Source organism: Narcine bancroftii, chromosome 3 (assembly GCF_036971445.1).
Source record: "Narcine bancroftii isolate sNarBan1 chromosome 3, sNarBan1.hap1, whole genome shotgun sequence".
Lineage (NCBI taxonomy): Eukaryota > Metazoa > Chordata > Chondrichthyes > Torpediniformes > Narcinidae > Narcine > Narcine bancroftii.
The window spans coordinates 91,048,466-91,336,823 of NC_091471.1; the positions used below are offsets into that span (position 1 = coordinate 91,048,466).

A 288,358-nucleotide genomic window follows, 5' to 3' on the forward strand; every position below is an offset into this window, starting at 1 on the left:
GGTTTTGCTGGATGCAAAAAAGGCATTTGATAGAGCAGTGTGGGACTTTCTTTTTAAGGCACTTGTTAAATTTGTTTTAGGGCATATGTTTAAAAATTGGGTGAAAGCATTGTAGATTGATCCAAGACCAAGAGTAGTAACAATGGACTTATGTCTTAAATTAACAAAATCAACAAGACAGGGCTGTCCATTATCACCAGACCTCTTTGTATTAGTGATTGAACCACTAGCTGAACTTATTAGAACAGGTTTAGATATTAAGGGTATTAAAATAGGGACCAACAAACATAAAATTAGTTTATTTGCAGATGATGTGATTATTTATTTGACAGATCTGGTAAATTAATTAGATAAATTATATATGCAACCAGAACAATGTGGAGTAGTTACAGGATATAAAGTTAATTGGGACAAAAGTGAAAGTATGCCACTGATTTCAGGTGATTATACTCAGTGTAGACAAAATACAAAATTTAAATGGACGGACAGTGGGATAAAATATTTGGGAATTCAAATTGCTAATCACTTAGAGAATCCTTTGAAAATTAGTTATGAGCTATTGTTTATGAAAATTGAAGAGGGTTTTTAAAAAATGGGTGAGTTTACTAATTGCATTAATTGGTTGAGTAAATTGTATTAAAATGAATATTTTCCCATGAGCAAATTACATTAGAATCAATACCTATTGATAGTTCTTAAAAAAGTTTTAAAAGGATTTAAATAAAATTATAAAGATTTTTTTATGGCAAGGTAAAATGTAAAGAATTTCTATGGAAAAATTAACATGGAGAATTGAATTGGGAGGTTTACAACTTTCAAATTTTGAATTTTATTACAAAGCAGCTAATTTCTGGTTTCTTTAATCTTTTTTTGAGGAAGGAGAGTAAGTGGCTAGGATTACTATAGAAACAAATAAGATAGGTAAAAAAGAACCTGAGGAATTTTTGTATAAATGGAATGAGATATTATTAATGGGAGAAGCAGGTATACCAATATTAATACATTTGGTTAGAATGTGGGATAAGGTACATATGTTGATGGGATTTAAGGGGTATGGATTGAGGAGGATACAACTGGTGCAAAATAAATTAATCCCATTTACATTGAATAATATAAATTTTATTAACTGGTGTGACAGATTATGTTATATTTTATATTGTATTTAGATATATTTTAATGGAGATAAATTGTGGCAGATTTTTTTGGTTAGGTCACACACAGACACAAACATTTCAAAACAGATCTTATTTAAAATGCTAGAGCTCTGTTTAAGCTAGACAGTCCAGGCTCTGGGTGACTTTGCAAAAATTTTGAAGACTGCTTATAAGGACTTCATAAGTAGATGTTAATTGGGCATGCTGTGGAGTAATGGATTATTGTTTTGGAAAGCAAATATAAATGGTCTCGAAGATTGGGTCTGGTGCCGCAGTCTGTCTGAGTGCAGAGTTCTGTTCTAAGAGGGTCATGTGGTTTTCTCAGATATTGAGAGAGAGAGAGAGAGAGAGAGAGAGAGAGAATTCAGTTCAACATTTCAGCATTGGCAGCTGGGACTAGAATATGACAAGCTGGCAAGCTTGTGGAAAAACCACATTTTGAAGAAGGGTTGTGAGTTCTTAGTTCAGCCTGTTCAAAACACTTGTGGTCCATACAACAGGAAATGGCTGGCTGTGTGATGTTTCACTTGAGATAAAGGAAACAAAAAAGTAACTCTGTGATGACATGAAAGAAGGAGATTATAATCTGGAAAACCCTGATGGGGCAAGTTTCTTCGGTAAAACATTGGCTGATTGGAAGGAATCAGTTTGTGTCCAACGATTAACAAATCTCTCTCAAAAAACTGACAAGAACCTTCCTGAGTGGTAACCATTTACCTTTCAAGCAGCAAAGCCTGGTGAAAATTCATAAATGTTAAATTCTGTGCACAGTATAAGAATTGTCTGATACTGGTGAACTTGGAGGAGTGAGTTGGACTGTGAATCAAAGAACTTTCCTGAACATATACACACTACATATATGTGTGCTTAGAATTAGAAGGGAGTTAAGTTAGGTTGCGTTAATAATAATAAGTTAAAATTCGATCCTCTTTTCATGTTTAAAGTTAATTAAAAGCAACTTTTGTTTAAGTAGCCATTTGTCTTGGTGAATTTCTATTGCTGCTGGGTTTTGGGGTCCTACGGGCCCATAACACTGGTCAAAGAAAAGGAATAAAGTTTATTAACGATTGTTATCAAGATAGATATTTAATGACATTTGCCAATTAAAAATTAAATATGGAATGCAAAATAATACAATATTTGGATATTATCAAATGAGAAAGATTAACCACCTCTTATTTACTGTTAGAAGATGATGAAATAGAAACAATAATATCAAATCTAAATATAAAATAGTTTATATCTGTTATGACTTTATTACTTTTGAAGGGGTTATAGAAGAAAGATTTATATAAATCAAAACAAAGGTGTTAAAGGGATTTGGGTACAGATATAACTGATAGAAAAATGTGCAATATAACTGATAGAAAAATGTGCAATAAATGTGCACAAAAACTTAATAGATTGAGTCTAGATATTTTGGAAAAATGTTTTCAATGTAAACAGGATATAGGTACTTTCTTTTACATTCTACATGAATATGTGCCAAATTGAATTCTTTTTGGCCTAATTTTATAGGTTTTCTTCAACAGGTAATGGGTGTTAGTCTCCTGAGAATTCCTATGATATTTCTTTTAGGGGATAATCATGATTAATCCAGATTTAAAATTGGATTGGTTTCAAAAGGAATTTCTAAAAATTGCACTGGCACTTGAGAGGAAATATACAAGTTTTTCATGGAAATTAGATATGGATTCAGTAATAGATAGCTCGCATGGTGAAATGCAAAGTTGTATACCTTTGAAAAAGATAACATATAATTTAAAGAACAAATATTATAATTTTTTTGAGAATTTGGTTTCTATATATGCAAAAGATTGGTGTTATAACTTTAAGTAATTACATTATGTTAATTGGTAGAATATGGGGCAAACTTTGTCAGTCCCCAGCTTCACCCTGATTTTTCATTGCATTATTTGTGTTAGATGTTCTATATGGGGTTTATATACTTAGAATTGACCCAGTATTATATGTTATACAGTAGTGTTTTACTTTATTATATATTTTATGTTTAGTGGATATATTGATAGTTGTAAATGTTAACATAATTAGGTCATTTTTAAAAAAAATTAATCAATTTTTTCTTTCTTTTTTCCTTGATGCTTTCTTTGGGGGGTTTTCTGCGTAGGAGGGAGTGGGTGGGAGGGGCGAAATGATAAAATAGCACGTATTGATTTTGATATATAGTAATTTTGGCTCTGTATGCAATGTTTACATGTGCCAATAAAATAAAATTTGAAAAAAAAAGAAAGTATTTGAAAGTACTTCACTTCTTTGTCAAACTTTCTGCAATTTTGGAGTGTACAACAGCTTGACTGAAACGTGTTGATACCTGTTCGAATTATGCAACCTTGCCTACTTTGTACAATCTAGTTAATCTTATTGATAAAGGTGGGAAGATAATTTCAGAAACCAGCTGCATATGGAGCAATAATGCACAAGCTTCATCAGTTATCACCAGGACTAGAAACCAGATCTGCACTGAATAAGATTTAACTTTATAGATATTTAGTTTTGCTTATAAAATAATTCCATAAAATGTACCTACACGTTCACATATCACAAATTAATGCTTATTTTAACACTATCTTATTATAGCACTCATATCTTCCCCACTAGGGATTTGGTTTGGAAAGATATTAACTTCTATCTTCTTTAACAGTAGGAGTGTAATAACCTAAACCAAAAGTGATGTGCCCTTTTTCTACTGATAAATATAGTTACTACTCAGAGTGAATGCAGCACATTTTAGTTATCTATTATTTATCTTTAAATTAGAAATTTGGCCATAGAATTGATAGCCAGTGGCATAGATTTCCAATGCAGACAATTTTTTTCCTTTCAGCAAATGGAAATGCAAATCTCTGTTGTATTAGGATAAGAATTTAAATAATGACATTTCGCAGGCTTCAAAATATTTATCCATGTTGTCGCTCTGTTTCAGACCAGCTGGGAATTTAAAAAAATAATAATTAAGAGTAGACAAAAGGAATGAATGTGAATTCAGAGCTAGACTGATCCAATCTGGGAAAGCAGCATTATGGTTAAGAAAGCCAAATGAAACAAAACAGGATGTGCATTTCACCACAGAATTGGAGAGTCAGTATTAATAGGGGAGAGATTGGACTTAGTTTAGTTTCATGGTGGGAAATGGAAAGTGGTTTGTGTAATTTCACAGATCAACACCCTGAAAAATTAAGTTGAGCCATTTCTCAGCCTTCTCTGGTGTGGCAACAGTGAAAATTAACCCTAGTATCATTACATTTATGGCTTCACCTGCTGTACAAAGCATGGATTTCGTTTTAGGTTTCCCAAACCAATATTGTCTAATTTTTAGTGGAAACATAGGAATCAGGCAGAAAGACATTTTATCAGCTTTCTTCCTCACCTGCTTCATTCTCAGACTTGCTCGTCAAATTACACATAGACATAGGGAGTGTACAAGCTCCTTACAGACAGCGCTGGATTCGAACCCGGGTTGGATAGTGCAACAGTGTTGTGCTGATGGTTATCCTATGCCTCAAGGCAGTTCACATCAGTTGTGAAAAGCTTTCAATCCTGTATTTATGCAACAAACACCTCAGCATTTGGAATATTCTTTGGAAGCTTGTTTTGTGTTTGCTTTATCATGCATTGGCTCATATGGCTGGCAGAATGTATTTCCTGTCCTCATATATTGAATCTTCAATATCAAGCTGCAATCTTTGATAGAAACAAGAAACTTCATTGCTTAAAATCATCTGAATTATACAGGGACGCTCCAGTTGCTCTGCGTGTAATTGTCTGCAAGTCCCCACTTAAATTGGGATCTCTGCATGGTTTGTACAATGTTAACATAATTAGGTCATAAATTAATCTATTTCTTTTTCTGTTCTTTTCTTTTTTCATGCTTTCTTTGGGGGAGGAGGGGGAGATAAAGGATCAAGGTAAGTGTTAATATTGTTAGGTATTTTTAATTTGATAAGTTTCTTTTGCTGTTTTCAAATCTCTGCATTTATTTTTATTGCTGATGTTCAGTGGTGGCTGGTCATTTGTGGCCCAACCAGGAAGGAGAGGAAAGAAAAAACATGCATAAATATACAAAGAAAGGAACACTTAAAGGAAAATTGAAAATACATAATCAGTAACTCATAGTTTTTTGGTTGCAATGCTAAAATATGCTGTGGGTTGAGGTAAATAAACAATATTACGTGACACATGATCGAGTAGCTGAATGTATGAAACTTGTCCAGCCCCACGGAGTACATTTCCCAATTGAACAAATAGCTGTCGATGTGTGCATCAGATGCTTTTCTGGCAATCCAACGTAGTGATTTTTTTTTTTCCTTTTGCCTTACAGCATGACATGCATCGACCTTAATATTTCTTTAAATAAAAGTACATTATTTTACATTGTTAGATATACTTCAAGCATCTTTTTTTTTTGCTCTAACTGCACCTGTGTATATTTCTTCATCTATCATTTTATATTCATTATCTCTTTGTGTCTAGTCTGGTGCATTACGGTAATTTCATTTATACTTCTGTTCGTGTAACTTGCGTCTGTATGTGGCTGCAAAAATTAAGAATTTTGGTGCTCCTGTGCCTTTCACTTATGTATATGATAATAAACTTTCATACGACATATCTCATTGTTGCTTTTCAGTCATGGGTAGCAAATATCTTTTCAATAATAAAAGACAACGCTAAGTAGTACTGCAAGGTTCTTTTCAACATGTGTTGATAACTTGATTAATTAGTATTCAGTAGAATTGTTTCCCTGATATCTAAAAATAAACACTAAAGGCTTTTTTTGCCGGTGAGGAATTTCCATTCCTTGTCACTTCAGGAAAAGTTGGAAATTAAATGTTTGGGAATTCTCCTGTAATCCATTGATTACCCAAACAGTCTTTTAACACCATGACCAGAGAAAAGAATATAGCTTACAATCTTTTCTGAAATTAAGTCCCCTTATTGTCTTTAGTGTAGCAGATTCTATGAAAACAAAACCAGAATTAAAATTTCTCTGTGGGGGAAAAAAATGGAAAAAACATGGCAGTTCTGGAACATAGATAGAAAACATGAGCAAATTGTAATTATTGGGATCTGTTAACATTACCAGTAAAATTGAATGCGGGTAAAGACATTGAAGACAGCAGCAATGTGCTTTTGAAAAACAGATGTTATAGCAGCCCGCGGCTGTCACCACAGGCCAACACAGAAGACATCATTCGAACACAGCAATTGAGTGGGCTACATGAGGCATCAGTGACCTGATCCCATAGCGCACTGCAAAATGGGATCTGCCAGCCAATCGCCGGCAACGGATTACAAAAAGGCCAATCAGCGCCCAGTGCAGCACAAAACACGCGTGTCGATGGCACTGCAACAAAATGGGCAGATTCAGCCAATCACCAATGGTGGGTCATGAGGACACCAATCAGAGCCTGTAGGAATGCAGGTTATGCCTGTCAGTCACATGGGAGCCAATGTCTACCTGACTATATAAAAGAGAGCAGCCAGTTCATTAAATCAGTGTCATTGCATTTTTGCATATTTTTCTTAGTCATTGCAAGGCCATGAGCTCCGAAACCTCTCTGTGGAAAAGGAGACTTAGCCATTGTAGAAGCTGTGAGCCATAGGAAATTTACACTCCTCGCTGACCAGTGTTCTTTCACATTCATGTTTAATAATGTCAAGAAGAGAAAAATCAAAAATACCAAGATTGCTAGGTGGAGGATTGAACACTCCACCCACGATTATGAAATTGCCTATCGGCCAGGAGCCCTTAATGACCCTCCAGATGCCTAACCCTGAGGAAGCTGTGCCTCTTCACACACCGGCTAACTGCGATCTCTGCATAACAAGCTCTGTCATCCAGGGATTATCCGCATGGCTCAATTTGTCAAGGCATGCAATCTACCCTACTCCATGGAAGATGTCAGGGAAATGGTCAGGTATGTGTGGAGTACAAGCCACACTTCTACTGCCCCACAGTGGTGCATCTGATCAAGTCATCTAGACCCCTCAAATAGTGTCGATTTTAAGGGACCTCTCCCCTCCACGAATGGGAACACTTTCTTCCTCTCAATCATTGATGAGTACTCACGGTTCCCATTCACCATTCCATGTCCAGACATGTCCACTTTATCAGTCTTAAAGGCCCTAGACTCCATTTTCGCCCTGTTTGGGTATTTCAGCTATATTCATAGTGACCGGGGCTCATCCTTTGTGAGTGAAGAGCTAGGTCAGTACCTGCTAGTGAGTGCCATCACATCCAGCAGGACTACTAGCTACAACCCCTGGGGGAACAGGCAGGTTGAAAAGGAAACTGCCATGGTCTGGAAGGCTCTCAAACTGGTCCTCAAGTCAAGAGGTCTTCCAGACACACACTGGCAGAAAATTCTTCCTATGGTGCTCCATTCCATCCGGTCGGTAAATGTACAGCAACCAATGCTACTCCTCATGAGCTCCTATTCAATTTCGAGAGACGGTCAGCATCGGAAACTACCCTCCCAACCTGGTTCACCACTCCAGGTCCGGTCCTTCTCAGGAAGCACTTGAGGAGAAGCAAAAACAACCCCCAGTGGAAAGGGTGAAACTGCTCCACACCAATCCCACATACGCCTATGTGGAGTACCTGGATTGCAGGGAGGACACTGTCTCCATCAGGGACCTGGCACCTGCCAGAACAGAGGATCCATTGCCTCAAGTGCCCTAAGAGCTGCTGAGCTCATTCTTGTCACTCCCAGTCAGCGCCTCAGGGAATCCGGTTCAGACTGTGCGAACGCTTGGGAACACTTGCCCCAACACTTCCCAAAGCACATGGCCATCCCCGATCTAAAGTCCACAAAGATCTCAAAAACAGTAAATACGTTTTAGTGAGGTACAGCTCTCAGCAGCCACACTCCAAATAACATGCGAGGGGCCATATCACATCCTCTGACACAATGGGTCCACCTGCATTCTGGACATCAGCAGCAGGGAAGAGACTTTCACAATTGTCCGACACAAGCCAGCACATTTGGATAACAGTCAACACTCTGGATCCCTCGCCGCAGGGGCAGGCCTTCCAAAGGTACTAATACCTCTCTGATTGCCTGTTCTGTGATGGGGGGGAGTGGTGGTGGTGGTGAGTCGTGTAGCAGCCCACAGCCATCACTACAGGCCTACACAAAAGACACCGTTTGTACATGGCAATTGAGTAGGCTGAACTGGGTGTCAGTGGCCTGTTTCCATAGGCCACTGAAAAATGGGCTCTGCCAGCCAATCCCCGGCGATGGATCGCGAAAGTGCCAATTGGCGTCCAGGGTGGCGCAAACCACACACGTTAATGATACAGAAAAACGGGCAGATGCAGTCAATCGCCAACGGCGGGTCATGAGGACACCAATCAGAGCCTGAAAGAACACGAGTCACACCGGTTGGTTACATGCCTGACTATATAAAAAAGAGCACCCAGTTCATTAAATCAGTGTCAACTGCACTCTTTGTGTGTGTCTTATTTCTGAGCTAACACATCAAGACATGCCAAAATGTATCAAATTGTGGAAAATATGAGATCGCTTTGAGAGGCTGAGATGAAATTTCAAGTGTCCTTCAATCCTGGTGCTTTTTCAGTTACTTTTGAAACTATATGCAACATAAATAAGATTTCACATGAATATTAAATAGCTTTATAAAGGACTCCAAAACCATTCAGAACCAACTCCAAGTTTGCACAGTTCAAGTGTGCAAGAGGGAGGTGTGAAGGGGCTCCCTCAGATTTATTTCCCTTTGGGATATGAAGCAACAGTTAATTCCTACCAGCCTCAGTCATACTGGTGCCACCTAACAAATGGGTGAAGGAGACTTGAATAACTTATGGAATGATAAATACAGTCATCCCTCCAATAAGATAAAGCACATTCAAGAGCCACTAAAACTGCAAGGCTGGCTGATGCTGCAGTGATGAGTTAAAATATTTGCGGACTGCCAAACCTATAGAAATAAATCTAATCCTGCATATACTTCACTTACTGGCTGTTCTCACCCACTGAACTTGATACTGCAGCAGCTTAGTGCAATGAGGAAAAAGTATTGAGCAATTTTGCCACTTTATTTTTATATCCTCTGAAAGAACTTTCACTATTGCTAAAGTAACCAACAATAAAGTCGAAATAAAACCAGTACATTTGGTAGCTACTCAGCAGGTTGGGCAATTTCTGTTGAAAGAGAAACAAAGATAATGTTCAGGTTGAAGACTTCATCAAAACATGGAAAGAGAAAAATATTCATACCTAAGTTGCAGGGAAGATGAGAGAGAGATGAATAGGGCAAGGGAATTATCTCTGATATGGTGAAATCAGGGTGGCTCCAAGGAAACAAGGTTATGTGACCCATAGAGAGTGAGAAATTGGCCATTTGTTCTTTAAATAAATGAAACACTGCAAGTTATTGAATAAGAACATGGGGAAAGAAGTGTTAACTCTGTGGTTAAGCAAGCTCAGGAATGCATCTTCTTCTTCAGACGCCTAAGGAAATTCAACATGTCCTCGGTGTCCCTTATTAATTTTTATGAATGCACCATGGAAAGTATCCTGTCCAAATGGATCACAGCTTGGTACTGGAATTGTTCTGCCCAAGATCTCAATTACCTGCAGAGTTTGAAAGCAGTTCCAGCCATCTCTTCAACCAATCTCCTCCTCATCAACTCCATCCATAAATTCTGCTGCCTCAGGAAAACAGCCAACATATTAAAAGCCACATCTCACCCTGTCACACTCTTTCATGCCTCCTCCTGTTGACCAGAAGATCCATGAGTTTGAAAACATAAGATTCAAGGACACTTTCTTGCTGCTATCAGACCACTCATTATTAAAAGATGAAGCAGTGTTCTGTTTACCCGTTCTTTTCTCTTTAAAATCATACCCTTCCCTTTTTTTCTGAAGTTACACTAACCCCTGCACTTTTATTTTTTATTCTTGCACTACCTGTTCTACGATGCATTGGTTGAATTCCCTGGATAATATGTGGGCCTAGAGATGCCCATGTGCTTATGGAGAGAGCCATTCTGAGAAATTCCAAGACTTGGCTCATTCTGATACAGACTGGGGAAATTGCAGAATTCAATAATCAGTCCAGTAGATTTCAACCTACTCAGAAAGAAGATGAAGCATTGTTCTTCAAGCGTAAATTGGGCCTCATTATAATTATAAAAGCGATAGAGAGAAATACCAAAGTTGGAGGAGGATGGAGAATTAAAATGACATGCATCATGAAACACATAAAGGCAGGCATGGTAGAGGTCACCCAGTCTGCATTTGGTTTCTCCAACAAGGAGGAAACCACCTCGTGACCATCCAATGAAAAACATTAGACTGGACCAAGTATCACGAGTTGCTTCCTCAAATGGAAATTTGAGACCCTGGATGATGGGAAGAGAAACAATGAATGAACAGCATGGGAAAATGCCATAAAACAGAGTGGTTGATAGACATGGACTCTAAGGAGCCAGAAAAAGAATGGCCTCTTAGGAATGATGAAAGGGAAAAGAGCGAAATATGCATTTCATGGTAGAATCTTGTCAAAGGTAATGGAAATTGCAATAGATGATACATTGAATGTGGAGAATGGAGAGATTGAAAGTCTGGACTAGACAGTTCTATCCTTGTCCTGTTCAGCAGGTGAAGATGTGAGAGCAGAGGTAGAGAAAGGCATGAATGCCATCAAAAGCTCACCTTACAATGCTAAAGGGGAAGCAAATTTCTTTCTCTGTCTGCATTGAAAAGAATAGTTAATCACTCTGTTAAATTTGCTCATCTTTTATCTCTCTATTAGCCTCATTTGCTGGCCATTTCACTTTTATACTCCTTTATCTGTGCTCTTTCTCTCTCTCTCTGATTTTATGAATAAAATCCCTGTTCTCCCTGCTTACCATATTGATCCATCGACCAAACAACTTTATTTCTAATTTATCTCCAGATTAAGCATAATTTCACTCTATCTGAGATATTCCCTTTGTCTTATCCATCCTTCTCCCTCTCTTCTCTATAAATTAAAATGCTTATTTTATCTTCTTCCCAGTCTTGGACTTGAAACTGAGCCTATTTCTATTTCCACAGATGGTGAATGAACTGCTGAGTGTTTCCAGCATTTTTTTCCTTTTTATTTCAGATTAAAAGCTAACCATTACATTTTTAAAGGCATTGCTTGGGGTAATTTAGATGCTTCAGGAAACTGGAAAGCATTTGAAAAACTTGAGTTGGACAGTAATATGGTCTTTCAAACTAATTGCATGAGCCCAGAGTTAATGCATTGCTTGAAATTTGTTGCCACAACAATGCCTGATGTTGACATGTTTTATGGATACTGCAGAAGCAAGGCATTAGCACAGTTGGAGTGCATAATCTAACAAAATTGAGTGAGAATAAAGTTAGTGAATATATTGATCTCCGTGCAATTGTAAAGGAAATAACCATCTTCAAAATGAGGGCAAGTAGCACTGAGGCTTTCATGGAGAGCCTTGCAATATAACGACTGGACAGGCATCACAAGATGAGAGGCATCACTGCTCTTTTTGGAAATTGAAATATTCTTGGGACAGATGAGAAACATGTGAGAAACCCTGTGTAGGCCAGTGAAGCACATCTTTTGAAGTGCTGTGATACAATTATCTTTTTTCAGGGAAAATATTAATGAGTGGATTTGTTATTTTGTGTACCCATTTTCCAACAAGTTTTCAATAGAATAATTAAACTATGCCTTACCCCAATACCCCATGTTAAATGCACTGAAACTGAAAATGGAGATTTTAGTTCTGTATGATTACTCTGAGTGACAATCACCATTGAAACCATTCTGTGAAACTAAATCTGCATGAAACTGCCTAAAGTTACTTGACATCTCCCAGTTGTCAAAATTTCAATGATAACCTCCAAATCTGAGAACTCTTTTGACCCTGATGTTGCCAGTCGGACTGAACACTTTATTATCTCCATTATAAACAAGTTGGTACAGAAAATGGCCAACATTGATATGCAGAACAGTTGAAAAATTTCATCCCTGAAAACCTACCTTTAAATTTCCTACTGAAACAATAGGGCACATCAAAATAATTGGAAAGATGTTCATTGGAACTCTCCATTTTAAATAGGAATTTCTGAAAACTACTTCTGTGACAGCAGAGGAAGTGACAGGGACTCAATCCCAGCATTGTATTAGTAACAAAATATAGTGAGACCCTGCAGTAGGTGCATTTTCTATTCATGTTGATTGGGATAGTAAAGATTTTTAAAAATGTTTTTAGTTTTCACAGACTTACAAAATCCAATCAACAAAGTCAATAATGTACATATGCATACCCAAAGTTCGTATTGGTCTCAACCCATCACAGCAAATACATACCAAAAACTTATTTCGATTCCACTCATCATGGGGCACACAACCCCAGTGAAGACCTGCAATGAAAAGAAATCACAATTGTAATGCCTTTTAAAGAAAACACTCATAATAATTTGGATAGTTAAGTTGGACATAAAATATTCAATATATGAATAGACATAAATGTAGCCTTTAATATTAGCATCAATGTGCAATATTGAAGGAAGTAAATAATTTACACAGATGTGTGCATGGCCCAGAAAATTTTTCCACAAGTCCATGCACCAGAAATCATAAGTGCTGAATTCGGGCCATCGTTTCTGCTCTGCTATTTTAATCATGGGTGATGTATTTTTCCTCCCATTCCTTTTCTATTGCTTTCTCCCCATGACCTTTGACATCCTTACTATTCATGAACCTAACAACATCTATTTTAAATATACAATGATTTGGTCTCCAAAGCTGTCTGCCGCAACCAATTCCACAGCTTCACCATCCTGTGGCTGATGAAATTTTCCCTTGTTTCTGTTCTAAAGGAATGCCCTTTTATTCTAAGGCTGTGATGTTTGGGCTTAGATTCTCCCACAAATGGAAACATCTTTTCAACATCCATTCTGCCCAGCCATTTCAATATTAAGCAGGTTTTAATGAGGTCCCAACTCATCTCTCTAAACAGGCCCATAGCCATCAAATGTGCTTCATACATTAACCCTCTGATCCTCGGGATCTTTTTTATGAACCTCCTGGCCCTTCTCCAACATCAGCACATATATCTTCAGATATGGAGATCAAAACTGCTCACAATTGGAGGAACACCACCTAATATTCCATCTGGGCACTCTCCAACCAGATGGCATGAACATCAACTTATCCAGTTTCCATTAACTCTCTCTTTCCCTAACCCCCTATCTCCTTTCCTCTAGCTCTCCAAACTCTTCCTTCTCCATTCAGAGATCCACCCTTCCCATACCACCTCAGCCTTTTTCTCCTGCACTCCCATCCATATCCACTAATAACATCTTACCTATTGGCCTATGCTCCTCCCCCTTCCCCCTCTCACTCCACCATCAACTCTTTTATTCAGGCATCTGCCTTTTTTTTTGTATCTACTTTGACAAAGGGCTTAGGTCAGAAACATTAGTTACCCTTTGCCTCCTATAGCTGCTGCGTGATTAGATGAGTTTCTTCAGTAGTTTGGTGTATTGTGCTATAATCACAGTGTCTGCAGACATTCCTGTTTAACTCACAATAATGACTGATGTCCTGTGAAGCCTTAGCTTTTATATTCTACTTATCTCAAAATAAATGTCAACATTGCATTTGCCTTTCTTACTACTGAGTCAATCTGCAAGTTAACTTAGGGTTCCTTGCATTAGGACTCCCAAATGAATTTGGATCTTTTTCTGAATTCTCTCCCCATTTAGGTAATAGTCTACATCTTTATTCCTTCCACCCAAGTGCATGACCATGCACTTCTGGCACTGTATTCCATCTGCCACTTCTTTGTCCATTCTCCCAACCTGTCCAAGTCCCTCTGCAAACTCCCTACTTCCTCAACACCACCCGTCTCTCCACTTATCTTCATATCATCCACAAATATGGCCACAAAGCTATCAATTCCTTTTGTTGGGGTGATCAAAATAAAGTGCATTCTCATTTTGGGAAAAAAAATAAGGTGACAGTCAACTAAAATAACATTTGGTAAGATTTTCTTTGAACATACACCCTACATTCTGCATCCTATCTCCCGCTGGTAACTCCATGCTTTCCCTTGTATATGTGCACTCTGTGAAGTGATGAGTTGAAGCAGGAATCTATCACAGATATTTGGAAAGAAAACAAAAATAAAAATTGTTTTATTCTCTGCAGAAATGGGATCAATATTTCAATACTGGAAAAAAAAATTAACATGCATCACCTGCACCTTTAATGACTGACACTTTATTGGCAAATGTTGATCAGTTTGCAATAATTATTAAGTAAGATGCATTCACTTCAAATGTTCCATCGTTTGTTTGCTACTAGTGTGAAGCAGTGCATGTGTTTTACCTTCTTTCACTGGGAGATTGTCAAGCATATCATTGGTTAATGACAATAACTATAATAATGGCTCCCACCCCTTCGGTCCTATACCCTATCACTCTGCACCCCTCCTCCTTTATATGTGTAATTTTTTTCATATATCTTTCTCTTGATAAATGCTTCAGACCTGAAACTTTGATTGACAATTTCCACACATGGTGTTGTCTGACCTGTAGGATTCTCCAACAATTCTTTGCTCAAGATTCTCATATCTACAGCTTTTATAGTTTTCTATAATAATAATATTGTTGGTTTATGATCATGCCCATAAAAATATTTTACCTATTTTAAAATATTTGCAATAATGTGTTAACAGTTTAATTCAGTGGTTCTCAACCTTTTTATTTCCACTCACTGTGATTGTAAGGGATTGCTTAAGGTGGTATGTGGGTGGAAAGAAAAAGGTTGAAAACCACTATTTTAATCATACCTAATTGACTCATTATGTGCACGGTTTCATAACTCCAAAGGAAATGGGCCAATGACCATTTTTCTCTAGTAAAATATATCAGTAACAATTGGGTCTAGAGCAGTGATTCTCAACCTTCCCTTCCCACTCACATACCACCTTAAGCAATCCCTTACCAATCACAGAGCACCAATGGCATAGGGATTACTTAAGGTGGTACAACAGAGGAAAGGAAAAAGGTTGAGAACCATTGGTTTAATTGAATTTTTTTGGAATGGTTGTTGATAGATTTTAAATGTTTTTGAATCTATGACATAATTAAAGAAAGCATTGTAGCTGTCACAAATGTTGTTCAATTGGTTTGCTGGCAATGCATTCCTCCCCCTCTCAATTCCCGCAATGTAATGGATTTACTTCATGGAAGACGCTGACATTACACATGGCCTTGCTGATAAGGTTTTACCTTCTTTCAGCAAATTAACAAGTAAGATAAATGAGGACTTATTTCATTGATTAGCACAAGTATGGACAACCTGCTGCTGACTGCACAATGCCCTTTATTAAAAGAAAGAAGACATTAAAAATTAGAGTAAGCTATGCACATTGGGAAGGGTAAAATTTAATACTCACTGGTTTAATGATTGGGCTTCAAAACTGGCTTTGATTGTTATTAGATAAGATTCTTGGATCCTTCACAGGGAAAAAGTTATCCAGTATTGTATTTTGGAAGAACAAATCAAGGTAAGATATACCCATTAATGGTAGGTCACTGAGGAGCTCAGTAGAACAGAGAGATTTGGAAATACAGATACATGATACCCTGAAAATAGTGTCATATGTAGACAGGGTCGTAAAGAAAGCTTTTGGCACATTGGGCTTCATAAATCAAAGTATTGAGGATAGGTGTTGAGCTGCTATGGTGAAGTTGTATAAGACATTGGAGAGGGTGTAGCTGCACTATGGCAGCACTACAACTCCCAGAAGGCATTGAACTGGCCATGTGATGTCAGTGTGTGATGACATATGTGCGTGTCGAGTGCGTGATTTTGGCTTTTAAAAGGTTGAGCGGGTGTTGAAGAATAAATCTGTTTGATTCACTCTAAAAACGCCTTATGTGGTTACTTCATCGTGTCCATGTGATTCCAGTGGCCAAAATTGGTGACCCCGACAAATCCAAAAACATATTTTTGGACAAACATGGACTCTGAAGCCGTCTCTGTGAAGCTGTCGCCTTTCTGGAGAGCTGAGCGTGAACTGTGGCTCCATCACGCTGAAGCACAACTTCACCTTCACAAAGTCAAGTTGGGCACCACTCGTTATTACCATCTTGTCAGTGCCCTGGACCAGGCTGTTGTTAAGAGGGTCGGCAACTTCCTACAGTGTATGTGGTAGGTCCTGTAGGGAAAGGGCAGCCAAATTACTACATCTCGATGGGTTGGGAGACCGTGTCCCTTCGGAACTAATGGATGAAATGCTGTTCCTGGCAGTTGGGGATAGGCCCAATATTTTATTTGAGCAGCTCTTATTAGAGAGAATGCCAGATGATATGAGATTCTTGCCATCTAAGTGTTCACTTGAAGACCCAAGGGCTGTAGCAGCGGAGGCAGACATTCTATTGCTGGATAAAAAGCACAACAAGGAAAGACAAATCTGCACAATTAACCCCTCCGACATTGACCCTGTGTCACAATCTAGTGCTCTTAGCACATCACTCCCTACAAGCAGACAACATCCCAAGGCAAGGAAGCAGCCTGTGGACACCTTGTCTTGGTGTTATTACCACAATCATTGGGGAGTAAATGCCCGCAGGTGCCTTCCACCTTGCCTGTTTGTGGGAAACAACCAGGCCAACCACTAGTAAGGGCTGCGGTGGTTGGTGAGAAACCTGAAAGCCTATTGTATGTATGGGACCAGTTGTCTCAGTGAAAATTTCTGGTGGAAATGGGTTCAGAAGTTACTGTATTTCCACCCACTAGTTTTGACACACGCCATCCTACTGCAGACCTGCAGCTACAATCAGTTGACAGTTCCAATATTCCGACCTATGGCATCAGGAAGATGAATGTCAAGTTCAAGAATCATCTCTACACTTGGCCATTTATTACAACAGCAGCATCCCGACCTTTGCTTGGTGCAGATTTTCTTCAGGCTCATTCATTCCTCAGTGACCTAAAAGGGCTTCAGCTGATAGATGGAACTACTTTTCAGACTATTCCTCTGGCAGACGCCTATACCCCTGCTCTGCACCTTCAAACATTATGGAAACCAGTAGATGAATCTCCAAGCTGCTGGAAGAGATTACTACTCTATAATTTTCTGCCTCCACTGTAAAGCACGGAGTTACTCACCACATTTGTACTAAGGGCCCTCCTATTCATGCTAAAGTGAGTCACTTGCCTCCAGAGAAGCTGCACTTAGCTAAGGAAGAGTTTGCCAAGATGGAGGAACTAGGCATAATTCATAGGTCTGACAGCCCCTGGGCATCACCATTACATATAGTCCCTAAACTCAATGGAGGTTGGCGACCATGTGGAGATTACAGACAGCTTAATGATGCCACCATTCCGGATCATTATCCAATACCTCATATTCAAGATTTCTCAGCTAATTTGGATGAAGTGAAGATTTTCTCCAAAATAGACTTGGTACGTGGCTATCACCAAGTACCGGTGGAGCCAGAAGACATTCCAAAAACAACAATAATTACCCCGTTTGGGTTGTTCGAATTTTTACGAATGCCATTTGGATTAAAAAATGCCACTCAGTCATTTCAATGGGTGAAGGATGCTTTAGGACATGCTATGACTAATGTCTTCATTTACCTCAACAACATTTTAGTGGCCAGTGGGACTAAGAAAGAACATATGGAACATCTTCAAGAGTTTGAACTTACCATCAATCCAGATAAATGTATTTTTGAAAAAGAAATAATTGATTTCTTGGGGCATAGGATCACTCAGCAAGGCGTGACTCCAGCATCATGGAAACGTCGAGTATATGACTCTGTGCATGGTCTCTCACATCCATCGATGAGATTGATCATTCGTATGGTTTTGGACAGGTTCATGTGGCCCAGTCTTAAAAAAGATGTTATACAAATGGTGAGGTCAAAAGCAAAGGTTTAGCGGCACACTAAGGCAGCACTGCAGTCCTTCCCAGCAGTTACTCGGAGTTTTGGTCATGTCCACATGGACATCGTTGGTCTGCTTCCTGTTTCAAGAGAAAACCATTATTCTTTTACAGTAATAGACAGGTTTACGCGGTGGCCCAAGCCATGTCCATGGTAGATGCTACTACAGACATATGCTCAGGCATTACTTAGTTCTTGGGTGTCTCATTTTGGTTTAGTAGCACAGTTACTTTGGATAGAGGACCACACTTTACTTGCCTTTCCCCAGGCTAATGGAATGGTGGAAAGATTTCATCGACATTTCAAGTCAGCTTTGATGGCTCGGTTAGGGGGCCCAAACTGGGCTGATGATTGCTGGGCATTAGAACAACTCCAAAGGAGTACAGTGCACCATTGATATTTCCAAGGGAATTCATCCCCTACCATTCCAATGCTAATGATGATCTTAAGGAACTGTTGAGCAGGCTAAGGGAGACCCTAGGTAAATTGACCCCAATACCACCATCACACCATCATCACATGGATGACACTCTTCCTTTGTACCTTAAGATCTCAAAAACTGCAAATATGTCTTCCTCCGAAGGGGAATACTTAGTCAACCTTTACGGATGCCCTAAGAAGATCTTATAGGATACTCAGACAAACTAGGTTGTTCATCATCTTGGATATTGGAGGGAAGCCAGTCTTCCACTATTGACAAGTTTAAACCAGCTCACGTGGACAAGTCTTCCCCACTGTAGCAACTAACAGTCCGTCACAGAGGTCAACAACCTAAAAGACAGACAAACCTTCATGCCAGTTCCGGGGGGGGGGGGGGTGGGTGAGGATGGGGGAGGACCATGTTACGGTGCTCTGGTGGCACTACAATTCCCAGGAGGCATTGAACTGGCCATTTGATGTCAGTGCATGATGACGTCGGTGTATGTCGAGTGTGTGATTCAGGCTTTTAAAAGGTTGAGCGGGTGATGAAAAGTAAATCCATTAGATTTACTCCAGAAATGCCTTGTGTGGCTATTTTGTTGTGTCTACTGTGATTCCAGTGGCCACAAGGCCATATTTGGAATATTGTGTTCAGTTTTGGTCACCTAACTATAGGAAAGATATCAACAAATTTGAAAGAGTGCAGAGAAGATTTACTAGGATGTTGCTGGGACTTGAGGAACTGAGTTACAGAGAAAGGTTAAACACATTAGGACTTTATTCCCTAAAACAGAAGAATGACGGGAGATTTGAAAGAGATATACAAAATTAGGATGGGTATAGATAGAGTAAATGCAAGTAGGGTTTTTCCACTAAGGTTCGATGAGAAACAAAACAGAGGACAGGATTAAGAATGAAAGGAGAGAAGTTTAGGGGGAATATTAGGGGGAATTTCTTCACACAGATTGTGATGAGAGTATGGAACGAGTTGCCAGCTGAAGTGGTAGGGACAGTTTTAATATTTAAGAAAAAAAATGGGCAGATACATGGATGAGAGAGTTGTGGTGAGATATGGATTGTGTGCATGTCAGTGGGACTAGACTGAATAATAGTTCTGCACAGACTAGAAGGCATGTTTTCTGTGCTGTAATGTTTACTGGTTCAATGGTTCTACTCCCAATACTGGCAGCAGTTTACTGATACCTTCTGAAAAGTATAAGAATGTGAGAATAAAACACAATTAATTTCACTGTGGAACCTCTCAAGTTGCAATAGCCATGAGGCAATTTTAATCTTGCCTTTGGCAGTTCAGTATGAATTCCTGACAGCATTTTCCTGTCAGTCCATAGCACCTTTAACCTGCTCTTATGAAATAGGAAAACAAAAACCCTAAGGAAAACTGACAGAGTCTTTCTTTAAATATTTAGAACAGGATGATATGATTCTAAACGTGGAAGAAAATTATCAGATGAACTGTGTGGAATTATGTACTCCCATTATCATTTCCATTTTACTGGGACTGTCACTTTAAGAGCTAATAAATCAAACTGCAAGCCCTTCAAGCTTGGAGGGGACTTTTGCTGACAGCAGTCTGGGACAGCGGGCACTCATTTCACTACTTCTGAAGAGAGAGGAAGAGTTCCAGGGACACAGGTGCAAAATCATGTGACCAGCATAGTAAAGAAACAGCACATTGTTTGATAAGGGGCCATTTTAAGGAAGCAGCACTTTGGAGGAATACTGCGCTGAAGTGGTCTCATGTGGTAATGGGCAATTGGTTTGTTTTCTCTCTGTAAGGAAAATTAATGTACGACACAATGACCATTGAGAAAGTCATTTTGGCTGAACCACAAAAGGGTTCTGGAAGCTTTGTGAAAGCCACTCACTTTATTTCCCCTATGCAAAGAAAAGGGCAGTTTTGACTACCACTCATCTGAAAGGACATTTTCTCTGGAAGCATCTCGACAAGGATTTCCTGAGTTTACAACAGTCTGTCAACCGGTCTCTCCCACCTACTTCATAATCACCTCTTTGCCTCAATTTAAAGCCTATGTGTCAACACTGGTTTTCTGACATTCCAGAATTGTGCCAAAGCTGTGATGGCTTAGGTATTCCCCTCCCCTCCCCCCCCCCACACATACACACAAATATTTGCACATAGTTGAGGGTTAAGTTTAGATAAGTTAGATAAGGTGTTATATTATTGGTAATTAATAAATAAAACTATTATTTTTAAATGTAACACTGTCTTGGTGAATTTCTCTTGCTGCTGTCTGAGTACGTAATGGGTTAAAAAAGGAAACAGATTTATTTGAGCCAGGAACAGTCAGTATCTCAGTCTGGTAGGCATTTCAGAGAAGATCCCATGCAATTTAGAAGAATGAGAGGAAACCATTCAAACATGAAATCCTGAGCTAACTCAATAGTTTGTTGCATTATTGGAAGAGGTTGGATATGCTGGGTCTTTATTCCCTGGAGTGAAGCTAGCTGAGGAGTGATCTTTCAGAGGTTTATAAAGTTCACATCCTCCTGTTTGGAGGCCTGTATATAACTGCCAATAGGGTCCTTTTACCTTGATCATTCCTTAACTCAACCCATAAGGGTTCTACCTCTTCTGATCCTATGCCTCTTCTTTCCAATGACACATAGGCTTTAAATTGAGGCAAAGAAGTGATTATGAAGTAGGTGGGAGAGACCGGTTGACAGACTGTTGTAAACTCAGGAAATCCTTGTCGAGATGCTTCCAGAGAAAATGCCCTTTCAGATGAGTGGTAGTCAAAACTAACATAGGGGAAATAAAGTGAGTGCCTTTCACAAAGCTTCCAGAACCCCTTTGTGGTTCAGCCAAAATGACTTTCTCAAAGGTTGTTTCTTTGGCTTGGCTTCGTGGATGAAGATTTATGGAGGGGTAATGTCCACGTCAGCTGCAGGCTCGTTTGTGGCTGACAAGTCCGATGCGGGACAGGCAGACACTGTTGCAGCGGTTGCAAGGGAAAATTGGTTGGTTGGGGTTGGGTGTTGGGTTTTTCCTCCTTTGTCTTTTGTCAGTGAGGTGGGGTCTGTGGTCTTCTTCAAAGGAGATTGCTGCCCGCTGAAGTGTGAGGCGCCAAGAAGCACGGTTTGAGGTGATATCAGCCCACTGGCGGTGGTCAATGTGGCAGGCACCAAGAGATTTCTTTAGGCAGTCCTTGTACCTCTTCTTTGGTGCACCTCTGTCTCGGTGGCCAGTGGAGAGCTCGCCATATAACATGATCTTGGGAAGGCGATGGTCCTCCATTCTGGAGATGTGACCTGCCCAGCGCAGTTGGATCTTCAGCAGCGTGGATTCGATGCTGTCGGCCTCTGCCATCTCGAGTACTTCGATGTTGGAGATGAAGTCGCTCCCATGAATGTTGAGGATGGAGCGGAGGCAATGTTGGTGGAAGCGTTCTAGGAGCCGTAGTTGATGCCAGTAGAGGACCCATGATTCGGAGCTGAACAGGAGTGTGGGTATGACAATGGCTCTGTATACGCTAATCTTTGTGAGGTTTTTCAGTTGGTTGTTTTTCCGGACTCTTTTGTGTAGTCTTCCAAAGGCGCTATTTGCCTTGGCGAGTCTGTTGTCTATCTCGTTGTCGATTCTTGCATCCGATGAAATGGTGCAGCTGTGATAGGTAAACTGGTTGACCGTTTTGAGTTTTGTGTGCCCGATGGAAATGTGGGGGGGCTGGTAGTCATGGTGGGGAGCTGGCTGATGGAGGACCTTAGTTTTCTTCAGGCTGACTTCCAGGCCAAACATTTTTGCAGTTTCTGCAAAACAGGACGTCAAGTGTTGAAGAGCTGGCTCTGAATGGGCAACTAAAGCGCGATCATCTGCAAAGAGTAGTTCACGGACAAGTTTCTCTTATGTCTTGGTGTGAGCTTGCAGGCACCTCAGATTGAAGAGACTGGCATCCGTGCGGTACCGGATGTAAACAGCGTCTTCATTGTTGAGGTCTTTCATGGCTTGTTTCAGCATCATGCTGAAGGAGATTGAAAAGAGGGTTGGTGTGAGAACGCAGCCTTGCTTCACGCCATTGTTAATGGAGAAGGGTTCAGAGAGCTCATTGCTGTATCTGACCCGACCTTGTTGGTTTTCGTGCAGTTGGATAACCATGTTGAGGAACTTTGGGGGGCATCTGAGGCGCTCTAGTATTTGCCAAAGCCCTTTCCCACTTACGGTGTCGAAGGCTTTGGTGAGGTCAACAAAGGTGATGTAGAGTCCTTTGTTTTGTTCTCTGCACTTTTCTTGGAGCTGTCTGAGGACAAAGACCATGACAGTAGTTCTGCTGTTTGCGCGAAAGCCGCACTGTGATTCTGGGAGAACATTTTCGGCGACACTAGGTATTATTTTATTTAGGAGAATCCTAGCGAAGATTTTGCTTGCAATGGAGAGCAGCGTGATTCCCCTGTAGTTTGAGCAGTCTGATTTCTCGCCTTTGTTTTTGTACAGGGTGATGATGATGGCATCACGAAGGTCCTGAGGCAGCTTTCCTTGGTCCCAGCAGAGCTTGAAAAACTCATGCAGCTTGGCATGCAGAATTTTTCCGCCAGCCTTCCAGACCTCTGGGGGGATTCCATCCATACCTGCTGCTTCCCTCTGCCTACCTGCCTCTCCTTCCGATACAAGTACATAACAGCCACATTAATGTGATGATGACTAATGAAACCTTTTGAGACAAACTGTTTGAGGGATGAATAATGACCAGAACATCAGCAAGAATCCCCTCCTGTTTTCCAAAAGCTGTATGATGAGACTTTGTGCTCAAATACCCTTGTGAAACTGAAACCCACACCCTGCTGAGTGAGAATGCAATGTACAGCACTGCAGATGGTATTAAAATCAGATGTCATCTCTTTTGCTAAAAAGCAAGGATAACACTGGACAATTGAGATTTTGCTCCCCGAACACTTTTGCATGTATTTTATGGATTTTGGATTGCTAATTATGAAAATCACCTTAAAAATATCCTATCACATATTTTTTTTTAGATTTAATGTATTTTTGTTGTTTCCTCTCATTTTTAAAATGCTTCAAGCATACAAAACCATGAAGTGCAATATTCCATTGAAAATTCATTTATTGCATTTGCACTTGAATTTCTTCCCTGCTGATCTTGGTGTATTCAATGATAAACGTGGTGAAAGGTTTCACCAGGACATTGTGATAATGAAAAAGAATAATGGATCAGGGCAACTGTAATCCATCAATGCTGGCCAACTATTGTTGGAGACTGACAAGAGAGGCATCTGATGCTGAGTACAAATGAAAATCAGCAGCAAAACATTTGATCTAATGCAAGGTGTCAGCGTCATTATGCGATTAAATACGATAAATTCAATAATTTCATGTTTCATGTTTCTCCAACTTACTATGTGATACAACAATTCTGAAATGATCTTTGTGCTCAGCTTGAAGTTGTTTATCATAATCCCCAATTTTCTTTCAGAAAGCAAATCTCTTGAGAAAAATTGTCCAGTGTAATCATTTCTAAAAGACTAGAACAAGAAACATAAATCACAACTCATTTAAAGAGAGAAAAATAAAGAGGCTGGATGAAGTTGAAACCTGATTAAGGTCCGGTTCTGGAAAACAATACTATCCAGCTTTTTTAATAATCATGGGTGTTCCATTTGCTTGTGGACAATTGTCAGGTAGTTTCTGCTCAATTACATTTCTGAGAATGGAAAATAATTTAACGTCATTAAATATGACATTAAATATGGCTGCATATTGTTAGTGGCTTTCAAATCAAACAAATCTTTTTGCTGCCTCTTTTGTGTTCTTTTCTAGTGATGCATCCAGTTGTAAACACAGAGGCATAACTTAAGGACATAAGAAATAGAAGCAGGCATCAGTGATCTTAGCTGCTTTAGCTTTGGCATTCAATAGGACAATGAATCTTAGTTTCAAGTTCATTTACCATAACCCTTGCCTCCCATTACAGTCCTGAATCCCCTTGCAGGGGATTATCTTGGGCAATCTATTAGGATCAAGGATGGCATGGCTGGTTTGCACTCTGCATTGGAAAAGGGAGTGTCTGATCCTTTTGATTCTTCTATACGTTTTCCAGTGCAAGGCTTCAATATTCACTGCGACATCCTAATGTTTCTTCTTCACTTTGGGTGGTTATAGGACAGAAAATTCAAGCGAACAATGGGGCTGATGCATTTCTTCAATAAAGCTCTGTGCACAACTCTTTCTGCTTGGTAATCTCTTCACATTAAAAAGCATAAATTTGATAAAACAATGTGGCCTGCCCATCAGGGCTGACTGAGTCAGCTCAGGGTCATAGAGCAGCACAGTATAAACTCTTCAGCCCACAATGTTGTTTTGGGTCCAAATCCATAGATCTCTCAATATTATCACCCAGGTTGATTGGTTAGTTAAGAAAGCTTATGGTACACTGGCGTTCATTCATCAGGGGACTGAGTGCAAAAGATAAGAGGTACTGTTGAAGCTCTTTCCAACTCTGGTTGGACCACAGTTGGAATAGTGTGTTCACTTCTGGTCACCTCATTACAGAAAGATGTGAAAGCACTGGAGAAGCTGCAGAGGAGATTTACCAGTATGTTGACAAATAAATCTTATGAGGCAAGGTTAGCAGAGCTATGGCTTTTCTCTTTGGAGCAAAGAAGGATGAGAGGGACCTTGTCAAATTCCTTACTAAAATCCATATACATCACATCTTTCCTACTTTCATCAATTTCCTTTGTTACCTCCTCAAAATACTCAATTCGGCTCACGAGGCATGACCTATTTCCCACAACGCCATGCTGACTATTGCTGAGAAGAATGCACTTCTCTACATGCCTATAAATCCTGTTTCTAAGGTTTTCTCTCCAATATTTTGCTGACTACTGATGTTAACGTTTCTGGTCTATAATTCCCAGGATTCTTACTATTACCTATTTTAAACAAGGGGTCTACGTTTGCTATTCTCCAATCCTCCGACACCTCCCCTGTAGTCAAAGAGGATGCAAAAATCATCACTGATGCCCTAGCAATCTCTTTCCTCACTTCCTGTAGTATGACTGTTCCTGGGGACTTATCTTAATGTTTTTAAGAAAATTATGCACTTCCTCTTTCTTAACCTCAACATTCTCCAGCACATGCACTTATTTGATTCTGACCTCACCTTGACCAAGGTTTTTCTTTCTAGAGAACATTGAAGCAAAGTTTTTATTGAGGACCCCGCCCCCACCTCCTCCTACCTCCTACTTCAGCTTTTCTTCTGTTCTTCAAGTATGCACCTTCTGTTCTTCATCTATGCATAGAATGCCCTAATGTTTTTCTTAATCCTTCTTGCCAAGGCCTTTTGTGCCATCTTATAGCTCTCCTAAGTCTTTTCTTAAGTTCCTTTCTGGTTGCCATATAATTCTCAAGAGCCCTTCTTGTCTTAATACTTCTTAAATCTATGTCTGCTTCCTTCTTCCTTTTAACTAGCTGTCTCATCTGTTTTGTCAAACACTGTTCCCTTATCCTACCAAAGGGACAAACTTATCCAAAACCCCACACAAGTGGTCCCTAAATATCCTCCACATTACTTCTGTGCATTTCCCCAAGAACATCTGTTCTCAATTTACTCTCCCAAGTTCCTGCCTAATCCCATCATAGTTTGCACCTTCCCCAATTAAGCACTTTCCTATTTTATCTGCTTTGATCCTTCTCCAGAGCTCCGTGATCAGGTTCATTTCACAGTACTAAATCTAGCATTGCTTCTCTCTAGTCGGCTGGTCCACATAATATGTCAATAATCCTTCTTGGACACACCTAACCTTCTGCTCCATTTATTCTTCTTGCAGTAAAGAGTAGCCAGTTAATAAGGTGAAGCCTCCCATGACAACAACTTTGTTATATCTGTAACTTTCTAAAATTTGCCTATTTATCAGCTCATCAGTTTCCTGTTTCTGACTTCCACTCACACTGACTTAGTAGACAATCCCTCCACAACATTCTCCCTTTCTGGTGCTGAGATACAATTTCTGATTAGTAATGCTACTCCCCCTCTCCTTTACCTCCCATTCTATCCCTTTTAAAACATATAACTCTCTGTACCTACATCAGCCAATCCTGCCGTTGTGTCAGCCAACTCTCTGTAACAGCCACCAAATTGTAATTTCATGTACTGATCCATGCTCTTTTCCTAATATTTTGTGCATTGAATTTACCATAATATTTCAAACCCTCCAATTGACTACATTTATGCTTCCTTCACTGCCTGTTCTTCCACATAAACTCATATAATTCTTTCCACCTATTCTTTGCTGTTACATTCTGTTTTTCAATCTTCTGTCAAACTAGTTCAAGCCCTCTCCAACAGCTCTTGCAAAACTGCCTGCTATGATATCAGTTCCCTTCTTGTTCAGGTGCAGCCCATCTTTTTTGTGGAGGTCATACCTTTCCCAGAAGAGATCCCAATAATCCATGAATCTGAATCCCTGCCCCTTGCACCAGCTACACATTTATCTGCCATAACTTCTTAGTCCTGCCCTCACTGGTGTGTGGCACAGGCTGAAATCCAGAGATTACCAGCCTTGAGGCCCCTGCTTTTAGCTTCATTCCTAACTTCCTATATTCCCTCTCAGGTCCTCTTATCTATTTCCCTATCTATGTAATTGATACCAACGTTGAATGAACATTTACTCTCACATTTAGTTTCCTTGGCTGACAAAGGACTATGGAGACTTTTCAAAGGAAACATTGGTGGTACATTTATCTTATTTTGTGATGTCCACTGTTGGTGTTTCATGACTTGGAAGAAAATGGGAGGGCAGGAATTTCTGCAGGCAGTAGTCCATGAGTTTTTGTCAGGTCTGAGGTCTTGATCTTCAAATCTTCCTCTTCCAATTGCCAAAGGCTGTGCTGGAACATTGAAAGGGGTGATGAACTTGATCATTAATCTCAGTCTTCACTTGGCTCCTGAGAGATGGTTTACTTTTTCCAACATCTCACTGTGTGGTAGATTGGGCAAGTTTCAGACGATCCTTTATCTTGCCTACTTTGAGTGCAAACCTCATCCTCTGATAACGTTCCACTGAAAGCCTACACAATGTCTTGGAGCCTAGCTTCTATGCATGCCCAAATAAAAATATAATTCACATACTTAATGATTAAGGTTTGAGTAACCTTGCTTCTGGGGTGCAGGCAGCGTAAGCTGAACAGATTTCCATTACTTCTGCAGGTTAGCTGTGCTCCAGCAGGAGGCTTGCCAGAAATGAGGTGTAACAGTACAGCAAGAAAGATTGAGAAATGCTTTGGTGCAATGGCACACCTTTGTTTGTATTCACTGAGAATCTGCCATGGATCCTTTGGTTAATATCGTGGCTTGCAAGTTATCATGGAGTGAAATAAAATGAAGATGATATATTTGGTCATCTGTTCCATAGGAGGGTGCACCATAGTCCCTCCAGTGGTGAGGTCACCTAAAAGTCCTATGTAGCTGCTGGTGCAGCTGCCTGCATTTTCTTGGGAGACCTCTGTATGCAAACAATCTGCACTGCCTTAACTGGGTGTTTCATAGAGCCCTTTGGTGAATCCATCAAGAAGGTCAGGGCAGAAGAGCAGTGACATTTCCAGGCAATGGGGACACTCAGGTCAAAACTTCCCTGTATATAGATGACATTCAGGCACATAATCGGTCTGCAGCTAGTTTCATTCTGCATCGGCAACTTGGAAAAACCAGAAGAGCAAAGCAATGCTTCTCAGTAACTGATCCAACTGACCCACCATCTCCTTCACAATCAGATTTGACAACCTGAAAGTGTTGGGGAAGTGGTTTGGAGGGTCAGTATACAAAAATTAGTTGGAATTGATCACAGAAGCCCACCAGAAATTGGGTGAGTAGGCGCAGTGCTTGCTCTCAATAACAGAGAAGAACTTAGTCATCAGAAGCAAGGTGTTCTTGGCTTTTAGGGGGAACATGGGGGGAACTTCTTCAGAGAGTGGTGGGGTCTAGAACAAGCTTCCAGCTAAAATGATGAAAGTGGACTCAATTTTAACTTGTAAGAAGAATTTGGACAGGTACATGGATGGGAGGGGTATGTAGGGCTGTGGACTGGGTGCAGTGGGACTAAGTTAAAAAGAATGATTCAGCACAGATTAGAAGGCCACAGAAGCCTGTTTCAGTGCTGTAATATTGTATGGTTCTATGGTGGTGCAGGTGTGGGTCATCCCCTGCACTTGCATCCTGGCGATCACCAGAGAAATGCTCTGGTTCACCATGAACAAGTCTGCAGACAACAGAGGCAAGGACATTCTCAATATGGCCCTCTTCCTGATGACTACCTCTGCATGTGATTGTATTAGGTGTGGAGGGCACCAAATGCCACCAAGTGGCACTATGTGCTGAAGTTCTACCTGTCCCACGTGTTATGGAGTATGGGCCTGGCTCCATTCACATGCAGTGTCCCAGTCAGCTGAACTTTGCCACACTAGCTGTCCTTTGAGGAAATGTTTTTCAAGACAAACTCCTTTTAGTGGGTTATATAAAAAGGGGTGATGAGTCAAGATTGAATACTTAGCTGAATGGTGCAACAACAACTTCTCACTCAATGCTACTAAAATCAAGGAGCTGATAATTGACGTTAGGAAGGGAGAGCCAAAGATGTATGATCCAGTAATCATTGAGTGATCAAAGAAGGAGAGGATGAGCAAATTTGAATCCCTTGGAGTCACTATCTTGGGACCTTTCCTGGACCCAATGTACTAATGTCATCATGAAAAAAAGCACGTCAGCAACTCTACTTCCTCGGGTGTTTGCAGAGGTTCAGTCTGACATTGAGAACCTTGGCAAATTTCCACAGGAACATAGTGGAAAGTATACTGACCGGCTGCATCATGGCTTGGTATGGGGGCACCTATATATCTGCAAAGGTAGTGGATACAGCCTAGTACATCATAGGCAAAGCTCTCCTCACCATCAACAAAATCTATGTGGAACACTGCCATCAGAGAGCAAGAGCAATCATCAATGATCCACACCACTCAGGACATGTTACTACCAACACGAAAGAGGTGTAGGTGCCACAGGACTATCACCAGGTTAAGGAACAGTTGTTCTTCCTCAACCATCAAACTCCTAACTCAATCAGAGACATGTTTAAGGACTCTTTAAACGTTATTTTTTTTCTGTATTTGCAGTCAATTTGTTTACATTTCTATCTTTTGTATACATATCTTATTCTTGAGTATAGTTCATACTGTTGATAGTAGAAATTTTACTTGATCCACAGGAAAAAGAGTCTCAGAGTTGTATGTGATATCATGTATGTACTCTGACAATAAATTTGAACGAGATTTACCACATGTACACCAGGAAGTGGTCAGTATTGAACTTCCTGTAGATCCTGAGAGATGAGGACTCGAAAGATACTGTCAAGTGGTTCCCTGAGCAGACATTCTGGATCATCTGGCAGAATGCCTCATTGCCAATATTCAGAAGCAAGCACCAGTTCTTGGTGTGGCAGGTGGGAGAAGCCCTCCCATTCAGATCCATCCTGTACAATAGGAATATCACTCCCAATGACATTGTTCTCGAGGAGACATTCGCCCACCTGTTTGCAGAATGCAGATTTGCTCAGAGTGTGTGGAGAAGGATGCAATGGTCCTTAACATGAATCAACCCCAGCAGCATTGTGACAGAGGTCTCTCTGATTTACCGACACACACACACAGACTGACATCCAGAAATAAAGAAAGCACAGGATGGATGTATTCCACGAAAAAAGAAAATTATGATTGGTAAAATGGCACAAATGTGGCTAACAAGAGAGGTCAAGGCTAAAATAAAAGCAAAAGGGAGGTCATACAAAGAAGCAAAAATTAGTGGGAAAACAGAGGAGTGGAAAACTTATAAAACTTACAGAAAGACAAAGAAAGTCATTAGGAAAGAAAAGGTGAATTATGAAAGGAAGTTGGCAAATAACATATAAAAGTATACGAAGAGTTTTTAAAAAATATATAAAAAGTAAAAGAAAGACACGAGTAGATGTAGGACCAATTGAAAATGATGCTGGAGAAATTATAATGGGTAACAAAGAAATGGCAGAGAAATAATATAAATATTTTGCATCAGTTTTAACTGAGGAAGACATTAGCAATATATGTGATAATCAGAGGTCTCAGGGATTACAGTCAGGATTACTAGAGAGATAGTGCTTAATAAGCTGAATGGACTAAAGGTAGATAAGTCTCCTGGACCTGATGAGGTAAACCTATGGGATCTGAAGGAGGTGGCTTTGGAGATTTTGGAGGCATTGGAATTGATTTTGCCAGAGATAAATAGACTCTGATATGTTTCCAGAGGATTGGAAGGTCACAAATATAGTTCCGCAGTTTAAGAAAGGAGGGAGGCAGAGGAAAATAAATTATAGGCCTATTAGTCTGACTTCGGTAGTTTGGAAGCTTTTGGAGTCGATCCTCATGGATGAGGTCATGTAATACCTCACAGTGAATAGCATGATAGGACATGGTAGGACCATGGTTTCATGAAGGGAAGATCCTGCCTGACCAAACTAATGGAATCTTTTGAGGAAATCTCAAGTAGGATGGACAAGGGAGAGTCTGTGGATGTTGTTTATTTGGATTTTTAAAAACCCTTCAATAAGGTCCCACTTAAGAGGCTGTTGAATAAGATGATCAATAAGGTGCCACTTAAGAGGCTATTGAATAAGATGAGAGCCCATGGAATTACAGGAAAGATATTAGATAGGGTGGAGCATTGGCTGATAGGTAGAAAGCAAAGGGTGGGAATAAAGGAATTGTGTTCTGGTTGGTTGCCAGATACTAGTGGTGTTCCACAGGGGTTGGCATTGGGGCCACTTCTTTTTACAATGAATATCAATGGTTTAGATTATGGATTAAATGTTTTTATGGCAAAGTTTGCAGATGACACCAAGATAAGTAGTAGAGTAGGAAGTGTTGAAGAAACGAAAAGGTTATGGAGAGACGTGGACAGCTTAGGAGTGTGGGCAAAGAAATAGCAGATGAGATACAATGTTGAGAAATATACAGTTGTATACTTTGGAAGAGTAAATAAATAGGCAGATTATTATTTGGAGGAGAAAATTCAAAATTCAGAATTTCAAAGTCACTTGCAGGATAACCTAAAGGATAACCATCAGTTTGGATTGGCAGTAAAGAGAGGATGCTGGCATTCGTTTCTTGAGAAATAGTGTAAAAGAGTAAAGAGGTGCTGATGACGCTCTGTGGGACAGTGGTGAGACCTCATCTGGAGTACTGTATGCATTTTTGTGCCCCTTATCTGAGAAAGGATGTAATAATGTTGGAGAGAGTACAGAGAAGATTTACCAGGCTGATTAATGGAATGCAAGGGCTAACACATGAGGAATGCTTAGCAGCTCTTGGATTCTATTTATTGGAATTTAGAAGAATGAAAGGGGATCTCATAGAAACATTTTGAATGCTGAAAGGATTGGACAGATTAGATATGAATAAGATGCTTCCCTTGGTAGGAGAATCCAGGGACAAGAGGGCACAGTCTTAGAATTAGAAGGTATCTATTTAAAACAGAGATGAGGAAAAATTTCTTTAGCCAGAGGGTCGTAGATTTGTGAAATTCATTGCCACAGACAGCTGTGGAGGCCCAATCATTGGGGGAGATTGTTAGATATCTAATTAGTCAAGGTGTCAAGGGATATAGGGAAAAAGCCAGAACTTGGAACTAGATGTGAGAACAGTTTAGCTCAGGGTGGATTCGCAGAGCAGACTTGATGGGCTAATCTTGCGAAATGCTGGAGACTATCAACTCGGTGAAAGACCCGAAACTTGCCGGTCTTTCATCACATGGAGATGTCAGTGAGGGAATGGTGCTGACTGGCTGAAGGCTTGGTGCAGCTAACATAAGGGTGCTTGTATAGAAAGATGACAGTCTAGAGTCCTTCTGTTACAGGGCATTGAGGGGCAGGCCATCAACCAACATAGGGAGGTAACAACAGGATGCAACAGAGTTGGCAATTGTGTAATTAGAGAACATATGCAACATTGATTGGAATGTATGGACATGACACAAACAATGAGAAGAGACTGAATGGTTTTCTTTTTTGTAATTATTTATTGTGAATAAAGTTTATTTTGGAAAATAAATCTAAGATATATAACCTGATCTCTTGGGGAGCTGCAACTAGTTGCACTTTTCTCTGGCATGCCTTAAGTCCACATATGCCTCATAGATCAACATACAGTGATTCTGTATCTATTTAAATTTAGACATACAGCATGGTAAAAGGCCATTTCAGCTCACGAGTCTGTGCCACCTAATTGACCTACACCCCTGATATGTTTCAAATGGTGGGAGGAAACTGGAGCACCTGGGGAAAACCCCCAAAGACACAGGAAGAATGTACAGACAGCATGGGGTTCATACTCCAGTCCTGATCGCTGGCGCTGTAAAGGCATTGTGCTAACCACTTCACTAATTGTGCTGCCCCAAAAAGTACCCTGTATGCAGGGAAAGTGTCAGGATTTGAAATGGTGAATGTGAGTGACAGGTGAAATGACTGTGTAGTTGTTTCCCTTCTCCAACACATGTGGCCCTTGATTATCAGGCTTTTCTTATGCATCAAGATGGCAAATGTGTAAGAGGGTGATCCTGGTGAGGAGGGTCAGACAGAGAGAGACTATCTAGAAATATAAGGCAAAGTATTTATGAAGAGAGGGAGTTTGCATGGGAGAAGGAAATTTGGTTAGATCACCTTGAATGATGTCCTATGCATCTGCAGACACTGCTTCTGAGGCAGCTGAATCCATGATCACCAGCCTTCATTTCTCTGGTTGGCTATTCCTGTGGGCTCAGCAGCCATACCTCCCCTCTAGAGCTTTAATCATTAGCCAGATCCAGCCTGATCCTTCAAGCTGGAAAAGAAAACTATTAAGTATTAGTATCGTGTGTGCTTGATAGTGGGTGCCATAGGTGAATAGCTGTAACAAATAATAAAATGTGAGATGATCTTGTGACTGGATAGAGATAACTATTTAGTCCATGACTTGATGGAAAGGACTTTTTGGTAATTCCCTTGGCCTTGCCCAGATACATTTGCTGATTACATTTCTTGGAGCATTGGGACCAGCTCTTGGAGCATTACCTCCCTGGGCATTTATCTCTCTGTCTACTTTTCCTCACTGGTTCTTCAGATCTTTCTTCGCTAGCTGGGGCGCTCAGTGTTCAAAGCCAGATTTCCATCAATGCTTCCAGGACTGTGGCAGTAAAATAGATGCTGTGCTCCAAATACCATGCTGCCACAGGTGGCCTCAATGCTCTCCAAGCTTTGCTGACTTCCAGTGGTTTTCAGATTAGGATCTGCAGAAAGCACTGGTTACACCCAAAAATGAATTTACAATCCTCATGTGAAACATCATCACATGGGCAAAAATGATGTACTGTTGGCACTGGAATAATTTACTGAGGGTTCTCTATTGCAATGCTAGTATCCTACCATATAGTAACATGTTGTTGTGAGCTTACAAATCTTGAACTTGTGCATCTTTTCAGTAGTTATTACAACTAAAAACTATATGTATTGTTACAAGATCAAACCAGCAACCACAAAGAAGTCATATCACACAGGGTAAAGATGAACAATTACCTTATTAACAAAATTCACCTTCAAACTTTAATTCAAAATCCCCCCTTTTATAACAATGCCCACTGATTACTATGCAAATTTCTATAACAGTGTAAAACTAATACATTCCACAGCCTAAATATAACATATGTAATTAAAGTCTAAGTTATATTTCCAACTAGCCCACAGTAAAACTTAGACACAAAACAAACACAAAACACACAAGACTCGCAAAACTTCGATCTCAACTGAAGCAAAGATCATAAACAAAATTCAGTTTGTTTGGTAATTGAAGCCAAAAGATCTTTGAGAGAGAGAGAGAGAGAACACAAAATTCGAAGTTGTCTTGTGTTGCTTGCAGAGAGAGGATCAACTGGCTTCGACTGGATCCTTCTGGATACCTTCAGAATGTTCATCCTTTTTTAAATACCAACATTCTAAACTGTCCTTCAGACCATGACTCATGCTCTGGGCCTTCTTCCACTCCACAGCACCCCCAGTGGTGGTTTATCGTCCAAGTCCAGAAATCTTAAGATAATTTTCTGCACATGCTCAGTCCGTCTCTCACTCTCTTAGCAGTCCACCTTCATCTTGGTTCTCAAAGGCAAACTGTCACTTTTAACATAAAACCACACAACACATAGGCCAATACACAACACAAAACACTGTAACACCTCCCCTACTAAAAAAATCTGGTTCACAAGAACAAATTTTTAACAATTAATGAAAGTATTACATAAATAAAATAAAATAAACACTCCATTTTTTTTACAATAAGTATGTGATTAGATTCATATCTACTCAGATTAACATCTTGACAATCTGCTATTACATTATCTGTCCCCTTTATATATGTAATAATTAAATCATACTCTTGAAACATTAAGCTCCAGTTCAATAACCGTCTGTTCTTATTTTTGATTTTAGACGGAAAATCAAATGGTTATGATCAGTATATATTATTAATGGTTTTTGAGCAGTACAAATATACACATCAAAATGTTGCAATGCTAAAACAAGTGCTAATAACTCCTTCTCAATGGTTGAATAATTTCGTTGATGGTCATTAAACATTTTTGAGAAGTATGAAATAGGATGTTCTACTCCATCACCATCCTTCTTCTGTAACAGTACAGCACCAACCGCTTTGTCACTGGCATCCACAGCTAAAGAAAATGGCTTTTCAAAGTTAGGGGACACAAGTACAGGCTGATGGCATAAAATGGCCTTTAACTTCAGAAAGACTTCCTAGCATGCATCTGACCAGACAATTTTTTCTTTATTTCCAAGTAGTTTTGTTAATGGGAGTGCAATTTCTGCAAAGTTTTTAACAAAATCTACGATAGTAGCCAATCATACCTAGAAATCTCCGAAGAGTTTTCTTATTTCCGGGGATAGGGAATGCAGTGATAATCAATACTTTCACTCCAACTGGTGCCACCTGTCCCTGTCCTACCACATAACCCAAATAAATTACAGTGGCATGTCCAAACTCACTCTTGCGCAATTTCACTGTGAGGTGTGCTTCCACCAATTTCTGAAATAACTGCTCTAATTCAAGCATGTATTATTCCCATGTATCTGTACTAATCACTAACTCATTGATATAGGCACCAGTGTGCTCTAAACCCTGATTTAATGCATTCATCATTCTCTGAAATGTGCCAGGTGCATTTTTCATCCCAAAAGGCATAACATTATACTCATACAATCCCGAAGGTGTAATAAATGCAGAAATCTCCCTGACTTTCTCTGTCAAAGGAACACACCAGTATCCTTTTAAGAGATCAATCTTTGTAAGAAACGTAGCCTTTCCCACCTTATCCATACAATCATCTATTCTGGGAATAGGGAATGCATCAGTCTTTGTCATCATGTTTACCTTTCAATAATCTGTACAAAACCTAATTGAGGTATTTGGCTTAGGCACCAGAACACAGAATGAACTCCAATTTGAACTTGATTTTCAGATTATGTCTTTTTGAGCATATAATCCACCTCTTGATCCACCAATCTGCTCTTTTCATGATGAACTCGGTAAGTATACTGCTTAATAGGCTTAGCATCACTGACCTCCACATCATGACAAGCCATAGTAATTCTTCTTGGAACATCTGGAAATATATCCTTAAATTTCATAAGTAATGTCTTCATTTTTTCCCTTTCTGATTTAGTCAAATGCATTAACTTGGTGTCAAAGTTTTGCAAAACTATAGAATTTTCCAGCATGGGTTTTACCACTTTCTGTGCTCCATGACCTTCCATGAAACTTATCTCATCCTTATTTACCTCTATAACTATCACCTTGGTTGAAATCCTAGTCTCCTCCTCAGTCATTTTCTCAAAGTAAGGTTTAAGCATATTCACATGACAGGCCTGTGTCTCTCTTTGACGATCAGGCCTTTCAATGACATAGGACACCTGGTTAATTTTTGATTTCACCTTATATGGTCCTGAAAACTGAGCTCTCAAAGGGTTTGACTGCATTGGAAACAAGACTAATACTTTGTTGCCAGGTTAAATGTCCCTAATTTTTGTTTTTTGATCATACCAAATTTTCATGTATCCCTGAGCAGTTTTTAAATTTTCCTTGCCATCTCGCAAGCCTGATGTAATCTGTTTTTAAATTTGAAAACATAATCCAACAGATTTGATTGTATATCATTATGTATCCACTGTTCCTTCAACAATAGTAATGGACCCTTGACTTCATGACCAAACACCAACTCAAATGGACTAAAGCCAAGAGACTCCTCAGTTGCCTCTCTAACAGCAAACAATAACAAATGGATTCCTTCATCCCAATCCTTATTATTTTCCATGTAATATGCCCTCATCATATTTTTCACAGTTAAATGGAACCTTTCCAAGGCCCCTTGACTTTCAGGATGATAGGCAGACGCCACAATTTGATGGGCTACCAATTCATACACCACCTGTTGAAATATTCCAGACATAAAATTACTCCCTTGGTCCAATTGAATTTCCCTTGGTAGGCCAAACAGTGTGAAAAAATTTAGCATAGCTTTCACAATCATCTTTGCTTTAATGTTTCTCAGGGGAATAGCCTCTGGAAACCTTGAGGCTATGCACATGAGTGTTAATAAATATTGATTTCCTGCTTTGGTTTTTGGTGATCACTTTTGAGAAGGGCTCCCCAAAAGCAGGGATGGGTTGTAAAGGTGCCACTGGTGGTCCTTGATTAGGCTTGCCCACCAGTTGGCAAGTGTGACAGGTTCTACAAAGGTTCACAAAATCCTTTCTTAATTTCAGCCAATAAAACTGTTTCCTTATTTTTTCTACCATCTTCTTCACTCCAAGCTGACCTCCTAAAGGTGTACTATGAGCCAACATTAATATTTAATTCCTGTAAGTTTTGGGAATTACAACTTGCCTTACTACTGCCCAGTTTTCACTGGCAGGTATCACTTGTGGTCTTCACTTTCTCATCAATATTCCATCTTGAACAAAGTAACCTACTGGCACAGTTGCAATTTCCTGGTTAGACAGAATCTTATCTCTTATGCCAGTAAGATCAGGATCATGCTTTTGTCTAGCTATTAATTCTTCTCTTAACCATGTTGGATAATCATGTTGAGGAACTTGGAGGGAACTTGGAGGGGCATCCGAGGCATCTTGGTGCCTCACAGTTCGGTGGGCTGCAACTTCCTTTGAAGAAGACCGCAGAGCCCACCTCACTGACAAAAGACAAAGGAGGAAAACCCAACACCCAATCCCATTCAACCAATTTTCCCTTGCAACCACTGTGACCGTGCCTGCCTGTCCCGCATTGGACTTGTCAGTCACCAACGAGCCTGCAGCAGACGTGGACATACCCCTCCATAAATCTTCATCTGCGAAGCCAAGCCAAAGAAAAGAAAAAAAAGAATCCTTCTCTTGACAACAGCAAAACTGGATCCTTAGGTTTGTCCTTAATGCTTGCCTCCACTACAGAATCATCTTACTACCTTTTTTCTAGCCATGGCTCTAGTAATGGCACACGCAGGGTAGATTTCCAAATCCTTTTCAGACTCATAAACCAATGGCTTCCTTGTGAGTTTCACTGCGGGTATGACTTTACCCTCTGCTAAATCATTCCCTAACAAAAGAGAAACTCCGTCCACCAGCAGACTTGATCTTATCCATATCGTAAAAGGGCATTAACTAAGTGTGATTTCATGACTATTCTATGTAAAGGTATAGGCTCTGCTTCACCATCAATGCCTTTAATTAAATTCACATCTCCAGTATCAGTCTCCTCACCAAAATTCAAAATGTTGCTCAATACAAGCGATTGGGCTGCTCTAGTATCCTGCAGGATTTTAACTGGCACTTGATTGGATCCTCCTTTAACTTAAATGAAACCTTCAGTCATGAATGGTTTAAAAATATCCCTAACTTTCTCACTCTGAACAGAGGCAGTTGGTAACACCACTTTCTCTTTCTTCCTTTTCAGTACAGGACAATTTGCTATTATGTGCCCTGGCTTCTTGCAATTGTGGCAAATAACACTCAAAAAATTTCTTTCACCCATTTCTCTTCCTCTCTTCCTTTAACCTCACTTCTAGATTTTCTTTCTACTCTGCTTGGATTATCAGCAGTATTCCTTTGAAAGGTTTTCCCTGGTATCCACTTAGGCTTGTGGGTGAAAGCATATTCCTCTGCGAATTTAGTCAATTTTTGCCAAGTTATTATATTTTTCTCTGCCAAGTACACTTGAATATCGTCACCAACACAATTTTTATCTCCTCAATCAGAATGATTTCCCTCAATAAATCAAAGTTATTTTCTAGTTTCATTGCAGCAAACCACTGATCAAAACACACAACCTTCCTATAAGCAAAATCCAGGTAAGATTGGGTTCCTGCTTTTTTAAAACTCCTGAACTTTTGTCTATAACCCTCTGGGACTAGTTCATAAGATCGGAGTATAGCCTGTTTTACAAATTCATAATTAGCTGCTTGTTGTACAATGAGACACAAGAACGCCTGTTGGGCTTTCCCTTTAAGAACACTTTGTAGCAGGAGTGACCACTGGTCTAGTAGCCATTTTTAATTTACACCTACTTTCTCAAAATGCTGAAAATACTGGTCTATTTCAGCTTCCTCAAATGGAGGAACTAACCTCACCTCTACTGACCAGCACGTGAGTTTTGTGCTTCTCCTTCTTGTGTTAGGGTCAGCTTTAATTTAGCTAGTTCTAGCTCATGCTTCCACTCTTTCTCTCTCTCCTCCATTTCTGCCTGCCTACTGCTTCCTACTCGGCTTTCCTTTCTGTCTCTCTTTTTTCCTCTAACTCTAGTTTTCTCAAAGCCAACTTTACTTTGAAGTTTTCTCTTTTGGAAACTGTTCTAATGCAGGTTCTTCAAATACCCTCTTTCCTACATAGTGCTTAACAATCTTTTGGGCAATTTCCTTTTTTTTCATCCCAGTTCTTACATGAAGACATTTTTAACTTGCCAACTATAACCATCAGTTCTGACTTTTTAGCCATTTTTAAATTAACCACTGAAGGGTTCGCTATGAACTGTTCAATATTCATAGTTGCTGGTTTTTCTGCTGGTGATTTATACACTCACTTTTATTTTTATTTTCAAGCTGAAGGTTGAGTCAAACTCAGATGACTGATAACTAAGCACAAGCCCTAAAGCTTCCAAATTGGTTTGATCCTAGACGATTCCCCCAAATTATGTTACAAGATCAAACCAGCAACCACAAAGAAGGCATATCACACAGGGGTAAAGATGAACAATTACTTTATTAACAAAATTCACCTTCAAACTTTAATTCAAAATCCCCTCCTTTTATCACAATGCCCACTGGTTACTATGCAAATTTCTATAACAGTGTAAAACTAATAAATTCCCCAGCCTAAATATAACATATGTAATTAAAGTCTAAGTTATATTTCCAACTAGCCCACAGAAAAACTTAGACACAAAAGAAATACAAAACACACAAGACTCACAAAACTTTGATCTCAACTGAAGCAAAGATCATAAACAAAATTCAGTTTGTTTGATAAACTGAAGCCAAAAGATATTTGAGAGAGAGAGCACAAAATTCAAAGTTGTTTTGTGTTGCTTGTAGAGAGAGGAACAACTGGCTTCGACCGGATCCATCTGGCTGCCTTCGGAATGTTCATCCCTTTTTGAAATCCCAACATTCTAAACTGTCCCCCAGACAATGACTCATGTTTTGGGCCTTCTTCCACTGCACAGAACCACCCAGTGGTGGTTTATCATCCAAGTCCATAGGCTCAGTCTGTCTCCCACTCTCTCAGCAGTCCACCTTCACCTTGGCTCTCTAAGGCAAACTGTCACTTTTTAACATAAAACCACACAACACATAGGCCAATACACAACACAGAACTCTGTAACAGTATCTTGTTGATGAAATAATTGTATTTATTTATCTTTCTAATATGTTGATGTAGAACATTGCATTTAAAATAATTCTCATACCGGTGTCAGCAGCAGCAGCAGTACAGTAAATAAATAGCATTATGTGGTCAAAGAAATTCCAGCCTACACAAATTACTGCATTAGGAAATTCTTGTAAACAAATAAATTGCTCCGGTTGAAAGAGATGGAGCTATTACATACATGGTTTAATCTTTATTATCTGAAAGGTCAAATAAGGCGTTCTTAAGAATTTTATCACTCTGAAATAAACATCAGGTTTCTCTGTTAATTTCAGAATTCTGCCTTGCGTGTGATAATGCTGCAGCCAGGAAGTTTTTCACTTAGACAAAAAAGGGTTTTATTTGAGATGAGTCATTGCCATGTTGGCGCAAGGCACAGAGCTGCTGAGGGTGAACATTGGATTTTCTCAGTCACTGCTTTGTCATAGTGTGTTGAGTGCTTTAACAGTATACAGTTCTGTATCAAGAACTGTTTTCTGGGAATTGATTAATGTTTTTTGTTATGTTGGTGCTTCAGAAATGTAGTTTGGTGAAGCTGACAAAATAATAGAAAAGAAATCTTGTTCACCGATTCGAATGCAGTACAGATGACAGAGCTTGATTGTCTGAAATGTGATAATTTGGGTTCATTATTGGGATATCATTTATGTTGCACATATTCTTTGGTACTCCTAAATCAATGAATGCTTGTATTTTCTAAGTCATTTGAATCCTGATTATCCTTTCAGTCTGAGGTGTTGGCTTTAGTGATAATCACACTTACTCTCTTGTCAAAGAATTAATGCTAAAGGTCTGTCAATTTAATCTCTGTGATGGGAAAGCTTATGGATCCAGTTCAGGATCAATAGTCACAAGGAGGAAAATTGATTAATTAGTGGTCAGCATGGATTTATTTGGGGCAAAACAACTTTTAAGCAATTTGAGGGAACTTGTCCAGGAAGCAATGAACAGAGCAGGTGAGGGTAATGTAGTTGATGCAGTATGCATGGGCTTCAGAAGAGTCTTGATAAGGTGCTACATAACAGGCTTGTCAAGTTGAAGCACATAAGATGAAAAGGTGTTGATCTCTAGGATACATAATAGGCTCAGTAATAGGGTGCAGAGAGGTATGGTGAATGCTTGCTTCTTGGTCTGGAAGAAGATGAATAAAACTAAAGATATTAGTGTTAGGGCCATTGTTTTATTTCATCTAAATTATTGACTTAGTGCAAGCCACAATTCTTAAATTTGAAGATGATGCAACCTTCCCTGTATTGTGAACAATGAAGATGAGAGTGGTAGATTGCAGCAAGATATAATTGTGCATGGACATATAAAGTTCAAGTTAGAGCAGGGCTTCCCAAATTTGGGGAGGACTTGGTAATCATGGAACCCCAATTTCAATTACACTTAAAAAGACTTGGTATATACACAAGCATAGTAAGAAAGAAAATTAACTTACCATTCTCCCTATTGAAATAATTTGTTGCCTCTAATTTACATTTAATCAATGGGATGCCCTCTGACGTCACAATGTGTGGGAGTTAAATGCTCAGTAGTTCGTCCTGGCAGTGAATGACAACAAAAGACCAGTCCGCTGCTGACATCACCTCCTCTGCCACATCAGAATTGCTGGCCATTGATTGGAAGGCAAGGAGGGCAGGAGTTTGTCCTCCCACCGACATCACAATGGGAGGGGCATTCATTCGGTGATGATTGGCTGCATGCAAATGAGGATGGGCACAACCCCCACTGAGCATAACAATGGGGACTTCGCCCACTGATTGGCTGCATGGGCGGGCTGCAGTGAAGTCACAATCTCACCCCCCTCCAAATACCCTCTCACCTGGGTAATTGGCTCAGACAATGTTTGACAGGATGCTGGTGACATTACTGAAGTGCCATTTGAAGAAGTAGACAAGGACAATGCCGTCAGACAATATTCATGGTTTTTATTAGCAGAAACTTATGGTACAATAATGAAAGACTATGGGTGCATACACAGCTATACCCAAGGGGAGTGTCATTAATGGTAGAGATAATGCACAGCCAATGTTAGTACAGCAAGGCTTGCCCAGAGGGGAGACAGGCAGCTTAGCAGAGATTTACCAAAATTACCCACCACCACCAGTTGGTCTTTTGACAGGTGAGGTGAGTGGGCACATCCCCCCATCGAGCTCGTCCACCCGCTGACGTCACAATAGGGCTGACCTGGTGATTGAATGCGCAGGCGGAAAGAAGAGCTGTCACAATTCCCCCTCCCCCGTCATTCCACCTGCTAATTGGTCCAGAACCCTGCCGCCGGACCCTTTGACGGACAGGCTGAGCCTGTGTGCTGATTGGAGCGGAAGGTGGATACTATGCAAATGAGCACCTGAGGTGAGTGTCAGCGGAGGGTCACGCGTGTCTCCCTCTCCCCCTCCCCCACCACCCCCTCACCTCCCCGTGGCCATCATCTTGTCTTCCCCTGAAGCAAATTGAATTAAAGACAGAGGTAAAAAGTAATTTAAAGAAAAAAAAGTAGATTGTTATTACTCTGTCATTTCTTCCACAAAACCCCTACGCCTTTCCATGGAACTCTTGGGCTTTGTGGAACCTAGTTTCGGAAACGCTGAGTGAGAGAAATGTGAGGTGATGCATTTTAGATGGAAGAATTGGAAATAAAACAAAAGATTGGTGTTCTTAAAAGGACGCAGGGGCACAGCAATCTGGGAATATGTATGTATAAATCATTGAAATTTGTGGAAGGAATGTTAATATGACACAATATTCTGGATATTATCAATACAAGCCAAGGATAGAGAAAGAAGCAGGAAAATCGTATTAACACTGGTAACAATTCATATGGAGTAATATTTTCAATTCTGGTCACAATATTCTAGAAAAATTATGAAGTCATTATGCAGAATCCAGAAAATATTTCTGAATGGTTTTTGGGATGACATTAAAAAATGCATTAGAAACTAGAATTTTTTTTTTGAAGAGAAGGATTTGATAGAAGTATATAAATTAATGAAGGGTCTGAATAAAGTTTAAATTGGGAGGTTTTTCTACTAGAATTAATGGGTATACAATAAAGAGGGAAAGGATTAAGAGGGACATGAGTTAAAACCTTTTATTATGTAGCATTCGATGGAAACTGAAATTTGGAACCCACTGTCTGTAGATGTGATGTAGACAGATTCCATTCACCTTTCAAAAGTGAATTTGATCAAGAAATGTGCCAAATTGCTTCCTTTATTGTAGAGAACCATGTTCTCTACAATTCACTTTGCATGTTATCAGAAGAGATGAAATAAGGAATGTTCAGGCCTGTAAGAAATGCAGAAAACTGCAGAAACCTAGACAAGTCCATCATGGGCACCAACCTTCAATCCATTAGAAGGATCTGCATGAGACACTGCCTCAGAAAGAATCCACATAACCTGGTCACAATGTCTTCCTGCTGCTACCTTCAGGCAGAAGATACAGAAGTCTGAAGACCAGCACCTCTCTATTCAAAAACATTTTTTTCCCACAGCATTAGTCTCTTAAACCTCCCTGTATAACCCTCACCACAAAGTACTCCAAGACTACCAAAACATCTCTTTTTTCTTGTACTAACTGCTACTTTGAATATTTTATATTAGTTATCTCTTTTTCTACCTTGGCACATTGTGATGACGTGATTTATACGATTGGTCTATCTGGTGTACTTTGTACATAAGTATCTGACAATAAACTCTCATCTCATAAGAGTGAAAACTATAGACAGCAAGTCCAAGGGGCTTCAATGTCAAAGGATATCAAGAAATAGATAAATATAAAAAGGGAAGTATCTGGAAAAGACAAGGATGGGCCTTCAGGAGTACAGAGAGTGCCAAGGGGGTATTCTTAAAATAGAAATTTGGAGGGCAAAAAATGGAAATGAAATATCAATGGCAAGTAAGATTAAGGAAGCTATCTTGGTACACCACCAGCCTACTGCAGGGAGCAACCTCTGTACCTGCAGGAGTGTAAGGGGACAGGACAACACCTGGCCGGCTGCCAATCAGTCGGCCTGAATGGATCAAGCCCCACCCATTCAGGTGTCAATCACCCTCCGGGATATAAGCCTGCGCCAGCCTCCCAAGGCCTTCACACTGAGTTGCTGCAGCCACAGCCAGCCTGGCTCTGTGGAGGTTTTTGTGGATTAAAGCCTGTTGTTCAGTCTTTACCTTGCATGTGTCTGATTCTGTCTAAACAGCGCACCACAATTTAATCCACAAAAACACAGGCGATGACCAGGCTGCCCTACCGATGCTCCCCATGCCTCCAGAGGCCATCGGCTACCGCACGCTGCATCTCATGACCGATATCGATGTGGTCAACATGGGTGATAACCATGCCGCCCTATGAACACTATCCATCCCTCCAGATAGCAACGACTCCAACTCCGAGATGGTCCTGACCACCACCACGCTGACCAGGGACATTCCCCAGAATCTCGGGCACTCGATGATGGATGTACGAGTCAACGGGCAGATAACAAAGTGCCTGTTGTACAGTGGCAGCACCGAGAGCTTCATTCACTCAAGTGTGGCCCATTCCCTAAGGTTAAAGATCCACCCCACCATCTGCTTGATTGCCCTCGCCACCAATGATAAGACTGTTGGTACACTCAGGTGCTGCTCGGTCGATGTAACGGTGGGAGGGGAGACTTACACAGGATTCAGGCTCCTGGTCATGCCCAAACTCTGCACACCACTCCTCCTGGGCCTGGATTTCCAGTGCCACCTGCAGAGTGTCACCCTTGCCTTCAGGGGGCTCCAACCTCCACTCACATTGTACAGGACACCAAACTACCAGCCCCTGCCAACCTGCAGCCTCTCCACACTGCACATCACCCCACCAGTGCTCTTCCCACATCTTGTGCCTGGCTGCAAGCTGATCACTGCCAGAGTAGGCGCTATTGCGCTGCAGACAGGGACTTCATTAAGGCGGAGGTGTGGCAACTCCTGGCGGAAGGCATTATAGAATCTAGGAACAGCCCTTGGAGAGCCCAAGTTCTGCTGGTCAAAGGGGGAAGTAAGCCAAGGATGGTCGTGGATTATAGCCAGACCATCAAATGGTACATACAGCTGGATGCCTACCCCCTGCCTAGGATCGCCGACATGGTCAATGAGATTGTCCGCTACCGGGCTTTCTCCACAATTGACCTGAAGTCGGTGTATCACCAAATCCCTATCCACCCAAAGGACATGCCCTACACCGCCTTTGAGGAGGACGGGCGCCTGTACCAGTTCTGCCGGGTTCCTTTTGGGGTCACAAATGGGAGATGGATCACATGATAGATCAGCACAAGTTGAAGGCATCATTCCCATACCTGGATAACGTCACTACATGCAGCTGTGATCAGCAGGACCACGGTGCTAACCTGGAAAAATTCCTCCAGATGGCCGCGGAGCTGAACCTCACTTACAACAAGGAGAAGTGTGTGTTCAGCACACCCGCCTCACCATCCTGGGTTACATCGTGGCCCATGGAGTTGTCGGCCCAGATCCGAAAAGGATGCGCCCATTATTGGAGTTACCCCTCCTCCCCATGCTAAAGGCCCTCCACGGATGCCTGGGCCTGTTCTCTTATTACTCGCAGTGGGTCCCTCAGTTCTCGGACAAGCTCCACCCACTAGCCCAAGCCACAACTTTTCCCCTCCCACCTGAGGTGCAGGTAGCCTTCACCCACATCAGGCAAGACATCATGAACACCATGCTGTGGATGAGGACTCCCCCTTCCAGGTGGAGAGCGATGCCTCCGAGGTGGCCCTCACTGCTATCCTCAACCAAGGGGGGGGCACCCCGTCACCTTCTTTTCTAGGACCCTCCACGGCTCCGAACTCGAGTATATCGCCATTGAAAAGGAGGACCACTGGCGCCACTACCTGGCCGGCAGGAGATTCACGCTCCTCATGGACCAACGGGCCGTGGCATTCATGTTTAACACTACCCACAAGATCAAGAACGACAAGATCCTGCGCTGGAGAGTCGAGCTGGCCACCTACAGCTATGACATCCAGTGCTGCCCCAGAAAGTTTTACGACTCCCCTGATGCTCTCCCTCGCACTTGCGCATCTATGCATGATGACAGGTTGCAAGCATTGCATGAGTCCTCTTCTGCCATCCGGGTGTACCATTTCGTTAATCTGCCATACACCATCAGGGATGTCAGGGACATGACTGAGGCCTGTCGGGTCTGTGCAGAATGTAAACCCCACTTCTTAGGCCCCTCCCCCCCACAGGCCCACATTGTAAAGGCTACTCGGCCATTCGAATGTCTTGGCTTGGACTTCAAAGAGCCCCTGCCTTCCACGAACGAAAACGTCTACTTCCTCATGGTAGTGGACGAGTACTGACGCTTCCCTTTCGCCATCCCTTGTCTGGACACCTCTACAGCGACCGTCATCAGGGCCCTGGGGCAGATCTTCACCATGTTTGGCTACCCCGCCTTCATCCACAGCGATCGGGAGTCTAGTTTCATGAGTGATGAGCTGCGCCAGTACCTGATGGCGAGGGGTATTGCGACCAGTCGCATGACAAGCTATAACACAAGAGGCAACAGGCAAGTGGAACGCGAGAATGGGGTGTCTAGAAGACAGTCCTCCTGGCTCTCTGGTCAAAAGGGTTGGCCGTTGAATTGTGGCAGGACGCCCTGACCGAGGTGCTCCATGCCATTCGGTCACTGCTATGGATGGCTACAAACGAGACCCCTTATGAACGTCTGTTCTCATTCCCCAGGAGGTTTGCGACTGGAATGCCACTTCCAGCATGGCTCATGTCCCCAGGACCAATGCTTCTGCGTAAGCATGTAAGGACACACAAGGCCAAAGCCCTGGTGGAGCAGATTTCCCTCCTTCATGCAAACCATAACTACATTTACATTAGGTGCAGCAGTGGCAGGGAGGACATCATCTCAACCAGGGACCTGGCACCAGCAGGAGCACCCACCACACCATGCCACCTGCCAACTCAGGACGATGCTGACCGCGCATACACCCCCGTCCCCATGCAGCTATGGGGCACGCAGGGCCTCTTTGACCACCAGGGGCCTGCTTCAGCCTTAGGAGACGAACCCCCCCCACCCATCCAATACGACCCGCATACGTCGACCCCGGCCCCCCTGGTCACCCCTCCGTGCGGCACCACAGCAGCCACACACACCCCTGCCACCAGCCCCCCCACTTCCCTTCTGACCAGTGACCAGGAGCCAGTCCTACAACGGTCACAGAGACCCCGCCGGCCGCCGAATCGTCTCAACCTGTAAATATTGTACGTACATCGTGGATGCGATTCCTTGTTACTGCCCCCCGCCCCCCCACTCCGGGACAATTTTAAAGAAGGGGGTGAATGTGGTGGTTCACCACCGGCCTACTGCAGGGGGAAACCTCTGTACCTGCAGAGTGTAAGGAGGACAACACCTGGCTGGCTGTCAATCAGCTGGTATGAATTGATCAAGCCCCACCCGATCGGGTGCAAATCTCCCTCTGGGATATAACCCTGCGCCGGCCTCCCGAGGCCTCACACTGCATTACTGCAGCCTCAACCAGCCTGTGGAAGTTTTTGTGGATTAAAGCCTGTTGTTCAGTCTTTACCTTGTGTGTGTCTGATTCTGTCTAATACAGCACCACACTATCAAACCATTTAATGATTGTGTTATATGTTATATGGCGAGCTCTCCACTGGCCACTGAGACAGATGTGCACCAAAGAAGAGGTACAAGGACTGCCTAAAGAAATTTCTTGGTGCCTGAAACATTGACCACCACCAGTGGGCTGATATCGCCTTAAACTGTGCATCTTGGCGCCTCACAGTTCGGCGGGCAGCAACCTCCTTTGAAGAAGACCGCAGAGCCCACCTCGCTGACAAAAGACAAAGGAGGAAAAACCCAACACCCAACCCCAACCAACCAATTTTCCCTTGCAACCGCTGCCACCGTGTCTGCCTGTCCCGCATCGGACTTGTCAGCCACAAACGAGCCTACAGCTGACGTGGACATTACCCCTCCATAAATCTTCGTCCGTGAAGCCAAGAAAGGTTAAGAGGATAACCATATGGCCATTTAGATAGTTTGAAACAATAGTTGATATCCTGTTCCACTGGCACCCTGTCTCAGGAATTGACTGGGAATTTACTGGGACAGGATTCAGTGGAAAAAGAACACAGTCCAAATGCCAGGGTCAAATTACTTCATTTCACATCAGGGATTAACGAACTCTACCCTTCCTCATATTCCTGGCATTTGCTGGCGCCGACGTGCTGATAAAACCAGTGGAAAGGGGGACAGCAGAAAGTCACCCATTTCCAGTTGGATGTAGAACATTTTGATCCTCAGTGATAAGTTGTATTCAGTGGAAAAGCAATTAGTGTCCCAGTTAAGGGTGGCCCAGTGGACACAGCACAAAGGGCTTCCTATTCCAGACAATTAACTGGGATGCCAGTGGAAAAGGGGATTATGACTGCAGAGTACTTTTATCTATATCAAAAAAGGTCAATACAAACTTTCTCCCTGATTATCTTTGCTGAAATACTTAAGTAATGTCAATTACAAAGACAGAAATGAGCATTTTTACCAACTAAAACTTTAAGGAATAGAAAATCTTTAGAAACCAGCAGGGTGAAGCAAACTCAGAATAATGCAGATGATACTGCAGTTTATGTTTGAATTCAATGAATAGAATATGGCAATTATTAGGTAGAAAAGGAAGCTTGGCATTTGGAAGAATTTTCAGATTTTGTTTCACAATTTTATTCAAGTGTATGCTGTAGAAGCCGCTCAACCAACGTGATTCCCCCTTTGTCAAACCACGAAGATTAAACTCAGGAATCGGCCTTGCAGGTAATGTCATCTATTCATCCATATGGCAGATAAATCAAGAAGACAGACATTCAAATGCATTAAAATGTGTGTATTATCTAATCTGAAGATGATAATAATAATAATAATAATAATATACAGCTAAGAACCTGCAATATTTAGAGAGGTCAAAGAAATGCAATTGCATTTGTGTCTGGATCAAATTAGCTTTTAGTAGGTATCAATATTTGATAGAGGAACTAAACAAGAAAGTCAATAAAAATTACATAAATGTCCTGATGTTATTAAAATCTTCACGATACAATAATGTTCTTGAAGTTAATTTAATTCCCTCTCATTTTAATGACTCAGCTCTCCTTTATAGTAATTGGCCTATGGTGATAGAATCTGATTATTGTCAAAAGATGATTCTTTTCCATCCATTCAACTGTACCCCTGCCTCATCTTATCTGCTGTTGACATCATCTTCAGATAGACCCTTATTAACTCTTGATATTTCTTTCTAATGGCCTTTCACCTGACCTCCTTACTTCTTCTGTGTAGGTTTGAGGACATCCAGAATCTTTCTGCTCATCTTCTAGTCATCACCAAGCCTTACTCATTGATCAATCATGTGTGGCACCATTGTTACAGATTTCCTGCCTCTATTTTCTATCAAAAAAGTCAATTCAGAATTAAGGGAAATAGGGAGGTACTCTGACTAACACCTGATTTTTGCTATGTCCTCTACATCTGAAATCCTTTTCACAGCAGGGCTATTGGAGATGTGCAGTTATATGAAATGGGGTGCATAACATATTTTGGCATCACTTTCATCTGATTGGTCTACTCAGAGACCTCACATAGAATAAGCTCACTTTGATTAAAAACCAAAAATGTTTCTGCTGAGGCTTCTATCTTCCTCCAAGTATGTCCTTTTTTTTCCATAGTTATTGCTCCCACCTTAATTCTATTGTTGAAGTCCAAGAGGCCTCTAAATCCTACTCTTTGCTCTACATGCTTCCTCTTAACCTTGTTCCATCCTCTTCCCAACATCCTTGGGCCTGATCTGCTCCACGTCAATTGACCCCTAATTTCCTATTCTATGGCTACCTCCCAATTGACTGTCTTCAGCCTGTTTATCTTACTCCTTCTCAAATATCTCTTCCCCCCACTACTAAGTGGCTGCACCTGTATTACTCAGGTATCACCAATTCTGACATGCCACCACCCACCATTTCTCTGATCATCTGGCCCTGAACTAGTCCTGAAAAAGTGTAATTACCTGTCAGTAGTGCCTAATCTACTGTGTCTTGTTTGTTATCGAAAATTCTATTGGAAGGTCCACAATGAAGCTTGAGTAATCCTGTAGTGGGTGAATTGCCTACCCTTCCTGTAACCACTTATTGCATCTAATAAGATAGATTAGAATACCTGCTCATACAAAAGTTAAACAGTAATTGTTACACCAGGTGTCACTTAGGTGTTATTTTCTTTTAACAAAGTATAAAGAGTGAATTCTGATCTCATTTATTTTGCATATCTGACTCAAAGTGACATGTAACATACCATGGAATAGATTTTCTTCATATATCTTGGGTGTAGAATGGATGCCTTCTTCAAAAACAGAGGAATAAGCTCTTCATAAAATTATCACCTATTAAACTGAATGGATGGTAAGTCATGTTAATTGTGCCAACATCCAAAGTTTGTCCATTGCACCATGGCCTAGTCCTGAGGAGAATATTTTAATACTGCAGATCAGGTTTAATCCATGAATATCATGCTCTTCTCAGCTATCTTGATACTGTAGGCAATCCTTGTATACAACTAACATTTTGAACATTTGGGCTATAGTCACACATTATAGGTTCAATTCTTGTGAATTTTTAATAGAAAAGCAACCACTGAACAGCTGTGGACTGGTTAGAGATACTTCTCTCTGTTATTTTAATGAAGATATAATTCTATGGGCTAAGTTAGGGTGAGTGAATTTTCATAGCAGGTTAACCAAATACAACTAGTACATATCTATTGTATATTTCAGCATATAAGTCAACCGGCATATAAGTCAACTCCCATTTTTCAGCCTCATTTTAAGGACTTTATGGTATTTCCAGCGAATAAGCCAACCCTAATTTTCTGGCTGCTTGAGTTGGCCTGTTGATCGATGTACAAATTAACCCCCAAAGCTCATGATGCCTGAGATAGGCCATTGACCAGCATATAAATCAACTCCCAAACATCACACAGATTGATCTGCTGGGCATTGACTGGAAGTGATTGCTATAATGTAGGATTCATCAAAACAGTACAACTCGTGACAAAAGTATGAAGTGAGTTTTAAGTTGAAAGTGATAGAAATGGCCAAGAAAACCATCAACCGTGTTGCTGCAAGGAAATTTGATGTATATATTAGAAAATGGTAAGAGATTGGAGGAAGAAAGAACTGACTTTAAGAAAAATACCAAAAAAGCAATGTTCGTTGACAAAAGGAATCACTCGTTGGCCAATCATATTGCAGATTGGGTGCATGAACAGAGTCAAGATTGCTACATAGTCACCTGAAATAAAGTAAGAACATTTGCACTGCAGTGGGCAAAGTCACACTCAGACCTCATTGATGATTTTGAGGCTACAGTAGGCTGGTGCAACCATTTCATGAACAGGAAAAAATTGGTATTGCGACAAAAAAAAAAATTGCACAGAAACTACCAAAAGATCTTGATCATAAAGTTGTGAATTTTCACTAATTTATTATACGGAACCGGCAGAAACAACAGTTTGCTTTGGCAAATATCGGAAACATGGACAAAACCCCCATGAATTTTGACATGATAGGCAATGGAACAATTGAATGGAAAGGTATTAAAACTGTGCAAATCAGAAGAACAGGGCAGACAAAGACCAGGTTTACTGTGGATGGATGAGAATGGTATGAAACTATGCATAGACAACGTGTGGAATTGGCGGCCAGAGGTTTTATGTAAAGCATGGAGTTTGCTGGTCTGGAATATGTTTTGTAGTCACTTAACAGAGAAGACGAAAAGTAGATTAGCTCTACATAAAACTTATCTAGTGGTTATCCTGGATAGTTTGACATCTATATTGCAACCTCTTGATATTTGCTTGAACAAGCCATTCAAAAACCATGTGTGTGAGGAATGGTATACATGGATGTTGAGTGCAGAAAAGTCATTTACAAAAGACGGGGAATTGCATGCTGCATCGCTTGATATACTTGATATATTGTGTAACTTCGTGCTCAAGACAAGGGACAAAGTTAAAGTAGAGGCTGTGATAAAATTGTTTAAAAAGTGTGGTATCTCTTGTGCAATTGATAGCACGGAAGATGATTTATTGTGGGACACTGATGACAAAGCTGAAACCACCTCATCAGATACAGATTGGAACCCATATGATGACTGTTTAAACAGTGAGAGGATGAATGTGCTTGCCGCTTCAGATGATGATAGCGAGAATGATTTTGAAGGGTTCTAAATGTGCTGTTGTTTTCAGACATTGATAACGATTCTGAAGGGTGCTAATTGTGTTGTTGATTCCAATAAAAATCTCAACGAAAATCTGTTGTAGTCAATATTTTTTTCCTGGTTTTTCAAGAGTCGACTTATACGCCAAATTGTTTTTTTCATGGATCGACTTTTGCACTGGATCAGCTAGGATTGCATTTTGAGCTAAATTTAAGATCTTAAAAGTACATCCAGGATATAAGTCAACCCCCATATTTTGAGAGTTTTTTGGGTTTCATGAATCAACGTATATGCCAAAATATACAGTATATGCCGCCCAATGCCCATCATGCATAACAGGCTTTTTAACTGCATTTCCTGATATCATATTACAACAATGCACATTTTATTATCACGCTTTTAGAACAACATTGTGTGCAGAGAAAATCAGTGTCCAGTATTAGAATGTGACTGCTGGGAATCTATTTTAGAGAATCAGTTGAAACATATTGTGAAGTAAATTAACATAAATTCTTCAGAGGAAGCAAATAATTTGTTGAGGAACACATCTGGCACATTTGATAAGATCATGACCGATCCAACATTTGGACTCGGCTCCATTTTGCTGCTTAGTCCCCATAGCGATTCAGTCCCCAAGATCATTGAAATAAACCTGCAGGCCAATAAATAAAGTGAAAATAATACTTCATTAAATTGAGTTAGGTTTTCATATTAATCTTCACTTGTGGGATATTGTTTTGGATCCAACAAAGAATATTTCTTTGAAGGTTTTAGGCTGCTGTTAAAAATAAAATTGTATCTATTACAAAGGAATTCAAGTAGCTGTACGCAATGATTTAAAATTCTGCATTAATTAAGGAGGTCAATCTCATCCAAAAATACAAGCTGGATAAAGCAAAGATGTTCTGCTAAACAAATGCTCAGGTGAACAGTTGGTGACCTGCCATTGTTCTTCACAGTCATTAATTGGGTTGGGGTGCTTTTGCAACAACTTCAGTTTCATGTTTCTAAATTTTCCTGCTTTTTAAAAATTTATCTTACGGCACAGTTGATCAAGCTCAGATGATGGTGCATGAGGGTAGTGGTTGGGGGGGGGGAGTTGCTAATGGGATTTGGAGTGATATCCTCAGTTTTAAGGTCAAAATCTGGCTTGTCATGGACTTAATATTACAAAGGCTCTCTTCTGTGTCATGTGATCATGAACTCTATAGTTATACATAGGTATGTGGAGAAAAACTCTACTATACCCAGAATAATAAATGATATCACCAACACAAATACCATTGCATTTAGTGAACAAATGCTAAACCAATGGTTCTCATCCTTTTACTTTCCCCTCACGCACACACTTTAAGTATTCCCTATGCTACTGGTGCTCTGTAGCAGGTAAGGGATTGATTAACGTCGTATGTGGGTAGAAAGAAAAAGTCTGAAAACCACTGTTTTAATTGTATCTAATTGACTCGTTATGTGTATGGTTTCATAACTCCAAAGGAAATAGATCAATGACAATTTTTCTCAAGCAAAATATTTCAGTAACAATTGGGTCTAGAGCAGTGATTCTTAACCTTCCCTTCCCACTCACATACCACCTTAAGCAATCCCTTACTAATCACAGAGCACTGACGACATAGGGATTACTTACAGTGGTATGTGAGCGGAAAAATAAAAGGTTGAGAATCAGGGTGCTAAACGGTTATCTGCAGACTCTGTGATCATATGTGCAATCCTTAAAAGGGCAGGAGAAACTCTACAGGTCACGCGATGTCCAAAGGAAGCAATGATATATATCCTATGCGTCAGCCTGAGACTTTCACCTTCATATGGGCAGAAAGTAGGCAGGCACCTCCACCCATTACTTTTTTTTATTACTACATCAGAGAGAATGGTTGCAGTCTAGGAGATCATTTCATTGAGCACCATCACTCTATCCGTTGCAGGAATGGTGACCTCCCAGTGGCCAGCCATTTAGATTCCATGCCACATTTGCCCTTTAGCATGTCTGTCCATGGTCTCATGCACTCTCAAACTGAGGGCACCTGCAAAATGGAGGAACAACACCTAGTATTCCGTCTGGCCACGCTCCAACCAGATGGGATTCATGTGAACTTCCCCAGTTCCAGTTAGACCTCTCACCTGTCTCCCTCTTTTCCTTTCCCCCTGTCTCCTTCCTTCAACAGTCCACCTGTTTCCTCTCCATTCAGAAAGTGACCCCTTCCCCATCACTTTACAGCTTTTTGCTCTTCTGCCTTCCCACCCATATCCATCTATGTCATCGTGCCTTTTTGCCTGTGCTCCTCCTCCTGCCCCATCTTCCCTCCTTCAGATGCCTGTCTATTTTCTGCTCATTCCTTGACCAAGGGCTTAAGCTGGAAACATTGGATATAAACTTTTGCTTTCTATGGATGCTGTGTGACCTGCTTAGTTTCTCCAACATGTTTGGGCATTGTAAAAAAAATGATAGGTTTCTAATAGGATTGTAGTGCCAGTTGATGAAGTAGACAAAGATAATGCGGTCAAACAATATTCATGGCTTTTATTAGCAGAAACATATGGTACATTAATGAAAGACAATGAGTGCATACACAGTTATACCCAAGGCAAGTGTCTTTAACGGTAGAGATAATGCACAGCCAATTTTAGTACAGCAAGGCTCGCCAGAGGGGAGACAGTCAGCTTAGCAGAGATTCACCACAAGGATACAAGAGAAAAATTAGTGCCTTATATTCTCAAGAAATTGAGTGAGTTGAGCATCTGGTTAAATATTTAAATGTGGAACTATGCTTCAATAGTCACGGATGTCCAATAACTTAGAATGTTTGAGTACAATTAATTTTTAATATATTTATAATTAATGAACTGATCAGCATTATACAATTCAGATCAAACAAAACACAAGAATATAATGCTTTATAACCCATTTTCTTCACATGAAACTGCTGAAATATTCATAATAATCACTGATATTTACAGAGATTTTCTAATTCATTATCCATCATATGCTAATATAGGGAAAATGAAGGAATGGTGGGGGAATCAGAATCTTGCAGAGATTGCTGACAAATGTATTTTTGAAGCAGGGTATCATTTATTTACTTTTGACTAACATTTGTCTGTTGAACAATTTTAAAATTTAAGTAATGACTTTTCATAAACATTAGGTAAGATCAGGAATTTAATTAGCATTTAGTAAATAGAGAGAATTAGCAAATGGAGCATTGGGGGAGGGATTGTTGGATGATATGGGATGAATTGGGTGTGGGGTTTGAAGGCATTGGAACAAAAGGTAAAAGGAAATAACATGTTTTGAACCACAAGTGGGAGAGTTTTAATGGCTGGAAGGATCATGGTACCTGACAAAATGGTTTGTTAGAAGAACTGGTTAAGAGAAAGAACACTGGGGTAAAGGAGGTCTAGTTGGAATAACCAAATCATTGCATGAGCCCACTGACATCTGTGGTATATAGAAATTGGAACCAGGATGGGCCACTGAGCCCCTCTTGCCTGCTAGAAATAGATAAGATGAAGACAAAAAAAAAAAAGAATTAATCATCATGAAATTAGAAGTTATGTGTTAGGAGCAAAGGAACAAAAGAAAATAAAATGCACCTCTACATTGACCTTCATAAAATAGCATTTCAGAGCAGCTTTTCCAAGAGAGGCAGAAGATAGTGAAATGCCTGGTTGCATCGTTGAAGAGGGAGGTTCTGCTAAGCGTTTCATTAAGAAAAAGGGTTTTAAAAGGTTCAAGTTGCACAATCCCTCAGCAGTCATTTGTAGATCATTATAAGAAAATAGATGTGGCTGCTTTGGTTTGGCGGAGATAATTAAATCCAAATATTTTGAGTCATTACTGTGGAGAAAATACCATGATATTCCTTTTGGAGTTGATGATGTAAAATTTGGGAGACAGCATTGATTAAATCAAATCCAGAAATAATGAAGACATCATTCCCCAAGTTATTAGTGTTAAGTTGTGTATGAGATAGATAATGTTATGAAAGTGCAAGGCAATTTGTGTATTGGTATACTGAATGAGGCTTAATCAAGTTCAGTAAATCTTTGTCATTCATCCCACTTGTTCAGAAATCCTGATTTCTGGCTCCCTCATTGGCCTGGAGTGTGAGCTGAGGATCCAGAGAACAATCGGAGTTTGTGGCCAGAGTCAGGGGCCAGGGTTTAGTTCTGTCTAAGGCTTGGACTGTGGATTTGTTCTGAGGCTGGAGGCAGGGTTGGTATTCCAGGGTTCAGGAAATATAGGCTGGTGTGCAGCTGGAGACAGAATGCTTGTATATTTCTTGTTCTCTCTCAACTCTCTGGAAATATACTAGACAACTGTGTAGCATATGAAAAGAGGTGAAATAAAAGTGTGCCCAGCTGTCTTTGGGTAATAATAGGAATAACATCCAATAGTTGGAAAATCTGTTAGTCTGGCACCATCAAACCCTCAAGAGTACTGGATGATCAGAGTTTTACTGCCTGTGTCAACAAAAAAAAAACAGAAAAGGAATTTGTTTATTGGTTTACTGAATATGGCTTGATTAAATACAGTAAAGTACCTGGCAAATAACATAATTCACTTTAAGTCTGACATATCTTGCTCTGAGTGAAACACAAAAGACTGCAGATTCAGTATCATGCTCCGACCATATTAACGAATATCAAGGATAATTTCCATCTTACGACCATTTCATGATAAAAAAATACCTGGACTTTACAGTGGCTATTGCAGAATTTAACAGTATGGCAGCTGGTCCCATGATTGCACCTGTTAGATAACTAATAGTTTGACAGATTCTACATATGATCACCACAATATTACCGCTTTGTTTATTAATATATAAGGAACAACTTGGTTCAGGATAACTAGTATTGTTTTGGCTTTGAGTAAAACATGTCTCACCAATGATTTTGGACCTACAAATTATTGTTCCATTTTAAAGGATAATTCTGAGCATGTATTTTGCTAACTAAAAAACAGAATTTTTGGCATGTTTACTTTTTTTAATTTTTAAAAAATTTTTCACACTATGAAGCATACACAGAAACATTTCCCTCTTGAATATACACAGTGTCATTTTCTCCCCTTCCCCCCTCCCTTCCCTCCCTCCTTCACCCCCCCCTCCCCACCCACTCAAGGTTCAACATATATCATACATTAAACCCATTAAACAATGTCCTCACACAATGAAAATAAACAAGAAAATTGTGTCTTCTACTTTTACACACTGATAGGAAGGGTAAATTGCATTAAAATGAACATCTTCCCAAGGATACAATACCTATTCCAATCGTTGCCAATTCACCTAACAGAGAAATTCTTCAAGGAGTTAAAGAAATTAATCAGGAAATTCTTATGGAAAGGGGAGAAACTGAGGATAGCACTCGATAAATTAACAGAATGGTACAAGCAAGGGGGCTTACAGCTACCAAACTTTAAGAATTATTATAGAGCAGCACAATTAAGATACCTATCAGATTTTTATCAAACAAGGGAAAAACCAGATTGGACCAGATTAGAGCTAGATAAAATAGGGGAGAAGGTACCTGAACATATACTATATAAATGGGATGAAAAGCTGGTGCAACATGGGAATTCACCAGTACTCCACCATCTGCTCAACATTTGGAAGAAGATTCACGTCGAAAGAAAAAAAAACAAATGATCTACTACCAAAATTAATATTGACGCACAATCAACTAATCCCCTTCACAATAGATAACCTTTCCTTTAGAGAATGGGAGAGGAAAGGTTATTTCGGGAAATAAATTATTATCTTTTGAACAAATGAAATGCAAATATGGTATAACTCATGGTACAATGTTGGCATGTTTACTTTTGAGAGCAGAGAGAAAGTACAGATGTTGCTGTACCCATAAACAAGCCATACCACCAGAAGATCTGCTTGCACAATTGAGACATCATTTTTTTGCACTATGAATATTTATCTACCTATTCTTTTATATTTATTATCTTTTTTTTTTGTTTTGGCACATTGTGGCAATTTAACATATCTGTTTGGCTGCGTCTGTACATGGTATTTACGCATGTGACAATAAATTATCATTACTCTTGACTCTTTACTCTTGATTTTGACTTCATTATTGCCTTTGTGTAATCCATGTCCTGAATCTGTAAGTAAACTTCAATTACTGTTTTTAAAATTGCATTATAAAATGAATCTCAACCTCTCAGCACAGAGATGACCTGTTATAAACTGAAATTAAATATAGATGGGCAATTCCCCACAGCAGCAATTGAAATATTCAGTGAAAGTAAAGGAATCAATTAAAATTCCCAAATTAGCATTCATGTTGTGTAGACTAAGGTTTTTTACATTATGGTAAAAGCCAATTACTTTATCGATTGTGACGCTGCAAATTTCCCACACAGAATCTGTGTTACTGAAGCAAAGAATGCTGTTTGCTTGGACTTAAATTTGAGCTCAGGCAGGACTAATGTAGTAAAAAATTAAATGTCTAAAATTAAAAACCAATTGTCATTCTTTCTCACAGTGGAATTTAACACTAACACTATAATTGACAAGTAACTCTAGCTGGTGTTACACCTCTGAGATTGGACCTTTTTAATTGGATGCAGCAAGGTAGAGGATCTGGTCTGATGTTGGGAGCACTTGATTTTGACATCTGGGAGTCCAGTAAAATTAGAAATCAGTTCTTTACATCTTGACCACATTATCCATCCAATATAATTCATACAAGTGCAAAATATTTTCCCAAGTAGGAAAAGGAAATAAAAAATACACCAAATATAACAATGACTGAATTTGCATATTATATTTTTATAAAGTCAGAATTATATTTTCCCATATTTGCATCCCTTTCTTTCTTCTGAACCTTTTTTAAAAATCAGGATACAGGTTGCCAGGCAATCAGACATCGTAGTGTGCTGGTTTGCTTTGTTTAATGTATTAAGGATGCGAATGTCTCATTGCTCTCAGTTAGACTGATGCTCTATTTATATATCTATTAAAAATTCATTGTTGTTTAGTCACTGAAAAAAAGTGTATGGTGTCCAGAAATAGTGTTTAACAAAAGCAGAAGCCACACCACATGAAAGAAGCTCTTCAGATCAGGTTAATTATCTTCCTTCAAATATGTCCAGAAATGCCTTTACCTATAAGTCAGCTTACATATCTCATGTACAATTCACAAGTAACCAACTGTGTAAAGAAAATTGCACACATTATTAGTGGCATTTCAGAAGGAAAGAGTAAAAGGTGCTCGCAAGAAAAACCTTTCTGACCTCTGTACATTCCAAATAGCTTAAATGCCAAGAAACTATTTTTAAATTAATGGGACAAGTAAACAGGACTGGCCCAGGTTCTACATCCAATGGCAAATGATCAACATACCAGACCAAGTTCAAACTCACTTCACTTGCATGCCATAAGGGAACCATGTGGATGGCATCAGCCAAGTTTTTAACGCCAGTCATTTACACAATGACAAGTACTTCCCCATATCAATGATATGATGTCGGTAGGTGTGGGTGCTGGGGCGGTGAGGGGGTGGGGGTGTTGAGATCAGGGTGTAAGATTAGCCCTGTTCGAGACAGACAGAAGAAAGAAGATATAAGATCAGAAGAGACTACAGATACTGAAATAAGCAGCGCAAAACCAACTGCCCGGGAGATCAGTGGGTCAAGTAACATCTGTGGAGGCAAAGGCAGACTTAATGTTTCTAGGAGAGATCTTGTATAAGGAGTGAGAGAGGATCCCAACCTAAAACATCAACATACCTTTGCCTTGACAAGGGGAAATAAAAATTCTGAAAGCCATCAAGTCCTGCCCCAGGGAAAGGTACCCCAGACCTTGAATGTTTGTGAATGAATATGAATCAAACTGCTGAAAGATTCAGAAAAGAACTCACTCACTTCAAACAATTTAGAAATAAATAAACAATAATAAAATAACTCAATTTAAATAATCTAAAAGTACAAATCCCTTAATTCATCTCAGCAATTCATCATTAAAATGAATGAGGAGCAACAATCGAGGACATCTAGGAAGCTGGTCATGATCTACTTGTGTGTCATTGAATCAAGCAGCTAAGGAAACACGACCTGTGACTCACTGACTCGATACCAACACATCTGCACTAATCCTTTGTTAATCCCATTTAATTCTCTCCCACGTCCCACTCACACTTAAGCCGCTTTCAGGTGGAATCACCAGGAGAATGCGGCTCCAAAGATGGCTGCAGGTGTCTGCGAAGGGACGTTCAGGTGGCAGTGCTGAAGGCAGTGTTCTGCCACCTGAAAGGTCCGCAACGAGGAGAGGTGCTGCTGAGCAAATTCCGGCTCCTGAATCAGGACAAGGGCAGCCACCTGACAGCCCCCCTCCCCACTGCCAAAAGTCCCCCTCGATTCTTGAGTGGAATTTTTTGCATTACCCATATTAGAAATTCTGCCTGGCCTGCAGAAAAATATCTCAGAATTGTATGTAATGTCACGTATGTATTGCGACAAAAAATCTGAACTTTGGACATTCTCCTCAAATCCCACTCCCACTCTACTCCAAACATCAGGGGCAATTTGCAATGTCCAATTGACCTACTGTCATGCACATATTTAGAAGGTGGGAGGAAACTGAAGGACCTGGATGAAACCCATGTGGTCACAGGGAAACTGGCAACCTCCACACTGACAGCGCAAAAGTTTATGAGTGAACCTGGATTGCTGGAGGTGTGAGTCTGTGTCACTCTATGCATCTCTGCATGTAAACATGGAAAATCCAAAACTCTGAGCACTGAGGCAGGGCAATATCAGCAGATCTCTGTGGAAGGAACACCAATTCCCTTAAAATATGTTCCATTTTGATGAATAATCAGATAATTAGTGTATTTCATGAAAGTTTTCAATTTTTCAGGTTTTTTTTAATGAATCATCTGGAAAATTGATATTCTTCTGAAAGAAAAGCCAAAATTTCAGTTTGATATGACATCTAAAAATCAACATTTCTGAGAGTGCAACTGAAATTATAATATTGGATTGCGCTGCTTGTCCCAAATCAAACACCAGACAACAAAGCACATTGTAACAATAGCTCTTTTTTTTTCTGGGAAGGGTTATATATTGCAGCATTGCTGAATATTGTGTAGTGTCTTCTTTATTTAATGTGGAAGACAATGTACTATCAATATTTTATTGGACAGTAAGGGAAGGTTGAACCATTGAATCATAAGATTTGTGTGTGAATGCTACACAGCCAGAGTTGTTATAATGTTAAATGTCAAAAGTACTGGATTTAATCGGGCATAGCGAGTAAAGTTTCTGCTTCACAGAACCAGAGACTTAAATTGCATCTTCCCCTGTGACTGTGAGGCTTTCTTCTGGGTGCTGTGGTTACCTCCCCCATCCCAAAGACATAGGGGTTCATTGGACACCATAAGTTTCCCCCTGTATGTGATTGAATTGTAGAAGCTGGGGGCAGTCGATTTGAATATGGGGAAGACAAAAAATGGGATGAGTATTAGTGGGTGGATCGTGCCCGATACAGATTCAATGGGCTGAAGGGCCTGTTTCCATGTTGCTTCTCTTTGGCTTTTAATAGTGCTTTGAAAAAAAAAATAGGGATTACAAATTTAATTGAGAATGGAGCAATGAGGGTGGATAAAAGGGAGTCTGTTGATATGGTTCATTTAGATATCTAAAAAGCATTTTTTAAATGCTTTGTGCATGGTAGGTCACATTTGATGAATCTTATAGAGTTTTTTGAGATGGTTACCCAGAAATATGATGAAGGAAAGGCTGTGGATATTGTCTACAGGGACTTTAGTAAGAGCTTTACAAGCTTCTGCATGGAAGGTTAGTCAGGAACTCAGTGTTCATGGTAAGCTAGCAACTGGAATTTGGCATTGTCTATATGGGAGAACTGGGTGATTGCTTCTCAGATGAGGAGCCTGTGACTAGTGGTGTGCCTCAGAAATCAGTGCTGGGACCATTGTTGTTTGTCATCTATATCAATGATCTGGATGATCATGTGGAAAATTAGATCAGCAAGTTTGCAGATGACACAAAGATTGGAGGTGTTATGGATAACGAGGAAAAGTTTGCAGAGGGATCTGGACCAGCTGGAAACATGGGCTGCAATATGGTAAATGGAATTTAATGCAGTAAAGTGTGATGAATTTCATATTGGAAGGAAAGACCAAGGTAGGACACCTTCTTCTGGCTACCCATCTCGTAGAATGATGATGGTTCTTTTCAGTCAGTTTGTGGGGTTTGTCCTGGAATGGCTGAACAGACTGATTCTTGACAGGCATTGCATGCCACATACTTGGCAGGTGAAGCCTGGAGGGGCAGGAGCAGAAGAAAGCTCTGTTGTTGCCTCTTGGAACTTGTTCACACCTCTTCTGATGGCATCCCTCCACTCTGAGCGATCTTGAGCCAGATCTTCCTATGTTGATGGGGCAATGTTAGCTTTCTTGAAGCTCTTGGTTAGAACATCCTTGTACCGTATTCACTGGCTCTTTGTTTTTGGGTACCACTGGACAGTTGACCATGCAAAATGCCCATGGACAGACTTCCGTCAGGCATTCTGGCCACATGCCATGCCCAGTGCAGTTATGCTGACATCACCAAGGTTGAAACTGCTGGTATTCCGCTCAATAAAGGACCTCAATATTGGAGACCTTTTCTCGCCAGGACACACAAAGCTGGGTGTGGTAGATCAGAGAGATGTAGGAATAAAGATACATAATACCCTGAAAGTGAGGTTACAATTAGATAGGGTGTGAAAAGAGTGCTTTTGGCATATTGGCCTTCATAAATCAAAGCAATGAATTCAGGAGTTGGGATGTTATGTTGAAGTTGTTTAAAAATCCTCTGAAATGCTGGAGGAAATCAGCTGGTCTTTTCAGTGTTCAAAAAAAGCAAAGATATATTGTTAATGGTTCGGGCCTGAGCTGCTCTTCAAGGAATAAGCAGAATGAGCCAGAAGCAGGAAATCTCAAACACTGCTGACTGGGGGAGGAATCCAGACCAACAAAAGGTGTTAATTGGATTATGCTAAGGGACGAGGCAAGAATTTATCATTCTTGTGCGAAAGGAGTCAGGGAAGGGAGACAGAGCTGGGGATTGGTGACACGGGGGAAGAAGTGTGGGGGGCAGGAGATTTTAATAAAAGCCAGAGAAATCCATATTAAGGTAATCTGGTTGGAGGGTGTCCAGTCAGAAGATGAAATGTTGTTCCTCTAATTTTTGTGTAGTCTCTATATGTGCATGGACCATGGACAGACATGTCAGAAAGGGAATGGGATAAGGAATAGAAATGGGTGGCCATTGGGGAATCCATGCTATTGCAGTGGACCGAGTGAGGTGCTCAACGTAGCAATGCCCTGTCTGTATCCAGTCTCTCCAATGTTCAGGAGACTATAACAGGAGCACCAAATGCATTAGATAACCCATGCATATTCACAAGTGAAATGTGGCTTCACATGCAAGGACTGTTGGTGTCCGAATGGTGGTGATGGAGGAGGTGTGGGCACAAGTGGAGCATCACCTCGAGTCACAGGGGTAGGTCCCAAGGGGACAAATGGTAGGAATGGAGGAGTGGATGAGGGAGTCATGGAGGGAGTGGTCCTTGCAGAAGGCAGAGAGGGGAGGAGAGAGGAATATTGTGTCTAGTGGTGGGATCATGTAGTAAGTGGCATAAATGACAAAGGAAGATATGTTGGATGTGAAGGCTGGTGTGGTGGTAGGTGAGGACAAGAAATCCTGTCCTTGTTGCGCATGGGGGCAGAGGGAGCCATAGCAGATGTGTGAGTTATGGAGGATATGCAATTGAGTGCCGAGTTGATAAAGATAGAGACTTGTTTGAAGAAAGAAGACTTCTCTGATGATCTGGCATGGAAGCCTTCATCCTGGGTGGAGATGCAAGGAGATGAAGAATTGAGAGAATAAAATGGAATCCTTACATGGGACAAAGTGCGAAGATGTAGTCGAGGTAGTTATGGGAGTTGGTAGGTTTGTAGAAGATGTCTGCCAAGAGTTTACCTCCTGAAATGGTGACAGAGAGATTGAGGAGAGGGAGAGTGTTACTAGAGATGAACTAAATGAATCTGAGTTTGCATTGGAAGATGGCAGTAAAGTGAATAAAGCCAATGACCTCATTGTGGAGTTCACAACGAGCCTGAAACATCAAAATATATCTTAGCCTGTATCTTTGATTTTTATAGATACTGTAAAGATCTGCTGAGTTCTTTCACATTTCGATATGTTTTTAACTACAATCTCAGTGTCTGCAGAAGTTCATGTTTCACTCAAGATGTTGGCAATGACAAATTTGAAATATTGTGTGCAGTTTTGGTCAGCTAAAGACTGGAAAGTTATCAATAAGATTGAAAGAACCAAGAGAAGATTGATCAGGATGATGCCAGGACTTCAGGAATTGAGTTACAGCGAAAGATTAAACAGGTTACAATTTGTATGGGGACATCAATACTGCTGATCATAAAGCCCTGCAATAGGTAGTGGAGACAGTCCAGGACATCAGAGGAAAAACCCTTCTCCTGTTATGTCTCTGTGTTACTTGGGAGGCTTCATAAATAACTTAGAGATGCAAGATTCAAGTAACAGATTTTACTTACTGATGCCTTCCACAATCTCAGGAAACTGTTCACAAGCACATACACCCCACAATTTTGCACTATACTTACTAGAGTGAGAAGGGTATATCCTTATGTGGTTTCAAAATAGTTGACATTATCCGGACTATATAATATCCCTCCTTCTCTTTTTTTAAAAACATTATTTAATATTTTCAAAACAAAAACTATAACAAAATCCATAATATATAAATGCGAGCTACAACTATCCCACCCCTCCCCCCACCATCAACAGACCCCACAACAGAAGCATTAAAAAATAGAAAAAAAATATATACATCAGTTTAAGATATTACTAAATTCATACATTTCAAATAAAGTGACCACATCTTAACAAAAAAATCATAATTATCATGCAAATTATGTGTTATTTTCTCCATATAAATACAGGACCTCAACTCATTATGCCAACGATTAATATTTATCCCAATTTCGTCTTTCCAGGAAGTCGCAACACATTTACGCACTGTAAAAATGTAAAAATGCTGTCTGAAACCTATCTAACCCCAAGTCCATAAATGGAACAATGTAGCCCATCAACATTTTTTTAGGATCTGATAAAAATTGAATTTTAAACAAATTTTGGAGAAAATCCCTAATTTTATACCAAATGATTGAACTTTATCACAAAGCCAAATAGGATGTAAAAATGTTCCAACACATGATCCACATCTAAAACACAACACTGAATTACTAAATCCATATTTTCTCAATATCTCAGGGGTTAAATATGACTGATGCAAAAAATTATAATTAATCATACTATATCTTACATTAAATAATATATTCTCGCCATCAAAACACATAATCTCCCAGTTAGCCTGATTGATATCACAAATTAAATCATTTTCCCATTTAATCCTGGATTTATCTACATTTATTTTATCCATAGTATCTTGTAACAACACATACATCTCTGAAATAAAAGCTTTATCTGAAAAATGAGAAATTATAAACTCAAATTTCGTTAAATTAGGAATTTTAATTTCTCTTCCAAAATTATCTTTCACTAATCCTCTAATTTGATAATAAGCAAAAAAGAATTCACTGAAATCCAAAATTTCTCTCTAAGTTGATTAAATGATAAAAATATACCCTCTTCAAAACAATCCTGCAATAACTTTATTCCTTAAATGTGCCAATTTCCTAAAAATCTGTTATTCAATGAAAAAAAAATCAATATATTTTGATATGTTGGGGCCTGAACTGATATTTTACCTTTAATAAATTCCATTTTGCTCAAATCCCTAACAAATGTTTCAAAATCGGTACATTGTATCTCTGTAATAAAACAGAATTCCATTTAAATACAAATTGATGTGGACAAGGTTCCAATATACCAGCTAATTATTCCCTAGCCCAACTAGGGGAGCACAAAACATCTAACATATGATCAATAAATCTTAATTGAGCTGTTTCATAATAATTTTGAAAATGGGATAATTGCAAACCTCCCAAAGCATATTTCCAAGTCAATTTATGCATCACTACTTTAGCTAATTTTCCCTTCCATAGAAATTCTCGAAATACTTTATTTAAGTCTTGAAAAAAAGATTTCAAAAGAGAACAAGGAATCGATTGAAAAAGATACTGAATTTGTGGAAAGATATTCATCTTAATACAGTTTACTCGACCTATTAATGACAAAGGTAAATCGTTCCATTTAATCAAATCAGCTTTAATCTTTCTCATTAATAGTACATAATTAGGGGGGGTGTAATCTCGACCTCTCTGGCCGGACTTTTAAGTACCCGTTTTTTAACCCTTTGTTTTCAAGTTTAAACCTCTTAAATTTTAGTTTAAAGTATTAAGGAACTAGTATGGCCATTAATGGTAAAAAGATTAAACCTCAAGTGCAGAAGAAGTTACATTTTCGAAGTACTGAAGATTTGGGGCCTAAGCAATTTGGTACAGCCTCAGGTTTAATTTCTTCAGTGCCAAAACTACAAAGCCTGCCTGTGGGAGCTAAAAAAAAATGTCTACTACTCACCAAATGAAGGATAGCGCTGTAATTACCCATTCTCTGGAAGAAGGTGCATGTTCCCATGTAGTGGATCCCGATTCTGGAAGCCTGCTGATTTTAACGGAGGGAGCATGCAGGAAGACAACTCCATTGTCTGAAATGTTTTTGGCAATGCTCCAACCTGAAGATTTTGATCTCTTCCGCGATTTTTTGCACAAACAACGAGCTGCGGGGAGGGAAGCAAGCATCGATCCCCTGAGGAAGTCGAGGTGCCGTCGCTGGGAGTCCAGACCCACAGTAAGACTGTTAAAATGCCTTTTGTTGAGTTGCAGCAGGAGCTGCAGTTACCTGGTTCTGCCACTACGTTAGAGAAAGCAGGGCTGAGCTTTTCTGAATTACAATGTAACCATTTAAATGCTGTCATTCAGCCTGTAATGAATGAGTTGGCTCAAAGGATAAGTTCAGAAATGAATACAGTTAAAACACGTGTAGAAGCATCTTGTGAAAATTTTTTAAAAATTCAGTCTGCTTTTTTGGAAGGTCAACAACAAGTGGCTTCTAATACAGAAAAAATGTTGAAGGTTGAAAAATTTGTTATAGAATTGCGAGAATGTGAGAAGGAGTTAGAGAGGAAAATAGACTATTTGGAGAATCAAAGTAGAAGGAATAATGTGAAAATTGTCGGTTTGCCAGAAGATATGGAAGGACAAGATCCTCTTCATTTTTTTACAGATTGGATCCCACAAGTACTAGGGCAAGAATTTTTTTCTGAAGGCTTGATATTGGAAAAGCTCACAGAACTTTAAGGAGATGACTTTTACCTGGTCAGCCACCGAGACCTGTAATAATTCGATGTTTGAATTATTTGGATAGAGAACCAATACTTTGACTGGCAGTGCAAAATGCGAGAAAACGACAAACCTATCTTGATTTCTATCTTGATTTGAGTCAAGAGGTCATTCAACATTGATGTCGATTTAATCCAGTTAAAGAAGTTTTGTGGCGTAAAGGTTATAAGTCTACTTTTCGCTATCTGGCAGTGTTGAAGGTGTTTCATGGAGACTATCAATCTCGGTTTTTTGAGGATGATCATGAAGCAATGATTTTTGCTGATCCATTGCCTGATATAAGAGGATAAAGATGTAGTCCACCAATGTCTCCTAAAGAAAAATCTGGTTGTTCTGGAAATGGAATAAATGGTAGAAATGGGAAAAATAGGAATGGAAAGAGTCCAACTTCTTTTGAAATGGGATCTTCGAGTTTGGAACCTCTTGGATGAATAGCAGAAACTTTTTATTCTTATTTTACTTTTTATGTTATTATGATATTTTGAGATTTTTTTTGTTCAGCTGGGGAGGAAGAGATTTGTTCTAGGTTCTATTAGTCATCAGCCACTGGTGGGTGATCCACACCCAAATTTTGTTTAGGGATTACTACCTTTTGGTAGTTTTTTTTTGGGGGGGGGGGGGTTTGTTAATTTTTTTTCTTATTTTTTGTTAACTTTTCTTTTATCTAGCTTTTACTTTGTGAATTTTTTCTCCTATTGGAGGGCCTATATACGATGATTTGAGTTTTTATATAAAGATATTAATGGTATTTAGTAATATTAGTAGATATGTTAAAGTTGAGGTTTGCTACTTTTAATGTTTGAGGTTTAAACAGTTTGATTAAGCATAACGATGGGGGACAGTTATGGTATTGATAAGAATTCTTTGTTTCTTTATTTTTAAATTTGATCTTTGGTAAAATGTGTGTTTGGTAGCAATATGATTTTGTCTGAAATGATTAAATTTGAGACTTTTCTTATGGTTATATTTCATTCATGTTTTAAATATTATAGGGATGGTATGGATAAAAAGGATTGGGATAAATCCAAATCTGTATAAGATTAAAATGCCTTTAGATCTAATAGTATCTTTATTGGGCAGTTTGCAACCTCTGAAAGGTTTGGGATGAGATACATTTCAACTTGCTTTTTTATATTTAGCATTATTTGTAGTATGTGGAAAGATACAAATATGATTGATATTAATAGATGGCATAATGAGATAACATACTGTTTAATAATGGAAAAAATTACATATGTTTTGTGTGATAACTATAGCTTTTTTATTAGTAAGTGGTTGTTATATTCAGAATATTTACATTTTGATTTATGTTGATTAGATTTTAATATGTATGTTTAATTTTTCCTTAATTTTTTTTTTCTTTCTTTATGACTCTCCTTAGGAGAGCTGGCCGAAGGGGGGTGGGGGGGAAGGGTTCTTTTTTTTCCTTTCTTTTTTTGTTTTTTTTCTATAAAATATAACGTTTATGTTTTTGGTTTATTGTTGTATATATTATTTACTATTTGTATTTTGAATGAATAAATAAAATTTAAAAAAATTAATAGTACATAATTTAAATTATACAATGATTTAATATTTGCATCAATCATTATCCATAAATACTTAATTTTATCAGTCCAATGGAATTTAGTAATTTGTCTACACTGGTCATAATTTCCTTCAGAAATTGGTAATACTTTGCTTTTATCCCAGTTCATTTTATATCCTGATAATTTACCATATTGTTCTAAACATTCTTGCAAGTAAATTAAAGATCCTTCCGGATTAGTTAAATATATCAAAACATCATCAGCAATTAGATTAATCTTATATTCATCATCCTTATACCTCTAATATTCTTATTCTGCCCAATAGCTTGAGCTAATGGTTCGATGACCAATGCAAATAGAGCTGGCGACAGAGGACAACTTTGATGAGTTGAATGCGATAATTTAAAGAAAGAAGAAGTTTGACCATTTGTCGCCACCGTAGCTACAGGATTATTATATAATGCCTTCACCCAACCAATAAAAAAGGGTCCAAACTTATATTTCTCCAAGACTTTAAATAAAAAATTCCATTCAACCCTATCAAAAGCTTTTTCAGCATCTAATGCAACTACCATCGATAGGCTAGGTTGCTGACATGAAGCATTGATCAATGAAATCACTCTAAGAATATTATCAGAAGTATACCTATTTTTGATAAAACTAGCCTGATCAGCATGTACCAATTGTGGTAAATACTTAGCATGTCTATTTGCCAATAATTTTGCTATTATTTTATAATCCACATTTAATAAAGAAATTGGCTGATATGAAGCTACTTTCAAAGGGTCACTATCTTTTTTTGGTATATTGCACTTAAACACAAATCTGGTAAAACTTGTTCCTTGATTACCTGATGAAGAACGTCCATAAATAAAGAGGACAGATCATCATAAAAAAACTTTATAAAATTCAACAGTGAACCCATCATCACCTGCAGACTTCCCGTTAGGCATTTATTGAATAACATCTTTTATTTCTAAATCTGTAAAAGGAGAATCCAGTTTCCTCACATCATCTTCCCTTAATATTGGCAAGTTTAATTCTGACAAAAAAGATTCAATGGAACCAGCTTTTCGAACTCCCTCAGAAGCATATAATTTCTGATAAAATGATAAAAATTGGTTATTGATTTCCTGAGGTTTAAAAGTAACTGAGTTATCTTTCCTCACAGCGTTAATAGTTCTTGATGCTTGTTCTGTTTTCAATTGCCATACCAAAACTTTATGGGCTCTATCCCCTAACTCATAATAACATTGTTTAGATCTTTGAATCAAACATTCAAATTGATATGTTTGTAGTGCATTATGTTATAACTTCAATTTAGTCAAAACTGCCTTATTATCCTCTGTACAATTCCTCTGAATATTTTTTTCCAAATCAGCTATCTGTTTTTCCAATGACTGAGTCTCCACCAAAAATTTCTTCTTTTCCTTTGATACATAACTAATAATTTGACCACATAAAAATGCCTTCAAAGCATCACATAGAGTAAAATTACTCTGAACTGTATTCCTATTCAAATCTAAAAAGGAAACAATTTGATCCTTAATGAATTTTACAAATTCCGTTTTTTTCAATAACATTGCATTAAACCTCCACCGAAAGGATTATTGAATAATTTCTGGCTCAACACAATAAATGAATAACAATGAACGATCAGAAATTATTCTATTCTTATATTCAGCTTGAATAAAACATGATTGTAAATGTGCTGATACCAAAAAAAGTCAATCCTTGTTTGAATGAATCATGACACAAAGAATAAAATGAAAAATCTTTCTCAGTAGGGTTTAACCTTCTCCAAACCTCTTTCAATTGTAAGTCTTTCATCAAATAAACCAATTGGACCACTACACAATTTTTGGAGATTTATCCAATAGTGATCTAATACACAATTAAAATCTCCTCCAATCAAAATATTTTCTTTAGCTTGACTTAAAATTAAAAAAAAGCTTCAGACATAAATTGTTCATGATCGATGTTAGGTGCACATACATTCAACAAAGACCATGACACAGCAAAGAATTTACAATTAATCATTAAAATTCAGCCTGCTGATTCCACCGAGGATTCAAATTCAAATGGTATTTTCTTATGAATCAGGATCTCCATTCCTCTCGCTTTCAAATTAAAGGAAGATGAAAATACATGAGTGACCCACTCCCTCTTCAATTTCAAATGTTCTCTTTCAGTTAAATGAGTTTCCTGCAAAAAAGCAATATCAACTTTCATCTTTTTTAAATAGGCTAAAACATGTTTTCGCTTAATCGGATTATTTAAACCCTGCACATTAAATATTGCAAAATTCAAACTAGACATTGTTATCATGATAAAATAGAAACAAAATTAAAAACCCTCTTTCTATTCCTTCTATCCGCAAAAAAACCCCTCTCCAATAAAAAAATTGAAGTTCCTCTTGCTACGTATCCTTTAAATTATACAACCACTAGACCCCTCTCTAAACAAAGTAAAACTTACATAAATAAAAATGTTTTATTTTATAAAAGGAAACTACAAAAGTAGTAATTCCCCACTGAAATGGGTGTGAAAAGAAATAAAATCTCTCCCACAGGTGGCGGACAACTTTCGAAGCTTCAGCGACCTCCATTCCACCAACCGGACATAAAATTAAGTCTAAGTCAGCTCACAGACCGAATGAATTCAATCCCAAAGCTTGTTCCGGATCATCAATATCAATCAAACTCTTTGGCATGTTTGCCTTCCCGTTCCCATTTCCATTCTTCTTATCAGGTGTCTTCCTCTTAGGTGAAGAGTGCCTTTTAGTAGTCCTGTCTGGCAAAGAAGTGGAAAAAATTAAAGCATCATGATCCCTCTCAAAAAACTGTGATTGGAAATTACCATAAAAAATCTTCAAAACTGCAGGGTATCTGAAATAAAATTTATAAGCCTTCCTCCAAAGCACCTCTTTAGAGGAATTGAATTCTTTACACCTTTTAATAATTTCTTGACTTAAATCCAGAAAGAAAAATACCTTATTTCCCTGTGCCATCAACAGAGACTGATATCTACATGTAGTTTCGACTGCTACTCTCAAAATAGTTTCCCTATCTTGGTGCCATAAACAACGGATCAAAACAGCTCATGGAGTTTGACCCGGATATGGTTTACTTCTTAAGGTCTAATGTGCCTTATCTATTTCCAAACCTTCTGGAAAACATTCCAATCCCAGTGCTTTAGGGATCTACTTTTTAATTTTTTTTATTGGATCCGAACCCTCAATCCCTTTGGGAGTTCCCACTATTTTAACATTATTCCAGTGGTTTTGATTTTCCAAAGAATCTATCTTCTTCAATAAGTCCTTCCTTTGAATTTCCCATTCAAAAAAAGAATCTTCCACTTTTTCTATTTATTCTTTGTTATGATCCATTTGTTCTTTACAAACTTGAAAGGCACCTTCCGTTTTCTTAAAATTGTCTTGAACTGTATTCACCATATTCAAGCATCTCTCAACATTAACATCAACATATATCAACATCAGCTTTAACGACAGAGATATCTTTCTTAACAGAAGAAACTTCTTCACAAATATTCATTTTTTCAGTCATGTTCATAAATCCATAATCAATCTGAGTAGACATTTTACCCATTTAATGAGCTATAGATTCCAAAATTGTAAAAACAGCATCAAAAGTAGTATCACTAGTCTTGAGGCCTACCTTCTTTCACTTCAGTAACAGTCATGACTCTTCCATTTCTTCAGTTTGAAAATATGCTTTTCCTTGTTGTTCCTTTGATTCTGGCATCAATTTCATCACCTTACTTCTGGTCTGCATGCCTACAGATCCAGACCCGACATGTTCAGGCCACTGCCGGCCAACTTCGCTGACAGCCCAGACCCTGTACAAAAGATCGCAGACTGGAGAAGCACCATGCATGCGCGTCTTCTGACGCGCTGCCTCGGGCCTCCACACTGCCAGGACATGCAGCGGTGTCACACGTCAGGCCCGACACTATAGACTCCGGCGACTCTACAGCCCGCCCGTCATCGCGGGCCTGCTGATCAAGATAAGAGGAAAAAATTGGAAGCCCAGTGCCATCTTGCGAGGGCACCGGGGTAATACTTAAACGAGCTGGAGTGATTTGCTGCTTAGGTGGCTGTCCAATTGATTCCATGGATTCTACTTGGTAAGTAGGTCTCATTTCTTCAGTACTCTTAAAAAGAAGTTTCTTCTGAATCTGTGCTTTCATTTTTTTGTATTAGCAGCCATTGTAGTCTATTAACATTCAGACAACTTCAGAGCAAACTTTCCAGACTTTTTAAAATATTTTAATTCGAGTATTTATTAGACAACTGGGGGAAGATGGAATTATACTTCTTCTTCCTTTGCCATCAGGCCACACCCCCAATATCCCTCCTTCTCAAGATAAAGATCAATTTAGTGTGCTTTATCACTTTCTTTCCAGTGCAATTTAAGTAACTGAACATGTACACTAATTTATATACACAACTATTTTTAAATAGCTATTATCAATATCGCACTGGCGATATTTGATTTAAATTTAATAGAGGTTATTATTTGGATTTGGCTGTGACCGTTGGGCTCTGTGTTGCTGGTACAGGTGGAGGTGATGTAGCTTGTTGTGCTTCACCTGACAACTGCTGTGTTGATGTTTTTGTATTAGTAGTTGTGGTATCTTCACTTGATATCTCACTTCCCTTTTTCATCTCACCAGATATCTCGTGAAGGTGTAAGGATTCTATGTCCAGTATCTAGGTGTCAGAGACCTCATTGTTGTTTCCTTTTATGTCGTGGATCTTCTAGTCTTTTCTCTTCACTGGTATTACTAATTTCTTCATTCCAGATTTACACATCTTTACCCAGAAGTTTGTTTTACCACAGGCTCTATATTCAGAACAGTAAGCAGGGAATTTGTTTTAGTCATCAAAATGGTGTTGTCTACAGCATTTCCTGCAAGCCTTGGGGGGGGGGGGGGGGGGGTGGGGGAGGGTTGCACTTTTCTGATTGTTCTTTATAACATCAACCTTTCCTTCTCTTTACTGTGGATGGGTCTACATAGATAGGGATTTCATTTGCATCCTCATGGCTTTTAAGGCTCTGGCTGTGTCTATAGCTTTGGCTAGCTTCAAGCTACCCTTCGCTATAAGAGACTTTTGCATTTCGGGATGGGCACATCCCCATATTAGTTTATCAACTAATCTTTTCTCTATATCCTTAAATCTGCATTTTAAAGCAACAAATTTTAGTCTAGTGAGGAAGTCATCAACAGTTTCATCAGTCTCTTGCATTAAGCCTTGAAATTCATAGGATTTAATTCTATGATTAGAAACAAAGGTTAGAAGCAAACTTTGCAAATATCTGCTCTGTAAGCTTCCAGCTATTAAACAAGTCAAGGCCTCCCCTATCCAGAGAAGTATATAACTGCTTTTGCATTTTTAACATACCTTTTGATTGCTAAATTGCACTTCTGCTGAAACTTTTTAAGTGATTCATCAATGTCTTCAGCCATCCAGTCCATTACTGGTGAATTGCTGTTGCTCCAGCCACTTTTTTCAGTAATGTTTTTGCCTCTTCCTCCTTTCATATTTCAGTAACCTACAATCAATTGTATGGTTTTATTCCTTTTCTCTTATACCACTGCCACCATGTTATATCTCTGAGTTACTTGGGAGACATCTTAAATAACGTAGAGATGCAAGATCCAAATATTAGAAGAGACTTTATTAACTGATGCCCTCCACTATCTCAGAAAACTGTTCACACACACACACACACACACACACACACACACACACACACACACCCACACACCCACACACACACACACACACATGTCCCACAGTGCACTACAGTTACTACAGTGAGAGAGGTGTGTATTCTTACATGGTTACAAAATAGTTCACATTATCCTCACAGTCCCCCATCAGAACATCTACAGCAATTGAATTATTCTTGACCTTTTCTTTCCATTCACCTAGCAATCCCTATGCCATAGGTGCTCTGTGATTGGTAAGGGATTGCTTAAGGAGGTAGGTGAGTGGAAAGAGAAGGTTGAGAATCACTGCTCTAGACTGAATTGTTGCTGAAATATTTTGCTTCAGAAAAATTTTTATTGGCTCATTTCCTTTGGAGTTATGAAACCGGGCACATAACAAGTCAATTAGGGTCGAAAGTGGTTTTCAAACATTTTCTTTCCACCCACATACCAACTTAAGCAATGCCTTACTAATCACAGAGCACCTTTGGCATAGAGAATACTTAAAGTGATGTATGAGTGGAAAGAAAAAGGTTGAGAGCCACTGATCTACAGAGGAAACTGTGTGGAGCATAGCAGCAGTCATTAAGAATTCAAACCACCCTGCGCATACTCTGTTCTCGCTGCTACCATTTGGAAAGAGGTGCAGGTGCCACAAGACTTGTACCACCAGGTTCAGGAACAACTGCTACCCCTCCACCATTGGACTCCTCAACTATAAACTCGATCAGGGCCTCATTTAAGGACTTTTACTTTTGCACTTTATTGATTTTTTTTCTTTCTGTATTGCAGCCAGTTTGTTTACATTTCTTCATTTGTTTACTTGTGAATTTTGTCTACAGTTTTTATTTGCACTATCAATAAGTAGTAATTCTGCCTCACCTGCAGAGAAAGGAATCTTATGATGTCATTATATGTACTCTGACAATAAATCTGATATCTGAAAAAAAAATCTGAAATCTTTATTCCCTGGAGCGTAGAAGAATAAGAGGAGATTTAATAGAGGTATACAAAATTATGAAGAGTATAGATAGAGTAAATGTAGATTAGGCTTTTTCCAGTGAGGTTAGGGGAGATGAGTTCAGGGTGAAAAGTGAAATATTTAGGTGAAACATCCAGGGGAATTTCTTCACAAAGAGAGTACTGGGAGTGTGGAACCAGCTGCCAGCGGAAATGGTGAATGAGGGCTCATTTTTCACACTTAAGAAACATTTGGACAGGTAGATGGATGGGAGGAGTATGGAGGGCTATGGATTTGGTACGCATCAGTGGGATCTGGCAGAATAATAGTTTGGCACAGACTCGAAGGGCTGATGGGCCTGTTTCTGGTGCTAGTGTTCTAAGGTTCTCTTTGATTCTATTAGGTGCTACATTAAAGATTACAGTAAAAGATAAGTAAGTGTTGAATAATATGGGGCCTTAAAGGCATGCACACAGGAAAGGCTCTTCAGCCATCAACCACCCATTTATGTAAGTATGGACAGAAAATTAGCTGACTAACAATGATGGCGATTTGGAATAAATATGTTTTTTTGGGTTGTTAATGAGCAACTAGCGAGGTCAGTGCAAGAATCTCATCTATTTACATTCACATTAATAACTTTGAAGGCAACTTTCAGGGTGGACCAGCTGAAACTGTGGACCAGTTTCTGTGCAGTCGATTCTAAGAAGGGATAATGAAGATTGTAGGCAAATATGCTGACAATTAAAGGAAAGGCAACAAATAAATTTTTGAGAAGAACAGAACAGTTCCACAAAGGTATATGGATAAGTTAAGTGATTTGATGGTGCATAATTTTGTGGCTCAAATTTTGACAAAGTGAAAGGTCATGGGGAAGAGGCAAGAAAGAAGAGGTGACGATAAGATCAAAACAACCAACATTTTGTCCAATGACAGAGGGAACACAGTGAGTCTTGCTCCTATCTCCTATTGTTCTGAGATTTCAACTCAAAATAACGACTAGGATTTATTTTCATTGGATGAATTCCTTTGAAGTGATGATTGAATTAATGCCATTTAATGTGAAAGGAAAACTTAAATTATCTTCATTGAGGTGTGTTCTGTGTGTGTGGAGGGAGGTGAGTGCAAATGCAGCAACTGTGTGGAGATAATATAATTACGTCTAGCTAGCGCTCAGAAACTTCCATCTCTTTGATCTGAACTATTTCCTTTCCTTGCAAACACATCGTTGAAAATGATGTTCCTCATCATCTTTTAATAATCTATTTAGCACAGAACTGTGATGAATTACTCTGTCGGCCTCTGAATTCAACAAAATATTTCAAATGCAGGCATCAGGAAAAAAAATCTGCTGTCAGTGATTTCAGATGCTCACTCCTCTGTAAATAATAACATACTTAGTAAGTGATTTCACTATCTACACATGTGAAGAACGAGGAGTATTCTCTTCTAAATGACCTGCTTGGTTCAGCTTTGATCTATTAGTATTTGTTTCCTCAATAATGGGGTCAGACAAATAGTGCACGGTTTACCACTGGTTCCATTTCATTGGAAATTCGAAATTTAAATGGTCTAACATTATATTTAAAATTTAAATTTCATTTAAATTGATTGACTTTGGACATATTTTATATTTTTCTGTTGCAGTTGCTATAGAACAGCAGCTTAGAAATTACTCAACTGATAATAGTCAATAGACAATTGATATAATAGTGCAAAATCAATTCATGGAAGTCTTGCTCTATTGAAAATATTTTGGAAAGGTGGCTAATTGGATTCAAAACTTGCTTGATGGCAGCAACAGAGGGTGCCAGTGGAAGGTTGTTACATAGATTGGGGGCTGTAACCAGTGGTGTGCGGCAAGGATTGGTGCTGGGTCCACAATTGTTTGTTATCAATATAAACAATTAGATGGCAATGCAGTTAACATGATTAAATTGTGTTAACTATATTACCACTCAAATGTAGTTAACTCTACAAATCTGGATGGCACCAACATTGGTGGTTCAGAGGGCAGTGAGGAAGCATATCCAAGTTTACGACAGGATCTAGATAAGTTTGGAAAATGGCCAAAGGAGTGGTAAATGGAATTTACTTTGAGAAGTGAGAGATGCTGCACTTCAGTAAATCAAACCAGGGTAAATGGTAAATGGAAAAGTGTTGGAAAGTATTGCATGACAGAGAAACCTAGTGGTATGTGGGCATAGTTTCCTGAATGTTGTAATCCAAGTGAACAAGTTGGTGAAGAGGATGTATGGCACATGTTCATACATTGGGTAGGGTATCAATTGGCATAGATTGGACCTCATGATTGAGCCTTACAAGACGTTATTGCTCTTGGAATACTGTGTGCAGTTCTGGTCATCCACTTATTGGAAGGACATTAATCCTGTAGGATTCTCTTCCTTTCTCTCAATTCCTCTGTCTCCTCTCCATCTGCTCCCAGGATGTGACTTTCCATTCCAGGACATCTGAGATGTCCACCTTCTGCAGAAAATGTGTTCCCCCCCCCCTCCCTGACTGTCATTAATTCAACCCTCACCCACATATCCTCAGTTTCCTGCATATCTCCTCTAGCCTCTTTCTCACCTGACTATTAGACACAACCAGCACAGCATTCCATTTTTCCTTACCTACCACCCCACCAGCCTCCACATCCAACATTATCTGCAAATTCTGCCACTTGCAAAGTTATCCCAACACTAGATTACATCTTCTCTTTCCCTCTCTGTCAGGATGACTCCCTCGTCCATTCATTGCTCCTGATTAATCCCACACTTGCACTTGCACCTCCTCCTAACCACTCTACGGGACTCCAAATGATCCTTACTGTAAACCTGGAGGGTTCATTTACTACATCCAAACCTCATGATGTGGCTTCCCCCATGTCGGGGAGACTGTGCGCAGACTGGGGGCCATTTTGTTGAGGACTTTTGCTCTGTCCGCTGCAACAGCAAAGACCTCTCTGTGGCCAACCACTTAAATTTCTCACCTCTTGGCCCTGTTGGAGGAACATTATCTTGGCTGTCTCCAGCTAGATGGCATCAATATCCAATTTCCATCAAAGGTTTCTTTCTTTCCATCTTCTTTCTCTCTCTCCTTCCTCCAGCTTCCCACCCCTTCCCTTTCTTCTCCTCTCAGAATTATCTTTCTTAGCCCTCTACTCTCCTTTATCATCTCAGCTTCTTTCTCTTCAACCCACCCACCTGTATCGGCCTATTACTTGTCAGCCTGTGTTCCTCTCCCTTACCCCAAACTTTTCATTTTGGTGTCTGATTTGTCGGACTCCTGAAGATGGGCTCAGACCTAAAATATCAACGCCTTTCATTTGTAATAGATGTTTCCTGCTGAGTTTCTCCAACACTTTTGTGGAGTGAACTTGACCCCGGCATCTGCAGATTTGCTTGTTGACTCAGAGCCTCTGTGCTGTTTTTCCCCACCAAATGCATTTTATATTCAGTGAATTGGAACTCTGTTGATGTACTGAAAATTACAGCAAATCCTAGACTCTTTTCTGCAACTTCAGACTTCCAAGATTAATATTTTTCAAACTATCATTATCTGAGGATAAAAAATAAAATCTTTTAAAAGCTAAAATTTGAAAGGTTTCAAATGACAGAGAAAAATGTATATTAACCTCCCTTTCTCAGATGTAGACTATTCCACAGTATGTTTCCAGCACCTTAACATTCTTCCTCTTAGGAGTTATACCCAGCTCAAAAATGTTCAGATCAAACAGTGAAGTCAACATTTTTCACTGAATCAAGAATGTGAAATCAAGCTGATGTAACCATTTCAGGAGCAGGATGACGTGGAGAGGTTTGAAATATCACTGACCGAGATTACCAACCAGGACGAATGCCCAGAGATGTCATTAGATATCAACTGAGAACTTTCATTTCTGCTACACCATCAATAAAATAAATTGACTCTGAAGTTATCTAAAGTATGATAGACTAGAAACATAGCTGGAATTCTGGACTTCAAAGGAAATTTAGGATTTTTGTAGTTTTATTTGGTTTACATCAGCATTTAAAAATGGAAAATTGCTTCTGAGATCTGGACATGCCCTTCCAAAAGGTTGTGAACAGTGTGGTGTGTTTGAAAGAGTATGCATGCACAATGACTGAAGGTCAACTGGCATCTGAGCTAGGCCTCTTGTTTTCCATCTGTGCATTTGCACTCAATGTCTCACCACAACCACAGATATTACGAGTCTTTTTGTGTTAAAAATAAACTGTTTTTAAAACTCACCTGTACTTAGTCGTGAATTCCTTGAATGCATCAAAGAACCCACTTAGCCTCAGAGCTGCATTTTTTTATGGACAGTAGTCACTACATTTTGTCAACAGAAATTTATATTTGGAATATTTAGAGAGGAAACAGTCCGAAGAAATGTCTTTGGCTTGGAGTGATACTGAAAACATTATGGTGGCCATGCTGGAAATGCCAAGAACAGGCTGCTGACAGCAATCTGCCTCCATTGGTCTGAGGGTCCAGAGCTGCTAATCTTAGAGCAGAATGTCCTATAGACATGTTGGTAGAGCCATTTCCTGAGAAACAGCGGTGGAAACTTGCTTGTTTACAGCAGCATATTACAGTCATCAGAAGCAGTAAGATTACATTTGTGGACTCCTGTGTATCTATTTACTTTGAACACAGTTTGGAAGTTCTATGGCTTGTCCATTGGGGGGACTGTTGATTTTGTGCTCATGCTGTGAGAGTTTGGTGCTCAAGCTCGGATACAGACACTTAAAATGGCCACCGCTGCCGCCGCCGATGTCACCGCTGAGGCGTAATTAAAACAACTGTAGAAAGCCTTGACTGATCTTAAGGTCAGGAACTTGGAAATGGTTGAAGGTGTGTCACAAAATGGTAGTGAAAAAGATGAAGATGCAAAGGATGTATAATTCCAAATGGAGAAAGAGTCAAGTATTAAGGCAACATTTGACTTGCAGGATGAAATAAAACCAGGTGACAGTGTGTCAAATGTTGGAAGCAGGAGAAGCAAACAAAGTTCTTCTGGATCAAGCTCCAGAGTTCCCAGTCCAACATCTGCATGTTTAAAGGCTCAGGCTGTAGTGGCTGCCCTTGTTCCACCACAAAAATGACTTAGGAATAAACATGCCTTAGAAGAAGGAGAAGGAGGGAAAATAGAGCCAGCTGGAGCTGGATGCAAACATTGCTGCTAATATGGCTGAGGACAGGGTACTAGATGTCTCAAAAGGATCCAGCGTTCAAAGTAACTTATCTGAAGTGTCAATGGATTGGGATCATATCTGGAGAAAGAACAGCAGGAAAGGAAAACATTTAAAATGTTAAGGCAGATTCTTTTTTTTTTAACCACAGTTACAAGACATGAATACACATAGAAAAATTCTCCCAAGGCATGGTGTTACCAATCCACAAGCACCAATGGTAACAACAGCAGGCAGAGCTATGGCTCAAGTCCGGTCTATTGCCGCAGCTCCCTTGACACTTCAGTCAAGCATCAGAAATCCGGATGAAATTGCACACATGACATCTCCAGCTACATTACCTGCTACAAGCAATGGTGAACAGAGCAATTTATTCTCATTAATGGAAAAGCAAAATGAAATCATTACATCATTAATTCAGTTACAGTGTTTCTCTTCCATGCCCAAGAAGGAGGTTCAGGTTTTTGATGGTGATCCCACTTCAGTACCAAGTGTTCACAATATTGAAATCAAGAACAAAACCACAGTGATTAACTCTATTATCTGGAACAGTACACAAGTGGACAGCCAAGGGAACTTGTAAGGGGTTGCCTACATATGGCCTTGGACAGAGGATTTATGATGGCTATGAGGAGCATTTTGGCAATGAACATAAATTGTGACAGCTTATATGGAGAAAACTCTTTCATGGTCACCAATAAAACTGGAAGGCACAAAGGCTCTCCAAGCATATATCCTCTTTATGAGGATGTTGTAATGCCATGGAAGATATTGACTACATTCATGAGCTTAACATGGCTGCTAATATGCGAGTCGTCATAAGGAAGTTTCCATACCGACTGAGAGATATGTGCAGAACTGTGGGTCTATGAATAAAGGAAAAGCACAATCGAATTACCTTTAAGGATATGGTGGATTTCCTTGAAAGGCAAGTGAGGATTGCAACACAGCCAGTATTTGTAATTATCAAGGACTACTCTCCAACAGTGAGCAAAGACGTAATGTGGTGCATGTCACAACCTCATCCAAGATTAAAAGAAAGTATATTTGTTACCACAGTGTCAGTTGCACATAAGGAAAAAGATAATGGAACTGGGGAAAAAAGGAGCGTTTGCCCTATTTGTTTTGTGAGGGTAGACATCCTTTGGAGATGTTTCCGCCGCTGGAAAAGAGGGAACATAGTGAGAAATTGCTTTCCGAAAAGAAAAGAGAGTATGTTTTGGCTCTCTGTGAATAGGACACATAAGCAAAAACTTCAGGAAATGATTCACCTGCAACAGATGTAGTTTAAAGCATCCCAGAATGCTGCATATCCACCAAAGAAAGAAATGGAAAATGAGCAAGCAGAAACAAAAGAAGCAGCTGTAAACAGTGCTACAGCTCAATCCAAACAAGTGGTCTTTTTGCAGCCAGTGAAAATAACTGCAGATTTTCAATAGTGTCTAAACAAGTCAAGGCTAGGAAGGGGAATACAACAGTTCTTGGATTTAGTATCAATATCTACCAAGCTAGTCGATGGTCATTATTGCATTGTGTTACCTTTAAAGAAAGGAGAAATATGCATACTTGAAACAGAGAGAACAGAAGGAAATAAAAGGCAGTAAATAGATGTTCCTTCTGTTGATTGATTCAAATCCTTCTGGGGAGCCTCTGTTCAGAGTATGTGTTAAGGAAAAGTCAACACTGCAGCAAAAGACTGTAAATAAGAAAGCACTTATGAAGAAAAAAAAGATCAATGTGAAAATAATGAAAATCATACTGCAAATACAGCTGGTGATTATTCCTGTAAAACTGAATCTGAGGCAAGACGAAAACAAATGACTGAGAACAAATCTGAAGGTGGCTTCTGTATCCCAAAATATAGATGACACTTTCCTATTCTAATATATCCTCATTTCAAAATGTGATCTTCCAAGGCGTGAGCTATGATATTCTGAATTTTGATCTCTTTAATCCAACAAATCAAACGCTGTGGCTGTTATTTTATGTAGCTTTAATTTGTTGACAAAATGGATAATCATTTTGCATAGCTTCAGATTAAGGCTTTCATAATAAAGCATTTACTATAAAATGAAAATACACAAACTTTAAAGAGATACAAAAGATAGAGATAAACAAATTTAAAGAGACAAAATCTTCAAAGAAAAATTTCACGCTCACGCTTCCTTATCTGGTTGAATAAAGATCAAGTTGTTAGTCTTGGTGGATATTATGACATATGACATCATAGACACTATGGTAACACTACAAACAATAGTTCTCTTAAAGAGACAGGCACAAGATTAACTAAGTTAAAAACATAGTGTTACATAGTGACTATGATGTCATATGTCATAATATCCACCAAGACTAACAACTTGATCTTTATTCAACCAGATAAGAAGGAAGCGTGAGCGTGAAATTTTTCTTTGTAGTTCAATGAAAAAAAATCTCACAGCATGCAGAAAAACTGGTGAACACAGAAAATTGCACTGAAGGAATAAAGGAGCATTTGGCAGCAAAACTGGTGCAACTACCTTTAGAGAACAAAATGCTAAAAAGGACTTGGAAATATTGGATAATCACGAAAACAGCAACCAGAAAGATTTTAACTTTGTACTTGGAAACAAAACTGATTTTCAGAAAAATGGAAATGAAAGATTCTAATGAATCTTCAGTTTTGAAAGTGACCAAGAGAAAAGGCCAAGAGCAGTTGACAAGAATGGAGATTTATTTAGAGATAGAATTCACAAAGTCAGGGAGCAGAAGAAAAGAATAACAGCGGAAGAACTGAGGAAAGGGATTCAGCCATATCAAGATGCATACAGTTGGAGGAGATTTAACTTTTGAAAGAAAACAAGTCATTGGTTAATAACACAAGATAGTTGAGTACAGAAAACAATCAAGAATATACATTGAAGGCCCAGCTAATAACGATACAGAGATACAGTGTTGCATTTCAGCAATGTAAAAATCAAGATGAAGAAATTCAGACAGTCTGAGTTTACTACAGTAGGGCTGAAAACAGAAGTATCAATGCATCACATGACCCTTTCGCTCTGGGTCAAATTACTAACTTCTCAGAAGATAATGGAAGAATTGCTTTCCTATTGAAAGAATTCAATGCAGAAAGACAACTTAATAAAAGGCTTCAAAATAAACTGTCAGAAAATTAGACAGAATTGGAAGTTGCAAGATTGGATTTGGAATTGCAGGGAAAGTCTGCATTTCTAGTTGAAGGAGCCATAAGTGGAGTCAGCCTGCTTCTTTACAGAAGAATTCTACAAATGCCATGGCTGTTGATGAGTTTGAAGAACCAATATTGTTTGAATCTTCCCTTATCTATGACCAACTGTGAAAAAGATGAACAAATCTGTTGCTGGAAAGATTAAAGAGACTTGTTCATTAAAATCAAGAGGATCAAATAAACCTCCTTCAAATTCTGGTTCTAAGATTGTTTATCTTTTAAAGATGATGATGTTGTTATTTGAACAGTGCATTCGAGTTCTTCAAAATAATGTGGACTCTATTCACAAAGGTGCAGAAGTGCCTTTTGTAATCTTTGAACCTGTATTGGAGTGGTGTACCCCTGATCAGCTATGTCATATTAAGTACTACAAACTGGTGTTAGTTGAAGAAACCGATCATTTGTGGCTAAGACACTACCAGAAAGACTTTAAAAATCAGGACAGAAATGGTAACATCAGACACAGCAAGTTCTGCCTTCTAAGGGAGATGGAATAACTTTGACAAGCCCAAACTGACTTTATTTTCATTTTGGGACCTTGCCTCTTAACTTCCACACAGGCTACATATTTTACTTGACCAAGTGATGCTAAAGATCACTCTTTTCAAGGCTATATGCTGGTAACCTCTGGCCTTAGGAAGAATGAAGAAAGAAGATCTAAGTAATATTGGAATTTACTGTACAGTATTTGATTATTACTTATTATTACAGTGGTGCACCGTAGACGAGCTCTGCATATGAGATTGGAGGTCTTCCTTCGGAGCCGTTCGAATGCCAAGCAGGACCCACAGCAGCTCGTCTGCCCAGTTGGGTCCTCTCAGCCGTGCCATGAGAGCTGCCTTGAGGTATCAGTGGAAACATTCTACGAGTCAATTCGCTTGGGGATGATAGGTCATTGTTTAGTGGAGTTGAATCCCCAAGCAGGTCACTGGATGCGCCCAAAGGGCGGAGGTGAACTGGGCGCCTCTGTCACTAGTAATGTGGGCTGGGACGGCAAAACGTGTGACCCAGTTCACGAGCAGGGCTCTGGCGCAGGACTCAATTGAAGTGTCCCTGAGGGGGATGGCTTCTGTCCACCTCAGTTGTCCATCAGGAGGTAGCTGGCATCCCTGGATAGGGGGCCCACTATATTGACGTGGATACATGGATCTGAAATGGTGCTGAAATTTGGATGCTTGGCAATGCGTGCAGTTCCTCGCCATCTGCACCACCTGTTTACTCAACCCATGCCAGATGAAGCATTCTGCTACCATGTGCACCATTATCTTGAACGAGGGATGAGCCAGGTCATGGATCGCCTGGAAATCCTCCTGCCTTCAATGCGGGGCCACTACTGAGTGCGGCGAGCCTGTGGAGACGTCGCACAGGACCGTATCGTGGCTGCCTGGCAGATTCAGGTCCTCTAGGCTCATGCTGGTGATGGCGGTTCAGAAGGCCTGTGTCTCCTCATCATCCATCTGGGCATGAGTCAACTGGGTGTAGTTCAGGCTGGGGGACAAGTTGTGAATGGATGGTCTGGAAAGTGCGTCGGCAATGACATTGTCCTTACCACCCTGGTGTTGGATGTCAGTAGTGTACTCCGAGATATAGGAAAGGTGTTGTTGCTGCTATGCTTACGAGGTGTCTTTAGCCATGGTGAGGGCCTGAGCAAGTGATTTGTGGTCTGTGAATGCGGTGGACGGTCTGCCCTCCAGGTAGTAGCAGAAGTGCCAGATCGCGAGGTGCAAGGCCAGGAGTTCTTGATCAAATGCGTTGTACTTCAACTCGGGTGGTCGGAGGTGCCAGCTGAAGAATGCCAGGGGGCACCAATGCCAGTCAACTTCTTGCTCTAGGACGCCTCCGATGGCCATGGAGGATGCGTCCACAGAGAGTGCTGTATGGGCGTCAGGTTGGGGATGGGCCAACAAGGTGGCATTTGCGAGGGTGGCTTTGGTCTGGGTGAAAGCTGTCTTGGCCTCTTTCGACCACTCCAGTGTCTTTTGCTTAGAGGCGATCAGGGTGAACAGTGGGTGCATTAAATGTGCGGGGCCCCGGGATAAAGCAGTGGTGGAAGTTGACCATCCTGGTGAACTCCTGCAGGCCTTTGAGGGTGTCCGGCTTGGGGAACTGCTGTATGGCCCTGATCTTGTCCTGTGATGGTGCTGCTCCATCTGTGGTGATGGTATGGCCCAGAAACTGTAGTGACTCTTTCCCGAACTGGTATTTGGCCACGTTGACGGTGAGGCCAAATTCTGCCAGGCAGGCAAACAGTGCGTGAAGGTGGATCTTGTGCTCCTGGTGATCTCGACTGGCGATGAGGATGTCGTCAAGATAGATGAACACAAAGTCCAAGTCTCTGCCCACCATGTCCATGAGCAGCTGGAAGGTTTGGGCCATGTTCTTCAGGCCAAAAGAATTCAAACAGGCCAGACGGGATGATGATGGTGGTCTTGTCAATTTCATCGGGGTGTACGGGGATATGGTGGTAGCTCCTGACTAAGTCGACCGTGGAGAAAATCTTGGCGCCGTGCAAATTGGCCATGAAATCTTGGATGTGTCATTGAGCCAGCGTAGTCCCCACACGGGAGCCAACCCCCAGAGGTCTTGGGGACCATATGCAGGGGAGAAGCCCAGCGGCTCTCCAGCCTGCGGATGATGCCGAGCTCGGAGGCAGGAGAGCTTCTCTTTCGCCAACTGCAGCTTCTTGGGCAGCAATCATCTGGCCTGTGTGGCGATGTGGTGGTGGATGCCATGTTGCGGCATGGAGGTGGTGAACTGTGTTCGTGAGATGGCGGGGAACTTGTCAAGGATACGGGAGTACTTGTCCTTGCGCGTGCAGACGGTTGCTATCCCTGGCCTGTGCACATTGGACGGCTCAAGACAGAGGGTCTGGAAGTTACGGGCATGCACAAGCCTCTTGCCCTTCAAGTCGACCAACAGGCTGTGCGCCTGAAGGAAGTTGGCCCCTAACAATTGTTAGGTCTGCTTTGTTCGAGAATGAGTGAGTCAGACACCAGACTGAGTCGAAATCAAGGTTCTTTATTACTGGATTGTAACACTTGCAACTAACAGTGTTAGTTGGAGAAGGCGCATTCTCCTGATATCAGCAAGTGGTGTTTTTTTTATACCTCAAGACGCACACTTAGTAAATTATCATACCATTACACTGTCCAATGAATAAGCTGTTGCTACCCTTCACTGTTAGTCTGCTGCTCATCAGCTTGTTAGTGCCAAACTTATCTTGAGCGTACAAGGTCACACCTGCATCCTGTTACCCCTTAGTACTGGGTGACTCCTTCTCCGGTCCCATCTCATGATGTTTTTACCTTACAATCCCTCCTTTTTCCTCTTTAGAGGACAATCTTGCCCTGACTATGCTACCACCACGTTACATTAGTTCGCCTATTATTGCCAAGCTCTATACGGGTTCTGTTCACGGGGTTTTTTGGCTGGTGGGTGAGGACCCCCCCCAACCCTCTTTAGCGTATACCCCCCATCCGTTTCCCCGATCCCATTGCCCGTTTACAAGTTTTCTCCCCGTTTGCCCCCAAGCAAATAACTAGCTATCCCTTCTAAGCATTAGTAATTAGTTAAGATAAAAGTTAACATTTGTGCTACAATCTATTTTATAATATTTGTTCTACAATCTATTTTATAATCCCTCCTCCCCGTCACATTCTCCATCAGACTCCGGATCGATCTCAGCAATTTTTGACGCCTCCTGTGACGTGAGATAGTCCCGCTCCGTAGCTTGTAGAGCTTGATATTTTGGAGGTAGCTCATCGCGGTTGGCAAAGGCTCTCTCAATGGTCCTTGTGACCAACGTTCGAATGCATGGAATACAACAACAGCCACAAGTGATAAAAATGGATACAGAAATGAACAATCCTAGGAAAAGTTGTCCCAACATTGTGCCCCATTTCCCAAGCACTCCATGTAACCAGGACAAAACAGGGTTAGAGACTCCAGATTGGGCTTTTAATTCCTTCGCCAATGTCTTAAGTTTTGTCAGCCCCTTAGTGAGTGACCCATCTGGCCCTGCGTTATTAGAGATAGAAGTGCAGCATAGATCGAACTGGAAGATGCTATCCTTGTCTTTATCTATCTTCAGAATAACTTTGGCCTCGCATGGATCCGAACTACTCTGTTGGCTTGTTTGGCAACCCATCAGCAGGAATGCCCATACGGCCCTCGGCATTGTCCACATGAGTCTCATCATATTTTCCAATACTCGCTACTTGTTGTTTTGCCTTCGAGCAAAAGGCAAAATGATGCCAATTATTATCCCCTGGTTTGTCAATTCTTACCAACCAATCTGTCACGGCGGTAACAGTGTATGGTCCAGTGCATCTAATTTCAGTCCAATATACCTTCCCAGGTTTACAGATATACACCAGGTCTCCCTCCTTCGCTGGAACTTCTTAAGTGTCCGGGTTCTCCTTGTTTGCATTCGCCACCTGTTGTGAAACTAAAGCAACCATATTACCCAGCATCTGCATATAATGGTCCAGTTCCACTTCCCTTTCTTCCCAAATCTTTACCCAGCCTGGATCAGTCTTTGGACCGGGCATGGGTCGACCCGTTAGAATCTCGTGTGGTGACAGGAAGGTATCTTTGGCTTCTCTTGTCGCATAGACATCAGTACTAATGGCAATGCCTCGACCCAATTCAACCTGGTCCCACCCAAAACATTTCCTAATTTGGATTTTATCGTCCTGTTTGCCCTTTCTACTAGCCCCTGGCTCTCAGGCCTATAGACACTACCGAAACGGTGTTTGATCCCTAAGTATTCTTCAACCTGTCGGATCAGCTCATTCTTAAAGTGGGACCCATTATCAGAGCATATTCTGCTGGGGACCCCGTAGCGAGGTATCAACTCTCGCATCAGCCAGCCTATTACACTATCCGCATCCTCCCTCTTCGTTGGGACAGCCTCCACCCACCGTGAGAACCTATCTACCGCCACTAAGAGATATCGGTATCCTTCCTTTGTCCTAAGGTCAGTACCCATATCTGTATAGTCAATATAGATCTCTTTCCATGGGGCTGTCGGTACTGGAAATCATAAAAGCGGGTGGGGTAAGGTGATCCTTTGGTTATGCCCATTGCAGATAGTACATTCAGCTCTAAAATTGTCAATGTGCTCGCGTAAGTGGGGATTCCACCAATGTTGTTTAAGCGTATTATAAGTTTTGGTGGCGCTAATGTGAGTCGGCCCATGTGCTTCTTCAAATAATAACGGAAGTAATTGGCGGGGGGCAACTATCGTACCTATTGGGGAGCGCCAGACATGTACTGTCCGATTGTCATAGATGATCTCCTGTCGTGTAGCACCGCGTTTCATCCATTCCTCTTTCTCACTTGGGCTAGCTTTTTGCTGTATTTCTATCAGGTGTTCAATATTTGATGGGGGTCCCTCTCCCTCCTTCTCTTTTTGGTCACTCAACTTGCTACTATTTTCTCTTCTCTCTAATTCCTCTTTTTTTGCCATTGGACCTCAGAATCATCCCCTGTAGAGGTTCTTGATATCCAGTAACCTGTTTGGCTGCTCTGTCAGCCGCCGTGTTTCCTTTCCCTTCCTTTGTGTTTTGTAGGGAATGGCCTGCCACCTTAATTAGGCTTAGAGCCCGGGGAAGCATGACTGCCCTGACAAGTCTCCGTAAAACCAGATCATGTCGGAGAGATCAGAGTACATACATAACATCACATACATCCAGAGACTGTGAGCGAGAGAGAGAGAGAGAGAGAGAGAGAGAGAGAGAGAGAGAGAGAGAGAGAGAGAGAGCACAGCGAGAGAGAGAGCACAGCGAGAGAAAGAGATAGAGAGGCAGATACACAGAGCATGAGAGATAGCGAGAGAAAATGCCTTGCACTGGCCCCACTGGGAGAAAAGTCTTCAGATTAACACTTCCGTTTCATGTTTACACCTTTAAAAGGTTCTCATCCTGTGATCACTGGTCTGGATCAGATTGGGTTTCCCACCACTGGGAACCACCACTCCTTCCTTCCCTCCCACCTCGAGTGAGCTACGCGTCAGCCCACAATATCTGCCCTGATCCCACAATGGTGGGGGTGCGGGAAAGAGGGAGGGAAAGAGGATAAAACAGGATCCCATTTGACGTGGAGCTGGAATTGTGGGCACAAAATTAAAACCAAATTGTATTTCTCTGCCCTGCCCCACCTGGGGATTTCAGGGCAGCACTGCCACAGATTGGGATTGGGAGGGGGAGTGGGTGAGAGAGGAGGGGGGGGGGAGAAGAGAGAGAGGGGGAGAGAAAGGAGGGAGGGAGAGAGCAAACCCGGACACTTCGTGGCTGGAAACCGGAAACAGGCACTTTTCCTTTCCCTTCTGTGTTTTGTTTCTTCCAGCTTATCTAAGACCCTACACTTTAGAATTTTGTTTCCCTCACCTGTCAGGAACATCTCGGTGCTCCCGGGTAACCACCCCATCTTCCTCCAGCGATCTACACATATTCGGAGAATTCTTTGTTTCTCCAATGCCTCTTTACTGGTATTTCGCTTCTCTAATTCCTGCTTAATTTCCCTAATAACTTGGTCAAAGGTCTTAGCAGGCAACTGTGCAGCCATTGCTGCAGGGTCGCTTCCTAATGCCTCCCTTAATTTAGGTTCTTGTCCATTTAGAGGATCTATGTTAACAAAAATCGCCTTTAAAAATGTCTCCTTGCAGGCCGGATGACAAAAGTTTTTTAGTGAAACAGTCTCCAAGTCTGGTCCTCCGGTGGACCTCAGACTGTCCTGTATACTTTGATTGCTCGTCTTCCACTCTCTGTTTTCCCAAAGAGGTCTGAAAGTTAGGTTATAACTAGGAAACCAAGTTTTTGGGCTATATTTTTGTCCAGTTTCCCTGTACCAATCTATGAATTTACGTAACTTTATCCCCTTGGAGATGCTGGGAATACCTTCATTTAACTTGTCAAAAATATTTCGAATAAACCGTGTGTCTCTTAAGATTCTGTCAACTTTTTCATTGATATCTCCTACCTGATCCGGACACAGCTTTTGCAGTCTTTGGTCGTCGTCGTTGTTCACCAGGCAGGCATCTCTGAGTACTCTTTTTGTCGTCTCAAGGTCTCTAATGTCCGCTGTGGTATTCCACCATGGCGAATTTGGGAAATAAATTCTTAAGTTTTCAAGTGTACAGACATTATCATACCTACCGGACATTTATAAGCGAGTCTTATACAATTGAGACCAATAAGCCTGAACCTTCGTTTTCTTTCAAAGCCCAACCTTCACGTGGGAGATTTCTCCTCTTAATAACCAGTTTTGGGCAGAAAACTCAGGTCCCCAATTGTTCTTAGACCACCTTCTCACTCTATTTGACTTTGCAACGTCACAATAAAGACTTTTTAAACTCTAGTAGTTTGTCGGCGAAGCACTTATCAAATGTCACTAAAACACCTTAAGGACTTTTATAGTTTTGTCTGTAAACACTTACGTGTTACAATCCTGGCAGGTGACGACCTTCAATTATGATCGTCTAATTTGTCCGATCTCCAGTTCTTACTGACAATCATAAAGATTTTAAGAGAGAGAATTTTGTTAAAACAGGCTTCTCTGGACCTTTTTGTCAGCCGGCTGAGATGAAAAACAGAAACCGTCGTCTAGTGTCCACTCACCCATCACGTCGGGGTCACCAAATTGTTAGGTCTGCTTTGTTCGAGAATGAGTGAGTCAGACACCAGACTGAGTCGAAATCAAGGTTCTTTATTACTGGATTGTAACACTTGCAACTAACAGTGTTAGTTGGAGAAGGCACATTCTCCTGATATCAGCAAGTGGTGTTTTTTTTATACCTCAGGACACACACTTAGTAAATTATCATACCATTACACTGTCCAATGAATAAGCTGTTGCTACCCTTCACTGTTAGTCTGCTGCTCATCAGCTTGTTAGTGCCAAACTTATCTTGAGCGTACAAGGTCACACCTGCATCCTGTTACTCCTTAGTACTGGGTGACTCCTTCTCTGGTCCCATCTCATGATGTTTTTACCTTACACAATGCAGTTCTCACGGTGGCCAGTAGGAACTTCCATTCGTATTTCTCCTGCCCGAGGTGTATCTGAACAGTCCGTGTGCCGAAGGTCTTAATATTAGTGCTGTTTGCTGCCCGCAGGGTTGGGGTTCATGCTCTCGTGCGGGTCTCAAGGGTGTTTGTGGGCAGCACGCTTAACTCTGCTCTGGTGTCCACTAGGAAATGCCTACCATTTGTTTTGTCCACCACATGGAGGAGGCTGTTTGTGTAGCCAGCCGTCGCAGCCATCAGCGGTGGCTGGCCTGCTCATTTCCCTGGTACAACCAGGGTTGGCGGCATTTGCGAGCTTGTGCTCCCTAGCGCTTGTTATAGAAGCTCCAGGTCGACTGGTGCTCCTCAATCTTTTGTCTGGGGGCAGTTGTGGCTGCCGGGGTGCGGGGCGGGCAACCTGATTCAAAGTGGCCTCGTTCCCTCTCTTCATCCGCCACAGCACGTCGGTGCCATCTGCGACCTTCCAGAGTCTGAAAAATCCTTGTCCACTAGCAGGAGCTAGATGCCCCCCGGCATTTGTTTGAGGAAGGCTTGTTCAAATATCAGGCAGGCCTTGTGACCCTCTGCCAGTGTGAGCATCTCATCCATCAATGTGGACAGGGCTCTGTCCTCAGGCCATTGAGGTGCATCAGCCTGGCTGCGCTCTGCTGACGGGAGAGCCCAAATGTGCTGAGGAGGAGAGTTTTGAGGATGATGTTCTTTCCCTCCTTGGGAGGATCATGGATCAGGTCATCCACTCTGGGTGCTGTTTCTTCATCGAGGACACTCACCACATGGTAGAACATGGTGGAGTCTGAGGTAATCTACTGGAGTCAAAACTGAGCATCTGCCTGCCCGAACCATGTGAGGGGCCGGTGGGTCCAGAAGGGAGGGAGCTTCACTGAGGCGACGGTAATTGCTGAAAAGTCCATGTTTGGAGACCAGATATCATCTGGGCTCATCGGGGTAACCAATGTAGCAGCTGCTAATACACAGAAAACACCACTAGACTCAGTGGGGTTTCCAGTAGCACTGTTTATTTGAATTTCGCGCATGCCCCTTTAAGGCCAACGGGAGTTCCGCCCCTCCCTGCGGTGACATCATCACGTGGCCTGGGGCGTGAGCAGTGGCCTAAGCCACGAGGCACTGAGTAAGCCCTGACAGCGCCAGCTTCTGCAGCTGCCTCGCTAGTGCAGTGGTACAAATGGGGCCGGTTCGCTCACAGAGATGTGCACCGCCACAACTCTATACATCTAAATCACGTTGCTGTTTTACCTTAAAGTACTGAAAAATAACTAAGATGCAAAATAATTTCAACAGGAGCACTCATTTTAAGTTAGTCATCATTTGAGAAGAAAGTGAGGCATTTCCTGCCTGAGAGGGACATGGAAGGATTATCAAAATAGCCTCAATTTTAGGGGGAGAGGGTGGGAAGACCAGGGCATGGAAAACTCTGGCATTCATTGCACAAGCTTTGCTTTAAGACAATGTAATCCTATAGCACCTAAACAGTCAAGATAAATGCAGACATGGGTAACATTTTTTTTCACTAATAAAAGAATAATTAGCATTTCTTCCTGAGCATGTGATCTCAAATCTCACATTTGTTATCATGGTATATGCTTGTCATGGTCAACATTTTCAGTGCACGATAAGGCAAAGGTGGAGTCTCCATGCACTTTTGGATTATTGCTTGTGATTTATTTCTTCAGGCTTGTGTATAAGTTACTTGTTGGAAAGAGGAACTGTTTTCATAATCAGCTCAACCAAATGGAATAACTATGCCAGGATAGCAGAAATAAGCTTGCAAACCTTATAACGAGCAAGACAATTCCAGCTATCTGGATAAAAGGCAGAGACCAGTCTGTTGCACTGTCACAACCAACAATAATTACTTCATTTAATTAAGCAGAGAGATTCACAACTGCTGGGCAGAAAGCTAGTAGAAGGCCTTAAACATGGCATCAATAGCTGGCTTCCAATGTTTGGTGAGATAGAGCAGTTGCAAAATACTGCACTATTAAAACATTCTGTTTTCTAAAATGTGGTCTGACCAATATTTTCTGCTCAATTTTAGTTCTCCATCTTCTGTGTTGTCTAAGACTCTATGCTTGCCTTAGTGCATTTAGCTGAATCAGTGTTGTTGTTATCACACCAGGGGCTCTTCACTCAGCTTTTTTTTAAATTGAGCAACTCAAAAATAAGAATTTACTTCTTAATTGTTCAGGGTTTAAAATATTTATTTAATATATACAATTCGGCATAAACGATTGGCCCATTCAAGTTATAATTGTATGTTTTAACTGCCAAATCACAGCGGAACAAAAAGTCTTTCAGAACAATGATAATCGCTCAACCAAGACTCATATTTATGTAACAAGTGGAATCATGCCAGAATTTCAAACAAAGACACATTCAATGGAACAGGTGAATAATAACCTCAGTGTTATTTCAAAGAAAACTATTTAAATCTATGTCTGAAAAAAGCATTCATTAGACAAGATCAACTAAATACTTTAACTACTTCCCTTTGCCCTTGACAGTGGGTTACATTGCTTGGAACTCCAGCATTCTTTTAAATTCAGAACAAGATCTTTCATAATGGATTCCAATGGTACCTGGATGTCCCTTAACAAAAAAAAATTAGCATCCAGGATAAATTTCCAATTCCTTCGTATGTAATTTTTCTGTTGAAATGTGTAGTTAATCAATGTACATTTAAAAATAATGCTTAAATGTTTCAAACTAAGACTAAACATATAGAACTTTCTCATTGTGGATCTTCAGCGAGGAAAAATTCAGAATCAGGATTTATTGTTATGAACGTCATGAAATTTGTTTTATAGCAGCATCACACTGCAAACATTCATATAAACCACCTTACAAAAATAAATTTTAAAAAAGTCAGACTGATATAACTCCAGGGGTACAACGAATACAACTGGAATAACAGATACATGCCATTGATAAAGTGAACTCCATCAGAAGCTGAATGAAGGACCTCTGGCCTGGGATATGACTTGTATGCTTCCAATGTGACAAGCACCAAGCCTACTTCTTTGTCTATATCTAACAGCGTTGACTGCTGGAGCCTTGATCATGCAAGGTTGTCCTGTCCCCTCTTCATTACTATTTTGCCAAGTTTTCTCTCACTAATCCTTTGAGCAAAGAAAAAAAAAATAGACTGGGTACTCCAGCTACATCAGTTTGCTCTTAAAAAAAAATCAAATGTCATAGTTTTCATTCACATTTGTGAGTGAAGTTTGGGAACAACGTTCTCAGTATAGGAGACAGGAAGGGTAGTTTATTGGAGGTTTGTGCTGTGGAAAATGCATCTAACTTATTTGAGCAACCCTCTGGCAAAACTAATAAAGCAGATGAAGGAATTCTTCCAAAGATGTTAAAAGCGTCATTACAGATCATTAAAAAAAATATTTTATTTAGTATAAAACTTAACAAACATATCACGATATTTCAAACTTAATCCAAATACATGTGGTATTTTACATTTAAAAATGTAAAGAATACAAAAGAAAAAAAACTTCCTCTAAATCTCCCCCCCACCCCCTACAATCTAAAAAAAAGAAAAAGAAAAGGGTCAAGAAAACCACAACAGGAGAACTTCATTTTCCGAGACTTATATATTCATAGACCCAAAAGAGAAAGGGAATGTTTGAGATCCATTGTCATCACAGGTTTTAATACATTACCAAACTACAGCACTATGAGAAATGGAGATCAATTTCATGCACATCGGGGGGGAAAAAATAGTCAATATGATATAACAAAAACAGAACATAGTTTGGATAATTCAGGTTTTTAGATGTCAAACAGCTTGGCCGAAATTTTGTTTTTCTCGTTGCTCCAGCTCTGTTGCCCACATATTCACCGAAGTGGGTGAAAACTTTGCTCTTTGTACAATTACTCATTCGGTTATTTGACATATGTGTTACATGAATGCTTTCCTTTCAACTCCCATTTCTCTTTAAGTTTTGGTGATCATCCTATTACCTGTGGAACTTAGTAACTGAATCTCAGTTTAGTTAATAATTTTTTTCTTATTTGTCCCGCTCCTCTGCTGGAAAAAACAGAGGTGATTATTGGGACCAGTAAAGATGTTTGTTTTAAAAATTTCTCTGCTGTGATTCCTTGGCCATAGTATTAGCTCAAAGGTAAGTTCACCTTAAGGGATCAGAGAACATATGGAAAGCATTTTAGGAAGTTCAGCATGCTTGTATTCTTATGCAGCTGGCTCGTTCTACTTTTGTGGTTTGGCCTTGAGTAAGCATCGTAGTCATACCATAGGCTACAGTCTCATTTTACTTATTCAACAGTTACTCCGGTGATGGGATATGGAAGAGAAGAGAGATGTGGTGTTGACGGTTAACATTTACGGTGAATGTTCTTGGTCTTAATAGGCACTCAAAGAAGCGCTTCAGGATATAATAATTTTTCAGAAGGGTGTGGAAGAAGGGATGTGGCTTATTCAGCAGCTGAAACACGTGCAAGTTGTTGAATTCAGTGCACATGTTGCAATTCAGGAAATTACACATCCAATTACACATCCACACAGCACCTTCACCTGTTTGCACTCTCACTCTTCCACGTGTTGTTATCCCATTTTATTCTCCCCACTTTCTGAGAATCCTCCCATATTTAAAGAATGATCTAAACACGAACGCTCTTTACAATGGCCATTAGAACTCTCAACCCTCAAGTCATTGGAATGTGTAAAGAAACTGAAGCACTGTGGTAAATCTGTGTCGCACAATGGCATTTCCCTATTCCCATCACTGAGCATTGGTCGCAGAGGATATTAATCAAGGGCATTCCCCTTGATTATAACAGTGTACGCACCCATTATCATTCATTATTGTACTACTGAGTTTCTACTAATAAAAGCCATGATATGTGTTTAACTGCCCTGCATTTGATCTCTTCATTATCTGGCACATCAAGCACCCAGAGAAAAACCAGCACAGGGAGAATTTGGAAACTCCACACCAGCAGTACTTGAGGGCAGGATTGATTTTGGGTCACTGGAATTGTCCTTACTGTACTTAGTCTTCTTTTAAGATATACAGTAAACTCCCATCTTTCTCTCCATCCACAATGTGATTACTGTGTTCAAAATACTGTTTGAGGCCTCTCTTTTTTCCTTCACCAGATAATCTGGATTACACATGTGAATAAATTACATCTTGGCTGCTATTTCTCTATTGCCGAAGTGAGATCACTAAAGAGAAGTAAAGTTGAAGAGTTGGGCCGTGACTGATCACACAGTGAATGTGCAGAGGAAACAACATTGGAAATCAATGGGATTCTGGTGTCCGTGATAATTTGAGACAGGAAATAGGACAACCCCACCAAGTGTTCAGTAATACTGCCTTTCCAGCAGTGAAAGAAATATGGTAATCTTTGAATATGATACTTCCTTAGTTCCCAGTGCTGATTTATTTTCAACTCTGGACAATAGCAGTCAGTAAAGCTTCCACATATCGATTACACCAGTTATACAAATTTCTTTTAAGACTTCGACATCCCAGGACTCAAGCCAATCAGCCCCAGCACAGAACATTGTGCCAGTTTGCTCAGCTAGGTTGACACTGGGTTTTCCACAGATGGACCACAGCTCACAAATAGAACCAAGCATTGTGTGGAGGCCAGGCAAGCAGTATGAAGGTGGTCAGTTGTGGGGAGTTCCTATCGGTGAGCAGGTAGATTAATCTCAAATGGAAACAATTGATTTGCTGTTGGCATAGTTCCTTGTTCCTGCTGTAATTATTTTGCTGCTGTACAATGTTGTACAGAGCAGAGAACAGCCCAGTTATTCTGGAGATTCTGGATGAAGAGTACTAGAGTATGAATCTATTGAAGCTCTGGTATTGGAAGGGTACCCTGGGCCTATTCATTCCTCCATCATAGATCTATTTGTAACATGGATTTTTTTGGAGTGATGTTGGACACCATTAGTTGGGGTTCATACTAGTGTTATCAGGAATATTTGTCTCTGACTATCAATCCCTTGAATCAATGAGGAGGGTAAAACATCAGGGAACTAGGAATGCTGTGGGACAAGAGGTTGTGGCAGCTCTTTGAGGATCTGATGTATACCCAGGTGAGGCCTCCCTAGTGGTTCCACACCAGCTACCATTAGAAGGAATAGAGCACCCCTCGGTTCACAAGTTACCCAGTTGACTAATCGTCATACAAGCGGAGGTGATGCCCTACACCAGCCTTTCTCAATCTTCCTTTTGGCTATGGCTCCCTTAGGACTCTGCTCAAAGTTTATGGGCCCCCTTCCCTGTGAAGCAGTCAAGTTTTAGTTTCTTCGGTACTTCTTTCCTACCGACTGCATTAAAAAAAAATGTTTTATGTGAGGTGAAAAGAAAGCAAGGCTTTTACTTAAATGTACTGTGGCTCCCAGGGTGGGGGTGGGGGTTGGAGGAGGCATAGGACCCCCGTTGCGAATGGTTGCCCTACATACAGGGAAACTAGCTAAAGTTATAAAGTAGGATGCCTAATTGTTCGGACTGCAAACTTTGCAAAATTAGTGACAGGCAAACAACTCATCAATGAACTGTCAGATGCATTTCTATTGGAGCTAACTAACAACCCTTACTGCCTGTTCACATGTGTATGCATATACAAGCACTCACACACATTCCACCCAGATTCAAGATGGTCCTTAAAGTCATGGATGTCTGGTTCATAATTTGAAATGTAGGTTGAGATATTAGTGGAACTGACTGACTGACAAGAAGAAACAGAAGTAAAAAACACAAAAATCTGCAGAGTCTGTGATTGAAGTAAAAACACAAAGCTGGAGAAACTCAGCAGGTCAAGCAGTGTTCTTCACATCTTCTTTGGCTTGGCTTCGCGGACGAAGATTTATGGAGGGGGTAAGAATCCATGTCAGCTGCAGGCTCGATTGTGGCTGACAAGTCCGATGTGGGACAGGCAGACACGGTTGCAGCGGTTGCAGGGGAAAATTGGTTGGTTGGGGTTGGGTGTTGGGTTTTTCCTCCTTTGTCTTTTGTCAGTGAGGTGGGCTCTGCGGTCTTCTTCAAAGGAGGTTGCTGCCCACCGAACTGTGAGGCGCCAAGATGCACAGCAAAGGTAAAAATACACAATTAATGTTTCGGACTAGAGCCCTTCACCAAGGTATGGAAAAATGTTGGCAAGCATCCAAACAAATGAGTGGGGGAAAAATGTGGTCACAAAGGCTCGAGGTAATAGGTGGAGAAGGGAGGGAGAGGACAGCAGTGATTAAGAGGAGTGGGGATGGCTAAGTGAATAGAGGGGAAAGGGAGGGAGGAGAACTGAAAAGGGGAAGGGAAGGGGAGGGGGAAGAGGAGATCAGGTTAGCAGAAACCATAAAAATTGATGTTAAGGCCATCTGGCTGGAGAGTGCCCAGACAGAAAATTGTGTTGCTCTTCCAATTTGAGGGTTGTCTTGGTGGGATACTACACAAGGCCATGGTCAGACATGTGAGTCTGAAAGCGTAATACAGAACTGAAATGGTTGGCCACTGGGAGGTCCCTGTTACTGGTGCAGACAGAGCAAAGCAATCTCCCAATCTGCACCCAGTCTCTCAGATGTAGGCCACAAAGGGACCACCGGATTCAGTAAATCAGTCCTGCGGATAAACTAGTGAAGTGTTGCTTCACTTGAAAGATCTGTTTGGGGCCCCAGACCATAGTAAGCGAGGAGGTGTGGGTATGTGTGGCATCTCCTACAGACACAGGGGGAGGTGTTGGGTGGGCAATTGGCGGGGAGGAATGAGTGCACAAGGGATTCACAGAGGGAGTAGTCTCTATGGAAGGCAGAGAGGGGCAGAGAGGAGAAGATGAGTCTGGTAGTGTGATCCTGTTGAAAATGCCGGATGTAGGTGACTCACTCAACTATAACATCGACTTTTCAGTTTTCCTGCTAATTAACCTGCTCTCCTCTTCCCTCTCCCCCTCCCCTTCCCTTCCCCTTTCCAGTTCTCCTCCCTCCCTTCCCCTTCTATTCACCTAGCCATCCTTCCTCCCCTTAATCACTGCTGTCCTCTCTCTCCTTTCTCCACCTGCCATTGGGGAAGGTGTGCCTTTGCGACCACACCTTCCCCCCTACTCTTTTGTTTGGACACCTGCTGACATTTTTCCATACTTTGATGAAGGGCTCTAGCCTGAAGCATCAGTTATGTAATTTTACCTTTGACAAAAATAAACTGCTGGTTCGTCTCAGTTAAGGTTATATGCAAACAGCTAATTGTAGCTATTAAACCAATGAGTTGTATGTTAGGGTCCTTTCAAATCAACACAACTCTCTATTCCAACATGAAATCTCATAAGGACACAAGTTGGACATTTTGTACAATAATTCGAGAAAGGGTGCAGAATGCTATTCTGCCAGAGATTGGGCAGCAAAAACTCAGGAGGATGTTGCTGAGACAGGAATGCTTGGTGTGAGGACAGGCAAAATAGCCTGAGACTGTTTGATTAGTAACAAAGGAAGTGAAGGGCTGACCTTATAATGTCTTGAGGGGCATAGATAAGATTGGTAATCACAGACCTTTTCACAGGGTAGGTGAGTCTAAAACAAGAGGGCACAGGTTGAAGGTGAAAAATTTAAAAGGGATCTAACGGACAACAGCTTCCACGCAGAGGTTGCTATGTACATGGAAGGAACTTCCAAAAAATACATTTGAACAGGGTCATGGATATGAATAGTTTGGACCGATATGGGCCAAATAGGGCCATATCACAGTCAGGGTCAAATTGAGCCAAAGAACCTGCTTTGGTGTCGCATGCCCCTGGAACCCTAATTTAGTTTCCAAGCACCAAGAGAATAATTACTTTTTACATTGCTTAGTCAAGATTCCCAGAGTGTGAGGTAAATCCTGCAGCTGGACATCAAGCCATCTAACTCAGATTCTTATTTATTTAGTCCAATAAAGAGTATTATGTCCATGTCAGATTGGCAATAAAGAACCATAGAACAGAAACAGGTCCTTTTGCCCATCTCGTCCGTACCAAACTATTAGATATACTTCTTACTATTTGACTGATATATCTAATTGCTATTCTTATTCCTGTTGGGCCAATGGATCAGTCCTTTGGCTGTCTGCCATCCTTCTGATCTGTGGCTATGAAAGCTGGAAGTCTATTCATGCTACTACCACTTTAGAAATAAACAGTTTAATTCTCTCTTAACCTTGTTCAACAATGAGTCACTGATTGAACAAGAACACATTGTCATAGCTTACATGCAGCCTTAAAATTTAAATAAACAAAGATCATGTTTCAAACAACATAGAGTGGATGCACTTATTTAAAACATTCCTAAGCACAAAGCTATTTTTGTTTAAAACATGACTGAATCAGAAGTATTATTTTCTCCTTTTCCTGCTATTGATTGTTTTCTTCCTGGTGCCATTTCTCATGCAGCATCTTTCTGTCTACCTGTCTGAATGTAAAACTATAGTTATTGCTCCATAACGGGCTTAAGGACGAAGGATTAATATCCTCTGCGACCAATGCTCAGTGATGGGAGTAGGGAAATTTCACAGCATCAGACTTTTGGAAATGCCATTGTGCGATAAGCCACAAAAGAGACTTGAGAAATTCACTAGATTGATTTGCTGCCTTTCACTAGAGAGGAGGAAAGACTCCTGTAGTCGGGGGGAAACTGACCATTGAGAAAATTATGGACGCAATCTCTCATCAGGTCACCGTGATGTGAAATGCTGCAGAATATTTTCCATTCCCAAGTACAATACTAATTAACTTTAATACATTATTTCTTTATTTAAATAACTGTAGAGCGCGTCAAAAGAACCAAAGACTTGTTGATCCAAACCAAGGCTTTTATTAACTAAAGACTGGAGCATATCACAAGTAGGCCGACCAATTCAGAATGACCTAGTCTGGCTAGGAGCAATCCTTTAAAACCTGCCAATAGGTGTGGCTTACCTCTCAGCCAATCACAGTCATCCTACACTACAATCTGTACATATACACATTGGTGATAGAATCTGTACTATCACATTCACCCCTTCTTTGCGAACTGACCCCAGGGTGGATGGAGGTTAGGGGCTGTACTGGTCAGGGGGCCTGACCATCTGACGTGACCGCCATGGTGCCAGGATTGGGGTCATCGGAGTCGTGTCGCCGGCAGGCTCTAAGGGGGTGGCCACTGCTTCGCTAAATTCCCCAATGGCATTGTCGACGGTCTGGCCTGAGCTGGTGGGGTGATGCTGGTCCCTTTGTTCAAGCACATGACCTGGGGGAGAAGGAATAGGGGGAGGTTGGGTTAAAGGCACTGCTGTGCCTGATCCTGTTTGGGCTAGGTCCTTTACCAAGACTGTGTCCTCCCGCCTGTCCGGGTACTCAATGTAGGCATAATGCGGGTTCACATGGAGCAGAGTCGCTCGGTCAACCAAGGGGTCATTCTTTGAGTACCAGACGTGGTGTCATAAGAGGACTGGACTGGGAACCGTGAGCCACGCCAGTATGGTCGTTCCTGATTCAGATTTCCTCGGGAAAGAGAACATCCTTTCATGGGGGGGTGGCATTGGTCGCAGTGCATTGGAGGAAGCAGATGGAGTGTAGGGCACTAGTGAGCTCATCCTGCCAGCGAGAGATGGGGAGACCTTTGGACCAGAGGGCAAGCGAAACCGCTTTCCAGATGGTGGCATTCACTCTTTTGACTTGCCCATTACTGCGTGGGTTATAGCTGGTGGTCCTGTTTGAAGCAATACCAAGCTCCAGAAGGAACTGCCGCTACTCTGCGCTCATAAACGAGGACCCGCTGTCACTGTGGATGTAACTGGGGTACCCAAAAATGACGAAGATGCTGTGCAAGGCCTCTATGACTGAGGAGGCAGTCATGTCTGAGCAGGGCACAGTGAACGGGAAGTGGGAGTACTTATCGAAGGCGAAAAGGATGTAGGTGTTACAGTTGGTCGACGGTATGGGCCCCTTGAAGTCTACGTTGAGACACTCAAAGGTGCGGGTGGCTTTGATGACGTGGGTGTTCTTTGGACGGAAGAAGTGGGGCTTGCACTTAGCGCACACCGGACAGGCTCGGGTCATGGAGCGAATCTCCTCGACCGTGTAGGGCAGGTTGCGAGCTTTGACAAAGTGCGCAAACCTAGTGACCCTTGGATGAAAGAGCTCCTCGTGGAGTCTCTGCAGCCTGTCCAGTTGTATGTTAGCGCAAGTCCCCATGGAGAGTGCATCTGGCGGGTTGTAGAGTTTACCAGGCCTATACAGGTGGAGAGCTCGATTCTCCACCTGGCGATTTTATCATTCTTGATCTTACCTCACTGGGTATTGCTAAACATGAAGGAGACCACGCATTAGTTAGTCAGCAGTGTAAAGCGCCTGCCAGTGAGGTAGTGTCTCCAACAACGTACTGCTTTGACTATGGCCTGGGCCTCCTTCTCGACAGAGGAGTGTCGGCTCTCAGGACCCTGGAGGGTTCTGGAGAAGAAGGCTACCAGTCGGCAGTGGCAGCAGCCATTGAGGTCGGGGCTGGGGCCTGGTCAGGCGTTGTTTCGTGAGGTAGGCTGAATGTCATTGCGGCGAGGGTGGGTTGTACCTTCCGCACTCGGCGTCTGCCCTGTGACGTCAGGCGCTACCACGCGGTGGAGCTATCACTCTCGTTGGACAAGAGCACTGAGGAAGAAGTGTTTGAAATGGAGGGTGGTGATTAGGCTTCACAAGAGGCACTGTGTTTGACGGTGGCCATTTTGGAGCGACAGACTACAGCAAAGTGGCAGTTTTTAAGGCACTTCTGGCACCTGGCTTTTCTTGCCGGTACTGGGACCTGGTGTGCTTGTTCCTCCCACAGAAGTAACACTTTGGGGTTGCATCGGGCAGCGTAGCAACAGTAGTAGGGTAGAGGGAGGGCATCCTACTCACATCAGAGTGTGGGGTCCAGCCCCGAGAGTACACGTCCATACTTAAGACCGCAGCCTCCATCGTCTCTGCGATCCAGTTCACATCCTCTAGGTTTTCTTCCCCGTGCTCTAGCAGGCGCTGCCTCACCTCATTCAATTAAATCCCGGCCACATAGGCATCCCAACTGAGATCGTCTGTGATCTCCGCAGCAGTTCTGTCTGTGCAGGCACAGTCCCTGCCCATTGCTCTTAGTGCCTGAATATAAGCTCTACAGGACTCACCGGGCTATTGCCTCCTCGTAGCAAGTTTGTACCGAGCATAGACTCTGTTCGTCGGTAGCTCGTAGAGCCCTTTTAGCACCTTCATGGCTGCGGTGTAAGTGGTTGCGTCCTGGACACTCTGGTGGACTCTCAGGGACACCATAGTCATCAATATTAGTAGTCGATGGCTGCCCTCTATCACGGCAGGGTCAGGGTGCTGTAAATATGTTTCGAAGCATCTCACCCAGCGCTTAAAGTCATTCGAGGCTTTAGCTGACTGTGGGTCGATGTCGAATCATTTCAGCCGTAGCATACACTCCATATCTTCAAAACCTTTTAGTTAATAAAATTGTAGAGCATGTTGAAAGAACCAAAGACTTGTTGATCCAAACCAAGGCTTTTATTAACTAAAAGACTGGAGCATATCACAAGTAGGTTGACCAGTCCAGAATGACCTGGTCTGGTTCGGATCAATCCTTTAAGACATGCCAGTAGGTGTGGCTATGCTCTCAGCCAATCACAGTCATCCTACACTACCATCTGTACATATACACATTGGTGATAGAATCTGTACTATTACAGTAACCATGTTTGTTCTTTTCAAACAAGAAACGGACAATTCCAATGCATTACAAATTATAGAGGGTAACTTTTAATTCGGGCTGTCTGTAAACCCGGCTCAGTTATCACCAGCATATAACCTGTTATACCAAAGATTCCAGCATACTTGATCACAGCTACACTATGAAAAGCGATGCCTAATGTTCTTTCCTGAAATTGCATTTTGACAATTTGGACCACTTGGCAAAGTTCCTGCGACCTGTATACAGTGAGAGCCTAAAAGGCAAAGATCAGGAAAACCAGGAGGTTATCATTGGAGGCTGAGAAATGATTACAGGAATGCACCGAGTTAGTGAATGAGGTGTGTTAAAAAAACAGATTGAGTACCTGAATAATCACAGCAGGTCCATTACAGATAAAAGTGCATAAAACCATAGAATATTACAATGCAGAAACAAAGAAACAGGCCCCCTTCAGCATTTCTAGTCTGTGCCGAACCACTTTTTTTCACCTAGTCCCACTGACCTGCACCCAGTCCATATCTCTCCATAACTCTCCCATCCATGTACCTGACCAATTCTTCTTAAAAGTTAAAATTGAGTCCACATTCACCACTTCAGCTGGAAGCTCATTCCACACTCCCATCACTCTCTATGTGAAGAAATTCCTCCTCAATTTCCCTAAACCTTTCCCCTTTCACTCTTAACCCATGTCGTCTGGTTTGTAACTCACTGACCCTCAGTAGAAAAAGCCTATTTACATTTTCTCTGTCTATCACCCTCATAATTTTAAAAGCTTTTATCAAATTTCCCCTCATTCTTCTATACTCTAGGGAATAAAATCCTAATCTTTGTTACCTTTCTCTGTATACCAGTTCCTGAAGCCCTGACAACATCCGAGAAAATCTTCTCTTTTCTCTTTCTATCTTATTACTATCTTTCCTGTAGTTACCTGACCAAAACTGTACACAACACTCCAAAATTGGCTTCACCAATGTCATACCACTTTACCATAATATTCCAACTCCTATACTCAATACATTGATATATGAAGGGCCAAAAGTTTTCTTAACAACTCTATCTATATGTGACACCACTTTCAGGGAATTATGTATCTGTATTCCCAGATTCCTTTGTTCTACCACACTCCTCAATGCCCTATCATTTACTGTGTATGTCCTTTCTTGGTTTGTCCTTCCAAAATGCATCATCTCATACATGTCTGCATTAAATTCTATTTGCCATTTTTCATCCCATTTTTCCATTTGGTCCAGATCCCTCTGCAAGCTTTGAAAACCTTCTTTGCCGTCTAGAACACCTCCAAACTTAGTGTCTTCTGCAAACTTTCTGATCCAATTTACCACATTATCGCCCAGATCATTGATATAGATAACAAACAACAATGGTCTCAGCACCAATCCCTGAGGCACACTATTAGTCACAGGCAACCAGTCTAGGAAGCAATCATCCACCAGTACTCACTAGCTTCTCCCTTCCAGCCATTGTCAAATCCAGTTTACTACTTAACCATGAATACTTAATGCTTAATACTTAATACTTAATACCTTGCTGACTAACCTCCCATGTGGGACCTTGTCAAATACCTTACTAAAATCCATGTGGACAAAATCCACAGCCTTTCATTCATCAACTTTCCTGATAACCTCCTCAAAAATCTTTACATTTGGTTAAACATGATCTAGCATGCACAAAGCTTTGTTGACTATTGCTAATCAGTTTATGGCTTTCCAAATAATTGTATATCCAATTTCCAAGAACACCATCCAATAATTTACCTAATACTGATGTCAGGCTCACTGGCCTACAATTTCCAGAGTTACTTTTAGAACCTTTTTGAAACAATGGAACAACATAAGCTACCCTCCAGACCTCCAGCTCACCAGTGGCTAAGGACATTTTAAATATTCCTGCCAGACCCTCTGCAATTTCTACACTAGCCTCCATCAAAGTCCGAGAGAATATCTTGTCAGGCCTTGGGGATTTATCCACCCTTATTTGCTTTAAGGCAGCAAGAACTTCCTCCTCCTTAATCTGTATAGGTTCCATGTTCTCACTGCTTGTTTTCCTCCTTCTCATGACTCATTGCCCATTTCTTGAGTGAATACTGATGAAAAAGAACATTTATTATCTCCTCCATCTCTTTTAGCTCCATATCAAGCTGACAACTCTGATCTTCAAGGGGACCAATTTTGTTCCTTACTATCTTTTTGCTCTTAGAAATCCTTAGGATTTTCCTTTACATTGTCTGCCAAAGCAACCTCATGTCTTCTTTTAGCCTTTCTGATTTCTTTCTTGAGGTTTTTCTTTCCTTTTTTATACTCCTCAAGTACCTCATTTGCTCCATGTTACCAATACCTGCTATACACCTCTCTCTTCTTCTGAACCAAATCCTCAATATCCCTCAAAAACCAAGGTTCCCTGTGCCTGCTAACCTTGTCTTTAATCCTGACAGGAACATACAAACTCTATACTCTTAAAATTTCACCTTTGAAGGTTTTCCACTTACCTCGCACATCCTTGCCCGAGAACAGCTTATCCTAATCCATGCATTCTAGATCCTTTCTCATTTCCTCAAAATTAGCCTTTCTCCAATTTAGAATCTCATTCTGAGGCCCAAACCTATCCTTCTCCATAATTAACTTGAAACTAATGGTATTATGACTATTAGACCCAAAATGTTCCCTACACATACTTTTGTCACCTATCTTGTCTTGTTCTCTAATGAGAATCCAGTATTGCACTCTCTCTAGTAGTTGATACCTCTATATGTAATTTAGAAAACTTTCTTGAACACATTTGACAAACTCCAAGCCACACAGCCCTTTTACAGTATGGGAGTCCCAGTCAATACGTGGAAAGTTAAAATCTCTGACTGTCACAACCTTATGTTTCTTCCAACTGTCTGGTCTCTCTACAGATTTGTTGCTCCAATTCTCACTGACTATTGGGCATCAAAATAGAGATATAAGGATAATGAGCTATTTATCTTAGTCTGTTGTTTTGATCTTGATTCAAAAACCTCAAATTATTTTTATCTGTCTAATTTTCTAGGGAGAAATGTGATGCTTTCTACTGCAGGAATCTATCTACATCATTTCTTTGAAAACCCATATATATTTATATTCACTGCTCTTGGACTTGGTCTGTTAAGAATTTTTTTTAAGTCGATTGAAGAATTAAATGGATATTGAGGGCTGACAGGTGATTGGATAGAGATGTACAGGATTATGATTTTCCATTAGCAGACCTTTCTACCATTGAGTTCACAGATCCAAAATGATAGGAAAACTGACACAGAGCATAACCTTGGCTAAACATTATTGCACAGAGAACGGAAATGATCTGGATATCAATGGCTCTGAGACAGCGAAGAATGTTAGACCTTTTTCAAAAGGAAATTTAATGGGCACATAAGGCAAAATAATTTGCAGGCCTCTCAAGAAATAATAGGGGAATAAGACTGACTGTATGGGATACTCTGCCCAAAAAAATTTGGTCTATCAAATGTTGCCTTTCTGTGCTGTAATAACTGTCACTTCTCTGATATGATGATCATTAATCTGTGTGTGCCCCTTTTAAAATAATTTTGCAAAACAACATTATGATAAAACGAAAGAGTTAACACATTTGGCAGGTTTTGAAGGCCGATGGAAGTTAAATTTCTGGGATGCTGATATCATCTACTTCATGTTTTCATTCAATTAAATGGGCCCTGAGTTATTAATCCTTCTTTCACTTATAACGGTGCATTTATCCCAATATACACTTGGAAAAAAAGGAAGCACTTAATAAAGGAACTCATAACTAAGGTATCCCTCTTATACAATTACATATAGAGACCATTTATATTGAGAAATTTATTGTCCGGTGACTTGGTGGCCTCTGGTATTTGCAAGGAGATAAAATTCTATCTAAATTTTAAAATCAGAGTTCAGGAAGGGGTTTGGATTTGAAGTTAATAATTCAGAGGGGTATGGTTTTTATTACTAATAATTTTCCATGTTTTTTTTTAATCATTCTTTCCTCTTTTACCTTTCTGTCTCCACATCTAATATAGAAATGTATCCATTCATATTTCACTTTCTTCCAATCTGCACTTGGAAACCTCATAAAGCAATGCATTTTAAACTTGCTCACCTGCATGAGTATGAAGCCACCTCACACATAACTGCCTTCCTAGGTGCCCAACAGAAATCTGCAGAAAGATCTTACTTTGACTACACATTCGTGCTGAAGATTGTTTTTTATTTGAGAACTCCTGGGCGATCTGGAGCCAACTGTATGATGTCCTGAACAGATGAGAAACTAGCCGGAACTGAAACCTGAGCAACATCTCACTCTGGCGGGGGGGGGGGGGGGGGGCTTTGTGGCACAAAGAATTGACATACTTACTACCCTTGATAATGAAGCCTCTATAATCCCTTATCTCATATATTTGTGATTTGCTGTCTGGGAATTCCAGCAAATATTTCCAGAAGACCCTCAAAGATAATGATAGCAATGGTGACTCCTACATCCACTGGAAAAGAGCCAATATATTGAAAGAATGATGGCTCAATATATTGAAAGAACTACACCTTAGCTTGGCTCCCTGTGTTTGCTGTATGGTATTCCTGCACGATACAGCTCTATGCCTTCCATAGCCACAGGTGTCTAACAATTAGTCTCTTCCTGTTGTTTCTGTGGCTGTTCCTGGTCACACTAGTCCTCATCCAATATCCAGGATTGGTAATCACAAGCAGCTCATATCTGACTAGGTAGAAAAGGACTCAAAACTGCTGATTGGCCCCCAAATTTTGAGTAGATAGCACATCCAAAATGCTGTGCTAAAATAGTTTCGAAGGAGTGTAAAGTATCTTATTAACAAGCACCAAGAGGAAACCTTTCTTATAAACAGATAATGTAGCACCTCTGAACAAACACAGATGAACAAACTTCAGGAGATCATGAAATCCCCTTGTTCCTGCCTTGATATTTAGTGAAGTCTGTCAACAGTAATAAACCTAAAGTCTGACATTTGCATTTCATGAACTAAAAGGTTAACAACTTTGTTAAAAGGAAACAGCAATGTAATTTCATAATAATGGTTGACATTAAATCAAAGTTTCTGACTACTTATTTTTGAAGGAAAGTGGCAACTATTTAAAGATCTTTGGATACCCCTGGTGTATTGATATTAGTTGAGGAAGATATTTTGCTCAGAATTGGCCTTTTGAGAAGAGTGACTATTGAACATTTTCTGATCAAGAGTCCTCCCCAACACCAGCAATAGGCCAATTTGCTTCCTGTCTGTAAGTCTGTCATATGGATACAAGAGCGCAATCATCCCCAAACCAGTTCACATTTGTACCATTCCAATGTTTGCTCTAATGGAGCCAATGGACTGTTTGGAGACCCATGCCATGTGGGTTGCGTGTGTCAGGCAGAACCTGGCCCTTAGCAGTAGAACGAGCAGCCTATTTTGCATATCCACCCACGTCCTTTTACACATCTATTTCTATGAACTACTAAATGTATAAAACCAACCGGTGATTCCCATCAACTATCTTATCCACAGAATTCATCCCCTTGTCCTTTACCCCGTCACTAGAATAGTTCACTTTCTAGCATGGCCTCTTTTCATCATAGCTAATGTGAAGCTTGAGATTCAGGACTTTTATACAACCCAAGTTCTTTTTCTTGGCTGCAATAAGATGAAATCACAACATTTTATTTCAAACCTCATTCTGAACAGTTACTTTCTGACAAAGCAGGGTTCATCTCCTGCACATTAATTAAACTCAATTTAACAGAACTGGCCTTTCTATTTTTTTTTAAAAGCATTAATACATGGCAGCTGGCATTTTCAATAAAATATAAATGTCCTCAATTCTAGGCAAAGAATGACACAAAGAAAAGGCAAAAACTGACAGTTTCGGTGCACTTTCCTTTCTTCTTGTTTTATTGCTGTCTGCATTGTTGCAAGAAATTAACTGGACATGTTTGTGTATCACGCATAAAAGCTCTCACAACTGGAGGTAGAACAGATGCCTTTACTTGCTTATAACTGAAGGTAAGGTCTTACAGTGGTTTTCAGAAGGGATCAGGGAATAGGTAGTTTTCCAAAGGGACCCTCTGGAATTGAAAGAGATGACCATTTGCCTCAAGTGCCATGTAGGGACAGTCCTCAAAATGGATTGGCAGCTGGTGATAAGCAGCTTTCAGGTTAATGGTCGAATGGACCCAATATTGCGCAATATCATTAACCATGTCCAAAATTCGAGGGAGGGGGTATGCGTCCAGGAGTGTTTAGTGATTAATAGTTTGGCGGGAAACCAGGGTTGTATATGAGTAGATGAGGGCAGAGCAGGGAGGCAGAGCCAGCCATCGGTATAACACACCACCAATGAATCTCAGTTCACTGCATTCACCCCTTCCTGCATAATTGAGGATCTGTGGATGAAGACAGAGAACATAGATTCAGAAGAAAAAAAATTGAAAATTATATTGTTATTTGCAGATTTAAGCATTTTGGGGGTCTGGAGATTCAGGTGGAGGGCCTTGGGTTCTATGGGTCTCCTGGCCCCCTTGTGAGGGAGGAGAAGTGGGCTGGGTTTCCAGCTCTATGGTGGGGGGGGGGTGGGATGCACTTTGGTCCTGAGCCAGATCCCCCGAGGCACTGGCTGGGGGTGGTGAGAATGAGCTCTGGAGCTCGTAGGGCATTTGAGGCAACAGACTCTCTGTTCTGGCAGATGCCAGGTCCCTGATGGAGACAGTGTCCTCCCTGCCATCTGGGTATTCCGTTCCGCATAGGCATACATGGGATTGGTGTGGAGCAGTTTCACCCTTTACACCAGGGCATCGGTCTTGCTTCTCCTCACATGCTTCCTGAGAAGGACTGGACCAGGAGAGGTGAACTAGGTTGGGAGTGTAATTCCCGATGTCAACCTTCTCTCAAAATTGAATAGGAGCTTGTGAGGAGTAGGGTTGGTCACGGTACATAGTAGTGACCAGATAGAATGGAGCATGAGTCTGGAAGGCCACTTGACTTCAGGGCTAGCTTGACTGCCTTCCAGATTGTGGCATTTTCCTTTTCAACTTGTCCGTACCCCCAGGAGAGGTCCCTTAAAATTGACCTGAGAAGTTAGAAAGGTTGGTATGTGATGTAATAATTGTCGGTGGAGAGCTCAATCCTCCACCTATCAACTTATTCATTCTTAATTTTGCTCCTCTTGATGTTATTTAACATAAATGTGACAGAGTGCTGGTCAGTGAGGAGCATAAATTTCCTGCAGCCAGGTAGTGTCTCCAGTGCTTTATGGCTTCTATAAAGGCCTGTGTCTCCTTTTCCACAGAGGAATTTCGGAGCCTATGGCCTTGCAAAGTTTGAGAAAAAAATGCAACCGGCCTGCCTGCTTGGTTGAGGGTAACAGCCAGGGCTACATCCAAAGCATCGCTTTCCACTTGGGAAGGTAAATTCTTATCCATTGCATACATAGCAGCTTTCGCAATGTGATTTTGGACGTAGTTAAAAGCTGTTTGGGCTTAAGCCGAGAGTGGAAACATAGTGGCTTTTAGAAGGGGGCGAACCTTATCAGCATATGAGGGATCCACTGGGAGTAATATGAGAAAAAAAAACCTTGGCATCTCCTTAAAGCCTTCATGGTCCTTGGAATGGGGAGCTCCAAGAGGGGGAACCTCCTATCGGGGTCTGGGCCAATTATACCATTCTACAACACGTAGCCAAGGATAACCAGACATTTAGTCCTGAACACATATTTGCTGGAGTTATAAGTGAGGTTCAGGGCATTTGCTGCATGGAGAAAGCTCTGATTGGCATCATGATCCTCCAAGGTGTGGCCACAGATGGTGACGTTGTCATGGTAGGGGAAGGTAGCCTTCAACCCATACTCATCCACCATTCTGTCCATCTGACTCTGGAAGATAGAAACCCCATTAGTATTTCTGAAAGGGACCCTCTGGAATTGATAGAGAAAACCGTTTGCCTCAAATACTATGTAGGGACAGTCCTCAAAATGGATTGGCAGCTGGTGATAAGCAACTTTCAGGTCAGTGGTCGAATAGATCTGATATTGCATGATACCATTCACCAAGTCTGAATTTGAAGGAGGAGGTATATGTCCAGTAGTATTTACAGATTAATAGTTTGGCTATAGTCATTTACTAGCCTGAGCCCTTTTACCACCATCACTTGTGCTCTCCACGGCTAGTGCTAGGTTCAATAATACTTTCATTGAGTAGACATTGTGGCTCAGCCTTTATGAAGTCTCGGTCAGCTATGCTGTACCACCTACTGTTGGTAGCAATAGCTTTGCAGTCTGGGGACAGATTCGGGAAGAGAGGAGGTTGGGTCGATATTAAGTGTGGAGAGCCTACATGTGGGTTCTGATTTTAGAGGCCCTCCCTTCCAAACCATTATGGGGGGAGAGGGCCAGAACACTCCAAGATCACGCTTTTAAGGTGACACAAGAAGTCCAGAACCAACAGCACACAAATCATTGTACATACAGGCATATTTTACAGAATTCCCCCCCTTCAAACGACAAATATACTGTTCATGAAAACAGGTAGAGGGCAAAAGGGGTGCGAGGAATACATGGTAATTGGAAGGATACACCATCAGGTTGTGTTCTCATACAGTCTGTGAGTATATGAAGCTTTCAGTAGAGCCTGTGTCGATTAGGCATTTAGTAAAGTCTCTGTTTACCTTGAAAGTCACTCTGGAGTTCTTAAGTTGATGAGGTCTGTCCTGAACCAGAACCAAGAGGCTAGGACCCTGGAGACTCAATATTCCTCACTCAAATGCCCCCCAGCATCCTGTTACCCATGATTAAGATGGCATCAATCTCATGATGTGGCAATATGGCTGCTCTCTTTCCTCCTCTGACGATGAAGGTGCTGAATTTGAATTTGAGTTGCAGAAAGATGGCCGCCAAATGTTTTCGCACTGTTTTCTAACTGCCATCCTCTGTCGGTGTGTAGTGCAGTAAATGGGTTCAGGCGAATTCAGCTTGGGGCTGGAATCGGATCTGAGAGCTGTGCTGGCCCTTTGCACAGCAGACCCTCTCCCAGTGATTCCTCTTGCCACAGCTGGAGCATTCTGAGTCTTGTGCTGGGTATCTGGAGCAAGGATGCTGGCTCTTACCAGAGAAGAAGCACTCCCTAATGTGAGGATGATCCCCAGCACGGGAAGTGGCAGCCATTAGGAGAGGGGTAGTGGAAACTGCCAGTCCTTGGTAGGGCTCACTGGGGTGAGTGAGTTTGTTAGCTTCGGGGTTGTCGGTCTCGAGCTTGGCCTATTCCTGAGACTAGGCCAGTTCAATGTAACTAGCCAGGTCCTTCTTACTCGACTCACGCAGTCGCTGCCTCACGTATCCCGAGCGGACCCCTGCTTCTAGAGAATCGCATATTTGTTCTTCCTCCCAAACATGGCCTGTAGCTGCTTCGTACCTGCTCTTCTTGGCAAGCGTCCACAGATCCAAACAGGTAATCATCAATGGTCTCTCCTGAGTCGGTGCCTCACTAGGACCCTCGTTCTGCAACTTCTGGTACTGAGTCTTCAAAGCCTCGATGGCAGCACCATATGTAGTGCAATCCCTAATGATTGCATATGCTTTAATTCCTACCCTTGAAACGAGTGCAGACCTCCTAAGTTCATCAGTGTGGAAGACATCTCTGGTCACGTTCAGGTAGGCCTGGAAGCTGTCGTGAACTCCTCAGCAACATTGGGGGCCAGAGAGTACATCAGCAGCAGATCTGGCTTGAGTAGTGCTTCCATCTTCTAGAGATATAATCTAATAAAATTGTAACGTGAATAAAAGCTCTCATGACTAGAGGGAGAACACACACTTTTATTTGCTTATAACTGAGGGTAGGGTCTTACAGTGATCTTCTGAAGGGCTCAGGGTTTAGGCAAGAAACCAGGGTTGCATATGGGTAGATGCGGACAGAGCCGGGAGGCAGAGTCAGCCATCAGTACAACACATCACCAACGAATCTCAGTTCACTGCAGATTGAGGACAAATATTGTTATAAGCTGGGGCTATGTGGAGCAATAGTTTATGGGGATGAGGGTCTTCCACAATTAGTTAGGTGTATCAAACATATAGTTTGGGAAGAGGAATAGTTTGCATTGTGTTGCTGAGGAATGGTGAGGGCTGTGCTGGAGATTAGTGGTGGGGCAGGTGGTTGAATCATGTGCTGAGATAGTGGATGGGGAAAGTAGCCAGATAAAAGGTGGGAGGATATGGGGCTGGCAGTTCAGAGAAAGAAAATGGCTATGTTGCTTTAAGACTTACCTTGAATGGTGGTCAGCATTGCATCTTGGGTCTTGCTCAAATAGACCCGCAATTCTAAATGAGGTCCTACGCTATTCATGAGCCATGCCTGGATGACCCAAGTGAAGGAATCATGTCTAGGTTTACATTACACAGTATAAAATGCCACTTCACATGTCCAATCTCCTGTAGGCATCCGTGTGCCTGATGCACAGAGATTCAAGGTGGAAACTTGGAGACTTGGTGGAACCAGAGTGAGTTCAGTATCTTCCTTTACAATTGATATTTTTATTGCAATTGAATTGCTGTGCATGCAAAACTTTGCCCCACACAATCTAGTTTCTACATCCATTATATACATACTGCATCATTTCCTTGCCAGTTGCTTGTGTTCTCTATGAAGTGACAGTCCGTTCATTTCAAAATGGTGATTTAAACCTTGATGGAATTAGAGCAGCTACTCAAGGCAAGTAGGAAGACAGGTGTTTTACTGGAATCTAAATATCAAATTATTCCGATTTATATTCTTCATATACTTTCTCCATATTTCATCTAGGAGCTGCAAAGCATGTGCTGACTGTTGAGAAAGGTGAAGAGAATTAAATACAGTTCTTCTAATTATGCAGAACAAAGCCTTACCATTATAATTAATTTTTGGCATAGGGTAAGTAAAAAATGGCAGTATCATGTAAAATACTGGCATCATTCAAGAGTGAAAGATTGAGAGCAATAGTAAATTTGGTCTAATTTCAGTTTTCCAGCTCTAATGGGTTCTGAGCCATTTCAGTAAGGAATCACCCATCAATTAATTTATTACTGTTTGACCACAGGATGTTGTCTACAAAAAAAAAGTTCTTGTTTTTTTTCTAGCCTGAATCTTTGGTGGATATCTCTGAACTTCTTTGTCAGTTGAAGGTCACTGTACAAGCAATTAATTTCCATGGAGTAGTTTTATAACTACATTTTGTCAGGGAACATTGTCCGGTCAGGATTAAAGTTCCATGAGGTAGCTCTCAGTATGCACCATTTAGAGTTAAGTGTACTTCAACAGCAAACAAATTGGAAAATAAAATGAACTCTACTACAAATACATTTGTTGCAGTTATTTGAAAAACCAATAGATTTGTTTTGTGTTGAATTGAAAACTTAGCAGTTGAATATCTTATCTGAGGAACCCTGCTCTAATGCTTCTGAAATTTCCGCTTGAATTCATTTCTGCAGTTTGGTTTTGGAAGCTACCCACAATTCCTGGAGGATGTTCTGTTGGACTGGAGCCTGAGAAACCGTCATATTATCATGAGTCCCATGCAGCAGAACAGAGCACTGAGATCTAAATATCTTACAGCTTACTATTCAGTTTAAAGCAAAAGGCCAAGCTTCAACATTTGAAGAATAATTTTTGTCTTTTCTTCCCGGTAACTTCCTATCACAATGCTTATTCAGTACTTAAAGGAGATTTATATGCAATAATTCAGTCTCAAATTTAATTAAAAACTAAAGCATTTGTTGAGTTGTATGGCACTAGACCAAAAGGATATTTATCACCTTGTTTGTACATCATCATATTACTAGGAACCACCATAACTGAAGAAGTGCACTAAAACATTTGAATACTGATTTCATGTCATTGGAAAAGGCTGATGAAGAAAGTTAATTGCCATACACATAGGTGTAATAGACAGAAAAAAAATGAGATTATTATTTAGTGCAGCTACACAAGTGTGCAAAATACACCAACAAGCAACAAGCAATAATTAAATCACCACATCAGAGAAAAAGGTTCATAAATATAAAACAATAGATAAACCTTCGTGGTCAGTGCAATAAAAAGTGTTTTCTGTGTTCAGGCAGACCTTTGATGGTTGGGGAGACATTGTGATCCAATCAAATTTAGTTATCCAAAAATTTGCACAAACTGGACCCAGATATCTGGCAGAATGTCTGGCAGTATTGTGTCTGTAGGCTGTGTGGTACTGCTGCTATTCAGCACAAATAATCAAGGTAGGGTAACCAATGACATATCTTTTATTGAAATGACCAACACTCAACTGACAGCAACCTATCAAAAGCTACGCATGTGGTCACTGAAACGTTCACCTTTCATCTGACCGAGTCTTTAGTTTCTCTACATTTTTGCTCACTGGTTCCTCTGATCCCTGGTCACAAAACTTGAGACTCGAAGCAGCTGGATGAAAATATCCCTTCAGGGTTTTGAACAATGACTGCATGGAGACCCTTTCTTGACACCGATAGACTAATTGATATATCTGTGTTTCTAGCCATAACATCAGCAACAATATCACCTGCATTTGATCAATTTTGTGTGTATTTTGTCTCTCAAGGTCATTGGTCCAATTTGTTGATGATGACCAAGTTGACTACCCAAGCTATTTGCAACTACCCACATTTGATAATTGATGTGTAGTAAATAATTCGAGAGGCTGAGACTGAGTCACCGATCTACAGGCTTTCATTCACAATGGACAGGGACCTCATCCTGTGCCGTGACCTGGGCTTTCTGGCAAAGGGTCAGAAAGCTTTATACAAGGGCAAGGAGGGAGGGGGTACAGGTACAGTTACAGAATGAGGCGGAACCAGGTAATCAGGAATACAGCAGTTAGGCAGTTCACCACATTCTCCCCTTGATGTTTTTTATTGTTCGGTGGGTGACATCAGGCACCAAGTTTTACAGGTAAAGCCAGTCCAGTGGGTTGATCTTCCGTACTATCTAGCAGAGCGCCAGTTGTTGGGTTGCGGTCAGGGCTGCTGTCTCATCCCAGATCCCCAGTGCTGTGTCGACTTGCTGGGAGCGTGACAGCTTGGTTGGAATAACTGGGGTGGGGGAAGGGTACAATGGTATGCATTGCATGTCTGTAGAAGGGGGGGGGGTGTTTCTGCATGGTTGGTATGCTCCTCAGAGGGTAACTATATTGCTTGAGGCCCTGCATGGAGACTGTTTCCTCACACCCATCTGGGTAGGCCACGTTCGCATATTGGGGGTTTGCGTGAAGGAGCCCCCTTTCAACCAGGGAGTCAGTTTGATGGCTTCACCTCTCATGCTTTTGTAGGAGGATTGGCCCTGGAGGGTAGTGTGGTCCCCGACGTGGACTTCCTGGGGAAGGAGAAAATTCTTCTGTGAGGGGTAGCATTAGTGGCAGTACATAGCAGAGATTGAGTGGCATGGAGAATCTCTGGGAGAACCTCCTGCCAGTGAGAGACAGGTAGTCCCCTAGACTTTAGGGCAAGGAGGATGGCGTTCCATACAGTGCCGCTATCTTTCTACTGACCGTTCACCCAGGGGTTGTAACCCGTGGTCCTGCTGGTGGCGATATCCCTGGCCAGCAGGAATTGGCACAGCTCATTGCTCGTAAATGAGGATCCCAGTCACTGTGGATGTACGACAGTTACCTGAACAGGGTGAACAGGTTGTGCAGGGCCGCAATGACTGTGATGGTGGTCATGTCAGGGCAGGGGATGGCAAAGGGGAACCATGAATACTCATCAGTAACTGTGAGGAAGCATGTATTAGGGTTGATGAAGGGAAGGAGGCCCTTGAAGTCCATGCTCAGGTGCTCAAAGAGGCGCTTGGCTTTTATCAGGAGTGCCCTGTCCGGTTGGAAGAAGTGTGGCTTTCACTCCGCACAGACCCTGCAGTCCCTGGTCATGTCTCTGATATCCCAATGGAGTATGGCAGATTCCAAGATTTGATAAAGTGAAAAAATTTAGTGACACGGGAGTGGCAGAGGTTGTCATGGAGGGCTTTGAGGTGATCCGCCTGTGTGCTGGCACGTGTTTCTTGTGACATGGCATCTGAGGGCTCAACGAGCTTCCCCAGCTGGTACAGGATGTCATAATTATAGGTGGAGAGCTCAATCCTCCACCTCAAAATTTTATCATTCTTTATCTTACCCCGCTGTTTATTGTTGAACATGAATTTCACAGCCCATTGGTCTGTGCGCAGGATAAAACATCTGCCAGCCAGGTAGTGCCTCCAGACTATTACCTCAGCCTCTTTCTCTATTGAGGTGTGTTGGACTTCAGGGCCCTGGAGGGTGTGGGAGGAAAAGGTGACGGGGAAGCCTGCCTGATTAAGGGTGGTGGCCAAGGTGAAATTAGATGCATTGCTCTCCATCTGGAAAGGGGAAGATTGATCCACTCCAAATGTTACAGCTTTCGTGATGTCTTCCTTTATGCGGCAGAAGGTTGCCCATGCTTCATTTGTAAAGGGGAAAGAATTGGACTTGATAAGGGGGTGGGCTTTATCCACAAAATTTGGAACCCACTAGGCATAATAAGAAATTAACCCAGGCACCTTTACAGGTCCTTGAGGCTGTGGGGAAGGGGAAGGGGTCAATGACCCCATTCTCCATGACACAACCAAGGATTGCCAGTCAGGTAGTGCAGAAAACACATATCCTTATTGTCTCAGATTCAGGGATTTGGTGATTGTAAGTAATTTCTGGAAGTTCGCTTCATGGTCTTGCAGATTGTGATGTTATCCAGATATGGGAAGGTGACTTGCTGGTCTGTGTACTGATGATCCTCAGAGTGCATGGGGTGTTGGTGGTAGGTGGATTTCAGGTCTGGTGTGGAGAACACATGAGACTAGGTGATTTGGTTGACTGTATAGTAGTTAATGGTTTGTCTATAGTCGATCACCATCCTGCACTTATCCTCACCCTTCATCATCACTACCTGTGCTCTCCAGGGACTAGTGCTGGCCTTGATAATCCCCTCATCTAGGAGTCATCATACCTCCTCCTTTATAAATGCCCTGTCCTCCTTACTGTATTGCCAGACTTTCTGGGGAAGGGTCAAGATGTTAGATGCTTTATACAAGGTCAAAGAGGGAGGGGCCACAGGTACAGTCACAAAACGGGGTGGAACCATGTAATCAGGGAAACAGCAGTTCAACAGTTCACCACAATCATATCCCAAACCTTTCTTATCCATGTATTTGTCTGAATATATTTTAAATGTTACAATTGAACCTATCTCAACAGCTCATATTATCTAATCTCAACCCTCTGTGTGAAGAAAGTGTCCCTTAGATCCCTTCTAAATTGTTCCTCTCTCACCTTAAATCTACACCCTCAAGCTTTAGACTTCCCTACCCTGGGAAAAAGATGATGACTATTCACCTAATCAATGCCCCTCATGATTTTATAACCCTCTAGAAGGTCCCTCCTCAGCATCTGTGATCAGGGAGAAAAATACCAGTCTATCCAGCCTCCATCTAAAATTCAAGCTGGCCTGTCTTGGTAACATTCTCATGAATAGTCCAAGTATTGTCTCACTAATGTCTTGTACAAGTATAACATAATGCTGTTGCTCCTGTACACAATGCCCTGACTAAAGAAGGAAAGTTACCAAACGCTTTTTTTCACAATCCTGTTCACCTGTATCACCACCTTGAAATTTATTTTTTTTAAATTTAGACATGGTAACAGGCCATTTCAGCCCATGAGTCCGTGCCATCCAATTTACACCTACACCCTGGTACGTTTTGAACGGTAGAAGAAACTGGTAACAGGCCATTTCAGCCCATGAGTTCGTGCCATCCAATTTACACCTACACCCTGGTACGTTTTGAACGGTAGAAGAAACTGAAGCCCGCGGAGAAAACCCATGCAGACATGGGAAGAACGTGCAATCTCCTTACAGACTTTCATGGAACTATGTGTCTGTACCCCTGTGTTTCTGTTTTACACCACTCTTCAGAGTATTACAAAAAAAGTTTAAGTCCTGCCATAGTTTAATCTTCGAAGTGCAGCACTTCAAACTTGCTTGAGTTAAATTCCATCAGCCATTCTTTGCTGTACTTTCCTAGTTTTTCTCGATTCTCAGGTAACTTTCTTCACTGTCTGCTATACATCATGATTTTTGTGACCTCATCGAAGCACCCAACACATACAGAACCTACCTTCATCATTGCCCTGATTTGAGAACCTCTTTCTCTATGAACTTTATACTTATTTATGTCCCTCCCCGACCCCACTCCCTCCCCTAAGTAGCATATGCATTCCTAATGTAGTAACTGCATGATCTGCACTGATGCTGCTTACTAATGCAAACAAGGCAGACTTATCAGCAAAACTGTTTATCATGCGTGTAAATAAGAACTACATTTCCCAGCATGCAAATCACGCTGTTAGCCGAAACTAGAAGAGGAATATGCTACGTGTCGCGGGCATTGTCACTGAAAGTCTGTTGAAGCAGCTCAAGGAAAATAAAGTCAGTTAAGTGTTAAACCCATGTAAAGTTGTTCTTTTTGAAAGAAAAAACATAACAGTTAGCTCCCAACTAAAAGCAGCGTCTGGTCCAAGACTGCAACCAAAGCAAATTCCCAAACTGTACTCAAACACATAACTGAAGTTCAGCCAATATGATATGGAGACCCCCTTTGAAGCATTAATTTATACTTTGCAGGGACATCACAGAGAGATTTTGGTGTAAGACCAGAGTTCCAAGCATCAGCGGTCAATTGTTTTAGGTTAGAACATAGAATGAAGACAAGAGACTGGAGATGTTGTGATATAAAGCAGAAATAGAATGTTGAAAGAACTCAGCACAGTAGTGATAAAAGGTGTATACGGATATTTGGTATTGAGGCTTCAGATCAGAACTGAGAGGGAAGAGGAAAGATTGCCAGAATATTGCTGTATGGGGGAGAGGTTGGCCAGAGGCTGGAAAGTGATAGGTGGAAACAAATGGGGAGGAGGTGATAGGCAATCCAAATCCCCCAGGTGGAAGAGCTTGGGAAGCTTACAATCTAGTTTCAGGTCACCTGCAAGCCCAGTGCTCTCCCATATGCATTCATCTGTCCACCCAGCTTTTTTCTCCCTTTCGTCATCTCTACTAACCTTTCGCCCCACCTGTTTTCATCTGAGCATCTTGTTCAATTTATTGCATTCAGTCCCTGTCCTACCCCCTCTTCCCAGTACTGGTCTCATCCTTATTTAAGGAAGGATGTTCAACCATTGGAAGTGGATTAGAGAAGATTTATTACACTAGTTCCTGGAATGTGCAGATTCCCTCCTGATGGAATTATATTGGCGGCAATTTTAGAAAGTGAAAACATCCAAGATCATGAAAGGCCTTGGATAGTGGATGGGGTGAGGATATTTCCTCTTGTTGCAGAATCCAGCAATTTGACTCATTGTGTAAACATAAGGGTCATCATTCTAAGACAGAAAATACATGAATTCCTTTATTTCACAAGACTGTGAGTCTTTGGAATGTTCTGCCTCAAATGCTAAATGATCTGAATATTAACTAAAGCAGAAATAGATCATTATTAAATACAACTTCAGTAACCTTAATTTCTTTGTCCATGCTAGCCTGCTTGTTTTCACCCCTTTATGATCCTCTGGAAGTGGGATTCAATTAATTCAGTCCAGATTTAATTAAATGTGGAAGACAACATGGCAGTGGAGGACCTGCACTGTTTTACACCCCACCCCCCACCATAGCCATCCTCCTTACAGTTTAACAAGCTTTCTTTGAACCCTTCCCAGTTCTGATGATGGATCTTTGATCTGAAAATTTTAACTTTCAGATTTCAGATATATTTCCAGAGTTCATGCATTATGTTACATATAACCCTGAGATTCTTTTTCCTGTGGGCGAGGCAGAATTACCACTTATTGGTAGTGCAAAAAAACTGTGCTCAAAAAGTTATGTATACATGTAAATGAGCAATACCAAGAGAAAAGAAAAGTGCAAGAATAAATGTCTTTAAATGAGTCCCTGATTGAGTTTGTTGTTGAGGAGTCTGATGGTGGAGGGGTAGCAGCTGTTCCTGAAACTGGTGGCGTGATTCTTTTAGCATCTATACCTCTTTCCTAATCATAGCAGCAAGAATAGAGCATGTGCTGGGTGATGTGCATCCTTGATGATTGCTGCTGCTCCCAGATGACAGCGTTCACTGTAGATGTTCTCGATGGTGGGGAAAGTTTTGCCTGTGATATTCTGAGCTGTGTGCATTACTTTTTCTGCTCAGATGTACCCATGTAGCTGGAGAGCACACTTTCCACCATATATCTATAAAAAATTTTCAGGATTACTGATGTCATACCAAACCTTTGCAAACTCCTAAGGAAGTAGAGGCGCTGACGTGCTTTCTTCATGATGCCATTAGTGTGTTGGGCCCAGGAAAGATCCTCGGAGAGAGTGAATCTCAAGAACTTAAGTTTTCTCACCCTCTCCACCTCTGATCCCCCAATGATCACTGAATTGTATACCTCTGGTTTTTCCTTCCTGAAGTTAATAATCAGCACCTTGCTCTTGGTGACATTGAGTGCGAGATTATTGTTGATGCACCATTCAGCCAAGTTTTTCAGTCTCCTCCTGTATGCTGACTCATTGACGCTTTTTATACAACCATGGTATTGTCAGCAAATTTGTAGATGGTGTTGTCGAAGCCACACAATCATAGGTGTATAGGAAGTGGAACAGGGGACTAAGATTATAGCCCTGTGATGCTCATCCTTCAGATGTGGTCTTACCTACTGGGTATTTCCAGCATTTTCTGTTTTTATTATTGGAGGTAGATAGATAGGCAAATAGCCTCTTTGGAAGACTACACAAAAGAGTCTGGAAAAACAACCACCTGAAGAAACACACAAAGATCAGCGTGTACAGTGCCGTTGTCATACCCACGCTCCTGTTCGGCTCCGAATCATGGGTCCTCTACCGGCATCACCTACGGCTCCTAGAACGCTTCCATCAGCGCTGTCTCTGCTCGATCCTCAATATTCATTGGAATGACTTCATCACCAACATCGAAGTACTCGAGCTGGCAGAGTCTGCAAGCATCGAATCCATGCTGCTGAAGACCCAACTGCGCTGGGTGGGTCACGTCTCCAGAATGGAGGACAATCGCCTTCCCAAGATTGTGTTCTATGGCGAGCTCTGCACTGGCCACCGAGACAGAGGTGCACCAAAGAAGAGGTACAAGGACTGCTTAAAGAAATCTCTTGGTGCCTGCCACATTGACCACCGCCAGTGGGCTGATATCGCCTCCAACCGTGCATCTTGGCACCTCACAGTTCGGCGGGCAGCAACCTCCTTTGAAGAAGACCACAGAGCCCACCTCACTGACAAAAGACAAAGGAGGAAAAACCCAACACCCAACCCCAACCAATCAATTTTCCCTTGCAACCGCTGGAACCGTGCCTGCCTGTCCCGCATCGGACTTGTCAGTCACCAACGAGCCTGCAGCAGACGTGGACATACCCTTCCTTAAATCTTCATCCGCGAAGCCAAGCCAAAAGAAGGAAAGATAGATTATTGATGAACAATTAAGGAAAAGATTACCAAAAGCAGACTGGATTGCAGAGTTGTGGTTGAAATCAGATCGCCCACGATTTTATTATCTCATTTTGTTCTTTTGCTTATCATCTTTTATCTGTGCAATCTAGTTCTCTGCTCTTCCAAAAAGGGAATTATTTCAGTATATTCACTTTCTCTGAACTATGCTACTGAATATTTTGACTAAATCTCCTCTCCATCTTCTCTGCTCCAGATTGTAAGGATAACTGAAGTCATTCAACTCTGAAACCATTCCAGCAAATCTCTAAGGCCTTAACCATTTTCCTAAAATGCAGAGTCCAGAATGGAATCCCATACTCCACTTGCAACTAACCAGTTCTTTATCAAGAATCATTCTTTGCTTTTGTATTCTATGCCTGCATTCATTAAACTCTGGTCCTAGATGAGTTATTCACAGTTTTTCAAGGTATCCTGCCAAATTTGTCTTTATTTGCAAGCCACTCTCTCTCTGCTGGACTCCCTTTGGAACTGACCCTTAGAATGACATTGCCATTCCAAAATGCATCACTGACACTTCTCTGGTAAAATTCTTGAACTTAATCAATTGAGTTTATTTGTTCCTGCGATTTCTCTACATTCCCTGGGTCTGTGATGATCCTCCACCCTGACTACTACACTTCCAAGTTTAGTGTATTTTGCAGAGTTTGAAATTGTGTCCTGTAAACTCAAGGCTAATTAATTCATGTGTGATATGAAAGAACTTGCAAATCCCTGGGGTACTAACTGCATATTTTCCTCATCACATGAATCAACTGATAATTAAGACTTTGTTTCCTGAATCAGAACCAGTTTTGTACACATGCAACTATTGCAATTTCTACTTCAAGGGATTCAATTTTGCTAACAAAAATATTATTATCTAACATGTCATCAAAACCCTTTTGAAAGTGTTTAAAATTTAATAAGATTCTTCTTGGAACTGAAAATCCAATGTAGTCTTCAGTTGTGGCTTTTATTGTTGCAAAGGTTTTGCAAAATCAGGAATTTGGGATCCTTTGTGCAAAATATCCAGCCTTTGATATGCTCTTACAGCCACAGTAATTCAGTTCCAAGTCCAGGTCAAGTTCTGGACAACAGTGATCTGTGAGCTATTGCAGTTGGAAACTAGACAATGGGAGTAGTATTGATTGCCAAAGGGAAACTGTCAGATACTAGTCTGATGCTATGGTAACTTTCCATTTCCCCTCACAATTTTGATTGTTAGCAAAGTCTGAATACATGCAGCATACTTGCCTGACCTCTTACTCATTGAGAAACAAGGCCCTCAAACAATTTATAGAAAAATGAACAGTGGTCTTTTAGGCTAACCTTTCAAGGCTGTACTCTGTTGCTGCCTGCCTTGCTCTTTTAAATTCATGTGCCCCTCCTGTAGAGTAAAGGACATGAGGACATTTTGCTTTGTAGCTGGTCTGAAGCACATAGAACTGGTGATGGAGAGTCGACTGTTGTGCACCTTCTAATTGGTCCAGGCACTAAATTCTCTACCTCAGATCCGCAACTGCTGATTCTGCAATGTTCCTGGTGGTCTCATTAGTCAAGTAAAGTCAAGTTTATTGTAAAAGTACATCCCATGAAACAGTGTTCTCCGGTCGCCTATGCAAAACACACAGTCACGCAACCAGACATAAAGCACATACCAACAAACAGTACATATGCAGGACAAGTATTCATATAAATAGATAGATAGATAGATAGATAGATAGATAGATAGATAGATGGATAGATAAATAAATAAATAAATAGATAGATAAATAAATAGAATTCATGAGCACACGAGAATCGGATGGTTAGTGTGAGCAGTTCCTGTGGTCATTCAGAATTCTCACAGCCCATGGGAAGAAGCTGTTCCTCAGCCTCCCGGTGCTGACTCTAATTCTCCTGTATCTCTTGCCTGATGGGAGCATCTGAAAGATGCTGTGTGCAGGATAGAATAGGTCCTCACTGATTTTGGGCACCCTTTTCCAATGACAATCGCATTAGATCACATTAATGGTTGTGTGGGGGTGGGGGGGGGGGGGAGACTGTATTTTCCAGCATTTCCAGGAGCTTGCAAAAGAATGAAGAACCAAAGATTCAAGAAAGCCCTTGTCTTCCAGGAGCCATACTTCATTATAACAAAGTAGATGCCTTCAGAATGAATGTATAATTTGTCTGGATGTGTGATGATGTGCCTTGTGTTGGGAACAGTAGATTTTCCTGTTAAAGAATTAATCAGAGTTTACATCTGGAGGCAAGTGCCATCTATTTGCAAACTATCCCAACTTGAACCTTTGGGATGTTTACTAATTAGGTAATGTTGCCAGGAATTCTCTGATCAAAAAAAAAATAGTAATTCTCATCTCCTCAAGTACAATTTCTATCATGTGTGGTAGAAGCTTGAACATTCAGCATACTGTCAGCTGGAAATATCCAGAGACAAAAGATTAGGACTGCTCCACCACAACAAAAGTTGGGCAGCCATGGGTGCATGGCTGGAAGATATGATGCCTGCAGGTGACATGTCTCTGGGGGGAAAATAATCATAATCTCTATCTGTATTGCCCCTTAGATTTCTGGAGAAATAAATCTTGCTCCTCAGATATTCTTGTGGACAAGACCGTGACCAGATCTTCCCCTATCTTCTTCAGTTTCCTCAGGCAAGGCAGCCTTGCTTTTGGCCCTCCTCTTCGCACTCTTGATCACTGTTCAAAAAAAAAATTACTGGTCTTTATTCAGTAGTATGGGTAACTCTTGGCAGCTCCAAAGTTCAATACCATGGTGTTCAATGATCTTTTCTCTAATCTATAAGCAATGAATGATTCCTTTAAATAGTGTTGGGGTCCCTGCTGCATTTTAGACCTGATTTGTTTTTGCAGAAAAAGCAGGACCTGGATGTTGTAGAGGATTGATGTGGCTACTCTATACTTTTCATTTTTCAACTGTGCTCTGCCCCCACCCTTGATCGTGTGATTCTGTTATAAGTTGCATGAAGATTTATATAATATTGTGATTAGAAGGTGTAAATAAGATTGTACATAAACAGGGGCCCATTGTACATGACATATGTTATGGTGTAATTAAATTAAAAGGTCATAGTCCTTACCTTCTCACAATTCCATCTTTCTAAAAGACATTTGATTCTCTTAGGAGATGAAGATAGTTGTATTGTGTACCTGCAATGTCAGAGAGCAATTCCTTTGGGGTTCTCAGAAATTGTTCTGAGTTTCTCACTCATATCAACTAGAACCATAACCTCTCCATCCCCCACCACTACTCATGTTGCTGTCAATTGGACAGGGTGTTGCCTGAGACTGTAATTATAATAGACAGGATGTGGAGTAAGAAACCTAAAGAAGGTATGGCTTATTTCTGATGTGCACAAAGCACCACTATTCAGTGCACTGTATACACTAAAATGTGCTTCTGCAACAATCTCTGAAATCCAATGGCTTCAAAGGGAACTGAACTACGGAGACACAATTCAACCCGCAGCCAAAGTGCATTTTGTACCTCTGACTGGGGAATGAATTTCTAGGTAACAATTGAATCTAAATGAATCTTCAGTATGTCTCACAGACAGAAATATGATGCCTTTGAATGCCAAAATTGTGCACATGAAATATTATATATGTGTAATTGGACATATAAAATCAAAATAGCAGGAAGCAAAGAGTTTAGTTCAGATTGGAATTCAGCCAACCACGACAGTAAACGGATCTGTGTTTCAGATGATACAACTTATGTAGGGTTCAAGCAGTTTCATTTTGAGTAGTGAAAATGCAGTTATACAATTTTCCATTAGAAAGATTTGAAGTATTGATTAATAGCTGATTCTAATTTAGATTTATATTATTCTGTAATGAATTCTCATTGTAACAAAATACATATTAAAAACCTGGCAATCAGATTTAATTAAAAATTGAACTCAGCGTAATGATCATCAGACCCCTGGGGCTCCTTTTAGACAGACAATTTCCAAACAATTACTTGGGAACAATTCTGATTTATATATGGTTCAGCACACTGATAGAACAGAATAGGAATAAACAAATAGCCTCCCTCAGAATCGAAGACCAATTCAACCTTCAAAAATTGCTTCTGCTTTCTCCAGATCAATGATACAGCGCACAAAAATTGAACACAATATTTTGTATCACCAATAGTTAAAAAACATTGCAGCTTCCCAGAAGCAGAACCTAGTCGGTTGTTCCTATTTATTGCAAGGCTTGTTTTGACAGTATGGAACAATTTTTCACATCACACTTTATCAAGAAATGCATACTGAATATCCCACATGAATATAGATACAAAGATTGATGATGCTTGGTCCTGGATTGGAAAAATCTCCTTCCCTTAACACTTTAGACACTGCATACACAAGCAATGAATTTAGAAATATGTAGGAGGTGGAGCCAATCTGCTAGATTCACTTCGGCTACTTCGAATTTCAGCATCCTTCGAATCTCACCATCCATCACATGCCCATGAGTATTTCAGGGCGCCCGTTAGTAGGTTCAGGCATGAAGCTGTGATCTTTTTTCGGTCAGCAGCAATGCATGGACAATGTATTCAGCTTCCTAAAGAAGGACTGTGCCCAAAAATGTCGGCTGCCTTTTGCTTCTCATGGAGGCTGTGTGATCTTCCTTGTTTCTTCAACACTTTTGTGGACTGTACTCAATCCAGCTTCTGCAGATTTTATTTTCTTTACCTCTAATCACATTCAAACCGTAACACTTCTGTTGACAATTTTACCAGAGCCCCAAGTAAAAATCTAATGATTATTTTGTATCTGATGACTTATTTTTGCACAATTTGACAGTGGGCAAAATTAGCTCACCATTTCAGTGGTAGGGCATAATGCTGTTTAATGTGATTTACTCATTGTGATCTGCCTCAGCTTTCAAAGAGCTCAGGTACAAAGGATGAAAGAGCACTCCCTCAGAAGAGTGTGGCACAGTGACCTTGAATTTTGACATGAGATACATTGTCTGTCATCCACATAATGGAGGCAAGGTCCGTAAAACCCTGCTGAGAACATATTGGAGAGATATTAAGGGTAGCTGGGCATATATTTACATGACAGACAGGTGAAGGGACAATTCACCATTTTGACTATCACATCTCCTCTTGCTCTTCTCATGTCAGACCTTCTTTAGCTGGTCAGAATAACTGGGATTCATTCCTAATTCTGTCTCCACTAGGTAATTCTGATACCATCCATCCTTTGTTCCTGGTGGAATCATGGACCTAAGTCTTAGAAGTAGTGGAAAACTCCAAATATTATGAAATATTTTCCCTGCTTCTTTCTAGGTTCCTCGGACTACAAAACTGATCCCATAACCTTTTTTCCATGTGATCAAGAAAGGGGTTCTTTCAGGGACCACCCACCCACCAATTCTGAGGCCCTGAGGCCTTTTAGATGTCATTCACAATGGCAGGTAAAAACCGGGCCCCATCATGCTTCAGTCTCCTGAACCTACTGGCTAGCATTCCCACCTGTTTTCAAAATGGTTCCGTTTACCTCCTGTTGATTCTCATACAAAGCCTTTATTTTTCCAAACCCACCAGGCACTGAATTTTGCAAACTACTGGAGATAAACGGCAGACTGAAGAATCTAGAGCAAAAAAAACTACCTGCTGGAGGAACTTAGAACGCTGAGCTGGAACATTGGGAGTAAAAGTATTGTAAATGCTTCAGCCTAGTCATAAGGAAGGGTTCCGACCCAAAACGCTGACCGTTCTTTTTCTCCCATTGACGTAGCTTGACTTGTTGAGTTCTTCCAGCAGGTTGTGTTTGGCACAGCATTTCTCTGGTCTTTGGAAGACTACACAAAAGAGTCTGGAAAAACAACCACTTGAAGAAACACACAAAGATCAGCGTGTACAGAGCCGTTGTCATACCCATGCTCCTGTTTGGCTCCGAATCATGGGTCCTCTACCGGCATCACCTACGACTCCTAGGATGCTTCCATCAGTGCTGTCTCCGCTCCATCCTCAACATTCATTGGAATGACTTCATCACCAACATCGAAGTACTCGAGCTGGCAGAGTCCACAAGCATCAAATCCATGCTGCTGAAGACCCAATTGCGCTGGGTGGGTCACGTCTCCAGAATGGAGGACCATCGCCTTCCCAAGAACGTGTTATATGGCGAGCTCTGCACTGGCCACCGAGACAGAGGCGCACCAAAGAAGAGGTACAAAGACTGCTTAAAGAAATCTCTTGGTGCCTGCCACATTGACCACCACCAGTGGGCTTCCAAACGTGCATCTTGGCACCTCACAGTTCGGCGGGCAGCAACCTCCTTTGAAGAAGACCACAGAGCCCACCTCACTGACAAAAGACAAAGGAGGAAAAACCCAACACCCAACCCCAACCAACCAATTTTCCCTTGCAACCACTGCAACCGTGCCTGCCTGTCCCGCATCAGACTTGTCAGTCACCAACGAGCCTGCAGCAGACATGGACATACCCCTCCATAAATCTTTGTGTGTGAAGCCAAGCCAAAGAAGAAGAAAGAACTCTGGTCACTGCATAGATCTGTACATCTACTAATCCCACTATAGCTTTTACAGAGGTTTGCTGCACAAAGATATGCTGTTTATTGCAGATAAAGAGGCTTAATTACATCTATCCATCCTGCCCACTATACATTCTATCCACTTCTCATTCACCTAACTGGTCTAGTCTTCTTTCATTGTGGCAACGATTTTGAATTTTGCTTCAACCATTATGTTTGAAAGTGAATTCCACATTCTTCTTTTGCTGTGTCATATACAAGATGTTGCTAATGGACCTACTACAGAAATCCAGAAATAGCTGCTTGGCAATAAAATTCATTAAAATATCTTGCTACTAAAGTAGAAGATCAGCATGCCATGAAAAACAAATCAATTACTTGCTCATTATTTTCATTAGTGAAAAACTTATAATCTATGTCAGGAGTTAAAAAATAAATCCTGAAGATGCTGTGATTGTAGTTTAAAGAAACTCAGCAGGGTGTTCAGCATTTTTGATGGCGTAGATACATGACCAACGTTTTGGGCCTGTGACCTTTATCGAGGTGTGAGTAAAAGGCAGGCAACCATCTGAATAAAATGGTGGGAGGAGGAGCATAGGCAAAAGGTCATAGATGGATATGAGTGGGAGGAAGAAGGAAAAAAATGGAGGTCATAAGGGGAGGGGATATTTCTCTGAATGGAAATGAAAGGGGGCGAGGAGCTGGAGGATAGGAGAAAGAGGGAGAGACAGAGCAGAGGTCTAACAGAAGCCAGAGAAGTTGATGCTAATGGCAACTAGTTGGAGAGCATTGCATCTGGACACTCTCCAACCAGATGGCACTGACATTGACTTCTCTAGCTTCTGTTAGGCCCCTTCTCTGTCTCTTTCCCTTTCCATATGTTTCTTCTCTCCTTTCCTCCAGCTTCCAACATCTTCCCTCTCCATTCAGAGAAATATCCTCTCCACTTATCACCTCCAAGTTTTTTTCTCTTCCACACTCCCAAACATATCCACCTATGACCTCTTGCCTATGGGCCTGTACTCCTCCCCTTGTGTTCCCCCCCCTCTCACCATTTTATTTAGACACCTGGCCACATTTTACTCATGTACCAATGCTCAGGCCTGTAACATTGATTATGTATTTTTTGCCATAAAGAACGCTAAGTAACCTGCTGAGTTTCTCCAGCATGTTCGTGTTTTAATCGATGTCAGGTATTTAATATAAAATAGATTCTGAAGTGACATTTACAAAGTTTTTTTCAGGAATACTTTATAAACACAAGATGATAACAACCTACCTTTAGCAAACAATGATTTGAATTAACAATGTATCAATCAACCAAGTTAACCTTGTGAGTTATGGACAATGACAGACTGAACATCTTCTATGCACGGTTTGATGAGAAGAGCAAGATAATGCCAAAGAAAGCTTCATATCCCCCTGATGAATGAACCACAGCCAGGGTAAGGGGAAACCTATCCAAGGTGAACCCACACAATGCAGCAGGAACAGACAACATAGCTGGACTGGTACTGAAGGACTGCGCAGACCAATTGATGGAGGTCTTCACAGACATCTTCAACATCTCACTGCAGCCTTTCTTTCCTGCAGGGTTCAAGACAGCCATCATCATCATTATCCCAGTACCCAAGAGGGCAACAATGACTAGAGCCCTGTGGCACTGACCATTATGAAATGCCTTAAGCGTCTGGTGATAGAACACATTAAAGCACACTTCCCACAGATGTTGGACCCATTTCAATTAGCCTATGGAAGGAATTGTTGCTTTGTCACTTCACTCCATCCTGCCCCACATGGAGCTCAGCATTTAATACAACCATACCCAAAGGCTGGTGGAGAAGATGTCCTCACTGGGATTCAACTGGATCCTAAACTTCCTAATGGAAAGACCAACGATAAGTTCCACTACAGAGAAGAGGTAGCAAAGCTCATGAAATGGTCCAAGAGCAACAGCCTAAATCTCAACATGGACAAGACAAAGGAGATGATCGTGAACTTCAGGAGGACCACCCCTCACTACACTTCAACCACTCTGTAGTAAAGGGAGTTCAGAGCATCAAGTTCACTTATCTAGTGACCTATCGTGGACACACAACATCTCCTCACTTGTCAGGTAGTTTCAACAGAGACTGCAGTTCCTGAGAAGATTGATGTGGGGAAGGGTACTGGCCACCATTATGTCATTAAGAGCTCTAGCAAGAGTATCCTGGCTGGCTGCATCACGGTGTGGCACAGTTTGTACAGAGAAATAGATTGGTGGTCAATCCACAGGATGATAAGAGTGGCAGAGAGGGTCACTTGAGTCTCCTTCTCCTCCCCACCCCCCCCGCCCACCCCCCCCATCAACATGATCTTCCTGGATCATTGTCTAAAGAGGGTGAAAAAAATAATTGATGACCCCTTCCACCCTGCATACAGCATCTTCCAGCTGCTCCCATCAGGGAAAAGATACAGGAGGATCAGAGCCAGCGCCACCAGACTGAGGAACAGCTTCTTCCCATGGACAATGAGAATGTCGAATGAACAAAGGAACTACTTACACTAATCATCCGAGACTCATATCTACAAAACAATATTCATTTATGAATTTAGATTAAATACTTATCCTGCATATGTATTATTTGCTGCATGTGTGTATATGTCTGCTTGTGTGATCACATGTTTTGCACCAAGGACCAGAAAATGCTGATTTGTCAAGTTGTACTTGTACAATCAGATGACAATAAACATGACTTGACAATAAATTTGACGACAAAAAATCATTGCATGATTGTTACATAGAAGAAGGTCTCTCCGAGATGAAGACCTCTCATAGATTCCAAGTCAAATTAGAAGCTCATGATTTTTGTATTTAATCCATGTTATTGTCAGTGTTGATTGATAATTATATCATTTAATTAAATAACCAACATGGTACTTGAGATAAATAGATTTACAGTATTTCAGATTACTGCATGATTCCAATCAATCTTAGTTAGATGTATCTTTATAACATTCTTTTGAGGTGAGGAGACCACTAACCAATTGATTGTAATTTGATGCGTGTAATAATTTTGCTTATCTAAACCAACATTTTCTCAAGGATCCCACTGGATGCTGGTTCAATCCACATCTCTGTCCTGTCTTCAAATTCTAATATGGAAACAGAAATGCTATGTGTAAGCCAAACTTCTGCACTTGTGAAGTCTTCCAATAAAAGTAGGTATCTTAGGCACAACCCAATGTAAAGGCTACATTTGTATAAATTTTGAACCTTTCCAAATTTGATAGCACTTTAATTCTGACCTGTTTTATGAAGATAAATGGATTTTATAGAGATGATACTTAATTATCCTTAGATTCTTTTACTACTGAGAATTCCTAGGTCTTAAAAAAAATCTCTCAATGGCAAAATTTTGCTAACCATCCATCTTGAGCAGTGGTTTTTAAACTCACCCCAAACTCACATTATTTAAGTAATCCCTATGTCAGAAGTGCTCTCTGAGGAGGTCATGAAGCATATACGGATAACCGAGGAGGTAGTGATGGCTGTGTTGAAAAAGATAAAGGTGGATAAATCTCCAGGACCGGACAAAATATTCCCAAGGACACTCAGGGAGGCTTGTGGACAGATAGTGGGGCCATTAAAAGAGATATTTAGGATGTCACTGGTCACGGGGGTAGTGCCAAAGGATTGGAGGGTGGCGCATGTGGTTCCGCTGTTTAAGAAAGGGTCCAAATTTAAACCTGAGAATTATAGGCCCGTGAGTCTGATGTCTGTGGAGGGTAAGTTGATGGAAAGTGTTCTGAGGGATGGTGTTTACAAATATTTAGAGGTACAGGGATTGATAGGGAGTAATCAGCATGGTTTTGTCAGGGGTAGATCATGCTTGACAAACCTGATTGAGTTTTTCGAGGGGTTTACAAAAAAGGTTGATGAAGGGAAAGCTGTGGATGTTGTCTATTTAGACTTTAGTAAAGCTTTTGACAAAGTTCCCCACAGGAGGTTAGAAAAAAAGGTGGAGGCATTAGGTATAAATGAGGAGGTAGTGAAATGGATTCAGCAATGGTTGGATGGGAGGTGTCAGAGAGTAGTGGTAGAAAATTGTTTGTCCAATTGGAGGCCGGTGACTAGTGGAGTTCCTCAGGGATCGGTCCTGGGTCCACTATTGTTTGTTATATATATATATTAACGATCTGGAAGTAGGGGTGGAGAATTGGATAAGCAAGTTTGCGGATGATACAAAGATTGGTGGTGTTGTGGACAGTGAGGAAGATTACCGTAGATTAAAAGGTGATTTAGGAAGGCTGGAAGTGTGGGCTGAGAAATGGCTGATGGAATTTAATACAGATAAGTGTGAGGTGTTACATTTTGGAAAGGCAAATCTAAATAGGTCATATGCATTAAATGGTAGGCTATTGAGATGTGCAGAGCAACAAAGGGATTTAGGAGTGATGGTAAATAGTACCCTCAAGACTGATACTCAGGTAGATGGTGTGGTGAAGAAGGCATTTGGAATGTTGGCCCTCATAAATCGGAGTATTGAATTCAAGAGTAGGGAGGTTATGATGAAATTGTAAAAGGCATTGGTGAGGCCAAATTTGGAGTACTGTGTACAGTTTTGGTCACCAAATTATAGGAAAGATATAAACAAAATAAAGAGAGTACAGAGAAGGTTCACGAGAATGTTGACAGGATTTCAAGGTTTGAGTTACAGGGAAAGGTTGTGCAGACTGGGGTTTTTTTCTCTGGAGCGTAGAAGATTGAGGGGGGACTTGATAGAGGTGTTTAAGATTTTAAAAGGGACAGACAGAGTAAATGTGGATAGGCTTTTTCAATTAAGAGTGGGGGAGATTCAAACTAGAGGGCATGGTTTAAGATTGAAGGGGGAAAATTATAAGGGGAACATGAGGGGAAATTTCTTTACACAAAGGGTGGTAGGGATGTGGAATGAGCTTCCGGCAGACGTGGTGAGGTGGGATCATTGGTTACATTTAAGGATAGACTGGATAGTTACATGGAGAGGAGAGGACTCGAGGGGTGCTGGTCAGTGGGACTAGGAGGGTGGGAATTTGTTATGGCATGGACAAGTAGGGCCGAACTGGCCTGTTCTGTGTTGTAAGTGGTTATATGGTTATTAGTAAGGCATTGTTTAAGGTGGTATGTGGGTAGAAATAAAAAAAATTGAAAACCACTGTTTAAATCATACCTAATTGACTCGTTATGTGCATGGTTTTATAACTCCAAAGGAAATGGGCCATTAACAATTGTTCTCAAGCAAAATATTTCAGTAACAATTGGATCTAGAGCAGTGATTCCCAACCTTCCCTTCCACTCACATGCCTCCTTAAGCAATCCCTTACTAATCAAAGAGCACTGATGACATAGGGAAAAAAACATAAATGCTGGAGAAACTCAGCAGGTCAAAAGGTGAAGATACATTCACTTAGCCATGGTGTCAACAGAATTCTATGACATAGAAGTTACTTAAAGTGGGATGTGAGCTTAGGGGGGCAATTTGAAAACCACTCCTTTAGAGTAAGAAAACACAAAGTACAGTCCCCCGCCTGTCTTCCATTATCTGATTTTAAGATAGGTGGATGCAAGAATAACTGGCAGAGAAAGGACAATGATCAGCAACTGTGAGCACTCATTCTTTAAGTGTGTTTCTTTTATTGTTAAATTCTGAGTAAGGGTATATCCTATTCTGAGAAATTCTCATTGAATCTGCTCTTCAGGTGATGTAACACCAATCTTAGGTTTTCCACCAGGTGAGATACTTTAAGACCAATATAGTTCAATAGATGGGTTTTTTTTCCTAAGGCTGTAGCAGCTATAAATCAACCATTAACATCAAAAAGCAAAATTCTTCAAGGATCCTCCCCACACTAGAGCATGATTCAGGTAAATCATAATGTTTCTTAATCTGTCATAACACATCTCCAAACTGTAGATAAATCATCATAAAATTCCTTATAAAATTCAACCGAAAACCCGTCATCACCAGGTGATTTTCCATTCGGCATTTCCAACATAGCCGATTTAATTTCTAAATCAGTAGAAGGAGTCTCCAGCTCCAATATATCTTCCTCTCCTAATATTGGTAATTTCAACACCAATAAAAAGGAGTCAATCGAACTACTCTCCTATTTTTCCTCAGAAGTATATAATTTCTTATAAAATGAATAAAACTCATCATTAATCTCATGAGGTTTGTAAATAATAGTCGAATTCCATCTAACTGCATTAATAACCCTTGATACCTGTTCTTTCTTTAACTGCCATGCAAGTACCTTATGTGTTTTCTCACCCCATTCATAATACCGTTGTTTAGATCTATGAATCAAACATTCAAATTGATAAGATTGCAACATATTATATTTCAGTTTCAATCTAGACAACTCTATCTTCTTATTTTCTGTTGCATCTCTCTGAAATTCCTTTTCTAATTCATCACTCTGTTTCTCTAATTCAAGACTCTCAGTCAAATAATTCTTTTTAACCTTAGAGATATAACTAATTATTTGACCTCTCAAGTAAGATGGCATTGTTTAATGGGTTTAATGTTACATATATATTGAATGTTGAGTGGGTGAGGAGGGGGGTGAAGGAGGGAGGGAAGGGAAGGGGAAAAGGGGGATTAAGTGAGAGAAATGTTTGTGTGTATTTTGGTCAGTATGGTTCATAGTGTGAAAATTTAAAAAAAAATTTAAAAAAGTAAGCTTTCATAGCATCCCACAATATAAATTTATTCTGAATGGAGTTAACATTTTCTTCCAGAAAAAGATTCATTTTTTAAAAAAATTTTAATGAATCCCACTTTTTTTTAACAATGTCGTATTGAATCTCCAACGAGAAGCTGCACGAACTTTTTCAGAACTCTCATAAATAAAATACAACAAAGAATGATCTGAAATTACCCAACTTTTATTTTCTGCTTGTAGTATTTTCCCCTGTAAATGTGGCGATACTAAACAAAAATCAATTCTGGAAAAGGATTCATGTCTAAATGAATAAAAAGAGAAATCCTTCTCTGTTGGGTTAAGACGTCGCCAATTGTCCACTAAATTAAAATCTTTCATCAAAGCTCAAATTTGAATTGCCATTTTCAGATTTTTTAACATTTTTTGGAGATTTATCTAATAAAAGTTCCAAATCACAGTTAAAATCTCCTCCAACCAGAACATTTTCATTAGTTTGTCCCAGAAGCAGAAATGCATCCGAAATAAATGCTTCATCATCCACATTTGGTGCATAAATGTTAAGTAAAGTTCAAAATTCATTAAAAGTCTTACAATTCAACCTAAGAATACATCCTGCATTCATTTCCATTGATTGTAATTCAAAAGATAAATTTTTATGTATCAAAATTGCTACTCCCTTAGCTTTGGAATTAAATGAAGAAAAAAGAACATGTCCAACCCAATCCCTCTTCAATTTCATACTTTATTTTTCACTCAAATGAGTCTCCTGTAAAAAAGCATTATATAATAACCAACTTATTCCTTTTTCAATGTATAATCAATGTTTATTACATTGGAAATCTAAAGGCATAAAAAATTTGGGGGATTATTTTAATGAAGGTCAATTTTTATCATTTAATCAAATGAGGGAAGATTTTGGTATTAATGAGAATTCTTTATTTGTTTATTATCAACATCGATCTCTGGTAAAACAAATATTTGGTAGAAATATGATTTTACCTAAATTGACTAAATTTGAATCTTTTCTTGTGAAGGGATATATTTCATTGATGTATCAAATATTACAGGAAAGTATGGAAAAAAAGGGATCCAATAGATCTAAGATTAAATGGGAAAAGGATATCAAATTTACTTTATCCGAGAATAATTAGTTAGATATCTGTCATGATCGTGTTGCTAGATCATAATGCAATAGTTAATTACTATTTTTTACATCAATTATATTTAACACCTGAAAAGTTAAAAAAAATATATGGTTTTAGTGAATCAGATTCTTGTTTTAGGTGTGGTAATTCGGTTGGAACTTTTTTCATGCTGTTTGGTTATGTGTACAGATACAATCTTTTTGGAAAGCAATTCAATTGTTTTTGGAACGTTTGTATAAGATCAAAATATCTCTGGATCCGACAATATTTTTGTTGGGTGAGTTGAATCCTTTGAAAGATTTAGAATTAGATAAATTTCAGATTGCTTTTGTGTATTTAGCTTTATCTGTTGCAAACAAATGTATAGCAAGTACATAGAAATGCTAATGTGATTGAGATTAATAGATGGCATAATGAGATGAAAACTTGTTTAGTAATGGAAAAAAATTACATATGTTTTACATTATAATTATTCTTTTTTTAATAAGTGGTCTTTATATTTAGAATATTTACATTTACATTTACCTTGATTAGATTTTAGTAAATATATTTCAGTTTTCTTTTTTTTCTTTGGGTCTCCTAAAGAGAGTAGGCTGATATGTTCATAATATGTATTTTTCTTATTGTATGTAATAACTTTATTGAATGAATAAATAAAGTTATGAACTAGGTTCCCCCCCCCCCCCCACCCCCACACTTTAATGGTGCAAGATGACTGTGCTGATGGGCTTAGGTATAGAGCCAATAAGCATTCTCTGCACAACATATTCCTTATCTTAGGGCCATTCTGAAGTGATTTGCAGTCATGAGACAGTTATTTTGAAGGAAGAATTCATTAAGTAAAGGCAGAAGAAATCAATTTGTTAAGTGATCACCCCATTGCAAAACAAGTTTTAAAAATAATAAATACAATTAGGAAATTGATGTAGAAGCATGATAATTCCAGGAATAATTTAAGCAGGAGATAAATAACAAGTTTCAGATGAAAGGAACTCACGATTGATAATAAACCAATAAGCTTTCCCCATGTCCTTGTTAAATGATCACTCATTCTGATCTATATTTGTAAAAAGATAACCTTGTGATATTCTCACCCTTGGTTTCAAAATCCTACTTGTTTTTGATCCTCTCCATGACTGAAAGAGGCAAATAAAAAGTGTATAACTCTCAGAGGTGTCAATATCCCACTTGCTCTGGCCACTTCTTTAGAGTGAACATAATAGTTTCATCAGTTCCTGAGCTCTTTTAAGTTCCCTAAATCTTTCACTTACCTACCTCGCTTTCTTCCTTTGAGATACTATAAAACACCTCTTATTTTGGCCAAGCATTTGACCACAGCATCAGACAGCATGGAAATAATGTCCCATAATGTCTAGGCAAATCCATGGGAACTGCCCATAACAAACTCACGTTCCATCATTTTGCCCATAGTCTTCAATAATAAGACAATTCAAGTGCTTATCTTGCCCGCTCTTAAACATGGTCAGTGACTCTCCTTCCATTACTTTCACCAGCATTCCTGGTACTCAGCACACTTCATGAAAATATTCTTCATCAGACACCCCCCCCCAAAAAAAATCTTTTAATTCTTAACCTACATTTATATCTTCCAGTTTTATTTAGCTCTGGAGGGGAGAGGAGGGACAAAAGAGAAGAGGAGACGCACAGGTTAACAGGTAAGAGGAAGATACAGTATATACACTCATTACCTCTTACCCATTAGCCTGTACTTCTCCCCCTTCCCTTCCTCCCTCCTCTCCCTACCCTCATCTTTTTATTCAGGCAACTACATTGTTTTTTTTGTCTCAGACCCAGAACATTGGCTATGTTTTACTTCCTATGAATACTGCGTGACCTGCTGAATTTCTCCAGCATGTGTCTATCTCACTCAACTCCAGGCATCTTCAGATTTTGTTGTTTAACAGGTGAATAAGTATCTACAGTTGTAGTTAGTGCAAGGAGTAACGTTTCAATAATGCAGACAGATATTTTAGTGTCCCACAGTCACTTCTATTAGGATAGATCAGGGAGGTTCAAGATCCTGACAGCTATTTGAAAAATAATGTGTTCTTAAATAAACAGATGATAGACCTCAGGCTTCTGTCCTTTCTGCTTGTAGGTAGCAGCAAGAAGAAATTGTGACCAGGATATAGACAGATTGGGAGACTGGGCAAAATTATGGCAGATGAGATTTAACATAGAGAAGTGTACAGTTGTACATTTTAGCAGTGGAAATAAACAAGCAGAATACTATTTGGATGGGGTGAAAATTCAGACCTCAGATGTGCAAAGGGACCTGGGTGTCCTCATGCAGGGAAACCTAAAAGTTAATGACCAGGTGAAATTGGTAGTGAAGAAAGCGAATGCTATGTTGGCATTCATTTCAAGAGGAATAGTGTACAAGAGTAAAGATGTGTTGATGAGGCTCTATGGGGCACTGGTGAGACCTCATTTGGAGTACTGTGTGCAGTTTTGGGCCCCTTATCTTAGAAAGGATGTGATGTTGTTGGAGAGGGTGCAGAAGAGATTTACTAGGATGATTCCCGGAATGTAAAGGCTAACTTTGAGGAGTGTTTGGCAGCTCTTGGGTTGTATTCATTGAAGTACAGGAGAATAAGAGGAGATCTCATAGAGGCATTTCATATTTTGAATGGTTTAGATAGGGTGGATGCGGGTAAGATGTTTCCTTTGGTAGGTGAATCGAGGACAAGGGGTCATAGTCTGAAAATTAGTTATCTATATAAAACAGAGATTAGGAAGAACTTCTTTAGCCAGAGGGTCATGGATCTGTGGAATTCACTGCTGCATACAGCAGTGGAGGCCAGATCACTGGGAGTACTTAAACAAGAGGTAGATAAGTATCTCATTAATGAGGACATCAAGGGATATGGGGAAAAGGCCGTAAACTGGAACTGGTGTAGAGTAGCTTAGTGTAGATTTATGGAACAGATTCGAGTGGCCTGCTCCCATTTCTTTCCCCTGTGATCTTGATCTAGATGTCTTCAACGGTTGGGAGACCAGTGCCCATGAGGGACTTAGGTAGAGTTGCTACTTTCTGCAGCCTCCTGCAATCCAGTTTTTATACTCTTGATAGCCCTTAGTTCTCTGTACTTACTATAGGCTTCCTTTTTCTCTCGTTGTCCAACCCTCGATACGCCTTAACAATGTTCCCTATACTTTTTGCAAGATATTCTCCCTTAAAGTAACAAATGACTCTGAAATCTCATTATTTCTCATTTGAATGCTTCTTACTGTGCAGGTATGGACCAACCTGCATGTAGATGGCCCCAGTCTACCTTTGGTAGGTTCTGCCTTATTTTAAGGAAATTCATTTTCTCTCAATTTAAGACCTTTATTCCAGGTCTCTCCTCATCTTTTTTCCATGATTTGAAATAAATGGAGTTAAGTTCATGATCATGAAAATTGTCCTCTCTGACGCTCCCTCAATCTGACTGGCTACACTCAATAATAGCCCTTTGATGGCCTATCTATATACAGCGTCCACATCTCTCCTGGATGCACCTTAAAAAAACCCATCCTCTCTTTGAAACTGCAAGATTCCCAGTTAATATTTGGAAATCTGAACCATCTTTCCTTCTGAGTCTTGCTTTCAAATCTTTGTTTGAAGATGCTTCCATGAAATATTTTGTAACATTATACCCAAGTTAAAGTTATAACGTAAATAAAAGTTGCTGCTCATGTCGATGCATTGGGCAGCTCAAAGTTAATTATGCATACCTTTTTGATCTAGTTAGTATTCCACTACTGAAGCAGTATAGCAAATTGACAAAGGACATACCTTGTCTTGCATTAAACAACAGATGACCCAGAAAGCTGTCAAAATAATATTTCATGCCCAATAATACCATTTATGGTTGCAAAGAAAACCGCGATTACAAAATGCTGGCATGTCCTAAAAATGATGTTTAAACAAGAATAGTTTACACAGCTGTGAGTCCAGCTTTGTCACTCCAGCTTTGAACAAATCTGACTACATTTGTTTCCTAAATGGAAAATATTCTGAGAGCTTAATACTTCAAAAAAAGGTAATGTATATTGTGGCCAAAACAATTGAAGTAACAGAACTGCCGAAAGAGAGATGAATTTGATGGAAGCACTTTAGTGACAAACCCTCAACATAAAATACATTTACACTGTGCTTTGGTTGGCTCTTTTCTACTAATAAGCAAAATGCTTCTTGTTTTATGTTATTCTATTTTTCACTTGATCGAATACTGTTTAGCAGTTGTGTATCATTTTAAGACTCCTGACTACTTTTTTGTTTGCTGGCTTTTGCATAATGAAACGATATATTTTGTGACCTTGATTTATTCTAACTTTTTGTCAGCATTTTTTGATTATGGTTGCAGTCATGGCTCTTTTTGTAGTTCCATGCTTTATATACTTATGTACTTACTTATTATTTAATAGCTATGATTCAAAGAAAATTCAGGATGATTGCCAATAAACCACTCAGCAGTCAAATGATTTCAAAGCGTTGGATTATTTCATGCATCTCAGCAACACGGATTGCGGAAGAGATTAGAATACAAAGTTAACTTTATGTGGGATCCTCCACAAATATAGACAATATAGACAGTTTCTGATTCCAGTTTCTCAGGCTGATGTGAAAAGAAATTTCAGGAATGTGATTCCTTGGAAAGAGTCCGGCTGAGACAGTATACCTGGTTGTGTCCTTAAATTCTGCATGGATCAACCGGCTGGAGTTTTTGGGAGCACTTTCAACCTATCCCTGCTACAGTCTGAGGTCTCCACCTGTTTTAAAAGGACACCTGCCTCACAGACTACACTGGTCAATGAGGATTTTTTCTTCCTGAACACTTTTGGGTGCATTTTAAGAAATTTCTTCTGCTGATCACAAAAATCAGCTGAAAAATTTCCTATCGCACACCTTTTTTTTTAGATATAACCTACTTTTATGATTTCCTGTCATAATTTAGGTCCACTTCAAGCAGACCAAACCATGAAGTGCAGCATGTCATTGAAAATTAATTTTCTGCCTTTGCACTTGGACTTCATCCCTGCTGAACAGTGATGAAAATGGTGAAAGGCTTCACCAGGAAGTTGCAACCATAGAAAGGTGGTAACAGGGCAACTATTGTTGGACACTGACACAAGAGGCACCAGATGCTGAGCGCAAATGAAAATCACCAGCAAAACATTTTTAGGTCAGTTGAATTAACGCAATGTGTCAACATCATCATGTGATTAAACATGTTCAATTCAATAAAAGTTCATTCCCGGTTTCTCCAACTTCCTACGTGATACAGCAAATCTGAAATGATCTTTGTGTTCAGCTTGAAGTTGTCTATCATAATCCCCAATTTTTTTCTTTTTATGAAGCAAACCTTTTGGAAAAAATTGTTGTCCAGTGCTATTGGCCAGAGGCCCTTGCACCTACCGTCCTGAAGTGCTTCAAGAGGTTAGCGATGGAGCAAATCAACAGCAATCTCAGGAAGGACAAGGACCCACTTCAATTTGCCTAATAATAACTCACTGGTGGATGCCATCTCAGCGGCCCTGTATTCTGCATTACATCACATAAACCACAAGAAAACTTACATCATGCTGTTGATCAATGACTGCAACTCGATCTTTAATACCATCATACCAGTAAAACATGATCAAACCAAAGGATCTTCAACTTTGTTCATCCCTCTGCAACTAGATTCATGACTAACCTATCAGCAGACCCCAATTAGTACAGATTGGCAACATCACCTCCTCCTCACTGAGCATTAATGAACACACCGCAAGGCTGCATGCTTGTCCCAGCTCTATTCCCTGTACACTCAACTGGAAGGTTCAAGTTCCGGTTTATTTATCATCCAATTGTACAAGTATAACCAAAGGAAACAGTGGTCTCCATCCCTCAGTGCAAAACACTGCAAACATACAAACAGATAGAACTTACATACAGACAAATTATAGTCAAGTTCCACTTCTGCGCTATCTAGAAATTTGTTGATTGAATAACAAGACATAATGTCAGAATATAGGATGGAGATTGAGAATTTGGCTGGGTGATGCCAGAAGAGCAATCTTGCTCTCAATATCACGGGATTGAAAAGCTTATTGTGGTTTTAGGAAGGGGAGGCTGTGGAAGCATACACATGTTTTCGTTGATACAACAGCAGTGGAGTGAGTTTGTCCCTTCACATTTCAGGAAGTCCATGTATTGGAGTAAGCCCAGAAGCAACTGTGGAGAAGGCACACCAATGCCTCATTTTCTAAGGAGTCTGAAGAGATGTGACATGTTGTCAAATAGTCTATCAAACTTCTACAAGTGCATGTGGAAAGTATGTTCACTGGTTGCATCATGGCCAGCGCTGCTGAAAATAGCAAACTTTGTCATTTATGGGTCAGAACTCCCATCCATTGAAAACATCTATGTGAGGGGCTAACTCAAGAAGGCAACCAACATCATGCAGGACCTCCATCATCCTGGTTTAAACTTCTTGCTAACACCTTCTTCTATAAAGTGCATTAGCCTGAAGTCCAGCACCTCTAGTTTCAAGAACAGTTTTTATCTAATGGTTATAAGTCTCTTGAACTTGTCTCACTTCTCTGAATCTACTCTAATTCTGGACCACCAAGTAGACCTCTGTGCAATATTGAAACACCAGTTTCTTTTGTCCCATTAACTAAGTGCAACTTTGAATATTTATGTATGCATCCTTTATATTTGTTATCTCTTTCTGTATTGGGGTGAATTAATGTATATCATTGTATTTAATGTATCTTACATATTTGTTTGGCTGCAGCAAGCAAGAATTTCATTGCATATCTGCACCATACTCTATAAACTTAGTATCATTATCATAGAATTCCTGTCCTAATTTTAGGGAAAAAAAATAGTCACCACCAAAAGGAGAATGGTGCCATGACTATTCTTTGGCTTGGCTTCGCGGACGAAGATTTATGGAGGGGGTAAAAGTCCACGTCAACTGCAGGCTCGATTGTGGCTGACAAGTCCGATGCGGGACAGGCAGACACGGTTGCAGCGGTTGCAGGGGAAAATTGGTTGGTTGGGGTTGGGTGTTGGGTTTTTCCTCCTTTGTCTTTTGTCAGTGAGGTGGGCTCTGCGGTCTTCTTCAAAGGAGGTTGCTGCCCGCCGAACTATGAGGCGCCAAGATGCACGGTTTGAGGCGATATCAGCCCACTGGCGGTGGTCAATGTGGCAGGCACCAAGAGATTTCTTTAGGCAGTCCTTGTACCTCTTCTTTGGTGCACCTCTGTCACGGTGGCCAGTGGAGAGCTCGCCATATAACACGATCTTGGGAAGGCGATGGTCCTCCATTCTGGAGACATGACCCACCCAGCGCTGCAGCCATGGCTATAAAACATTAAGAATGCAAGCAATTAAGCAAAACTGAAATGATAAAATGAAATGATTATATCTAATGAGAATCTTCACCTACACTATCCATGAAAACCCAAATATTAAATATTGGGCTTTTGATCACTGAAAACTCCATTTATGTGTTAGAGATTAATGTATTGTCCATGGACATCGTGGAGTATTTGGAGGCAGCTGGAGCTGGAGTGAGGGTCTTCCCCATTCCACACCCACACACACAACCATGCAGTAATCATTCAACTTATTAAGGATGCACTTGTGTATGCCTGTTTGACCAGCCCTCAAAGGTGACATGTAAATTCCTGTGCATGCCACCTGGTCTTCACTTGAATAAAGAAGAGTGATCATTCAGTTTGATTAAGTGGTGTATGATCTGTGGAATACAAGAGCATCTAAACATCTTAACATAGTCACCACATAGTAACAATATTAATCTTCTCAATGTTATTAACCAAATTATCTAATTTTTGAATTTTTCAGCAAAGCATTTTTATTTTTCCAAATATTGTAATTTATGATTTGTTCAACATCTGAAAAGAAAGGTTCCTCTGCACCAATTGTAGGAAAATGGTACATTGCTTGATTATAAACAGGTTTACAATTTCACTACAAATGAAAAATAATTGCAAACAAAAAAATACAATAAATATTGTATCTTTTTATGAGCATTTATTTTCTGAAATGAGTTTATAATGCTTTTTAAATCTTGTCATTGATTTGAATAAGATAAGTGCAGATAGAGTTTAATAAGATCTATATTACTATTGCAAATCTTCCACTTGATTTGATGTGATTATCATAATAAAATTAATTACTGAAAGTGTTGCCTACACAATTGTACATTAATTCTGGTCAGTCTGAAAGCCATCATGCAATTAAGTTAATGAAAGACATCATGTACTGTTTTACAATATGATTATTTTGATCTTAATGATTGCGTCCATTTGTAACTCAGCCAGAATTCTCATAGGGTAGCAACTGAATGGAATTTCAATTATCACCTGGTATATCATTCTGTATTGGGGTTGAAAGGAGTTGGATATATTCTTAGCTGATCTACCCTGGGTCTCAATTCCTCCCCTGTACCAATTTCCAATAACCTTCAATTTCCTAATCTTTAACAAATAGCATTTCCAATTTCTTTCAACAACTCCAATAATTTAGCCGCTGATATCTTGTGGGAAAGGAAATTCTAGAGGTTCACCTCCCTTAAGAAGTTCCCATGCAACTTTATTTTAAATGACCGCCGCCTAATCTTATAACTGTGTTCCCGCTTTCAAAATTCTCCCACTGGTAGAAACATTTCCTTATCTATTTTGTAAGACCCTCAAGCAATTTTGAATGTTTTAACAAAACCATCCCTTAATTCTTTTAATTTCCATACACTATTTATCTAATTTATTTAATGGCTCTTGAGGACAACCCTCTATTCCCAGGAGTTAACCTGGTCAAAGTAAAAACACAAAATGCTGGAGAAGCTCAGCAGGTCAAACAGTGTCCTTTATGTAACAAAGTGTAGCTAGCTGCTACAAGCTATGGCTCTGCGGAGCCTATAGCACAGAAGTTATTGCTGCATGCAGGTTAACTCAGAAGAACGTGCTGTTCCCATAGAGAATGACACAAACCCAATTGAGTGTAGTTAACACTGACAGCTTTATTGGGCTCACGGGCCATCTTTTATTCTCAAGCTGAGGGGTGTGGTCAAAACCCTCTCAGCACTGATTGGTGTGTTTGTGATTCACTTTCCCTGATAGGGCAATTGAGCTCTTTTGGTTGTGGCCAATTGGAGGGCATCACTGCAGGCCTCGTGCAGCCTGCTGGAATGTCGCATTCGTCCTTCATTTTGTGAGGCCCCATGGGAGAGCTGCGAAAATAACCGCCACACTACACCCCCACCCCACCCCCAGAACTGGCGATCGGAATGTTGTTATTCTTGGAAGGCTAGCCTGTTTTGCAGGGGGTGGGTGGCAAATGGCTATGTATTGTCCAAATGGGCTGGTTTTAACGTTTCCCAGGAATGTGCAGGGGGAAGAGACATCGACAGACCTCTGCACCCCACTGCTGATAATGACAGCATCACTCACCGAGGGTGTCTGCTGTCCTCGTGGCTGGTTGTTCAGTTGGTTGGTGGTTGGCAGCCCATGTGCTGCAGTGCCGGCACAGCATCATGCAAGAAGGGCATGGACATCTTGTGGTGTGCGAAGGCTGTTTCCCTCTCGCCTGGCAGGGAGTCCACTTTCTCTGGCTGACCTGTGCCTCACTTTGTCGGAACCACACTTTGGGCTGCGCTGTCCAGATAGTCAGCAGCTTTAATGTCAGCACGTTGATTGAAGAATCTGCCTCCATTGCTGGGCACAGAATGCCGTCTGGACTGTCGGGGTCACCACTGTAGCTAGCTGCTATAAGATATGGCTCTGCAAAGCCTATATCACAGGAGAAGTTAAAGCTGCAGGCAGGTTAGCTCAGAATGACACAAACCCAGTTGAGTATAATTAACACTGATAGCTTTATTGGGCTCACAGGCCATCTTTTATTCTCAAGATGAGAGGTGTGGACCAAACCCTCTCAGCACTGATTGGTGTTTTTGTGATCCGCTTTCCCTGATAGGCCAATTAAGCTCTTTTGGTTGTGGCCAATTGGCGGGCAGCACTGTGGGCCTTGTGCAGCCTGCTGGATCGTCGCGTTCGTCCTTCATTTAGTGAGGCCCCATGGGGGAGCTGCGAAGGGCCTCCACAAAAGGTAAAATACATAACAGACATTTTGGGTAAGCCCCTCATCAATGTATGAGAGAATGCTGGCAGGCATCTGAACAAAAAGGTGGGGGAAAGGGCAAAGGGATGACAAAGCAGTAAATGATAGGTGGAGGGGACAGCAACAATGAAGGGAAGGAGGAATAGCTAGGTGGGTAAGGGGGAAAGGAAGGAAGAACAGGAAAGCAGGAAAGGGGGAAAAAAGGTGAGCATTTAACAGAAAGCAGAGAAGTCAACGTTCATGCCATCTGTCTGGAGGGTGCCCAGACAGAAAATAAGGTGTTGTTCCTCCGATCTGTGGGTGGTCAGGGTGGGATAGTGAACAAGGCAATGGACAGTCATATGAGCACGGGAGTGTGACTCACCTTTGTAAAGAGCTCAAGCCCGAAACGCTGGTTATGTCTTTTTACCATTGCTACATAAAATGATTATCCAACTGCACGAAAACCAACAAGGTCGGGTCAGATACAGGAATGAGCTCTCTGAACCCTTCTCCATTAACAATGGCGTGAAGCAAGGCTGTGTTCTCGCACCAACCCTCTTTTCAATCTTCTTCAGCATGATGCTGAACCAAGCCATGAAAGACCCCAACAATGAAGACGCTGTTTACATCCGGTACCGCACGGATGGCAGTCTCTTCAATCTGAGGCGCCTGCAAGCTCACACCAAGACACAAGAGAAACTTGTCCGTGAACTACTCTTTGCAGATGATGCCGCTTTAGTTGCCCATTCAGAGCCAGCTCTTCAGCGCTTGACGTCCTGCTTTGCGGAAACTGCCAAAATGTTTGGCCTGGAAGTCAGCCTGAAGAAAACTGAGGTCCTCCATCAGCCAGCTCCCCACCATGACTACCAGCCCCCCCACATCTCCATCGGGCACACAAAACTCAAAACGGTCAACCAGTTTACCTATCTCGGCTGCACCATTTCATCAGATGCAAGGATCGACAATGAGATAGACAACAGACTCGCCAAGGCAAATAGCGCCTTTGGAAGACTACACAAAAGAGTCTGGAAAAACAACCAACTGAAAAACCTCACAAAGATAAGCGTATATAGAGCCGTTGTCATACCCACACTCCTGTTCGGCTCTGAATCATGGGTCCTCTACCGGCACCACCTACGGCTCCTAGAACGCTTCCACCAGCGTTGTCTCCGCTCCATCCTCAACATCCATTGGAGCGCTTGCACCCCTAACGTCGAAGTACTCGAGATGGCAGAGGTCGACAGCATCGAGTCCACGCTGCTGAAGATCCAGCTGCGCTGGATGGGTCACGTCTCCAGAATGGAGGACCATCGCCTTCCCAAGATCGTGTTATATGGCGAGCTCTCCACTGGCCACCGTGACAGAGGTGCACCAAAGAAAAGGTACAAGGACTGCCTAAAGAAATCTCTTGGTGCCTGCCACATTGACCACCACCAGTGGGCTGATAACGCCTCAAACCGTGCATCTTGGCGCCTCACAGTTTGGCGGGCAGCAACCTCCTTTGAAGAAGACCGCAGAGCCCACCTCACTGACAAAAGGCAAAGGAGGAAAAACCCAACACCCAACCCCAACCAACCAATTTTCCCTTGCAACCGCTGCAATCGTGTCTGCCTGTCCCGCATCGGACTTGTCAGCCACAAACGAGCCTGCAGCTGACGTGGACTTTTTACCCCCTCCATAAATCTTCGTCCGCGAAGCCAAGCCAAAGAAAGAAACATAAAGGAGACTGTTTGACCTACTGAGCTTCTCCAGCATTTTGTGTTTTTACTTCAACCACGGTGTGTACAGATTTTCATGATTTACTATTAACCTTCTAAATCTTCTTTGAATTGCCTTCAATGTTGATTTTTTTTTTTGTTGCTAACTTAAAGAACTAAAAATGTGCACAGATTCCAGGCATGGCCACACCAGTATCCTGTGCAATTGCAACAATACCTCCATTTCTAAACTCCAACCTGGTTGCATCAAAAGCCAATATGGCATTTGCCTTTTACGTGTTACACCTACCTACCTGCTAACCTTTAGCAACATATGATTCCTTATGTTCTTCATTAATCTGCAATCTTTCTCTTTGGAGAGTCTTCTTACTATATATATATATAAACTCACACTTTCCGACATTAGGATTATTCAACCTACATCCCGTTTCATCAGCCTATGATCCCTCCTTTATCAGGTCCACTTCATAATTTATCAAATTCTAGCATCTACAATTTCTTGTATCTCCACTTATCACCTTCTAGCCAATGACTCTACCCCCACCTCCCCTTCCCCCAAATGAATCCTATTTCATCTCTCCCTTTCATCTCTCCATCATAAATTGGTTCCACGCTTCGTCTGCCTGCCCCTCACTCCCACTTCTTTTTCTTAGCCATCTCCCCTCTACGAACTCAGTCTTAATGCAGGATCTCAACCCAGAATGGCATCCGGCTCACTGCTTCCATAGATGTTGCCTGACCCTCTGAGTTCCTCTTGCAGTTTATGGTAGTCTCCAGTTTTAGATACATCCACCAGGTGCTATTTCTTGGCTCACGCCTGAAGCAATGTTGCCCAGATATCGGTTGAAATTATGAACTACGTGTCTAACTGCAACTTATAACTTGCTTCTGCAAGCTTCAGGGGAGAAAATTTGGAACAGAGATGAAGAGGAACTGCTTTCCCAGAGACTAGTGAATCTGTGGAATTCTCTGCCAAGGAAACAGTAGAGGCTACCTCCCCATAATATATTTAAGACAGGGTTAGATAGATTTTTGCAGAGTGGGAAATTAATGGTTATGGGGTAAAGGCAGGTGGAGCTCGGTTCATGGCCAGATTAGCTATGATCTTAATAAATGGTGGAGCAGGGTTAAAGATCCAGATGCCCCAGCTCCCATGTCTTATGTTCTTATTTACGGTTTCACTTTTGCCAAAAAGGAAAATGCAAAATTTGACCTCGTATGTGTTATCACTCATCTTATTAAGTTTATAATTCCATTAGCTTTTATTGTTTCAAGTGCCGAATGCCTGGTTATCTCATCAGACTCTCCCTCAATATTTGCTTCGTAAAGGTTCTAAGCAACGGGTCAAGGCCACTGATTATCTTACGCCCTGTGAAAAACAGTACAGTCTTGCTCCTTGTCTTTATGGATTTATTGCTCCTGATTATGTTTTTTTTTAACCCCAATTTCCAAGGTAATGCCGATAGCACCAGCAACAGATTGAGATGAGTCCATTTTTCTGATCATTGATTATTAGCAGCCAATTATTTCACAGTGGATGTAGAAATCAATATTACGTGTAATACCTCCTTGCACTGCCGAGGAACTGGATATGAACTAGTATTCGTAGAGAAGCTGCGTACTGTTGGGTACTATGAGAAGGAAGAGTGCAAAAAAAATTAATTAGAACATAGGTCTCCAAAGTGGTCGATATTGACCCCTGGGGTTCGATGGAACTATCCAAAGGGTCAATCAATGCCTGGAGGTCAAAAGGGGGTTGATTAATGCCAAAGGGATTGATTGACCTTTTGGGGTTGAAAGCTGACCTTCATCTAAGTAATAAAAATGCACAAAATACAACTTGCTGATACTCATTGCTCATTTATATATAATTAGTTAGTATTATATATTTACTTTGTATTCTGTTGCTGAAACATTATGATAGTAATATAGATATAATAATTTATTATTAGTTGGACTCACAAGACAATGGACCTGTTTCCACATGGTATCCCGTGAGTATCCCAGCCGCGTCATTTTCTGTCCAACGGTGTCAACCAGTCCAGAGACTTGGATTTTCCTTACTCGTGTGGTCTAGTTTTTAACTATATTATTCATAATTAGCATTGAGGTCTTGTAACATTTTAAACTTTTTACCTTAGCCTTAGCTCTATTTTCAAGTACATAACGAAAATCAGGGTTGGGGCAATGCTCGGCTGAGAATCCCGGCCGCGTCATTTCCTGTCCAATGGCGTCAACCAGTCCAGAGAGAGTCAGCGCATATTCAACACCCATATCTATTGGAGTGGCGTCAGTGAACTGATAGCTGTGCATTTATTGTGTAAATGCTGTTTCCACTTATTTCGGCAGGTTTTAATACTTTTATGTTGAGTTCCAACATTATATTCAATAGTATTGTGGTTTCTCATGATTTCCAGTGACAGTAAACAGGTTTTCCTTTTTTTTGTGTCCCTATATTTCATGAGAGATATTCACAGGGGCTGGGGTGGGGGGGGGGTGGTGTGGGGTCGAGTGGATACAGAACAACAGTCTCACAGGGCTTGGTATGTAGTTTCCCTCATTGATGAATATGGAAACTGCACATCTACTAATTTTTTTTTACATGCCAGGGGGGGGTCAATGATCAATGATTCCATGAAGGGGTCAATGACTTAAACAATTTTGGGGCCACTGAATTAGAAAATAAAATAACTTTCTTAATATTTTTTTCAGAAATAACCATTGGAAATGTAAGGCATCTTTCACTCCAAATAAATTAAAAAATAATAAATGTATATGTATATGTATATATGTATGTATATGTATATATACATGTATATGTATAAATGTATATGTATATACATATACATATATGTATATATGTATGTATATGTATATATACATGTATATGTATAAATGTATATGTATATACATATACATATATGTATATATGTATGTATATGTATATGAATATAATTGTTGAGATGATACATAGGGCCTGGCATTGGTTCCACATCAGAGAGTGATCATTGGGGGATCAGTGGTGGAGAGGGTGAGCAAATTTAAGTTCTTGAGAGTTACCATCTTAAAGGATCATTCCAGGACCCAACAGAGTGCCTCTACTTCCTCAGGTGATTGCGGAGGTTTCCTGTGACATCATAAACCCTGGCAAATTTCTATGGAAATGTGTGGAAAGTGTGCTGACCAGCTGCATTATGGTCTGGGATGGAAACACCAATACCCCTGAGTGTAAAGCCCTCCAAAAGGTAGTGGACACAGCTCAGGACATCACATGGAAAACCCTCCCCACCACTGAGTACATCTACAGGGAACACTGCCATCAGAGGGCTGCAGCGATCATGAAAGACCCACACCACCCAGCATACGGTCTGTTCTCACTGTTGCCATCGGGAAATAAGCATAGGCTTCACAAGACTCGCACCACCAGGTTCAGGAACAGCTGCTACCCCTCCACCATCAGATTCCTCAACGACAAACTCAATCAGAGACTCATTTAAGGATTCTTACTTGTGCAGTTTATTGATTTTCTTTTTGTTCTCTCTGAATTGCACAGTCAGTGTGTTTATAGTCGTTATCTGTTAACAGTTCTTTGTTTGTTCACATGTTACACTGTGTACAGCTTTTTCTTTGCACTACCAATTAGAGGTAATTCTGCCATACCCAGAGGGAAAAGGAATCTTAGGGTTGTATGTGACAATAAACCTGAAATCTGAAATCTGTAAGTTTTATGTTCAAACATGAGACCTTTGTCTATTCAGATATTGTTCTGTGAATGGAGAGTTTACATCAATGCTAGGCAGAGGTGTGGAAGCATAGGATGCTGACACAGCCTGTTGACCGTGGGAAGCCTAGAAATCTAATAAATGAAAAAATGAGTAATTTGCTTAGTTACAATTTTTCTTTTATATTCCATTATGATATTTTGTGTAAATATTAATGACTTTTTTCCCATCTTTGGGTTGGGCTTGGCACCCAGTCTGCCTCTAGTTCTCTATTTATGTTTCTCTGTAAATTGTTGTCAAACATTACATAAGATCAGCTGAAGATAATCACTCTCTGATTTTCCATGCCTCCCTGTTGAGAGACACCTGTCCCTGGCTCAGCATCCCTCCTTGATGGCTTGGTGAAAATTGAAGCTTTAGTGTTTTCAGCACGAGGCTGCTTTCTGTCAAGCCAATTTCATTAAAAATATTATTCACTGAGCTCTGGTTTTATTACACATGACATCTGAATTTATGTATTAGGTGTCATTTTCAGTTTTATTTAATATTTTCAAAGTCGTTGACATGTGAGTGGTACGGTTAGTGAGGCGGTTAGCACAAGACATTACAGCACCAGCGATTGAGACCAGGGATTGAAGCCCGCACTGTCTGCAAGGAGTTTGTACATTCTCCCCGTGTCTGCGTGTTTCCTTCCACCATTTGAAATGTACTGGGAGGTTGTAGGTTAATTGGGTGTCATTGGGTGGCATGGACTTGTGGGCTAAAATGGCCTGTCATCTAGTTGTATGTCTAATTTTCTTAAAATTAAATAGTGTTCAATGTTTCTTATATTATGAGCTCCCATTTCATTTAATGTGATTATCACTTTAAGGGCTAGTACCGGCTGCAACCATTCACAGCTGTGGAGAGAGTGGGTGGCAACAACCATTACAGACTATAACCAAAGTTGATACTCTGGAGGAAAATAAAGAACATTTGTTGCTTTATCCAGGGACACAGGAGGTGAGGGAGTCATATGATTGGAAAACTTGAAGAAACAGCATCATTATTGGCAACCAGCCATCTCATGGAGCACTGTAGTGGAGTGACTCTCCATGATTCTCACTGTCAGGGGAATTATTGAACCACATCATGACCAAAGTAACGGTCATTTTGACTGTACCTGGGTTTTAGGAGCATCGTGGAAGCCAGGTTTTTCATTTCCCCTTATGCAAGGAAAAGGTGATTAGTGACAACCGTTCATCAAAAAGGATATTTCGCAGCAAGCAACTCAACAAGGATTTGTGAGTTTTCAGCAGTCCAGCCACTCAGTCTCTCCCTCCTCCTTTGTGATTACTTCTGGCCATCAGTTTAAGATTCTGCGTTTCAACACACAATTTTTTAAGACTGAACCTTGGAAAGACTTTTCACCCTGTGCTCCCCCACCTCCACACACACACACACACACACACACACACACACACACACACACACACACACACACACACACACACACACACACACACACATATATTTGTGCATAGTTGGAAAAGTGTTATATTATTAGTAGTTATTAATAAATATATTGTTTTAAAAGAAAAACAATAAAATAACACTGTCTTGGTAAATGTCTATTGCTGCTAGTCTGCGACATAACACTTTAAGTTAACCAACTGTTCAAATATTTTTACTTTACACATTTTTAAAATAGATTGGTTTGTGAAAAACTGCAGCACATTGGTAAATATATCCTTCAGGGAGCTATTATTCTTGCAATGTTACAGGATTGATTTAAGGAGACTCGGCTAACAGACACTATTGCTGAATTGGCCTCAATACCTAGCTGCAAGGCAAGCATATGTTGCTTAATTAAACAAGCACCCATTGTTCCTCGTGGTAACAAAGCCCATGATTCTGGTTTCTAGATGCATAAGAAGGAAAAGGGATAGAAATTATTATCAGCTAAGGAGAGAAGTGTTCATGAAGAATGGTAGAAGTCACATATCAAAATGTAAGGCAGGGAACAAGATTAATGGCAGCTGAGAAATGAACTAATAAAACTGCTCATGAATCCATAAAACTTTTATACCAGATTTACAGACAGCTTACTGTTCTTTACTTTTAGGCACATTTCATCAAATGATTTAAAATAATCTTATTGTTGCAAATAAACTGCAATTTTGTAATAGGTAAGATAAAGATTTGAAAACATTAACCATACCAATTTCCTAAACTGTCTTTCTTAGTTTAAAAAAAACAAGAGTCCGTGTGACAAATAAAATACCAAGGTGAAGTGATGCAAGATTCAATACATTAACTGCTTATCTTTAAATCTAAAATAAGAATTGATGAAACTTTTGTTATTTATAGCTGCATCTTTATGAAACATTCTATTGTGAACTTAACAGAAATTATTACCACTCAAATTGTTGCTATTTCTAGGGAATAATGACTTTTCAAAGTTTGCACATACCAAGATAGGAAACAAATCCTAATATTATTGGAAAAGAACTCCTTAGATTGCCTAAATTATATCATTTCCAGACTTGATTCTCATTTCCAAACTATCACAATGGATGAATATTGAAGAGTATATTTTTAAATTAATTTCTAATGCCAGCTTAGATCCAGGCTTGGGTGGATAAATTTCCTTTATAAATTCCAGCTGTCAAGAAGGACAGATTTCAGTAACTGAGCTGACTGAGAGCCTGCAAGCTCAGCATCTGAAATTCGTAGCTGCCATTTGGAACAAGGAGCTTAGTCAACAAGTTTTGAATCAGCAGTTTGTAGAAAAGAACAGAGTTTGTAAAAGATTTGTACCTTCCAAAATTGGTTCAAATTGCAATTGTCACCTGAGTCAAAACATTTAATCTTTTCTCCAGAAATGTGAGCATGTAATCTAGACTGACACTCCAATGCATTTATATAATCAGTATAAAGTATTTTAATGAAAATTAACATATAGATTTATTTAAAGCTCTATTTTTTTTCAACGTTTTTAAAACTTTCACTGTCTTTTCATTCTGCTATACAAGTTCCTTATTATCATCTATATAATGTACTAAATTTATTTATTTTTGTTTACCCATAAAGGCACTCAGCGATACTACCAGTCCAGTGCCCATACCTAAAAGAGAAAGAACAACCAAGAGAATTCCTTCAGAGACATTGTGTGTCTGTGGATGCCACTACATCATCCAGTTTCACCACCTTTTACACTCTCAAAACCTCCATACTTAATCAATGCATATTATTGCACATTTTTAAAAACTCTTTTGCCAGTTAATCATGCCTGAAACACCTGATGATATCCTCTTGGTCATAAAAGGCAAGATACAATACTGACTTGTTGCTTGGAGTTTTCTTCCTTTTGGATTCAATGTCTATTTTATATAAAGATTGAAACAATAAATTTTGTCTTTAAAACATGAAATTGCATCACACCAGAAATTGGACAGGTAAACTCGTATGTAATTCCTTAAATTTTAAAATAAATGGCTCAATGGGTTGGTTGTATTCATACCACTGAATCAGAGGTGAACCTTTTGCAAAACGATTTGATCAACATGAAGGTTACTTTATCATTTTGGGAAAGCTAAGTTGATGTTATTCTCATGAACTTCATTCACTGTTTGTTCCACTCTCCAGATATAGAATATAGAACACTAAAATACAGTACAGGCTTTTCAGCTCTCGATGTTGGGCCGACCCATATAATCCTAAAAAAAATACTAAACCTTCATTATTTTGTAACCTTCTATTTTTCTTCCATCCATGTGCATGTCTCAGAGTGCTTTAAATGTCTCAATGTTTCAGCCACCACCACCATCCCTGGCAAGACATTCCAGGCACCCACTCTTCGCTATGCAAAAAAACTTGATATTTTCCCTAAACTTCCCTCCCTTCACTTTGAACATATGCCCTCTGGTGCTTGCAGTTTCTGTCCTGGGGAAAAAGCACAGGCTATCCACCCAATATATGCCTCTCATAATCTTATATTAAGTCTCCTCTCATCCTTCTATGCCCCAAAGAGAAAAGTCTCAGCTCTGCTAACCTTGCCTCATATGACTTATTTTTCAATCCATGAAACATCCTGGTAAGTCTCCTCTGCACCCTCTCCATAGCTTTCACATCCTTTCTATTATGAGGTGACCAGAACTTAACATAATACTTGAAGTATGGTCTCACCAGAGATTTGTAGGGTTGCAACATGACCTCTCTACTCTTGAACTCAGTCTCGCTATTAATGAAGCCCTACATCATAGAAGCCTTCTTATCTATCCTATCAACCTGTGTGGCAACCTTGAAGGATGTATGGATTTGGACACCAAGTTCTTTCTGATCGTTCACATTCCGAAGTAACCAAACATGAACCCTGTACTCAACCTTCTGGTTTGTCCTTCCAAAGTTCATGACCTCACACTTATCCGAAGTGAACTCCATCTGCCATTTTTCTGCCCAATTTTGCATTCTGTCAATATCCTTTGTAATCTATGACAACATTCAGGACCATCTACAACTCCTCCAACCTTCATATTGATATGAGCCCAAAGGACCTCCAAACCCAGCAGCAATAGACATTCACCAAGACAAGTAGTTACTTAAACAAAAGTTGTTTTTAATCAACTTTAAACATGAAAACAGAATCAAACTTTAAATTATCTCTATACTTAACTAACCCAAATTAACCTCCTTCTAATGTGTGTATAGATTTAAGAAAAGTTCTTTGGTTCACAGTTCAATCTCACTTCTCCTTCCAAGTTCTCTGGATGCAGGCAATTCTTATACTGTGCACAGAATTTAACATGTATAAAGTTCACCAGGCTTTGGCACTTGAAAGGTAAATATTTACCACTCAGGAAAGTTCTTGTAGGGTTTGCAGAGAGAGATTTGTTGTTCCAGGATTTTCACAACTGAGGTACCACCATTAGTCACCTCAATATCTCGCTGATGGAACTTTCCCCATCAGGGTTTTCCAGATGGTAACCTCTTTCTTTCAGGCTATCACAGAGTTCCTTTCTGTTCCACTTATTCCAAGCGAAACATCAGACAGATTGCACTTCCAGCCATCCACTGCTCTGGAACTTTCTGTTTCCAACCAGCTTTTCCTGGCTTGTTTCAGCCATGACTGTTCAGTCTCTTTCAGTCTCACACACACTAGCTGAGAAGGCTTGTCTTCTCTCCCTCTCTCTCTTTCTCCAACTGAGACTGCCAGAAAGCCCATGTGACTTTCTCACTTGCAAAAAACCCCCACCTTCTTCAGAAAATCAGTTCTCTTCTCTTGGTCAAGCTGTTGTCTCAGATAAACAAAACGCAGGAGTGACCTTTCTGTGAGCACTTTGCAGAAAGGTCAGAAGCCTTGTAGTTATCCAACCATCCAGTCTGTCTCCAATTCCAAACAACGATCTCTTCATTTCATGACATCATTTCAATTAGCACCTAGTTGTGAATTGTGCATAAAAGTCTTCAAAGATCCTGCAATGTTCCTGAATATGAATTCTTCAGTATTTCAAATAAGATCTGTTTTAAAATGTGTGTATGTATGTAACCTACTCTAAATCTTACCAAATTCTGCCAATATTTATCCATTACAGTATCATCCACAAATGTACTGACTCATTCTTCCGTCTTTTCATCCAGGTCATTTATAAAGATCATAAAGAACAGGGATCACAGAACAGATCCACTAGTCACTGGTGTCCAGGCAGAATACTTTCCTTCCACTACTACTCTCTCCTTTCTACATGCAATATATCCTATGAACCAAATTTTTAGTGATAAAGAATTATGAATAATGTTGAATGGTGAAAGTACATATTCATTTCATGTTGTTAATTTTTCATGAGCCCCTATTCATAAAGGTCATAGTGACCAGAATAGGTAAGGGAGCATTACAGAAAAGTAACTGATCTTGGAGGAAAGTGTGACCCAACAACCATCAATTGTAATTTTGAGCTTAGTGAAACAGTATGTTTCTGTCATTCACAGTTTATTTCAAGTCTAACTCTGTACTCTGATTTGGCCAATTGGTGCAATGGTCTAATAAGAGTTAGTTGGAATTTCATTCTGAGTTCTCATTGTTAACTGATTATAGACTTAAAGGGCTTGATATGTTAACCTCCTTGATGCATCTCCATTTCACTGATTACCTATCTGATCCATATATTGATATGTGAAATGCATATGTCGATCTGCAGGTCAAAATCAATGTGGTTTGTTGGCTCTGCTAATGAGACAATGTTGACAAGCCATTATTGCCATTATTGAGGAACCCACACAGGCTACAGACTGTTGACGACATGAGGCTACAGGACCCACATAGGTTGTCGACTGCTGGAGATTGGCTCATGAGAACTATGTATTGGTGCTGGGATTCAATAGGATGCTGAGGGCAAGAAGGGCTCCCAAAAGGTCCTGGAACTGAAGGCTTCCTCATTCTGTTGGAGGTGGTTTGAACTGAATTGGAGTCTTGTGTAGCTGCAGAGACTACGTGTACTCTGGAGATGAACCCACAGATATTCAGTAACTCTGGGGGGATTCCCTTTTTGCTTCCCTTTCTCTGACTGTAAATGATGCTGGTCAATGCTAATGGCAAATCTTTGTCTTTCTTCTGGCAGACTAAAGGCAATTTTGTGTAATATTACATTTCTGCTTTATTATATGATAATAAACAGTGTCTGTATGAATCATGATCTTTTAGTGTTATGGATCGGATTGTGCAGAAGTATGTTTGGTGTGCATTGGGGACTTTCTCATATCCATACCCATGTAGACTGGTTGCTGTTCATCTGGGCCATTTCCCCAGTGATCTCCTTCATCCTCTTGCTTTTCTAACTCTTGCTGTTGTTCAAGATCTGTCTCATGTCCCTCAGACTCTAGATCTGCTTTCTTCTCCACCTCCATTCAGATTCATTGGAGCATAGAAGATTGAGGGAAATTTGATAGAGGGTATGAGGATATGATATTTTATGATATTAGCATTAGCTGTGACAAGAAAATGTTTGGTAATTACCTGGAAAAATTAGATTGATTTGAATATCCAATGGTGGCATTCGGAAATTAGGTCTTGTATCCCATTGGAAAAAAATAACATATAATTTATGTAATAAGTATCTTTTTTTTGGTTAAAGTTTGGAGCCTGTATACGAGATATATGGGTTTGCATTTGTAGTAGTTTTTTTTCTCCACAGTTGTTGGGGTTGCACTAAACCATGGCAATCGTTGATGGTTGTTATGTAAGTTGATCTCCTCTTCTCTCTTTTATCTTTTTTTTCTTTTGGGGTAGATTAGAGGTGGGGGGGTTGGGAGGGGTGGGGGGGTGTTAGGGTTGGGGTGGGGGATTAAATGGGAAAAATATTATGTATTTACTCGTATTTTGATTGTATGGCTTATTTTGATTAATAAATCCATCTTTTTTTAAAAAAAGAAAACTACTTTTTTAATCGTACTTAATTGACTCGTTATGTGCACATTTTCATAACTCCAAAGAAAATGGGCCAATGACAATTTTTCTCAAGCAAAATATTTTAGTCACAATTGGATCTAGAGCAGTGATTTTCAACCTTCCCTTCTTGCTCACATATCACCTTAAGAAATCCCTTTCCAACCACAGAGCACCAATGGCAAAGGGATTGCTTAATGTGGAATGTGAATTTAGGGGGCAGCTAGAAAACCACTTGATGATTTCAAAAATGGATGTCTCCTGTTATGAGAATTCACATGAATCATCATGTTGGATTCTCTGCTCCTCTACCTCCTAAATTGATCTTGCAAGGTCTTCAGTGAATCTTGATCTTGCAATGAAAAAAGTAAATAGCGACCGATGTGGATTTCCCAAGTCCCCACTCTGTTGTGATCATGTTGGTTTGCTGCTTTGCCATTTTCTGTGGAATGCATTGTGGTCCAATTCATCACTAGGTTTCCTTTCAGCTGTTATCTTTGATTTTTATGATTTTCATATGAAATTATGTAAGTAGGTCCTGGAAAGTACCAATAAAATTTAAAATGACTTACAAGATTTTACACAGGTCTTAACTTCTTGAACATCATGGTCCTTATGCCATGTGAAATCGCGAGGCTTCTCTGCCACAGCATTTGAAGGACATTGTAACCAAATATGTCAGATTTCTTGTCAGTGTAATGAAAATAACATTTAGTAATTGACGAAGGAATGAGGCCAATAGAGCGATGTATATAGATATGTGGAGCTACAAATATTCAACTGTACAAGGTACTGGTGATGTCACACCTGCAGTTTAATGCACAGCATAAGTTGCCTTATTTAAGTAAGGATATATTGATATTAGAGGAAGTCCAAAAAAGATTCATTTGGTTAATTCCTGAGATGAGAGCATTAGCCCATCACAAACAGTGAAGATTGAAAGATTTACCAGGATGTTGCCTAGACTTGAAGAATTGAGTGACAGGGAAAGGTTAAACAGGTTAGGACTTTATTGTCTGGAGTGAAGAAAATTTGGAGGGATTTGAGTGGTCTACAAAAATTATGAGAGGTGTAGACAGAATAAGTCCAAGTAGGCTTTTTCACTGAAATGGACAAACCAGAGGACATGGATTGAGGGTGAAAAGGGGAGAAATTTAGGGGGAATATTAGATGGAACTTCACACAGAGAGCATTGGGAGTATGGAATGAGCTGCCAGCTGAAGTGGTGAATATGGGCTCAATTTTGATATTTGAAGTAATTTTGGGTAAGTAACTGGATGGGAGGGATATCGACTAGGTGGAGGTTGGGCACAGACGAGAAGGGCTGAAGGTCCTGTGTCTGTGCTGCAATGTTTTATGGTTCTATGATTCTGTCTAATTTCTTTAGAGTGCAGAAGAATGGAAGAAGTTCTCACTGACAGATAAAAGATTCTTTTGGAGCATTGCAGGGTGGATGTTAAATGATTGAGAAACTCAGAAGAGGGAATGGTTATGTATTTGAGGGGGGGCATAATCATTTAAAGCTGGGGCCCTTGGAATTTCTCATAGAGGTAGTCAATCTGATGGCAGAATACTTGGATATTTGAAGAGGATTATAGGTTTTTAAAAATGTTTTGGAATCAAGGGCAATAGGAAAAATAAACCAAAGATGACACCTGAGGAAAATCAACTGTGAGCATATTGATGTTTGGAAGGCTCGAAGGGCAGCATTCCTCCAGAATGTTTTAATAAAGAAGTAATCTATTTTTACTGTGCAAAGACTAAGCAAAGATTTATGTTAAATTTACAACCGTAAAGACTGGTCATTTGATCCAATTGAGTTGGTGTTTAGAATCCACATGAAGCTCCATTCATTCTTAGTTGCATGTCCTTCTCTATTTTTCTTCTTTTAAATTGTTTTTGTTTAAGCGTGTCAAATTTAGATAATAAAGAGCCATTAGTAAAATGAACAAGAAAGACCATTTTTCTGGTTGAGGAGGTAGTTTACGTGACTACCATAAAACTCGGATAATTCGCTGACTATTCACATATCCCAGTGGTTTTTAATTTGGCTCACCAGGTGATGTTTCTTGCATCCCCTTAAACTCACTGGCACCCTGACTCCTACTCTTCCTTGAAACCCATAAGAACCTCAGTTCCTGCACATCTTTTAAGATCTTATACCCCTTTAATCTTACTAGGTTAACTGGAAAACTTATTATATGACTAAGCAAAAAGGCAAATGATAAGTACAGTGGGATATTAATACATATAACATTCAATTGTCATAAAATGTACTAAACCAGTTGTCATAAAATGTACTAAACCAGCACTGCCAGTATCCAACAGATCCAGATTATCAGAATTATACTATTATAAAATTGTAATTTTTACTCAGCACTTAGGAGAAAGTTCTCTATGTACAGAGAGTGATTTGCCATGGGGCGCAGTGTGAAGCAAAAACAAATAGAATCTTTTAAGAGAAAATAGAACCAAAGAACAGTACAACACTGAAACAGGGACTTCAGCCCTTTTATTATTCTCCCTAGGTCCACTGACCTGCCCCCCTAACCATAGCCCTCCATCCCTCTTCCATTCATTACTTGTCCAAATTCTTCTCAGAAATTAAAATTGAACATACATTCATCACTTCATCTGGAAGCTTATTCCACACACTCACAACTCTCTGTGAAGAAATTCCCCTTCATGTTACTCCTAAAGTTTTCCCCATTCATCCTTAACCCATGTCCTATGGTTTGTATCTCATCCACCCTCAGTGGAAAAAGCTTATCTACCATTACTCTGTCTTTCCCCCTCATAATTTTAAATACCTCGATCAAATCCCCCTCATTCTTTTACATTCCAGGGAATAAGTCCTAACCTGTTTAACATTTCCCTGTCACTCTTTCAATCTTGTTTATATCTTTCCTGTAGTTAGGTGATAAATGTTTAAGTAAATAAATATATCATGATTTTTTTTTAGCCCAGTACAAACTCAATTACATGGCAAGAGCAAAACGCTTATCATTTCTCAGATAAGAACTGAAAAGGAGTATTGTTTAATGGAGATCTGCTGGAATTGGACCTCATTTCAATGTTTTTTTAATACTTTATTTAAAATTCTAAATGTACAATGTATAACCCCCCCCAAAACCCCCATACCCACCCACAAACCACTCCCAAAGACCACAAAGAAAGAAAAGAGAAAGAAAGTAGAAAATTAACATCAAAAATATACTAAACCACCATAGATCAAAACAACACCACCACAACAAGCTTCAGGGAATTCAAAATTTTAAACCCATATAATCCAAATAAGGGCTCCATACTTTAGAAAATAAAAGATAATTATCACATAAATTATATGTTTTTTTTTCCAAAGGAATACATGACCTCAATTCCATATGCCACTTCTGCAAACCCAAATCAATTTCATTTTTCCAAGTAATAGCTATACATTTCCTTGCTAATGCCATTGTCAACGTTAAAAACGCAATTTGATACTTAGTCAATCTCAAAATCAAACTCAACCTTTTAACATTACCTGATAAAAACAATATTGGGTCCATTGGTAATTGAATATTTTAAACTTGCTTTAAAATCCCTTAAGCCATTTCCAAAAATGTTTAACCTTATCACAAAACCAAGTCGAATGTAAAAAGAGCCTATTTCTTTAAAACATTAAAAACATAAATCTGAAGAACTTAACTTATATTTCTTTAATTTCTGAGGAGTTAATTACAATTGATGCAAAAATTATAATGGACTAACCTAAATCGAATATCAATAATCTTAGACATACAAATATATCTCCAATCATCATGGTTGATTGTAATTCCCAAATCCTCTTCTCATTTCAATCTCAATTTATGAATATCTAATTTATGCATTTTACTTTGTAACAGTTTATACATTTCAGAAATAAATTTCTTTTTACCACATTCCATAAGTAAAATTTCAAAACTTGAGTGTCTTGGAAACCTCAAGGTTTGCCCAAAATTATCCAGTAGCAACACTTTAACTTGATAATAACAAAAAAGTGTATTGTTTGGATTTTCATATTTTTATTTCATTCTCTGAAAAGAAATAAAATAACCAGCCTCATAACAATCTTGTACTGTTTTAAATCCTTTCTGATTCCATATTTTCAAAAACTGATTATTAAGAGTTAAAGAAAAAAGGTTTATTCTGATAGAGATGTTTTTACTGAAATTTTTCCCTGGGTACATACCTCATCAATTATCTTATTCCATCATTCAATTAAATGTCTCAAAAGCAGTGGACCATTATTAATAATTAATAACTTTGTATTCCAGTTATAAATAAATTATCATTTTTTCTTACCAATATTAGATAATTCGATATTAGACCATACTAACAAATGATCCAAATCAAACATTCTATTAACAAACCTCAACTGCATTGCTTTATAATAATTTTGAAAATTTAAAAACTGCAAACCTCCCAGTTCATATTTCCAAGTTAATTTTTGTAAAGAAACCCTTGCCATTTTACCTCTCCCATAAGAACTTTCTTATTATAGAGTTTAAATCTTTAAAACATTTTAAACGAACCTCACAAGGAATAGATTGAAAACGATACTGAATTCTAGGAAAAAAATTCATCTTAATACAATTAACCCAACATGTTAATGTTAGCAGTAAATATTTCCATCTATTTAAATCCTCTTTAATTTTATTAAATAAAGGTAAATAATTGAGTTTATATAAATGATCTAACTGATTATCAATTTTAATAGCAACATATTTGATTTGATCTGACCATTTAAGTTGATCAATTTTCATACATTGAGTATAATCACCAACAGCTAATGGAAAAATCTCACATTTACCCCAATTAATCTTATAACCTGATATTTGTCCATATTGTTTCATTCTCTCATATAATAACCTTAATGAATCTGTGGTGATCTACTGAAGGGGGCAACCTCTGTACCTACAGGAGTGTAAGGGGACAGGACAACATCCAGTTGGGTGTCAATCACCCTCCGGGATATAAGCCTGCACTGGCCTCCCTAGTCCTCACTCAGAGTTGCTGCAGCTACAGCCAGCCTGGCTCTGTGGAAGTCATTGTGGATTAAAGACTGTTGTACAGACTTTGCTTCATGTGTGTCTGATTCTGGCTAACAGCGCACCACAATTTACTCCACAAAATTTTCCCACGGCTCCCATGGAAAAACTCCTGAGCGCAGAGAGCCTCAAAGTCGACCCACGCCACCCGGAAGCCCAGACACGCTTCAAGATCTGGCAGCATGTGGTCGAGGCAATCATCGAGGCTCACTCAGGTGGCATCCTGGACTCAGATTGGAAGAGACTGGTCCTACTGCAGTCAAAGCTGAGTCCCCACGCCTTCCAGGCAACCAAAGGCTGCTCCACGTATAAGAGCGTAATGGACACCCCATGAATGTGGTCTGTACAAGGTACCTCCTCAACACCCGAGCGCAGCAACCCGGGAGACGGCTGAGACTTACCTGGGACACCTGTGGGAGTTGGCCTGATGGTGTCTGGCTGAACCCAGGGTAGGCACAGAGGAGGTCAAGAGGCTGATCCAGGACACGTTCGTCCAAGGACTACGCTCGAGAACCATCCGGCAGAAGCTGGTGGAAGATAGTATCTAAGCCCTGACGAAGACAGTGGAAGTGGTCCGAATCCTGAAAGCTGCAGCTCTTCACATCAAAGCCTTCAATTCCAGGTGCCCCCCAGGCTCCCTCATGGCACTCTCACACTGCAGCTGCAGCCCCAAACCGAGCTGGGGAGGAGAACGTCACTGCGGCAGGTGCCCGGCACCCCTGTAAGTACGGTGGGTCCTGGTGTAGATCAGTCCAACGATCGCGCCGAATCTGCCTGGCTATAAACCAGTACTGTTCCCAATGTGGCAAGAGAGGCCACTTTGCTAAAGTGTGCCTCTCGAAACCAGCTGGCAGCTTGGCAGCCCTCTATAACTTCCCCACCACCCCCGCGGACCCCTCCACGTGGTGCGTGCCAGGCGGCGCCATTGTCCCCGCTACAACTTCCACCTTCCCCGACTTCGATGGTGCATCCGGCACCGCCAGTGATGATTGCAGCGTGTGCCCCAATCACTCAGATCAGCCAGTGCTACTTGCTGAGAAATACAGTGACGTCACTTCCGGCAGATGTCATGACGTCACTGCCACCGGCTGCAACGAGGCCACTTCCCCAATGCAACGAACATGACTGGGGATGGAGGCCAGCCACGCAATGGGCCCCACGTGTCACCGCCATCTTGGGCCTGGCAGCGGCCTACACGGAATGCCCCCGATGATGAGGAAAACAACGTGGTTAACACGGGTGATGACCAGGCTGCCCTACCGACGCTCCCCATAAGTCCGGATGCCATAAATCACCGCGCATAACCAGAAAATGATGACTTCAACCCTGAGATGTTCCTGGCTGCCGACACACTGACCAGGGATATCCCTCACAACCTCAGGCGCTCTATGATGGACGTGCAAGTCAACGGGCAGGTAACAAAATGCTTGTTCAACAGTGGCAGCACCAAGAGCTTCATTCACTCAAGCATGGTCCATTCCCTGAGATTAAAAGTCCACTCCACCACTTGCTCGATCACCCTCAGCACCAAGGATAAGACTGTTGGTATCCTCGAGTGCTGCTTGGCCGATATAACTGTGGGAGGGGAGACTTACATGGGGTTCAGGCATCTGGTCATGCCCAAACTCTGCATCCCAGTCCTCCTAGGCATAGATTTGTAGTGCCACCTGTAGAGTGTTACCCTTACCTTTGGGGGGCTCCAACCTCCAATCACGTTACACAGCACGCCAACCTACCAGCCTTGGCTAACCTGCGGCCTCTCCACACTACGCATCACCCCACTGGCGCTCTTCCCATATCTTACGCTAGGCTGCAAGCCGATCACCGCCAGAAGTAGGCACTATTGCGCCGCAGACAGAGAATTTATCAAAGCGGAGGTGTGGCGACTCCTGGAGGCAGGTGTCATAGAGCCCAGTAACAGCTCTTGGAGATCCCAAGTCTTGATGGTCAAAGGGGGAAATAAGCCGAGGATGGTCGTGGATTACAGCCAGACCATTAACTGGTACACCCAAGTGGATGGCAAGCCCCTGCCAAGGATCACCGACATGTTCAACAAGATAGCCCGCTACCAGGTTTTCTCCACGATTGACCTGAAGTCGGCGTATCACCAAATCCTCATCCACCCGAAGGGCAAGCCCTACACGACCTTCAAGGCAGACGGGTGCCTGCACCAGTTCCGCTGAGTTCCCTTTGGAGTCACAAACGTGGTCTCCATCTTCCAGCGGGAGATAGATCTCATGGTAGACTGGCACAAGCTAGAGGTGACGTTCCTGTATCTGGATAATGTCACTATCTGTGGCCGTGACCAGAAGGACCACGATACTAACCTGGAAAAATGCCTCCAGATGGCCAGGGAGCTGAACCTCACTTCTTCTTTTTCTTCTTTGGCTTGGCTTCGCGGATGAAGATTTACGGAGGGGTAATGTCCACGTCAGCTGCAGGCTCGTTTGTGGCTGACAAGTCTGATGCAGCACAGGCAGACACGGTTGCAGCGGTTGCAGGGGAAAATTGGTTGGTTGGGGTTGGGTGTTGGGTTTTTCCTCCTTTGTCTTTTGTCAGTGAGGTGGGGTCTGAGGTCTTCTTCAAAGGAGGTTGCTGCCCGCCGAACTGTGAGGCGCCAAGATGCACGGTTTGAGGCGATATCAGCCCACTGGCGGTGGTCAATGTGGCAGGGACCAAGAGATTTCTTTAGGCAGTCCTTGTACCTCTTCTTTGGTGCACCTCTGTCACGGTGGCCAGTGGAGAGTTTACCATATAACGATCTTGGGAAGGCGATGGTCCTCCATTCTGGAGACGTGACCTACCCAGCGCAGTTGGATCTTCAGCAGCGTGGACAACAAGGAGAAGTGTGTATTTAGCACCACCTACCTCGCCATTCTTGGCTACATCGTGACCCATGGGGTCGTCGGCCCAGATCCAGAAAGGATGTGCCCATTAATGGAGCTACCTCTCCCCCCCCCCACCATGCTAAAGGCCCTCCACAGGTGCCTTGGCCTATTCTCCTATTACTCGCAGTGGGTCCCTCTCTTCTCAGACAAGGTCCACCCACTGACCCAAGCTACAACTTTTCCCCTCCCACCTGAGGCGCAGGCAGCCTTCGTCTGCACCAGGCAGTACATCGCGGAAGCTATGATGCAGGCCATGGATGAGGACTCCCCCTTCCAGGTCGAGAGCGATGCCTCCAAGGTAGCCTTCGCCACTACCCTCAAACAAGGGGGGTCCCCATCGCTTTCTTCTCTTGCTCCCTCCACGGCTCCATGCTAGGGCATTCTGCTATTGAAAAGGAGGCCCAGGAGATTGTGGAAGCAGTCCGCCACTGGCGCCACTACTTGGCCGGCAGGAGATTCACCCTCCTCACGGACCAGTGGGCCATGGCGTTCATGTTTATCACTACCCACAAGAGCAAGATCAAGAATGACAAGATACTGCGTTGGAGAGTCGAGCTGGCAACCTAGAGCTATGACATCCAGTACTGCCCTAGGAAGTTTAACGACTCCCCCAATGCCCTCTCAGACCTGCATGTCTATGCAAGATGATAGGCTGCAGGCATTGCATGAGTCCCTCTGCCATCCGGGTGTCACCAGGTTGTACAACTTCATTAAGTCCCGGAACCTGCCGTATACCATCAGGGACGTCAGAGACATGACCAAGGCCTGCCAGGTCTGTGCGGAGTGTAAACCCCGTTTCTTCCGTCCGCCCCAGGCCCATGTCATAAAGGCCTCTCAGCCCTTCAAGCATCTCAGCATGGACTTCAAAGGGCTCCTGCCTTCCACGAACCAAAATATCTACTTCCTCACAGTAGTGGATGAGTACTCATGCTTCCCTTACGCTATCCCTTGCCTGGACACCTCTACGGCCATCGTCATCAGGGCCCTGTGGCAGATCTTCACCATGTTTGGCTACCCTGCTTTCATCCACAGCGACTGGGGTTCTAGTTTCACTGACGGTGAGGGGCATCACGACTAGCCACACGACGAGTTATACCCCGAGAGGCAATGGGCAAGTGGAATGCGAAAATGGGGTGTCTGGAAGGCAGTCCTCCTGGCTCTCAGGACAAAAGGGTGGGCCGTTGAATACTGGCAGGACGCCCTGCCTGAGGCACTCCATGCCATTCGGTCGCTGCTGTGCATGGCTACCAATGAGACCCCTCACGAATGTCTGTTCACATTCCCCAGGAAGTTGGCGACTGGAATGTCCCTCCCAGCATGGCTCACTTCCCCGGGACTGGTGCTCCTGCATAAACACGTATGGACACACAAGGCTGAACTGCTGGTCGAGCAGGTCTTCCTCCTACACGGGAACCACAACTATGCCTATGTTCGATTCAGCAGTGGCAGGGAGGACACAGTCTCAACCAGGGACCTGGCACCAGCAGGCACACCCACCACTCCACGGCATCCTTCAGCTCAGGACTCCGCCGACCGGGCATACATCTCCATCTCCAGGCAGCTATGGGGCACATTGGACCTCCTTAACCACCAGGGGCCCACTTTAGCCCTGGGGAATGAACCCGCCCCCCCCCACCCATCCAATACGATGACCCTGGCCCCCTTAGCCACCCCTCCACGCGGCACCACACCAGTCACACAGACCCCTGCTGCCAGCCCCCCCACTTCCCCTCCGACCAATTACCAGGACCCAGTCCTACGACAGTCACAGAGACCCCGGCGGCCACCAGATCATCTCAATCTGTAAATATTGTATTTTGTATAGTGGGTACAATTCCTTGTTACTGACCTCCCGGGACAATTTTAAAGAAGGAGGTGAATGAGATGGTACACCACCAGCCTACTGCATGGGGCAACCTCTGTACCTGCAGGAGTGTAAGGGGACAGGAAAACACCTGGCAGGCTGTCAATCAGTCAGCCTGAATTGATCAAGCCCCACCCAGTCGGGTGTCAATCACTCTCCGGGATACAAGCCTGCACCGCCGGCCTCCCGAGGCCTCACTCAAAGTTACTGCAGCTCCAACCAGCCTGACTCTGTGGAAGTCTTTGTGGATTAAAGCCTGTTGTACAGTCTTTACCTTGTGTGTGTCTGATTCTGGCTAACAGCTCTCCACCGAATCTCATTTCAATGTTGCATTAATCTGTCATGTTGCTCTGCTGGCATTCCCACGGATGACCAGGCATTAATGCAACATTGGCAGTCTGACAATGATATCACAGGCAAGATTTCAGAAAATAGTTAATGAATGGGGCCCAACACCATAAAATCTCCATGAAACAATATTCCTTTTCAGCTCTTCATTGATAATCATTAATACTAGGAGAATTCTATATCAATTCTGTTTTCTTTCCTCATCGATGAGAAAACCCATGATTAAAAGCACAGAAGTGATCATTAGGGAAATGATTACATAAAGAAATCTTAAAAAAATAACCTGCATTGTTAATCTTAATTACATGTCAGGCAGTCAATGAGGCATTTATCAACCAAGGAGTTTGTTTAGCCTTGGAACAGGTGGATCACCTTTCACTATTCATCAGTCCCTACAATAATCCTATAAATTGAAAACTCCAATTTATTACCTTATTACGCCCTCAATCATCTACTGTTTCATATGTACAACAAAAATAAATAATGTCAAATTTGACATTAATTTCAAATACAGTAGACTAACAGCACTTACTTCTCTGTGTGTCATGACCAAATATTTTCAGACGAAATACAGCAGGAGGAATTAAGGTTTTTCCTTGGTGATTATAATCAGTACTGGACATCAACAAATACTCCACTTGGAGCAGAAATTCATATAATGAGTTGAACTAAAATAACAGAGAAGAATGTGCCAGAGGTGTGTGAACTGATATTAGATCAGCAAACATTTTAGTTTCAACACCTAGTTTTTTCCACAAAGTTTTGTTTTCAGATTTTTTCTTCCACAATCCAATCTAGCCCCTTACAAAGCCTAAGCACTAGCTTTTTGAAAGACCCTGAGGATTCTGACTATGGATTAACATTGTTGCATAAATTATTAGATAGTTAAAATAATGTAACTCATGAATATAATATATATATATTTTTAAAATTGTGGTAAACTACTATATGTTTATGTTTGTCTGTGCACACCCAATGGCTGACTGTGTCTGTGCCTCCTCCCACAGGCCCTAGAATGTTCCACAGCCCCTGCCTAATGCAGAACAGTCGAACTGCATGTATATGTTTTTCTCATAGAGCTAATGAGAGCCCATCAGTTTGTTCAACTTCAGTCTTTTGGAGTTATTGATGGTGCATCCATTTTAATAGCTTTAGTTTTATAATGGAGCAGATCCTGAAGCCAGAGAAATAGGAAATCGACCCTCAGTCACATGAGGCATCTACCCACCTTGAACTCTGGTTATGCTGTTTCGAGGTATTCCTGCAGGCATCTTCAGCCAACGTGCAGTCAGAGACTGACAAATTACGGGCTCTGCTCTCTTGAGTCAGCACCCTGGTGTAATCGATGATCAGGGACGTTACGTTATATCAGGAGGCCACAGACATTCTAAAGGCCAGAATCTACAAAAGATTAATGAAATCTATGCCAGCAATTTCCTGGTGACCTGAAAGCAGCGACCTGGGGAATTAAACACCGAGTTCCTCCTGGCCCTGTGAACCCTCAGAAGGGCCTGTGAATGTAAGACCGTGACAGCTGTGGAGTACACAGAGGACCTGATCAGGGATGCCTATGTTGCAGGGATCGGGTCGAACTACATCTGCCAAAGGATATTGAAGCAAAAGGAGCTCAGTCTGCTGGGACCAGTTGTGCTGGCAGGTACGCTGGAGATTACCCTCCAGAATATGGAGCCCTACTCAAACAACAATGCGGCCCCATCTTGGTTGTTCTGCATACTGCCATATTGTGATGCACCACTGCCCCACCCCCACTAACAATCCAACCACGGTGACAGTAACCCGGGAACACCTTAGATCATCCCCACCAGGTGCAGTCAGTGACCCAACCACAACCACTGTACTCCAGGAACTCCCAAAGTGCTATTTCATTGGGCTGTGAAATTACTCGAGGAAACGCTGCCCAGGGAAAGACACGACCTGCTCCAGCTGCGGAAAGAAGGGACACTATCTAAACCCCTTCTCAGTGATGCTACGTGCAAATCATGGGGGCTGCCATCCTGGATCCTGCCATTTCTGGGTACTGCCATCTTGGGTGCCATCTTCAGGATTCAGCAATGCTGCGTGCGGGCTGTAGGGGCTGCCATCTTGGACACCACCATCTTCCAAATTAGCATGCCACCTCTCTGCCAAAATCACAAGCAGCCCTCTGACATGGCCTCCATCACACCCAACCAGGACAGCCCAAATCAGCTCGCCAGGTCAATGATGGACAGTCAGGTAAACAGCCACGTGATGAATTGCCTATTCGATAGTGGGAGCACGGAGAGCTTCATCCATCTACTCCCTTGTTGTGTGGCCAGTAAAACAAAAGGTCTCCTTGGCTGCAAGGTTACATATGGTGGGTGTCCGTGCCTACTGCGTAGTGACTCTGACTGTGCGGGGTACAGACTATAAAGACTTTAAACATTTGGTGATGCTGCAGTTTTGTGCTGCCATACAATTGGGACTTGATTTTCAATGTCACCTTAAAAGCATGACGATGGAGTTCAATGGACCCCATCCACCCCTCACTATCTGTAAGAAGCAATTCTCAAATTGCCCACTGCACTCCATAGTATTGGATTTTTCTACCATTGACCTGAAATCCTCATATCATCAGAGGTGGATGGGGTCCCCTTCGGTGTCATCAATGGAGTCTCAGGCTTCCAGTGGGAGGTCAGTACAAGCTGCAGGCCATATTCCCGTATCTCGGCAATGTCACCATCTGTGGCCGTGACCTGCAGGATCATGAAGCCAACCTGAAAGAAATCCTCAAAACCGCCAAGCTCCTCAATCTCACGTACAATAAGGCCGTGTTTATTTCGCACAACCCACCATGTCATCTTTGGCAGTGTCATTCAGAATGGAGTCATTGGTCCAGCGCCCGACCACATGTGCCCACTTCTGGAAATCCCCCTCCCCCACAGTCTAAAGGCCCGAAAAAGATGCTTGGGCCAGTGGCAGACAAAGCAAGCCTTCATCAAATCCACTTCTTCCCTCTGATGCCTGAAGCCCGTGCAGCCTCAGTCGCCTCAAGGCAGATATTGCCAAGGACACAATGCACAATGTGGATGAATCGATCCCATTCCAGGTGGAAACCGATACATTAGATTTTGCTCTGGCTGCTAACCTTAACCAAGCGGGCAAACCCATTGCTTTATTTTCCCATATCCTCCAATGCCTCGAAATTCGACATTCCTCTGTTAAGAAGAAGGCTAAGCCATTGTCATGGCAGAGCGGCACTGGAAACACTACCTGCCCGGTAAATGATTCACCCTGCTGACTGACCAATGGGCTGTTGCATTCACGTTGAATGCAGCTGGTAAAATCAAGAACAACAAGATATTGAGGAGAAGAATTGAACCATCCACCTACAATTACGATATCCTCTACTGGCCCAGGAAACTCAATGAGTCTTCCGATGCCCTATCTCACAGGACCTGTGCCAGCGCACAGATTGAATACTTACAAGCCCCTCACAATGATTTCTGCCACCTCAGAGTTACCAGGTTCTTCCACTTTGTCAAAGCCTGCAACCTGCCATACTCCATTGAAGCGATCAGGTCAATGACAAAAAGCTGCCAGACAGCATGGAGTGCAAACCACACTTCTACTGCCAGACAGAGCACAGTTGATAAAGGCCACTCACTCATTTGAATGCTTGACGGTCAATTTTAAAGAACCTCTGCCCTCCACGGACCACAATGTCTACTTCCTAAATGTTACTGATGAGTACTCCCATTTTCCGTTTGCTATCCCTGGCTCTGACATGACAGCTGTCATAGTCATCAAGGCCCTGTGCAGTCCCTTCACTCTGTTCAGCTTCCGCAGCTATATTCATAGCGATCGGGGTCCTCTTTCATGAGTGACAAGCTTTACCAGTACCTGCTGGCCAGAGGCATTGCCACGAGCAGGACCACCACGCAGGGGAACAGGCAAGTGGAAAGGGAGAATGCCACGGTCTGAAGGCCGTCATCCTAGCCATATGGTCTGGGGGGTCTTTGAGTCTCCCACTTGCAAACGGTCCTCCCAAAGTCACTCAACTCCATCAGGTCTCTCCTATGTACTGCCATGAATGCCACATTGCATGAACATATGATTTCCTTTTCCAGGAAATCTGAGACTGGGACCATGCTGCCAGCATAGCTGACAACCCAGGGTCAGTTCTACTCCAGAGCCATAGATCCAACCCTTTTGTTGAAAAGGTCCACCTTCTCCACGCCAACCCCCAATACGTCTGCATGGCGTATCCTGCTAGGCATGAGGACATAGTCTCCGTTAGGAATTTGACACCCTCGAGGGCTCTGGAAACTTTCACTGATCACTCCACACCCCCCTCACTCCTACCCACCCATGATGCACCAGCACTGTGGCACATTACCTCACCCCCAACGGAGGACATGCCAGACTCATCACCATGTACCCAGCAGCCCAACACCGACGACTGCACACAAGTACCCCAGACTGCCCAGGTCCCCGCCACTGTGCTGCAACCTCAGTCCAAATTACGACGGTCACAGGAATAAACCAGACCACCTGCTAGACATAATTTGTAACTGTATCATCACCACTTCACCCTGGTGGACTCTTAAAAAAAAACAAGGGGTGAATGTGGTAAATTACTGTATGCATATGTTTGTTCCATTGACCGACTGTGCCTGTGGGTCCTCCCCCAGGCTCCAGAATGTTCCACAGCTCCCAGCCCAGTGCAGAACAGTCGAGCAGCATGGATGTACTTTTGTTCTAAATCTAATAAAAGCCTATCAGTTTGTTCAGCTTCAGTCTTTTGGAGTTGTTGATGGTGCATCAATAACTTCTTGTACTCATAGGTAATCTGCTTCTACCCAACTTTTAAGCTTAAAAATTGAATGATATTATCAGTTGATGCACATGTTTTTTCAGTACTGGTCTAATGCTCTTATTCCTGTCATGATTGGGTGAGATGTGTGCCACCTTCAATCATAATTGGGACACTTAGAAAATATGAACTCACATTATGGAGCAAGTCAAAGCACATCAGTTCCTCTGTCTCAAAAGAACAACCACACATCAGTTCAGTATTTCACAAGACAAGTAATTTTATAGCTTCTAACCAGTCATGGCGTATGCTCTCAAAGTTGGCATGTGTTTAAAAATATTCTTGCCACCAAATCAATGCACTTTTGCTGTACCAGACATTCACTCCCGCCTGTAAGTAATAGGCTCACTGCTGACAGCTGCAGATAGCTGTAGCATTCATAATATTTATTTTTACTGGTGGTAAAATCAACTGTAAATTCTAGATGTCATTCATTACAAATGAAAACAGTAACTTTATAATGTTACCCTATCAACTGATGTGAATCAAGGAAATTCTAAACTTATAGAATGGTTAAACCTGGTAGCCTTGTCAAAAGATTTTACTCACAGGATGTATAATAATTCAAACGAATATTAGAAGACCAGATCATTAGATAAATAGTAACTTGTAAATGATTTGGCAAGTTCAATTGAGAATGTGCATGCAAGACAGTTGTTCCAAAAGGTCAGGTGATCTCTGTATTCAACCCAGTTGATGCAGCTATGATACCTCATGAACGTGAAGATACTTTATACAATATATATTTTTTCAAAGTTCAGATTTATTGCCAGAATAAATACATGAGAACACATATAACACTGAGTTTCTTTTGCCTGTGGGTCAGGCAGAATTTCTATTTATTGGTAGTGCAAAAATTAACTGTACTCAAGAAAAGATAGAGATAGACATAGGAGCAGAAATAGGCTATTCAGCCCATCAAATCTGCCCCATCATTTTATCAGCTCTACTCTCTACCATACTCCCCATATTTTTTGATGCTCTGGCTAATCAAGAACCTATCAATCTATGTCTAGCATACATCAAAAGTCCTGGCCTCCACAACTACAACAAATTCTGTAACTTTACCACCCTCTAGCTGAAGGAAGTCCTAAGTACTTTTGATCTAAGCAGATGCCCTTCAATCCTGATGTTCTGCCCTTTTGTCCTAGACTCTCCCACTATGCGAAGGAAGCTTTCTATATCTACTCTGTTCACATCTTTCAACATTTGAAATGTTTCAATGAGTCCTCCCTCATTCTCCTAAATTCTAACCAAGAACTGCCAAATCCTCCTCATATGATAACCCGTTCACTCCCAGAATCGCCCCAGTGAACTTCCTTTTAACCTTCTCGAAGTGCAGCACATCTCTTCTTAAATGAAGGGCTGAAAACTGCTCATAATACTCCGTGAGGTCACAGCAGTGCCTTATAAAGTTTCACATCCCTGCTCTTATATTCTGTTCCTCTTGAAATGAATGCCAGCATTGCATTTGCCTTCTTCACTGCCATCTTAACATGCAAGTTTTCCTTCAGGCTTTCCTGTGTCGGAACTCCTAGGTCCCTTTGCTTCTGTGTATTTTCAATTTTCTACCCGTATAATTTTTCTAACAAAGTGCATGACTGTACCCTTTCCCACACTGCATTTCATTTTCCACTTATCTGTCAACTCTCCTGACCTGTCTGCAGCCTTTGAGCTTTCTCTAAACTACCTGCTCCTCCACCAAATGTGGCCACAAAGCTGTTCATTACATAATCCAAATCATTAATATACAACGTAACAAGAAGCAGTCCCAACACCAATCCCTGTATAACATCACTAGCAACTGGCAGCAGGCTCAAACACACTATGCAATACAGACAAGTGTTCAATAATAAATAATTTGCACACTAGGAGTATTTAACATGTAGCTGAGTTTGTTGTTGAGACGTTTGATGGTACAAGGGTAACAACTGTTCTTAAATCTGGTGGTATGAGTCTTCTAGCACCTACACCTCTTTCCTGCTGGCAGCACCGAGATTAGAGCATGTTCTGGCTGATGCGGATCGTTGATAATTGCTGCTGCCTGAGATGTGCTGGGCTGTGTCTGTTACCTTTTGCAGGCTTTCTTCTCAGAAGTATTGATGCCCCCATACCAGGCCGTGATGCAGCTGGTCAACACACTTTCCACTGCACATCTGTGGAGGTTTCCCAAGGTTTCAAGGGTTCCAACATCATACCAAACCTCTGCAAACTCCTGTGGAAGTAGAGGTGCTTACATGCTTTCTTCACTTGACATTTGTGTGCTGGGTCCTGCAAAAGTCCTCTGAAATAATGACTCCCATGAATTTAAATTCCCCTCCTCTCCACAATAAGCTTGTTGGTTTGATAACATTCAGTGTGAGGGTGTTGTTAGTACAAGATTCAAGAAAGTTTTCACTTTCCCTCCTCTGCGCTGACTCATTGCCCCTTTTTATACTACCCTAGTATCATCATGGTGTTGTTGCCGTACTGAGCCACACAGTCATGGGTTTAAAGCAAGTAGAGCAGGGGGCTAAGAACGCAGCCTTGTGATGCTCTGGTACTGATGGAGATTTTGGAGGAGATATTCTTACCAATCCACACTGACTGTCATTTTGACGTGAAGAAATCCAAGGATCCAATCGCACAGTGGGTTATTGAGGCCCAGGTCTTGGATTTGCTCATCAGTGTTGAAAGGATGATGGTGTGGAATGCTAAACTGTAGTCACTAAAGAGTATTCTGATGTATACCTCTTCAGTGTCCAGATGTTCCAGGGTTTTGTGTCGAGCCAGTGAGGAAGCATATAATGTGGACATGTTGCTGCAGTAGGCAATTGGAATGAATCCATGTTGCCGCTCAGACAGGAACTGCTGAGCTTCAACGACAGCCTCTCAAAGCACTTTCTCACCATGGCTATGACTGGCACTGTTCAGTGATCTTTTTGGCAGGTTACCACACTCTTATTGAGCTCAGGAATGATTGAGGGCCATTTGAAACAGGTGGCTAGCATGCTTAATACAACCAATCTTTCTTTAAGATGCAGCTGAAGTCGCTCATTACACTCTGTCAACATTCTGTCCACAGTGTCTGACAGTCACTTATTCTATTCTTCTATGCTGCCATGCCTCTCTTCAGCCATTGTCAGAGCTGCAATTTGGTGGGCACGTTCAGCTTCTACTTCTAATAACATTTCTGGTCGCTTCATTGTTTGTTGCAGTTTCTGTTCAGCCAGTTCCTGACATTCCTGTAACTGTGTACTTTTGTCTTCTAGCTGGCGTAAGATGGCATCCTTATTTGCCAACTCATTTTCCAGTTTGTCATTCATGTCATGTCATGAGGTTGATTCTCTCTGTACATTAAGGTATCACTTCTCCATTGTAGTCATCCTCTCTTCCATGAGTGCTGTGTGCTTATCTTCGGTCTGTGAAGCCACTACAAAAACTCTTTTCACAAGGGCGAGCTCTTCACATGCCCACAGACCTAATATTGGTTGTACTCTCCTCTCTACAATCAGTAGCTGTGACTTTAGATGACACCCTTTGTGTTTGAGGTCACCATACAGCCCCCTTTATACTGGAATGTTCTGTCCAGTATAGCCCGTCACTTTTAATTTCAAAGGATAAGTTTTGCTCTTTATGATAGTAGTCTTGTAATCAACAATATTCACCTGGACTACAGTGTCAAGCTTAAATGGAATTACTGTCTCATTTACAGTTACTGGAACAATCCATTCTCTTTTGCCAGCAGTAGTCTGTGAATCCAAAAAGAATTCCTCCACTTCTTCAATCACTGTGTGCACCTTTCTCTTGGTATCCCCTGACATGCAGCACATTGCAAAATGATTCTTCTTCCCACATTCACAGCAGGACTTTCACAGCAGTACACATCTTTGCAATGTCTACCTCTGCACCTGCTGCATTTGCTGTTTGAACTTAACATTTTGCGAAACTCCTGGTGCCCTGCTTATCTGTTTTCACTGCATGCACTGTTGTGTCTACCCTATACAGCTCCTTAACTTGTGCTTGTGTGATCTCTGCTGCCCTACACATATTCATAGCCTTTTCCAGAGTCAAATCTTTTTCACAAAACAGTCTTTCTTTAAGCCCATTATCTGGGATTCTGCAAACTCTTCTTTAATGAGTGAGTTTTCCAAATCTCCCAATTCACAGGACTTACTCAATGCATGAAGCTCGGCTAAATATTTGTCAAAGTTCATACCTTGTTTCTGGTCACTGGAGAAAAACTTGAATGTCTCAAATGTGACATTTTTCCTTGGAACAAAATACTCCTCAAATTTTCTCATCAGTGTCCAACATGAAAGTTGTTTCATCAATTTCAAAACTCTTATCGATGTCCAAGCTTTCCATCTGTCTCCCCCATTCCACCAACTTCTAAATAAATGATGAATTGCTATTTGAAGTGTTTCCAAATGTCAGCTAGATTACTGGTAAACTCCATCAGTCTGGGAAGACTTAATTTATCAATGCTTACAAACTATTGTCTTCTCTTACTCACTCAAACACCTGACACCATGTTATGCCTGTTCTTCCAAGAAGAATATCTTAATGTGGGTTTAACACTTAACCGACTTTATTTTCATTGAGCTGCTTCAACTGAATTCTAGCAACAACCCTGGTCATATACCACTTCCAGTTTCTGCCCAACCACGTGCATTGCATGCTGGCCAATGTAGTTCTTATTTACACACATAACAACACACAGTCTTTGTAATAGGAAGTACAGAATCAACTTACAGAGAGGGGTGTTGAATCTCAGTGAGGACAGCATCTCCACCAGCCTCTGGTGAATGATCATATTATACAGCGAATTGAAGTCAATGAACAGCAGCCTGGCATATGAGGCCTCATGCTCCAGGACAGAGTAGAGGCTCAAGGCTATAGGATCATCAGCAGAATATTTCTGTCTGCAGGTGACTAGAAATAGATCTTATGTCTCTGGGAGGTGCACTTTCATGTGTTCCATCATCAGATACACAAAGCATTTCATAATGGTGGAGGTCAGTGCCGCTAGATGGTAGTCATTGAGGCCTGTTACTGTCAACCTCTTTAGTACTGGGCTGATGGTGGCTGCCATGAACCAAAGGGGTCAATGGTCTGCAGCAATAACATAGTGAAGATCTCTATAAGAATCTCCATCAGTTGGTCAGCACAGTCCTTCAATATCCAATTGGGTTATGTTGTCTGGGCCCACTGCCTTATAGATCTATAGAACATTACAGCACAGAAACAGGCTCGTACGGCCCTTGTAGTCTGTGCCAAACCATTTTTTTTTTGCCTAGTCCCACTTACTGCACCCATAGACCTCCATACCACTCCAATCCTATTTTGTACCTGTGGTAAAAATTGATCATACCGATGAATTCCTGAAGGCCCTTCAGCATGTGGGGTTTGCCGAAGTGCATGACGGCCTCTACCTTTCTTGGCTGGAGTGTCACCCCATGTTTGTTAATGCTATGGCTCAGGAAGTCTATTGTCTCTAGCCAAACTGACATTTGGTTGGATTGATTGTTAGGCCAAAGTCTCTTGGACAAGTACACAATTGTCTTCCTTGCGATTGCAGCTGGCTGTCAGGATGTCATCCAGATAAATGAACACAAACCTTAGGTCCTAGCCAACCATGTCTATCAGGCTCTGGAAGGTCTGAGCTGTATTTATGAGCTCAAAACACATTCTTAGGAACTTATAAAGCCCAAAGTGGGTGTTGATAGCCGTTTTAGAGATGTCCTCAGGATGGACTGGGATCTGTTGATAGCCCTGAAAGAGGTCAATCTTCAAAAATATCTGTGTCCCCTATGTTAACAGTAAAGTCCTGTGTGTGGGGCACAGGATGCCTGTCGAGTGTGATGGCTTCACTGAGCCAGCAGTCGTCTTCACATGGCCTCCATCCCATTGCTGCCTTTGGTACCATGTGCAGCGGGGGGAACCCCACAGACTGTCAACCGCTGCATGATCCCCAGCTCCTCCATCTTTTAAAACTCCTCTTTCATGAGGTTGAGTTTCTCAGGAGGAAGGCGGCACACCCTGGCATGGAACGGGGACCCCTCTGTCAGGATGTGGTGCTGTACTCCATGTTTGGACATGGCTGAGGTAAACTGTGGTGCCATGATGGAAGGGAACTCTGCCAGCATGTATGTGAATTTGTTATTAGACACTGTGATAGAGTTGAGGTAGGGGTGTGGTAACTGAGCTTCACCCAGGGACAAAGTCTGGAAGGTCTTGACGTCCAGCAACTGCACCCTTTGAGGACCACCAGCAGACAGTGGGCCCAGAGGAAGTCTGCTCCCAGGAGCGGCTGTGCTACTGTGACCAGTGTGAAAATCCATGTGTAGTGGCTATTGGCAAAGCAGAGTGGGATGGTGCTGGTGCGTAGGTCCTTATACTGCTACTTTTCACTGCCCTCTGGGCCAGGCCAGACCAGGAAATGCTGTCCTGAGAGGGAGTCCCAAACCTGGAGGAGGCTGTCTCATTTGCTAACTGTCATAGCCATTAGCGACGGCTGGCTACATAATTTCCCTGAAACGTGCAGGAGGCTGGCATTGGCAAGCCTCCGCACCCAATTTCTGATGATATAAACAGTACTTGTCAATGGGGGCGTATCCGTCGATTATTGCATCCTTATCATTTGATACATGCAGGTCCTAGCGACCTGGCACTGCCATTCCTTTTTGCCACCATGGCACTGCCATTCTTTCACTGCCACCATGGCACTGCCATTCCTTTTTGCTCTCCAGAGCACGTCTGCCCAGGCTACGACTTTCCTGGAGTCACTAAAATCCTTGAACAGCTGTTCCAGAAAAATCTGCCCCTTAGCCAAAACCACCATGTTGCTCATGAGAGGACAGGTGGGGCCCTATCCCTAGGCTATTCATGTGCAGTAGTCAAGTAGTGTGCTAGCGCCATGAGAGCCTGAAAGTGCAGGTAATAAGCTCTTTGAGGGTATTGTATTTTCCCTCTTCTGGAGGCTGCCGCAGGAAATCAAAAACCTTTGCTGCTGTGTCCTGGTCGAGTGAGCTCACCACATTGTTGTCCTTCGTAGCATTGGCAAAGGAGATCTGTCGGAGCTGGAAATGTGCTTCAGCCTCTTCGAATCACACCAGTGGCTGCAATGTCCAGGTCATTGGCAGCTTCAAGGAAATTGATCAGTCATCTTCCGGTCCAAATGCCGTTTGAACTGGATGGGGTCACCAATGTAGCAAGCACTATAGCAAAAAGCAGAAGAATGACATATACTCGATGTGACTGTAGCCAAGACTGCCTTTACTGCTCTTCCTGCCCTTGCTTATGTAGCCCCAGCTTCCTGCCACTGGGCCCAGTTTTCCCGCCGTTTTTGGCCGAAGTGACGTCACCGGCATGCTGGCCGCTGATTGGTCGGTGTTCCCGCCAATGTTCATTGTTTCCTGCCATGCGAACTGTTGGCTGGGAAGAAAGGCCATTAACCTGTGTGGGCTTTGTGAGATCGTCACAGTCATCCACCATCTTTTGTATTGGGTTGCCTCCTGGCTAGTGGGCCGCTACAGTAGAACAGATTTCAGGTTGGCATGTTTGAAGTCACCAGCTACAATCATGCAACCATCAGGGTGAGACACTGGGCTTCATGGATGGCACTATAAAGCTCCTTCTTTGCTTCACCTTCATTTGCCAAAGGTTAGATATAAACTCTGGCAATCACTGTGGCCGTGAATTCCCTGGACAGGTTGGAAGATGTGCATGTCACTATTAGATACTCTATCTCTGCTCAGCAAAAGTCTTTACAACAGATTCATTTGTGTACCAGTTCTCATTCATGTAAATGCACAGCACCTCTCCTCAAGTCTTGGCAGGAGCACCAGCATCTCTGTCTGCACTGAAGGAGATAAGGTCATTTAGCTGGATCATTGAATCTGGAATGGAATCCTGAAGATGCATTTGTGTTATCACCAGAGCACAGCAGCCTTGGAGTTCTTTTTGGTTCAGATGCAACCTTAGGTAATCCATTTTCTTCTTCAAAGATCTGACATTTGCGAGTAATATCTCTTAGACCATAGGTGTGAGTGGATTAACTCTCAGTCTAACCTTGATACCCCTCACTTGCAGTACTTCGGTCCTCTCCCACAACACATCTGACAGCCTCCCATATATCTCCAGTGATCCACTCAGCAGTTTACTGCAATCTGCCATGCTTCCTTCAGTAAGTTAAAACTGCTCAATAAGTTATTAGTACGATCCTCCAGTTTGAAAATCCAGATCTTATTTTCCCTAGTGTTTCCTGATCCTAGGCAATTCGTGTCAGTCAATCTTGTTCAATCCCTTAACCCGAGCTCCAGATCCAAACCTCCAATAGGATCAGAAAACTTTCAGAGACTGAGTAGCAAAATACTCATTGAGTGGAAAATGCTCTAACAAGCTTAAAGACAGTTTATTCTCTGCAACCATCAGGTTCGTTAATGAACCCCATAACAATTCTACCCGCTCCCCCTGCTTATTACTATTTGATCCTGTACTCTATAAATTGTTATCTTCACACAACTACATGAATATTAGTGATAATTTGTTAGTCTGTTCACAGATGAACCCTCCTCTCAGTACTGGGTACTTTATGACAAATAAACTGAAATGTACGCTCCATCGCAGGGATGGGAATACCTCATCAAGGGACATATTTAATAAAAACCACAATGTCCATCAGCATTTGTCTCTCAGAAGTTCTCAAATGAGGATGCATATTGCAGCAAAGTGCAAAGGTAACATAGAGAATACGAAATTCAAAGATGAAAGTTTGTAATGGTTATTTTCTTGAAGATCATGTATGTCAGTTATTTAGATTGCACTAGTTGGAGAAATTACATAAACTCATTTTCAGCTCCATACCTTGTATATGACCTCATTACCGGTATCTGTTTTTTTCCATCTTTGCGGCTAGAAATCATGTAAAACTGGGAGGTCTACCTATTATCTCTATTATCCAAGAGTGTAGTATTTGCTGTCTACATTCTATGTCACTTTGCAAATAAGTCTGTCTGTAACTGATTGCTTCTATTTAAAATATAATTCATGAACCAAGCTTCCCCTATGCATTTTGTATAATGTGGAGGATAGATTGGAGTGGAACATTTGACTCCATTCCTCTTATCTAAATTGTTCACATGCTAAGTATTTTGCTTGTCAACTAGTCATTTTGGAAATCTGAAAAATATATTTCATTGTGGCATTTTTTTAATATATATATTATTTTTCTAATGTTCAAAACTATATATCAAAGATTATAATTTTGTTTTGGGTATTTTTCCTAACAACTGCCTTACCATTATATTTTTAAGTCAGTAAATTGAGTAAATTTTATGAAGTGATAAATTAATTAACTATAATCTTTCTACTTTTGCACAGCTTAATGATGAGTTCTGTTGTATGTACAGTATCTAAAATGTGGGCAAAAACGTTCTCTTTGCATTCCCAAACAGAAGCAGGAACATTACTGTATGAATTTTGCATATTTTAATGCATTATTGATCACTGTTAATCAAGATGGACTTTTAGGAGAAGAGTATGAAGTGCTGCCTCTCTAATAGCCAGCTTACTCAAATGGAATCAATGGAACCGTAACATCTAACATTTGTTTCTAGTGAGATTTTCATCAATAGTGGTCTGTTTATTTTAGATACTGCTGTTGTTGTTCCTGCCATGCTCTTCTTGTTAAATCTGGGCACAATTTGTTTGGCAGCGAATTGTGTAGCTGTTTGTCTTGGACAGAGGGGAGTTGAACCGAACTCCATCAATAATTTTCAGTTTGTTCCTTAGCATTAATAAAAGATGTTGGTTCTGAGAGAGAAGAGCTCAAGCCACAAGAAATTTTTTTCAGTGAGGGGTGGCAAATCTGTAAAACTTGTGACTACAGATAGTTGAGGTAGCTAATTAATTATGTGCATTTAAAGTGGAGTCTGACAGTTTTTTTTTAGGTGCATCCAACAAATTCATATCTTGAATACAGATTTTTGGCAAGTTCAATTTTTGTAAAAATTGATCCATAGCAGTATTGTTATCTGGGAAGTCAGATTTATATAAGTTAGATTAAAAACCTAAAAATGTTTTATTAATTTCTTGATAATCTAAAGTTATGTTTCCATTAACTTTACATATTTTCAAAATTTGTCTTCTAACCATATTTGCTTTTTAGTTGACCAGTCAACAATTAATCTCCGTGTATGTAAAACTGATGCTTAGATTTAAGAAGGTGACTCTCAATAGGGTAGGTCATGTTGCATTTAGAGTTCTATCCTTTTTTTGTAAAGATCCCCATTAGGAGTCACTGAATAAACATTATCTATTTCTTTAATTCTGTTTGTTAACAACGCAAGTTCTGCTTTGGATTTCTTTCTCAAACCTGCGGAGTATGAAATTACTTGTCCCCTAAGAAAAGATTTAACCATGCCCCATATAATCAAACTTGATATTCCCTCTGTAACATATAATTTAAAAAAATGTGAGATTTGTTCGTTAATGAAATTTACAGACTCCAGATCCTGCAACAATGTAGGATTAAATCTCCACTGTGAGGAGTTGGATATAATGGTGGGGAACTTCATTACTAATTTCAAAGGCACACGATCTGACAATGCGATGGCATCATATGCATAATAATCAACTATGGGTACTATGTGTCAACCAAAAAAACCAATATCTTCCCTTCAGTCAGGTAAGGCACCAGTTTAAAGCCTTCTCAATGATACTCTATACTTTCACTTATGTAAAGTTTTCATTGACTCTATATCCTCTGGGACTTTGCTTAAACATTTTATGTGGCCTGAATTCCTAAAAAAAAAGATAGTCTGAACTGATTGTGCCTCCTACGATCTGATACAATTATTAAATGTAGATTCTAAAGTTTTAGCCAACAAACTTGAGAATGTTTTTAGTTATATCTAAGGATCAAAATTGATTCATCAAGAATATGATTTCTCATTTTAATATTTAAATGTTATTTACTCCTCTCTATCTTACAAAACCTGAATGTCTTTTTTCCCTTGATGCTGAAAAAGCATTCAACTGAGTGGAATGGCCCTACACATTTGAGATCTTAAAACAATATAATTTTGGTCCAAGATTTATTTCTTAGATTACAATTATTTATCAAGTTCCAATAGCTGCGGTTATTACTAATAATCAAAAGTCTTAGTTTAGGCTGTTTAGGGGCTCTCGGCAGGGCTGCACTCTTAGTCCTTTGCTATTTAGTTTAAATCTGGGGCCTTTAGTTTTTGCCCTTTGAGACTCCTATGACATTCAAGGTATCAAGAGGGATGATAAGGTTTCATTATATATGGACAATTTATTAGCTTATATTTCTGAACCTAAGAAATCTATTCTTTTTATGCTTTTTTTCAGGATACAAATTAAATCTTTATAAGAGTGAACTTTTTTGTATTAATAATCTGGACTGTTTATACAATCAAATACCCTTTAAAGTTGTTAAGAACCAATTACTTATTTGGGTATTAAAATTACAAAAAAATTTAACGATCTGCATAAATATAATTATCTCCCCTGATAGAATTTATGAAACAAATGTTTTCCAGATGGTTTCCAATGGCGCCATCATTAGTTGGTCATATTAATGCAATTACTTTACCAAAGTAATAACTTTACCAAGGTTTATATATACTTTTCAAGCACTTCCTTCTTTAATCCCTAAAATATTTTTTAACAAAATATTACATTTGGAATAATAAAAATCCTAGATTGAGCAAACCTTTATTACAGAAACAAATGAAAGACAGAGGAATTGTTCTCCCTAATTTTAGATTGTATTATTGGGCTATTGATATCCAATATATACCTTTTAGATGTATTATTCAGAATTATATGAATGGCTTTTTATGGGTAGATTTGGAAAGGAATTCAGTTAGAGGGTTCTTGTTGGCCTCATTGCTAGGAGCTCCTCTACCCTTTGCGTTATCCAAAATTAGCATATTAGATCTTAACCCAGTTCTTACACATACAATAAGGATTTGGTTCCAGTTTCATAACTTATTTTGCATTTAATAATTTTGTTTTATCTAGTAAAATACATCATAATTTCTTTTTTAAAGCATCATAGATTGATCAGATGTTTTCAACATGAAAAACTAAAGAGTAATAACCATTTCAGACCTATTTGCAACAGTCTGTTTAATATATTTCAATCAGTTAGCAGACAAATATGATTAGGGTAAAGCACAATTTTTTAGGTATTTGGAAATTAGAAACTTTCTGCGTACTTTACTTCCAAACTATCCTTCTGCTTAACCATCTATTGTGATAGACACCTTTTATCAAGTGTATCTATTTCAAAAAGTGTTAATAGCTACAATATATTATTTAACTTGTGACCAATACCCAATGATAACATTAAAGGTGCTTGGCAATTGGAATTCCAAGAATTGCTTCTGGACAAACAATGGGATCATATTTTTTGACTAGCAAATACTTCATCAATTTGTGCCCTTCATTCCTTGATTCAGTTCAAGCTGGCACATATATCTGAAGATATGTTGGCCCATATCTTTCCCAATGTAAGCCCTACTTGTGATAGGTGCAAAGTTGAGGTAACCACTTTAACTGATATGTTCTAGTCATGTTCAAAACTAGATAATTTCTGGAAAGGTGTCTTTGAAACCCTAACAAAAGTTCTAGGATTAGAATTACATCCAAATCGATTAACAGCTATTTTTGGAATCATACCAGTGGAGATTGGCTGTATGCCTGCCTTCGCACAGCACATAATGGCCTTTTTAACATTATTTAAATGGAAGGATCCTAACCCGCCCACTCTACTTCAATCGCTCTCTGCTGTCAGGTCATGTTTAAGTTTGGAGAACACTAGGAGTCAGAAATTTGATACATCATTTAAATTTGAAGAAGTTTGGCTCCTGTTTATTTAATATTTCCATATAGTATCAGAATCATAATTTTATACAGGATTCTCTCCTGGTTCCTTCTGGTAAATTTGTTTTCCTACTTTACGCTCAGAATGGACTGTCTAGTCTCTCTTTCTTTTTTTTGATTAGTTAGAGGGGATTTTGTAATTTAAAAAAAATCTCTCTTTATTCTTTTGGTTTACAAGAAGAGAAGAAATTTATGGTTAATGCATATTTGCAAAATACTAATATGCTCTTTTTTCTTACACACTTGTAAATACATGAACGCAATGTAAGTCTCCTCTTGTTTATATGTTCGATATAACTCAATGAACAGATTGAAAAAGAGAGATAGTTTTTTTTAAATTAGCAAGGCTGTCAAAATTTATGGGGAGAAGGTTGGAGAATAGTGTTGAGAGGAAAAAAATACATCAGCCGTGATTTGAAAGCTAGAGCAGACTTGATTGGCCAAATTTGCCTAATTCTTCTCCTATGTCTTATGATCTTATTCTGATAATAAGTTTATTGCCATACACAAGTCTTATGTATTCTCATTTGCTATAGCGTGTCCGAATTTCAGTGCATTTGCACATTGTTCTCGTGTATGAATAGAAACTCATTAACATTGTTAATGCCCTTCTCTCTCAGAACCAACAGCTTTTAGTAATGCTAAACGAATTTTATTTATGGAGTTTTGTTCATCTCTTTCCTGTCCAAGAAAAATTGCTATACAAATATGCTCAGATTTAACAAGGAGAGAATACCAGACACAGCAACAGCAGAATCAAAAATTAACATCAATCTGACTAAACAGTCATGGCCTTTAGTAAACAAGCTTCATTGCAATCCTTAGTAAATCATGAAAATCTGAAGACACCGTGGTTGAAGTAAAAGCACAAAAGTAAAAGCACAAAATGCCAGAGAAACTCAACTCGTCAAACAGTGTCCTTTATGTAGCAAAGAGAGAGACACATAACCAATGTTTCAGGAACATACAGAAGGTCTGAAAGCACTTTGCTTCTTTCTGGACCAAAGACCTGACCCTCCTCTGCCTGGCAGAACTTTAAATAAGTCATTGTGGCGGCTCACCACAAGGCAGGTGAACCGGCCCTGCTTGTAAGCCACGCGGCAGGGCAGCTGGCCAAAATGGCGCCGTTGGGGGTTCCCCTTCCTTCCAGCTCGGGGCTCAGAAACCCACGCTTGGGGATCACATGATGACCGGGTGACGTCAGCACCCTCCAGCGTGGTTCTCAGCCAGGTCAGGGCTTTGAGTATAAGTGCAGCCCAGCAGCCTGCAGTTAACTAGTCTGCTCACTGAGCTCAACCCGTCTGTTTGCGTGTGTTATTGCAGGAGCAGTGTAGCCGCCGCTACAATTGGTGACCCCGACTGGTTCAAACGTCTTTGAATGCATTATGAGCGAGCCTGGGATCAGAGCTATAGCTGTGAAACTCTCTGAATTCTGGGTTCAGGAGCCGGAGACCTGGTTTGGCCACGCGGAGGCCCAGTTTCACCTCCGCCAGATTTTGTCCAACACGACCAAATTCTACCTTGTAGTCGCTTCCTTGGACCAGGTCACCGCCAGATGTGTGCTACACCTTGTTCAGCACCCACCCGCTGAGAACAAGTACGAGACCATCAAGCAAGTGCTTACTGGGTCCCTCAGACTATCCAGACACCATCGTGCCGCTCGGGTGCTACACCTCGATGCCCTGGGGGACTGGTCCCCGATGGAACTGATGGACGAGATGCTCACGCTCATAAGTGAGTACACCAACTGCCCACTTTTTGAGCGCATCTTCCTCGAACATATGCCCGGAGACATCTGCCCGCTGCTCATTCAGGAGAATTTCAGTGACCTGAGCAAGGTCACCCAGAAGGCCCAGGAGCTGTGGCTCACATGATCCCCGGAAGGCTTAGTGGTCCAGCAGGACACGAAGCATGGGCACGGGCACGACCACGCCAAGCCCGCACCTAGTGCTGCAGTAGAGCACCCAGCCCCTGCAGGCGTCCCCAAGAGCTAAACCAAGGCCACAGCATTCGCTTTAGGCCTGCTCTACCACCAGTGCTGGGGAGCCAAGGCTCGGAAGTGTCATCAGCCCTGCTCGTTCCATGGAAATGACCAGGCTGGCCGCTGTTAATAGCTGCAGCGGCTGGCCAAGGACGCAGCCTTCTCTACCAGCGGGACTCAGTCAGTGGCTGGAGGTTCCTCATTGACACTGGAGCCCAGATCAGCATCATACCGGCCACAGCCATCGAATCCAGGAACCGACCTTGTGGACCTCACCTCTGTGCGGCCAACACAATAGCAATCTGCACATATGGAGACAAGACAGTCCACTTCCAGATCGGCCAATAGAATTTCGCGTGGAGGTTCACCGACTCTTCCCTCCTGACTGCCGTCCTGGGTGCAGACTTCCTCCTTGCACATGGTGTTCTGGTGGACATTCGAGGTAGGCACCTGGTGGACACCTATTCCTTCCAGGCCGTTCACCTCGACACCTCCTGCTCGGAGCAACTGCAGATAGCCACGATCAGTATGACCAGAGACGAGTTCCAGCAGATCCTGGATGAGTTTCTGATACTCCTCAAGCCACAGTCCTCCACTGCCTCACTGCGCTACTGTGTGTTCCACCACATCCCCACCCAGGGCCTGCCGGTTCACGCCAAGGCACATCGGGTCCTGGCTGACAAGCTCCAGGTAGCGAAGGAGAGTTTTCGCACCTGTTGGAGCTGGGGATCATTCAGCAGTCTGACAGCCCGTGAGCCTCGCCACTCCACCTGGTCCCGAAAGCCTCCGTGGGGCTGGCGTCCCTGTGGAGAATATCAATGGCTCAACAAGGCAACCGCTCCTGACCATTACCCCATCCCTCACATCCAGGACTTTACAGCCAACCTGCACGATGCGAAGGTCTTCTCCAAGGTTGACTTGGAGGGCGGATATCACCAGATCCTGGTGCACACTGAGGATATACCCAAGACGGCCATCATCACCCCCTTTGGCCTGTTCGAATTTCTGCGCATGCCGTTCAGGCTCAAGAACGCCGCTCAGACCTTCCAGCACCTCATGGACTCTGTGGGCAGGGACTTGGATTTCATCTTTATTTATTTTAATGATATCCTTGTCGCCAGCAAGGACAGGGCGCAACACAAGGCCCACCTACATGCCCTTTTCTCCCGGCTGGCTGACTTCGGCTTTACCATCAACCCGGCTAAGTGCCAGTTTGAAAAAAAGTCCATGCAGTTCCTGGCCTATAACATCATGGCCAAAGAAGGCATGTCCGCCGCTGCAAAGGTTGCCACCATCAGGGAGTTCTCACATCCAAACAGCCTCAAGGGGCTGCAGGAGTTCATGGGTATGGTCAACTTTTACAACCGCTTCATCCTGGGAGCTGCATCCATCATGTAGCTGCTGTTCACCCTCATCACAGCCAAGCACAAGATGCTCGCTTGGAACCCAGAAGCCTGCACCGCATTCGAGGCCACCAAGGACGCCCTTGCGAAGTCCGCCATGCTCGCCCACCCACACACTGACCTGCATATGGCATTCTCTGTTGCTGCCTCTGCCACAGCCATCGGTGCCATCCTGGAGCAGCAGGTGAATGGACATTGGAAGCTGCTGGCATTCTTCAGCCGCTTGCTCTGCTCGGTGGAAGGTAAGTATAGTGCCTTCGACCGCGAGTTACTGGGCATATACCTGGTGGTGCAGCATTTCCGCTATTTTTTGGAGAGGAGAACTTTTACCATCTTTACCAACCACAAACCCCTCACCCAGGCACTAGTGATGGCAAAGGATCCCTGGTCAGCCCGCCAGCACCGTCACCTCTCCTTCGTGTAGGAATTTACCACCGACATTCTGCACAAGGCGGGGAAGGACAATGTGGGTGCCGATGCAGTCTCGCGACCGGCCATCTGCGTGCTGATTCCCGGCCTCGACTTTGACTAGCTCGCCCGGGACCAGGAAGCTGATGGGGAGATGAGGGCCTTCAAAACTGTCATCACCGGCCTGAGGTTCCGAGACCTCCCGACTCCGAGCGGCGAAGGCACCACCCTGTGCGATATCACCTTGGGCACCCTGAGGCCAGTGGTTCCGCAGCAGTGGCGCAGACATGTCTTCAGTCACATCCACAACCTTTCACATCTGTCCATCAGGTCCATGGTCCGGATGGTGGCAGAACGGTTCGTATGGCATGGGCTGCGGAAGCAGATCGCAGGCTGGGCCAGAACATGCACCCATTGCCTGACGTCCAAGGTGCACAGGCACACCAGGGCACCCGAACAGGTGTTTGGGAACATCCGGGAACGGTTCAGCCACATTCACGTGGACATCGTTGGGCCCTTACCCGTTTCTCGGGGCAACCGTTATCTGTTTATGGTGGTGAACCGCACCACTTGCTGGCCCGAAGCTATCCTGATGCCAGTCGCCTCCACCAACTCCTGCTCCCGAGCCCTGTTGCATGGTTGGGTCACTCGATTCGACGTCCCAGCTCACCTCACCAACAATCGGGGTGCCCAGTTTACATCTGTGCTCTGGGTACAGCTCGCCAACAGGTTGGGGAAACAGCTACATCACACCATGGCCTACCTGGACTGCCACCTTAAGTCGGCACTCATGGCCCGCCTCACCGGTCCCAACTGGACAGACAAACTGCTCCTCGGCATCCGCTCCACTCCCAAGGAAGATCTGCAGGCGTCATCAGCTGAGCTGGTCTACGGTGCACTGCTGGCACTACCTGGTGAGTTCGTCAATGCACCTCACAATCCCCAGCGGTCACCGCATGTACTACTTTCACATCTCAGTGCATGCTTGGACTCCTTCGAACCCCCACCACTGCCCAGGCATGGCACCCGCCTGACTCACATTCCTTGCGAGTTGCTTTCCGTGGAGTTCGTTTTCGTTTGGTGGGGCCCAACTGCAGCACCTCTGCAGCGACCGTATACAGGGTTATACAGCGTTCCAGCTCAATGTTCATGCTGGACTTGGGCAGCAGGCATGAGATGTTTACCATGGACAGACTGAAGCCAGCGCACCTCGATCCCACCGAGTCTGTGGTCGTTGCCCAGCCCAAGAAGCGAGGCCACCCGGCAAAACAGGACATTGGTGCCGGTTCTGTGGGGTGGGGTGCTGTATGCCGGCTCACCACAACGTAGGTGAACTGGCCCCGCTTGTAAGCCACGCAGCTGGGCAGCTGGCCAAAATGGCGCCATTGGGGTTTCCCTTCCTTCCAGTTCGGGGCTCAGAAACCTGCGCTTGGGGACCACGTGACACCCTGGTGACGTCAGCGCCCTCCAGTGTGGCTCTCAGCCAGCTCCCGGCTGGGAGTATAAGTGCAGCCCAGCAGGCTGCAATAAACTAGTCTGCTCACTGAGCTCAACCTGTCTGGTTTCGTGTGTTATTGCAGGAGCAGTGTAGCCGCTGCTACATCATCTCACTTTCTTCAAATTAAAAAAGTAGTCACATGGATCCCAGCTATGCCTGCCTGTTAATGGGCTTTGCGGAACACCTCCACTCCCTCCGTTACAGTAACAGAGACCTCCCATTAGCCATCCATTTCAATTCTGAGTCACACTCCCATGCTCTTATGTCTGTCCATGGCCTTATCTACTATCCCACCCAGACCATCTGTAAATTGGAAGAATAACATCTTATTTTCCATCTGTGCACACTCCAGCCAAATGGCACTAACATAAACTTCTCTGCTTTTTGCTAACCTGCTCATTTTTTACCCCTCCCCTTTCCAGTTTTTACAGTTCTTCTTCCTCCCTTCCCTGATCGCTGCTTTCCCCTCCCTCACTTCTCCACCTATCATTTCCTGCCTTTGCCCCCTTCCCCCTCCCACCTTTGTTCTGACACCTGCCGACATTTTTCCATATCTTGATGAGGGGCTCAAGCCTGAAACGTCGGTTATGTATTTTTCCCTTTGCTACATAAAGGACACTACTTGGCCAGTAGAATTTTGTGTTTTCACTGTGAACCTAGTCCAACTGAATCGCAGAAGCTTTTTACAGCAAATTCTCCTTTACCATGATGGTATTTATGACCTCCTATCTGCATTCTCCTCTTCCCTTTCAAATGTTAGCGGTCTTGCTAACTGCCACTCTTGCCAAGAAGCTGCATCTCTGCTGTCTTCCCCACTAAAAGTCTAAAGCCTTGAATCAGTCACATTATAGTCAATGAAGTAATGGGACATAAAGACAACATTGGCCACCAGTACATGGAATACAGGCAACAAGAGTGATTAGGTGATATTTTATTTAATGTGGCATGTTTAATTGTTATAAATTTAGTTTGGATGTTTATTTTTTATTGGATTTTATCTAAGCAAAGGGTGTGATATTATCAACTAGGAAGAGATATAGGACAATTGGTAGCATACTTTGTCAGTGTATATGTAGTTTTCCTCTTCCATTTCTATCTGTTTTACCTTCATATCCATCTCCTTTTATACTTAATTTAATTTGGACATACAGCACAGTAACACACCCTTTCAGCCCACGAGCCCATGCCATCCAATTACAACCAATTTACCTACAACACCGGGTACATTTTAAAGGGTGGGAGGAAACTGGAGCCCACAAGGGAAACCCATGGCATTATGGGGAAAACATAAATTCCTTACAGAATGAGTGGGATTCGAACCCTGGTCCTGATCGCTAGTGCTGTAGCAGCGTTCTGCTGACTGTTACGCTAACCGTGTCACCCTGAAGCTTAAGCTCCCCTTAAACTTCCCTTTCTGCTCCACAGATGTTTTTCTTTTTCTTCTGAGTTTAATATAAAAAGACATACACACATATTAATCCAATATATGGGATGAAATATATGAAAAAAACAGATCATTTGTAGTTCTCTAATAAGACCTTAAGCATAGATCATATAAATTGTGCGTACCCATAGTAAACAAAGTCATTTTCAAACCCTTCAAAAAAAGGAAAACCGAGAAAAAAAACCCTATTAATCAAACTCCACCCACTAATCAAGGTTAGTTTGCATATTTAAAATACATAGGAGCATCCAGACATCCTGATTCTTTAAATTATGGTAATACTCCATGAATGGGCCCCACATCTTATAAAAATTCTCCTTTACATCTTTAACATTATATCTCATTTTTTTATAAATTTAGGAAGGACATGACCTCCTGCAACCATTTAGTATGACTAGGTGGAGTGCTGTATTTCCATTTCATCAAAATTGCCCATCTAGCTATCAATGAAGTAACATCTAAAAATCTTAGAGAGCATGACAGCACAGAAGCTGGCCCTTCTGCTCTTTTATTCCATGCTGGAGTATTATTCTCTCTTGTCCCACTGACCTGCACCCCAACCATAGCCCTCAATACCTCCCCCATCCATGTACCTGCCCAAATTCTTCTTAAATTTTAAAATTGACCCCTCATTCACCACCTCAGCTGCCAGCTCAATCCACAATCCTACTACTCTCTGTGCGAAGAAGTTCTCCCTCACGTTCCCCCTAAGCGTTTCCACTTCCACTCTTAATCCATGTTCTCTGGTTTGTATCTCATCTACCCTCAGTGGAAAAAAGTCTACCTACATTTACTCTGTCTATGCCCCTCATAATTTTAAATACCTCTATCAAATCTCCCTTCATTCTTCTACACTCCAGGAATAAAGTCCTAACATGCTTAACCTTTCCCTGTAAATCAGTTCCTGAAGCCTAGGCTTCTTTGCACTCTTTCTATCTTATTGATTTATTTCCTGTCATTAGGTGGCCAAAATTGTACACAATATCCCAAATTTGGCCTCACCAATGTCTTATACAACTTTACCATAACATCCCAGCTCCTATATTCAATACATTAATTTATGAAGGCCAATATCCCAAAAGCTTTCTTTACAACCCTATCCTCCTGTGACACCATTTTCAGGGAATTATGCATCTGTATTCCCAAGTCCCTCTAGCCTACCTCACTCCTCAGTGCCCTACTATTCACTGTGTACGTCCTTTTTTGGTTTGTCCTTCCAAAATTCAACACCCCATATTTGACTGTATTAAATTCCACCTGCCACTTTTCAGCCCATTTTTTTTAGCTGGTCCAGATCCCTCTGCAAACTTTGAAAACCTTCTATGCTGGCAATAGCATCTCCAATTTTAATGTCATCTGCAAACTTGCTGATCCAATTTATCACATTATCATTCAGATCATTGATATAGATAACAAACAACAATGGTCGCAACACTGATCCCTGAGGCACACCATTAGTCACAGGCATCCAGTCTGGGGAGCAATCATCCACCAGTACTCAATGGCTTCTCCCTTCCAGCCATTGTCAAATCCAGTTTACTACTTAACCATGAACACTTAATATCTGAACCTTGCTGACTAACGTCCCATGAGGGACCTTGTCAAAGGCCTTACTAAAGTCCCTGTAAACAACATCCACAGCCTTTCCTTTATCAACTTTCCTGGTAACCTCCTTGAAAAACTCTATAAGATTGGTTAAACATGACGTACCACACACAAAGCCATGCTGACTATCCTTAATCAATTTTTAGTTGCATATCTGATTTCTTACAACACCTTCCAATAATTCATCTACTACTGACATCAGGCTCACTGGTCTATAATTTTCAGTGTTACTTTTAGAGCTTTTTTTAAATAATGGAACAATGTGAGCTACCTACCAATCCTCCAGCAACACACCCAAGGCTGAGGACATTTTAAATATTTCTGCCAGAACCCCTTGCAATTGCAACACTGGCCTCTCTCAAGGTCCAAGGGAATATCTTGTCAGGCCTGAGGGATTTATCCACCCATATTTGCTTTAAGAGAGCAAGCATTTCCTCCTCTTTAATCTGTCTCAACTCCATGACCTCACTGATTGCTTTCCCACAACTCTGTGCCAGTTTCCTGAGTGAATACTGATGAAAAAAAATTAAGATCTTCCTTATCTCTTCTGGCTCCATACAAGGCCGACCACTCTGATCTTCGAGAGGACCAATTTTGTCACTTCCTATCCTTTTGTTCTTAATATACTGTAGAAGCCCTTAGGATTTTCCTTCACATTGTCTACCAAAGCAAGCTCGTGTAGTCTTTTAGCCTCCTGATTTCATTCTTGAGGATTTTCTTGCATTTTTTATACTCCTCATGTACCTCATTCGCTCCATGTTGCCTATACCTGATATACACCTCTCTCTTTTTCTGAACCAGATCCCCAATATCCCTCAAAAACCAAGGTTCCCTATGCCTGTTAACCTTGCCTTTAATTCTGACATGAACATACAAATTCTGTACTCTCAAAATTACCCAAGAACAACTTATCCTAATCCATGCATTCTGGACCATTTCTCATTTCCTCAAAATTAGACTTTCACCAATTTAGAATCTCAACTCGAGACCCAGAACTATCTTTCTGCATAATTAACTTGAAACTAATGGAATTATGATCACTGGATGCAAAATGTTCCCTACACATACTTCTGTACACAATCCTTTATCCGGAACCCTTGGGGACAGTGTATTCCTACCTTTGGATTTTTCCGGATTTCGGAAAGCCCACCCGAATTGTGCTGCTGTATCCACCCCCACCTCCTTCCAGTCACCCAGGTGACTCCCCCAACCACGGCCTCTCAGTCGCCTCCCTCAACCGCTAGTCCCTCAGCCACCTGGACGTCTCCTCCGACCGCTGGTCCCTTGGCTGTCTCCCCCAACCATTGTCCCTCGGCTGTCTCCACCAACCATGGTCCTTCGGCTGCCCGGCCGCCTCCCCCAACTGTGGTCCTTTGGCCACTCGGATGTCTCCACTTACTGCTGGTCCCTTGGCCACCCAGCAGTCTTCCCCGACCGCTGGTCCCTTGCCCCCTGGCTGCCTCCCCCAACCGCAGTCCCTCAGCCGCCTCCCCCAACAGCGGTCCCTCGGCTGGCTCCCCCAACCGTGGTCCCTCAGCTGTCTCCCCCCAACCATGGTCCCTTGGCCACCCAGAAGTCTCCCCTGACCGCTGGTCCCTTGCCACCTGGCTGCCTCCCCCAACAGCGGTCCCTCAGCTGTCTCCCCCAACCACAGTCCCTTGGCCACCAAACTGTCTCCCCCAACTGTCGGTCCCTCGGCCGCCCCACAGTCTCCCCTGTCTGCCCGGCCACCTCCCCCAAACACTGGTCCCTCAGCCACCTGCCCCAACCTCTGGTCCCCACTTGCCGGATTTTGAAACTTTCCGGATTTTAGATGTCCAGATAAAGGATTGTGTTCCTGTATAGCCCTCTCTCTAGTTGGTACATTTATATATTGAGTTAGAAAACTTTCTTGAACACATTTCACAAACTCCAAGCCATCTAACCCTTTCACAGTATGGGTGTCCCATTAAATTTGTGGAAAATTTAAATCCCCTACTATCACAAGCTTATGTTGCATGCTCTCTACTGTTTACTCCTCCAATTCCTATTAACTATTGGGACATCTATAATACAATCCCATGAGTATGCTCATACCTTTCTCATTCCTCAGTTCTCCCCATATAGCCTCAGTAGACGAGCCCTCTGGTCTGCCCAGCTGTGATGTTTTCCCTGACAAGCAATGGCACTCTTCCCCTTTTCATCCCCCCATACTGTCACATTTAAAGCAATGAAAGTCTGAAACATTGAGTTGCCTGTCTTTCCCCTCCTGCAACCAAGTTTCACTCATGGCTACAAAGTCCTAATTCGATATGTCAATCCACACTCTAAGCTCGTTTGTGTTTCCTACAATTCTCCTTGCACTGAAATAGATGCACTTTAGAAAATTTCCACCATGCATACCCCATTGACTTCAAGAGACATGTCATTATAAGAAAGCCCTTACCAACCAGTTTGCAATAACTTTTCCAATCCATCCATGTAATTGCCTGGACTCTTTCTTGTAAATCAATATTGTAGCTCTCTTTACAGTCTTTATTTCATTGCTAGTGGTTGAAAACTATACAGTTGAATAAGAGCTGTGTTTAAGTTGAGTTCAACTTTCTGGCTTTTATGCTATATGTTGCTGAGAACCTCAAATCATAAATTAGTTTGTATGTTCATTTTCAAATATTTCATTACCACATTTAGGTCTCATTCTTATTTACTCTGCAAAATTGTGGCATTTGACATGAGTTACTTGATATTTCTTTCTTTAAACCAAATTGCATGATCTCAAACCTTTTTGTATTGAATTTCGACTGCAATATCCAATATACATTAGCAAATATCTCACCACCCATTGGGCACCAAATATTGTAAAATAAACCACAATGCAAATCTTGCATACAATTACCTTTATTGAAAAAAAATCTTTTTACTATAAACTATACAGAAAATTAAAAGCCCAAGGACTCTTCTCAAGACTTGCTTCTGAAGGGAATTTGTAACAAGTATACATGAAAGTTCAATCAGGAAAGCAAAGCATGGATACGCACAGAGAATTCAGGTGACACTGAAAACACATAGTACATTTGACAGAGTATTCAAACCATAACTTACTACAAGTACTCTCCTACTTGTGACCTGCACGACTTACATCCATCTGCACATATGACCAATTTTTTTTTAAATAAGGAAAAATGTATAATTTACGCAGTTGATGTTGTATTTGATAAACTATAACAGGGATACCAGCCATATCAGAGCCAAAATGTTAGTTGGCATCCCGGCACCCTGACGATATTGAATTCTTGTGCATGCGCTAACCAAACTCCAGTATGTGAACCCACCACACATGTGCCAACTGAAGATTCACGCAAGAGCACTGGAATCAAAATGGCCGCACCCAGCCCAGGGACCTCGAGACGCGCACTAACAAGTTAAGTTTGGACTTGAATGTGGAAAGATTCACCAAGATTGATCAACAAATTCAGGAAGCTTTAAGTTGTTATCGTCAAATCTATGATGAAAAAATTTGATATAAAAGTTTACTTTAGACTTTGGTGGTCCACACATGTGGGCAAAATTCTGACTTTCGTCCATTTCAAGATAAGACCGATCCTTCAGTCCCAATTACGGTCATGTGTTGGGGAGTACCTGTGTAAGTCAATCCTGTATGTCAGTGATAATGATGTTCCTTCCTGATAGGTTGAGTACCTTCTATACACAGTTTTATTTTGAAATTTTTATTTTTCATTTGCATCAATATGTACATATAAATTCTTCATCATATAACAATATAATATAATAAAAATGATATATAAATATTTCTTTTATCCCCTCTCTCCCCTTCCCCCAAAGAAAAAGAAGAGAGAAAAAAGAGAAAATACCTGAATTTATTTATCATTCACCATTCATATATTCCTAACATATTATTCTATCCTGTACATATTAATTGGGAGGAGCGGGTGTTATGGACAATGTGGATGAGCTCTCACTAATGAAATCCATATATGGTCCCCAAATCGTATAAAAATTCTCAGGTTGATTCCTAATATTATAAGTAATCTTTTCCAATGGTCTACAATTTTGAATTTCTGTACGCCATCTACCCAACATTATAAAATTATCTGACTTCCATGTTACTGCCACACATTTCCGTGCCACTGCTATTGTTGATATTTGCCCAACTTTCATTTAGTATCAGTGTCATATAAATTACCAAGCAAAAATATTCTGGAAACTTTTGGTATCTGTATCTTCATAATTTGTCCAAATAATATATTCAAGTCTTATCCAAATTTTCCCACTCTTTCACAAGACCAAACTGCATGTAATAAGGTTCCTGTTTCTTTGTTACATCTGAAACATTTGTCAGAACAATTTGAATTAAGTTCATATAATTTATACGGAGTGAGGTATAACTGGTGTAAAAATTTGTATTGTACCATTCGATACCTAACATTAATTGTATTTGTTACACACTCCTGGCACAATCATGACCAGGCCTCATCATGAATTTTTTTTCCCTTTTTTTTACTTAAATAGTTCCTTTTTCTGCATTGCGTCTTGTAATTGTATATACATATTTTAATACATTTCACAATAAATGTATGATTTATTAAATACTCAAATAGGCTCTGTTCCAGAAGTCTAAAATTCACACCTAATTTATTTTTAAAATATGATTTAAGCCGATAGTATGAAAAAATAGTTTTATTTGGTATATTCTAGGAAACAATTTTTTTCCTCTCTCTTCATCCCATTATTGTGCCAGATATCAAAGAAAGTGTACACAGTTTGATGAAAAATATGATGCAACATTTTTTTTTAAAGCCCCATCTCCTCCTGAGGAACATATACCCTGCATAGCTGCAGCTGATGTGAGGATCCTTTTCAGGTTCAGACAACATATCTGGTTGGGTGCTGAAGGACAGTACAGCCCAAGCTGATGGAGCTCCTACTAGACCTCTTCAACATCTCACAGCAGCAGTTCACTTTCCTCACAGGTTTAAAGGAGGCCATCATCATCCTAGCACCCTAGAGAGTGACAATAACTGGACTAAGCAATAGCTAATGGAACATCTCAAATTGCACCTTTTCCAGTGTGTTTACCATCCAAACCATTCAATAGCATTGACGTTCTACCCTGTCTTGATTCATATACCAGGCTGCTATTCATTCACTACAGCATGGTATTCATCACTATCGTACCTCCGAGGCAGATGGACAAATTGACCTCGCTGGGACGCAACGCCTCTCCCTACAACTGGATTCTGGACATTTTAACCAAAAGCATAGTCAGTCTATGTTGGCAGCAAAATCTCAAGTCCCATAAAGCTGAGAACTATGCACTTCAGAGCTATGCACACAGCCCAAAACTGTTTACGCTGCTGACTCAAGAGTATACTGGCAGATTTAGTTCAATCAGAATAAGTTTGATACACCAATACAGTAGTTGAGTTCATCAGCAACAATAATGAGTCACGTTGCAGAGAGGAGGTTGGGAAGCTTGCAACCAGAATCTCAATGTGGACAAAGGAGATGGTTGTGGACTTTAGGAAGATGAAGATCAACTAAGCTCTACTTATGCATCAATGGTTCTACCCTCGAGAGAATGGAGAGCACAAAGTTCCTTGGTGTGCATATGACAAATGATCTATCCTGGACTCACAACACCTCATTAGTCATAAAGGCACAACAGCACCTACATTTCCCAAGGAGAATGAGGAGGGCAAGGTTTCCAATCTTGATCTTGACAAGATTTTAAAGTAGCATAATTGAGAGTGTCCTGTCTGACTGCATCAATGTGGTAAAGGTATTTGCAAAGTATTGGTTCAGAAATCAATACAGAGGTTCATTAAAGTAGCTGAGAGGATCACTGGGGTCTCCCATTCCTCTACAGATAACATTCACTGGGAATATTGCTTAAATAGGACTCAAAGAGTTATTGAGGACCCTTTTCATCCAACACACACTATCTTTTAATTTTCATTATTAGGGAAAGGAGCATCAAAACCAGGACTGTCAGGCTGGGAAATAGTTTCTTTCCACAGGCTATGAGATTGATGAACAGTATCTTGACACTGAGTAAATTATTCCAAAATACAAACAATATAATAATATCATATACAAACTACTTCATATTATATCTTTATTTATGCATCTGATTATTATGTGCTGTGCATTGTACTGTGTGCACACAGTAGACCAGGGAAACATGATTTCATCTGGTTGTATACGTACAGTCTGATGACAATAAACTTGAACTTTAACATTATTCAGTGGTTAAATTATGAGCAAACAAGACAGCAGTCTGAATTAACTACCCAGAAGTTAGAGTTTAAGTCTCACTCTTGGAATTTATTAATCTGGAATGCAATCATTCAAAAGTTAATTGTTGGCAATGATGACCATAAAATTAAAACTGATCTGTTTCACTTAACATCCTTTGAGGAAACAAAAGTGCCATCTGTGTCCAGCAATATTTGAGTCAAACATAGCCCAGCTTCAGTTCAAAGGCAATTACGGATGAACTATAAATGGATTGTGCATGCTTGTTTATATCCTTGCCAGGGATATTCCAATCCAAAAAATGTAAACAGTAAAAGCAGAAAAATCTTATTTCTCTTGCTTACTATCAGAGAATATAATTTTGTTTAAATAAAATTCTAAAGAAATTCAGAAGGTATACAACATACTTTATCTTCTTTCTTTGGCTTTGCTTCGCGGACGAAGATTTATGGAGGGGTAATGTCCACGTCAGCTGCAGGCTCGATTGTGGCTGACAAGTCCGATGTGGGACAGGCAGACACGGTTGCAGCGGTTGCAGGGGAAAATTGGTTGGTTGGGGTTGGGTGTTGGGTTTTTCCTCCTTTGTCTTTTGTCAGTGAGGTGGGCTCTGCGGTCTTCTTCAAAGGAGGTTGCTGCCTGCCGAACTGTGAGGCGCCAAGATGCACGGTTTGAGGTGATATCAGCCCACTGGCGGTGGTCAATGTGGGAGGCACCAAGAGATTTATTTAGACAGTCCTTGTACCTCTTCTTTGGTGCACCTCTGTCACGGTGGCCAGTGGAGAGCTCGCCATATAACACGATCTTGGGAAGGCGATGGTCCTCCATTCTGGAGACATAACCTACCCAGCGCAGTTGGATCTTCAGTAGCATGGATTCAATGCTGTCGGCCTCTGCCATCTCGAGTACTTCGATATTAGGGATGAAGTCGCTCCAATGAATGTTGAGGATGGAGCGGAGACAATGCTGGTGGAAGCGTTCTAGGAGCCGTAGGTGATGCCGGTTTGGACCCATGATTCGGAGCCGAACAGGAGTGTGGGTATGACAATGGCTCTGTATACGCTAATATTTGTGAGGTTTTTGAGTTGGTTGTTATTCCAGACTCTTTTGTGTAGTCTTCCAAAGGCGCTATTTGCTTTGGCGAGTCTGTTGTCTATCTCGTTGTAGATCCTTGCATCTGATGAAATGGTGCAGCCGAGATAGGTAAACTGGTTGACCGTTTTGAGTTTTGTGTGCCTGATGGAGATGTGGGGGGGCTGGTAGTCATGGTGGGGAGCTGGCTGATGGAGGACCTCAGTTTTCTTCAGGCTGACTTCCAGGCCAAACATTTTGGCATACTTTATATAGTAAAGATAAAGATACATAACCAACATTTCAGGACTGAGTCTTCATCAAATGTATGATCAAATTTAGGCAGTTGCCTGAGTAAAATGGTGGGCAGGGGGAGGGGAACAGGACCACAGACAAGAAGAAATTTGTGGACAAAGGAGGGAGGGCACCACAGAAAATGGGAAGGGGAATGGCTCTGTGAATAGAGAAGGAAGGAGATGGAGGAAAAGAGACAGAGGGATAGGGAACACACACAGAGAGAGAGAGAGAGAGAGAGAGAGAGAGAGAGAGAGAGAGAGAGTGAGTGGGGCGTGACCCAGCACAAACTAGAGAAGTCAACGTTAATGTCATTCAGTTGGAGAGTGCCCAGACAGAATATTAAGTGTGCTCCTCATGTTTACAGGTGGCATTGATTTGGCAGTAGATGAGGCCATAGACAGACGTATCAGCATGGGAGTGGGGCACAAAATTTAAATGGTTGGCCAGTAGGCGATCCAAGTCATTGACATGAAAAGAATGAAAGTGCTCAGTAAACTAATCTTCCAGTCTGTGTCCAGTGTCCATTTTTTCTCCTCTGGTCCAGTCCCTCCCTACCTATAACCATGATACCTCATGTGCCCTCTAACTCTTCAATAAGTTCTAATTCCCTGAATTTGATTTCCTTATTCTCACTATGGATGCCCAATCTCTCTACATTTCCATCCCCATAGAGAAGGTTTTAAAGCCCTTCCTTTCTTTCTTAACAACAGATTGAATCAGACCCCCTTTCACCACCACCCTTCTCTGCTTGGCAGAACTTGTTCTCACCCTCAATAACTTCTCAATTGCATCATCCCACTTTCTCCAAGTCAAAGGAGCAGCTATGAGTACCCACATGGTTCCCAGTTATGCCAGCCTCTTCGTTGACTTTGTGGAGCATTCCATGCTATGAGACATGTCAACTCTTCCTCCATATTGATGGCTACATCGGTGCTTCCTTATGCTCCCATGATGAGCTTGTCAACTGTATTCATTTTGCCCCAAACTTTCATCCTTACTTCAAATTCGCTTGGTCCAACTCCAGCGACACTCTCCCCTTTCTTAATCTCCCTGTCTCCATCTCAGGAGACATTCTTTCCATAGACATCTTTTACAAACTTACCAACTCTCACAATTACCTCATCTACATCTCTTCACACCCAGTCTCTGCAAGGATTAATTCCTTTCTCTCAATTACTCTGTCTCCATCATATCTGGTCCCAAGATGATGTCTTCTAGTCAGATCATCCAAGATGTCCTCCTTCTTCAAAAAAAAAGTATTTGCCTTGCCCGCACCTACCATCCCCACCAGCTGCCACATCCAACATTTTTTCCCCTGCAATATCTGTCACCTACAACATGATTCCACTACCAGACACATCTTCCCCTCCCCATTCTCCTCTCCTACTTCCATAGGAACTGTTCCCTCTGTGACTTCCTTGCCCACTTATTCCTTTTCCCCTTGGCACCATCCCTTGTAACCACAGGAAGTGTACACTTACACCCACACTTCCTCCCTCACCAGCATTCAGAGCCCCCAGTAGTCCTTCCAAGTAAAGCAACACTTTACTTGTGAATAAGCATGAAGCATCTACTGCATCTAATGCTCCCATTGTGGCCTTCTCTACATCAGAGAGACAGGATGCAGACTGGCAGACCACTTCACTGAGCACCTCACTCAGTCTGCATCAAAGACAGGCATTTCCCAGTGGCCAATTATTTCAACTCTGCATCCCACTCCCACGCCAACATGTCTGTCTATGATTTCATGGACTGCCAAACCAAGGCCACCTGTAAATTAGAGGAGAAACACCTAATGTTCAGTCAGGGTATTTTCCAACTGAATGACATTAACAACGACTTCTCTGGTTTCTGCGAGACTACTCCCCGTTCTGTCTCCTTCTCTCTCTCTCTCCCTTCCCTACCCCTCTGTCATCATTTCCTCTAGCTCTCCACCCTCTTCCCTCTCCACTCACAGAAATATCCTCCCTCCCTCATTTGCTTTTGTTCTGTCCCTCCCTTATCTATCTATTACCTCTCTTGCTGTGGGCTTGTACTCCTCCCCTTTCTTCCTCACCATTTTATTCAGGTGCCTGCTTACATTTGGATAATACCTCGCTGAGGGGCTCAGGCCCAAAATGTTGGTTATGTATCTTTACCGTTGCTTAAAGTACGCTGCTTGACCTGCTGAATTTCTCTAGCATTGAGTTTTTACTTCAATCACTGCATCTGCAAACTTGTGTATTTTGGTCTTACCTTTGATATCACTAGTGAACGCAGCAGTTGAATGCATTCAATATTAAAGGGTGACCCTGCAATTAAGTGCAAGGTTAATTGCTGTGCAATATGATCATTGCACATTCAAGAGCGCCTTGAGAGCAGCTGAGCTTTAAATTAATTATGAATGGATCATTTATGACATATAACCTTCCTGGTTGAATTGATCATTACAGGCAGTGCCTGGGATATGATCAAGATCTGTTGCTAAGTCTGTCTTTCAGTTGAATTTGTAGGTACATAGGGTTCTTATTCAGCGTCAGTTAGACAAATGTTTCTCTTAGTATACAATATATAGTTGCATATAAAACTACAGGAGTCAATTTCTTGAAGTAGACATTAAAGGAGGTTTCCACAGAGCTTTTCTTTATCTCATCATAAATGGCCTTGCAGCCGCTGAGGCACTTGGTAACTGTATGGTAAACTTTGGTGAACTTCTCCCCCTAACTTTCCCATCCCTGCTTCAATGAGATGAAAAGCTTCAGCGAACTCTTTTGTCAAAAACATTTTCAGTTCTGGAGTTTTTAGGTCCCCATTTTTTTTTTCCTCAGATGTTGTAACCTGATGCTCTAATTCTATTTGGCATGGGAGTTGAGTAATTATACAACATCATTTTCACTGATTTCTAACTGCAGTTGATTATCAATATCAACTACAGCTTGCCTGGCATTGGTGGTGTCGTCAGCTGTAAAGCCCTGAAAAGCATATGCGAACTGGGGGAATAATTCAAAATCAGAATCAAGTTTTATTGTCATGAACAAGTCATGAAATTCAATGATGTGTGGCAGCATCACAGTGTAAACATTTATATTATAACCTGTAGAGCTCGTCGAAAGAACCAAAGATTTGTTGATCCAAACCAAGGCTTTTATTAGCAAAAGACAGGAGCTCTTCACAGGTGGCTGACCAGTCCAGAATGATCTGACCTGGCTAGGGACACAACCCTTTAAGGCCCAGACAGTAGGCATGGCTTAGCTCTCAGCCAATCGCTGTAAGCACAGTCATTACACTCTAGATACTGTAACTATATACATTGCTGATAAGTCTGTACTATCACATAACCATCTTATGACATATTATAAAAACTAAAATAAAATAATAATGGTAATAATAGTGCACGAAAAAGAAGGCATCAATTATTCAGGAACCTGATGGCAGAGGGGAAGAAGCTGACTGCTTGCCTTTAGGCTCCTGTACCTTTTCCCTGATGGTAGCAGAGTGAAGAGGTCATGGCTTGGGTGGTGGGGATCTTTGAGGATAGAGGCTGCTTTTTTAAGACACTGGTTCATGTAGATGTCCTTGATGGAGTGAAGTCTGGTGCCTGTGATATCTCAGGCCGAGTTAACAACCCTCTGGTATTTATTCTTGTCCTGAGAGTTGGCGCTTCCATACCAGGCAATGATGCAACCACACTCCTTCCATATTTGACTGCTTCACTTCATCCCAAGAATCAGCAATATTTTTGATGGCATCATAGATGTCAGAATTCCCTCAGAACCCCCTAAAGCTTATTATATCATCTTGGATAGCCCTGTTTGCTTGTGAGAAGATCCGCACTAAATAATAGGCCTTCAAGGAGGCTATGTCCCCTTGATCCTTTGGCTGAAGTAATGATGTGGTGTCGGGGGGTGGGGGGGTGAGTAAAAATATGACAATGGAGTGAAGGACATCTAAAGTGGATGTCCGGGTGGATTATCAAGCACAAGAAGAATCTAGAAAGGAATTTTCTTGGCCAAGCAACAATGCTCAACAGCAGGGACAAAATGGCAATTGTTACACAAGCCTTTGCATTTGCCTTCCAAATGATGGGAAGAAATGCTTTAATGATACAGCAAAGTGCCCTCAGATTTATGGAGCGGTACAAAGAGGCTTGAGCTTGAAATTCCTGGAAGCGTTACCCCCGAAGCAATAATGTTAGCCTACCCTTCGATGCCTTATGCCCTGGTGCACTTTTATCCTTTCAAATGTAGGCATTATTTTTTTCAAAATAAGCCAGTCTTGTCCACATTAAATATTTAGCCTGGTAAATAACCTTCCTCCTCAATAATTTTTTTCAACATCTCAGGAAAATCACTTGCAGCACTTATCTCGGCACTCGCTGTATCACCTTGCATTTTAATATTATGTAAATTTACCCTCACTTTGAAATGATTGAACCAACGCCTATTCGCAACAAATTCTTCATCACAATCACCTTCACTTCCTGCACTTGCAGCTTTCAAATCATTGAAAAGGCTTTGAGCCTTTTCTTGACCTAAAGTAAGGCTAACAGGCATGTTGTGCTCATTTTGATCGTCTAACCAAGTTATCAATAGCTTTTCCATTTCAGTAATTAAACCACTGCATTGCTTTGTAATAATTGTAGGTTTCATTGAGACAGGGCCTTTCACAAGCTCCATTATTCTCACCTTATTCTTTAAAATTGTTCCAATCATTAACTTAACACTTTTCTAATGACCAATGATGTTTCATCTCTTTCCGATCACTTCATTATAAGCCAAATATAAAGTTACCCACTCAAGTATTTAATGGAAATGTGATCCTACTAAAAATGGAGGATGGTGTTCTCCTTCCTTGAGCTGAACAACTGCTGAAGCTGCCCAATAGTCCATTTGTAAGTTTGAGTTGTCTGTATGTTGGACATTCTTAACCCAGGGACTTGATTTAATTACTTTAAAAATAATTCTACTGCACGTTGTACCATTCAAGTGCATTTTCTCTGTCTAGGTGCCTTCTAACAAAAAAAAGACCTAAATTTTTAGACATGATTGCATTATCATCTGAAAGTTATCAAAAATCAATTTAAAATGGCACATTTGACAAACTATAATAAAATAATAATTTAAATGTTGTTATTACTAATTTAAAAATGCAACCATCAAGTTCCCTCGTGTAATGTTGTTCTGTTTCAGGAACAATGGGTATTACAAGTCTAAATTCCTATGTTAGTATCAACTTTCTCATAAGCTTTACCCTCAGAAAAGTGCACTTAATGGGTCACATGACAACTGCACCATCCTCCTTTCAGTTGCTGGGAGGCTTGCCAAAGAATAAGTGCACGCTATCATGATGGGAGATGGGTAGCAGACTCCTCCAACCAGGATGGAGGAATCTACACACAATGCATGCAGGTGGCTGTCTCCTTCAGCAAGGAAGCTCATGGCAAGACTTTATCAGGGAGGCAGTTTAAAGGAAATATCAATGTTCTCTGAATGGCTGGATATCTGGGAGTTTTGCAATGCCATCAAATGCCCCTTCTAAGTGTGAATACAAAATCCACATACACCAAAAAAAAGGGTGGTCTTCTCTAATACAAACACATTGGAAATTACGTAATTTCTGTAACTGCACAAATCACAAGATCACAAGATAAAGGAACAGAAGCCTCCCCCTTCTCAATCCTACTTGAGTCTTCTTCAAATAAAGGTTGGTCAAGCATAATCTACCCTTTAAAAAGCCATGCTGACTTGGACCTATCCTGTCATGCATCTCCAGGTATTTCATAATCTCATCCTTGAGGATCAACTCTAATATCTTCCCAAACACCAACATCAGACTAATAGGTCTATAATTTTTTTTCTGTGTCCCATTTTTCTTAAACAGTGGAACCACATTTGCAATCTTCCAATCCCTTGGAATCAAGCCAGAGTCTATTGATTTCTGGAAGATCATCGCCAGTCAATCTTTAATCCATTCAGTTTGCCTACCACAATTTCTCTACTAAATGGTAATGAATATGCATCTTGGTTTTAATTCCAATTAATATTGACATCAGATTCCCTATTCTTTTTGCCCTAATTTTCTGCCCAAGCTAGGAACATTTAGCAGACATCTTTAAAAAGTAAAAAAAAATTAATAGCAATTATTATTGTGGTAGTACACTACCGGCCTACTGCAGGGGCAACCTCTGTACCTGCAGGAGTGTACCGCTGGCCTACTGCAGGGGGCAACATTTGTACCTCCAGGAGAGTAAAGGGGACAGGACTACTCCTGGCTGGCTATCAATCAGTCGACCTGAATGGATCAAGCCCCACCCGGTCGGGTGTCAATCACCCTCCGGGATATAAGCCTGCGGCAGCCTCTGAAATCTCTCAGAGTTACTGCAGCTACAGCCAGCCTGGCTCTGTGGAAGTCTTTACCTTGTGTGTGTCTGATTCTGTCTAACAGCACACCACAATTTAATCCACAAAGAATTATTTTTTCCCACAGTTGCCATGGAAAAACTCCTGAACGCAGGGAGCCTCAAAGTTGACCCATGCCACCAGGAAGCTCAGACAAGCATCCAGACACCTCCACAGCCACTGTCATCAGGGCTCTATTTGGCTATTCTGCTTTCATCCACAGCGACCGGGGGTCTAGCTTCATGAGTGACGAGCTGCACCAATACCTGATGGCAAGGGGCATCGCGACTAGCCACACGACTAGTTATAACCCGAGAGGCAATGCAGAAGTGGAACGCAAAAGCAGGGTGGTCTGGAAGGCAGAAATCCTGGCCCTCAAGTCAAAAGATTGGGCCATTAAGTACTGCCAGGACGCCCTGCCCGAGCCGCTCCATGCCATTCGGTCGCTTCTGTGTACGGCTACCAACGAGACCCCTCAGGAACATCTGTTCTCATTCCCCAGGAAGAAAGCGACTCGAATGTTCCTCCCAGCATGGCTTGTGTCCTCGGGACTGGTGCTCCTGCATAAGCATGTATGGGCACACAAGACCGAACCCCTGGTCGAGCAGGTTTTTCTCCTATACACGAACCACAACTATGCCTACGTTAGGTTCAGCAGTGGCAGGGAGGACACCATCTCAACCAGGGACCTGGCACCAGCAGGAGAACCCACCATTGCACAGCATCCTTCAGCCCAGGACAATGCTGAACAGACATACATCCCCATCCCCAGGCAGCTATGGGGCGCGCAGGATCTCCTCAATCACAAGGGGACCAATTCAGCCATGGGGGATGAACCTGTCCCCCCACCCATCCAATACGACTCTCACACGTCGACCCTGGCCTCCTCGACCACTCCTCTGTGCGGCACCACACCAGTCACTCAGACCCCTACCGCCAGCCCCCCACTTCCCCTCCGACTGGCAACCAGGAACCAGTCCTACGACGGTCACAGAGACTCCGGTGGCCACCGGATCATCTCAATCTGTAAATAGTGTATTTATATAGTGGGTATGATTCGTTGTTACTGCTCCCTGGGACAAATTTTAAAGAAGGGGGTGAATGTGGTGGTATATCACTGGCCTACTGCACAGGGAAACCTCTGTACCTGCAGGAGAGTAAAGGGGACAGGACTACACCTGGCCAGCTGTCAATCAGTTGACCTGAATGGATCAAGCCCCACCCGGTTGGGTGTCAATCACCCTCCGGGGTATAAGCCTGCGTCGGCCTCCAAAATCTCTCAAAGTTACTGCAGCTACAGCCAGCCTGGCTCTGTGGAAGTCTTTGTGGATTAAAGCCTGTTGAACAGTCTTTACCTTGTGTGTGTCTGATTCTGTCTAACAGCGCACCACAATTATATTTTATTTCTTTTGAAACATGGATGGTACTATACTGCTTGGAGTTTCCAAAATTCTGTTTTCCACTGGACAAAAAAGTCTGCAGATGCTGGGGTTGAGTCCTAACACAAACATACCTCAGCAGTAACACAGTATCATCAGAAAATAAAGAGCAACCAGCATTAGAGCTCCGGGTCCTTCATCAGGTATACCCTGACATGCCCGAAACATTGGTTACCTTTCACTTCCTTTGGATGCTATGTGCCCTTATTAGGTTCTCCAGCTTTTGTCAAGTCAAGTCAAGTTTATTATCATCTGATTGTACAAGTACAACCTGACAAAACAGCATTTTTCAGTCCTTAGTGCAAAACACGCAGACATTACACGTGTGCAGACAAGCAATACATATGCAGGACAAGTATTCATCTGTACAAATAAGTACATAAATATTGTTTTATGAATACGATATTCTCAGATGGTTAATGCACGCAGTTTCTTTGGCCGTTCAGCATTCTCACTGTCCGTGGGCAGAAGCTGTTCCTCAGCTTGGTGGTGATGTCTCTGATACTCCTGCATCTCTTTCCAGATGGGAGGAGCTGAAATTTGTTGTGTGCAGGTGGAAGGGATCCTCAATGATTTTGAAGGCCTTCTTCATACAACGATCCTGATAGACACACCACTGATCCTCTGTGCCACTCTTATGGTCCAGCGGACTGAACTCAAATCCATTTCTCAGTATCAACCATACCTCACCGTGATGCAGCCAGCCAAGATGTTCTCAATAGAGCTTCTATAGAAGATTGACAAAATGGTGGCTGGTACCCTTGCCCACTTCAGTCTTCTCAGTACTTCAGTGGCACTTCAGTACCACTGACATGAGGCTCACTGGCTTATCATTTCCTGGATCAGCCTGATTTGTTGCTGAACAAAAGAAGAACTATGGCCTCTCTCCAGTCAACAGCGATCTCTCCTATTGTTAGAGAGACTACACTTATGTTTGTAAAGACTCGCCAGCTCTCCAGCGCATGATGTCCTGTTTTGCGGAAACTGCCAAAATGTTTGGCCTGGAAGTCAGCCTGAAGAAAACTGAGGTCCTCCATCAGCCAGCTCCCCACCATGATTACCAGCACCCCCACATCTCCATCGGGCACACAGAACTCAAAACGGTCAACCAGTTTACCTACCTCGGCTGCACCATTTCATCTGATGCAAGGATCGACAAAGAGATGGACAACAGACTCACCAAGGAAAATAGCACCTTTGGAAGACTACACAAAAGAGTCTGGAAAAACAACCTCGTGAAGAAACACAACACACAAAGATCAGCGTGTACAGAGCCATTGTCATCCCCACGCTCCTGTTCGGCTCCGAATCATGGGTCCTCTACCGGCATCACCTATGGCTCCTAGAACGCTTCCATAAGCGCTGTCTCCGCTCCATCCTCAACATTCTTTTGGAATGACTTCATCATCAACATCGAAGTACTCGAGCTGGCAGAGTCTGCAAGCATCGGATCCATGCTGCTGAAGACCCAACTGTGCTGGGTGGGTCACGTCTCCAGAATGGAGGACCATCGCCTTCCCAAGATTGTGTTCTATGGCGAGCTCTCCACTGGCCACTGAGACAAAGGTGCACCAAAGAAGAGGAACAAGGACTGCATAAAAAAATCTCTTGGTGCCTGCCATATTGACCACCGCCAGTGGGCTGATATCGCCTCCAACCGTAAATCTTGGCACCTCACAGTTCAGCAGGCAGCAACCTCCTTTGAAGAAGATCGCAGAGCCCACCTCACTGACAAAAGACAAAGGAGGGAAAACCCAACACCCAACCCCAACCAACCAATTTTCCCTTGCAACCGCTGCAACTGTGTCTGCCTGTCCCGCATCGGACTTGTCAGTCACCAACGAGCCTGCAGCTGACGTGGACATACCCCTCCATAAATCTTCGTCCACGAAGCCAAGCCAAAGAATCTCCTCTTTGCATATTTTAATAACCTGGGATATATCCCAGCAGATTCTGGGAAGATTAGCATACCCAGAAGACTAGCAATCATCTTGATTTGGAAAAAAAGCAAGCACTATTAGTGATTTCCCAGTTCATTGTGAAACAAATTGATCCTGTTCCTATATGGCTAGCAAGTACTTAACAGAGTCTAGAAGTTACTACCTCAATCCTGGCAATTACTTTACTCCTGCCATTGATTCCTTTAGATCAGCATTTTCAATTTTTTTGTTTCCACTCACTTACAACCTAAAGTAATCCCTATGTCATTCATTGTAAGGGATTGCTTAAGGTGATATGTGAGTGGGAAGGAAAGGTTAAGAACCAGGGCTCTAGACTCAATTATTACTGAAATATTTTGCTTGAAAGAAATTGGCATTGGCCCAAGAGTTATGAAACTGTGCACATAACGAGTCATTTAGGTATGATTAAAACCGTGGTTTTCAATCATTTTCTTTCCACCCACATACCACCTTACTAATCACAGAGCACTATGGCATAGGGAATACTTAAAGTGGTATGTGAGTGGAAATAAATGGCTGAAAACCACTGCTTTAGATCAATACAATATTGATTAAACAGAATGCACGTAAAAGTACATACAATAGCACAAACAATAATCATTAAATTGATTTCTCAATACAATAGAAAATGAAACCACAGAAATCTTTTATTATTGAATTTCTGTGTAATGTTCAAAAATATCCAATTCAAACTTGATCTTTATGTAACTAAAGGAGTGGTCATATTAATTGTGGGTTACCTACAGAATTCTTTACAGCTGTTTACATTCAGAAAAAAAAATCCAATATCAGATAAAAGTGCTTTTTGCATTCCTATTCATTCATATATTATTTCCTGTAATATAGACAGTTGTTTAATAAAAACTATTGATGTAATCACAAAAATATGAAGAATAGCTTGAGTATAATTTCAAGGATTTGTCTTGTCTTGTCATGACAAAAACTGACAGCTGTTAGCTCCAAAGGGTTCAGAAACTCTCCAGTTTCCCAGTGATCATGTTCCCTGCCATCATTTTCATTGCAACAGCAGATTTAAACAAGTTTCAATATCATGCTTTTTCCAGTGGTCAGATTTGAAATTCACTTCCCCTCAACAATCATTATCTACTGGTGTCATTTCAAATTCAAGTTTATTGTCATTTGACTATAGATTTACAACCTGATGCAACAGTGGGCTCTTTTAAACTACAGCACCTGGATAGCCTTCTTGGGACCCGGATGTGATTACTGGGGAAATTGTGCTCGAAGCACCTTTTAAACTGCAGGGGGATCGACCCATAAATCACCAACCCAGTGATTTAAGAGGGATCCCACTCCCATGATGACGCAGTAAGTGACATATCATGGGAACTATCGGTAAGTCTTCCCCGTCACCCCACCGGCTATCAGTTACCACCCCCATCAGTTGCCCCCCCCTCCAGTCAGTCATCCTCCCCCTGTTAGTCCACCCCCACTGTCAATCAACACCCACCCCGTTAATAGCGTAATACCCCCTCTCCCCAGCAACGTCCCGCTGACGCGAACATTGAGCTGTCACTATGAACTGGAGTGGTGTTCGCAGCAGCGGCAGTTTGCGGCAATGACCTCTCTCCTCCAATGCGGCAGCGACTTCTCTCCCCCCACAGCAGCAACTCCTCTCCCCCGGCAGAAGCCACCTCTCTCCTCCCGTGGCAGTGACTTCTTTTCCCCTGCAGCAGAGACCTTTCTCTCCCCATGGCAGCGATCTCTCTCTCCTCTGCGGCACCTACCTCTCTAGCCCACGCAGCAGCTACCTACCCCCCCCCCCACAGCAGCAGCCCCTCTCCTTCCCCCCCGCCCCACGGTAGCAACTTCTCTGCCCGTGGCAGCAACCTCACTCCCTGCCGATAGTGCCCCCCTTCCACCCCGGGCCCCACAGCAGTGACTCTCTCTCCCCTTGATTGCAGAAGGCCCTTCAGCCAGGGGTTTCCCTGTGAGGCCAGTGTGCAAGCGCTGACGTCACAGGAGTAATGTGTCAGCCATTTTCCTGTTCAAGTCAGTGGTGGATGCGATCTAGTTAAATTTAACTGGACTCCCTGACTACCTCGGAGGTGGGACAGGGACACGGTTGGATTAGGACCATGCTGACCAGGTCAGCCCCTTTCATGCTGCTGTATGCTGTAATGAGCAAATTGCCCTGTTAACCCTATTTTACATGGCAGCTTGAAAGGGCCTAGTGTTTTTCCAGAACACAGTGTACACACAGGCACAATGCACAGAACTTAAAAATCACAATAGTGAAAAAAGATACAATTTAAAATAAATATTTATAAATAGTTTGGGATGATTTATTTGGGTACAGGATATTGTTCATCAATCTCACAGCTTGAGGGAAGAAGCTATTTCAGATTTTGCTGCTTCTGCTTTGCCTTGCTTTTATTTTGAAATTATTTCATAATGCACTTTGGAACAAAACCAATTTAATTTAAAAATCAACTGTAAATTTCAAGGTGCTTGGTCACTAATAATTTTGACAACAGATGCATTACATAATTGTAATGCGCGTCGAAAGAACCAAACACTTGTTGATCCAAACCAAGGCTTTTACTAACTAAAAGACTGGAGCATATCACAAGTAGGTCGACCAGTCCAGAATGACCTGGTCTGGCTAGGAGCAATCCTTTAAGACCTGCCAGTAGGTGTGGCTACGCTCTCAGCCAATCACAGTCATCCTACACTACCATCTGTACATCTGTACATATACACATTGGTGATAGAATCTGTACTATCACAATAATGTCTATAATTCCCAAGTTTTCCACTCACATCTTATTTAAATTGGAAATAGGATGGAGAGACAGAAGGTTATTCAAGGCCAATAGAATTATTTTCACAAATTAATATAGCAGAAAAATATCAAAAAGCATTGGTCTTTGGATAGAATAAATTAAAAATGGAAGTTATATATTTTTTTAAATAGCAAGGGGATGGTAAGAAGGTAAAACTCATTACACAAGAGAACTAGAGAAACACAAACAATAATCGCTTGATAAAGGGTTCCAACCCAAAATGTTGACTGACCATTTCTACCCATGGAAGCTGCCTGATAAGCTGAGTATTTTTAAATTAATTTTTTGAGACATACAGCACATTAATAGGCCATTCCAGCCCCAGAGCCAGTGCTGGCCCAAATCCACCAATTAATCTACAAACCCCATTCGTTTTAAGGGTGGGAGAAAACTAGAGCACCAGGCGGAAACCCAAACAGACACGCGGGGAGAACATATTAACTCCTTACAGACAGTGCTGGATGCAAACCCAGGTCACTGGCACTGTAATAGCACTGTGCTATCCGCTTCCCTAACCATGATGTTGCTCCAGTAATTCTGTGTTTAGTCCAGAGAAGTAGTTGTGGAAAATGGGATTGATGGATTCAAACAGATCATAATTTTTTGTGGGATTAGAAGGAAAGCTGGAAGAAAGCAAACACCAACAAATACAAAGTGAATCAAAGATCTGTTTTTTTTCAGCTTCTATTTCCAGAAGTATAGATGGCTTAAGATGATTTCATTCCAGTTTTTAAGATGTGAAAACAATAGGATAGATGGATCTGAAGGTAGTAAAGCATGGTAAAAATCAGAGCCAAACTCATTCAGGAGAGGACGGGAAAGAGAAGCATTAAGTTTGTACAATCTCCCTGTGACCTCACACATTTCCTCCAGCTGTCCTATTTTCCTCCCACATCAAAAAAAATGCCAGTTAGAAGAATATTTGGTGACTGTAAATTGCCCTTAGAGAGTAGATGAGTGGTAGAACTGTAGAGCGAGGTAGTTGATGAGAATGTGGGAGGAATAATGTAGGATTAGTACAAAAACAGGTGCCTGATGGTTGATCTGGACTCCTGGGTGACATCAGTTGGGGTTAGAGAACCTGATGTATAACAGAACACAACCTTTTCAATGTATTATTGTTAAAGAATATTAAACTATTTTTATTTTGGTATAAAAGATGTAAATACAGTTCTAGGCCAAATAACAGAAATATGTCAGATGATCTAATTAAATTATTGCTTCATTTATTGCCTCATTATTTACTTGTAATAAATCTTGAAAATAATAGACAGAAGGATTAATATTAATGGAAGACCAAAGATAATGATATTGATTCTCCTTTTTATTTACTCAAATATAAAAGGAGTACAATGCAGAAAATGAGCACTCTTCTCCACAACAGTTTAGGGTTTTCATCAATTTTTGCTGAAGTTTGTAAGAGGCAAAGAAAAATGACAGCAATCCAGATATCTTTCTTCTTCTTTGGCTTGGCTTCGCGGACAAAGATTAATGGAGGGGTAATGTCTAGTCAACTGCAGGCTCGTTTGTGGCTGACAAGTCCGATGTGGGACAGGCAGTCACAGTTGAAGCGGTTGCAGGGGAAAATTGGTTGGTTGGGGTTGGGTGTTGGGTTTTTCCTCCTTTGTCTTTTGTCAGTGAGGTGGGCTCTGCGGTCTTCTTCAAAGGAGGTTGCTGCCCGCCAAACTGTGAGGCTCCAAGCTGCACGGTTTGAGGCGATATCAGCCCACTGGCGATGGTCAATGTGGCAGGCACCAAGAGATTTCTTTAGGCAGTCCTTGTAATACAGGTGAATATCCCTTTTCCGAAATACCTGGGACCAGAAGTGATTCAGATTTTGGATTTTTTTGTATTTTGGAACACCATTTAAAAAATGCACTCATTTATTCACACTAAACAGTACATTTGATAAACAAGGTTGTTTTATTATTCTTACAGGCAAATGATATTACAAAATGATCGTATTGGCCATCATTTACACTCCGAATACTGATGAGCCAGCATTTTTGTTTGTTTTTTTCCAGCTTACCTGATCTAAATCATTACTCATTGATCTTGGGGGTAACTTTAATTGCCCTTTAAATTTGGTTTTAGATTGGTATTCTCCAAGATCATGTACACTTTCTAAATTTGCAGCTGTAATTTTTCTTTTTTTTGTCAAATTTTGGTGTTTCAGATGTATGGTGTTTTAAAAATCCTAACAATAGAGAATACTTTAAAAAAAAATGTATGTCATTCCTATTCTAGAACTGATTATTTTCTAATTTAATTATTTTCTAATTAACAATCATCTGATTTATTTGATTAAATCACATGAATAGCAAAGAATAGTTATTCTGACATTGTGTTTTCAAAAAGGCAATGGAAATTTACTACTATACTTGCAGACAAAAAAGTTTGGAGAAGCAAAAACAGGTTTTTTTTAACTATTAATTCCTCTCCATTGATGGCCAATTTGATTGCATGGGATACAGAGAAAGCTTATTTGAGAAGACAAATTATTTCTTATACAGCAAATATTAAGAAGAAGACTAATAAAAGATTGGAATTAATTAATCAGATTATGCAAATTTATATACAATTTGCTCAAGATAAAATTCCAGAATTACACAAAATAAGAGTAAAACTCAAAAACTAAATGTGACCTTCTCTCTACATATCCTGTCAACAGCAGTTGTGGAGAACTAAGAGTCATTTTTATATTCATGGTGAAAAATCTGATGTTACTGGCTGGACAATTGAAGGGAATTGCAGTTAAAAAAAAACAAAATAACAAGATTGAAATTAATGAGACTTTTTGAAAATTTAATTTTCATAGCTCTGAATTTAATAATCATTCCACTTCCATGTCACATTATTTTTGATCAAATTAATGTATCCACCCTTTTTCAGGATAAGTATACAATTCTGGAGACACCTATTTCTCAGGAGGAACTATCTCTAGCTATATTGTCATTACAGTCTGGTAAATCTCCAGGGCCAGACAGTATCCTGTTGAATTTTATAAATTTTTCTACAAATGGCTTGCACCTCTCATAAGTTCCACGTTTGACGAATTATTTAAGGATGAGAAATTTCCTTCATCTTTTAATGAGTCTGGTATATCTCTTATTTTGAAAAAAAGGGGAAAGATTCAACAGAGTGTGCATCTTATAGGCCTATTTCATTACTTAATATAGATATTAAGATTTTTTCTAAAGTTCCATCTCATAGACTAGAAATATTTAAATAATTAATTATTGATTCTGACCAAACTTGTTTGATTAAATATTATCATTCTTATTATAACATACATTGATTATTGAATATCTTAAATGTACCCTCCACTCCATGCCAGAGTGCATTCTTTCATTAGATGCTAAAAAAGCATTTGATAGGGTGGAATGGGTATATTTGTTTGCCACATTATGAAAATTTAATTTTGGTACATATTTTATTAAATAGATTTAATAATTATATTCATATCTTATGGGTTCAATTTGATCTAATTTACAACAATTGAAACATTTTTAGGCTATATAGGGGAACTCGACAAGGTTGCCCACTAAGTCCTTTACTTTTTGACTTCGTAATGGAACCTTTAACTGTTGCTCTTCGTGGGAGCAGAGATTTTACAGGAATAACTAGAAATGGAGTTGAACATAAAGTATCCTAATATGCACATGATCTTTTGCTCTTCATCTCAATCCCTAAAGTTGCTGTACCAAGTATATTAACTTTGATTACCCAAGTTACAAATTTTCAGGTTATAAATTAAATTTGCATAAAAATGAACTATTACCACTAAAATAATCTTTTTCAAAATATTCTAATTTCCAATTTAAAATAGTAAAACACCAATTTAGATATTTGGGAATTACAATTACAAGAAGTCATAAAAATATATTGAAAGAAAACCTTTGGATCATTGAATCAGATTAAAGGATTATTATCAGGATGGTCATCTTTATCCATTACAATGATTTGACATATCAATTCAATTAAAATGAACATGTAATCTAAATTTCTGTATCCTTTTCAAGCTTTACCAATGTTCATTCCTAAATCATTTTTATTCAATGGACTCATTTATTTTCTCGTATATATGGCAAAGAAAACAACCTTGTATATTCCTTGTATAAGGAAAACAACGTCATCTTCAAAGGACTAAGTGGAATGGTGGATTATCATTTCCAAATCTTAGATTTTATTATTATTAGATTTTATTATTATACATACCTACCTTTATTGGTAAATTTTGATAAACTACTGAACTGCCCTTCTTGGGTAGAAATGGAATTGATTTTCTATTTTAAAAAATCATCTATGTTAAGTATTTTAGGCTCCTTTTTACATCTTTCCTTTTCTAAATTGACACATAATCTGATAATGAGAAATAGGTTAAGAATATGGACACAGTTTAGGAAATATGTTGCCCATGATAGTTTCTCTTTTGCCAGACCTATTACAGATAAAAATATTTTTCAACCTCCTTTGTTAGATGCAGGTGTTAAGGAATTGATTAGATTAGGTCTCAAAATTTATAGATATTTTTTATTCAAAATAATTTTGCTTCTTTTGAAAGCCAAATTTCAACTTCCCAATATACATTTTGAGATATTTACAAGTTAGACTTTTTGTTTAGTTTAAGCTTTCAGATTTTCCTCAAATTTCGGATAAAATATTATTGATATACTTTTTGACTTGCAGTTCTCCCAGCGTGGGTTAATAGCAATTATTTATAATAACTTATTAGATCTAAGAGCAGCTTCAATCACTGCGATTAAGAATAATTGGGAATATGATTTGAATACATATTTTCAGATCAAGATCAAATTTCCATTCTTGACTTGAATCTTCATTTTGTGCACAACATTGTTTGTTACAATTTAAGGTGGCAGATAGGTTACATATGTTCAAAGTGATCTCATTTTTACCCGATGTTGCTCCTTTATGTAATCAGTGCAAAATGTTTGAGGCCTCAATGTTTTGAGAATGTCATAACTTAGAAAAATTTTGGAAATATATTTTTCAGATTTTATCTAAGATTTTAAAGATAAAATTAGAACCATGCCATCTCATTGCTTTGCTTCAATTTTCTCGAGAAGACTATTGTTACGGAGTCCAGAGGACCCCAAAACCCAGCAGCAAAAGATGTGCATCGCAACACAGGGTTACTTCAACAAAAGTAGTTTTTAATTCTATTTGAACAAAAAAAACAGAATTAAACTTTAACTTATTACTTAACCTACCTAACTACTTAATTCCCCCCCCCCCCCTCTAATACTAAGAGCAGGTGTGTGTAATGTATATTTAAAATTAGAAAAGTTCTTTGAATCACAGTCCAATCTCATTGGATGCAGGCCATTCTTGTACTGTGCACAGAAGTTAGCATTAACAAAGTTCATCAGTCTTTGGTGCTTAACAGGCAAATGGTTACCATTCAGGAGGGTTCTTGCTGGTTTTCAGAGAGAGATTCCTTTTCCAGGACATCCACAACTGATTCCTTCTCAATCAGTCTTGCTAATGAAACTTGCCCTCTTCAGGGTTCTCCAGATGATCCTATTTCTTTCAGGATACCTTTCAGACTGCCAATCTCCTCCTTTGAACAGGCAACCTTCCAAAGTTTGCCAGCTTGTCCTTCTGGAAGTTATTTCTGTCTCCTCTCTCTCTGTTTCACACCCTCCCATTCTGAGAGCAAACCTTTTCTCTTCTGCCTGCAAAGATCACATGCTCTCCCAGGCAAGCAGCTGTTGATGCTTTGTTGCCTCTTGCAAAAAGCTTTCTTCAAAAGTCCTGCAGATATTGTTTTAAAATGTGTGTGCACAAGCTGCTCTAACAATTCCTCCCAAACCACCTCTAAATACTCTGTCACACGATATACTCTTGACTTCACCCCATGAGAAAATTTTAGCTTTTGCCTAGTGAATAGCTAGATGAGCAATTTTAATGAAATGGAAGAATGATTCCTCACCTACTTATGCACAGTGGTTACATGATGTTATGTCCTGTTTAAGCTTGGAGAAAATTAGATACAACATTTGCTAGGTCTGCTTTGTTCGAGAATGAGTGAGTCAGACACCAGACTGAGTCGAAATCAAGGTTCTTTATTACCGGATTGTAACACTTGCAACTAACAGTGTTAGTTGGAGAAGGCGCATTCTCCCGATATCAGCAAGTGGTGTTTTTTTTTATACCTCAGGACACGCATTTAGTAAATTATCATACCATTATATTGTCCAATGAATAAGCTGTTGCTACCCTTCTTTGTTAGTCTGCTGCACATCATCTTGTTATTGCACACTTATCTTGAGCGTACAAGGTCACACCTCCATCCTGTTACTCCTTAGTACTGGGTGACTCCTTCTCCGGTCCCAACTCATGATGTTTTTACCTTACAATCCCTCCTTTGTTCTCTTTAGAGGACAATCTTGCCCTGACTATGCTACCACCGCATTACATTAGTTCGCGTATTATTGCCAAGCTCTATAAGGGTTCTGTTCACGGGGTTTTTCGGCTGGTGGGCGAGGGCTCCCCCCAACCCTCTTTAGCGTATACCCCCCATCCATTTCCCCAATCCCATTTACAAGTTTCCTCCCCATTTTCCCCCAAGCAAATAACTGGCTATCCCTTCTAAGCATTTGTAATTAGTTAAGATAAAAGTTAACATTTGTGCAACAATCTATTTTATAATATTTGTTCTACAATCTATTTTATAATCCCTCCTCCCTGTCGCATTCTCCATCAGACTCCGGATCGATCTCAGCATTTTTTGACGCCTCCTGTGACGTGAGATAGTCCCGCTCCGAGGCTTGTAGAGCTTGATATTTTGGAGGCAGCTCATCGCGGTTGGCAAAGGCTCTCTCAATGGTCCTCGTGACCAGCGTTCGAATGCATGGAATACAACAACAGCCACAAGTGATAAAAATGGATACAGAAATGAACAATCCTAGGAAAAGTTGTCCCAACATTGTGCCCCATTTCCCAAACACTCCATGTAACCAGGACAAAACAGGGTTAGAGACTCCAGATTGGGCTTTTAATTCCTTCGCCAATGCCTTAAGTTTTGTCAGTCCCTTAGTGAGTGACACATCTGGCCCTGTGTTATTAGGGATAGAAGTGCAGCATAGATCTCCAAACATGGCACACACTCTGCCTTTTTCCGCCAGGACCATATCAATCGCTATCCTATTCTGAAGCGTCATAAGGGAAGTTTCTGACAGTTGTTGGTGTACTGCCTCAACAACGTCCCTGGTCAGATTTGTAAGGCGCTGGACATTATAGTGAATTAGGTTGATCCTATTTACGTTTTTATTTGCTGTGATGGGAAAGATTGCACTAAATATAGGAAAGTTTTCAAACCCAGCTGCAATCTCATTAGCTAGATTAAATTCGTCCGGTATATTCCGGGCTTGTCCAATTGCATCAATCCACACCCCGTCAGGGTTCCTTCCTTCTGGCCCCAGGAGTCCAACACTCCTTCTTCTTCTCCACATCCAACCCCCTGTGTGGTGTAGATCTAGGGCATCCTCGTCCCCCTCCTGCCTTTCCACAATCAGGACTGGCGCATTAAGCGTTACTAAAGCACACTGACCATTCCAGTTAGAGGGGAGCCAGTTATTCAGCACTCTACCTCCGCAAAACCACCAAATATCTGCCCTAGCCTGGGTCAATCGGGTAGCATTTCTGCTGCCCGTGAGATCAACATGAGTCCTGCACGAGTCACTGGGTAGCCAACCCATGTGGAAAGCGTGTGCCGTTGTGTTGTTATTGGTGAAGCAAGTAACATTACTTATGCCCGTGGATCTAAAGATAGGGGGGGTCACATTGGCCGAAGCTATGGGAAACGCCTGTTCCCATGTCAGACACCTATTCCGTGGGTTAGATTCTGACATTAGGTTCAAGGCGCAGTCCATAGCATCTGTCTCCTCGAAAATCGATCTGCTCATCCGTACGTTGGCCTTCCCCGGGCACAGATCCAGCAGTTTCCATACCTTGCCTGATCCGCATATTTACCCATCTGTTCTATCCAGGAGTTTGTCTCATCTATACCTGTCTCAATTGCTATCTTCTCTCCCCTGGACAGCTTCTTACTATCAAATTTTCGCACTACCTCCTCTGTAGAAGTGGGTTTGGGTATGTCCTTTGTGTAGGTTTGTAAGTCAAACCTCACCACTCCCCAAGGGTCTTTTCCACTTACAGACACTCCAATCATTAGGTAGAGGAGATCTCCGACTCCAGGTCCTCTCCCTGTGCACCCCTCGCATGTCTTAGAGCTCCATCCCTTCATATTCCACGGGTTGTTCAGCCCCGCTTTTACTGCCAAAATCAGGGGATTTTTGCCTTTCATAGTATGGGTATCGGCACCACGTATCAGGGAGACCTTAGTGAAAAAATTATAAAGGGGTCTGCTGGACCCTTTGTTAAGGGGCTTTCTTATCCATCTAGTGTCGGGTCCTGTCCACCACCAAACCTCACCCCAGGACGGACATACATGTAGGCCCCACTCCGGATATCCTCTCTGAAAGTTACACATGTAAACATCATATCCTCTCCAGGACGCCTCATTCCTACCACACGCTATTACACTGCATAGATCGAACTGGAAGGTGCTATCCTTGTCTTTATCTATCTTCAGAATAACTTTGGCCCCGCATGGATCCGAACTACTCTGTTGGCTTGTTTAGCAACCCATCAGCAGGAATGCCCATAGGGCCCTCGGCATTGCCCACATGAGTCTCATCATATTTTCCAATACTCGCTACTTGTTGTTTTGCCTTGGAGCAAAAGGCAAAATGATGCCAATTATTATCCCCTGGTTTGTCAATTCTTACCGACCTATCTGTCATGGCGGTAACAGTGTATGGTGCAGTCCATCTAATTTCAGTCCAATGTACCTTCCCTGGTTTACGGATATACACCAGGTCTCCCTCCTTCGCTGGAACTCCTTCAGTATCCGGGTTCTCCTTATTTGCATTCGCCACCTGTTGTGAGACTAAAGCAACCATATTACCCAGCATCTGCATATAATGGTCCAGTTCCATTTCCCTTTCTTCCCAATTCTTTACCCAGGCTGGATCAGTCTTTGGACCGGGCATGGGTCGACCCGTTAGAATCTCGTGCGGTGACAGGAAGGTATCTTTGGCCTTCTCTTGTCGCATAGACATCAGTACTAATGGCAATGCCTCGACCCAATTCAACCTGGTCCCACCCAAATCCTTTCCTAATTTGGATTTTATAGTCCTGTTTGCCCTTTCTACTAGCCCCTGGCTCTCAGGCCTATAGACACTACCGAAACAGTGTTTGATCCCTAAGTATTCTTCAACCTGTCGGATCAGCTCATTCTTAAAGTGGGACCCATTATCAGAGCATATTCTGCTGGGGACCCAGTAGCAGGGTATCAACTCTCCCGTCAGCCAGCCTATTACACTATCCGCATCCTCCCTCTTCGTTGGGACAGCCTCCACCCACCGTGAGAACCTATCTACCGCCACTAAGAGATATCGGTATCCTTCCTTTGTCCTAAGGTCAGTACCCATATCTGTATAGTCAATATAGATCTTTTTCCATGGGGCTGTCGGTACTGGAAATCGTAAAAGCGGGTGGGGTAAGGTGATCCTTTGGTTATGCCCATTGCAGATAGTACATTCAGCTCTAAAGTTGTCAATGTGCTCGCGTAAGTGGGGATTCCACCAATGTTGTTTAAGCGTATTATAAGTTTTGGTGGCGCTAACGTGAGTCGGCCCATGTGCTTCTTCAAATAATAGCGGAAGTAATTGGCGGGGGGCAACTATCGTACCTATTGGGGAGCGCCAGACATGTACTGTCCGATTGTCATAGATGATCTCCTGTCGTGTAGCACCGCGCTTCATCCATTCCTCTTTCTCACTTGGGCTAGCTTTCTCCTGTATTTCTATCAGGTGTTCAATATTTGGTGGGGGTCCCTCTCCCTCCTTCTCTTTTTGGTCACTCAACTTACTACTATTTTCTCTTCTCTCTAATTCCTCTTTTTTGCCATGGGACCTCAGAATCATCCCCTATATAGGTTCTTGATATCCAGTAACCTGTTTGGCTGCTCTGTCAGCCGCCGTGTTTCCTTTCCCTTCCTTTGTGTTTTGTAGGGAATGGCCTGCCACCTTAATTAGGCTTAGAGCCCGGGGAAGCATGACTGCTCTGACAAGTCTCCGTAAAACCAGATCATGTCGGACGTTTTGTCCGGCTGCAGTCCGAAAGTCCCTTCTTATCCAGCCTGGTGCTTCAATATGGACTGCACTCCAAGCATACGCAGAGTCAGTATAAATGTTAACCGATTTACCTTCGCTCAGTTCCGATCCTCTTATGAGCCCTATCACTTCTGCCAATTGTGCTGATGCCGGTTGGGGGATGATAGAGGACTCTACTAGATAGGGTGCATCATCCACCCATCCTACCACTGCATATCCCGCCACATTACCCTCTGAACTTTTATGGCAACTTCCGTCTGTAAATAACTCCCAATCCACCTCCTCCATGGGTTCCTCAAATAGCTTCTCCCTCAGCTTGGAATCTATCTTGACTCTTGCTACATAGTCATGCATCTCCATAAATCCTGAGTTCAATCCTCTAGCCATGTTGGAATAGTTGTCCCTTGGTGACCTGAAGGTGATGTGAGGACCCTTAAGGGCATCCTCCATCTTAATAGATCTGTTGGCCGAGAAGCTGAAGGCACTAGACATTAAAAGGGCTGAGACACTGTGGTCTGTATTAATAACCAGGGGATGACAGAGGACAATATGTGCGGTTTTTTGTATCGTTCTAGCTACTGCTGTGAGATATCGGAGACATGGGGCCTTTCCTCTTTCTACATTGTCTAGTCTGCAACTATAGTAACTCAATACCTTCCTTCGTCCTCTATCCTTCTGATACAGTACCGAGCTAACAATGCCCCCAGTTTCAGCCACGTCCAAGTGGAATTCTTTACTATAATCCGGATTAGCCAGGCTGATCGTTTTCCCCAATTCCTGTTTAACATGCAGGAAAACCGCCTCACGTTCTACATTCCACCTGACTGGTTCCTTAAGCCTTCGGTGACCTATCTCCGTGACCATTTCCCTCAAACCCTGTGTCAAACTCACATATCCTGGGACATAAGTTCGACTGTATCCACAGAGCCCTAAAAATGCTAACATGTCTTGTACTGTTGTCGGTTTTCGATAACCTAGTATCATTTCCCAATGTGTCTCGGACATGGCCGTACCATTTTTACCGACGAGTCTTCCTAGGAAAGTTACCACCCTCCTTCGGATCTGACATTTCGACCTCTTTACTTTAAACCCTGCCTCACCTAGGCCCCTGAGTAAAACTGCTGTCCCCATTAGGCACCCATGTGCCGTTCTTCCTGCTAATAGCAGGTCATCTACATACTGAATCAGCGTAACATCTTCTGGGAGCTTCAATTTCACTAGGATTTCACTAAGGGCCTGATTGAACAGTCCTGGACTTTCCTTATAACCCTGAGGTAATCTAGTATATGTGTACCGATTCTCTTGGTAAGTGAAAGCGAACCAGTCTTGGCATTCCTCGGCTAATTTTAAGCAAAAGAATGCGTTTGCCAGATCAATGACAGTGTAGTATTCGTGATCTGGACTCAGAGCCCTAAGTGCAACGTATGGGTCTGGGACTGGTCTCCCATTGGTCTTGGTAGCAGAGTTAATTTCCCGGAGGTCGTGTACCATCCTCCAGTCTTTTCTACCTGGTTTGGGGACAGGCATGATGGGCGTGTTCCACATGCTGTCTGGTGCCGCCCTTAAAACCCCCGTCCCCATTAACCCTCCTATCGTTCCTCTAATACCCTCCTCCTGGCTGGGCGACAAACGGTATTGTTTTTTCCATATCGGTTTCTGCCTGGGGTTGGCTAATTCCAGAAATACCTCCCCTTTTATTGCTCCCACATCGTAAGGCCCCGTTGTCCATATCTGTGGGCTCAGATCAGAAAGATATTTGTCTGAGTCCCCGTGATCAATATTTTCACATGGACCCACATGGGTCTCTTTCTACTTTCTCATTTACTACCCGGTCCCATGCTTCAATATTCAGTCTGACAAATTTCCCTCCCTCCGAGGTGGAATATCCCGGGACTTCCGTCTGCCTGTATTCACACCCCATTGCCTCCTTCACCATCAGTCCCAACTGTCGGGCGTGGTGATCTTTGGCAATTCCCAAGGTTACATGCGGTACACTTTCTACTCCTAAGTGGAACCACTCCATTTGTTCTTCAAGATAACCATAGCAGCTATTCCCTCCTTTCCCACAAAGATAAATGGACAATGTATCATTTCTGTCTTCCCTTCTTTTAGAGAGTCCCACCTCTCCTCATACTCCAGGTCCGGGTGGATGGTAGAGTTTAATGTTACATGCATGGGATCCAGTGGATATTGGTAATTCCCATACTGAGGAATACTGGCCCTCCACTCAAAAAACTGTTTAATCAACCCCGGGCCTGGTTCGTCATACAGTAGTCGACTCCAGAAAATAATAACCTCCACAGAGTCTTCTGAAGCATTGGTTGGGGTCATTAGTACAAACTGTCCTTCCCTCTGTATTGTGTCCCCTGGGCATGTTAACCGAAGGCCCTTCTCAGAACATTGTATGGTTATCCCCAGTTTAGTAAGAATGTCCATTGCCAATAAATTAATGGGGCAGCTTGGCACAACTAGGACAGGTGCTCTGACCCTTTGTCGTCCAAATGTCAAGTCGATGTTATCGGCATAGGGCTGTGTTTCCCTTATCCCGGAGAATCCTATTGTAGATAATGTTTTGCCCGAATATGTGCTCCCTGGGGGTTGTTTAATTACGGTCGTTACTGCTGCCCCTGTGTCAATCATAAATTCAATTTTTTCTCCATTCACCGTCCCCCAAATTTTCGGTGGCTCCCAGGGAGGCGTGATTTTTGATTCTCCAGGGCCCCGTCAATAATCTAATTCAGCACCTTCCCAAATATCGTTGTCATACTGGGGTGCCTGTACTTGTTGATCACTCTGCCATCCCCCAATTTTCTGGGGCCGATCGATGTGTCCACCCCTACCCCTTGCTTGTCCTCTTAAATTTCCTCCTCTTCCTCTATTACCTCTAATAGAGGGTAATCCTATGCCCTTCCTCTCCCAGCCTCTGGACAGTCCCACTGGTAGTGTCCAGGATTGTGGCAGTGCCAGCATAGGGTATGTTCTCCTGTATACATGGTACTTAGTGGTCTTTCCCAACCATTCCTTTCTTGGGGTCCCGGATTTATCACTGGCCCCATGGCCTGTGGGACTATCTGTTGGGCCGCTAGTTTTATCCCTATTTGTTCTATGACTTTCATCAATTTATCGGTTGTCTTGTCCACTCCCTTCTGGGATGCACTTCCTGACTTAGCCTGTTCTGATTGACGATGTCGTTTGAGTGCATGTGTCAGGTGTCTTTTCCACAAGTCCTCTGGCATCGTCTCTAACCCCACATTGTCCCTTAATTTTGCTTGAACTGGACCAGGTAGTCCGTTTATTGTCCCATTTCGAAAATGAGCATTTCCTAGGGGGCTATGGTCCGGTCTTTCTCCAGTCCCAGTTTCCCATAAGTCCCACGCTCGAGAGAGGTACTCATGCGCACCTTCCCCTTCTTTTAGTTGGAAGGTTACTAAGGCGTCCAGACTATAGGGTGTAGGGAATGCTTCTCTAAGTGCTTCCCAAAATCTATTTCGAAGTGGGTCAAATACTATTTCATCCCCCAATTTTCCGCTTTTGAGTGTTCTCTCTATTTGCTTCAGGGCTCCTTCTGCCTTCATTTTTATCATGATAGTTCTGACATCTGCAAGTGCTAATTTTTCCTGACAGGTTTCTCGCTCGAAACAAGAAATCCATGGACCAGCCCCATTACTTAATGGAGGAAGTCTTTTCATTAGACTATCTAAGTCCATTCGTGACCAGGGTACATACTTTTGATTTCCCCGCCCTGTGATCAGCAATGGGCATTGATATCTCAATTTTGGGGATTTCTGTTCCATCTTTACTCTTGGAATACATCTATTTTGTCCTCCTTGTTCAGACACCTCTTCGTCACTACTGTCACTGTCCCCGTCAGATCCTGATGTCTCAGAGTCGGAGGTATATCATTCACGCTTGTCTCTAAGATAATTTCTTCGGTCATTGTCTAGTGGTTTCACGTCTTTCTCTTTCGTCCTAACTATGTCCAGGCGGGCATGTCTACTCTTCTCCTTCCCGAGTTCTCTTGTGCTACTTCCCTCCCATGGTGGGCCGTATCTCATTTCCTCATCTGTACTACACTTTTTGTCCTTTATTCCTATTACTGTTCCTCCAGCTTTGAGTTCTGCTGTCAGTGTTGTAGTTATCTTTTCCATTTCTCTCAATACATCTACCATTAATTCTTTTTGTTCCTTACTTATCTGCCCTAGAACAATCACATCTTTGTTTAAGTTTTCAACGTTATCCTGAACCTTTTTCATGTTCCTTTTCTGTGTCTCTAAGTCTTCTTCTATTTTCTTGGATCCTGTGGGGGTCTCGATGTCTATTAATCCCCCTTTTATTTTAAGAAAAGGGGCCTGTATCTTGACTGATGTGTCCCCATTCCCGATGTTCCCGTCATGTCCCAGTGTTTCAATATCTGGATATAAGGGACGTGACTCCTGGGTCCCATCTGGGGTGTCAGGGGTACCTTGTGACTAAACGTATGCATAGGACGGAGGTCTACAAGCTATTTCTACAGGGGCCATAACAGGTGGGTTATCAGGGAGACTAAATTCCTCGAATAGAGCTAGGACATCGCGGTAACGCATCTCCTTGTCTCTCATCTTTTTTTGTGCAGACTCTCGATTAAAGATTTTCCTTTCTATGTCTCGTTTTGTTTCTTCCAGCTTATCTAAGACCCTACGCTTTAGAATTTTGTTTCCCTCACCTGTCAGAAACATCTCGGCGCTCCCGGGTAACCACCCCATCTTTCTCCAGCGATCTACACATTTTCGGAGAATTCTTTGTTTCTCCAATGCCTCTTTACTGGTATTTCGCTTCTCTAATTCCTGATTAATTTCCCTAATAACTTGGTCAAAGGTCTTAGCAGGCAACTGTGCAGCCATTGCTGCAGGGTCGCTTCCTAATGCCTCTCTTAATTTAGGTTCTTGTCCGTTTAGAGGATCTATGTTAACAAAAATTGCCTTTAAAAATGTCTCCTTGCAGGCCGGATGACAAAAGGTTTTTAGTGAAACAGTCTCCAAGTCTGGTCCTCCGGTGGACCTCAGACTGTCCTGTATACTCTGATTGCTCGTCTTCCACTCTCTGTTTTCCCAAAGAGGTCTGAAAGTTAGGTTACAACTAGGAAACCAAGTTTTTGGGCTATATTTTTGTCCAGTTTCCCTGTACCAATCTATGAATTTATGTAACTTTATCTCCTTGGTGATGCTGGGAATACCTTCATTTAACTTGTCAAAAATATTTTGAATAAACCGTGTGTCTCTTAAGATTCTGTCAACTTTTTCATTGATATCTCCTACCTGATCCGGACACAGCTTTTGCAGTCTTTGGTCGTCGCCCTTGTTCACCAGGCAGGCATCTCTGAGTACTCTTTTTGTCGTCTCATGGTCTCTAATGTCCGCTGTGGTATTCCACCACAGTGAATTTGGGAAATAAATTCTTAAGTTTTCAAGTGTACAGACACTATCATACCTACCGGACATTTATAAGCGAGTCTTATACAATGGAGACCAATAAGCCTGAACCTTCGTTTTTTTTCAAAGCCCAACCTTCTCGTGAGAGATTTCTCCTCTTAATAACCGGTTTAGGGCAGAAAACTCAGGTCCCCAATTGTTCTTAGATCACCTTCTCACTCTATTGGACTTTGCAACGTCACAATAAAGACTTTTTAAACTCTAGTAGTTTGTCAGCGAAGCACTTATCAAATGTCACTAAAACACCTTAAGGACTTTTATAGTTTTGTTTGTAAACACTTACGTGTTACAATCCTGGCAGGTGACGACCTTCAATTATGATCGTCTAATTTGTCCGATCTCCAGTTCTTACTGACAATCATAAAGATTTTAAGAGAGAGAGAATTTTGTTAAAACAGGCTTCTCTGGACCTTTTTGTCAGCCGGCTGAGATGAAAAACAGAAACCGTCGTCTAGTGTCCACTCACCCATCACGTCGGGGTCACCAAATTGTTAGGTCTGCTTTGTTCGAGAATGAGTGAGTCAGACACCAGACTGAGTCGAAATCAAGGTTCTTTATTACCGGATTGTAACACTTGCAACTAACAGTGTTAGTTGGAGAAGGCGCATTCTCCCGATATCAGCAAGTGGTGTTTTTTTTATACCTCAGGACATGCACTTAGTAAATTATCATACCATTACATTGTCCAATGAATAAGCTGTTGCTACCCTTCTCTGTTAGTCTGCTGCACAACATCTTGTTATTGCCACACTTATCTTGAGCGTACAAGGTCACACCTGCATCCTGTTACTCCTTAGTACTGGGTGACTCCTTCTCTGGTCCCAACTCATGATGTTTTTACCTTACACATTAAAGATACAAAGTTTCATTTTGACAAGATATGGGGCCCAATCATAGATTACTATCATAATTTGAAGATTTAAGAAGTTTGGATGATTGGAGATCCTCTGCCTCATGTCTGGAAGTCGCTATTCAATCCATATTTTCACAATTTTTACAAGCTAAACGATTAGAGGGAGGGGTTAAGTTAGATTTAGTTATTTTTTTCTTTTTGTCTTTTTTATATGGACTAGTTAAACATGGGTTTAAATATGGTTGTCACGGATCATATCATTAATTAATACAGAATTTACCCTTTAGCTAAAGGGATTCTTTAATTTAGTCTTATTTATTTTATATCCAGAACTATATTGAATTATATTTGGATAAAGAGAGAAACAGTTAATTAGTATATTGATAGAATTTGATTTTATGAAATAAACATTTATGGATAGTTTTTTTTATTTACATTTATATTTAATTTGTGATATGCACTTCATATGACCTGTTGTTTGTTATATTAGATGACTTTGTATGCAGGATTCACATGTTAAACTCAATAAAAGTATTTAAAAAAAGAAAAATGCATTCACATTACAATACAAATATTTACATATGTATCTACACTCTATAATGAACTACTTATGTCTGCTATGCCCCATTCTCCGATTGGGGTTTTTGAACTCTATGATGTATTACATATTACATTACAGGACCACAGACGAAAAAAGTTTTGGATTTTGGATCATTTCAATTATAGGTATTCAGATAAGGGTAAACCTGTAATAGTTACCATGAGAGATAAAAAATATATATTTAAATTAATTTTTTTTAGCCTTTATGGTGCGAAAATGCTTATTCATTAATTTGCCACGTGTTTACATTAATGATGTTGTAATCGATAAGCTATAGGTGCAATTGATTTTCTGTAAATTTAATGATGAACACATTTCAACATCTGAATTGCTGTCTTTTGGCAAATATACTTATAAGTTATCAACAGGATGCAAAATATTCACAATGATTTCAGAGGGAGTGGAACCAATATCTAAAACATTTTACCAATATCATTGTACTCTGTGGGATGTTGTTCTGCATGTTACCTGCTAATTTTCAATGCCCACAACTTGTATTTATGTTGTATCCTTCGCATAAGAAAATATCTGAGGCTGTTCATGGAGGGTAATGACATTTAAAAACAATGATCAAGGGTGTGGTAGTTTTAACATTAATTTTAAATCAAGAAAGATAGGTAGAAAGTCAGAATACCTGGGAGGACATTCTAGACATTGGGACTTTGCCAACTGAAACTCTGTCAATAAATAGTGAAAAAAATGAATTAAGGGATGTTTGAGCAATCAGACAAATGAGAATACAAAGCTTTTAAGGCTGAAGAAAACTACAGAGATAGAGAAGGACAAAAGGTTGAATGGGTTTGAAAACAAAGATCAGAATTTTAACATGGAGGTGCAGCATAACTCGAAGGTCAAGAAGCTCAGAAATATTGTGTGAACTGGATTTTGACAACATCATTATCACAGAATGAAGAAGAAAAGCTGATGTATTTTCAGATCGGCAAGTTTGGAAACAAATGCATGGATGTGTTTTTTAGTCAAAGGTGAATCATAACCAATATTGGCTGGATGCCATTACTGATATGGAAGTAGAGGGCACAAATATACGGTGTAAAGCTCAACTCAGTCATGTATGCTGTGCAGCATTTCAGTTGGTTGCCATGGAGAAAAATAGAGTCATTACCAAAGGAACAGAGTTTGAAGAAGAATCAAGAACATGGTTTTAGTTTTACCAGTATACAGTTTCTGTTGTATGTTAGCTATGCAATCTTGACAAGGAAATCGATGATAACAGGTCAGTAAATGTAATGTACTTTAGCAAGGCTTTTTAAAAATAATTCCCATACTGGTAGCTGGTAAAAATTAATCCAAGGTTAGCTTGTTGATAGGAGGTAGAAAGTGCTTTTCTTATTGGAAGTCTGTAATCACAGGGATCAGTGCTGGGACCACTATTGTATAAATCAATAGGGTAATAATATATAATATAAATAGGATATAATATAAATAAATAGGGTAATAATAGAGATGGACCTGATTAGTAGGTTTTGCTTATGATGGAAACATTTAATGGATTAAGTAAAAAAAAGACACACAAATGCTGGAAAGACTCAGCAGGTCAAACAGTGTCTTTCTGTACCAAAGGTAAAGATCCATCACCAATATTTTGGGCTTGAGCCCTTCATGAGGTGTGGGGAAACATGGAAGAGGTGTGGGTGGGAGATGATAGGTGGAGGCAGGGGACACCACAGGAGGGGGGGGAGGAGTCGAGGCGCGGTGGAGAGAGGAAGGAAGTAGGAACTGGAATAACTAGTTAAAGGGGGGGGGGGTTTGGGAGAAGGGGGGAAGGCAAGCTGATTAGTGGAATGCAGTGAACTCATTGTTCATGCCCTGGGGGTTGGACAGTGCCCAGACGAAAAATGAAGTGTTGTTCCTCCAATCTACAGGTGGTCAGGGTGGGGTAGTGTGAAGGGCCATGGACAGACATGTCAGCTTGAGAGAGAGTGTGACTCAGAATTGAAATGGTTGGCTATGGGGAGGTCGTTGTTTTTGTTGCGGATGGAAAGGAGGTGCTGGGTGAAGAGATCTCCTAATCTGTGACCAATCTCTCCGATGTAGAGAAGGCCAGATGAGTGGGGAATGGTGGAGATGTGGGTGAGGACCGTGTTAATCGTGGTGATGGGGAAGCCAAGTTTGTGGGAGAAGCAGACATTTCAGAGGCTCTGGACTGGAAGACTTCATCTTGGGAGCAGATGCAGCAGAGACGGAGAAATTGAGAGAAAGGGATGGAATCCTTTGAGGGGACAGGCTGTGAGGATGAGTAGTCCAGGTAATGGATAAGTAGATAAAAAAGTTATTTATGAAAGGACATAGTGTAACCTCAGCAGGGAGACTTTGGGTACATACATTGCTCCTTGAGAAAGGAGATACAGGTGGATGGGTTAGTGAAAAAGATATCCAGTATGCTCATTTTCATAAGCTGAGGCTTTCAATATTAAGATTGAGATGTCATGTTGTATACGTGGAAGACAATGGGTAGGCTGCACTTGGAGTATCATGTATAGGTCTAGTTGTCATTCCTTAGGAAGGATATGATATCATTAGAAAGAGTGTAAAAGAGATCACTAGGGCTTTACCTGGAATCAAGGATTTTAGTTAAAAGGAGAATGGATAGGCAGGGTTTATTCTCACTGGAACACAGTAGGCATATTAGCGGCTTCACAGTAATTTATAAAATATTGAGCTGCATCAATGGGATAGATTGTCCTTTTGCTAATGTGGGCATCTAAAACTAGATTAGAAAGTTTGAAGGTGAGGGGGAGATCCCTTTTATTGTGAGGGGTAGGTTTTTCCACCAAAAGTGTGGTGATTACCTGGAATGACCCACGAGAAGAAGTGATGGTGACAGATACAATTACTGTACAATGTATAAAGGTATTTGGACAGGTATTTCAATAGGATAGAAGGATTAGTGTTGGTCAGTTCATGGTTAGTGAACTACTTGAGCTATTTCAGTTCAAGGGCCTATTTCTGATCTTTACAACTCTGTGGCTCAAAACAGGGCAATGGTTGAGAGCAGTGGAGGTTATTACCACATCAACTTTACTCCAAAAATATTTAATTGTCTGTTTAAGGATATGCTTAGATAAAGAAAGGTGTTATTTCTTACCCCTGATTTCCATTCGGATTCTTCCGAATTACTCTTGATTAATGAATGGAAAAAGCACAGTAAGGCTATCTTTAAAAAAAAAACATACAAATGATTTGTAAGTTTGAAAGCAATAACAAAAAACAAACAGTAGAATATTGTTTGTGCAGCACAATTAGCGTGTAATGCTATTACAGTGCTCGTAATCTAGGTTCAAGTCTGATGCTGCCTGGAAGGCATTTGCATGTCTGTCTGAGTTTCCTCCAGGAGCTTCAGTTTTTCCCACCCTTCGAAACATACAGGGACTGTAGGTTAATTGGTGCTTTTGTGGGGCACAAGCTTGTGGACCGGAAGGGCCTGTTACCATGTCATGCAATATGTCTAAATATTGAGAAGTATACCTGTGATCTTAAAAGCAGATAAATTTTCTTTGGTTTACAAATAAACATCTCTAAAATCCAGATACAAGTTGGATACAACTTTTCATGTTTCTCTTTCACAGAATTTTATTTAAAATGAATTGAATATTTTGCTTTCCTTTTATGTTTGTGTTTTACGTGATAAGGGTACAATTCAAAGTGTACCATTGAGCTCTGCAAAGCATTATATGAGCAGGTTGGTGCTGAAAGTAGTAAATATGACAAAAGATGATTTGGAAATAAAGTTCTATGGAAAGTTAATGGACCAATAGGGAGCAGTTGATTGGCAAATACAATATTTGGAGTAAACATTGATCCATACATAAAGAAGTCTTGATAACACTAGACAAAAATGTTTTTAAAAGATTTGCTACCTGAAGAAAAATTGGGCATTATGATAGACAACTTTAATCTGGGGTCAGTGCCAGAATGAATGTTAGAGGGGGTATTAGGGTAACGGGCGGGGGGGGGGGGGTGGAGGTGCACAATCTGACAGTCGTAAACTCAGTCAACAGCCGGGGGGGGGGTGGTTTTGGTGGTTGCCAACCTGTCTAATGGACATAAACCTCCTCTGTCCATCTGGCACAGCAGCCAAAAGCACTGCTTTTATTGCACTGAGAGTCACTAGTGTGCATCAAGCTAGATGCTAGTGAGGCCTGACACACGCTAGTGGTGGGGGCAGGTCTGACAGCACCTCACTTGGGGTGGCAATGCCCGATGATGCCCCCCCCCCACCCCAGCGCTGATCCTGTTTCAAGCTGAACACAAAGATAATTTCAGATTTTCTGTACCATGTAGGAAGTTGGAGAAACAGTACATTAACTTTTATTGAATTTAGCATGTTTAATTGCATAATAATACTGACACATTATGTTAGTTTAACTGACCTAAAATGTTTTGCTGCTAATTTTCATTTATACTCAGCATCTGATGCTTCCAGTGTCAGTGTCCCACAATAGTTGGCCAGCATCGATGGATTGCAGTTGCCCTGATACTGCTTTGCCATGGTCTCAGTATCCTAGTGAAACCTTTCACTGACTGCGCCAACATCAGGGAAGAAGTCCAAGTGTGAATGCAATATCCATAATAATACAATCTTCTGCTTCTTTCAATTAAGAGCTTTTTTTAGAGATGAATTAGGACCAACCATGATTTTACCAGAGTGCAGTGAAATGGAGATACTGATTTGAAAGAAGATCACAAAGACATTTACATCAGTAATGTACTTTCTACTTCAATCAGGCACTCCCAAGTGGGAGTTACATAAGATTTGGGCTGGCCATGCAGCAGGGGCTGTGGAGGCCTAGGGTACCCAGTCATCAGCTGTTTCAGTGCCACTGTGGGGGTTTCTGGATCTTTGGTAGTGGCCAACAACTCCCCTGGGATTATCAAGGGTGCACTGTAGACCATTTCTGCTGCAGAGGCATTAAAGTCCTTTTTCGGCATGGGGTGTATCTCCAGAAGGACACAAGGCAGTTCATCCACCCAGTTGGGCACCTTCAGCCGGGCCATCAGGGCTGCTTTTAAGTGTCCATAGAACCATTCCACCAATCCATTGGCCTGCAGGTCATGGTATGGCGGAGTTGAGTTCCCAACAGTTTGGCCAATGCCGCCCATACCCCCAACGTAAACTGTGTTCCCCTATCAGAGGTGAGATACTCCAGAACTCAAAATCTGGATGCCCAGGTGCTGATTGGGATCCTAGCACATGCTTCTGTGTTTGTGTCAGCCATCAGGACCGCCTCCAGCCACCTTGTGGAGCAGTCAACCATAGCAAGGAGGTATCTCGCCCCACAGGAAACTGGTAGCGGATCCACGATGTCAACATGGTTGTGGCTAAACCTATGCCGTGCTGGCTCAAATATCTGGGGAGGTGCTTTAGTGTAAGTTTGAACCTTAGATGCCTGGCAGAACGTGTAGGACTTGGCTCACTGACTGACTTATTTGTTGAGCCCATGCTGACCATCTTTATCGTGGTTCTGATGGCTGGATGCGCCAAGCTGTGCACCGTGTTGAAGACCTGCCATCTCCATGTTGCCAGCACAAAGGGGTGGGATTTGCCTGTGGAGATGTCGCAGAGTAGCATCTGATGCTGGGGTGACGATGACATCCTGTACGCCAAGACCTCAGGGTCATCATGTTGTGCCTTGGCTCGGGCTAAATAGTCTATGCCCAGGTATAGGGTGTGGATGGACTTGATGGTGGAATGGGAGAGTGCATCAGCCACCACGTTGCTCTTGCTGGCGATGTGCTGGATGTCTGTGGTGAATTTGGACATGTAGCAAAGGTGCCTCTGCTGCCTGGCTGATTGCGGGTCAGATGCTTTGTGGAAGGTGAAAGTCAGTGGTTTGTGGTCTGTGAAGACCTTGAATTGTCTGCCTTCCAGAAAGTATCGGAAGTGCCTGACCACCAATAGAGTATCAAAGGCGCTCTATTAAAGTTCAGGTGGTCAGAGGTACCTGCTAAAAAAGGCCAGGGGCTGCCATTGCCTGTCAATCAGCTGTTCAAGGATCCCTCCAGCTGCTGTGCTGGAGGTGTCCACCGTGAGGGCAGTTGGTGCCTCTGGCCTGGGGGGAAATCAGAAGGTTGGCAATGGCCAGAGGATCCTTCGCCTTCTGGAGTGCCTCCGAGCCCTCCCTATCCCAGAAAATGTCTTTCTTTTTTCTCGTCATGAGCACGAAAATGGATCCAAGCTGCTGCCGGTCTGAATCAAAATTAATCATATCAGTGAACTCCTGCAGTCCCTTCATGGTGCGAGGTTTCATGAACCGCCAAAAGTGGAGTGGTTTCGTCCTGAACCTGTCGATCTGATGACTCAGGAAGTCAATTGTGTCCCACCCGAACTGATGGTCAGTCCAAACCCCTGCAGATGGGTGAATAGTTGACTGAGGTGGGTCGTGTATTCTGAATGGTTGCAGCTGACAATAAGGATATCATCCAGCTAGATGAATGCAAATGGGAGGTCCTGGCTCACCGTGTCCATTAGCCACTGAAAAGTCTGAGCAGCATCCTCATGAATTCGAACAGGCCAAAGGGGGTGATTAAGATGGTTTTTGGTATGTCCTTGGGGTGCACTGGGATTTGACGATAATCCCTGATTAAAATTGAACTTTGAAAACACCTGTGCTCCTTGTAAGTTCATGGTAAAATCTTGGATATGTGGCACAGGTTATCTGTCTGGTGTGGTGGCCTTGCTGAGGCATTGGTAATCACCACACAGCCTTCAGCTACTGCTGCCTTCGGAATCATGTGCAGGGGGGAGGCCCAGGGCTGTCTGACCACTGCACTATCTCCAACTCCTCCATTTTCTTAATTTCCTGTTTTGTGAGGGCAAATTTCTCGAGGGAGAGACGGTGCGACCTAGCGTGGAGTGGTGGGGAGGGTGCATTGTGAAGATGTGGTGCCTTACCCCATGCTTTGATTTCATGGAGGAGAATTGTGCAGGGAACTCTGCCAGGATGTGTATGTAGGTGTTGTCAGACAGAGTGACGGAGGTGAAGTGGGGGGGTGGTAGTTTGGCTTCCCCCAGGGGCATTGTTTGAAAAGTTCTGGCATGCACCAAATGCTGCCCTTTCAAGTCTACCAGCAGGCAGTGGGCGTGCAAGAAATCAATTCCCAGGAAAGGTTGTGCCACTACCACACCAGTGAAAGTCCATTTAAATCAGGGGCCAAAAAATCGTAGGGGTACAGTGCAGGTGCCGTAAGTTTGTATAGAGGTGCTGTTCACTGCCTTCAGTGCTGGGCCCAGCTTGGTGTTCTGGGTGTCGTAAACCATGGGTGAAAGGACACTTATATTGGCACTGGTGTCCATGAACAGCCACCTTCCCGACAGAGAGTCCCACAAGTGAAGGAAGTTGTCACGTTGGCCAACCACTGTAACCATTAACAATGGTTGGCCATGGCGTTTCCTGGAAATGCACAGGGTGGATGGCATCAATGGGCCCCACATCCCATTATTAATGGTAATAACAATATGGCTGGGTAGGAGAGGTCTATTTATCTCTTCATATGCTGTGGCTTTGTGCCATTTGGGGTCAGGGCTTGGTGATCTGTTCCACAGAAGTGCCATTTTCTTTCTTCACTGTCCATAGCACGTCTACCCAGGTTGTGACTTTCCTCAGGTCACTGAAGTCTTCATCGGTGAGCAAGAGTTGGACATCCTTGGGCAATTGCTCCAGGAAAATCTGCTCAAATAGCAGGCAAGGCTTATGCCCCTCGGCAAGTCCAAGCATCTCGCTCATGAGGGCAGATGGGGCCCTGTCCTTCAAACTATCTAAGTACAGCAGTTGACAGTGCGCTTGTGCTGTGATGCCCCAAAAGTGCAAGTTAGTAGCTCTTTGAGGGCACCGTATTTGCCTTGCTCCAGAGGCTACTGGGTCATGATTGAGCAAGCTCACTATGTAGTAGTAGCGGATTTCAGCGGTAGCGATCTGTTGAAGGTGGAACTGGGCCTTGGCCTGTTCAAACCACACATGTGGTTGCGACGCCTAGAATCTTAGCAGCTTGAGCAAGACCAAGTGGAGAGCTGCATAGTCTGTCATCTTCAGGTCCAACTGCCGGTTGGACCTGTTGGGGTCACCAGTGTAGCATGCACACTATTTGAAGTGTGGATTAAGAACAACACAACATGTGAGTCGAAGTCAAAGACTAATTTATTGCTCTGCCAGCTCTGCTTATATTCACTCCCTGACTCTGACGACAGGAGTGACATCATCGCAGCACCAGCCTCTGACTGGCTGGCATTCCCGCCATTGCCTGTTGAGTGGGAGGTCATGTAGGACAATGGCCATTGGTCCCTGCAGGGCCCTCGCAATCACTGCATTTGCCGGCCATTTTGTGAGCTGGGTCGCGACTCATTTCTGACCCCGCTAAATAGGCACAAAATTCTTGCGCCAAAAAAGTTTCCTTCAAATTTACAGAAGGTTGGATTTTAGCTGGGAAATTGTAATAATATCTCGACATTGGTGAAGCTGAAAGTATAGAATTTTTTTCATTACTTCTCTAATATGTATAGAATGTTGGTCACATAAAAGGAAAGAAATACCCAAGTTTCAATGACAGAAGGAATTGGGAAATTTCTGTGCTCGCCTCTGTTGGGATTAGTTTCATGATGAATTAATTAAAATATGTTCAGGGAGTTACAACATTTTAATGAAGTCAGACTTGAAAGTATTAGGGAAACAATTGACTTGCTCTGAAGTTAGAATTTCAACTATTGTTGGCCTGTTTCCATGATGTGAAACTCTTATGTCTTCAATAACTGATATTTGATTTTGTAACATGGATCTGCAAAACAATAGTTTTTTTTTTCATTTTGGACTTTTCACCCACAACTTGGAAAGAGTTCAATGATTTTACAAGAACTTTTAACCCAGTGAACAATAATAATTAACAGACGAATTGATTATTTCCTGTAGTGAAGTCTTTGTAGTGAAATAAGAGTTTAATTCCACCTACCCCGGTAATTACTGAAAGATTATCAGCTAAAATTTGTGGCCTAGGAGTTTGATCTGTAATGGAAATATAAGTGCATGATCAGCTACAGTGAACACCCAAACCTTGGGTCCTGAAACTGTACCACACAGATGAGGCTCCACATAAATGGAGAGTGAAGGCCTACTTTAGCATTATTTAGAACGTCCTTACCAGGATAATGTAGATTTTTTTCCCCCCTTGATCTTTTCTTTGGTGGGATTGCCTCTCCATCTGGCACTATTAAGTGAAATTATTTCAACCAAAGGAACCCTATTCAATAGACTACTAGGGGAAGGTCGTTTGAACACTACACTTGCTCATTTCTGTTAATAATGTTGTTTCAAAAACAATATGTTGGCTGGATTCATGGAAGATACTGTACTTATGAAAAATGAAATGAAATGAAAAACCTTCAACAATGGACAAACCTTGAAACTACTGATAAATTGTCACCATTGAGTGAACAAACTAAGCACAGAAGATATATGAAAAGATAAAATGAAGGCTATACTTCTTCAGTGAATGGAATCAAATTCATCTGGAGTTGAGAGACATATGGAAATCTGGTAGGTTCAACGCTTGCCTTTTCCCAATAATTTCAAGCAGCAATCAGAAAAATAAACAACATGCTGTACTGATTTGCCAGCATAACACCATCATGCTCTGGATCCATAATGCTGTGTGATAAATTGGAAGATTTGTATATTTTGTCTATGCAACATTAACATAGCTGGATTAAACTAGAAGATCTCTTTTTAATTAAAATACAAGATAAAGGTCAAAAATTAATTGCCTACAGGATAAGGACAGATTCATTAATTTTGAAATTAATTCAGATATTGGTGCTTTATTGCATGTGCTAATTAAATTATATAAGGCAAAGCAGTAACAGACCCTGAAACTTGATGATACATGATCTGTTCATCACAATTCCTTACAATTCACACCGGTTATATCAAGGTCGCTATGGCTACAGCTAGGTTATAGCTCTCGGTTATAGCCCTAAGGCTGTGGGTCGAATCTGTAGGAGAAGAAAGACACACACATCAGTAGAGTGTATTTGAAACTGAGTTTATTCAATGGCAGCTCTGCCTTTGATAGTCAACTCAGCCGCGTCATCACCAGGGCGTGGCTCGAGTGGGCTGGGTGCCAATTGGTTACCTCAGATGCCCGGGTCCTGATTGGGCCCCCTGTGATCCACCGGGTGTGATCGGCCATTTTCACCGCTCTGCCGGTGACCTATAGAAATGTGCATTTCAGCCTGCACGATGGTTTGCCGTTCACCACATTCGATGGCCATTTCCTGTGTCGACCCGAGGCACAGGCCACTACATGACCCATCCACAGAACCGACGATCAGGGCACTGTTTTTAGGAGGCAGACCCATGCCATGGGGGCGGGTGAGTGATGGGCTGGTCAAAGTCCAAGTAGGCCAGTTTTAACCGGTCAAGTGTGAAAGTCATTTCCCTGCCACCAATGTCCAAAAGACAGGTGGAGCCATTGTGTCTGAGGACACAGTATGGCCCCTCATAAGGCTGCTGTAGAGGTGGCCACTGAGCCCCGCACCGAACAAACAAGTTCTTTGGGACATAAGTGCAGGTTTGGCCGTGGGGTCTAGGTTTAGCGGGGGCCAGAGTGTCTAGGTGCTCGTGTACTTGAGACAATGTGGTCACTGGTGACTTCCCTAAGTTCTCAGGGGATGTTACAAATTTTCCTGGTATAACTAGGGGTGTGCCATAGACTAACTCAGCAGAAGATGCCTTGAGGCCCTCTTTGGGTGTGATGCAGATACCTAACAGGACCCAAGGGAGTTTGTTGGCTCAGTTAGGTCTGGTAAGCCGAGTCATTAAGGTTGCCTTAAGGTGTCTGTGGAACCTCTACACCAACCCATTGGCCTGTGGGTGATACACCATGGTGGAGTTGGGTCCCCAGGGCGTGGGCTAAGGCACTCCACAGACCAAAAGTGAATTGGGCCCCCTTGTCCAATGTAAGGTGTTCGGGGACCCCGAAATGCACTACCCAAGCATTGAGTAAAGCCCGGGTGCATGCTTCTGTGGAAGCCTCTGATAATGGCATTGGCTCTGGCCATCTGGTCATCCGGTCGACCACTGGCTGATGTAACGACGTGCTGGCTAAAATGTCTATGGTGGAGCTTTGATATGAGCCTGATTTTGGATGACTGGCACTGAGTACAAGTCCTGAGCCACAGGGCGACCTCTTTGCGGAGGCCATGCCAGGCATAGCTGTTCACCACCATTTTGAGGGTAATCCTGATGGCGGGGTGAGCCAAGTTGTGGAATGAGTTGAAAATCTGCCTCTTCCATGCAGCTAGAATGGCAGGACGAGGCTTACCCATTGAGGAGTCATAGAGCAGTGTGCGATTTCCAGGATGTCCTCCAGGTGTAAGCCGGTGAGCGCTATTCAGGACGCCTGAATGTCAGGGTCTGCTTGCTGTGCGTCAGCCAGAGCCACATAGTCAATGCCAGGTGTAGGATCGTACACCGCCAAGAGAGCCAGATGGGATAGGACGTCGGCCACCACATTGAATTTGCCAGCTCTGTGTTCAATGTCTGTGGTAAATTCGGAAATATAGGACAGGTGCCGCTGTTGTCTGGATCTGACACCATACTGAAGGCGAAGGTAAAGGGTTTGGAGTCCATGTAAATTTTGAACTTCCTGCCCTCCAGGAAGTAACAAAAGTGCCGAATTGCCAGGTATAAGGCTAACAGTTCTCTATCAAAGGTACTGTACTTGAGCTCTAATGGCCTGAGGTGTTTATTGAAAAAGACCAGCGGTTGCCATTGACCATTCACCAGTTGCTCAAGTACACCCCCGACTGCTGTGCTGGCGGTGTCTGTCATGACGGCAGTTGGGGCATCTGTCCATAGGTGCACGAGGAAGGTGGCATTGGGTAGGGCAACTTTGGTTGCCTGGAAGGCCTTGATCGCTTCCTGGGTCCATTGTATGTTTTTACTGTGTCCTGCCATGAGGGGAAAGAGTGGGCCCGTTATGTGGCCTGCTGCAGGTATGAAACTGTGATAAAAGTTGACCATACCTGCAAACTTCACCATTGATGGCATGGGGAAAGAACGAATAGCATCCATCTTAGTGGGTAAAGGTCTGGCTCCATGTTGGTCCATATGATGGCCAAGGAAGTCAATAGTCTCTCGGCCAAAATGGCACTTGGCCGGGTTGATGCTTTGGCTGAAATTGTTCAGCCTGGAGAATATTTGTTTTAAGTAGGTGACGTTCTTGATGTGGGTGTGGCTGGCGATTAAAATGTTGTTGAGGCAGACGAAGGCAAAATGCAGATCCTGGCCCACTGCATCCATCAGCCTCTGAAATGTCTGAGCTGCACTTTTTATCCCTGAGGGCATGTGGAGAAATTCAAACAATCCAAAGGGGGTTATGATGGCGGTTTTGGGGATGTCTTTGGTGTGCATTGGGATCTGGTGATAGCCCCTTGATGAAGTCCACCATTGAGAATATCTGTGCCCCTTGCAGGTTAGCAGTGAAGTCTTGGATATGGGGTACGGGATATCTGTTCGGTATGGTGGCCTCATTGAGGCGGCGGTAGTCTCCGCACAGCCTCCAACAACCCACTGCCTTGGGGACTATATGGAGAGGGGAGGTCCAAGGACTATTGGAGAACCACATAATGCCAAGTTCCTCCATCTTTTTGAACTTGTTCCTGGCTAGGTTGATTTTCTCAGTGGGAAGACACCATACCCTGGTGTGGAAGGGAGGGCCCTCTGTAACGATTTGGTGCCTCACCCTATGTTTGAGTTCTGCCGAATGGAAGTGAAGCGTGGTGATGGAGGGCAATTCTGCTAGGACCCGAGCGAATTCATTGTCGACAGTACTCATTGAGTGCAGGTGGGGGCTGTTGAGTTCAGTCCCCTTGAATTAGAGGATGAAATGTCTGGGAGTGCACCAGCCGGCACCCATTCATATCCATCAGAAGCGAGTTGGTCTGTAGGAAATGTGCACCCAGTAATGGTTGTTGCACGGCCACCACCATAAACCTCCAAGTGAATTTCTGTCCCCAAAGCATAGGGGAATGGTGTAGGTGCTGAAAGTTCTGATGTTGGAGCTGTTTGTCACTTTGAGCTCCCAGCCCACTTTTCTGTAGTGGGCCTCCAGGCTGGTCGGGGAAATAATGCTGTATTGTCTCCCAGTGTCCACCAAGAGACATTAGGCTGATAGGGAGTCTTGAATGTGTAGCAGGTTATGCAGTTGGCCAGTTATCACAGCCATTAATGACAGCCAGCTGGGCGTTTTCCTGGAACGCACGGGGAAGTGACATCAGCAGGCCTGGGAACCCCAGTGTACTGTTCACCAGTTAGGCATGGCATTTGGGTGGTCAGTCAGTTGGTTGGTGTTCTTCGTGGCCGGGCGCTGATGATCCATTGCTGTCTCCTGCTCGAGTGAAGCGCAGGTGTCCCTCTTCGCTTCTCATAGCTGGCCTGCTCGGGCAGCCACCTTCCTGGGATCATCGAAGGCTTTCTCTGCGATGGGCAACCAGATGTCCTCGGATAGCCTCTCCAGGAAGATCTGCTGGAACAGCAGGCAGGAGGTGTGGCTATCATTGAGAGTGAGCACGTTACTCATGAGGGCAGAAAGGGCCTTGTTCCCAAACTATCGATATGTAACAGTTGGGCAATGCACTCGTGCTTTGAGAGCCCGAAAGTGGGGGTTTACAGCTCTTTGATGGCTACATATCTTCTTTCTTCTGGGGCTGCTAGAGGAAGTTGACAATGTGGGCTGTGGTGTCTTGGTTGAGGGTACTGACCATGTGGTAGTAGCGCGTGTCATCAGCAGAGGTCTGTCAAATAGTGAGCTGCATCTTGGCTTGCTGGAACCACACCTGTGGTTGAGACATCCAGAAGCCAGACGGCTTTAATGCTATGGCTTTGATCACAGGTTGCTCTTCCATCTTTGCGTCCCAAGCACCATTTGGACCATTTGTGGTCAATATAGTAGCAAGGTTGCTATGGCTACAGCTAGGTTATAGCTCTTGGTTATAGCCCTAAGACTGTAGCTCGAACCTGCAGAAGAAGACACACACACACACACACACACACACACACACACACACACACACACACACACACACACACACACACACACACACACACACACACACACACACACCAGTGGAGTGTATTCGACACTGTAGACGGAATATTTGTTTTTTTTTCTTCTGTTCATCATACATATTCATGGATTAACTATTTTTTTTAATTGACAGACAAATGATCGCATTAACTCATTCTTGTGAATACAAAAAGTAATTTCTGATCATGTTCTAGTGTTGATATCTTTAAATTTTCCTGGTCTTCCACAAATAAGTAGACATTGGCATTTCAATTCAACTTTGCTATCTGATAAGGAATTTTTTATATTTTTGGAGTTAAAAATACTATGGGAGAGACTTCTTGTTTTATTGCATAAGATGCCATTAAAGCTTTTATTAAGGCAAATCAAGAGAAAATTTACTTAGCTAGTCAACTGAAACAATTAGATTCAAGATATGTTCTGGATCCAGATCCAGCTCTTTATAAGCCAAATATGACCTTTTAACATATCCAATTGAAACCCAACTTTTAAAAGCAAAATGTCAATTTTATATCCATAGAGATAAAACAGGTAAACTATTGGTTAATCAATTAAAAGCCTTAACAGCCAGAAGTTAAATAAAAAAAGTAAAGCTAATGATGATAAGATCATTTAAAAATAAATTATGCTTTTAACGAATTTTATTCTGAACTATACAGTTTCTATTCAAGTAAGGATAATATTGTAATGAATAATTCTCCAGATAAGTTGAATATTCCTCCATTATCTTCTGCTAATCAATAGCAATTGGATCAACCTATTTCTCATGAAGAAATTGTCAAGGTTGTACATTCACTACACTCTGGGAAGTCACCAGGTCCTGATAGATATTCTGGAGAATTTTACATGCCTTTTGTCACAATACTTACACCTTATTTATGTTCTGTTCTTTCTGATTCTTTTATATGTGGCCAAGTTGCCACAGTCTTTTTATAAGGCTTCTATTTTGCTAATTTTTAAAAAGAACAAAATCCAGCTGAGTGCTCCTCATATAGCCAATTTCTTTACTCAATGTTGACACTAAAATTCTGGCTTATAGACTGAAAAATATTTACTGCTTATTAGATATCTGATGATCAAACTGGATTTATTAAATCCAGTACTCCCATTTCAATACACCATTTATTAAATATTATATACTTTCCTTCTAAGCAAGTTTTGGAATGTGTTATATCTCTGGATGTAGAGAAGGTTTTTGATCAGGTAGCATTGAATTATTTATTTAAGAATTTAGAAAAAATAATTTTAGGGCAAGCCTTATTCACTGTATCCCCTTCTGCCTGTTTTCAGATTTCTAAACCATTTCGACTTCAACATGGAATCAGACAAGTATGGCCTTTAAGTCCATTGCTTTTTGATCTGGCTTTAGAAATCTTAGCTATTGCATTTCAAGAATTTAATGATATTACTGGCATTTTAAGTAAGGGAACAGTCCACAAAGTTTTGCTTTATGCTGATAATTTATTGTTTAATTTCTAATCTTCAGATTTCATTGCCTTCTATCCTTTAATTTTTCATTTCAGTCAATTTTCAGGTTATAAGTTAAATCTTTATAAGAGTGAGCTTCTTCCTTTCAAATAAATTGGCACCAATAAATACTAACTTCCTTTTAAAATTGTAAGAAATCAATTTACCCATTTAAGTGTAACAATTGCTAAAAACCATTAAAAAAAACTATTCAGAGATCATTTTCTTACCTTAATCAAACACATGAAAGGGGTGCTATCAAATTGGTTGCCTCTTTCTTTGTCATTGGTTGGTCGGACCAATTCTATTAAAATGCCTGTTTTTATTCCTTTTTCTTTATTTCCTTGACTTAATCTTCTTTTCTAATATTCTATTTACAAATTTTAAACTACAAATAATAATTACATTACATTAAATTAAATTCAAAAGTTATTTCAAAAAGTTAAACATGGTAAATAAAAAAAAACCCTTTCCACCCTCCTACCTCCCCTCCTTCACCAAACCCCTGGAAAGAATAAAAGAAAAGAAAGGAAAAAGAGAGCAAAGAGAGAAGTACTGGAGAATGCTAAGGGAATAGAGCATTTATATCATTAAGTCTAATATTGGAGGTTACCAAGAAATTAGGTCTTCAAAGAAGTCTATTAAACATAAAAACCCACATTTTGCAAATATGGGCACTATATTTTCCAAAATACATGATATTTGTTTTGTAAACTGTAAGTAATCTTCTCAAGTGGTATACAGCTTCGAAGTTCTGTGTGCCATCCTTCCATACCTAAATCTGTATCTGACTTCCAGGATATTGCTATACATTTCCTAGAGACTTCTAAAGCAATTCGTACAAACTCAATTTGATGCATAGTAAATTTAAATTTGGGCCTCATAACATTAATATTACTCAATAAAAATAACATTGGATCCTGTGGGAACATGATCCCTGCAATCCATTAAAAAAGGTACTGACTTCCAGCCAAAAATATTTAACTTTAGGGCACTGCCAAGTCGATTGTAAAAAAAAATCCAATCTCATGTCCACACCTAAAACATAAATCTGATATAGCAGGATTCAATCTATTTAATTTTTGTGGAGTCAAGTATAAATGATGCAAAAAAATATATTGATCTAACCTATATCTAACATTTATATTTTTTGTCATATTATCCTTTCATAATTCCAGCCAATCTTTCTCATTTATTTGGCTGATTAGATTCACTTCCCACCTTAATCTTGATTTATGCACCCCTTTGTTGGGGGATTTTCTTTGAAGTAAATTATATATGTTACAGAAATAAATTTATTTACATTACTGCTTTATTAATCAATATTTCCAGTTAACTCCAGCTAGATATCATCAAACTTGGGCCTATTTTATTAATCAAAAATGCCTTAACTTGATAATAGAAAAAGAAAGTATTATTAGGCACATTAAATGTACTCTTCATTCATTCAAATGTTATGAATTTTCCAGCTTCAAAACAATTCTCTATCCTCTCAATACCCATCCACAAACAAGTCCACAAAAATTGATGATCTATAGAAAATGGAAGAAGTCTGTTTTGACAGAGGGGCATCTTACATGAAACTAAACCTTTCATACTTATTTCATTATCAGTATTATTCCATAATTCAATCAAATGTTTCAAAATAGGTGTTTCCCTACTTCCTACCAATAATTTAGAGATAAAATCCTGTAAATTTATTTCTCTTATTTTACTAAGTTCTATATTAACCCAAACAGGAATTTTATCTGAACTAAACAATAGATTAATAAATCTTAGTTGAGCAGGTTTATAATAATTCTTAAAATGGGGAAGTTGTAAGCCCACCAGTTCAAACTTCCAAGTCAATTTTTCCAAAGAGACCCTTGTTATTTTTCCTTTCCATAAAAACTTCCTAACAATTACATTTAAGTCCTTAAAACATTTTTTGAGGAATTGAGATGGGGATCAACTGAAAAAGATATAGAACTCTTAGGGGAAATATTCATCTTAACACAATTTACCCTACCTACTAAAGTCATAGGTACCACTTATTCAAAGCATGAACAATTTTATTAAATAAAGGGAAATAATTTAATTTGTATAGATTATTGAACTCATAATCAACCTGAATACCTAAATATTTACTGCCTGCATCTCACCACCTAAATTTAGTAGCCATTTTACATTGAATATAATCATCCTTAATTAAAGGCATAATTGCACTTTTATCCCAATTAATATTATATCCTGAAATTTCCCCATATTCTCCCAATCTTGCATGTAATTGAGACAACAAATTTATAGGATCAGTCAAATAAACCAAAAAAATCAGCAAATAAACTAATTTTATATTCCTCTTGATAAACCTTTATACCCTTAATCTTAGAATCTTATTTTATAAGCTCCACTAAGGGTTCTATTGCCAAAATGAACAAGGCTGGTGTAAAGACAATCCTGATGACTCAATCTAGTTCATTGAAAAAGAAACATGTTGATTACTTCCATTACTTACCACCCTTGCACAAGGATTTTTATTTAGGGCTTTAACCCAATTTTTAAATGTCAACCCAAACCCAAATTTTTCTAATACTTTAAACAAAAAATCTCATACTAATCTATCAAAAGCCTTCTCTGCACCCAAAACAGCTACCACACTTAAATATTCTCTCTTTTGAACTAAATGAATTAGGTTAATCAATCTTGAACATTATCAGCAGATTTTTTTTATTTTTAACAAATCCTGTTTGGTCCATATAAATTAAATTTGGTAAATATTTTGTGAATTTATTTGATAAAATTTTTGCAACAATTTTATTAACTGTATTCAATGATGATATCAGTCGATAAGATGCTGGATTTAACAGATCCCCATCTATCTTTGGTATACCTATAATTATTGCAGTTGAGAAAAACTCAGATAAAGAATGGGATTCTGCTGCTTGATTTAGCATCTCCATAAAAGAAGGTATTAAAAGGTCCTTAAAAAAAAACTTCAGGTGGGAAACCATCCTCCCCCAATAACTTACCATCTTGCAATGAACTAAATGCTTCATTGGCTTCTCTTGCCATGAAGGAGGCATCTTAATCTCTTCGATCTCAATATTTCAAACTAGGCAAATTTATCTGAGAGTAAAAAAATAATTTTAACTTCATCTCTAGTAGATCAGATTGTATTTAAATTAGAATAAAAATCTTAAAATGAGTCATTAAGTTCTTGAGGTTTGCAAGTAATCGTCTTTGAGTTTTTTCTAATAGCATTAATTATTTTAGAAGTTTGTTCTATTTTTAACTGCCAAGCAAGACCCTTTCTCCTAATTAATAATCCATTTGTTTAATTCTCTCAATTAATTTTTTATCCCTTCTAAAGGTATGAATTGTGTTATAACAGATTTTTTATTAATTAATTTATTTTCTCATCTGAAACCTTTCTTTGTAAGTTCTTCTCCAAATTCTCTATTATCATTTCCAATTGATCAAATTCTTTCATATAATCCTCCTTAATTTCTGCTGTAAAACTTATTATCTGACCTCTAAAATATGTCTTTAATGCACCCCAAACAATAAATTTATTAACTACTGAATTATAATTTATTTCTAAAAATTTGTGAATTTGCTTGCTTATAAATTCACAAAAATCCACTCTCTTCAACAATGTAGAATTAAGTCTCCACCTATAAACCATTCTTAGGAACAAAACATGTAATTAAAAGCAGTGAGTGATCAGATAAAATTCTAGCCTTAGAATCCACATTCATAATTCTTCCTTACAATTACACTGATATCAAAAATAAATCTATTCTCGAATTAGAAACATACCTATGTGAATAAAGAGAATAATCCCTTTCTTTAGGATTTAACTTTTGCCAAATATCCAAAAAATTAACTTCTTTCATTACACTCAAAGTAACCTTTGCTGCTTTAGCTCAAGTAACTGATCTTGTCATTTTATCCAAAACCAGATCAAGGTAACAATTAAAATCCTCTCTTATCAATATTTTTTTATGCGCTTCAGCTAACAACATAAAACTATCACAAATAAATCTTTTGTCAACAATATTTGGTGCATAGATACTCATAAGTTAACTCATTTCACAATAAATTTAAAATCTCCCCACAAGATTAGTAACCACCCTTTGAATTTTAGCAGGTAATATCTTTTTAATCAATATTGCCACACCTCTTGCTTTAAGATTAAATGTTGAAGCTACTAATTGACCTACCCAGTCTCTTTTTAATTTCTGATGTTGCTTCTCTGTTAAATGAATCTCTTGCAAAAAAAGCAATATCAACAACTCAATCTTATCTTCTTACATATGAAAGAGAAAATTTTAAAAAAAACAAAAAGAATGGAGGTTTTTTATCTTATCAAACTTTAGGTTTTATTATTGGGAAGTCCATATATGAAACATTCTTTCTTTGGCTTGGCTTCGCGGACGAAGATTTATGGAGGGGGTAAAAAGTCCACGTCAGCTGCAGGCTCGTTTGTGGCTGACAAGTGTAAGGTAAAACATCATGAGATGGGAATGTGTAAGGAGTTACCCTGTACAGGGCTGTAACAAGAAGGGGAGGTGTCCTTGTACTCCTGTTAGGTAAAACATCATGAGATGGGAATGTGCAGGGCTGTAACAAGATGTGAATGCATCCTTGTACTTACAAGATAAGAGAGACATTGATGGATTGAGAGGCAGGAAGCTAGCAGGGAAAGGATAGCAACAGTTTTAGTCATTGGACAAGTAATGATATGATGATGTTCTAAGCACATATCCAAGGGTATAAAAAATCACCATTTTGCTGATAACGGCAGAATGCATTCTCCGACTAACATGGTTAGTCGCAAGTGTTACAATCCGGTAATAAAGAACAAAGAACCCTGATTTCGACTCAGCCTGGTGTTTGTCTCACTCATTCATGAACAAAGCAGACCTAACACAAGTCCGATGCGGGACAGGCAGACACGATTGCAGCGGTTGCAGGGGAAAATTGGTTGGTTGGGGTTGGGTGTTGGGTTTTTCCTCCTTTGCCTTTTGTCAGTGAGGTGGGCTCTGCGGTCTTCTTCAAAGGAGGTTGCTGCCCGCCAAACTGTGAGGCACCAAGATGCACGGTTTGAGGCGTTATCAGCCCACTGGCGGAGGTCAATGTGGCAGGCACCAAGAGATTTCTTTAGGCAGTCCTTGTACCTTTTCTTTGGTGCACCTCTGTCATGGTGGCCAGTGGAGAGCTCGCCATATAACACGATCTTGGGAAGGCGATGGTCCTCCATTCTGGAGACGTGACCCATCCAGCGCAGCTGGATCTACAGCAGCGTGGACTTGATGCTGTCGACCTCTGCCATCTCGAGTACTTCGACGTTAGGGATTTAAGCGCTCCAATGGATGTTGAGGATGGAGCGGAGACAACGCTGGTGGAAGCGTTCTAGGAGCCGTAGGTGGTGCCGGTAGAGGACCCATGATTCGGAGCCGAACAGGAGTGTGGGTATGACAACGGCTCTGCATACGCTTATCTTTGTGAGGTTTTTCAGTTGGTTGTTTTTCCAGACTCTTTTGTGTAGTCTTCCAAAGGCGCTATTTGCCTTGACGAGTCTGTTGTCTATCTCATTGTCGATCCTTGCATCTGATGAAATGGTGCAGCCGAGATAGGTAAACTGGTTGACCGTTTTGAGTTTTGTGTGCCCGATGGAGATGTGGGGGGGCTGGTAGTCATGGTGGGGAGCTGGCTGATGGAGGACCTCAGTTTTCTTCAGGCTGACTTCCAGGCCAAACATTTTGGCAGTTTCCACAAAGCGCTGAAGAGCTGGCTCTGAATGGGCAACTAAAGCGGCATCGTCTGCAAAGAGTAGTTCACGGACAAGTTTCTCTTGTGTCTTGGTGTGAGCTTGCAGGCGCCTCAGATTGAAGAGACTGCCATCTGTGCGGTACCGGATGTAAACAGCGTCTTCATTGTTGGGGTCTTTCATGGCTTGGTTCAGCATCATGCTGAAGAAGATTGAAAAGAGGGTTGGTGCGAGAACACACCAACCATTGTTAATGGAGAAGGGTTCAGAGAGCTCATTGCTGTATCTGACCCGACCTTGTTGGTTTTCGTGCAGTTGGATAATCATGTTGAGGAACTTTTGGGGACATCCGATGCGCTCTAGTATTTGCCAAAGCCCTTTCCTGCTCATGGTGTCGAAGGCTTTGGTGAGGTCAACAAAGGTGATGTAGAGTCCTTTGTTTTGTTCTCTGCACTTTTCTTGGAGCTGTCTGAGGGCAAAGACCATGTCAGTATTTCCTCTGTTTGCGCGAAAGCCGCGCTGTGATTCTGGGAGAATATTCTCGGCGACACTAGGTATTATTCTATTTAGTAGAATCCTAGCGAAGATTTTGCCTGCAATGGAGAGCAACGTGATTCCCCTGTAGTTTGAGCAGTCTGATTTCTCGCCTTTGTTTTTGTACAGGGTGATGATGGTGGCATCACGAAGATCCTGAGGCAGTTTACCTTGGTCCCAACAAAGCTTGAAAAACTCATGCAGTTTGGCATGCAGAGTTTTGCCGCCAGCCTTCCAGACTTCTGGGGGGATTCCATCCATACCTGCTGCTTTGCCACTTTTCAGTTGTTCGATTGCCTTATATGTCTCATCCAGGGTGGGAACCTCATCCAGCTCTAGCCTTAGGGGCTGTTGAGGGAGCTGGAGCAGGGCGGAATCTTGGACTGAGCGGTTGGCACTGAAAAGAGATTGGAAGTGGTCTGACCATCGGTTGAGGATGGAGATCTTGTCGCTGAGGAGAGTTATATTATAATACCATGAAGACTGTCCATTTGGATATTGTAGAGGCCTATCTGATGGCACTGCCTTATACAAGTAGCAATAAATGACACTGGGGACAGTATAGTCAGGAATCAGTACCTTCATTGTGCTTAACCACAGCTTTTATAGTTCCCTCTGCGTATTTCACATTGAGCCTTCTGCAATGCGGTAGTGATGTCACTTTCCAGCCTCGGGTGTTGGGTGCCATAAAATGCATGGGCTCTTATTTGCGCACTTTTCCTAATTGCTGATGCCTGGCTTGTAGCTGGAGGACTGGGACATCGTTGGAGGTATGTTCTCTGGTAATGCACTTGCTAAACTGTTGTGGCTGTGGGTGATTCTGTTGTTCGCAAGGGGCTCCCGATTCATTTCTGTAACAAATTTTCTCTCATTTCTCTTCTTAGATCCTCACTTCCTATATCTTTAAATAAATTAACTAATAATCTTGTGGTTAAACATACTTTGAGGATCTGGATACAATTTAGAAAACATTCTGGTTTAATGAGATTTTCTCTCTCTAGTCCTATTTTTTCTAATTATTTCTTTAAACCTTCCATAATTGATTTAACTTTTAAAGAATAATACAGATTGGGCAGTAAATGTTTTAAAGATTTATTTGTCGAGGGAAGTCTTACTTCCTTTGAACAACTTTCAGTTAAATACGATCTACCAAATACTTTTTTTTGGTATCTACAAATTAAAGATTTTTTTTTATGATCTCAATTACATACATTTCCTAAAAGACTGATAAGAATTTAATTGATGTAATTTTACACATTTTCTATAATGGTTCAATATCTAACTTTTATGACATTGTTGGGAACAGGAGAGGCTCCCTCAGTTAAAATTAAAAAAGCCTGGAACAGGATCTACAATTCCTGAAGAAATTTGGAAGTTAATTTTCAAATTGGTTAATACCTCTACTTTATGTGCCAACCATTCTCTCCTTCAATTTCAAAGTAGACAATATAGGTCATATGTCCAAAGTCAAACTATCTCATTTTTACATGGATGTATCTCCTCATTGTAACAAATGCAAAATAAATAGAGATGTTTCATTAATTCATATGTTCTGGACATGCCAGAGTCTTGAGAAATATTGAATAGAAGTATTTCAAACTTTGTCTGCACTTTATAAAGTTAATTTTAAACCAAACCAAATCCCCTAACACTTTATTTGGTATTATTGAAGAGAGTGACATAACTTTAGTGACATCTGAGCTGCATGTATTAGCTTTTATTTCCCTTATGGCTAGGTGGGCAGTGTTGCTCAGGTGGAGGGATGTTACTCATCTCATCATGTTCAATGGCTACATTACATCATGTCATGTTTAAATTTAGAGAAGATGATATGCTCAATTTCTGATTTGAATTAAATTTTCAAACATTGGGGGGACCCTTTTTGAATTACTTTTGCAATCTTTGATTTGATATAAAGGTAGAAATGTTGACTAACAAGGTAATTTATCACTGATAAGAATTCTGTCTTACTTTTCTGTTTTTTGGCCAAACAGCTTCTTTCTTAGTCATGGGTTTAGATTTTCCTTTTTTTTTTAAATAATAAAATATCAACAAAATAGAATTTGATCAAAAAGTGGAGTACCTTGGATGAAATAATATGATTAAAGTGTAACATATCCTTTTGATTTTTAACATCTATCCATATGTACTCTATATTTTTGGATGTGAAATTTCAATGTTAATAAAAATATTGAAAAAGAAAAGAGCTGTCTGCCTAGAAGTGGGAAATAATGTAGCTTCAACTTGTCACAGAGGACTGATTGCAATCCTCCAGTCCAGGTAAGGGAGCAAGGATTGAGTTTGCAATAAGTGCATTCTGAGGTCAGGAGTATTTTCCTTGTTAGGTCAGGAAGAAGACATCAGGTTCTCTTGATCTAAAACATACTCTGAATTTTTAAGAAATTGTGTGCACTTCTTTTTAAAAAAAAATTCCTTCATGGCATTCTACAATATAATGAATATTGCCCGAATGTGGTTTCTCCTGCAGTCGGGGTAACTATGAAGAAAAGGGATATGATAAGATAATATATGCTCCCTTGTCTTTGCTGGAGGGCACTGGTTTGAAAAATGTTTTGGCTGGTTCCATTCTTACTTGATGGCAAGTCAAGAATTGTTCTCATTTTATTTATTTCAATGCAAATCACATCAACCTTTCCTATGATCTAAATTTTTGTAAGGCTTTACTATCTGTATACTCCTGAAAACACAGCATCCAAATTGGAGGTTGGGGGATGATGGCACCAGTGGGCAGAATGATGAGAAACCAAAGGAAAATCACCTTTGCGTGTCATTTTAAATCCTTTCACACTCTGTCCTACTGCTTAAACAGAATTAACACAGAGTCCAAGGTGTTTAGATGAATTTAGAATCAAACTGTGCAATGATGCAAGCATTAAGAATGTTAGAATGTTGCAGAAATCATTCAAGTTTTATTGAAAAGTTTTGCAATGCAGCGATTGGAGCAAAGGTTTTTAAAGAGAATATGGGCAGGGTAATGAAATGATCCTTTATATACAACATTTATCTCCACATTCTTTGAGAGTACAAGAAGCTTGATCCTAATCTAACATGACTGGATGATAATGGAAACAAACCAGTAAGTCAAAAGTGAGCATTGATAAAAACACCAATTAAAAATATTAGATCTATCAGGATCAAAGAAATACCACATTCATCATCTGACACATATTGTTCTTCATCTGAAGCAGGGAGGAAATGTCGGCACGAATATTTGCTAAAGGAAATCAACAGATTATTTCTGATATATGTACTCTGATGAATACTTTAAGTTCCTCTTGGATATGAACATACAAGTTAGTAGAAATGTTGATAATAAAGATTTCCATACATACAGAAAAAAATACTGATTCTCATATACACAATAGGAAATCATGATCTAGCCAGAGAGCTGAACATGTCCAAGCAAAATATTTTTAATTACATAATTCAGTAAATAAATCACATCAACTTAAAACATTACCCAGGTTACTGAAACAAGCTTTTCCTGAGGTATAGCATGGCAATCATCAAGGTTACGATTATCCACAAATAACACAGCATATCTTCTTCCAGGAACACATCAAGCTCATCAGCTATCAAAATGAGAAAATAATGGAATGCCAGATATCATTTGTGGAGGATGAAACACATTTTATATTTCAGGTTTGTTTTTGCTGCACAGAACTGGGAAATGCTAGAAAGCAAAAAAAAAGAACAGGAGGAGAAACAAAAGTCAATATTAATGATAAGATTGAGACCCAGATGGTCTTGATGCCTCTTGAAGCTTGAAGGCTTGTTAATGATAGCCAATCAATTTACAAACCTTCACATTCTCTGAAGGCATTGCAGAACTCATCAATCTGGCTGAAGAAATTCCTCTTTATCTCTGTTCGAAGGGGTTGCCTTCAACCTTAAAGTTGTGCCTTCTTGTCCTCGATTCCATCACCATGGGAAACAACCTTTCAACATCAACTTTGTTCATGTCTTTCAATCTTGTCTGTCAAACTCTCACTATGGAAAGCATATGCCAAAACCACCATTCCAGAATCTTTGGTTTCTATGTAGTGAAAGGTGCCTCAGTTACTCAAGATGTGCAAAATAATTGCTAAGGGATATATTAAGTGGACAGGTAGCTTTAGTTAAATCCCTTGCTAAGTCTTATTTTAAGGGAATATCATTGTTTTCATGCAGCCAGCCTCCATATCTTCCTTGATTAAGTCAGGTAAAATTGACTACTACAGGATGAACAAATCTTGGCAGCTTCCTATATCTGATAAAAGATCTTAGCTGCACATCCTCTAAACGTGAAGCAGAAGCCTCGATAATTAATGTTTTCAGATGATCTGGAGGCAATTGTATCTGACTATTGAGCCAGAAGTAAGATTTTTTTTCACCTCTTTGACGTATTTGAGCAGCCAAATGCAACATCCTATACATATCTTAAGATACAATAGTGTCCCTTTCACAGCTTTTGGAAGAACATGACCACCTGGTTCAGGAGGTGCTTCAAGCAGGGTCTTTAAGAAAACTGCAAAGATCTGATATGACAGCCTGAACCTGCTTGAGATTGTAACAAATCTCATCTTTGCCAGGGAATGGATTCCTGCAGGGTGGGTCTCTCACCCACTAAACAGCTCCAGATTCTCCTGACAGTTACTTTTAACTAAAATATGGCATGAACTTTCGAGAAAGTTTCTTAAAAAAAGAGTTTTAGTGAAAGATGTATTTTGAGGATTCTCAAAATAACAAAAAAATATAACTGTGAAGTGTCAGTATTTATGGACAGATTTGTCCTTCAATTCTTTAGATCTTGTTTCTGGCACTGTGCACTTGGAATTGTTTTACTGACAAGTCCATGAAATCTCAGGACATCCCTGAACGCAAAGTTTCAAAGCTGCTGCCAATATTGCTCTTAATCGGTGGTTCGCAAGATCCCAAGATATAGGATGTATGCCCATCGAGTCTGCTCTTCATTCTAATCACGAGCTGATCCATCTGCCCCACTCCCCCACTTTCTTTCCGTAATCCTTGTTGCTCTGACTAATCAAATACCTGTCAATCTCTGTCATAAATACACCCAACAACCTCGCTTCCACAGACACCTGTGGCAACAAATTCCACAGACTTACAATGCTCTGACTAGTTTGTAAAACACATCCCTCATGCAGGTATGATTTAGTTTCAATCCAGAAACCAGCAGGTTAGTCTTGAGTTTTTACCCATTGCCCACTTACTGGCTTTAGACTTTCCCCTCACAAATCATCTCCACTCAAGTAACAGTCCAAGAAATAAAGATAGAAAGTCATTCCACCCCACCAACCTGCTCTATCATCCAATAATACCATTGCTGATCCTCAAGGCAACTTTCCCACACTGAAGTAATGACCCTTGGTTCTCTCAATGAATAAAAGTAAGACTCAGAAAGAAGAATTCAATCTCCACAGCTTTCCGGCAGAAGGAATTTCAAGAACACTTATCCTGTGAGAGAATAAATAAATCTATATCTTAGATTTAAATGCACCCTCTTACACTGAGAATACCCCCTTGAGGTTGGAATTTCTCCCATGAAGAGAAACATCCTTCCAGAATCGTCCACTCACTCTGGGTGTATTTGGGCAATGTGAACTCATTGGCTGGAAAGGCCCATGATCATGCTGTATCTCCAATAAAATTAATAAATAATCTTCTGGGTTTTTTTAAATGAGATTACTTGATTCTTTAAACTAATGAGTAAAGACCAAGCTGTTCAACCTTTCCTCATTGAACAAACCCCAATTCATCTGAATAAATTATCTTGGAATTATTCAAAATCTTCCTTAAATAAGGGACCAACAACATTCACAATATTCTGGATAAGGTGTCACGACTTTTAAATTCCAAAGACTAGAAGTTATCTGACTGATAGGCTTTTAATTACCTTAAACAGAAGGCAGGTCTCAAGCTGCCGACCTGAGATCCAAACGCACTGGAGGAGCGGTTATGGCATTGCCCCCTTTATTAGGGGAATCAAGGGCAAAGAGCCACAGGTACAATCAGCAAGAGGCTGGCCAGCCGTACACATACTAACAGTATTAACAGTGGTTCCACCACATTCATCCCCTCTTTTAAAAGAAATCCGGTGGGGCAAAGTAGGCTCCATGTCCATCACAAATTCAGTCTGTCTGATGGACTTGTCCTTCGTTGTGACAGTGGTAGCGTCAGCTCTGTCTCAACCGTTGTCTCCTGGATAGACTAGATGGGTGGGGTGTTTGGTGACTGAACTGAGACAGTTGGGGCGGGGGCTAGGGTAGGGTGACATGGTGTGTGGTGGGGGGGTGGAAATACGGTATGTAGCTGGAGTCCCAAGGTTTCCCGTGTGCACCAGGTCCCGGACAGACACAGTGTCATCATGCCCATCTGAGTACACCACATAGGTGCATTGGGGATTGGTGTGGAGGAGGTGGACCCTCTCAATCAGTAGGTCAGACTTATGGCTTCTCACATGTTTCTGGAGCAGGATTGGCCTGGGGACATCAAACAGAATGGCAGCATGGTCCCCGATGTGGACTTCCTGGTGAAGGGAAACAACCTTTCATGTCAGGTGGCATTGGTGCCGGTGCACAAGAGGGACCTGATTACGTGGAGTATTTCGGGAGGATCTTTTGCCAGTTGGATGCAGGCAGGCCTTGTGACCTCAGGACTAGAAGGATGGCCTTCCATAGAGTGGTGTTCTCCTTTTCCACCTGGCCATTCCCTTGGAGGTTGTAACTAGTGGTCCTGCTCAAGGCGATAACTCTGGCCAGCAGATATTGGTGCAGCTCATCACTCATGAAGGAGGACCCCCAATCGCTATGAAAATAGAAGGGGTACCCAAGCAGGGTGAAGAGGTTTTGCAAGGCTTTAATGGCAGTGGCAGCAGTAATGTCCAGGCAAGGATTTGAAAGTGATGTTGAGGAAGTACAAGTTGCAGTTTGAAGAGGACAAGGGCCTCTTGAAATCCATGCTCAGGTGCTCAAAGGGGCAGGTGGCTTTAATCAGGTGCGATCTTCCTGGCTAGTAGAAGTGTGGTTTGCACTCCGCACAGATTTGGCAGTTGCTCATCATCACCCTGAATAGCAGAGTTTGCAGACTTTGATGAAATTGGTGACCCTGGGGTGGCAGAGGCCATTGTGGAGGCTTGTAAACAGTCTATCTGCTAACTGATGCAAGTTTCTCAGGACAGGTCATCACAAGGCTCGTTGAGATTTCCGGACCAATTCAAGATATCATAGTTGTTGGTGGAGAGTTCGATTCTCCACCTCAAGAATCTTGTAGTACTTGATTTTTCCTTCTGCTTGTTATTGAACATGAAAGTGACTGGACATTGGTCAGTCAACAGGGTAAATAGTTTGTTGGCAAGATACCGCCTCAGTGATAGCCTGAGCCGTCTTCTCGATGGAGGATTGCCAGATCTTGGGGACTTGGAGGGTGTGGGAGAAAAATGCTACGGGTCTTCTGTCTGGTTAAGTGTGGTGGTCAGGGAAAAGTCATATGCATCCCTCTCCACCTGGAATGGGGTGGATTTGTCTACAGCATGCGGCCTTGGCAATATCGCCTTTGATGTGGCTGAAGGCCTCACAGGCCTCTGCTATCAGGAGAAAGGAAGTGGCTTTTATGAGGGGGCAGGCCTTATCCACATAGTTGGGGACCCACTGTTCATAATAGGAGAAAACCTCCAGGCACCATTCCAGGGTCTTGAGGCTATGGGGGAGGTGCAACAGGGGCGAATGCAGTTGGGATCAGGACCAATATCTCCATGACACAGCTGAGTATAGCCAGGCATGATCTGCAGAATATACATTTATCTTTTTTGTATGTAAGGTTAAGGCTTTTGGCTGTCTGAAGGTATTTCCAGAGTTTGGCATCATGGTCCTGCAGATCGTGGCCAGATAGTGTTATGTTGAGGTAGGGGAATGTGGCCATGCTCATCCACCATTCGGTCCATCTCCATCTGGAAGTTGGAGACTTTGAAGGGGATGCTCAGAAAGTGGTAGAGGCAGCAATCCATCTCAAAAGCGGTGTACTGGTGGTTCCAGGGTGGATAGGGAGCTAGTGGTATGCTGACTTTAAGTCAATGATGGAAAATATTCAATATTGGGCTATTTGATTTACCATGTTGGCTATGCAATGGAGGAGGTACACATTCAGTTGCGTAAACTGTAGCCAATAACCATTTGGTGTTTTTCTCTACTCTTAACCACCACTACCTGAGCTCTCCAGAGGATGTTATTGGGTTCAATGATGCCCTTGGTCAGGAGTCATCTCACCTCTGATTTGATAAAGACCCTGTCCCCAGTGCTATATAGCCATGCTCTTGGTGGCGAAAAGCTTATAGTCAGGGGTGAGGGGGGACATCCCGAAGGTGGAGAGCCTGCAGGTCGCGTGCAGTAGGTGGATCACAAGTTGCTGGTTGGACATATTTGGAGGGGTGAGTGGGAGGTTTAAAAACTGTTGGTTGCAGACCATGAAGGGGGAATAGGGCCTGTCATATTCCATGGTGACTGAATGTCCAACCCCAATAGTACAGGAGCACAGAGCTATGGCATCACAAGGAGTTTTAAATTTTTGTACTCAGCGCCAGACACCGTCAGCATCACTACGCATCTGCCGCAGATCTCTGCCGAGTGGGACTTAGAGGACATGGAGACTCTGTAACTCACTGGTCTCATCGTGAGGGAGTAATGCTGCACCATGTCACATCATCCAAGATGGCAGGAGTTTGGGTTAGAAAGTTGCTTGGATTTGCATACCTTTGTGTAATGTCTCTTCTTCCTGCAACCAGAACAGACCACTTCCTTTACCAGGCTGCACTTCCTGGGATGCTTCTCTTGGCTGCAGAAGTACCACTGCAGATGCTCACCAGTGGCCATAGTCAGGTCGGAAAGAGGGGCAGCCTGCAATCCCGTATCAAGATGGCTGTGCCCGTGTTCGCCATATGGTAGCTACGCTATCGGTTGAGAAAAATTCCACATTGCAGAGGGTTACTTCTAGAGTTTCAGCTAGTTTGATGGCTCTCTGCAGCTTCAGATTCTCCCTGTTCTAGCAGTTACTGATGAATGCAATCCGATCTGATGCCTGCTACACAGGCATCTTTGATCAACTCCTCCATATACTCTTCTGCTGATATAGCCTTACAGCTGCAGGCCTGTCCAAGGTCTTGCAGGACCCAAAGGTAATAATCGATCGATGCCCGGGTTGCTGTTGTCGCATGGCTAGGAAGTACCTGGCGTAGACTCCATTCACCTGGGCCAGGTACTGGCCCTTTAGAATTTCCATGGCTTCAGTGAATGTCTTGCAGTCTCTGACCATCAGGTAAACACAGTGCCCGACCCATGAGAACAGTAAGGGCAGCTTGTCTCCGTCAGATTGGATAATCGCAGTGGAGGCCTGCAGAAACACGTTGAAGCAGCGTAGGCAGAGTTTGAACTTGTCAGATGCTTCTGGTGTCTTAGAGTCTATTTCCAGCCTCTCATGCGTCCATTCCAAAAAATATTATGCTAATAAAATTGATGTGCTATCAATAACTCCAAAGCCTAGAAGTTACCTGACTGATGGGCTTTTATTTCCATAAACAGAGGGCACGCTTCATGTTGTTGACCCAAGACCTGAGGTGGATCTGGGGAGGGGTTATGGCATTGCAGCCTTTATTAAGGGAATCAAGGGGGAGGAGCCACAGGTATAATCAGCAAGGGGTGGGTCAACCATACACATACTAACAGTATTAACAATGGTTCCACCACACTCTTTTCAAGCAAAACACAGCTTTCCATTAGCCTTCCCAATGACTCGCTGAAGCTGTGTATTACCTTCTATGTTTCATGCGTGAAGACTCTTGGATTTCTTTATTACAGCTTTTTGCTATTTTCTTTATTTAAATAATAACCTACTTTTATCATTTTTACTTCAAAACAAAACTTCAATTTAACATACTAAACTTGCAAAACCTTTGCACTTACAACCAAACACTATGAGTGAACTAATGGATTTCTTTTCGGTGTCCATTTAGCTAACCTCTTCATCAACTTTAAATGTTTATTCCCTTCCTTTCCCTAAATCATGTCCATTGTAAACAGCTGCAACAATGGTGTTAGGATATAGCTTAGATATAAAGAAGAGACTTGGTGAATTCTCTGTATTTTTGTTGTATGCATGTTTAAAAATATCATGGAAGGGAGCCAATATCCCAACAGGATACAGTCTGGACAATGACCATGTTACATCTGGAATATCAGTCCCCCCGTGGCGATCAATGACTTACCAAATGACCTTAAGCCAAGTTCCCTTTCAAGCAGTCTTTTAGTGCGCATACAGGAAAGGCTCAAAATAGTGTGTACAACATCTGGACAGCCATTGCTGAGCGAGCCTTAAAGAGTCCATTCCCTGCTTTGTAACTGCATTGCCAGCCCTAGTCACCCTGAACCCATTGAGGCCATCCTGTGTGTCCACTAATGGGATGCTTTAAAAGACGGGAAAGCCACACCTTCGGCTTTACCACCAATCACAATATTCGAGATTTTTTTTCAATGCTGATATTAGGAAATATTTAAACATTATTAACATTAAATAAACTAATTTTTTTTTAAAATGTTAAAGACAATCAACATTTAGGCTGTTGGAAAATAATTACTAAAATTAATGAAAAGACAAATGATGACAAAGTGTAACTTAACCATGTCGTCCAATGAGTGGGTTCACAGGGCGATTGGCAAGATGTTTCCTATAGTATTGAAATTCAGCAAAGAACCTGAAGGACAGATGTTTTCTGAATAATAAGAGCATCACCCACAAAGCACATTGTGGTGGAGTGGAAGCAATCGCCATTCTTTGTAGAATTCTGATTTGCCAAGAGTGTTAAGAGAAGGATGCAAAGGTCCTTCTCATGGTTCATCCCCAGCAACAGCGTGATCTACCAGCTGCTCCCAGGGACACACACAGAATGGTGAAAGATGCCCTTTCTTCTGCCCAGAACCTGTTGGTCTCCCAGCTCATGGAGATGTTGGAGAGCAGTCGAGAGTTCTCCTGCTACCGGGCATTGAGAGGCCCTCAAACAAAAGACAAGGAAGTGATGACAAGGTGCCACCACAATGGTGGCAATCCATAAAATAAGAAAGTACAGTGATGGAAATGCATGGATATGTCAGGAAGGGTGCGAACAATTTTCATTTTAAAATTAATTTATTGTGAATAAAGTACATTTTCAGTTTAATACCATCCCAGTTTTCAGTGATGGGTAACACTTTTAACATGCACTACAGTAAACATCTCTGGACAAGTTTAAAGTGGCATGCAAACTTTATGTTGCTCATTATAATGATACTAATTATAAGTAGCAATTGTTTTGTGGCAGGCAGCAACCCCTCCTTGGTGAGAGGTAAGTCAACTCAGAGACAGAAGGTATAGCATCAGAATCATTGAGAGGAGCTTTCAGTTAGCATTTTAGATTTGAATCGAATGGAAAGGTCCCAAGGAAAAGTTTTGTTCAAAATAACAAATGGTGACAAATGAAATGATTTCACAAGGCTAATAAATACACTGCCAGATCTTTATTTCCTCTTGGCCACTTCATTAAATTATTTGAGATTTCAATATTTTGGCGTGACAAAATCCTTTCTGATGAATGTTTTGTGTCACATCATCGCCAGGGATAGATCTAGTGCCGACGGGAGGCCAATTACTGTTGTAACACTTTAATAGCATTGTCAGATTTTGGAATGAAGACAGTCTGGTTGTTTCTTTGAATATATTGAATTTTGCCACATCTAACACAAGAGGAAAACATTCAGCATATATCATTGAATGGTATGAGAAATTATTCCCCCCAAGACCTCAAGAATCTCCAAAGGGTTCTCAACATAGCTCAGGCCATCAAACGCACTACCATCCCTTCCACTGAGATAACATAAAAATCCCATTGCCTTGAAAAAGAAGCTGACATATTAAAAGGCGCTCTCCACCCTGCCACCCTCTCTTCGTCCCCTTCTGTCAGAAAGATTCAAAAGTGTGAGATCAGGCATAATCAGATTCTAGGACAGTTTCTTTCCCTTTGTTATTGGCTTTCTGACTGAACCCTTAAAAGATTAAAATTTTGTCAACTTTGTTCTGTACCAACTGATCTCTCCACGTAACGCTGCACTTTTGTACTGCATCTTACTTGTTGTGTGTCAGATGTCTACTGGTCTGCTTGCAAAATAACCTGTATCACCGCATTTTTCAATACATATGATAATAAACTTGAACTTAAAATATCAACATTCAACCTGCAGATCTCATTCAATTTAAGACCATTTGTGTTAGCCACCGAGTACTTTATAAAGCCATCAGTAATATTTAAAATCAAGGATGCATTAAAATCTTTAGTAAAAAAATAAATTATTACCACTAGCTAAACCAGGGCAAAATTGATTAAAGAGTAACACAAGAATTGCAGCTGCTAGAATCTTGAGCAAACAGTAAGAAGCCGGAGGGACTCAGCAGCTGAAGCCGGCATCCATGGGTGACGATGGACACTAAAGGCTTCAGGCCAAGACCCTCTCTGAAGGCTTCTCATTGAATGGCAGAGCAGGCTCGACAGGCTGAATGGCCAACTCACGCCCCATTTCTCATCTCCTACGTTCTTAAGTGGGAAGGCAACAAGCAGGAAAAAAAGGGAGGGGAGGGGCCCAAGAAAGGATACTCCATGAAGGAAGGTGGGAGAGATGGTGACATTAATTTATTGATTATTAAGATACTTTTTTTAATGTAAAAACATGAAACAAGATTTAAAATGCAGCTCTAAGATATCTAAGTTGGTGGGACAACCAACCTCGGCTGGGCCTCCTATCAATTGGCTGGCTGAACTCTTTCAATTGTTAGCAGGAAATCTTACGGTGCACGACCTCAAACTATTCTTCTTCTTCTGAGCCCCACTATCCAATCTTACTTTCTTACTGAACTCAACTATCTTATAAGAATTAATCAAAAGATTTCCCATCCTATCCAAAATCATACTACACTTGCCTTTGGTGCCACAATCATTCCTTCCTAAAAGAATATCTACCTCATTTAATATGATAGGTGGAAATTCTACCCTAATTAAAACCAAGATTCATGCTCTCTGTCAACATTACTAGTTTGCCAATCCCCCCTTCTATCCCCTCATCCAAATCATTCACAAAAATCACGAAAAACAGAGGTCCCAGAACTGATCCTTGAGGGAATTCACTAGACACAAAACTCAATCTGAATATATTCCCTCCACCACATTCCTCTGCTTTACACAGGCATGACAATTGTTAATGTACATGGTCAAGCTTGCCTGGATCCCATGCCTTCTGACTTTCTGAATAAGCCTACCATGAAGAATCGTCAAATGCCTTACTAAAATCCATGTAGACCACATCCACCACACTACCCTCATCAATATGACTGATCACCTCCTCAAAGAATGTAATCAGGCTTAAGAGACGTGATCTGCCCTTCACAAAGCCAAGTTGACTGTCCCTGATCAGACCATGTTTCTCTAAATGTTCATAGATCCTATCTCTAAGAATCCTTTCCAACAGTTTGCCCACCACAGACGTAAAGGTCACTGGTCTATAATTACATGGACTTTCCCTATTAGTTTTTTTTAAAAATGGGACAACATTTTCCACCCTCCATTCTCCTGCATAAAGAACACACAAAGATCCTAGCCAGAAGGTCAGCAATCTCCTACCTCACCTCATGGAGCATTCTGGGGAATATTCTTTCAGGCCCCATCCTAATGCATTTTAACTGCTACAACACATTCTCACTCTTAATATCAATGCTCTAGAACATTTACCCCACCCATACTGTCTTCACAGTCATCAAGGCCCCTCTCTTTGGTGAATACTGAAGTATTCATTGAGGACCTCACCAACTTCCACAGCCTCCAGGCAGATCTTCCCACCTTTATCTCTAATCAGTCCCACCTTCACTCCTGTCATCTTGTTCTTCACATATGCATAGAACATCTTGGCAGGGGGGGTTCTCCTTAATCCTACATGCCAAGGCCTTCTCATGCCCCTTTAGTCCTTTCTTAAGCTCCTTCCTTGCAGCCATATATTTCTCATGAGCCCTTCCTGTTTCTACCTTACTACTTGCCTCACCTGTTTTGTCAGCCATGATTTTTTTTTCCCTACCATCTTTTCCTTGTCCCAGTGGGACAAACCGATCCTGAACCCAGCCCAAGTGGTCCCTAAACTTCCCCCACATTACCTCTGTGCTTTCACCCTTAAACAACTGTTTCCAATTTACTCTCACTAGTTCCTGCCACATCCCTTCATAATTACCCCTTCCCCAGTTAAGCACTTTCCTATTTTGTCTGTTTTTATCCTTTACCACAGCTATGCTGAAGCTAACGGAGTTGGGGACACTCTTATCAAAATGCTCCCCCACTGAGAGGTCCACCACCTGACCAGATTCATTACCCAGGACCAGATCCAGTATGGCCTCTCCTCTTGTCAGCCCATCCACATACTGTGTCAGGAATCCTTCTTGAACACACCTGACAAATTCAGCCCCATCTATCCCTCTTGCAGAGAGTAGGGGCCAGTCAATATTAGGGAAGTTGAAATCACCCATAATTACAACCCTGTATTTCCTGCACTATTCCAAAATCTGACTGCTTATATGCTCTTTGGTGTCATGAGAACTTCTTGGGGTCCATAGACTACTCTCAGCACAGTGATTGTTTCCTTCCTGTTTGACTTCCACCCATACCGACTCAATGGAATATCCCTCTGCAGTGTCCTTCCTTTTAATAGCCATGATACTATCCTTGACCAGTAATGCTACTCCTCCCCCTTTTCTATCTCCCATCCTATTCCTATTAAAACACCTAATCTCTAGTACCTACATCAGATAATCCTGCTCTTCCTGCAGCCAGGTTTCTGTAGTGTTCACAAAATCGTAGTTCCACATTTCAGTGAACTGGAATTCACTGTCTGTATGTAAAGTCGATGTCCAACCCCTCCTCTTGGCTGCACCCCCATCGGTCCCGATATAAACCGTGTTTTCCCTCCTTAGCCCAGATTCACCTGAAGACCTCTGTAAGTTAATAAAAGCATGTTTGTACTCCTCGCAAGTATCCGAGTACATTACACATGTACTGATCCATGCTCTAAGTTCATTCCCTTTATTCCAAATACTCCTAGCATTGATATAGACACATTTCACCCCCCCCCCCTCCCTAACTGGCTACATTTAAGTTTTGTCCCTTGCCTGTTCTTCATGACCAACTCAGAGCATATAGCATCATGCTTTTGTCTTCTACCCTAATTTCTGAACTCATATTCTGATTACCATCCCCCTGCCAAACTAGTTTAAACCCTCCCCAACAGCTCCAGCAAACTTACCCAGCAGGATATTGGTCCCCCTCCAGTTCAGGTGCAATATGTCCTTTCTGTACAGATCAAACCTTCCCCAGAAGAGATGCCAACGATCCAAAATCTGAACTCTTTCCCCAACTTTTTAGCCACACGGACATCTAGCACAACTTCCTGTTCATATTATCTCTAGTGTGTGGCACAGGCAGCAATCTTGAAATTACTACACTTGAGGACCTGCTTTTTAACTTTTTTCCTTAACTCCCTATATTCCCAATCAGGACCTCAGCCCTACTCCTGTCTATGTCATTGGTGCTCATGTGGACCACAACATCTGGTTGCTCACCTTCCCCCTCCAGAATGTTGTGAACTCAGTCAGAGACATCCCTGTACCTGGCACCTGGGAGGCAATATACCATCCAGGATTTTCAATCTCACCCAGCAAAATTCCTATCTGCTCTCCTAACCAATGAGTTCCCAATTACCATAGGTCTTCTCCTCTCCTCCTTTCCTTTCTGAGTCAAGTGGCCATTCCCTGCACCAGAAACATGACCACCACAACTGGTCCCTGGTAGATTGTTTCCCCCCAAAGCAGTATCCAAAACAGTATACATTGTTGAGGGGAACAGCCACAGGGGTGCTCTACCTATTCCCCTTCCTTCTCCTACAGTCACCCAGTTACCTGTTTCCTGATTTTTAGGGGTGACTATCTCCCTGAAGCTCCTCTCTATCACAGCCACGGCCTCTTGAATGATGCTGAGTTCATCCAGCTCCAGCTTCCTTACATGGGCTCCACTGATATCATATACCAGTGGAGCCAATCATTACACATGCAGATAGGCCTCAGGATTTAACTACTATTTTAACCATAAAGAAGAATGGAATTACTTTTTCCTTCCCAAGTTTATCTTGCAGGATTTTTTAAAATGAGTTAAAGCATCGTAATGGGCCTTTCTGGCCCACGAGTGCACAATACCCAAATACACAGATGTGACAAATTAACGACTCCTCTTCTGTCTTTGGAATGTGAGAGGAAACCAGAGGACCTTGAAGATACCCATGCAGATGTGAGAAGAACATAGAGGCAGTGGCAGATCGAACCCAATTCTCTGGCACTGGTATCGTGTGGCGATAAACGGAATGCTTACCATGCCGATTTGGAGCTGCATTGAGAAGTAAAATGGATAAGTAAAAAAAAAAATCTGGCATGCTTTGTGCAGCCAACTTGAATCAAAATGACTGCTATGTGAAGGACACTTCAGAGAAACATATGCCAAACTCAGCAAGTGACAAGTTGCAACTTAACTTGTTGGGGTATTCGAATGGCAATGGAAAATTTGCAGCAGAAGTTGTTCGAGAAGCAACAGCATCCAGGAGCACATCCATTTTTCTTCCCTTCAAATACTGGAAACACACATTGTGTAGAATAGATCATTTACTCCCCATGGAGGCAGTGGCTGAAAGGAATTTTAACCATTATTTTAGATGAAAAATTCTTAATTATTTGTGGGGTGGTAAAATATGAACAGTCTCTTTATCGAGTTTGTCATTGCCACATCCTTGAAGTAGATACAAATTAATAAGTAAAATAACATGTTATGAGATAAGGTTATGAAATAAGATTATAACGGCTCTGCATTTCTTTGTAATGTTGGTTATTCACTGTCTTTCATTTTCAATGTTACATTTAGAGAATCCTAAACTCTATTTACCTCATTGTCCTGCCATTCCCATAAGCAGACACATCTCATCCCCACTAACAACATAATGATTGAAATTCTTTGTTTCACCACTTGCACAAGCCAAGAGAGGTACGTCTAAACAGTAGTCAAAATCATAGCATGTGATACATTTGGTTTTTAAGGGTATCCTTATCTGAGCAATGAAAAAAAAAACCCAAAATGATTAATGAATTAAAAAATGTGTAAGTGGTGGATTATTCCAACCCACTAATTGAAAATAAAATTTCAACATTGCGATTAATATTTGGGTCATCATAATGTACTATAATGCCACCATAACAATGTTGAAATTTTTTTCCAGAGCTGTAAATAGTACCTCATCTTAAATTGAACAGTTCAGTCTACATCCTTGGCCATTCAATCAGCTCAAGAGCTGCTTATTGCCTTAAATGGTCATGGCAAGTTTAATTATGATCTGTGTTGATGGCTATTTTAGATTAACAGCAGCCACACCAAATTTTAAGTGGATATTTTGAATGCATAATTATGTCATGGACGACTACTAACAATTAGTGGCCACTGGCCAATCAATTAGATTTGCTGAATACAGACAGGTGTTATGAGATTCAGAATTTAGGGATGAGTTCAGTAAAACCTTAATAGATCTATTATTGTAGTCATTGTTGGATGATTGATCAAAGCTCACTAAGCCCCCTATCCAAAATTGAGTAGTAAATGTTGCTAGTATACAGTGTATGATATTATATTTAAAAAGTCACTACACCAAAACTGGGTGTTACCATGTGAGTTTAGTATACATTGTTTTATATTTGTGCTTACCTATACTTGATAGAAGCAGTCCCTCAGCTTCCAATCAGATTCAAGTTTGGGACTAAAAGTGACATGAGTTAGATGACGAATGTGAATGAGGTTGTGCTGGTTTTTGTGACTATAAATCAGAAGTTGTATTTCTTATTATGAATAAATCAGTGAAAATTTATAAAGATTACACATGACACCAATATTTTAAATATGATTACCTTTATTGATGATGCACAGATATTGTTTGAGGAGAAGTGATTTTCCTATTTGACTATCTGCACATAAATATCTCTTTGAAGATATGGATCTCTATTATATTTCACTTCTACAAATAACAAGTTGCCTTGATATTTTTGATCTATCAGATCTGATTTCTTTCTAAAACAAATTAATTCTCTTTGGATCTCTATTGTTCTCTGATGGGAATTAAAAAGATGATGAATTACTTTAGACAGTTATAGATGGATTAGAATAGTTCATGTCAAGAGGTGACAAACAGGATAATGCTCGGCAAAATGTTCTGCTTGATGTAGCCATCTGAGAGGTCATTTATAATCATTAGATCATTAACAGATGAAGGAGCTGTCAAATAGTATTTGCATTATAGCTGTAATGTAAACTGACTTATACAGGAGTTACCATTTTATTCCATTATAATTCCCCACTTAAATGATGCTTTGAAGTAGAAAAACTAACCTCTCAGAACGTTTTTTTTAATATTATTGGCTCTGAATCTAATTGATTCCAATTAGATTAGGGTTAAAGGCAACATCTAAATTCCTATTGGTTATCTGAGTTAATTATATAATGCTTCAGGTATTGTTTCATAATAAAATTAAAAGAGAACCTGCCAGACCACTTGGGGACTGAATTAATAATAATTAATAGATTAAATTGAACATATTTCCCTGATTATATTGCTTTGTGAGGTAATGCTAAAAATGCTATTCTATGCTTTTTTTAAATAATCAAGCACAACATAATTTTCTTGCAAAATACGAATCATTTTTCTTAAACATTGAAGATATACAGTATTTGCGAAATCCTGTATTTTGGTAATCTTGAAATGCAGCTTGTGAAGGCTAATTTAATCTTGGAAATATCTAATTTATAATTCCAGTTACTGTTAAGAAATTATCACATGCAAGTAACTATTCTCTCCTTGACATTTATTTTCAAAGACATTTAATCAGGCACATGTAATTACACAGTAACTCCAACAGAGCTGTTAGTATAATCCCTCATCAATACTTAATTTTTTGTTTGAATGTCTAATGCATGTCATTTGAGATATCTTATAGTATATGGGCATAAAATAACATTGTTTTCAAACATAGTTATATTTGATTTCATTTTGCAATATTATAAGTGGTGTATTTAGAATAAAACATACTGCTGCCAAGGGAAATACAGTTAAATGTAAATTTCCAGAATGTTTAACCATACCAGTAAGTTGTTTTTAAAAAAAACATGCTATTTTTTCCACTTAATTGAAGTTCAAGTAAATTAAAAACTTTTTTTTCACAATTTAGGCATTCTCAAAATAACATTTCAGTTAATGTTAACATTTATTTCATATTGGTAAAGGTAAAGGTTTCATTATTGTCAAGTAATACTACATTTAGAATGTAGCTTGGAGGATATGAATGGAAACAAAGTTCATGGAGTTAGTTTCGGAAAGATCAGCAAAATCTTATTGGATGGCAGCACAGGTGTAGGGAGTCAAGTGGCTTCCTTTCCCCTCATACCATTCTTAAACAAAGCATAACCAGAATATTCTAGAAAAACAAAACAATTATTATCAAAGCACTTACAACTAATAGTATAGAAGAGAATAGACTAATCTTATGAAAAAGATGGTAAGTCTCATTGCGAAAGTTGAAGTAAAATTTGGTTAATACCTATTGAATGAGAACTGAGAGAAATATTTTTAGTCTGTCCTGACTTGCCAATAATCACCATGATGTTTCTTGAATCATCAAAGAAAGGCTGGACAGGAAATGTCTAAAAATACATTATTAAATCTTTAGTTTCAACAAGCTTCAAAGGTTTATTTCATAGTATCCTGTCTCCTGTTTAGATTAGGAGGGCTAAGATAAGATCATTTTACTTCAAAACAAAATATAACACGTTAGTACTGCCTTGAAGAAAAATAATTTTATGAATATGGAAATCAGGTAAGATTTTCAAACCACAATTTTGAATGATTGTAATTGATGTAAAAGGAGGCACAGTTGGCGTAGCAGTTAGAGCAACGCCTTCACAGCACCAGCGATTGGGGCCGCTCGGGGTTCCAGTCCTGCGTTGCCTGCAAGGAGTTTGTACGTTATCCCCGTGTCTGCATGGGTTTTCTTCAGGGGTTCTGGTTTTCTCCCACTATTCAAAAACATACCAGGGTGTAAATTGGGCAGCATGGACTCGTGGGCTGAAATGGCCTTGGTACCGTGTTACATACTGTATGTATGTATATGACAATAAATTGGGCAGCATGGACTCGTGGGCTGAAATGGCCTTGGTACCGTGTTACATACTGTATGTATGTATATGACAATAAATTGGGCAGCATGGACTCGTGGGCTGAAATGGCCTTGGTACCGTGTTACATACTGTATGTATGTATATGACAATTTTAAAATGAAAGTAATCTATTTATTAGTTAATCTATTTCAAATATTCTAACGAAGGTTTTTCAATCCTTTTTGAGGAATGTTCCAATTTTAAAATTGATTGTTCATTCCAGCTGTTCTGAAATATATATGCTTTGGCTTGGCTTCGCGGACGAAGATTTATGGAGGGGTAATGTCTACGTCAGTGCAGGCTCATTTGTGACTGACAAGTCCGATGCGGGACAGGCAGACACGGTTGCAGCGGTTGCAAGGGAAAATTGGTTGGTTGGGGATGAGTGTTGGGTTTTTCCTCCTTTGTCTTTTGTCAGTGAGGTGAGCTCTGCGGTCTTCTTCAAAGGAGGTTGCTGCCTGCCAAACTGTGAGGCGCCAAGATGCACGGTTTGAGGTGATATCAGCCCATTGGCGGTGGTCAATGTGGCAGGCACCAAGAGATTTCTTTAGGCAGTCTTTGTACCTCTTCTTTGGTGCACCTCTGTCTAGGTGGCCAGTGGAGAGCTCGCCATATAACACGATCTTGGGAAGGCGATGGTCCTCCATTCTGGAGATGTGACCTGCCCAGCGCAATTGGATCTTCAGTAGCGTGGATTCGATGCTGTCGGCCTCTGCCATCTCGAGTACTTCGATGTTGGTGATGAAGTCGCTCCAATGAATGTTGAGGATGGAGCAGAGACAACACTGGTGGAAGCGTTCTAGGAGCCGTAGGTGATGCCGGTAGAGGACCTATGATTCGGAGCTGAACAGGAGTGTGGGTATGACAATGGCTCTGTATACGCTTATCTTTGTGAGGTTTTTCAGTTAGTTGTTTTCCAGACTCTTTTGTGTAGTCTTCCAAAGGCGCTATTTGCCTTGGCGAGTCTGTTGTCTATCTCGTTGTCGATCCTTGCATCCGATGAAATTGTGCAGCCGAGATAGGTAAACTGGTTGACCATTTTGAGTACCTCAACAATGAAGACGCTGTTTACATCCGGTACCGCACGGATGGCAGTCTCTTCAATCTGAGGCACCTGCAAGCTCACACCAAGACACAAGAGCAACTTGTCCGTGAACTACTCTTTGCAGATGATGCCGCTTTAGTTGCCCATTCAGAGCCAGCTCTTCAGCGCTTGACATCCTGTTTTGCGGAAAGTGCCAAAATGTTTGGCCTGGAAGTCAGCCTGAAGAAAACTTAGGTCCTCCATCAGCCAGCTCCCCACCATGACTACCAGCCCCCCCACATCTCCATCGGGCACACTGTACTCAAAACGGTCAACCAGTGAAATATATATATGTGAGAAATAAACTGCAAACTTTGACATTTTCTTCCATATTTCCAAAAAGATTTTAAGAAGAATAAATGTTCATAGGATAAAATTGAGTAAACGTTATTGGAACAGGATGTTCAGCCACCTGAGCCTCTTCCCACCTTCCCTCTTCTAAATCTTCACAGTAACCCAATTGATAGACAGCTATGAGAAGAAGAAGAATGTCTGGCTAAAAACACTGATCAGGTTTGGACTCCCATACTGTAAAAGGGCTGGATGGATTGGAGTTCATCAAATGAGTTTGGGAAAGTTTTGGCAGATAATGTGAAGGAAAAACCTAAGAGTTTCTACAGCTATAGTCAGAGCAAAAGGATGGTAAGGGACAAAATTGGTCCCCTTGAAAATCAGAGTGGCCAGTTTTGTATGGAGCAAAAAGAGATGGGAGAGATTTTTTAAAAAGTCATCAGTATTCACTCAGGAAACAGGCACAGAGTCATGGGAAGTCAGGAAAACAAGCAGTGAGGTGATGGAACCTTTACAGGATAAAAATGAGGAAGTGCTTGCTATCTTAAAGCAAATAAGGGTGGATAAATCCCCAGGGCCTGACAAGATATTCCCTTGGACCTTGAGGGTGGCTAGTTTAGAAATTTCAGAGAGCCTGACAGAAATATTTAAAATGTCCTTAGCCACAGGTGAGGTGCAGGAGGATTGGAGGGTAGCTCATGCTATTCTGTAACAGAAAATTATAGGCTATTGAGCCTGACATCAGTAGTTGGAAAATTAATGGAAGGTATCCTAAGAGATTGGAGATACAAGTATTTTGATAGCCATGGACTTATAAAAGATAATCAATTTGGCTTTGTGTATGGTAGGTCGTGTTTAACTAATCTTAAAGAGTTTTTCAAGGAGGTTACCAGGAATTTTGATGAAGGAAAGGCTCTGAATGTTGTCTACATGGACTTTAGTAAGGCCTTTGTCAAGGTCACACATGGAAGGTTAGTCATCAAGGTTCAGGCATTAAGTATTCATAGTGGGATAATAAACTGGAATTGAGATTTGCTATGCAGGAGAAGCCAGAGAATGATAATGGATGATTGGTTCTCAGACTGGAGGCCTGTGACTAGTGGTGTGCCTCAATGATCAACGCTGGGATCATTGATATTTGTCATCTATATCAATTGTCTGGATGATAATGTGGTAACTTGGATCAGCAAGTTTTCAGATGACACAAAGGATGGAGGCGTTGTGGACAGTGAGGAAGGGTTTCAAATCTTGAAGCGGGATTAGCTCCAGCTGGAAAAATTTGGTATGGAAAATGGGAGATGGAATGTAATACAGACAAGAGAGAGGTATTGCATTTTGGAAGGGCAGACCAAGGTTGTCATACACAGTAAATGTTTGCAGTGAAGAGTGTGATAGAACAGAGGGATCTAGGAATACAGATACATAATTCCCTGAAACTGGCATCACAGGTAGATAGGGTTGTAAAGAGAGCTTTTGTCATATTGGCTTTCATAAATCAAAGTTTTGAATATAGGAGTTGGGATGTAATGGTAAAGATGCATAAGACATTGGTGATGCCAAATTTGGAATTTTGTATGCAGTTTTCGTCATATAACTACAGCAAAAATAACAATAAGATAAAAAGAATGTAGGGAAGATTTACTAAGATGTTGCTGGGACTTCAAGAACTGAGCTACAGGGAAATAATAAAAAAGGTTAGGACTTTATTCTCTGGAGTGCAGAAGAATGAGGGGAGATTTGATAAAGGTATACAAAATGATAAGGGGCATAGATAGGCTTTTTCTACTGAGGTTAGGTGAGATAAAAACCAGAAAGAGGAAATCTTTTGGGGGAACATTAGGGGACATTTCACACAGTGTAGTGGGGGTGCGGAACAAGCTGCCAGCTGAAGTGATAAATGTGGGCTCAATTTTCACGTCTAAGAAAAACCTGGACAGGTAACTGGATGGGAGACATATGGAGGGCTAAGGACTGGGTGCAGGTCAGTGGCACTAGGCAGAATAATAGTTTGGCACAGACTAGAAGGGCCCCAGTGCCTGTTTTCTGTGCTGTAATGTTCTATGATTCTAGGTGAATAGGTCAGTACTTAGCAGGTGGAATAAAATGTGGAAACGTAAGATTGGTCACATTGATGAACATAGAAGGTGAAGTGGAGTGCCTTTTAGCTTGGGAGAGATCAATAGCTATTCTTGTTCTGAGACTTCAAGGTGTCTTTACAACATGAATCTCTGAAATGTTAAATAAAGGTTCAGCAATCAATGGAAAGACTAGGAATTTGTTCTTTTTCCAATGGGATTTGAGCACTAAAGTAGATGCACCTTGCTCCAATAAAATAGGGCCCCATATAATTACATTTGGAATACTCTGAACAGATAATAATATACAATATTTGACAAAAAGAATCTCATCCTCAGTCTCATTCTCAGTTCAAATTTCCATATCTAAGGCAGGATGTAAGCACGAAAGAAGGAGTAAGACCAGTTTGATTTATGGACAGTGGGTTTGTTAAACAGACTTATCCAAAACATGTTTGAGTTTAGAAGAATGAGATGCAATCAGTTTGAATGGTTAAAAAAAAAATCTTCTCAGTCTTTAAGCAACTCAATTGTGAAGTTAATGCTTCTTTCGGCTGGGGTGGTGGAGGGAAGATAGCAGGGACAGAGGAATTTAGAATGAGGGGATAAACTATTCAGGACAAAAAGAGGAAAGATTTCTTCACTGAGTAAATCTTTGGAATTCTCCACCAAAGAGAACTGTAGATCTCCATTCCTGACAACATTGAAAACCAAGATGAATAAACTTTTATATATTCATGGAATTGAGAGGGAAAATGATACTTAGCAAATGATCATCCATGGTTTTATATCAAAGCAGAATATAGGCACGAGGGGGAAAATGGCCTATTACTGCTTCCATTTCTCATGTATTTATGTTCACTTCTCCTTCACCTGTTTGACAAGCCTCCCAAAGTATATCATAGCCACTCCCTATTTGACAATATTACTCTTTTTTGAGATAAAGATATTTCTTCTGAATAACCTGTTGAATTTCTGATACCTTATAAGAAAGTTGTATTCTTCCCCATATATAGAAATATTGTGTGTTCACAAAATCACAATTTGACATATTTTCTGAGAACCTTTACTAGATGGTGTTCTCTAGTTCACTTTCACAAGAGACAAAAAAACTCTGATCTGGATATTTCTAATGTTATTCTTGTAAACATGGGCACCATCTCTAGTGTCTCTCTATCCATTTTGACCAGAACTCTGTGATATATTCTATAGAAAATTTAAGACAGGCTTAGCATAATGTATCTACTTTTCAAGTCTATCCTTCCAGAAATAAGCATTATTGTTTGATTGGCTTTTGAAACTTGCCTTGCTAACCGGTGGCATTACTAAATTCATCCTAATTCCATGATGCACATCTCATCAACCCATTCGTTGAAAATTGTTTTTTTTTCTCTTTTTAAGCAAGTAATATACACCAGATCAACTTCCATTTTGGCTCTTGTAAGGGTGCTCTTCTATTATATTCATGATCATTTTCTTACATAATACAGCAGCCTCCATTTGTTTAAAAAACAGTAAGGATTCTATTTGACCAGGTAAAGAGTCTTAGCTATCTATGATTGCCATGGCTAATGACACCAGTGAGACTTCCATCAAACTCATGAGTGCATCAGAATGACTTTTAAATATGACAGAGATAACCAACCAAAGTTTATTTGGCCTGAATTCCTTTTGTTGGGATCCACCTGCACAATGCCTCAAGCTGAAGGAGGAAGAGGATCTAAATTATGGCCAAAGAGAGAAGGAGTTAGAAAGAGCAGAAGGCCTCTCTAATTTAAATTTTCTAAGCAGTTTGCGCAAAAGTCAGTAACCTTCATTCTCATTTCATTTTACTAAGATCCTAGTTCTACAATACAACTTTGCATTGCATATTATTTGTAAACAATAGAATTATCACACAGATATCACTTAGAGGAGGAGATAAGCAATGAATCTGTAGATGCCGAGGTCCAGTACAGTACACAAATATGGTGGAGAAACTCATGCAGCATTCATAGAAAGCAAATGGCAGCATGGATGGTGCAATGGTTAGTGCAATGCCTTTACAGCGCTAGTGATTGGGATCGGACGAGGGTTCAGATCTGTCTGTAAGGAGTTTATTTCTTCTCCCCGTGTCTGTATGGGTTTTCTCCAGGGGCTCAGTTTCCTCCCACCATTCAAAACATACCGTAGGTTAATGGGGTGTAAATTAGGCGGCACAGAATCGAGGGCCGAAATGCTTTAAAAAAAAATACAAAATTTGGGCGAGAGCCCTTCTTCAGGAGCATCAGAAATCAGACAGATATTTGAATAAAATGGTTGGGAGGGAGGAGCATAGGGTATCAGGTGGATACTTTGGGTGAGGGAAGAAGAGAAAAGAGCTGAGAGGTGATGGGTGAAGAGGCAGAGGGCAAAGAAAGATAGCCTTCCGAAAGGAGAAAGAAGGGATGGGGCTAGAGAGTAGGAGGGAGGGAGACAGAGAGATGAGGGAAAGGCAGTGGGGGTCTCCACTTACTGGAACCTCAAGGCTTTCTGCCTACCTGGCATGCCAAACAAATCTATTCTCTGTATCTTGCTACCCATGACAGTAAACAATTCAATTCATTCCATCAGTATTGACAAATGTCATTGACCTGAAATGTTTGTTTCTCTCTCCAAAGACTTGGCCTGATTGGAATATAATCAGCAATGCTGATGCAGCCTATGTCCCACCCCACGTGAAGAGGAAGACAGCAATGAATGAATTGCTCAACTCCCAACAGCACACTGAAGATGTTTTCATTGCAGATGGAGACTTCAACCACACCATCCTTTAGAGTTTGTCACCAACATTCCACCAATACCTGTCCTACCAGAGGCCACAACACCCTCAACCACTGCTTCAAATAAAGCCTACCACTCTGCCCTGCTCCCAGTCTTTGATAAACCAGTCTACCAGTCAGTCCTTCTTCTTGCCTCAAGCAGAAGCTGAGACATAATATCTGATAGTAAAATTCATGCACTGCACGACTGAGGAAATGGATGACACCCCATTCAACTGCTTGGGGTCTGTTGTCTGGTCAGAAATCAAGGACTTTGCAACTAATCTTTATAAATAAGCTGCCCCTGACTTCATCCACAAGTGTGTAGAGAGCGTGACAAAGAGAACCATTCCTGTGTTCCTCATCCGGACACCATGGCTGAACAGGAAACACCACTCACTACTGGCCGTCAAATCAGAAGTCCCAGCGTGACACCAGAAAGCTAAGTATGGCCTGGGCAAGACCATCCATGATGCCAAGTGGCTGAATCGAGCCAGATGTGAGTCTCAGATGAACCTCTCAGAGTCCATGTTGTGGCATGCCAGACATATTATCAGGGGCTACAAAGCAAAACCAGGCAGAATTTTTTTTAAAAAGCCACACAGCGCATCCCTCACGGGTGAGCTCAATGCATTCCATACTTACTTTGAGCAGGAAGAAAGCGAGCCAGTGGCATATACATCTTCATCCTCAAGCACACCAACACCCATGGTTGTGACAGATCAGCCTTCTGGACACTGAACCAGCAGAAAGCATTTGGCCTAGATGGAGTTCATGGACATGTCCCTGTCTCTGCACAAACTAGCTGGCAGGAGTATTCACATATATCTTCACACTCTCTCTCCAACAAGCTGAAATATTCCCTTGTTTCAAGAAGGTCCCTGTCATCTTGGTGCCAAAGAAAAATGCAATGATGGGCCTAAATGACTACTGATTAGTGGCTTGTTTGAGACTCACCAATCTGAAGTGTTTTGAGAAGTGCCTTGATCATAACTCACATCAACTCCATTCTAACAGCTACCTTTAATCCACTTCACATCACATACCAGTCCAACACTTGGCCCTGGTATACCTAGACAACAAAGACACCTATGTCAATTGACTAATCATTGACTCTAGGTCCACCTTTAACAGAATAGTACCAAACAAATTCATCCCCAAACTACATGACCTTGTCCTTAGCACACCGCTCTTATATTAGATCCATAGTTTTCTATCCCACATGGAATAATCAGTGGGGATTGGCAACATCAGCTCCTTCACAATCATCCTCAACACTGGGACCTTGTAAAGCTGTGTACTCAGTCCTCTCATCAACCTCCTATACACCCACAACTCTGTAGCCAAACACCACTCTAATACTAAGTATAAAATCATGGATGACACTACCGATGCAAGCAAGATCTCTAAAAATGACATATAAGAGTTTTGAAGGGAGATAATGACTTGATATAGTAAAATCCCTATTATTCAAAACCTACAGGGATCACGATTCTGGAAATATGCTTTTCCGCTTGACTGAGACTCACTCTGACATTGCCTAACTAATACCCCTGCATTAAGAATCCACCGTTTAAAAGACAAAACAGTGCAAAATGGAAAGTTACTTGAAAAAAAATTGTTATTTTTAATTATATAAAGTTCAATTTAATCAAGTAATTCCTGTAACTTACAAAAATTTTAATTTAAGTTCGAACCCCACTCACTGGCACTGTTACAGGGTTGTGTTAGCTGCTTCTCTAACAGTGCTGCCAACATAATTAACACCCCTTCCCCCAAGTTTACAGATAAATCTTTAATAATCTTTAATAATCTAATGCTAATATACCTCTTACTAGGCAGGGATAGGGAGACACTTTGGGAAAATTGATTGAGCGCCAGGACAAAAAACCGTTCGCTCAATGTCAGCAAGACAAAGAAGCTTGATATTGTCTTCTGGAAAAGAGGTAGAGTTCATTCCCCAGTCCTCCCCAGTGGTGCTAAGGTGGACTATGACTGTGACTGTGTGGCTCAGTACAACAACAACAACAACAACACCACATACAAATTTGATGATGGTACCACCATAGTGGGCTACATAAAATGGGAAAATGAGACAGCATTGAAAACCTAACTGAATGATGTACTAACAACAACCTCATATCCAAGGAGCTGAATATGGACTTCAGGAAAGGAAAATTAGAGGTGTACAATCCAGTGATTATTGGAGGATCAGGGGTGGAGAGGGTGAGCAAATTTGAATTCTTGGTAGTCACTATCCTGGAGGACCTTCCCTAGACCCAACATACTCATGTCATCGTGATGGAAGCTTGCCAGTGCCTCTACTTCCTCAGGAGTTTGCGGAGTTTTGGTCTATTATTGGAAACTTTGACAAACTTCTACAGATGTATGATGGGAACTGCATCATGGCCTGGTATGGGGGCACAAATACCTCTGTAGAAGGTCATGGGCACAGGACAGTAAATCACAGACAAAACTCTCCCTACTATCAAGAACATCGATATGGAATCCTGCCATTATAGAGTACAGCAGCAGTCATCAAGGATCCACACCACCCAGGACACACTGTTATCTCATTCCTGCTACCAGGTAAGAGGTATAGGTGCCACAAGACTCGTACTACCTGGTTCAGGAAATAGTTGGTGCCCTTTCAGCATCAGACAATAGACTCATTCAGAGATTCACTTAAGAACGCATCCTTACACATTATTACTGAATACCATATATATGTAATCATCAATACAGTGTTATAGTTGAACCCCCCCTCCCCCATTTTAGGCTCAAAAATCAGGTGTCCTTTTATGACCCGTTTAAAAGCTGACATCCCTATTTATGGCCCTGACTGTCCACCCATCCAAGTTCCAGTCACCCTGGCCGCAGATCCTTACCCTGGCCAGCTATCCACAGGAGCTCCCAACACCCTGGCTGCCCGCTTATCCTCACCCCAGCTGCTCACCCATCCAAACTCCCGACGCCTAGCTGGTCGCCCATCTGAGCTCCTGACATCCTATCCGCCCACCCAGCCGAGCTCCCAAAACCCCGACCATAAAGTTACCGGCCAGTCCTGGTTATCTGATCTCCCAATGCCTTGAACAATGCAGGTACATACCAAGGTCAAAAGTCAAGCTCCCTCTTTTTTTGGCCTGAAAATGTGGTCCAAAAAATTTGATGACTGTAGTGCACGTCGAAAGAATCAAGGGCTTGTTGATCCAAACCAAAGCTTTTATTAACTGGAAGACTGGAGCGTATCACATGAAGGTCAACCAGTCCAGAATGATCTGATTCTGGCTAGGAGCAACCGTTTAAGACCTGCCAGTAGGCGTGGCTACACTCTCAGCCAATCACAACCACCCTATACTACAATATATACATATACACATTGGTGATAGAATCCGTACTATAACATTCACCCCTCTTTGAGAACTGTTCCTTGGGTGAATGGAGGGCTGTAAAAAAAAGGGGGAAAAAATTGGTGAGGGGCTGTAACAGTGGGGAGCCTGATCATCTGACGACTGCTGTGGTGCTAGGATTGGGGTCGCTGGAGTCGTGTCACTGGCAGGCTCGTTGGGTGTGGCCACCGCCTTGCTCAGTTCCTCAATGGCGTTGTCGACAGGCTGGCCTGAGTTGGTGGGGTGGTGCGGATCCCTCTGTTCAGGCACATGACCTAGGAGAGAAGGATTTGGAGGAGGTTGGGTTGGGACCAATGGTGGGTTTGATCCAGCTTGGGCTAGATCCCTTATCGAG

General features: G+C 41.3%; 3 long non-coding RNA genes across 11 annotated transcripts; 1 reads left to right on the top strand and 2 right to left on the bottom strand.

Moving 5' to 3' along the window:
• Positions 1-4,416: 4,416 nt before the first annotated feature.
• LOC138757358 (uncharacterized) lies at positions 4,417-42,363 on the bottom strand. Of its 4 annotated transcripts, XR_011353536.1 has the most exons (6): positions 42,003-42,363; positions 33,269-33,428; positions 17,879-18,062; positions 14,218-14,308; positions 12,519-12,571; positions 9,683-9,912 (listed from the first exon to the last, which is right to left on the bottom strand). It is a non-coding gene; the product is annotated as an uncharacterized lncRNA (long non-coding RNA). The 4 variants fall into 4 exon arrangements; XR_011353535.1 differs by lacking the exon at positions 14,218-14,308 and having other exon boundaries at positions 9,687-9,912; positions 42,003-42,360; XR_011353534.1 differs by lacking the exons at positions 9,683-9,912; positions 14,218-14,308; positions 17,879-18,062 and adding an exon at positions 4,417-5,177 and having other exon boundaries at positions 42,003-42,341.
• Positions 42,188-158,453, top strand: LOC138757357 (uncharacterized). Of its 6 annotated transcripts, none has more exons than XR_011353532.1 (9): positions 42,188-42,919; positions 49,309-49,390; positions 73,612-73,955; positions 98,104-98,347; positions 113,004-113,120; positions 116,503-116,610; positions 141,224-141,286; positions 142,870-142,911; positions 158,237-158,453. It is a non-coding gene; the product is annotated as an uncharacterized lncRNA (long non-coding RNA). The 6 variants fall into 6 exon arrangements; XR_011353530.1 differs by lacking the exon at positions 73,612-73,955 and adding an exon at positions 50,903-51,024 and having other exon boundaries at positions 42,192-42,919; XR_011353527.1 differs by lacking the exon at positions 73,612-73,955 and having other exon boundaries at positions 42,198-42,919.
• On the bottom strand, positions 152,852-174,497 carry LOC138757359 (uncharacterized). Its single transcript, XR_011353537.1, has 4 exons — positions 173,982-174,497; positions 156,327-156,522; positions 153,405-153,526; positions 152,852-153,073 (listed from the first exon to the last, which is right to left on the bottom strand). It is a non-coding gene; the product is annotated as an uncharacterized lncRNA (long non-coding RNA).
• Between the last annotated feature and the right edge of the window lie 113,861 nt (positions 174,498-288,358).